The 243,793-nt window shown below is 41.8% G+C and overlaps 4 protein-coding genes across 11 annotated transcripts; all 4 read right to left on the bottom strand.

The window, feature by feature from the left end:
- Window positions 1-9,996: 9,996 nt before the first annotated feature.
- LOC308354376 (cilia- and flagella-associated protein 298) lies at window positions 9,997-20,715 on the bottom strand. Of its 3 annotated transcripts, none has more exons than XM_080821770.1 (7): window positions 19,958-20,715; window positions 17,476-17,643; window positions 16,078-16,145; window positions 12,527-12,685; window positions 11,383-11,514; window positions 10,613-10,708; window positions 9,997-10,306 (listed from the first exon to the last, which is right to left on the bottom strand). In XM_080821770.1, exons 1-7 carry the CDS (start codon window positions 20,094-20,096, stop codon window positions 10,196-10,198), a joined length of 873 nt encoding a protein of 290 aa, XP_080677896.1. In that variant the 5' UTR covers window positions 20,097-20,715; the 3' UTR covers window positions 9,997-10,195. The 3 variants fall into 3 exon arrangements, with proteins under 3 accessions (XP_080677896.1, XP_080677897.1, XP_080677898.1); XM_080821771.1 differs by having other exon boundaries at window positions 17,476-17,592; window positions 19,958-20,433; XM_080821772.1 differs by lacking the exon at window positions 19,958-20,715 and adding an exon at window positions 19,592-19,811.
- A 4,620-nt stretch (window positions 20,716-25,335) lies between these two features.
- On the bottom strand, window positions 25,336-112,763 carry SYNJ1 (synaptojanin 1; the record flags this gene model as incomplete). Of its 3 annotated transcripts, XM_080799834.1 has the most annotated exons (31): window positions 25,336-28,360; window positions 34,730-34,947; window positions 35,182-35,290; window positions 38,566-38,636; window positions 38,772-38,810; window positions 40,065-40,112; window positions 41,813-41,851; window positions 42,413-42,553; window positions 43,454-43,663; window positions 46,878-47,040; window positions 50,675-50,753; window positions 53,973-54,188; window positions 54,289-54,406; window positions 55,034-55,190; window positions 56,305-56,463; window positions 56,735-56,927; window positions 57,194-57,334; window positions 60,938-61,022; window positions 62,777-62,968; window positions 68,178-68,334; window positions 71,097-71,249; window positions 73,539-73,620; window positions 74,655-74,824; window positions 75,935-76,031; window positions 77,782-77,843; window positions 83,892-83,975; window positions 85,030-85,255; window positions 88,488-88,755; window positions 90,275-90,361; window positions 111,482-111,627; window positions 112,651-112,748. In XM_080799834.1, the coding sequence occupies 31 exons, from the start codon at window positions 112,746-112,748 to the stop codon at window positions 27,557-27,559; spliced, it is 4,812 nt and encodes a 1,603-aa protein (XP_080655960.1). In that variant the 3' UTR covers window positions 25,336-27,556. The 3 variants fall into 3 exon arrangements, with proteins under 3 accessions (XP_080655960.1, XP_080655959.1, XP_080655958.1); XM_080799833.1 differs by lacking the exons at window positions 38,772-38,810; window positions 40,065-40,112; window positions 41,813-41,851 and having other exon boundaries at window positions 68,178-68,343; window positions 112,651-112,763; XM_080799832.1 differs by lacking the exons at window positions 38,772-38,810; window positions 40,065-40,112; window positions 41,813-41,851.
- A 6,814-nt stretch (window positions 112,764-119,577) lies between these two features.
- PAXBP1 (PAX3 and PAX7 binding protein 1) lies at window positions 119,578-153,112 on the bottom strand. 2 transcript variants are annotated; one of them, XM_080809741.1, is made up of 18 exons: window positions 152,401-153,112; window positions 150,812-150,940; window positions 146,216-146,392; window positions 144,870-145,091; window positions 144,206-144,309; window positions 142,624-142,841; window positions 141,896-142,085; window positions 138,137-138,260; window positions 134,673-134,772; window positions 134,472-134,587; window positions 132,701-132,900; window positions 131,524-131,668; window positions 130,712-130,833; window positions 129,289-129,365; window positions 128,838-128,904; window positions 124,748-124,894; window positions 122,661-122,815; window positions 119,578-120,739 (listed from the first exon to the last, which is right to left on the bottom strand). In XM_080809741.1, the coding sequence occupies exons 1-18, from the start codon at window positions 152,747-152,749 to the stop codon at window positions 120,622-120,624; spliced, it is 2,760 nt and encodes a 919-aa protein (XP_080665867.1). In that variant the 5' UTR covers window positions 152,750-153,112; the 3' UTR covers window positions 119,578-120,621. The 2 variants fall into 2 exon arrangements, 1 of the variants encoding a protein (XP_080665867.1); XR_013967201.1 differs by lacking the exon at window positions 128,838-128,904 and having other exon boundaries at window positions 124,748-124,789.
- Window positions 153,113-183,952: 30,840 nt separating this feature from the next.
- Window positions 183,953-198,730, bottom strand: EPCIP (exosomal polycystin 1 interacting protein). 3 transcript variants are annotated; one of them, XM_080813916.1, is made up of 3 exons: window positions 198,496-198,712; window positions 185,794-185,900; window positions 183,959-185,321 (listed from the first exon to the last, which is right to left on the bottom strand). In XM_080813916.1, exon 3 carries the CDS (start codon window positions 185,254-185,256, stop codon window positions 184,597-184,599), a length of 660 nt encoding a protein of 219 aa, XP_080670042.1. In that variant the 5' UTR covers window positions 185,257-185,321; window positions 185,794-185,900; window positions 198,496-198,712; the 3' UTR covers window positions 183,959-184,596. The 3 variants fall into 3 exon arrangements, with proteins under 3 accessions (XP_080670043.1, XP_080670042.1, XP_080670044.1); XM_080813918.1 differs by having other exon boundaries at window positions 185,473-185,900; window positions 198,496-198,707; XM_080813917.1 differs by lacking the exon at window positions 185,794-185,900 and having other exon boundaries at window positions 183,953-185,321; window positions 198,496-198,730.
- Between the last annotated feature and the right edge of the window lie 45,063 nt (window positions 198,731-243,793).

The raw sequence follows: 243,793 nt of genomic DNA, 5'->3' as shown, positions 1-243,793 counted from the left end.
GGAAAGCCCGGAGGAGCCTGGGTGCGCGGTGGCTCACGAAGTCCTAGTGGACGAGGTGGGCAATGCCGTTAGTCCCATTGCACAGAGCAGCAAACTGAGGCTTGTCAGGTTAATAAACTACACAAGCTCTTGCAGCTCTTAGATGACAGAGCCTGCTATGGGCTGAACTGTGCCTTCTCCGAATTCATACACGGAAGCCCTCACCCTTCTAGTACCTTTGCCTGTGAGAGCGTTTGGAAATAAGATCAAACGAGATGGCTGTGGTGTGCTGGTCTCCTCAGCCCATCAGTAACCCGTGCTGTGGTCGGACAAGCCCTCGTGGCTCGGACTACGATCGATCGCCAGATGTCCTTCGGCAGCACTCATCGGGAAACTTGGAAATAAAGGTTTATTGCTTACAGGACCTGGAATTTTCACATCGCACCTGGGACCACGCATCGAGGTCTCAGGGAGAGAGCAAGCAAGCGAGGGAGAGCACAGGCCTGGGGATCTGCTTTCAGTGGGGGTGAGGGGAGAGGCTGGGGTTTTAAAAGTTCATTCTCTACTGGTGAATATAAGAGCGGGAATTTTAAAAATATATATGTATTATATACATACATATTATATATATGAATATATTATGTCAGTATATAATATATAAAAATATATTTACATATTATAAGTATAAATATAAAATGCAAGAGTGGAAATTTAAAGGGTGGGAAGAGAAAAAAACCAAGAGGGGCAAAGGGTCAGTCATCTAAATCAACCAAGATCTCTAAAACAAAGGAGGCTGGCAGGTGGGGAGGGGGCTCTGGAGCTCGTCCCGTGGCCCCCCTGTGTGTTCGGAGAGGCCCCCTGGAAGTAGGCGCCTCCATAATCAAAACGTAAGTCCGGCATTTGCGCCGCAAACAGGAGAAAGCCCTGGTGCTGAGGGTGGGGCTCTAACCCAACGGGACCCGCTTGTCCCGTCTGTCCTTGTCAGAACAGGAAGAGACACCAGGGATGGGTGAACACGGAGGGAAGGCCGTGTGAGGGCCCAGCGGGAAGGGGGCCGGGGGCGAGCCAACGAGAGAGGCCGCAGGGGGAACCCATCAGCCGACACCTGGATCTCGGACCCTGGGCCTCCAGAACCGTGAGAACGTAAATGTTTAAGCCCCTGCCTCTGTGCCATTTAGTTATGGCCGCTGGAGCCGGTGCCTCTGGCGTCCCAATTCACACTCTGATCTGAAGCCGTGCTCAGGGGGTCCCCGCCACCACCCGGCTTCTTGGGTTTCCTGCCTTCTGTGTCCAAGGCTCCTCTGCATGCCCCTGGTTGGTGGTGGGAGGGAGCTGCCCCCCGCTCTCCTCTGTGGCCCTTGGCTGGGTTGGAAACCACCTTGGTCTTCCCTCAAGAGATCTGTGGGGTTTTGACTCCCCTTGAGCTACTCAAGTGAGGCTCCCCCTGCTTCCTTGTCTGAACTTAATTCCTCAACCTCATCCTCCAAATCCACCCTTGCCAAGAACAGAACCGTCCCAGTGGTGTTTCTGGAAGCCTATCTAAGAAGCCAGAGAAAAGTGGCAGGATGCAAATCCTCTGGGTAGGGGGGTTTGTGGTTTACAGTGAGCATCAGTAGGGAGTTGAATTTTGTCAAATGTCTTCTTAGAGTTTGTGGCCATGATCATGTGATTTCTCTCCCAGTTTTCCATGTCCGGAAATAAAACCCATTTGGTCGTGATATAGTATCTTTGACGTGCTCGGGGATTCTCTTTGCTTCTCTTTTTTTTTTTATCAAAAATGTTTGCCTCAGTGTTTATGGGTGATAGAGGACTGTCCTTGTCGGTTCTGCTATCATATTATATTAGCTCCACAGAAGTCACTCAGAAGCTCTCCTTCGTTTTCTACGTTCTGTGATGGTTCATGCGGTTTTGTGATTCATCGGTCTTTAAAGTTTTCCTAGAGTCCCTTGGTGATGTTTGTGTGTGCGGATTTTGAGTTTTCTGTCTTTGTTCTATGAAAGTTCTCTGCATATACATTCTATCTCAGCTTGGGTTGATTGTGGTACACTTTACTTTCCTAGACGTATATCCATCCCATCCGAGTTTTTAGATTTATTTGCTTAAACTAGTGCAAAATATTATCTTTTGGGGGGGATACATTCAAAGCAACCGCAATCAGTCCCCTGACTCCGTGTGCACCTCCCAGTGTAATAAGAACACAAGCCAAGCACGTGCCCTACAGGGCGGTGCCCCTTTGCACACCCGAGGACTCCTGGCCTCCAGCTCTGGCTCAACCACTCACAAGGCTTCAGTCTACAGTTTGAGCCTTGACCATTGCAACTAGGGGAGATGCTTGGGGCCCAGGAGGGGGAAATGTGAAGATAAAAGGAAATGTCGTCAGGTCAACGTCCAACAGAACAAACACCCCACAGCCAGGCCCGAACTAGCAGCAAGGGAACCACGGAGAACGTGGGAGCAGGCAGAAGGGACCTGTCACCTCATTTTTATAAAAATTCTTCTGTTTAATTCTTTTTCTCTTGTCACTTTCTTACTTTGTGTATTGGGGCGTTGTTTTTTTTTTTGTTTGTTTTATTTTTTATTTATTTATTTATTTAGTTACGTCAGCTAATAGGTTTCTAGTTTTGTTGATTTTTCAAATTATCAGTTTTGATGTATTAAACATTCTTTTTCAACTCATTACATTTCTGCTTCGACCTCCATTAATTCCTGCCTTCTGCTTTCTTTGTTTACTTCGTCAATCTTCTGGTAGTTCTTTATTGAGGTGTTTAATTGATTGACTTTTATATTTACGGTTTCTGATATTTAGTGCTAGACATTCTTCTAGAGCCTGTTGTAGTGCAGTCACAGAAGGTCTGTTCTGTTCCTCTTTCATATCATTATTTTCTAGAAACTGTACAGCTTTGGAATATCTCTTTTCTCCCAAGAGAGTAGCTTAATGTATGTGTTTGATTTCCAGGAAGAAGGGCCTATCAGTGGGTCGGATGTTAGTGTGAATTTCTGGTTTGTTTGCACAATGATCAGAGAATATTGTTTGCAGTATTTCTATTTTGGGTATTTTTTGATGTTTTCTTTGTGATTCTTCTATGTACAAAGCTGCTAACTTTTTTTTAAAGATTTTATTTATTAATTTGAGGGAGACAGCCCATGAGAACGGGGAGGAGCAGAGGGAGAGGAACAAACAGACTTTGCACTGAGCACAGAGCCTGACATGGGGCTCGATCCCATGACCCCGAGATCATGACCTGAGCAGAAATCAAGAGTCGGATGCTTAACCAACTGAGCCACCCAGGTGGCCTTGTTAAAACTTTTTTTGATAAAAAAAAGTTACAGGTGAAGTGAAGTGATGACTGGGAATTTCTTTAGAAGACTTCCGTGTGGGCCCCTGGGAGCACAGAGTGCAAAGCACTGATTAGCAAAGCTCTGAGAGTTGAGTGGGGGGTACTTGATAGTTCACCATGGGTGGTTTTTTTTTTTTAATTTTCCCAATACATTCAATATTCATGATAAAAAAAAATAATACCCTCTCCCTGGAGGATGGTATTTTTTTAAAAGATCTTATTTATTTATTTTACAGAGAGAGAGGGAACATAAGCAGGGGGAGGGGCAGAGGGAGAATCAGGCTTCCTGCTGAGCAGGAGCCTGATGTGGGCCTCGATCCCGGGACCTTGAGATCATGACCTGAGCTGAAGGCAGACGCTTAACGACTGAGCCACCCAGGAGCCCTGGAGGATGGTATTTTGTTGTGTTTTGTTTTTAAGATTTTATTTTTTTAGGTAATCTCTACACCCAACGTGGGGCTCGAACTCACGATCCTGAGATCAAGAGTAACACGATATACTGGACTGAGTCAGTGAGGTGCTTCTGGAGGACGGTATTTGAATTATTTTTAATTTCTTTAATTAGTCTCCCCCCACCACCGCCAGAAGCCTCCCAGGGACACTTCTCTTTTCCTTTTTCCTTTACCTGCCACGTTTGTACAAAGGCTGGTAGCTCTTCTATTTGGTAGAATTTCTGTGGCCCTTTTGAGACCCACAAAACTGTGTAGAAGCCTCCAAGAACAAGAAGAACGTGCATGCCGCACTGGGAGCCGTGCTGGGTGGCACGGATTCAGTATGATGCTGCTTGTCCTCTTAAAAACTTAGATGATCTCTTCGGGTGTGCTCTGTGTCAGAGCAGAATTTCCCAGACTCTGCCCACAGTTCCCCTCCGACCATGAACTTCGGATCGTGTGACTGCTTCCCCAGTCAAGAAGCCTTTGGAGAGTGGCCTTCTCTGAGGAAGTCCTCGGGCCCCAAGTCAGGTTGTAACAGTGGCACACACACTGGGCCGTAAACCAGCCCTCCGTGAGGCCCAGAGCCTGACCCCGATCTCCACCCGGCACCGGGAAACCCCACGTACAGCCGGAGCGTGTGGAAGCAGGTGCACCCCTCAGGCAAAACCAGCCCCCAACTGGTGCTGACTGTAGAGCCTTGTCACTGACTGTAAGGCACGAACATGTGAAGAATTAGCATCCCCGTCCCCGGACTCCCGCCCCAGTGCTCCCTTTATCCATGAGGGTAAAGGCAAAGCAGCGCTCAGATGAAGAGAGAAGGCACTGTCCCTCCGTGTGTCCTCACTGACATCGTCTTTAGGAAGTGTCGCAATACTTGCTTCTGGGGGGTTGGGGGGAAGGACTAAAATCCGACTAAAACAGTGCCCTGCCTCTCAAACTCCTGTCCATTCCTATAAACAGACTGTGATGAGTAGCAGTCCAAGGGGGGATGGTGTGTCCCGGGCAGGGACATCCCGGAGTAGAGACAGAAGCCACATCTCAGCCTCACTTGGGCCGGGGAAGTGGGGGACAATTGGAAAGTTGTGTTATGTAACTGATGCTTCAACTGAGAAAAATATGATACATTATAAAAATTTAAATCTATCATTTAAAAAAAATATATTTTTATACTGCCTTTGTTAACTGTGGTATGTGAGACACATTTGAATTTTGGCTCCCGAGGGAAAACCCGCAGGCTGGCTGTCAGCCTTATGGACATTACCTTCTCAGGTTGCTGTGGGGTAAGGGCGTGGGCTAAATGTGGGGCTCCCAGGAAGGGGTTTTGGTGACAAAACTTTCCTCTTTTGGGTAACATTCAAGGCAGCCTCTCTTTTAAAGAAACGCTCCCTACTTGAAGATTTTTTAAGTAGGCTCCGCACCCAACGTGGGGCTCGAACTGACGACCCTGAGATCAAGCATCGCATGTTCTACTGACTGAGCCAGCCAAGCCCCCCGCCTTACTTTAAGATTTTACTTTAAAAAAATATATATAAAATTTAAAGTTTTACAAATCCCCAACATGTTAGCATTCTAGTAGAGTTTTTGATTTTATAAACTATATAAAATCAACATTATTTAATATTTAAATTTATATTTTAACCGTGGCAGTACGTTCTGAGGCATTCTCCGAAATGTAGTCCACTTTGAAAGAAAGAAAAGATGCCTGACAACTCAGTCTAGGTTTCTAAGTGTTTCCGCAGGGACGGGGGTACACACACTCTGAAATGCTCTGTTTTTTTCCAAACATGTTGCTTGAAGCCGGGTAGCTTTCCTGTCCTTCTCCTCCATCTCAGCTCAGGGCGAATATTGCAGTGTAGACAGCTTAGGTGAAATTTTCACAGGCCAAATCAGCTTTGCTAATTGTCAATTCGTGACATTTCTTTTCTACCTATGTCCGCCATTTGGGGGTGGGCGGGGGGGGGGGTTCCTATAGCATAAAGCTATTAATATCCTATATTCAATAATGTAAATCTTATTTACTTCTCCAGGCAAAATCAAGAGCTATCCCTCTCAGAAACTCTCATCAGTTCAATGTAAATTGCGTCTAGAAACGCCCAGAGTTTTCCAGCCCGGACCCAGTTGCCAGAAAAGGTGGACATCTGCTCCTGTGAGCTGAGTTCATTTTGTGAAGGTCTAGTAGTTAAACTCAAAGCAGCTCTCCAGTTTGCGGTTTTGCTTTGCATATCAATGCCTTTGATTGTTTTATCTTCCTCTCTTTTATTTTACAACGTAAGTGATTTAGTCATACCACAGCATTTGGAGGGAAAGGAGCTGAGGGCATTCTGTATTTTGCAAATTTGTCGCTAAAACCCACAGTTGCTCTGAGCCTGTGGGATCCATTCCAGCACAATGCAAATGGAATAACAAGACATGAGAACCCACAAGAATAATGCCGCTATTGTGTCTGCCCACTGTGTGTGGGGGGCGTGGGGGTGGGGTGGACGTGGGGGGGGGGCGCAGGCGGGCAGGGAGGGGGAAAGAGGCCCGTGGGCATGTATCAGACCATAGTTGTGTCATCAGTGTCGCTCATACTTGGCTTGGCCTTATTTCTGAATGACCTTATAGATGAAGGGACAGAAGGAAGGGCCCTGGGGTGTCCTCACGTTCATCAGCCTTGCGATGGTGACTGCCAGGGTGCCCAGGGCCCGAGGACCTCTCTCCGTGAGCCAAGGGAAAACAGTAGGACGCGCTGGGGACCGTGGGCGGCTGTGCCACGAGTACCCAGCTGTGGGTTTGTGGCCGCCGAGCAGCACCACCACCCAAAGCAGCCAACTGTGGGATCAGGGATTTGGGTTGGTTTTTTGGCGCTTTTACACCGGGCATTTCAGGATGATCCTGCCTCGTGGTGGAAACGGGAACACAGACGAGCCTGTTGTTTTCTTGGTCCGAATGTATAGAATTCCAACTGTTCAAAACAAGGATAGGCCAGGACCCAGCCCGTGGGGCTCTGTTCATCCCCCGGCTTCTGAATCTGTCCATGCTGCTGTGACCCAGAATCCTGTGCGCTGCCTTCCAGCCGGGACACAACCCCAGACTCTCCCTTTCATCGTGGGGGGCAGTGGTTTTCAGAGCGGAGTCAAGCTTCTGCTTTGCTGAAAGCATCTCTGGGGTGGGCTCGGGCACCTGGCCCCTTCAGCGGCAGGTGAACCAGAGCAGTCTCAGGACGCACAGGCCCATAGCTGTTGGCCGAGGGCATGAAAATAATTGCAGGCTGCCCTGTGCCCACTCTGGAGGGGACCTCAGTGAGGCTCACTAGCCTGTGCCTGAGTATCCACGTCAGGTGTAAATGGACGCCTGCCTCTAGAGCTAACGCAGACTCTGGGGCAAGCAGGTGGGGCTTTGGATGCTTCATCTTGGGCAAATGAACCTTTCTGGGCCTTGGTTTCCTTATTTGTGAAACGACACCAATCCCAGTTTCTTCCTAACGGGGCTGTTGCGAGGTGTACATGAGAAAACGTAAGGAAAGCGCTTAGGGTGGCCCTCTGGGAAACAGTAGGGTACCAAGGCGGGCCACCATCACTGTGACATCTCGTGCTGAACTTCTCCCAGGAGTCCCACCGTCTCTCTCCTTGAACGTGGGCCAGGAGGGCGTTCCGCAACAACGAGTGGCGACTCCAGGTCTCGTGGCGGTCGGAGCAGGGTGGGGTGGTTTCTGAGGCTTCCCAGGAGAATTCCACGGTGGGCGAGGCCGCGGCGCTCCAAGCTCGTGGCTGCTCATTTCAGGCTTAATGGCACATTCTTTGCGGGGCAGTTGCCAAGGAACGAGGTAATCCGGTGACAGAAATACTGCCCGGGGTTTCAGTTTGCTAGTCCAAAGGGTTTTAGGTGGTGTCAAATTTTATTACTAGCATTCCTGGTCTCCATGAAATAACCACGTGAGAACACAGGTTCCGTGAAAGAACAAAACTACGGGCCCAGACTAGCGCCGCACAGACAATAGGCACTTCGTTTCCTTTTGATAGCGATCCAAAGATGGGTTAAAAAAAACAAGAAGTTAGCGGCAAGATCATGTTCATAGGCTGGTCTGTAACCTCCCATGGGCCTAGGTGCCTTGGCGATGAACGGATTCCTGAGCAAGTCTGGGGGATGGCCCCTTAGTTCCACCCCCATGAGCGATGTGACCAAGGATGACTCAGGTCGCTGCCTCAGACCCCCATCGGCCTCCTCAATGGGTGATGCGCAGGGAGTTCAGCCACAGCCACACAGTGGGCACAGCGCAGGCACCAGTGACCACCAGCCCCCCTTCCTCAGGGGCGGCTGCGAAGGGGCAGCTTTGAGCAGAGAAAGCCTGGGGGTCCTGAAGCAGAAAAGGGCAGAGGACTGTTCTTTTTACTTGAGTATCCAGTACAGAGGTGGAGTGTGACATAGAAGTCTAGTGATTTTTAAAAGATTTTATTTTTTAAAAAAATTACGTATTTATTCGACAGAGAAAGAGAAAGAAAGAGAGGGAGAACAAGCAGGGAGAGCAGCAGAGGGAGAAGGAGAAGCAGGCTCTCCGCTGCGCAGGGAGCCCAGGGCGGGGCTCTATCCCAGGACCCCGGGATCATGACCCCAGCTGAAGGCAGATGCTTAACTGACTGAGCCACCCAGTTGTCCCAAACCTAGTGATTTCTATACCCAAAAGTGAGCGACCCTCTGGCTCATAACTTGGGATTATGGAAAGCCACAGAGTAACTCTCGTGGCCACTAAAGCATTTATACCCATGGAGTCGTTCAGAGTTCCGAAGGAAACAGAAATAGTTGTTCTTAAAAAGACCTTCTGTGACTGTGTGGCCCGATGACACTGCAAGTCTGGCTCGGATGTGACGCACAGAAACTATACATCGTCAAAGGCAGGACGCGCCTCGGATAAAATCGTGGGATCTTATTGCAAACTTCACACCAAGCACGAACACTCTTCATGGAAGCATTTAAAATTATAATCCAAAAGGAAAACAGATGCAGATTTGATTTTACAAAATCTGTCAATCAAGCAGAAGCGTAAGGCGCCCTCGAGACGTGTGGTGGGCTGCAGCCGGCTCTCGGCTCTGGGAACAGCAGGAATCCGGGGAGCCTGCTGGGGGCCGGGCGGGGCGGGGCGGGGCGGGGCGGCAGCCGCTCCATGAAACTGGAGATGGTGGGAGGGAGAGGAGGCGAGGAGCGGAGGCTGAAGGTTTTGGGAGAAGAACCTGCGTGGAATGCTCGAGGTCCTTTCTGCACTGGAGAGGCCAGTCTCTGTCAAGGATGGAGTCCTCCCCTGGGGGAGGGGCAGCGTCTTGGCAAATCTTGCTGCTGGAGATGGGCAGAGGGGGCGGTGGCCGGCCCTGCACCCCGGGAAGCCTGCCCCTCGGCGGGTAGAGCGCACGCACCCCCCCGCTTGCACCCCCCCGCCGCCCCCGCTTGCCGCCAGAGCTCCATCCCCCATCGCGGCTACGGGGGGTAGGAGGAGGTGCGGGGGGCACTGGAGGGCCCGGGCGGGGCGAGCCCCCTCACTCGGCTCTCCCTCAGGCCGGCGCGCCGCAGGTCCTCCAGCGAGGGGGACGGCACTGCACAGACCAAAAGCCAAGCAGGGCAGGGTTTCTAGGCCATTCTGGCTGCCCAGGCAGTCCGGGAGCGGAGCGGAGCTCAGGCGCCAGGGTCTGCGGGGGTGAGGGGACGGGGTGTCGAACCCAAGCTGTCCTAGAAGACCGGTCAGGATGCCCGGTGGTCCCCGAGCCCAACGCCGTCGTCAGCCTCGGGGGCAGCCTAGCACCCGGGGAGCTGCAGGCCGAGCCCACAGGGGACAACCGTGTGCTACCAGCGCCTGCGTTCGTTTCCAGGAAGAGCCCAGAAACGACAGAACTGGCTCCGTTGCCAGGCTAGACGGGCTGGCGAGCCGGCTTCCAACACGGGTGTGGCCTGCACGCCGAGAAAGCAAGGCCAGGCAGGCGTCGGGGAGCGGTCACGGACGCCGCGGGTGGTGGGTGCGTGGCGGGCTGCGGTTCCCCCGCCTCCCGGAGGCCGGTGAGCGGCGGGCGGCCTCGAGCGGCCTCTAGCGGCCAAGCTGCGCGGCGCACGCAGGGCTCCCGGGGAGGAAGGGCCCTTCCCGTTCCTCGTGACCTCAGCCGCGGTGAGAAATCCGGAAGAAACAAATGTCTGTCATTCATGCCATCTTTAGTGCTCAGTTAAAGAAAATTTCAGATACTAAATACTGTTTTGAAATAGAAATAATTTAGGCCGATTCTTTTGAGGATGTATTTATTAAGTTCTAAGACCCTGAATAATTTTTCTTTTAAACATTCAAATGGAAAGAAAAACTAGGAAAACTAGAAATTCAGCATCTTTCACAGAGGGCTGCAGGCACCCCTATATTGTTCTTTTAAATTTGTATTATTTGCGTAATGAAAGGCGAGCTAGTACTTCCGACAGCGCGGCGGCCGGCGAACTTCATCTTGGCCTCCACTTGATGTCTTTTACTCCGTGGAAATGTCTCTTCAAAGCGGTGTTATCTGCCCACGGAGAATTTAAGCAGGAGTCGTCATCATTTTCTTCCAATTTCTGGAAATAAACATGTTTTACTCAGGAAGGCATTTCTGGAAAGTGTTTTGCAACATCAAGGGACTGAAGAAAGAACCCGTGTCCAAACTCCCACTCCCCGCGTCCCCAGGAGGATGCTTCCAGAGGCGGATGCAGGTGGACGCCCCGCAGGGTCCCTGCGGCCCAGGAGAGGTGGGAGCTCCAGCAAGACCCCCTCCCCACGTCCTACAGAGCTCGCCACCCCCCAGAACTGCCCCGTGCCCTCAGGGGCCAGGGGGTGAACGGCCCTGGCGCCCGCTCTGCGGAAACCTTCCGTGGACCCGCTACCTTGAGCTCCTCTTGTCTTCTGTGATAATACAGCATCAGCTGTTTCTGCTCCTCGCTGCTGATCACTGGTTCCCGGGCTGGAGCGCCTTGTCCCCTCTGGAAGACGCGGGAGGAGCAGACTGTGGATGACAGCCTCCTTTGCCCCCAGCTACGCGGGTGACCCATTCTGATCACCAGAGGAAGGCCTGGACTCCAGCAGCCCCTCGCCCGGGGCCCCCATGGGGCTCCGAGACCAGAGGCCGGGCAGTGCCATCTGTCATGGCCATTCCCCCGTCAGCCACTGCAGGTCCAGTGGGGCAGGGGAGGGACACTGTTCCCCCAAATCACAGAGAAATGGCTGTGACAGAGCACACGACCCGAGCACCTTACGGACACACAGCTCTACGCTACCTACACCCGTATAGGCCTCTGACACGTCCTCCTCCTTTAGAGTAGCAGTACTTGGAAAACTTGAAATCTGTGCTCTAGGCTGTATTTTTCATTTCAAGAAACATTTTTAGTTACTTGTAGCCCATTTCTAAAGCTGAAATCAACATGGCATATCCACCGCTCCTCCCCGCCCCCCATTAAAACAAACTCCAGATGGTGTCAATCAGTCCACATACTCTCCCAGATTTTGCTGGTGCATAAAGAGGATAGTTTTCCTTTAAGCCTGGACCTCTGGCATTAAAGTACTGGCAGCAAGGATGTTAGGCCAGGTTTATTCTAAATTTTTATGGTTGGAAAATAATTAACAAAAACTCGTGACATGTTAAAGCAAAAGTACTTACTTGCTGAATCTTGACGATGATTTTGGTTTTTTCATTTTTGCCCACGTAGTCGGAAAGCTTCTTTGTTCTTCTCAGCTCCTTGGCCGCCCACCACAGTTGTGCCTCTGATTCTTCGATGACACTCAGTCCTGCCTGGGGCCATGGTAAGAACCAGCTCTAGGGTTTGCTGGGACACGGCCCCCAGTGTGTGATCCACCCCGGTGCGCGGAGCCTGGCAGGTGCCCACGCCCCCCACCAGTGTGGGGCAGGTTCGGTGTGGGGCCACCCTCCATCTCCTCTTTCCCTAACAGGAGGAACCAACCCCTCCAACAAGTCAAAGACCTTGCTCTTTTTTTTTTTTTTTTGAAGAGACAAAGAGAGAGAGAGATAGGGAGAGAGAATTCCCAAGCAGGCTCCATGTGGATCCTAACCTGGGGCTCGATCTCATGACACTGAGGATCGTGACCTGAGCCAAAATCAAGAGTCGGACACTTAACCAACAGCGCCAGCCAGGCGCTCGGGACTTGCTAACTTGAATGCTTTCCCTGTTAGTTTCCATTCATGGCCCGACTCAGTTAACTTCTTGCTCTGGGAAGCGGAGCGCGTCTGATCTCATCTGCACCCTTCTCTAGAAGGTCCTTCTCAGACGGAACTGCAGGACGCCGCCAGCAAAGAACGCTGGGACCTGCTGGGTTTTACATTCAGGCATAATGAGGCTGGCTGTTTGCTCCCGCACAGCCCACCCACCGAAGACGGCTCAGAGCCACACGTGCCGCCCGACAGGGTAAGGAATCAGGGAGAAAAACAAGGGAAAATGGAACATAAAGGTGGGAAAATAACATGAAGCAAAGGTAAGGCTAGAACGCAAAATGCCACGCAAAGGGACCAATGCATTTTGGGTAGAAAGAGGGACAAACTGGGTTTCTGGTTTCCCAGTGGCCGAAGAAAATGGGAACGTTTCAGTTCCTCCTGACGGGCAGCCTCCCACCCTTCCCGCCTGCCCTGACCCAGGAGCGCTACCTTCGGTCCCTCTCTCAGCTCAGGGCTCTGCCCTGAAGCTTGGGAAGCACGGGGCCAAGCCACGTATGGAGCAAAATGCTGGGTCCCGAGGCAGAGGGTCAAATCCGACGTGACCCACCTTAAAGAATGCCCCAGAGCTGCATACCTGGGTTCCAGACAGATCTTCCTTATTTTCAAACTCCATCCGGATGGGATCGTAGGGTGGCAGCCCCATGGGATAAACAATCATCACGGCCCCTCGAAGCTGGTCCAAGGCGTCTGTCACCATCTCCATGGTAACGCAGACTCCAGCTTCTACCTGTTTCTGAAAAGGCCAAGGACAGGCATCACTATTTACAACGGGGCTAATCCATTCCGGGTTCTCGTACAAGACTCTCGCCACGTGCCGCCAGAGCAACAGAAAGGACCCAAATAGCACCTGCTACCAAAGCCACGTCCACTCCTGGGGCATCTGTGCAACCCTGCCCCCCCCGCCCCCAACGGAAGGCAGACCATGAGCGGGGCTGAGAGGACACTGGGCAGCACCCACTGCGGGGATCAGGCAACAGACTGGGGCGGGGCAGGTGGCCCGGGTGGGTGACAGGATGGAGATGGAAAGAGGGAGGACCGCAGAGGGAGGAGTGATACACGGAGGAATACATCTCTTTGTCCTGGTCCTGGCACAGCACTTTGAAATCCCCAGGAATTTCCTGAGCGGTAGGAATGTCTGTTGTTATTCATGAGCCCCTCTGGACTGCACCCGAGTTTATGCTAACGAGGGGGCCCACGTGGGACCTCGTGTCTGGGGAAGGCCTGTCCACCCCAGGGAGACCAAACTGGGATTAGAGGGTTGGAACTTCCAGACCCAACTCCCATCATCGCCCCCCAGGGCAAGGCAGGGGGCTGGAGAGGAGTTAAATCATGTGGCCAATAATCTAATCATTCACGCTCAAGAAATTCTGGGTGGACGTCCGCTGTGGGGGAAGGAAACAGAAGCGGGGTCCTGAGAAACCCAGAGCACCTCGGCTTCGGGAAGGTTCCTGGGAGGGAAAGGCAGGCGACAGGGTGCTGAGAGGGTGAAGCTTCGGAGAACTGATTTCTGGGGAAGGAAAGAGGCCTGAGGGCAGCAGCAGGGTAGACGTAGCCCATTGGAGGGGAGATACTGGGCATTACCCCCCCCCCCCCCCCGTCTTGGATTCCAGAAGGGGGATCCAGACAAGCTGCAGTGGGGGTAGTAGCAGACATGCGAGAGCCCGGGGGATGGGAGACGCTGGTCATCCTGAGTCTCTAGGGAAGGACGAGGGGGGAAGAGAGGACCTGCCCTGTGGGAGGGACTGAGAAGCGAGGGCTCCTGCCCCACAACCCTGAGTCTCCGCCAGGCAGGAAGCGAAGCTGCCCATGGAGAGGGAGGGGGACAGAACACAGGCCATTCGGAGCCTCATCCGGGGCCTGCTGCCCGTGGAGAGCTGGCCGGGGCCCAAGGGGGTGAGGAGGTGAGGAAAGTTGGGTTTGGGGGACCCTATGGCAGGGCAGGGGCCAAGGGGCAGGGCAGGACAGAAAGTCCCCCACTAAGGGGGGACACATCGCAGCTCACATCTGAGCTGGGGCCGTTCTGGGTAACCGCGTTACACTGTCACCGAGTGGGAGATGAGTAAGATGGAAGGAGATCCTTGCTTCTGAGGAAATGCAGGCGTCCTGTGGCGTGGACGCCCAGGTCCCAGAGAGCAGTGAGGGGGACAGGTGGGATGTGCAGCCCGAGGGAGGAAGGCGGACCGTCCGCTGGGTGCCCAGACTGAAACTCTCCAAAGCTAGCTTCTCCTCTGTGACACGGAGGGGACAGTCCTGCCTCACCTACTCCCGGGGCTCATGGATTGTTTCCTGACCCAAATCCCCATTAAACCCATCAGGCCGGGGGCGCCTGGGTGGCTCAGTGGGTTAAGCCTCTGCCTTCAACTCGGGTCATGATCTCACGGTCCCGGGATCGAGCCCCACATCGGGCTCTCTGCTCGGCAGGGAGCCTGCTTCCTCCTCTCTCTCTACCTGCCTCTCCTCTCTGCCTACTTGTGATCTCTGTCTATCAAATAAATAAATAAAATCTTAAAAAAAAAAAAAAAACCCATCAGGCCTTCCCGTAAGACATACGCCGGAGGAGCAGTGAGGAGAGCTCTCAGATATGGGGTCCTGTGAGGGAAGGCTTCTGCTGGGAGCGTGTCACCTGCGCCACCAATGCTAACTGGCAGGATGCCAGAGTCATCTTCTGTAAAAGCTCCTCCAAAGGCCAAGGGCAGTAAACCCCGACCAGGGAACATGGCAGGTGACAGAGCAACTTCGGTGTGACCAGCCTCCCGCCATGGGACTCGAACCCCCACCCCGGCTCCCTGGTGTTCTGACCCACGGGGCTAACTGCCCCCACAGGGCAGCGTCTGATGAGGAGACAGTGACACGCACTGCAGGTCTGGTGGTGGCGTGGAAAGGGCCCTGGGCGAGAAGTTGGGCCAGTCCCTGCAGCGGAGGACCAGAAGCCCGCGGATGCTCTCGGTAAGCCGGGGGAGAACGACGTAAACTCATGCACGGGCAGAGGGAAGAGGGGGAAAAAACGCTCAGAACATGGTGTGGGGAGGGAAGGGTGCAGGGCCGGGCCTAGGCGACTGTTTTCCTAACGCATCCTGATAAGTGCTAGTTCGACTAGGTGTTAATCGTTATTATCATTAGCAATACTTAAAAAAAAAAAAAAATTCTGGGGTCAAATGCATTTTGCAAACGTGGGACTGAACCAAAGCCTTCTTTGTAAGACTTCACAGAGCCTTGGCTATATTAACAGGCACGGAAGGGCGGTCTTTCCTGAAACACTTAAAAAGGTTGAGTTAGGGGCGCCTGGGTGGCTCAGTGGGTTAAAGCCTCTGCCTTAGGCTCAGGTCATGATCCCAGGGTCCTGGGATCCAGCCCCGCATCCGACTCTCTGCTCAGCAGGGAGCCTGCTTCCCTTCCTCCCTCTCTGCCTGCCTCTCTGCCTACTTGTGATCTCTGTCTGTCAAATAAATAAATAAAATCTTAAAAAAAAAAAAAGAAGGATGAGGTAGGAGCTTGCGGAATCTGGGACACGGGGGTTCAGAAGCAGTGGTTTTGCCCAGGGACTCAAACCCCGACCCCCCAAACTGTGAACTTCAGGTGTGAAGGCCTGGGGGCGGGGGGGGGGGCGTGGGAGCAAGGACCACTGCCAGCACATGAATAGCACAACTGATGGAAAACCCAACTCTTCCAACAGCCTGAAGTCCTCCTCCTCCAGATTCACAGTATCTGCCAACAGGAGGACGCCGGCTTCTCCGTCCAGGAAGGTTTTTGTATTGTCACGACCATCCACAGAAAAGTAACTCCGATCAGCACATACTAGGTCAATCAAATACCCAGAGAGCTAATGCAGGGCCACAGCGTTTCTGTTTCACTTTGCTCAGCTCCAGAAGCATCCCGCAGGTGCCGGCTCCCGGCTGTCCTACACACGCCGCCCTTCACTCGGCGTCTGCTGTCTGCCCAGGGCAAGCTGGGAGGACACTGTCACCTTTACGGAAAGGAAAAGCGAGGGGCCACCCCCAGCATGCTGCTCTCCCTTGACTCTGGGAGGCTAAAAAAGAAAAGGCCCGTCCGCCGAGAACCCTGGAAGCCAGACGTGGAGTTGGTATTTCAAACAACAGGCTTTAGGGCAGCATTTCAAAAGCTAACCTTCGATATTATCGCTTTGGCCTCTTCTATAGTCTTCTTTAAAACTTGCTTCATTTTCTCATTTGGAGCTATGAAAATAAAACAGGGAAGAGGGAGAGAGATGGCCATCTTTAAAACTGTTCTCCCACATCCTAACCCCTCTCCTGGCTGGGTCAGGGAGCTGGGAGACGAGAGAAGGACCCGCACGGAACTCGGGCCAGGGGTGCTGGAGAGCTGGCTGTGAGAAGTCACGTAAGACTCTCTCACAGCTTAATTTCTTAACGAAGAAAAGCAGGGATTAGACAATGAAAATGCTAGGGGCACCTGGGTGGCTCAGTGGGTTAAAGCCTCTCCCTTCGGTTCGGGTCATGATCCCAGGGTCCTGGGATCGAGCCCCACATTGGGCTCTCTGCGCAGCAGGGAGCCTGCTTCCTCCTCTCTCTCTCTCTCAAAAAAAAGCAAAGAAAATGCTAGATGCATAAAGCTGTGTTAGAACAGAAAGGGCTAATTTAAGACAATGCCAGTTGAAAGACCAATCATGAACCATGAACCGGTTCTTATGAGATACTATTATTTTTCTCATTGGTGCAGTTCCTCCTAAAAAGCAAAGAATCTCTCCAAACTGACAATGAGTCTATGTACGAAAAGATGTAGAAGACAGTCAGTCATTTTTCCAGGCTAAAACTCAATGGAGATAATACTAAAAATTCCCATTATCTTCAATATTTTTTTACAAAATTTTTTTGAGCCTGTAAAGTCCTCATAGGGACACGTTTGTATTTCTTTTGCCCCTAACAGTGTTTTAGGGGCACGGCGATACTTAGGTGTTTGTTTAATTAAAGTCTCTTAAATGGAGTTTTTTCTGCAAGTTAAAAGGGACAAGCTCTCTGAATGGGTTAGCATCTTTTCTCCTTGAAATTCCACCCAGTGGTGCAGGGGGACACTTTCCAAATGCTCTGACATGCTCTGAGCTGCGGGCTCTACCCCATGGACAGGCACATCCTCCATGAGAACTGAGAACCGGGGGCCGACACTGATTTCCTTCTTTCTCACGGAATCTCAGTACCCGCAAACCATAGCAGACCAGAACCTTCGCTGCTTTGCAAAGATTCCCCTGCGAACGATGAGGCTGAACCATATGAAACTGCCAATTTTCACCATCTGTTACCTACAAATACGGCAGCTTCAGGTGGTTCAGCTCCCAGATTTACGAGCAGCAGCATCGTAGGCAGAAACAGCAGCCGATGCGTCCGCTCGCTGCCCAGCTCACTCCGGATCTGCCCCGCAGGGACTGTGGTGTACGATGCAGCACTTCATTGGTTTGTATGGAAAGCTGAGGCCCGTGTTTTCACGGAAAGAGCCTCTTGCACACTCGCTGCTGTACTCAGGTGTGCCCACAGAAGACACAAGCTGGATTACCTTGCCCGTTCCTTCGGCCAATGTCATCCTTTTTAAATACTGAGCCCCCACTGGGTACACACTTCTCGCCCCATTCGTCCCTCAATTTCAGTTCTTCAATCTGGTCGTCGGTCAGTCCTTGCATATTGGGAGGGAGAAATATGCCATGTTCTGCTAATTCGTCCATTTCTTCAAAATAAGAGAGAGTTAGACAATATGTATCACGATCACCATTACAACGCTTTCTACCCACATTGAAATGTAAGCTCCCTAGAGCTTAGGGATCTTGCCCGTCGGGTCCCTATTTTATTCACCGAACACTTAGATGCCACTTGCTTTCTGCCAGGCCTGTCCTTGACCTTTGACAAATGGTCACGGACATGTCCTACGTCAACAGAAGCATGGAGAATTTAGGGGCTCACCGTGGTCACCGGCAGCAGCACTGGGCTTCCCTGCTCTGACCCTCAGCTGTGCTGTACTTCCTGGCCCTCAGGAGGCACAAATTCAAATTCATTGACACTCTGAACACATATCCGCAGGGGGCGTTACAATTTTCAAGTGTGTTCACGTGGATTATTTAATTTCACCTCGTGAGGTAGGTCAGAGAAGCAACATCTGCATCTTCCCTAACGCACAGCTCTAGCATCTGAGGCTTTCATGGCCTTGCGATTTTAAATACGCGCTTCATAAATAATTTAGGTAACTGATCAGTGGGGAGGATGTGAGGCAATGCACACCCTTCCAAAGGGACAGAGATGGGATGAGACTGGTTTTCTAGTATCATGCTCACTATTCAAAAGCATGGCTTTATATATTTCCTATCCCCCATATATTTACTCTGAATAATCCACATTTTAGCCTTGCAAAATTGCTTGCCCTTCCTTCCATCCTCTAGAGGAGTACACAGATCTAGATCTTCCCACAGCACTGCAGGAAGACGCTAGGCAGCCTGTAATAACACGACACTACAAAACAAAGGCTGTAACTTCATGGGGTCTTTGCTGCCTCTCTCCCCACCAGAGTCAAAATATCTGGGGGCAGGGGCTGGGCTCAGTCGTCCTTGTCTCTCGCAAGCACAGCACCTAGGCCTGCCTGGATCACAGTTCAGCGGGGGCTGGAGAGCACACGAATGAGTCACTGACATGACTATTAACATCTGGCACCACGTTTTCAACTGATAATTTTATAGAAAATGAGACTGGGAGTCCCTTTTCTCCCCAAGTGCTTTAATTAAAAAAAAAAAAAAAGTAATATTGACCTTGTTTTAAAATCAATAAATTTTACTAAGAAATTTTATGTCTATCTCATAAAGGTAGAAACCATAACCCTTAAGGAGTTCTCCATGGCACAAAAATCACATATTATAGTTACAGAAACACTCAGTAACATTCTGGACCACATCTGGAGTATGCTCATGTCCTAACGTGGTAGCTACTAGCTGCACTTCACTCTTTACCTTTAAATTAAAATGAAATATAATTAGGGGCGCCTGGGTGGCTGGGTCGGTTGGGGAACTGCCTTCAGCTCAGGTCATGATCCCAGGAGCCTGGGATCAGGTCCCCATTGGGGGGGGGGTCCCTGCTCAGTGGGGAGTCTGCTTCTCCCTCTCCCTCCGCCCCTCCCCCTGCTCATGCGCGCGCGCGCGCTCTCTCTCTCAGATAAATAAATATTTAAAATATATATATGTAATTAGAGACACAGATCCTGGGTCGTGTTCCACGAGTGGGTGCCTTACTGAACACACAAATAGGGAACTCGTCCCTCCCGGCAAAAAGTCCCCGGACAGTGCTGCTCTGGATCGTTGACGTAAGTGACCAAACGCTGTAATATGAGCAGGCGGCTTGTGTTTCCTGGCGAAGGGCAGGCACACCAAGACCCTCAGCCGGTCTTCCCACCCCCAGGGCACCGTCAAGTCAGGTGCTTACCCCCTTGAAACGAATTCACCTTTTATTTATTTTAAAGTAGGCTCCACGCCCAGTGTGAGCCAAGTGCGGGGCTTGAACTCACAACCCTGAGATCAAGACCTGAGCTGAGATCCAGTGGGACGCTTAACCGAGACACGCAGGCTCCCCCGAATTCCCCTTCTGCAAAGGGCCGGGGGCCGTCCCGCCTCTCCCGCCGCACAACTGCACTGCACCTGCTCCGCGGCCCAGAGTGGCGCGCCCGCGGGTCATTCCTTCTCCGGGCCTCTTTCACTCCCGGCCCCGCGACCAGCACCGGGTCTCGGCCGCCCGCCGGGTGCCGGCGTCTGCGCTCGCTCCGCTGGCTCTTCAGGCATCTCCGGGGGACCCCGGTGTCCCCCTCCAAGCGCGCCAGCCGCACGTCTTTGCAAATCTTAGCAACCTGCCCCCCCCCCCACCCCCCAGTCCAGCCGGGCGGAGCAAGTCTCGCGGCTCCCGCCCCACTTCCCCATCGCAGAGGACCCGTTCCCCCTCCCCTCCCGGGCCCGCCGCGGCCGGGCTCCACGGTCCGGGCCGCAGACTCGCGCGCCGCCGGGCCTCACCTGAGCAGACGCGCTGCACCTTGAGCCGCGCGTTGTAGACCCGGGCCACCCGCACCGTGAGCTCCTCCAGCTCCGTGCTCCCCGGCGCCTGGAGCAGGAACTGGCTCTCGTCGCCCCGTTTCACGTGCAGAAGAACCATGGCGGCTGCGGAGACCCCGCCGAGGCGGCGAGGAGGCCCGGGAGGCGCGGCCCGCCTTAACCCGCAGGCGAGCGGCGACCACGCACTAACCGCTGCCAGGAGACGGAACTCGCGGCTCGGGCTCCAGCGGTCCAGGGACCGGGGTGGGGAGGGCACTCGCTCCCGGAAGTGCCTGTTGCCAGGAGCAACAAAGAAACACACGGGCCTCCGGCTCCAGTCGGAAACGTAAGGTGGTTAAGCCGCAGTACGCGAGTCCCGGCAATGTGTTCTCGGAAGCAGGTGCTGCGGGGCAACGATCCACGCAGTCGGGGAGGGCCGCGGTCCCAGCCGGCACCCCGCGGGAGGCGGGGGAGGAGGGACTAGCCGAGCCCCGCTCCCGGAAGTGCCTGTTGTCTGGGCGACCGCCCCACACAACCCAAGCCGCCGGAGGGGGGCGCGGAACGCCCCGCGACTCGCCTGGGCCCGGGGTTCCACCCAGGGAGATGGGTGGTGGGAGGAGGCTGCTAGGTCGGGACTGGGTGGGGTGGTGGGCACCTCCAGGACCGGAGCCGCGCAGCAGGCGCCCACGGCCGCTCCGAGTCTCAGCGGCGTTTCCGCCGCCCGCGGTCACCACTTCCGGAAGTTCTGCCCGCTGTTTCCGGTCTGGAGAAGTTCCGGGCGGTGCGCGCGGGTTGCGGGGCTGAGCGTCGCGCGGCGGGCGAGAGGGGCTCCGGTGCTGTGTGCGGGCTGATTCGGAGTCGGGTATCGGGGAGGCTCAAGCGGCTGCCGCCGGAGCGACTGTCCCCAAACTATCCAGCGACCCACCGCCCAACAGATGCTTACTGAACAGGCGCTGTTTCTTCGGGGCATCGGTGACGCCGCGGCAAGTCCAGGGTCACTGCCGTCGTGGAGCTTACATTCCAGTGAAAGGACAAAGAGACAAAATACGGGGACAAGGCACATTCAAACAGAAGTCTAAAGAGGACCAAATAGGGCGATTGGCTCTTTAGACTGGATGGCCAAGGGGTGCCTTGCGGGGAGGGTGACATTTGCACTGATAACAAGGTGCCACCGAAGCTAAGATAGGGCGAGGCCTCTGCCGCTGTTTCCTCCTTCGGCCGTTGCCGAATACAAGTTAATTGAATGTTGCAAGCACCTGCTACTTTGTATTCCTGAAACTTTGGCTCTCACCGTGGAAACTTCATCCCTGGGGTTCGCGGCCGAGCGCATGGTGTGTGACTGCAGGCCTGGAAACGCCCAAAGCCAGTGCAGGGCCTCCTAATGAAGACGGTTAGACTGATCCCGGACAGACAGGGTGTGGAGCCCAGGGAGCAGATGTTTTTCATCTCAAGTAGTGGGGCAGGAGCACCCAGACCCTGGAACGGGCAGTACTGGTCAGAACTGCAAATGTCTCTCTCCCTAGAAGGGGAAGGAGGCCTGCGTTCTCTGAGCCCCTCCCTGCTGGCCATAAGTTCATCCCTCCTTTATCCTGAATACATTCTGTATTCATCGAGCCAACTCCTGCTTAAAACTTGGTCCATGTTGCCTTGTGAGAACCATTTATCCACAGACTCCTGTATTACAGGGTCTCTGGGTATAATTTTTAATATTCATGAAAAGTGTGCAAAACTCATGTACTGGCCATCCACTTTTGTTTGAATATGTAGTTTGTTAATCATTTGGTAGAAGATCTGCCAAATCTCCACAGACCAAGCCCTTGAAGTATCTTTAATCTTTGTCAGCACTGATTTTTGCCTTTGTAGTCCTGCTAAACTTTATTCTTTTATTACATTCCTTTCAGTGGTTTCTTACATTTTTTTCCCCTCTCATATAGGCCATGTCTCACAATTTTGTGTGTAGCTGTTTCTCAGTGTGTTTCTGGTGGTCATAAATTGTTCCAAAGCCTTGTCTTGCCACCACGGAACTGGGTTCTGAATTTTCAGACAAAACGTGAGATCTGTGTGCTCTTGTGCAACTTTCCTCTGAACATTCTAGGTACTGTTGCCTTTCTAGGGTGAAGGGTATCTTGGACCATTTGTATCTAATGAAGCAATCCATAAGTGATGACTGCTGTGGTCTAGATAATTAATAGGTCATTCATGAGGTCTGCTAGATACCAGGCAGCCAGGGAAGAAAAGAACACATTTTTAGTCTATTGAAAAAAAGAAAAAAATTTTAAAAGCCCTAACACATTAAAGATACAGTTAAAGTTCCTACATATCACTCTTTGATTCCATTCTCTTCTTCCCCTTCTCTACAGGTAAATACTACCTTGAGTTTCTCATTCCCATTGGCTGTTTTTCTACCATCAACACATGTATGTCTCCCTAAAGAACAGAGGACATTGTTTTAAATTTTATATAAATGGTTCATACTGTGTTATTTGATAACTTGCCATTGGTTCCATAATGATTTACTAATTTTTCATTCTAACTTCATTAGATTTACTAATATTGCCTTCACTTGTTTTCACTGCTATATAGTATTCCACTGCATGAACAGGTCACTCCATTCCCCTGCTGGTGGTTATTGTATTTCTAGTTTGTACCATTACAAACAATGGATGTCCTGTGCCACGTGTACTATAATTTCTCTACAAGTTAAATTTCTTCTGATAGCGTATATGAGTCTTACTGGACATTGTTAAGTTGCTCTCTAGAATTACTTTGCTGATCTACTTTTCTCAACACCACTGTATGAGTTCCCATACTTCCACATGTTCACTGAATCTTGATGTGGTCAGACTTACGTTTCTAAAACTAATGAACAGGCATTTTTGATTTATACATCAGCTTTTTGTGAGTTTGGTTGTCCTGTGTCAATCACCATTACTCTAGTTAGTTTGTGGACTTGAGGCTACATGTGAAGGGGATGAAAAGATAAGTTACAGATCGGGAGAAATATTTGCAAAGCACATAGCTAACAAAGGGCCAATATACAGGATAGACAAAGAACCCTCAAAACACAATCGTAAAAAAAAAAAAAAACCCGAACAGTCCGTTTAGAAAATAGGCAAAAGACACATATTTCACTAAAGAAGATAACTAGGTGGCAAATGAACACATGAAAAGACGTTCCCCATGATCAGCTTTGTTTGTTTTTTTGTTTGTTTGTTTGACAGACAGATCACAGATAGGCAGAGAAGCAGGCAGAGGAGGGGGGTGGGGTGGGAAGCAGGCTCCCCGCTGAGCATAGAGCCTGACGTGGGGCTCGATCCCAGGACCCCAAGATCATGACCTGAGCCAAAGGCAGAGGCTTAACCCACTGAGCCACTCAGGCACCCCCCACGATCAGCTTTTAAGGAAACAAAGCCACAATGATATATCCTCCACTAAAATGGCTAAAACTACCGCAAATGCTGGCAAGTATGCAGAGAAATTGGCTCACTCATACACTGCTGATGGGAATGTAAAATAGTCCATTCCGGGAAACAGTTTGGCAGTTTTTTAAAGATACAAGCATGCAACTATACCATGATCCACCAGTTGTACTCCCGGACATTATCCCAGAGAAGTGAAAACTTATGTTTACCCAAAAATCTGTACAAGAATATTTGTAGCAGCTTTATTTATAATAGCACCCAACTGGGAACAACCCAGAAGCCCTTCAATGGGCGAGTGAATGGTTAAACCAGCCGTGGTACAGCCATACCATGAAATGCCACTTGGCAATAAAAAGGAATGGACTAGGGGCGCCTGGGTGGCTCAGTCAGTTAAGTGTCTGACGCTTGATTTCGGCTCAGGTCGTGATCTCAGAGTCCTGGGATCAAGCCCTGCGTTGGGCTCTGCCCTCAGCACAGAGTCTGCGTGGAATTCTCTCTCTCCCTCTTCCTCTGCTCCTCCTCCTGCTCATGCTCTAACACAAATGCTCTCTCTCCAAAATAAATGAAATCATAAAAAAAAAAATGGACTATTGACACATGCAATTTAGATGAATCTCCAAAGAATTATGCAGAGTAAAAAAAGTGAATCCCAAAAGGTCACATACTACTCTTGAAGTGGCAAAATTATAAAAATGGAGAATAGATTTGTTGTTGCCAGGAGTTAAGGACAAGTGAGGGGAGATGGGATGGGAAGGCAGCGGGGAAAAGGGCAACACAAAGGATCTTCCCGGTGGCGGAACTGTTTTGCATCAATGTTAAGGTCCTGGTGGTAGTATCACACTATGGTCTTATAAAATGTTACCATGCAGGGAATTGGGGGGGGGGAACTGCTTAAAGGGTACATGGGATCTCTCTGTATTATTTCTTACAATGGTGTATATATACATATCTCAATCATCAAAATCAAAGCTTCTTTAAAAGCCTATCATTCTCGGGGCACCTGGGTGGCTCAGTGGGTTAAGCCTCTGCCTTCGGCTCAGGTCATGATCCCAGGGTTTTGGGATCGAGCCCCACATCGGCTCTCTACACAGTGGGGAGCCTGCTTCCCCCTCTCTCTCTGCCTGCCTCTCTGCCTAAATGTGATCTCTGTCAAAAATAAATAAATAAATAAATAAAATCTTAAAAATATAAAAGCCTATCATTCTCTGTAACTTTTTAGAGGTTAATGAACATAATTCAGTGATTTAAGAATCAAGGTTAGGGGTGCCCGGGTAGCTCAGTTGGTTAAGCATCTGACTCGTGGTTTTAGCTCAGGTCAGGATCTCAGAGTCGTGTCATCGAGTCCCCCAGTGGGCTCTCCGTGCTCAACAGGGAACCTGCCTGAGGTACTCTCTCTCTCCCTCTGCCCCTCCCCCCATGCTCACACTCTCTCTTGCTCTAAAATAAATAAAATCTTTAAAAAAAATAAAAAGAATCAAGACTACTGTCTTGAATAGCAATCCTATAGGACTGAAAAAGTCAATACCCAGAAGAACTACTAGCCTTGGCCTTGCACTTTGGGTCTTCTTAGGTCAGTCTCTTATGCCTGGCTGTCCTTGGGCCTATCTCCCTTCTCCCCCCACTTGTTTCTTTTGCTGCGGGTGAGAAAATCATCATTCCTGCTTCAGTGTTATTTTCAAGCCAAGAAGACTTGGAATGAGGGCCTCTCTTACAGAATACGTGCATGGACTTCTTAACGATGATTTATAGTCTCAGAATGTCTTCTTACTTCTGGAGTATTATATGGAGAAGTGAAACAGATGAAACAAGGTCTTGAGTTAAAATAACCTGATTTGACAATGCGAGTTAATCCCCAATTGTCATTAAACTTGGATACGAAAAGTTCAAAGAAAGTGGCTGAGAAAAATTCTTCCCTCTTGAGCAAAGCAGTCAGCATGGTAAAGACACGTATATTTATTTCATATGACAGCACATTTCACAGGATATGTACAGAATGTTGGTATACCACTGACTTTAATACTGTATTTCTATAAAGTATATAGTTATAAATATTGTATGCCACATAAGCAATAAAATTCTTACATATAAACAGCAATCTACTATAGAGAACAAAGAATTCACAAAGAGATCCTTAGTGTCTAATGTCTGCTCTGCTTTTAACAGAACTGGTAAATATTTTAATAACACAGAATAATGGCTAGTTATTTGCAGCATACCTTTGACTTTCAGAACTCTGTGCCCTTTCAGCAACGTGCCAAATATAGTTTTCCTGATAAAGGCTGAGCTGCTGCCTGATATGTATATTGTAGACAGTAGTTTATACTCAATAGGAAACATTGCTCACAGAACCGCGATCTGCACTAGTGAAGTAGATAATGAATTCTGCTAAGGGAGAGCAAATACCATATACACTAATCACATAGATGTTAAAGCCACAGTTTCAACAAGTTAATTCACATTCTGAAGCACACTGCTTATAGTAATACTGCTGTTTAAAATATACTACTGCTGAAATGATTAGAACCCTCAAAAAGCACAATATAAAACTCACAAGAGTTATTTCTAACAGCAAATCTGGGCTGTCAACAGACAGAGGATTACTTCTATAAATATAGTATTTTGATAACATTTGAGCATTTAGAAAAGTGCTTTTTTCCTACTAGATTTGCTTTACGTATTTGAGTGCAACGCAGTTTGCTGTGCTTTTCTCCATTTTACACAATCTTAGCCATGAATTCTATTTTCTGATATTCTCCCAATGCACCTCTCTGAAGGTTAAATGTGGACAATGGAATTTAGGTGGACATATATAACTCTTTATATAAAAGGAACATTAATATAAGTCTTAACGGGTAAAGATGATTTTAACTTAAACAACTAAACAACTATTGCCCAAGGAGTTTTCTTTCGGGGATTACTGAATGGTATCAAAATACTACATTGTGTAAAAATTCTGTGAACTTCATAAAATTAATAAAAGCAGGATCAGTTGCATACTGGCAGTGCAGGAGACAAAACCCACAGCTGATTTGAGGGGTGGCCTCTAACGATGTAAAGCAGCATCACGGAGCCTCTCAAGGGGACAGAGCACGCGCTTCAATTCCCCAATTCCAAGCATTCTGAGTAGATCCCCAATTCCAGGCATTCTGAGGACTGCTGCCTTCCTGCTAATGAAGTTCCAGAGCGAAAGCAGCAAAGACGAAGTGTGGGAGGGAAAGGGGCGACATAGACCTTAGTGCAGAGAGAGGGGAGTACGTTTAGCTCTAAAATTCTCATTAAACTTGGAGGTATGTGCCTTTCTGACAGATAAGGCCACAGTGCTTTTTTGTAAGGGCCGGAAGGTCCATCCACAAAATCGACTGCTTCCAGCTGCAAGAACCCCTCCCAGAGAAAAGCATTTGGGGGTGCTGGAGTGCACAGTAACAAAGAGGTGTGTGTTCAGGGGAGCGGGATGGAATGGCAGGAAAATCTGGTAGTGCGATTCTAGGTTTGGAAAGAAAATCAATGAAATGTCCAAATTTCATTTACAGCCATCCCTTCGGTAATGAAATACTGAAAAGCGAACTCTGTTAGAACTTTTAGGTAAAATCTGGTCTGAGTTATAGCCTAGAATTTAAGTTACGAGTTTTACAATTATATAAATGTGTATATATATATATGTATATGTGTGTAGTATGTACACACACATTTTTTTTAAGCCACGCCTTTCAAAACTGTTTCAGTATAACTTTTATAGCTCTTTGGTAAATACTTGGAAACACCAATTGTTTCCAAGTACGAAAGAGCTGGCAGAAATGTCAGCTAGAAGTTTGGGGTTTTTGAGATTTTTCAGAGAAGACTGGCAAAGAATTTCTGAATAAGGACTACTTTTTTTCGAAAGTAGTTTTGAGCACTGTTTGTGGCTACTACTCTCTCTTACTTATCCAAACAGAAACACAGCAAAACTCCAGGTATTAATGAGAAGGATTTTTTTTTCCTTATTTCCAATATACACATATTCCAACTCTGTACACATTAAATAGTGGTATTTCATGACAACATCAGTGCACTTAACAATTACTTATTGCACATAATGAATAACTAATGCCCAATTCTTTTGGCTCTAACCTGCCCAAACTAAACAAAACAAAACAAAACAATTGTTTTCTATTGCATAACCTTATCTTTCTGTAAAATCTAGTGTGGGTGATGCCTTAGATGCCAAGGTTGTGAAAGGAGCTCCAGAAGGGGTGGTGGCAGGTGGGAGCAGAGTGACAGGAGGTGGAGGTGGTCTTCTTGATGGCAACGCACAGAAAGGAACATTTGTACCTTTATTCCAGTCATCATCAAAGGTCGCGCTGGAGCCCGAAAGTGAACTCGGCTGATGATCCAGTAAGTCTGGACAAGCTAACTTTGACTTCCCTTTCACACCAAAGTCCTCTTCTTCCTCGAACGTTACCCAACCTTTTGGGTTGCTGATTTTTGCCGTAGACTGGCCCTGCAGATCAAAACTGTCCTTAAAACCATCCAGTGAAGATGCAGGCTTGCTACTGGTATGACCAAGAGGCTTCAGAGAAGGGAAAGGACTGTTAGCAACAGGCTCTTCTTTGGAGAGCCATGAAGTTGCCTCGGATTCTTGAGACTCGGCTCTAAATGGGTTTCCGGGAGTGGCGGTCCTGTCCGTAAAAGGATTTGTGCTGCTCAAGCTAGTAACAAATGGGTTTGGAGAACATCGCATATTTTCCTGGGATTTACTCCGGGCTGGAATTGGAGGCATGCAACTTACAGAACTCAAAGTATTCACGTTACTTTGTGTTGCAGAAGGCAACTGAATCAACCCCTTTGGGTTTGGAGTAAGAACAGATGATGTTTGAACAGATAACTGAGGCTTGGATACAGCAAGCACATTAAATGACAGATCTTCAAACGGGTCACTCTTTAAGGGTGATTCCAGTCTGACAGCAGAGACTCCATTTGCTTTTACCTGAAAAGAGAGCACTCAATAATCAGGAAAAAAAAAAAAAGGTAATATATAGTTTTTAACACCTCCCCTATGCTTCCTGTCTCAATTATCCTTCATTCTGGAGGGGCAAGTATACAAACTTGAAAGTAAAAACGGCTTTGTGTAGTTTGTTATACTCTGGTGGTTTCAGTAAGATGAAACAACTAAAACCTTATTCTTTAAAAACCCTCTACTAAAAAAACCCTTTTATTACATACATTTTTTAAACCCCAAAGAAATTAAAAAGAGACTGTTCCGTTCATGCAAGTCCTAATATAGTAAAATGGAGGTACAGAATTAGCGAATGACTTTTGCTCATGCCCTGTTCTATCAAATGTTGGCACAAACTTCGGAAACCCATATTCAGAACTTAACACTACATCTATACATTAGACTTCCAACACCGATCTATGATGATGATGTGGTTTCATTGTTCTTTTAAATATATTTTCAGTTAAAGTTATTGTTACTACGGAAACTCAACTTTATGAATGAAATGGATTTTATTAGTATACTTGTATTCATAAGCTAAAGACAACGCATCTTTTCTATTTGGAAAAAAGAATTTTCAGAGCATTCTTTGCCTTTCAAGTTCCCCTTCATAGACTGAACAATGTGACAATACTCCTCAGCTGACCTTCTTCATCTTATTAAAAAATGTTCCAAAACAGACGTGCTTATTAATAATCATATGCAGTGACCGTTTAAAAGCAGGGGGGAAACCCCATTTTCTATTTGCTTTATTCTAAAACTGAGATGAGTGCTACACAGTCCTTTCCACGTGACAGAGCTGGCTGTGAACTGGCAGGAGGAGTGTTCCGAATTACTTCATGGTCGTAACAGGTGTGCACCCTGGGCCTCGTTCACAAAGAAACCAGTGGAAGTGGAGTGTGGCTATGGGCCCGAGCAAAGGCAACCTTTCTTATGGGAAGGAGAACCCTGGCCTTATCAGCAAGCAAGCTCATCAGATGCTTCATTTTAATTAAAAAAAAATAGCAACTGTACGTAATTATTGAAACTAAAGAGATGACTTGGATATTGATGCCGTATTTAAAGAGAAGACAAACTTTAGGTTGGAAAGGGCAGGGGAGGGAGAATTTTAGCTCAAGCCCTGCAAGTAACAAAACGGAGCACGACCTGAAATGAATTCAGATAGTTGTGAAGTCAAAATAACTGAATGTTCATGAACTGTGCTGAAAAAGAGAACAGCAGTTCTTCCCCCAAAACATAATTGCACATTTTGAAACAGTAACTTGCTACTTTAACCACAGGGAAGGCTGTTCATTTGTACAAAGAAATGATGGATAATTTCATTAAGTGAGTAACTTTCAAGTATAGGACTGTTTTATTCAATTGTCCTAGGACATACTTAATAATTGAATGAACAAGTATGTTATCTTCAACTTAATATGATAATAAATTTGTACAAAAGTAAACATTTAACAGATTCAAAACTGTATTCTAAGTGTATTAAAGGTAACCATATTTATATATGAAAATCTGCTTAAGAGATATCTGTTAAAGACATAAAAAATAATTAACTCTACATTACCAATAATCTCTGGATTATTATGATTAATACAACAAAATGGGAGTACCCAATCAGGTCGGGACCCAATTCTCCCATGGCAGATGGAAAAGTCCACAATACAGAAAGGAGAATTTTATGCTTTGCACAGCTTAGAATAGCAGGCCCTTGGCAAGTGAATGCTCTACGTTTAAATATCTTTATTTTTATATACAAAAAAATTTGTTTTCAAAATATATTAAGGGTAATTTGACAGAAGCAGGATCATTTTACCCAATCACACTTGAAATTACAATGAGAGCCACACCACCATTCACTATATTAGAATTAAGTTATAATTTCAGCAGGATTTGTGAATGAACATTTTAAAAATGATGGTACCTTTACAGAGAAAGGTGTTGGAAGGACCTTAAAATAATCCTATTATAATATTAACTTTTATCTTTCTAAATCATCAGTTCTTCCTTACCAAAAATAATTCTGTTAGTAAAATTCTTTGAAAAAAAAATTCCCCCCAAAAGTTGAATTTTCTATTTATGTACTTATGCCATTATTAAAACCAAGACCCAGTTTGGTCTTGCCAAACAGACTTTCCAATACCTAAAGCTTACCTTCTTGGAGTTATGCTTTTTAGTTTTGTTAATTTTCATAAAAAAACAAAGCAAAAAAATGGTAAAGCATTAACAAGAACTAAAATGGTTCCTAAAAATTCGAAATACTAAGAAAAAAAAAGCAGGTTTATGGTATGATAATAGAATTTATTAATGTGGACAAGTGGTTTTAAAAATGGGTGAGACTTTAGATGTATGAAGCAAAAGATTCATACATCTAATGTGCTAAGACAGATGAAAAGCACAGATAAGATTGAGAAAGATTCCAATACCTGTTACCCTGATGCTTGCTCCTGCTTTGAGAAAGGGAACACAGACATCAAAGGAGAGCATTATTAGGAGGACAATCTGAGACCAACCGGCAACCCTAACAATTCAGTCTTCAAAATGCTTTTATGTCTGTATTATACACAGAACCTGAGGGCGGCAAAATGTGCAAGTCACAGCATGCGTTCAAGAGACGACTCTAATTTCTTTTGTAATTTTGAATAAAAAAAATGTATCGTTAAATTAGGGCTCAAATTTCAGTTCCGTCAGAGGTGGATGACTAGCCACTTCCAAATTTTGTTCCTACAAAAGTAATATTCCAAATAGGTTTTGGGATCTCTAAGAAAAGCAGTCTAATGTCCCCCTGCCTCTGCCAAAGTCCTACGGTGAAGCCCTAACTCTCAGTGGGATGGTATTTGGAGGTGGGGCCTCTGGGGGGTGACTGGGGTTAGATGAGGCTTGCTGGAAGGCCCGAGGAAAGGTCATGTGAGCACACAGGGAGAAGCAGTCTGCAAGATGGGAAACGAACCCTCACCAGCACCCAGCTGTGTTGGTATCCTGATCTCAGACTTCAAGCCTCCAGAGCTCTAAGAACACATATTCCCGTGGTTTAAGCCACCCGGTTTTTGTTTGGCAGCCCAGGAAGAGGACAACAGCCACAAGATAGCCCATGGGGTTATCATCATGAGAGAAAATGTATAAAATGGCACCACTTTGCAAAGGTACTACGCTATTGAAAAATCAGTATTTATTTTAACAAAATGACCAGGATCCAGGCATATTCTGTATTAAGCAAATTTTTAGAAGGATGATAATACTAACATTAATTCACCTCAGAATTTATTAGTGGTAAGGTACAACAAAATAAAAAACCGGAGCCTATTTTTGTTGTTTAAAAATGAAATCATCTTTCCATAACACAGCAGTATTTTTTTTTAATACAGTAGTATCAAAAACAGTTTTGAGCAAATCTTCCCCAGTATCTAAAGCTTATCTTATTTTAAAATATCAAAACTCATTTTTACAATTGAGGAAGTCACCACTCTGAAGTATATTAAACGTGAACAGAGTTTCCTGACCACTAAACACGAAGACTCCTGAATTTAAACGAGTACTTTCTCGATGATGTCAGGGCTACATGTCTTGGCTTTGGCACTGAGAGAAAAAGGTAGGAGGTATTGAATAGATCCAGAATGCTGAGATTTCCGACGTGGTCTCTTACGTGGTCTCCTCCCTCCCTGTCAGCTCTCATGACAACAGTACAGCAATGAGGCTGTTCCTTTATCTCTGGTTGAATTTCCTAACTTCCAGTTCTTAGATGACAATCAGATGACTAAGATGCCAGATGTCAGGCAGAGAAGGAAGGCATTTCTACATTTTTTACATGTTATATAGTCATCTGCATTGGACAAATCTTCTCTGTAGAAAATTATAGAGTCAAAGACCATTTAAATAATAATAAAAAGGAAAGCTGGGCCATGTATGTTTTTATGTTTTAAATACCTTGTAGATTTGGGGCAGAATTAACAACAAAGACTTGTAAAAATTACCAAGTGTTCAATTCTAAGACGATTTCACATATCACCAAAATATCAGATATGTCATATTTTAAATTCTTATCATTTTCAACCTATAGCTCTGGGAGGTTTTTAAATTTTAGGGATTTATTATTTTTTGAATAGGCATTATTTTTATGGTTCAAAATCCAAGAGATACGAGAAGGTAAAATGCCTCCCTTCCTTCCATCACCCCCCCAGCACTCTCCTCTCCTTGGAGGAAATTCTTAACCACTCTGTGATCCTTTCCAAAGACAAGTCCGCACACAAACAAGACCCCCTGCTCCCCCAAGAAAGAAAAGTGTGTGTGTGTAATGTTTGGAGGAATCTGGTATCAATGACTAAAGTAAAAAGAATATTTAGAATTTAAAACAAACATCTTTGGTAGTTTCAAAGAAGTGGATAATACAAGATTCAAGGAGAATGTTCTCCACCAGGCCACACAGGAAGCACATGCTGTCTGCCACCACATCACCACACCCATTCCAATGAAAAACAGAAATCAAAACAACAGAAAATGACCTAAGAAAATGATAATGCGGTAGTCATGGGAATATTCGCCCTATGGTACATCCATGTTATTTTCTACTGAAAACTGCAATCTTACTGAACAGTTGGCTCTTTCTCAAGTTTTCCAGAGTACTGTATCCATGTTCATACTGGTCTAAGAATACTTAAACCGTTACAGACTTAGGAACTAAGGTTCATTTTTACTATAAAATAGATGCTTACTTCCTCTCTTAAAAAAGTAGTAGAAAGCTCTAAAATGGCTAGTTTGAAAGTTTTTTGCCCTACAATTACATCTAAAAAAATTTTATTCAACATTCCTTTGGGTATTCCAATAAAGTTTAAAAAATAGTTCTTTAAGATTTACTTATTTGAGAGAGAAAGAGAGGGTGCGCGTGTGCGCATGGCGAAGGGGCTGAGGGAGAGGGAGAGAACCTCAAGCAGCCTCTCCACGGGTGCAGAGCCCAACATGGGGTTGGATCTCAAGAACCTGAGGTCATGATCTAAGCCAAAATCAAGAGTCGGGCACCCAACCGACTGAGTCACCCAGGCACCCTGCCCTCCAATGACATAAAAACAAAACAAAACAAAAAAACCAAGAGTACACATTGCAAGAAAATGAGAAGAAAAATTCAGGGCTCCCTAAAAGGGGATTGGCAGAGAGAAAAGAATAGTGGACATTTGTGGTTTGAAGGATTTCTACAGTGTTTTATATATCGCCGACGTCCTCAATTTTCTGAACTAAAAAATGTAAAATACTTTATGCTATTGATCAGCTTGAGAACATTTTATTTCTCTCAATTATATATACTTCTTCAGTTTTTACAAAGGTGACCCATTGTCTGGGAAAGAGCTGAGTGCTAACAATATTCATTTTAAGACTCATGTTTACTTTAATATCTGTTTTTCACCATATAGAAGCCCAAGAAGCTATTGACTTCTGCCTACTAGCTGGACATCTCCAGATATCTGTAAAAATAGATACAAACTATTATTTATAAATGTGCCTAAGGGGCATTTGCCAATGTGTACTATTTGTGTATTTTAGATCTTCACAAAGTTTAAAAGCAGACTTCTAAAGCTTTGCCCATTTCTTTGGCCTTGATGGCATTTTCAAGTTAAAACTTTGGGATAAAATAAATTGTAAGGATGGACAACAAAAAGTGTTCTTACTATGCATGAATTTTAACAATTTTACTAGAATGTATATAACAAAGTAAAATCGCATCCAATAAAATAGAACAATTTAACTTGCATGACTATCCCTGTATAAAAATAACTGTATGTACACACCACAAGTCTTTCAGTGTGAGGTCAGGCCGGCAGAGCAAAAGTCCTTGTGATCCTCTGATTTTCACCCACGAAGGCAATGGCAATGCTTTCTGTGCGACACTAATGAGGTGACCTTTTCTTTGGATGGTTTCTACTTGGTCATTGAGCACACAGCCAAAACATCTAAACTGGTCCAATGACTGACCCGGAAACACCTGAGGACCCCAGGGCCCGCTCCGCCACAGGGAAGGACTACCGCTTGCCGCTGGAGGAATGAAAGGATTATTCTCTGCTTGCTGGAAATTCACCACACTGCCAAATGGTAAGGCATCTCTCTCCAGAAAGTGAAAGCCAAAACTAATACATTAGCCGTGAACGACAAGAAAAACACACTCCTGTTCGTCCTATTAACTATCCAAGGTAAAATGTGCATTTGAAAAAATGAAAAAGTCACAAACACTGTAAATGTTAACAAGATAAAACAGTCTGGGAACCACTTGGAAATGCCCTCGAGACCCCGATTTCAAGCTTGCTCTCTGAGAACCCCTGATCTCAGCAAAGACTACACCAGAGGCTTTGAAGGGTGATCCCATTCATTCTCGGGACTTACTTGTGGTTGTGACGAAGGCTCTGAAGGCAAGCTGTGGGACGACCTACTGCGAGGGGGTGGCTGAGGCGGCGTTTCCAGGTTGGGCTGGGCGGCAGACTGAGGCAAAGGTGCCGCGACAGGGACAAGAGGCTCCTGCAGCTTCTGACCAGGCGGGGGCAGAGGAGGCTGCCCAGGAAGGGCAGCCTGAGGCTTCAGCGGTTCAGGAAGAAGAACGGACCCTACACAATGAATTTTCAGATGTTAGGTATTTTCTAGAAAACCGCATTCTGTTCTTCCTTCTGTGAGGTGTTGGGGTGTTCTAGTCCCCCGCTCCCCCACCGAGCAGCCCCATTTCTCGCTGCAGGGAGAAGGAAGGCTATCCCTACTTAAGCACATTGCAGAAGGTGAGAGGAGGGGAAAAGGACACGTGAAAAAATTCAGAACAAAACTAGACTTTCTAACATAGGGTCTACCTTTCGCCACTTCTGGTGGTTTGCTTTGGCCTTCAGGGGTCAGTCTGCCAGCAGATGCCCGAGCATGGCTCTGCGGGGCACTGATCACTCCAGCACGGGGTGGAATAGTCTAAAAATGGGAAAAAGAACATTTGAGACATTTACTTATTTTCCATAGATAAGATTTTGCAAAAATATTTGCTTTTGTGTCTCATTTAGTCTCTCTGGCATTAGCCCCATCTTGTCATTTTAATTGCTCTCTATTTAGAGTCATCCAGTCTTAAGTTTTAAAACCTTCCTTTTTATTTTTGACTTTACTATGTGGCAGGCATGATGTTAATTAAGTACTATATAGGCATTTCCACTGCACCTTCAAAATTCCCCTCGGAGGTAGGTCTTGTTTATCATCTCTATTTTAAATGAAGGTGAAGAAACGTATACAACTTTCCCAAGGCCATAAAGCTAGAATGGAAACCGGGACTTGAGCTCAGGTATGATGAGCGGTGGGGACCTGGGCTTCCCCTGGGCAGAGTGGCCACAGTCAGAGCCGGGGATGGTGTCTCCCGAGGAGATGGAGACACACGTACACAGAACAACTGAGACGGGTAAGAAAATCCACACCTGGGGCGCCTGGGTGGCTCAGTGGATTAAGCCTCTGCCTTCGGCTCAGGTCATGATCTCAGGGTCCTGGGATCGAGCCCCACATCGGGCTCTCTGCTCAGCGGGGAGCCTATTTCCCCCTCTCTCCCTGCCTCTCTGCCTACTTGTGATCTTTCTCTCTCTCTCTCTGTCAAATAAATAAATAAAATCTTAAAAAAAGAAAAAGAAAATTCACACCCTAAGATTGCTTTTTTTTCAAACACATAAGAACTCCTGGATGACTAACTCAATGTGTTAAGTTAGATACTTTCAGAAAGATACCGGTGAGACATCTGTTGTCTATTTTCCTGAGTTTGCTGGAGGCTCTAAGCCCCTGTAGTTCTTATTTTGGGTGCAAGTTATTATTGCAATCACAAAATCCTCACTTACCTCCCCTATTCGGATGGCATTAAGCAGAGTACATAAAGTGCTTATGGGAAGTGTGCTGGCAAAGTCAGTGACAAGCGACTGTCCCTTTATGAAAGAAGAATGGGTAACAGATCCTCTAGGTGTGTCTATCAGTATCTGTATCTACAGTCTTTCTTTCTTCCCTTCCTTCCTTTAGAGTGCACGCCAGAGTGCACACATGAGCGAGCCAGGGGGTGGTGGGCAGAGCGAGAGGGATAGGGAGAGCGGAAATCAAAGCAGACTCCCTACTCAGCGTGGAGCTCGACTCAGGGTTCCATCTCCTGACCCCAAGATAGCGACCTGAGCCGAAATCAAGAGTCGGACGCTCAACCCAGGCGCCCAGCCACAGACACTTTAATGCGGGGTGTAATATTATATGTGGTAAAGGACTTTCAGGGTGGGTGTTAACTAGACAGCTACAACAGGAAAGACAAAGCTTTCTGTCTCAGAATTGCTCTGCCCATTTCTTACTAGGAATTAGAAGTGGTTTCATCAGAAGCAGCCCCTCTCTTCTCCAGACAGTACCGGCTCCAGGGTCCCACTCCTCAGCAAGGGCCCCGCCCAGTGCCAGGCACCACTGGACAAGCCACTGGTTCTGGTTTCCATCTTCTTTTATTACTTACTTGTTAGATCCCAGAGAAAATGTTCATTTGGGTAAATATTAAAGTAATTTCATGTGTAAGAGAACAAAGGCTAAACACAGAAAACCCCAGATTTACAGGGAAGGGGAAAGCCCTGTGGCACCATCCACTCCCCTACTCTTCCTACCTTCAGAACCAGTTGGTACATGGACTCCTATCATAAATGTTCTCCCTGCGATCTGGTTATAAAATTCTTCCTCTCGAAGGATGACTTTCTATTCTCATTAATTACTCATAATACCTTAAAAAGCTGCCCAAACACACTGCCATCTCATAAACTTTGAGATTTTAAGTTAATTTAGGGACCATAATTACTGAAGGACATCACTTTTGTTCAAATAATAAAGTGTATGTATATATATATATACATACACACACACACACACACACATATATATATATATATATATATATATTTTTTTTAGGGAAGGAAAATTCTTATGAAACTTTATTCACCATGAATTTTTCTACATTTCTAAAGACTTTTCTGTAAAACAGAAAGCTTTGGTTTAGTGTCAGTTAATACTACGGCAATAAAACACATCACCTACTATCCTTGATGGCTACAGTCTTAGTTTCAGAGAATCATTTGCTCTACCTTGTACGTAGCATCTCACTTTTTTTTTATTAACATATAATGTATTTGTTTCAGGGGTACAGGTCTGTGAATCATCAGTCTTACACAACTCACAGCGCTCACCATAGCACATACCCTCCCCAATGTCCATCACCCAGCCACCCCATCCCTCCCCCCTAACCACAGCAACCCTCAGTTTGTTTCCTGAGATTAAGAGTCTCTTATGCTTTGTCTCCCTCCCAGTCCCATCTTGTTTCATTTTCCCCTCCCTTCCCCCAACAATCTCCCCACCCTGCCTCTCAAATTCCTTATATCAGAGAGATCATGTGATAATTGTCTTTCTCTGATTGACTTATTTTGCTTAGCATGATACCCTCTAGTTCCAAACACGTTGTTGCAAATGGCAAGATTTTGGGTTTTTGATGGCTGTGTAGTATTCCATTGTATATATATGCCAAATCTTCTTTATCCATTCATCTGTTGATGGGCATCTAGGTTCTTTCCATAGTTTGGCTATTATGACATTGCTGCTCTAAAAACTGGGGTGCATGTGTCCCTTCTTATTACTACATTTGTATCTTCTGGGTAAAAAGTAGTAGCGCAGTTGCTGGCTCTTAGGGTAGCTCTATTTTCAACTTTCTGAAGAACCTCCATACTGTTTTCCAGAGTGGCTGCACCAGCTTGCATCCCCACCAACAGTGTAGGACGGTTCCCTTTCTCTGTATCCTCACCAACATCTGTCTTTTCTGACTTCTTAATTTTAGCCATTCTGACTGGTGTGAAGTGGTACCTCACTTCACTGGTGTGAAGTGGTTTTGATTTGTATTTCCCTGATGCCGAGTGATGTTGAGCACTTTTCATGTGTCTGTTGGCCATTCGGATGTCTTCTTTGCAGAAATGTCTGTTCATGTCTTCTGCCCATTTTTCGATTGGATAATTTGTTCTTTGGGTGTTTGTTATCTTTGAAGAGTTAATGTTATCCTTAAAGGGTACCCTGGAGGTCATCAAGTGCCATTCCCTCATTTTAGAGTTGAGGAAACTAGGCCTTGACATGTGATTTTCCGAGATAACACACCTGACTGACAGCAAACCGGGACCTAGACCCTAAACCCGCTGGCCCCCAGGCTAGGTGTTGCCTACCGGTCTGGCTGCACTGTATCCAGCAGGTCCTGGGCCTGTGAGTCCTGCCTGAGGAGAAGGTTGATTGCGTCCTGAAACAAAGACATCACACCATGTATTTAAGTTTTGGGTTTTTTTTTTAAAGAAAGAAATAAGAACCCACTTTTATCCCAAGTGTCTACATGGTCCAGTTTTAAGGTTAAGTAGCTAAATTCAAGTGTTTTTACCTATATTATCTTTCCGTGTTGTTCCAGGGCTTTTGGGTGCTTTGAAGCAGGAAGGGGAAAAGAAACGAGTCATAAGTAAGCAATCAAGCAACACTGCAAAACATCAGTTGGCTGTTCTGTTTCATTACCAGCACAGATGGGGGCATGAGATGGGAACCAAAGGTACACTGCTTTGTATAATGATGAAGGCTACTATCTGTCCTGAAGGAAATGCCCCAAAAGAGAGAAAAATTAGAATACTCAGAGTGACATTCATGTGAGACAACTTAGCCCTCAGTCTGATCTCTCACTCACAGGGTGACTTCTAAGGTGACCTTCCCAACAGAGTTCTCTCCTGTGAACCTTGAAAACATAAGGTCAGCTTGTGTGAATGGTGACAAGATGTGACCCTACTACCTCTGCTCCCCAGCATACAGAGCATTTTCCAGGTTATATCAGGGGCTCCTAACAACCCTGTTTTAGAGCTTCATGCTGTAGCTATCGCTATGGATAAAGGAATCTTACAATGAGGTATTTTAGAGTTCTACAACAAAATCCTCTGATTAAAGTAGAAGGCAGGCACATCTCACAACTAAGTATTTGCCTTATGGAAGACAGTGTTAATATGCGGTTCAAATTCACTAGAAAGGTATTAGACAAATGAAATGAAATAAATCACTCTGGGGGCCAAAAGGAGCATGGGGGACTATTATGGGTGGCATTTCAAATTTAATATTTTTTAAAGGAAAGTCAAGTGCAATTGTCATATTAAATACATCAGCCCTTTGATAACTATAATCTTAATGAATGGCTTTTAGTCTTAATGGTCTTTTAAGCAAATTTAGTTCAGCATCATTATACATAAAAAATTTATGTTATTTGAAATTACCCACGAAATACTTATTCTTGGACCTGAATTAATAGGGTTTCATGATAACTATCAATTTTTAAAACTGCAGAGTTCGTATAGTACATTTCTAAACGGTTGACTTACTCTGAAAATAATTTCGAAAGGCATTCTTCTTAAAATAGCATTGTACAGTAATTCCACATGCTAAGTAGATATGAAATATATACAAAACAGAGTGCAATACAACATAAGAATCACAGGGAAATTAAATGGGTAGCCCGTTAGAAACTATCCACAACACGGAATGAGAAGAGAGAAAGTACGAGGTTACACGGTGTACATGGAGGAGGGGGAAGTTTACGGGTAGACTAAGGACAGATTTAGTGTGCCTTTAACACACTGAGGGAGCTGACATTTAGCAGTGAGATGAGAGGTCTGTTTCTATGATGCAGAAGTCTTGTTACCTTCCATCTCTCGCCTAGCTGCCCCAGGACTGGGAGGGGCTCCAACACCTTTTCAGAGAAAGAACAGAAGCTGTATATTGTTCAGGGCCCACAGCACAGAATGAAAGGCAGGCACACAAAACAATTCTTGTGTCCAACTGACTTTTGCTAAAAGGTTCTTTTACTGCTTTAACTTCTTCAAAGATATCAATACAAACCAAAGTAACATCAGAAGCCTAGCCGAAACCCCAGTCCTCCCCTTCCTCAAAGAGGATAGAAAGGGGATGACAATTTTCTTTTTACATCAGATTACGAACTCCAGGGAATTTTAAAATCTCTTGATGAAAGCCTTGGCCTTATGATCATCTCATTATATTCACAGTTAAATCACTAATAAAAGCTCTAATATTTGACAGTCAAAAAGGAAAAAGAAATCACAGATCAATTTCATTTTAAATTTCTATGGGACTATATTAGTTTCTTAGAAGTTAGTTTTTGATGCATTATTTTAAGAAAACTCTAAAGGTACTGTAATGACTTTCTCTAAGTTACTGCCTTAAGGGAGTTATTAGCTTATAGGGTTCAAAAAGTAAGGTGCAAGCATTGCCTATAAAGAATTATGAAAGGAAGATATTTTTAAAAACTAAGTCAGATTTTAAGTTAAGTTTGATATAACTTTTCAGAAATTCATTTAAAAATTTATTTTCTGCAGGTTACTTTCCTAACTGAAGGAAGAGGAAAAATAGGTGTTATCATAAAAATATAAATAAAAGAATGAGTTTAAAATGGGAAAAATTAATGTTTTTTTGTAAGTTGATGGAAAAATTATCATCCAGCAGCATTCTGCAGAAGCTGTCAGGCTGAAATAATTGAGCTGTACTTTTTATACAAAGTCCTTAAGATTTACATATAAGCAGAGACAACCTGTGATAACATGTGAATTGGTCAGCAACGGCATTAGGCAGCCAGAGTAGAAAGAGAACGACCACACACGTATAGGGAGTGAGCCTTAACAGTATTAACCGTGGATCTGTAAAGGCTCTTCTGTGGAACTATGATCACTTGGCTCATCCTCTCCTGAGAAGTAGATTAAATGAACTTGTCAAATACATACCTCCAACTGACTTTTGTGAGAAATTTTCATGTAAACTAAAGTACACTTTTTTAAAAAAGACCCATTTGTTAATAAAAATTTCCTTATTGAAAAAAATAAAATCATTCTCATGTTAAAAAAAGTGAAGCATGAGTTTTATGACAAGTTATGATAAAGCCATGCAAAATGAAAGATATATTTCAGAAAATTATAGCATCAATTTGCATTGCTAGGAAATTTTGCTTATCACTAGATTTGCTAAATTCCTAGAAAAGGAAAGTACTAGAGCATCACTAAGCAAATACTTGGAAAATGTTCTGTATTTACTATGCTTGAATTCCTTTTGAAATTAAGGTGATTTGGGGGAATTAAATCTGTATAACCAACCTAACTATATTTATTAAGAAAAAGTGTATCAGTCTTTGATTAGTAATTCAACTATGTCCACCTGGAGAATGGAAGCCTGTATCAGGTTGACTCATTAGTAAAATTAAACTCTGATCTTTTACTTAACAGGAACATAATGGAAGTTTGGAGCTATTTTTTACTTGAAGTATAAATATCATTCACTTTGGCTTTTATCAAACAAATCTAAAATGTCTTTCCATTACAGGGATCAAACTCTAAAAGATGAATAAATCAAGATGCATATATTGTAACAAATATAAACGGTTACCTCCAAATTCTTTTCTAGCAGGTGCAGGACTCCTAGCCCCTTATAGTTCATAAGAAAATATGCAGCAGAAAGGAAAGGACATTAAATAAAGAACTGAAATGTCAAAGATTTACTACAGTATTCATGATGTTAAATATCACATAGGATCTACATACTAGTATCTTGGTACGATAAAAAAGCTATTATTTAAGGCAAATACTTTTAACAACTTAAGTAACGGCACTATACTCTCTTAAAAAGAATATTTAAGTAAATATATAAAACTTTATCATAAATAAGTATATGTATGTTCTTCAGTTCTAATTATATATTTTACAGAAATTCATACAACTACATCAAATTAGCAAAACCAAAACAAATATTTCATGCACACCGGTAAGAGGGCAGCTAGAAAAACCCATTACAGAAATCTAGTCGGGAGACACTCTTTCTACCTGTGCCATTGCTCCTACATGTTCTTCAGAGAAAGGCTCAGGCAGTAGCAATAATGATAGAAAAACAGTAAAATCCAGAAGCTCGAAGTCTGAAGACATGCAAAACATTTTAAAATAGAATGGAGGAAGATTTTCAATCTAGCAGAAGTGGAACTCGATTTGTTACCTGAAGGAGGAGGTGGTCTCTGGGGGGGAGCAGGGCGGGCAGGAGGAGCAACTGGGCGGGGAGGAGGAGGCCTCTTGGGTTCTAGGGGCTGAGAATCTCTTTGCTGCTGCTGGGCTGCTGGTAGAGTGTCAAGAGGAGAACCTAAAAAAGTACACGAGGTAAGATCAGGTTCCTTGTGGGTGTGAGCACAAAGGTATGGTACTTCCCAATACGTATGATGAATTCTCGATTTTGCTCATTTTCTCCCTTTGTACTGGAGTGTCCTGACAAGCATTTTTATTATCAATAACGTAAGCAGTTCTGCCATTAAATTCACCTCTGGTATCACGGAAGCAATAGTGCTCGCTCCGCGTGAACCCCTTACCTAGACCCCAGGTGCTGGGAGCTGATTTACTGAGTGGCCCGATCAAGAGGGCACAAAGCGTTGGTTGAATAAGGTCATTTGCAATCTACTGGGCCATACAGAGAAGAAAAAAGGAGTCTCTTCTTTTCTCTATACCTTAGCTTATCTTGAATTAATCTAATGAAGCCAGTCCTCTAAGAGTTGTATGGGAGAACTGGAGAAATTTACGAAATGGAGGACAGCTTCTGGAGATGTTGGTAAGCACAGAACGGTGATTTAGTCATGCCACATAACAACTTCCAGACGAATCTTCCAATTTTGAAGGATTAATGACTCTTAAATTTGAATTCAAAAACATTTTTGTCTCTTTTTGCTTCATACCATAACATAGGTTATATCTAGGTTATATATGGACAGACAGTTAAGCCCAGATGGTTTTGAGTGTTTACTCTAATAGAAAAACAACAATTTTAAGAGCTGGATAAACCTGACTTCATAGAAAAAAAGGTTTAATGAAAACCTCGTCTAATGAAAGTGATGATGAGTTTCCTTTCCACTTAGGGCTTACCATCTACAGGTTTCCTCTTTTGTATGCACAGAAAACATAGTACAGATCCAAAGGCATCAGAGATTTAACCATCTAAAATCAAACAGATCAGCTAGGGCAAGTCACAGAAAACTTGAAAGAAAATACGTACTTTGTGAAGTTGGGTGCCCCGGAGTTCTCGAAGGTGCTCGACTTGGTCTTACGGGAAGGGACGGTACGGGACCCTCTGATATGGTTGGTGACTGGCAGGGACTGGTCCGGGGCGAAGAGCTCGGCGAAGTGCCAAGGCCAGAACTTGAAGACAGCTGGAGGTGCTGGGGAAGAATTTCCTCAACTTCTGCACTGTAGTCATCGACATCACCTACGGAAATAAGGTTATTAAAATTAGCACCACTTTCACTTTCTCAGAGGTTTGTTTTCACCAATCCAGGTTTCAAGGGGTTTGTTGTAACACTGCAAACATGTAGAGGTTAAGCATATAGACATATGTAAAAAATTTATATGTACAGAACTAGAATTAATGCAGACACCCTTATAGATCATGTAACTAAAGAGAACCTACTACCTCAGAGCATCAGGATGCCGGTGGAGACTAACACCTGGAGTGGCGCTGACACAACAGCTTCCAGTATTCCAAGGAGCATCGATCTCAGTGCTGGCTGGCTCAAAAGTTTACTGCTCTCCTTCCAAACCTTCCTACTTTCTCCATGGAACTGCTCCCTCCCCACTGCCCTCAACTCAGCTCCAGCCCTAACAGCAGACAGGCTCTCAGCTCCATACCCTTCCTCAAAAGTCTCCTCACTGCTCCTTCCCCTCTGCTCTCCTGGGGCCTCCCCATGGCCCTTCCTTCTCAGGGTTGGAAAGTAGAGTCAGGGTCCCCTTGCAACCTGATTCCAATTTCAGAACATTAAACCTCCAATCCTGACCAATGAGGGCTACTTCCTTGAGGTTATGCCTGCAGGAATTTATGTTAATGCTCCCCACACCCCCTGGCTGCCATAATCTCTAGCCTCCCTCTGGCGGTGACTTGAACCCACTCTTCAAGGACTAAGCAGAGAGCAGGATGATAGTCGCGTCCTACCATCTCTCTGGGTGACATCAAAATCCATGTAGAAGACACATCAGCAACTAAAAACCCTTGGTCTTGTCCTTACACTCTCTTCCACTCAAACACACACAGCCCTCCTGAGTGCACTAGCTCTGACATAATGCTCCAACCCTAGCTCCTAGCCTTAAAGTTCTCTCCCTCGGTGACTCTTCCCTCTTGAGACTTTATCAGGATCCAGGCCTTTGATCCCTCTCCTTTTAGCCCCTGTGCCATTCTACTTCTACGAATCTGTCTTCAGATTCAGCGGCGCTTCAGCTCCGCCACCCCCGTGGCACCTTCTTCTGTCCCACCCGTATCAGTTCCGTCACGGCACCAGGGCTGCCGCTGGAGAGAATCCCATGGTGCTGGCCATTGTGGTCGCATTAAATTTGCAATTTTCAGCCTCCTCTGGGACCCTGAAGCTGCCTGGTAATTTCATGACTGGCTCGCCGCTGCCTCCTCCCCCCCAACTCCTTCTCAGGAGCTTTATCTGGAAACTTCTCAACTCCCCTGACGCTGTGGGTTGCCCTACTCCTGCAGATAACCTCAACTTTTAACACTTCTCAGAGGAAAGAGACGTCTTAAGATGGGACCCCCGTCCCCCCTGCAACAACCTGCTGCCAAGCCGGAGTCTAATCCCACGGCTGCACTCAGGTCTTTGTGGTTCGGCCCACCCCATTTTCTCAGGGACCTGCTCTATCACCCCTTCTGCCCAGCTGGTCCCCAACATCATCAGCCCTTCCCATGGCACGAAGCACTCCCAAGCCTCTCTCATTTCGAACAGCGCGGCGCAACCCCCGCTCCCACCCCCCAGCCCCCAGCTTAGCTTCTTTAAAGAGCCGTCTGTAGACACTCTCTCCACTTCTGCACCTTCTAGCCACACCTCAATTTACCACCATCTGGCTTCCTCGCTGCACCGCAAGTCCTCTCATGAGTGTGACCAACAGCCTCCGTCACTGTTATTACACCCAAAGGGCAAGTTGTCCCCATGTCTCCTCATCCGTCTGAGGCACAGGACTCCGCTCACTGTGCCTTCCTTGTCACCATTTCTTTCTTTGGTTTTTTAGGCCCACCTCTTGCCTCTTGGACAGTGCTAGTTGTTTCTTTTCAATTTCCTTTTGTGAGCAGCTGCCTTCTGCCTGTCTTTAAAATCTGGGTTTCACTGTTCATTCCCAGGACCAGTTTTCGCCCATCTCTATACAGTCCTTCTGGCCAAGCCAGTGAAAAGCCGTGACTTGAGCTGCCATTACAGCTGTCCTGTGGGCCCAGAGCTCTCTGCAGAGTACCCGCCTCACGCACCCACAGCCTACATGTGGGCCCAGGGGCTCCAAAGATACCTCAGCTCCACACGATCCAAACCAAATTCATCTTCTACCTCACACGGCTCCCCTGCTTGATTTCTCTGCTCTCTCTACTCCCTCATGAGCTTACGGAAGAGGTCGGAGCCTCTTCCCTCTTCGGTGCCTACACCTTCCTTTGTCCTGGCTCACCCTCTCCACCTTCCCTTATCTGATTCGCACCAGCCGCTTCAGACCCTCAGTTCAAATTTCAAGTTCTCTGAGAAACTTGCCCTACTTCCCAAATCCGAGGTAGGCCACCGTCCCGTCCCGTGAACTACTGCAGTGCTGTTCACGACTGTATCTCTGTCACCTGACTCTCACTGCCTGCTCACTGGTAACATCGCCAGGCTAGGAATTCTGGAAAGACAAGTCAGACATCTGTTGCATTTTCAGCACCCAGTGCGCACCTGGCACGTACAAGGTAGGACAGAAATGTATGGACTAAGTCAAGGAATGAACAGAGAAACGTAAAAGCTGGAGATGTCGGGTACGACACTCAACTCTTAAATGTGTTATGTGGAATGTGCACGGCCTCACAGTATGATATATGCTCATTTTATAAACTAAGGGATGCGCTGTCATGGGAAATATGCCCCAGTAACACAGCACACAGCATGAGAAAGCGCCGACATGTCTTGATGACATTTAAAGAAATTATTATCCAGATAACTGGGTACTAAATGCGAAATCTGAAATGGCCACATTTATATGGGTCCATTAAAATACATGTGTTCCTAGCGTCCTCGAGAATCTCTTTAAAATTGCTTTGAAATATATCTTCTTTTGTAGTAACTACTCTGAATGCAATTCTGTTGTTAGAACACCCACTTTGAACTTCTACTTCTCTACCTTAACCGCAACTAGTGGGACCAAGCTACACACTAGAAACATCAATTCGTGCTCTGAGCACAGAAGGACATAAACTCACACTTGTAAAGCTCTGAACCTTTAAGTGGAAGATTGGCAAATACATCTGCTACCTGAAGTCTAGGTACAGGCAAAACAGACAATGTAATGCAAAACAAAATCTAATTAATTCTGCTCTGTGTGTTACAAGAACACAGAGATGGAAAAACCTGGAGACTAAGCGCTGATGGGAAAGGACCTTTATCTAGAAGCACAGAAGTACATGTGTTCCATAAACAAACCTTCCATATCGAAATCTGCTGTGACCTCCGCATCTTCTCCAAGCAGGGTGGAGCTTGTCGATGATGGCAAGGCAACATTTATTTTCTCTAAACTCATTTCTTCCTCCAAATTTTTGATCCAGTCTGGACTTTTTAAGGTAATAGTTACAGTCCGACCCAGTAACTAGTTGATTAAAAGAGATGGAAAATAAAAATTCATTAGCATGAAAATTATCTTGGAATGAAGGGACCGCTATGTTACACTATGTTAGTTACACTACGCAATATTCTAGGTTTAATTCAGCTAGACTCGATTCAACATGTACTGCCTCACACATACTGAATTTTTAAGTAGCTTAAACATTGCTGATTTTCCCTTTAAAAGCCCATGTTGCTCAATCTAAGGTCTTCTCTTCTGGGTTGCACACAGATTAGGTTTCTTTAGCTGTAGCCAGTATCTTTCCCTGGCCAGAGGTAAATTCACTGACAACTGTGCTACATAACTTGATACTTCCTTTGATTCTGATCCACAGATTAAGTAATTGGTCCTACGTGAAACAATTACAGAACAGACGGCTTGGCATTCTGCCTTTCCTATAAATGTGAGCAGCTTTTAGGCGAAAGTATAATCTACAACAGACAAATACATTGTAATTAAGTCACACTGTCCTGTTGACATATTAAAAAAAAAATAGTTTCAAATAACTTGTAGACAGCCACAAAACTCCTTGGTCAAACAGAGACTGTGCACTAGAAAGACACTGTCTTTTAAAATCCATGCCATGTAACAAACTTGCTGTCTAAAACCTAAGCTCTCTCCTACACAGTTTCAACTTCCTTCTTTTAAAGAGCTTCTGGAGTATATAAAATAAGTGAACTTTTCTGGTATTTCCAAAAGAACTGTGTGGCTGTAACCAACATGCTGTGAAGACAGCTGGCCCCTTTGTGGGTACAGATCTTCCTCGGCTCAAAGTGCTATCGACATGAGAATTCCTTGAAGGCACAGGATGGAGACACTGAAAGCTGATGGCCAGAATGGTACAGTCTTTTTTTTTTTTTTTTTTTGAAGATTTTATTTATTTGACAGAGAGAGACACAGTGAGAGAGGGAACACAAGCAGGCAGAATAGAAGAGGCAGAAGCAGGCTTCCCGCTGAGCAGGGAGCCGGATGCGGGGCTCGATCCCAGAACCCTGGGATCATGACCTGAGCTGAAGGCAGATGCTTAAGGACTGAGCCACCCAGGTGCCCCGGTACAGTCGTTTTTAATAGTAATTTAGTACCCACACTGAGCTTTGAAGTCAAGTGTCCTAAGAAACTAATAATCCTTTACTTGCTTATCAGACCAAATCAATTCCATTTCAGAACTTGGCAACAGGCTTCATGGGTCTTTAAAGAACATGTTCAAGGGGCGCCGGGGTGGCTCAGTCATTAAATGTCTGCCTTTGGCTCAGGTCATGATCCCATGGTCCTGGGATTGAGCACCACATCAAGCCCCTTATCAAGCCCCACATCGAGCCCCCTGCTCTACAGGGAGCCTGCTTCTCCCTCCTCCACTCCCCCTGCTTGTGTTCCCTCTCTCGCTGTGTCTCTCTCTGTCAAATAAATAAATAATATCTTTAAAAAAAAAAAAAAACATGCTCGAGAAGGTTATCCTTTAGGTTTGCCCCACTTAAGCTATCTACTTTCCCCAGCTCCTTCCCTGGAATGCAAGAGCTCTTAAGGATCTACATCCTAGAAGATTTGGGGCTGAAATAATATTCTAACAAAGGCAACAGAATAGAGGTTTGGAAATATCTAACTTTGAAAAGGACAAATTAAACATATTATATACTTTCCATAAACATAATTTTTACAGCATTTTCAAAATATTTTTAGGGAGCTAAAAGTGGGTATTTTCTAAGAGCGTAATACAGATAATTAGACTTGAGGGTGAGGGACAGGGCTGAAAAGGAGGGGAAAAACTGTAAACAAGGAAAATTAAACTATCAGAGAAAGACAACAGAAATTCTCAGCAAGGGAGTAAGCTAATGCCAAGTTGAGAGTTGCTCTTAAATATTTATATCCTCATGGGATGAAGACATGCTTTAAAGAAACTAAAGCTAAAATTAAATTTAAAAATCAGCAATTTCCATACAGTTAAGATACAATGAAGTCACAAGAATGACAGGTAGGAATATCTGTAGCACAAATGCAAAGGGACTGAACTTTACACCAAGGCTGCTTCAGAAGATGAGTAAGTAGCCCGGGAAAAATAGGCTGAGGGCATATGCAGCTTATTTAGAAAGTACCAATGACCAATAAATTAAGATAACCAGCAACGAAAATCCTAACGGAAATGACATACCATTTCCGATTTTTCAGGTTGTCCAAGTTACAAATCACCCAATATTGATTAGGACGTCGATATTAGGTAATCTGAGGCATAATATAATTAGACCCATACTTTCTGAAGAGCAATTAGGCAACAAGCATCAAATTGTAATATGTAATATGTAATATTCTCTCACACAGCAAATTTCCATTTAGGAATTTATCCTAATGGGTCAGGAATAAAAGGACAAGCACACAGAATTAGAACATAGGACTTTCCTGGAATGTTGGTTTTAATAATTAAATTTGGAAGCAATCTAGTTATTAATAAGAGTTTGTTAAATACATTTATGTATCTATCCATGTAATGAAATTAATGCAGACATTAAAAACATATTTCCTCATACAGAAAAATGTCCATGCTACTGTCTCAAGTGAAGAGGTAGTGAGAAAACAGCATTTACAACACAATCTGATTTGTGTCTGTGCATGTGTGTATGTATACGTGTATGTCCTGCTTGTGTTACTATGTACACAACTGTATGTATAATCCTATTGGTTTTAATACACATGCATCTATGAAGGTTAAGAGAAGTTATTTTGTAATGGTTGGATTAGTATTCTTCATTATTTTTCTTTATACTTTTCTGATGTCAGGATTTACTTTTACTTGAGTGTATTACTATTACATTCAGGGAAAATGAGCATATAAAACCCATTTCAAAAGCAATATATGTGTGACAACTGTCCTTTTACTCCAAGGAAACTGAAGTAATGTGACAGAAAAGCAATCTCAGGGAGGACTTTATGAGTTGCCCACTGTTGGAGAAATTAGGTCTGGATTTTGGTCCTTCCTTCTAGTGACCATATACTTAGAAATTTAGGATCAGTCCAAAGCATTCATAAAAAAACAGACAGACACAGCACTTTATAGAAGTAAAACTATTCCAGGCCATTGATGTAAATTTCCTCCATCAATAACATTGTAAGTCACAGGTTAGGAATACCTCCACTAACTAAAATTTCTAAAATATTTCAGTGGGATGCATTTGTTATCTTTGGGAATTATTTTATCTACCCCTGAAAGAAGTATCTGGGTACCATGATCCAAGCCAATAAAAGCAGTTCCTAAGAATAAAGAGCACCTTGCTCCCTTGTTTAGTTGTAAATAAAGCATTTTCTTCCTCTGATATAAATCTTTCCTACCACGAATGACCCACAATATCTATCCCAATTAATAAAGTTTCCATGTAATAAAAATCTAGTTAGGTGATAAACATGTTTTCTTCTTAGTCTGTTACCAATGGTTAGTATCTTTAGGGAGGACCAAAATAATTCCTAGCGGGTTAGAAACCTAGTCTAAATAATAAATAATAAAGCATACCATAAGGTCTCTTATAGTCCTGCACTGGAAATACATTTAGATAATCTTGCAGCCTGTCTATAACAACATAATCTTTGGATACCTTATTTCAAAATGGTTTCGAATCTACAAATGCTGCCTTACCTCTTTACCATTTAGGTTCAGAACACTCAAGGCAGAGCTTCCCTCCAAAAATGTAACCCACATTTTATCTTCTACAAACCTTCAAGAAAGAGGAAAATAAAACATAAAAAATAGTCAATACCTTATATATAACTAGCCCAACGACTAGCCCAATGACTATTAACAAGGGCCTATAGAGGCCAGGAAGTAAAAAAACAAAAAACACACAACACACACCACACAACACACACACACACACACACACACACACACACACACACACACACACACACACACACAACACACAACACACACACACACACCACACATACACACACACACACACACACACACACACACACACACACACAACCAGGGAGAACAGTAGGGCCACTGGTGACCTGGAGAGGGCACTCTTCCTCGGAAAGCTTCAAATTCAAATTTCTTTCAAATACTATGCTAATAAAGCAGTCAGACTGTGGACCTCCATTTGTGATCCCTGCTAATCTAATCCTTCATTTCACTGACAAGGAAAAAAAGGGCTAGAGGTTATAAGTGGCTTGTTCAAAGTGACCTTACAAGGATAATGAGTTACAGGGCTAGAATCCAAGGCCCTGCAGTCCAGAACTATGTATTTTCATGGTCTCAAAGACTTCCCTGAAGCAAATTTTCTTTGACCAAGAAATAAGATAGGGAGTTGTCATTAGAATATATATATCTGGCTGGCCCAAGGTACTTTACTTTATTTCGGTCCTTTTCTTCATTACTAAGAGCCATCTACTCTCTTGCGACTTCAGTGATTCTAAGTTTGTAATTTTGAAATAAGAAACCCCAAAAGGAAAAAAATTAAAAGGACTTTAGAACAAGTTCTGAATAAGATGATCACTGATATGTAATATTGTTATCATTAAAAAAAGAGGAAAACAAAAACATTGTCTTACTTACAGAACAATTTTACACATTGAACTACTTCCAATTATATAAATCAAGATCGGAAATCCTTGCACATTTTTCAAAGGGGCAAACATGTACATGTACACACACACACACACACACACACACTCTTAACCTAGGATTCAAAAGCATGGCTTATGGATATCAAGAGGAAGAGGCTGTATTCTCTTCCTATCTTCGCCCACTAGGGCAAAAGCTTCTAGATTTTTCCCCCAACTAACAGAAGTACCTACATTTGTTCCATTTACATTTCCAGGGAATCTCTTATTTACAAATAAAGTCTACAATCTTTATTTAATAAATAAATTTCATTAATAATAATTTTATAAATCTCTTATTTACAAATAAAGTCTACAAATAGACTTCGGTCACTCCTTAACGGTTGTATTATTCTAGACCAAAAGGTAGTGGTCAGTTTAGCTTTGCTGGTGATAGCAGTCCTCTCCTTGTTTACTTCCATTGTCTGTCTACTCTAACTTGGCTGTCTGCAGGTTTAACAACTAGAATATTCCATGTGTGGAGACAACCCATAGTTTTATAATGTTAGAGTAATACCTTGTTTTGTTACCAATACTTTTTCTTAAGATTTTATTTATTTGAGAGAGAGAGAGAGAGTGAGTGAGTGAGAGAGAGAGAGCGAGCGAGCGTGCACAAGAGTGGGGTGAGGGGCAGAAGGAGAAACAGATTCCTTACTGAGCAAAGAGCCCGATGTGGGACTTGATCTGAGCCAAAGGCTGTCCCCTAACCGACTAAGCTACCCAGGCACCTACCAATACTTTTTCAAATGATGCCAAGGACTTTGGGGAAAGTTCTTGGCTCCCATTTAATACCAAATTTCTTCGAGACTGGGTTGTAAAGATAGGTTGTTTTCCTGTATCAGAGACTTTCATCCCTAATGTATACTCTGGATTCTCTCTAGACCAGTGTCATACTCTACATGTGCTCATGAGGACACTCGTCTGCCATTATGCTGCCCACATTGTGCCCCTGAAAGTTTGGCTTTCTGTACTTGGCAAAGCTTACTGTCATCTGTGAACTTGGAGATTTCACTATGTACTTCCCAGTGCCTTAGGAGTTTAGAACTGTTTTATTTTAAAGCTTTGGGGTGGGTCTTTGTTAAAAGATTTGAGGGATATATAAATGCAATTTCTTCTCTAGTTGCTCATTTGCTTTCTGAAAGGACTCTAGGTTTCTTGGGCCTACTTCTTGCTCTACAGAGAGCACACCATCTTAAGTCTGTGGAGTACTCTGTTTAGGATCTAGGAAAGCCATTACACAATTCTCATCTTTCCAACTAGATGACAAATAGGAATCGAGTCTTCAATCTTCCTCTGCTCTACCACAGCATCTAAGTACAGAGATCTATCCACCAAACAGCTATAAAAGGTGCCTAAATGAGAAAGGAATGAGAAAGCACAGAAGGGAATCAAACCTCTTCTCTATGAAACTCAAACACATACATGTCATTCAGTCTCTCAAAACTGCTATACACTTGGAAGAGAACATTTTTTTTAAACAAGGAAAGAAGCACCTGCTTTTGCAAAAGGCAGATGGTTAAGTCAATGACAAAAACCAAGACTGAAATGGATGACTCCTGGCTGTTCATCTGGGGGTGCTGCTTCTCCATTAGTTGGAAAATTAAATGTACTTAAAACTACTTAAAACATGAAATTTCTTAAACTGAGGGAGGAAAAGTCACTCTGCTTTACTCTGAGCTTTCCTTACAAAAATGAAACAGTGATCGCAGCTTCATTTTGCCATGGGGCTTTGTTATATATTAGATTGTATAGGAAGTTTAAGATACCACATCTAAATGTGCACATATCTCTGTCATCAATTGTTCACATAAAGTTTATTATTCAACTTCAAACTTTCTAACGAGAATTCAGTTTCAAAACCTATGAACTCTTTGAATAACATTTCTATAGTATGATCTTCCTATAGTTTGGAAATAAAACTACAGTTGACCCTTGAACAACAAGATTTGAACTGCAGGTGTCCGCTTACGTGGATTTTTCCCGATACAGTACTGTACATGTCTGTTCTCTTCCTTACGATTTCAATAACATTTTTTTCTTCTAGCTTATTTTAAGTATATAAGACATATAATGTATAAAATCTGTGTTAATTGACTGTTGACATTATTGGTAAGGTTTCCAGTCCATAGTAGGCTATTAGTAGTTTTGGGGGAGTCAAAACTTCTAAGTGGATTTTCGACTGCAGGGGACGATCAGTGTCCCTAACTCCCCCATTATTCAAGCGCCAACTGTATTCATACACTATTCAAACAATAACAAGGTAATTTCTAATATAGAAAATATTCAGGAGTCATGAGCTGCTTCTGGACGTGAAATATTCTACTCACCTTATCAGTATAACTTCTCCAAAATTTGTAAACTGCTGCAGAAGCTCATCAATCAAAGCATCATCGAAAAAGTTATTTTCTGGGACAGAACTTTTGATTGAGACCAATACTGTACCATCTGGTGGACCCTGAACTGCAATTACTTCTTTATAAATGTTTTGCCTCTCTTCAGCTTCAACTTCAAATATATCTATATCAATCAGGGCAACGACAGGCCTTAAGGCATAAAGGAAGATGGATGGGTTAGAAATGTTTAAGAAGGGGTGTATTTCAAATAAATTTCAAGCACCATTAGAAATACCAAGACTGTTTAAACCTATGGTCAGAGGTCTTCAGCTCAGCTCTTCCATAGTGCAGCAAAGTGCCCGGAGTCCATGTGTAGAGGATTTTGCTTCCATCTTGAAAACTAGCATTGAGAAGATCTAGATCTTCAGCTGTAGTCAGAATAAAACACACACACATACACACACACACACAAAGAGAAGCCACATGAGCATGACAGATCATGGGGAGCCAGGGGTGAGCTTTTCTGCTTTACTGGCTTCAGCTGCCTGAGGCTGGGATGCTGCTACACCTGTACAGCAGCAGGAAGTCTAAATACCTTTAAGTTAGAAGGGTGTTTTGGTTAAATTATCATTTTATGCTTTACTTAGTCAAAATTAAGGCTTTACTTCTGAGATTACTGAAAAGACCTGTGACTACATAGTGTTTCATAAGTAATTCAATGGACAAGTAGCCATTCATAATATTTACAGGCCAGATTAGTTATTCAAATTAAAAACCTTCATCAGCACTCCACTGAAATTCTCATAAAAATTTCATAAAAATGTTTCCTTGTTTCTCTCTATGTGAAATTATGTTACTGAAAGAAAATAGACTAAAAAATTAAATTATTATAAGCAAATCTGAGAATATTTTTAAATTGTTTTTTATTTTATTTCTTCTATTCTAGAAAACGTGGGTTGAAAAAAGCAGCCCTCCTCCCTTGATATTTACATCATTCTCTTCTTCCTCATAAAATTTGCATTAGCTCATTTAAATGAAGAAGTCCATGTCCCAACCTGATCTATCAAAAGGCCACTTCCTTCTTCTCCAGAGGACACGGTCTGTCCAGGCAGGGGTGCGGCACTTTTCACTGGTGTCATAGTCGTCCGAAAACAAATCATATTTGTATGTCGGAGCAAAGGTTACTTTTCCTTCTAAAAATCCTCTAAAAATCTAAAACAAACATATATAAAATCAATTATTCGAAAAAAAAAAAAAGAAGAAGGTTCTGTTTTCATTCAGACAAGCCATTCATTAAATGTTTATTATATGCTGGAGATTCACACAAAATTTGTGTCCATCAGATGAATACTTTTTACTGAATGGAATAAAGGTTGAAAAAAAATAACCGAGGACTGTTCATGCCACTTGTTTGACCTTTGATGATACAAAGTGAAAAACATGAAGAAGGGAATTCTATCCGACCTTTGAGCTATAACAGACACTTACAACTATAATGGATTTTAGAAATCCTATAGTCTGACATCTAATTCTCAAATGAGGAAGAAAGACCTAAGTCTTTCTTAGTTAGACCTAAGTCTAACTGAGACCGCATATCAAGCGGTCTCAGTTACCTCTTACTTAAAAAAAAAGAAAATTATTTTAACCTTCCAAAATTTTGTGGTTGTAAGTTTTAAAAAATAAGTTTTAGAAAGGTAGATGATATAAGAAACAAAAGAATAAATAAAGCAGATTACCACAGGCTCTTAAAGCCAAAAAACAGGGGCTCTGAAGACTAAGATTCCAAATTCACTATTTTTGAAAAAGAAAGAACCAAAAATGTATACTCTTCCACTTGAAGGTGAATCTTACAGAGACCTTAATATATTTTTCCTCCTGGGAATTATTACAAGTCTTCTTTTTCTTTTTTTTTTTTAATTTTTTTAAGAAAAGGTAATTCTGTATATGTTAAACTAGAGACATGTATTTTAAGTATAAAGAGACTCCAAGGTGGGTGCCTGGGTGGCTCAGTTGGTTAAGCATCTGACTCTTGATTTTGGCTCAGGTTATGATCTCAGGGTTGTGAGATTGAGCCCTGTCATAAGGCTCCACATGGGTATGGAGCCTGCTTGGGATTATCTCTCTTCCTTTCCCTCTGTTCCCCGATCCTCCTCCCCTGCCCCGGCCTTCTCTCCCCATCTCAAAAAAAAAAAAGAAAGAAAGAAAGAAAGAAAGAAAGAGAGAGACCACTCCAAGAGATTCAAGAAAAGAAAAAAAGGAAAGCAGGTCTCATAACAAAAGATTCCCCTTCTCCTCAATGCAAGTATCTTCTCAAATATGTATATACCTGGCCAGCATTTTTTTGATTGATAAGCTGATCTCCTGCTATTAGAGAATCCCAATTTTGCTGTCTTATCAGCTCTTTAACTTCTTCATTAGGCAGATCAATGCGGTAGTTGAAATCACCACACCAAAATACGTAGTCATGGGAAAACAGCATCCTTCCCTGAAGGCAAGGAGAAGGGATTTTAGATTCTGAACAGTCAATCTGAAAAATGTTTTACAACTATTTCTTTGCCTCAGATATGCTTGCCTTCCCCTGGCCAGGCCCTCTTTATGTGACCCAAGACTAATAACACATGAAACTTCAATTTAGGTGAACACTGGTGATGTTCCTAGGAACTACCTTAAGTTTTCAAAAACTGACAGAGAATCTGGGGTAAATTAAAGTACACATTTCAAAGCTTCATCTCCAAGGACAGGCAGTAAGAGCTTACCATCGGAAAACTCAACTTCCGTGCTATTTCTACAAAATCTTCGTTTCTTTCTTTGACTTGTGATTGTCCTGCAGCAAAGTGGCTACAGACGAAGCAGAGGCTTGTCGTATGGAAGAGCATTCGTATCGCGACGGCTCCCTTATTTCCAGTGGCACCTCCCATTCCAGTCTTCACAGTATCGACCGCGACATCCCTTCAAAACAGAAGACTCTAAATCAAAGAGGGGAGCTACCAAGAGTTCTGAGCATGTCAGAAATTAGGAATGTCTACGACAGAAAGATAAAGCTACAGTTTGAGGACGAGGCTGTGCAACGGTATGGTAAAACTCTTAGTGACTCTTTATCAAAAACACACTGAAAACCAAGATTCAGGAGTGTTTTCTCTGAAGCAACGAACATGCCAGGTCTTGTCCTTGTCACACGATGGTCGGAAGGAGACTCCGAGATGCTGTTTACTGACCTGATGAAAGGAGCATGCTGTGGTCTGATAAAGACAAACAGGCAGACGCCCACCAACTGCTCCGAGGCCAGCAGCACATACTTGTTGTCTCTGCTGATGGTCTTCTGCAGCTCCACGGCCCACAGCTTCTGGTTTGTTGTGCTAGCAGAAAATATGACAAAGGGGATCTTCTAAAAGACACTGGCAATACAGCCTACTTTACAGGGCAGTGGTCAATGACATCTTTCTATACCCAAATTTCATAAGACTACCAAACAGTCATGAAATCCACACTGATGGAAATCTTGCTGTAGGCTGGTTTTCTGCTGCTTTTAAAAAGAAAACCCTGGGGCACCTGGGTGGCTCAGTGGGTTAAGCTTCTGCCTTCGGCTTGGGTCATGATCTCAGGGTGCTGGGATTGAGCCCCACATTGGGCTCTCTGCTCAGCGGGGAGCCTGCTTCCCCCCCTCTCTCTGCCTGCCTCTCTGCCTGCTTGTGATCTCTCTCTCTCTCTGTCAAATAAATAAATAAGATCTTAAAAAAAATTTTTGGCCAAAAGAATACCATACTTCAAAGTGCAGAACTCCTTTACGGAGGAAACCTACGTGTCCCGACTAAATGAGTGCTCACCATCTGCGTGAGCTCCAGTTACACTTTAGTACTCATTAGAACAGAGGAGGACATGCTTCCAGATACTCTGTCCCCTCTCATATTTTTCTGTACTATAATGAATGTCTTTTAAAAACTTCCCATGGAAAATTTTAAATATGCACAAAAAAAGAGAGAATCCTAAGAGAAAGCACCATAAACCTATTACCTAAGGTAGCTTCAACAGTTATGAACATTTTGCCAATCTTTTTTCTTTCATCTCCCCTCACTTATGTGTGTGTGTGTGTGTGTGTGTGTGTGTGAATATTTTAAACTAAATATAAAACAAATGTCATTCGCTCATATGTACTTTAGAATGCATCATCTAACGCAATAGACAATTTTATTTTTATATAATCGCAATGCCCTTATCACACAATTCCTTAATACCATCTAATACTCAGTTCACATTTAAATTTTCCTAATTATCTAAAAAATGTCTTCTCACAGTTTTGTTTTGTTTTTTAATTTATGTACTTGACAGAGAGATAGAGCACAAGTAGGCAGAGAGAGAAGGAGAAGCAGGTTCCCCGCTGAGTAAGGAGTCTGATGCGGGGCTTAATCCCAGGACTCTGGGACTGTGACCCAAGCCAAAGGCAGATGCTTAATGACTGAGCCACCCAGGCGCCCCTCACAGTTGTTTTCTTTTTTCTTAAGATTTTTATTTATTTATTTGACAGACCGAGATCACAAGTAGGCAGAGAAGCAGGCAGAGAGAGAGGAGGAAGCAGGCTCCCTGCTGAGCAGAGAACCCAATGCAGGGCTAGATCCCAGGACCCTGGGATCATGACCTGAGCAGAAGACAGAGGCTTTAACCCACTGAGCCACCTAGGCGCCCCCACATTTGGTTTCTTTAAAATAAGGTCCAAGGGGGCCCCTGGGTGGCTTAGTCGGTTAAGCAAATGACTCTTGGTTTTGGCTTGGGTCATGATCTCAGGATCCTGAGATCGAGCCCCACATCAGGCTCTGTGCTCAGTGTGGAGTCTGCTTGAGATTTTCCCTCCCGCCCACTGCCCCTTCCCCTGCCTGTCACTCACCTACTCTCAAATCAATAAAATCCAAAAAACACTAAAATAAAACAGGATCCAAATAGGGTCCACACACTGCATTTGCTTGTTACAGCTCTTGAATCTTTAATAGTCTCTCAACCCTCGCCACTCCATTCCCTTTTTTTTTTTTTAATTTTTTTAAAGATTTTACTTATTTATTTGACAGAGATCACAAGTAGGCAGAGAAGCAGGCAGAGAGAGAGAGAGGAGGAAGCAGGCTCCCTGCCGAGCAGAGAGCCTGATGCGAGGCTCGATCCCAGGACCCTGGGATCATGACCCGAGCCGAAGGCAGAGGCCTTAACCCACTGAGCCACCCAGGCGTCCCTCCATCCCCTTTCTAATGCTATTTTATTTTTTAAGAAGTTGGGCCATTTGTCAGTAAAATGTTTGACAGCCTGGATTTGACTGATGTGTCCTCACAGGATTTTGACTTGTCCCTCTAATTCTTGCATTTGCTTTAAACTGGTTAATGTAGAAGCTTAAGAAACCCATTCAAATTTATTTATTTGTTTTGGCAAAAATAACCTCATGGCTAGTGAGGTCCCCCTTGCATCAAAGCAGGAAGCACCGAACCTCTGTGCTGTTACAGCAGATCTGCTGTGCAGACTCTGACAATCTAATCAACTCTTTACAATGAAAAGGTCCCCATTAATCCCACTAGAGTCTTCACATCTATTGGTCACTGCCATTACTTAATGAGGGGCTGCACGACTTTGATTTTGTAACTGCAGCATTCCATAGGCACTGTCCTAAGTTAGAATTCTTCTCTAAAGAACTTTTAGAATTCTTCTCTAAAGAACTTTTCTCAATTATTCCATTAGTCTGAAACACAGTTCATACAAAGAAGGTAGCATAAATGCCTGGGTCTTTACAGATTTTCAGATTAATAAGCTTGAACCTCCAAAGCACCCCCAAGAACCTCTAAAGGGAGTAAAACAGTGTGTTCTCAGAGTTCCAGGCCACACATGATAAGTGGAAAGCCAGAATATGACCTCACGCCCATTTATTTAATCTAACACCGCCATACCACCTCCAAAACACAAACCAGCACATGGATTCTCTTCTACTACCTACCATAATCCTACCACTACAACTTGGGTTCTGAGAAGAGAATGATGGCATTCATCTCTTTATCCAGCTCACTTCTCAGGCCCAGTGAACCCTACCTGATCATTCCATTTAAACTGCACCCCCCCCCAACTCCACACACCTAAGCCCCTTTACTTGTCTTTATTTTCCATTCCACTTCTACCACGCTACATACAAGCACACCTTGTCTTACTGTGACTTGCTTTATTGTGCTTCCCAGCTATTGTGTTTTCTACAAATGGAAGGTCTGTGGCAACTCTGTGCCAAGCAGGCCCATCAGTGCCATTTTTCCAACAGCATTTGCTTACTTCCTGTCTCTGTGTCACATTTTGATAATTCTCACAAAATTCCGAACTTTTTCATTTTTATTGTATTTGTTATGGTGACCTGTGGTCAAAGATTAAGACTAGTGGAAAGCTCAGATGATGATTAGCATTTTTCAGCAAAGAAGTATTTTAATTCAGGTGTATATGTTGTTGGTTACACATAATGCCATCGCACATTTAGAAGAGTACAGTATAAACTTAAATGCATCGGGGAGCCAAAAAATTCATTTGACTATATTTACTGCAGTATTTGCTTTAGTGCAGGTTGAGAACTGAGCCTGCAATAGCACTTTAGCTGAGAAAAAAATGCATATTTTTATTCTGAAAATCTTAAAAAAAAAGTCAGATTTTAAAAGATTTGCAAAGGGGCACCTGGATGGCACAGTTGGTTAAGCGATGCCTCTCAGTTTTGGCCCAGGTCATGCTCTCAGGGTCATGAGATGGAGCCCCACATCTGGCTCCGTGCTCAGTGCAGAGTCTGTTTAAGATTCTCTCTCCGTTTCCCTCTGCCCCTCCCTGCCCCTCAAATAAATAAACAAATCTTTAAAAAAAAAACCCACCTTTACCTATATTACCTCAATCTATCTTTGTAACAACTACTTAGTTATCTGCCTTCCATGTCCCTCAACTAGACAGTTACCTCATTGACTTACCTTGCATTCACAATGTTTCCAGCATTCAACTCAACCATTTCTTCAAAACCAATTGCAAATATATCAGTTGGCTTACTTCTTTTATCTACAATTAAGCAACCAAAACGAACTTTTAAAAGGTAGCCTTAATCAAATGGCACCCCCCCCAAAAAAACCCAACACAACTAAGATCACCAAACCTCATAAAATTCCATTTTTTGTGTTTTATGTGTAACCAAATTCTAATTATAGGCAAAAACAATGAATGGGACAAAATTACTTTAAATTTATCTTCTATTCAGGCCTCCTAAGTTTGCTTCTTTAAGACTGTTATTCTTAAAGATCCTTAAGTCCTTCCAGAAATCATTTTGAAAGAATTCTTGCTAAAATCTGCACTATGGGCACCAGAGAAACAAGCCACTTCTCAAAGGCTGAAGTGAACAAAAAATGGGGAAGTAAAGGGATTCTTCAGAAAAGGCACAAAGAGGCTGAGAAATCAGCTCAAATTAGAGATAACAGGAGGGATTTTTCACATTCAAATATGAAAACTAGAGGCTTGACCTTTTTACTATTTCCTTGGTAGAAGAATCCAAGAAAATTAATGGAGATCCAGGTGTTAAGATGTACCCCCTCTGTTTCGGCCATTAGCGCTTTCCCAACAGACAAGGAAGAGGAGAGAACCACAGCTACTGAGATAAGCAGCCCAGGGGTACTCGGGTGGCCCAAATATTCAGAAATGAAGATAAGTAGCTAGAAAGGGCCTATAAACAGTATGAACTGGGAAAGGAAACAAATAAACTCTTTATTGACTGCTATTATGTGCAAGGATTATACATGCCTCATCTCATTTACTACGTACTTTATAAGACAGATTATTTTTGTCCTTTAGTTGCAGACAAGATCCCGAGGCCATGGAGAACCTAAACAACTTGCCCCCAAATTTACATAAAGTGCGGTGTGGCACAATGACACAGGAACCAAATCGCCAGTATTCAAATCCTGGTTTTGCCATTAGTAACCACGCCCTTGGGCAGGTCACCTCCCCTGCTGTGTCTTGGTTTCTTCATCTGTGAAATTAGAATAATAATAGTGTCTATGCAGTAGGTCTGTTACGGGGAATAATGTACAGTACTTACAGAATTGTGGTGTTAGCTGTTATTTTATTATTATTACTATGATGGCAACTACAATGTCAAATTAGGTTCAGTGTAAGTGAAAACGGCATTTTCATAAACGTCTGGGGGGTAAACCTCAGGGTTTGAGATGTAACTGATTGCAGATAACTACAAACAGGAAAACCTGTATCTCACATTTCTTCCTATGCACCTCGCCTTATACATATTGCTTGCTGGCCGTGTACCATTTGAAAAAGGAATTTGAAGTGACTTTTAAAAAAAGAAGGCAGCCTCAAATTCACGATTCTAATCAAAAATCTAAAAAAGCATCCTTAGCTCAGTGTTTGGTTTGGGCTATTAATGACAACCAAGTTTTTCCAAGGATAAAATCAATACTGTTAAGTTATAAAGTGCCAACAAATGTCACAACCAGTTTTGTAAGATTTTTCATAATCTACCCCAAATACTTACCTTAGTAACTAAACAGCTAACTAGATTTGAAAAAATGGAACATACTAGGCTTAAAAAATCATCAATTACAAATAAGCTTGCTTTGTGTTAATTTAAAAGATTAAGAACAAGTTTTTCTTATATGCGTGGTTACCCTTAAAAGTTTGGCCTTCACACGTAAAAATCCAAGTTTCTTTTATAGAGTAACGCATATTATGATGCGTTACACTTGTTTTATAGATTAATAAATCACAGCCAGGATTTAGTAAGTGAATCGATATTATAAAAAGCGGACCTTGAAACTCCTGGATGCCAGCTAACTTGGGTGCATCAAGAAGCCAGTCGGTGAGTGTCTGATTCTTAAAAGCTATGCTACGAAACTGCTTCCCACCATTCACGTTCCAGGTTCCGACACATACTCGGATTTTCTTGGGCTTTGAATACTTGTAGAAATTCTCACACATGCTCTTGAGTACTTTGGAAGATGCTAATCAAAAAGAACACATAACAGAATCTTAGCTGCATTAAACCACTTTTAGAAATTGATTTTTGTATCTGAGAAATGATGGACGGGAAGTACAATTATCATCATAAGCACGAACAAGCATAAGACACATGCACAGCCCAGCACGATGCCAGTAACCGACACGATTTTTTTTTTAATTTGACATTTACTACAATAGTCACAGTAAAAATGCTATTACAGGATTATTGCAACAATGTAAAACATGCAGAAAAGTTCTGTTTCAGTGAAGTAGTAGATTGTTTTACAGTGTATGAAACTAGAGACTACATTTTTAGGAATATAGCCATTGATTTTCATATATCTTTCATTTAAAGGCTGGTAAAAATATAAATCTTATTTCTTATTTCTAAACAAAAACATCTAAGAACATTTACATTTAAGATTCTAGCTACTGACAGGTGGCTTGATGAAAAATGGCTCCCTGACAAAAACACAAATTATGTATACTAATGAGACTTCAGAGATTGAAGTCACTACAAAATTCTTCCCATCTCACTGGGAGTAGTAGCCAAGTCCTTAACAATGGCCTACAAGGCCCTAAACAATCCTCATTGCCATCCTGCCCTCACTGGCTACCTCTTCTCTATTGGCTCCCTGCTCAGCCACTGACTCCCCGCTGTTTCAGTAACAGGCCAGCCTGCTCCTACCACAAGGGCTCTGCACTTGACTGTTTGCACTGCCTGCAACATTCTTCCCCTTGACTCCTTCAGGTCTCTAAGTTCCAGTGAGGCTTTTCCTGACCATCTTATTATAATTTGCATTCTGTCCCTAACCTTCCATGTCCCTTCCTTGTCTTATTTCTCTCTATAGCATTAATCACCATTTACAAACTGAGTTTTATTTATTTACGCTGTAACTATCTGTCTCCCCTCTCAAGAGTGGAAGTTCCACGAGGGCAGAAAGGTTGGTCTGTTTCGTTTACTGTAGTATCTCCAGTCACTAGAAGAGTGCCATAGAAAGTGCTCAGCAAATCATTGTTAAATGAATGTTCAATACATTTGGATTCTCAATCTCTTTCCTGCATATTTTTTGACTACCACGCTCTTCCTTCTAAATCACACTTCAGTTTGATCAAATTAAATTCTCGGTGCTTAAAGTAGCTAGAACCTTAACAGACCTCAATCTACAAACAGAGAATGAACACTTATTGGCAATTGGTAAGAGGAAAGGGAAATCACAATGATTCTCACTTTTTACCACATGATTTTATTTTATTTTTATTAATTATTTTATGATACTAAGATATAGCAGACTCCTGAGAGAATGAAGGACAGTGAAAAAGGCAAATAACATCTTAGCATTACAATGAAAACAGTTTGACCAGTGACTCTCCCGAGGGAGCTGCTGTAGACATAAGCCCACCCCCACTGTTCCCAGGGACAGATGTGCAGATTTCTAGCCCTCTTGCTATTTGATCTGATTACTTGTAGAAGGTGTTGGGTGGTAATGGAAGCAGGTGATTTGTTCCGGTCTGTTGGTGTGGTTCACTGCAATCTGGCCCTACCTAGAGAATCATTCTCTATGACATGGTCTTTATCATTGCCATTGTTGTTACTATTATGAAGACTGCCTCTGTGATCTATTCTATATCAAAACACAAGTTCTGTAATGATTTAGCAGCTTAAGATACTCAGCAAGACAAATAATAAATTGTGTGAAAACATGTTGCCATGTTGTGTGAACTAATAAAGTCAAATCAGTTTATACATGGAATAAAACATTTTTAAAATTTTCTAGTTTATTCTTAACTGGTTGGCACCTTAATGTGCAGAAAGAAATGAGTCTGTGTTCAAACAGATGTCCATTCCTAAATGCCATATCATTTCAGAAAATGGATTTCATTACATAACTCAAAAATATATTCAAGTGCTCTCTTCTTCCATTCTTCTCACAAAAATAACCAATAATTTCTGAAAACATTCGGAACAGTAACTAAGCAAAACAAATTTTAAGTGGTACCAAATCTTAAGTGAAGGGAAGAAAAGATGTCTTTTTCTGCTAAATTTCTGGCATGGGTTTAGCTTTTTTTGTTCCTTCTGCCACAGATTCATGTTTAAGGACAAGTTTTATAAATCTTGTCCAGAAAAGGCAGGCATGAGATTGATAGGAACCGGAAACGGTCCTAATCACTTAATTCCTCTAACTTTGTTAGCAATCTTCATGCTTTTTAAGAGAATTCAGATCACATTTTAGTGCAGGTCTTCTGGTTACAGAAAATAGTTCCTCCATAGTATGGGAAAATAAGCCTATGCTTTTTTCAATTATTATATATGAGAAATGCTGCAAAGCAGTCCATCAATATCACAGACAGTACTCCGAAATTAACCCAAAATAGTCTCGTCTGGAGTTTTCCCATTAGCTTATTAAGAGTGTAAGGAAGAACGCAATGTTTGTTCAATGAAATATAAAAATGAAATTAAAACTAGATGAGCTACATTTAATTAGATTTAAGCATTTGCTATAGGAAGACAGATATATTTCCTTCTAAACGAGGTACTTTGTTTTCTAAACCTTGAAATTTTTCTTCTCAGATTAAAACAAGATATCAATTTGTCCTGTTAGAATCTGAGGGCAAAATAAGAGGAAATTCCCATTTATATGACTATTTATTTACAATATCAACTTCAGAAAAATAAAGAAAAATTTGCTTTTATTTACAGATTGGTTTTCTATACTGTACCTGACTGTAATGTCTGTTCAGAAACTATGGATGCATCAAGAAGAAAACAAAGAATCATTAGTAAAACAACAAGTTACAATTAAAATCTAGAGTGTTACGACAATACATTCTAAGATGGCCTCACTTTTTTCTTCTAATTTGATTTGATGACTTTATTTTTTCTGATGGCTATAGGACACCAAAGATTAAAAGATTAAAAAAAATGACAATATCTGAGGCAAACCCTTAGCATCTAAGAAAAATCCTACAGTGACTCAGTGATGTCCAGAGTTTCATAATCAGGAGGTCCTCGGCCTGCTTTTCAGACTGCTCCCATGTGTGTGGCTTTGTGTGTGTACACACGCACACAGGGAGATTGTGGGTCTGAAAACCTAAGGAGCTAGAGGATATTAAACACGTGAAAGATACTACCCTAATATATACCTTTTAGTATTCTTTCTCAGACTCAGCTGATAAGTACAACCAGTTCAATTATAACAAAACATAATCATTCCAAAAAAATCAGCATGCAGTGCAAAACTGTACAAATTCCCATAGCCACAGAGCTTAGGGGGAAAATGAGCTTAGGGAATAACACTCAAAACCTTCAACAGTGAGTGACATGCCAAAAAAGATGGAAATCTATTAAAACCAGTAGTATAGTTTTATATCATTAAATAGCTTGAAAGGTATGAATACTCCTTAAATATGGCATTTCATGTTGACAAAGACCTGAAGTTTGCTTGTCAAAGTGGGCGACAGGAGGGTTGCAGCTTGTGAATAAGGTGACCCTTGAGCACACGGGTCTGAACTGCACCGGTCCACTCAACATGTGAATTTTTTTCATTAAATACAGTACCGTAAATGTATGTTCTCTTCCTCGTGATTTTCTTAATATTTTCTTTTTCCCAGCTTACTTTTTTGTAAGAATACAGTATGTAATACATATAACATACAAAGAATGTGTTAATCAACTGTTTATGTTATCAGTAAGGCTTACAGTCCACAGTAGGTAATTAGTAGTAACTTTTTGAGGAATCAGATGTCGTACATGGATTGGTAATTCTAAGGGGTGGATTGGCAACTCCAGGGTTCCACACCTGGGGAACTGAGGTAGAGAGAGGTTTGAAGTATATGCATAAGCGTATGTTTTGTGTATTTCTTTCTACCTGTCTACGTTCTGCTAGGTGAAACCATGCATAAACTAATGGAGAACAGACATTATGCCCAAAATGTTCCCTCATAGAGCATCCATGTTGGAACAAATTCCCATTCTCAGAACAAGCACTATCGCAGAACTGACTGTACATCTTTTTAGGCTTATTCGACACCCAAGAAAATGTGCAGGGAAATAAAAAAAAGTGATAATCAAGTTTGGGAATTCTTAGCTACCTCACTTCTTTCCTTCAACTGCTTACTTTCAACTGCTGCTTAGTAATGCCTCCATATCAAAGTAGGCACAGGGGGAAAGAAGTGATAAGATGCAAATCAGCCAAGTCTCCACCACTGGGAGCCAGGAAGAAAGCCTGAAGTTAAAATCAGTAGCTAAGATCAGACTTTGTTTTCTAGAACTTTAGTAGGGTCTCAGTTCCCCAGCCTAGTTAACAGATCTCCGAGGGGCTAACGGTAATCAACTACCCCCAGCGCCACACAGAATTCTGAAAGAATCCACGATGGCCTAATTAGACCAAGTAATTATCCAAGAGTGCATTATTTGATAAGGAACAATTTCTCTTACACACACAGGGAAAACTGAAAGGTTTTGTGTGGGGATAACAGAAGAAGTAAAAATGTTCAGAGTATTTAAAAGTTAAGATAAAAAACAAACCATGGAATTAAGGAAGTTAATTCATTAAGTTCTATAATGAATATTGAGTTTTCCCATGATACTAAATACATATTCAATGACATGAGCTCGAATTCTTTTGATTTTAATAAGACTCAGTAAAAGATAAAAAGCCACCCTGAAAACCATATATTTGTCAAATATTAAATAGTGTCCTATAATAAGCAATATTTTAAATTATTATGACTTAATGCTTGTTCAAACAATAGTAAGACCAAGTTATAGAAATCTGGGGTTAGTAATTAGCAAAATAACCAATATAGGTACTTTTTTCCCTCAATTAACCATTTGTTTTCTTATATAATTAGGTTACTGAACATTCTATTAAAGGTAGTAGCTGAATATTCTATGATATCCTGCCTTATACAAAGTTAGCAATACTTAAACCATTTACCCCCTCAATCATACCTATAAAAGAAAACATGCATGAGCCTCATTTCAGATCTCAGTAATACCACTGATGATAAAAAAAACATTCCAAAAGAGTTCAGCCTCTTTAGAGAATGCAATTTTTAAAAACTACATTGACAGAAATTTTTCCCAAAACTATTGTAGTCAACTCAATCAAAAAATATTTATGTAAATAAATTTACATTTATTTCTTGGGCTTCTGGAAGGGACATAAATAACATAAAGTAATCAAAATATAAAGTAAGTATGCATACCACGCAAACTTCCTGTAGTTAAAAGTGCTCGAGCTTTGTCAGCTAAATCACTATTAAGAGTATTTCCCAGCAGTAAAACATCTATGGCCTCTTGCTTGGAGCTGTCAAAGAAGTTATTCTGAATCGTTCTAGTAACAGAACGAGCACCATCTTTTAACTTTCCAGCCTGTTGGGAAAAAAATAGCATGGATTTTTGTTCCAAAGAGTGTTAATTGTACTCAGTAGGCACTTTGAAACTTTAAACCAGTTTTATATGACTTTACTGCAATAGAAAGGGCCTAATCATTCCATTTTTAATATCAAATCATCATAATAAAATGGCTCAACATATCATTGTTTCTCTTCCTTTTGGATAACAGCTCTCCGCAAAAAGAAGGAAAAATCTCAATACCACGACCTCACCCACTAATGCTATCGAGAGCTGTAAATGCTTAAAATTGTTTACTATAAAGGAAATAAAGTGAAGTGTACCTATTTAAAACAAGAAAATTAAGTCTTGCCCTGTAACTTTTAGAACTGGGGATGGGATGGGGGTGAAGGAGATCAAGGATATCGAGCACTGATATGCTCTGAGAAAGATTTCAAAGTACATTAATGGTAGAAAAATAAAATTGGAATTGCTCCTAAATAACTTTAATATTAGTCAAAACTAAGACTGAACATAAGAATGAAGGACTGGTCTAAAAAGAAATTTATAATTCCAGTTCATAAATATTAAACAAAAATTAAACCACAGTTTGTCATTTTATTGGTCTTAGATCATTTTATTGCCTATGTAAATATAAATAATAAAAATGATAAACCGAGGCCAGTTCCTCTAGTGGAAGAGCTGATTATAACTTCTTTTTTGAGTACAGTCGAGACACAATGTTACATTAGTTTCAGGTGTACAGCACAGTGATTAGGTAACTCTCTATGTTACACTAGGCACACTGCCAGCGTAGCTACCATCTGTCACCATGAAACGTTATGACAATACCGTGGACTATATTCCCTATGCTGTGCCTTTCATTCCTGTGATGTTTTCATTCCATAACTGGAAGCCTGTATTTCCTGATTATAACTTTTAATGAACACATATTTTACTTAAGCATGTTAGCTACCATAAAGATTTCTTTTGATCTTACGGATTTTGATGTCTTAAAACAAACAAATAAACAAAAACAAACCGAAACTCTTGCCTTTTAGAAAACCGCTTCAGTTTGTAATATGTAATTTTCATTCCTTATAGAAATATCAGTAATTTGAGAATTAAAACATTATTTCCTTCCACATGGTAACACATACAAATGACATTATTTGAAAAGACACTCACCATTCATATTATCAGGCAATTAATCAAAAGGAACCCAGAGAAAGGAAAAGAAAGAGCAGTTCAGATGTTAGAGTTTAGTTTAATTCAGACTAGTATATTTAATATGTGATATTTCATTTCTATTATGGTTAGAGACAAAAGACCACTGGAAATACATGTAACCTGTGTATATATATTGTCACAGTTACTGCAGAAACAGAAAGGCAGAAGAACATAAAAGAATATTGTAAGCAACGGTTGTAGAGAATTAAGTTTTAGCAGTAAGAATGATATTATCTATTTTAAAAGAGTAATAAAGGAGGTTTAACAATTTCGGGTTTTCAAAAATAGGGCCCATTTAAGAAGTAAATACTTGTAAATGTCAACAAAATCAATTCTGTGAATTGAAAAAAGCAGCTTTGCAGGTAAGGCCAATACCTCTGAACAGAGAGAGGCACGGCATTTTATGAGACATAGAAGAGGAAGAAGACTTAGAAATGAAAAGAAGACTTAGAGATGATGAATGGCCTTCAAAGCATTCCAGGGGCTGTACTGAGGGGGCTGCAGAACTATAAAAATGGTAAATGTCCTTATTTCTATACTTGAGGTAATTTGGAGAACTGTAGAAATTTAAAATGTTAATAAAGCCCAATTGAGAACAGGAGGCTTAAAAGGCACTGTTTAAGCATATAGAATAAGTCCCTTAATAAGTGCCAAATACTAGAGGAGAAAGTGGCCTTGTAGATAAGGCCAGCAACATAAAGCAATGATGAGGCACAGAATTGTAAGTAAGCCCATCTCTCACACTTCTTTGGTACATTTTGATAGCCTCCTTTTCAAGGTAAGATAAATAAAAGAACAGAAACCTAATAATCAAGCCCTAAAGGTGTTGGGCTCATAGGAAGTATTGCATAAATTGTCCAATGATTTGTTCATCCATCCACCATTTGTCACAATTCTATTAAACAGGAGGCACTACAAGTGCTGGGAACACAAAGCCAAATGTGACAGGACCCTTCATTAGGATGACTATGGTTTTAAAAAAATCATCTTTATAATCAAAATAAACAACACAACAAGTAAAACAGTAGGTAAGGGAAAATCATGAAAAAAAATGTGAGCAATACATACATAGGCCTACTGGATTATATCACTAAACAACTAAATACGTCATATTAATACCCCCCAAACCTAGGGAAATAACTCTCTTCCATCCAACCACTAGTATCTGCTACAAAAGGAAGTGTTAAACAGGACGTAATGGCATAATAAAACAGAATTCTGAAACAGATACCTAAAAAAACCCAACACTCATTCATTCCTTTAGTCAATCATTCATTCATTCTTTCATTCATTTATAAATGAGAGCAAGTGGAGGGGAGGGGTAGGGTAGTGGGAGAGAATCCCAAGCAGGCTCCCCATTGAGAGTGGAGCCTGCAAGGGCGGGGGGTGGTGCTCAATCTTAGGACCCATGAGATTATGACCTGAGCTGAAACCAAGAGTCGGTCACTTAATCAACTGAGCCCCCAGATGCCCCCAACTATTAATTTAAAAAGAGATGATTTAAAAGCTTATTAAAAGGAAAATGAGGATCTTTTGTAACATTATGATAAATCTAGATCTACCTTAGCCTTTCCTTCAAGAGCTCCGGTCCCTGCGTATATCTTACTGATTGAATCACCATTCACGGACCACATTGACCTAAAAACTTCTTGAAAGCGAGTCACCAACTGAGGCTTTTCAGCTAAGCCAAGAGCTTCCAGCTGTTTTGCTAGCATCTAAAACGGCAAAAGAGAAACTTTTATAAGTATGTTGATACATTGTGATGTGACTTTTTAAGAACTACAAGAATCAAAAATTCACAGTTTATAGGACTATGTGGGATTGGATTCTGAAAACTTACCGGTTTATTAAGCTGTGTTCTATCCCACCATTTCAATTTTTAAAGTAAATACCACAACAGTGAAGCTTACAAGTACCTTAATATTCCCAGGTAGCAATATCCTTTCTGGTTAAATGGTAAAATTAACCTTTTAAAATGTCTCTATAAATCAAACTGGTTTAAAACTTGAAGAACTAACTATTCAACAGCATGCAATGGAGCACAGAAAAATATCTGCATAGGTTATTTAAATAGATATAGAAATAACTAATTTTCTCTAATTTTTGGATTGGGTTCTATACATTTGTGTGATTAAAATCAGGAGATTATGAAAAAGTAGAGTTGTTCTTGAACTATCACAAAAATAAATAAATTAGTCTTATTTCTGAATAAAGTCATGACAGTTTAATGTATAAAACCTCTATTGGTAATGTCTATAAGGGGAGCTGGTGGGAATACATCGTGCAAGAATGCAAGGTCTTCAGGCCACCACAATTCCTTCACCACAGGTAACAATAAACGTGTTTAGAAGTCATTGGTCTTTGGAACTTTGGCCTTTAAATCTGTCAGTCAAAGCAATGCATAATCTTTACTCAGTTCATTTGTCTTATTTCAAATCCAATCATGTTTTATGCCCTGCATTTTTACTTAACTCCTTCCCGTTTATGTTTCCTTTTATCTGTAAGTATCATGATTATCCATACTTACAGAGATCAAAAACTAAAATAAGATTTTAAAAAACACTAAACTAGGTTCACTTGATTACCCATGGACTTATACCAGAGCTGTTCTTCGTTACCATGAAGAATAAAACAAAATTAGGCTCCAGCACCATCTCTATCATTTATAGCTCCCTCTCTTCAAGGAATTTGGGAAAACTAGTCTTAGCTTCTAGTTTGGCTCTACCTACTCTAGCAGTAAATTTTGTAAACAGTCAACCAATTGCTATATACGAGGGAGTACTCTCTCACCTAGTTACCAACAGTGGATAGTCGGCTAAGTCAAATTCTGAGAACTAATACTTGTTACACTTTAAATGAAGACTTTCAAAGTATTTCAGTAAGTTTACTCTCAGAATCTAAGTAAACATATTCAGCCACTTAAAAACACAACTCAAAACAAACCCAAGCCATGTGATAAATGCCATTCCAAACGACCAGATCCCTGCTTTTACTTTTCTTGTCTCTGTCATATTTTCTATATAAATTATAATAAGACTCAAGGACAGAGTGTTTAAAAAGGCACAACAGTAAAATTTATTTAGCTACTGTGAAGAATACATTTCTGTAGCAGAGCAATCTACACACTGTGCTTTCATTTTTGAGACAGAAAGAAACTCAGTTGCAAAGTAACTCATTAACCAATGTCCTGGCCAAATTTAAGATCATTAACTGGAAGAAATAAGAATATGTTATTTCCTATTCTTGTTTTTATAGTATTTGAGAGCTATGCTAAGTTCCTATGTAACTAAATGAAGACCCACCACAGCCTTATGACCCCTACAGTTGCATAATAGGAAAGACTTAAAAAGCTCAGCATTGCTAGTGTGTCATATGGTTGAGACTATATCTATATTAGACTGAATTTACGGATACGTAGTAAAGAATAAAAAAAAAACTTTTAAACAAAGACTTTGTTGAATCTAATTCACTCTCATTCTCACTAACAATTGCATTTTCATCGATCCTGGTTTTTGTAGCTACTGATTTGAAAACACCATATAAATTGCACTGGGTTACAGACCGTCAAAAATATAACCCTATAGATGTGAAAAGGGATCCTCCCCAATTCTGAAGAAACTACACAAAGAACAAAGGCCAATATGTATACATTATGTGTGTGTGTGTGTGTGTGTGTGTGTGTGTGTGTATATACATATATTTTTTTTCTTCCAGAAAGCAAAAGAATTGTTGGAATAGTATAAATAGCAGTTTTTAAAGAGACAGTTAAGGAACAACACAGGGAAACATCAGCTATCTAAAGAGAGTATTTGAAACAGGTAAAGGGAACATTTAAATGAAAAGGAATTTTGAGGTAGGAAAAACCCATAAGAGAAGAAATGCCTTTAATGAAGCATAATGTCATTTTATGAAAAGTAATGAGAAACAAAAATATTACAAAAACATTAAAAGAGGCATTTGATACAAGTCACATACATACATTTCAACTTTTTTTTTTTTTTTACCTCTAAGCCAAGGAATGCCTGCACACTATTTGTTCTATCAAGACAATCCAAGCAGTTTGTTCGAACCGTACCACTCTGACATCTGCAACAAATTCAGTAAAGTTTAACAGCTAGTTTGAAACACAAATAATAAAGCTAAAACAAAATGAGAACAATTAAGGATATTAAAATAGCATCCACTTTTTACCCCCAACTTTTTATTACTACAATTTTCAAACACACACACACACACACACGAAAGAATTTACAGCAAACATCCATATATGCACCATCTAGATTCTACAACTATTAACATTCTGTCATATACTCCTTATCACATATCTATTTATCTACACCCACTTATTTTTAATTAGGCCAGTAGTCAGGAGCTAAATATGTATTCAAATTCATGACCCCATAGCTCTTTGCACATAAAAGATAATCAAGTATTTATGGAAGAAATTTTAGGTTTTTAACCTAAGACCTATACAAATTTCTATGGCATTGATACTAAATATTGCACAAACTGATAAAGCTAAAAGTTTGAGCTTTGTTCACGGAAGTCTACACTTCATCCTATACTCTGACCTTAATTTTTTTAGTACATACTTTCCTCCTCTACTTCATAATCAAAAACTGAAGATTTAAATTATACTAAAGCAGATAATAAACTATGTCTTTTACTTCTATTTGCAGTCAATAGTCCTTACTGAGGTCAAGATATATTAAAATATTAGTTTTAAGAGAAAAGTGAAATAGCCTCACAGATAACAGCATGAGGTCTGGAGGCAGATAAATCCTAGCTCTAACACCGTTTAGCTATGTGATTTGGGGCAAATTATAGTCTATGCCTCAATCTCCTCAAATGTTAATGGGGATAATAACTGAACTGATCCCTTCAACTGTTGTTACAGGTACATGTAAAGACTATGTACACTGCCTGGCTCAAATATGTGCCCAATAATATAAGCTCTTGCTACTACTACTTACAAGCCTAAAATCAAGTATAATAAAGATATTTTATTTTATGATAAACTTTGGTGTAAAAAAAGGAAATTTAAGAGCTCAATGTTAAGAATAATTTTTACAATATGGCAAAGTCCCAACTCAAAGAGAAGAGAAACAGAGAAGTCAAACCTTTGAACTTCACTTCCATTGAAATAAAAAAATCCATAATCTACAAACTTCTGGACTTGAGGTTTAAGAACACTATGCAATTTTTCTGCCTTTCCTCCTTTAACCATTTGATGATAGTCAAAATTCACCATCTGGATATCAGCAGCATGTTCAGAAGCTTTCAAATGACTCTGAAAGTAAAAAGGCAAATACTCATCTAAATGTTAACTAAACACGACCTTATCAAGTAATGTTAAAATGGAACCTTACATTTTAAATTTACACCTCGGCACGGTCCCTTGAAATCTTACTGATCTCACATAAAGCTTGCATCGATGCTGGCAGTAAAATGGAAAATTACCTTCTGATATCCAGTAACATCTTTTTTGTAGAACCTCACATATGGTCCCCAAGAGATTAGGTGACATAATTAACATCAGAGAAGTTAAATAATATTCTCATCTGATTTAGAAAATTAAACCACCAGCACTTCATTTTTTTATAAATTTAGTATCTGTTATAGAATCTCAAAATAAAGTAATTGATTTAAGACAAAACCTATCAAAGATCGAAAAGTTCATTTTTAATACTTTCATTCAAATGTTTTAAAAGTCATTTTCTAAAGTATAATCTAACAGCATTTATTTCACAAGCTTAAAAACAAAATAGTCAAATAATTAAGTTACTTCCAGACTTCATGAGACTAAACTTCAGAAAATGTTCTCTTAACCATTTTGTTTGATTTGACCTTACAATCCTATGGAACACCATCATTTATGTTAATTATCGATTCAATGAGTGTTTATGAAGAATATTTTTTCTTTAGAAGTTGAACATATTTTTGGGTTCTTTTTTACTTGAAATTCTCAAGCTTTCTGTCATCAATACAAGAAGGTACAGCCTTGCATGTATACAAATGAGTTATTCACCATTTCATAGGTTTAAAACAATGACCATGGTTTCTAGGAAATAGGCAAGTCGATGAACAGATGAAGGAGGAAACTGCTGGTATCTTTTTACCAGTGACAGATGAACATTTTTTAGAGAGGAGGATATTCTTCTGCTTCTCCATGGCCTAAATAAGTACATTTCAGAAAACAGCATCAATTGCTTTGAAAGCTTTCCATAATCCCAATTTCAGCAATATTATGTAAACTGGTTCTTAGTAGCCCAAAGAGTTAATGGTTCCAACAAGTCCTCAACCTTTTTCTAGGAAGTAATTTCATTATTGTATCATATTATTTTTTAATATCTTCTACATGTCCATGGGCCAGAACAGAAGAAAAAATGATCATGCCTACCTGGAAAGCCTTACTTAGCATATGTTCACCTTCTTTAGATCCAAGCAAATTTACTATTATTTGTTTACCATATAAATTCTTAAGTGTTCTAAAATGCCTAGTAAAGAAAAAAAGAGGAAATTAACATATGTCAAGTGATAAGCTAATTTTTTCTTCGACACACAGAAATCCATTAAATAGAACCTATAAGACGGTTTCCTAAATTCTAGAATTGGCAAAACTGGATACAAATTCATTGACCAATTCATTCCTCTCAAAATTCTGAATTTATCAAAAATTCGGTTAATGCCTCTGACCCATCAATACTGAGACTCCCACCTGTGCTGGAGCTGCTGGACCCACCCAGCCCCTCTCCGCTCTGTGAGGCTGGTGCCACATAAGCACGGAGAACACGAGCCATCCAGCTTGGGGCGGCAGCTATGGCAGACGGCTGCACCTCTTATGTGAGGACATCCCATATTCCATGGGTATCCAGGACCTCCTTAACAGTTCTAATCTTATGAAAAATAGGCCACCCACCCATCTCCCCTCCAGGAACCCTCCGCTTGTTTCCTAGAGTTAAGAGTCTCTGATGGTTTGCCTCCTTCTCTGTTTTCATCTTACTTTATTTTTCCTTTCCTTTCCCAATGTTCATCGATTTTGTTTCTTAGATTCCACATAAGAGTGAGATCATATGGTATTTGTCTTTCTCAGACGGACTTATTTTGCTTAGCATAATACACTCTAGTTCTATCAACATCATTGCAAATGGCAAGGTTCATTGTTCTTGATGGCTGAGTAATAGCCCATTGTATATATACCACCTTTTTTTTTACCCATTCATCAGTCGATGGACATCTGGGCTCTTTCCATAGTTTGACTATTGTGGACGTTGCTACTATAAACACTGGAGTGCGTGTGCCCCTTCGAATCATTATGTTTGTATCCTTTGGACAAATACCTAGTAGTCAATTGCTGGGTCATAGGGTAGTTCTATTTTTAACTTTGAGGAACCTCTATATTGTTTTCCAGAGTGGCTGTATGTTTGCATTCCTGCAACAGTGTAAGCGGGTTCCCCTTTCTCTGCGTCCCCACCAATACCTGCTGTCTCCTGACTTGTCAATTTTAGCCATTCTGACTGTGACTGGTATCTCATTGTGTTTTTGATTTGTATTTCTCCAATACCAAGTGATGTTGAGCATTTTTTCATGTGTCTGTTGGCCCTCTGGATGTCTTCTTTGGAGAAATGTCTGTTCATGTCCTCTGCCCATTTCTTAACTGGATTTTTTGTTTTTGGAGTGCTGAGTTTGGTAAATTCTTTACAGATTTTAGATACTAGTCCTTTATCTGATAAATCGTTTACAAATATCTTCTCCCACTCGTAGGTAGGCTGCCCTTTAGTTTTGTTGACTGTTTCCTTTGCTATGCAAAAGCTTTTTTCCTCATCAAGTCCCAACAGAGCTCATTCCCACTTCTGTTTCCCTTGCTTTTGGATGCGTGTCTAGCAAGAAACTGCTGTGCGCTAAGTCTTTGAAATCTAGTGTGCATTTATTTAACACTTACAGTACATCTCAATTTAGACTAACTGTATTTCAATTACTCAGTAGCCACATGTGGCTAGTGGTTACCCTATTAGCATATATTCAAAGACATGGTTTTGAGGCCAAGAGATCAAGACCCACAACCCAGTGCCACCAACCCCAGAAGTCATAATACTGGGTATCACTTTCTTCTGGTTAAATTAGGAGTCAGAAGAAATTTTAATTAGAGCCAAAACAAGCTGAAATGAATCAGTAAAATATAATAACTAGTTTTGTTGCTTAACAATATCAAAACTTATAGCATTATATAAAAATAATTAGCCTTACCTGTCAAAAGCAGGGGCATTGGCTTCAAATCCCCTTGACATACGAACACGATGAGATCCCACCTACAAGGGAAACACATTTAATCATACCAAAAGCCAACATGTAGACAATACGTAGTAATTCATTTGTTGAACAAAAAAATAGTACATTGAATAATTGATTTTCATTTATATTATTGTTTTTTAAAAAGCCAAGTTCAACCTTTCCTTTATTTTTAAAAACATGACCTCATTAAAAAGAAAAAAAAAAAAAAGAAACCTAGAGGGGTGCCTGGGTGACTCATTCGTTAAACATTAAGCTTTCGGCTCAGGTCATGATACCAGGGTCCTGGGATGAGCCCCACATGCCTGTCATCGTAGGGCTCCCTGCTCAGTGGGAAGCCTGCTTTTCCCTCTCCCACACTCCCCTGCTTGTGGTTCCCTCTCTCCGCTGTGTCTCTCTCTGTCAAATAAATAAATAAATAATCTTGGAAAAAAAAAACAAAACCCAAACTAGAAGTCATGAAACATTCATAAACTAATAACAATTTTTACGTACAAAAGATTTTTTTAAAAAAGATTTTATTTATTTATTTGCCAGACAGAGATCACAAGTAGGTAGAGAGGCAGGCAGAGAGAGAGAAGGGGAAACAGGCTCCCTGCTGGGCAAAGAGCCCGATGTGGGGCTCGATCCCAGGACTCTGAGATCATGACCTGAGCCGAAGGCAGAGGCTTCAACCCACTGAGCCACCGAGGCACCCCCAAAAGATATTTTTAAGAGGTCTTTTGTATACATTACCTTGTTTTAAGCTCAAACTACATGCCCTGTGTAAGTTAACATATTACTACCATCTGGGTAATAAAAAAATTGAAATGCAGACAAGTGAAATAACTCTCAGAACAAGAGAACTAATTAAAAGAAAAGAAAAGAAAAAAAAGATTCACACAAGAATTCAGGTCTCCTGCACTAAATTTCTACTCTTCCAAGCTGCCTACAAATGCAATGTCTACGTATTTTTCTTTGTTATGCTAAATGCTCTATTCACTTCTCCTTCATCCAAAGATTCAACAAATTAAAAACACTGTTCCTGGGGTGCCTGGGTGGCTCAGTTGGTTAAGCGACTGCCTTCGGCTCAGGACATGATCCTGGAGTCTCGGCAGGGAGTCTGCTTCTTCCACTGACCTCTCTCCTCTCATGCTCTCTCTCTTTCTCAAATAAATAAATAAAATCTTAAAAAAAAAGCAACACAAAAAAACACTGTTCCTGGGAAAACAGGCTTTCCAAGTCAGTCTCACAGTCACACACAAACAATCAGAAAATACGGTTTAAGAAAATTAAACAAGATAGAAAATATCTGCCTTCCTGTTTTGTTATAGTTTTTCTTTTCTCACATAGGAGAGTAGCAGAAAGATGACACAAAGTTAAGAAATATATAAGAGATGCCAAGAAGAAATATAAAAGTGACAGCAGGGGCGCCTGTGTGGCTCAGTGGGTTAAAGCCTCTGCCTTCGGCTCAGGTCATGATCCCAGGGTCCTGGGATGGAGCCCCACATCGGGCTCTCTGCTCTGAGGGGAGCCTGCTTCCTCCTCTCTCTCTCTCTGCCTGCCTCTCTGCCTACTTGTGATCTGTCTGTCAAGTAAATAAATAAAATCTTAAAAAAAAAAATCTATCCTTAAAAAAATAAATAAATAAAAATAAAAGTGATGGCAGATAATTTTCCTGAACTTCACTTTTAAACATTTCCCTTGGAAGCTCTGGTATCAAAGTTCCCCAGAATTCATTCTCCCCAGTTTGAACAAAGTGACTTTGAAAGGGCATGGGAAGAGGGCTACCAAACCAGTCACACAGTTCGACAAGTAAAACCAGAAAATGAGCTCTAACGTGCTCATCCAATTTGAAATTTGAATTAATGGTATTATCCATTCATCACACATCCTTCTCTCCTGATAAGTGAGACAATCTAGTGACTTTCCTGTTAACCAATATTTTCTCTTTGATGTTTTTTCTTTTCAATAAGAAATGATTTGCCTAATGTCACACCTATATTCAAGTTCATTTTATGGTGCTTAATAGCCTTTGTAAAATTTTAAAATTTGAAAGATGTGTTCCCCAAGACATGAAGCATTTTAGACTGAAGAAAACTTAGCAGAAGTTGATACCTTTTCTTTGGAGTACTCTCAGGTAATTGCCTACAACTCTATAAAGATCCAAGCCTCAGCATTTTTCTACTGATTAATATTTATCTTGAACAGTACTGCCAACTGTCAAAAAGGTAAAAAAAAAATACAAGTACTGTTTTTCAGGCAATGGCTGTGATTGTTCCCCATCACTCTGGTCTTTGACACACAACTAGCTATACACCATAACTCTTAGTAACATATTGGTTAAACTAGACTGGTTTTATTACTCAACTAGGTTTTAGGACAACTGCCTAAAAAAAATTCTCTAATAAAAGAGTTCTTATATTAATGGCGATAAAAGCAGTACTCCAGAAAGTTGTAAGGCTTTAAATAACCATAAACTTATCCAATTTTTTAAAAAGTTGTACCAAAAATATCTTTTAAAAACCATTTAATTGGGTGGTATGGAACATCATTTTCCATTAATACTACTGCTTCATGTTTACATATTTCTCTAACTTCAATTAGACCCGAAGTTGAGTGCGCGGCACTATACGAGACATAGTTCTGATGAGGCTTTCCATCCTTTAAGGCTAATATAGCTAAACATAATGTCAGAGTAATAGTTTAAATTGTAAATGTTAAAGAACTTCCGAGAAAGGAAGTCATAAGTAAAATCCATGAGTTGCCACCATTTAAAGTATCATTCTTATCTGTGTAGCACCTTAGGACAACTCCTAGTAATTCCTCAAACTAATCCATGTTGACATTTACCTGTTCTGTAAAAGGCCTGACCCTCCCCCCAAACAGATGATAAGCTCTCTCTGAAGCATCAGTGTAGTCTTTGAATCTCTCATTGTATACAATATACATCCAGTATAGAATAATATACATTGGAGGAACTTAAGTATTTAATGAAGAGCTCAGTGTGGAGGAGGGACTGAATCCATTTAAGGAGATCTGAGTGCACTCTACTGAAGGACGGCAAACTTTAATTTGGGGGAGAGAGGATACTTGTTAGAAGATGTCAAGGCATGAAGTTGGACAGGCAGAGGAAAGCAGATTGTGAAGAAAAGGGCGCCTCATAGAGCTGATGAGTATAATATAACAAAAGTGCGAAGCACTGCCAGAGAGCTGGAGGAGACAGCCAGGAAACTGTGAGAGTCTTCCAGGCAAGAAGAAATGAGGAAGAGCCGGACTGGGATGACGGAGTGGGAAGTGAAAGCAGGGGAGAGCCCCAGGGGAGGACGCTGGGTTAAGTGTCACAGGGCTACTTTGGCTGATTCAGGACTGGCTGTTAGAGCAGATGGGGCTGGAGATGCTTCAAGGTCAACAGAATAACATCGGGTACACAGAAGTTCTCAAATGTGAATGGTAGGGAACTTGGTTAAAAATACAGATTTCTGGACCCATTTCAAGAGATGGGTGATGTGAAGTTGAGGCAATGAATTTTTATTTTTTTTTTTTGAATATTTATTTCAAAATCACCTCAGAGGATCCTTCAAAATCTCACAATTAAGAAAACCTCAGAGGGATTATCTGTGGGGTAAGAGGCAAGTGAAGGGACAAGTCCCAAGGAATCTCTGTCCGTGCCTCTCGCGAGGTAACACTAACTTCAAGGAACCCTAAAATTAATTCCAGTCTTGAGAATACAAAAGATATCTAACAATCATTTTCAACCACTCTCTGTCAAAAGCCCTTGTTTGTTTCTAAGGGGAAATAAATTTGGGGACTTCATATTTTATATTTTTAAAAATGAGTACCTATTTTTCAGTTTTTAAAAAGTGATGAAATATTTTCATTCCTCTTTTACCTATTCTTAGAATGATGGGGAAAATGTTTTTCTGTAAAAGATACTTATGAAACTAATCCACTCCTGTTCAAAAAAAGGCTGACTTTAAAAACTACTAAGCTAAATAATTGATAACTGGGACAAAAGGCCAGCTCCATGACAATTTAGCAGAATTGTTGGATTGCCTTGTCTTAAAAATTACTATCTTTATCAAGAAATGCGTGATGTTAAAATCTGTAGCTTTCAGCCTTTAAACAGTATGATATGGGCAAGACAGACTATGTGGGCCAGCCACAGAACACAGCAGGAGGGAAGAGGACAGCCTTACCCAAGGTGGATCACACAATGTAACTATTCAAGATCCAACCATACTGAATAATCAGACACTATAATTCTGAGCTTCTAATAAAATATCACAGGGAGCAGCTAACAGAGGGCCCGTAAATAGGTTATCGCCATTTCTTACACTGCCCTGTCTCTAAGCAAAAGAATTCACTGTTCCTCAAAACAAGGCTTTAGGAATGTTCTTAAAGCAAACATTCCAAACACCCTTCTCTGATCACAGAGGCTTAGGAGAAGTGGACAAGGGTTGGGATTCTTTCCCAAAAGAGACTTGGGGAGAGATAGACCTACTTAAGTTACCCCTAAATGCCAAAGAGAAAACCTGCATAAGTCAAAATTTTTGACAAGAACTCAGGAATTGTAACTGCTTTCAATTCCTGTTAATTCTTGGCCTGTCTTACATAAATTGCAGTATTGAAAAGGTTCAAGTGGTCTGCAATCTTTCTCCACTCCAGCCATCCTAAAATGTAAGAGATCCAGCTGTGAACTAAAAGGAGGCAAGATTTTTTTCTGTCCATTTTCTCAGTATTATAGGCTATGGCATAAAACTTGCTAGACAATACATACTAGAAGTCTAAAATGAAAATAATGTATACTTTAGGGACTAAAGATTTTTGAGTAAAAATAAAATGTAATGGGATCAGGAAAGAGACAAACCATAAGAGACTCTTAATCTCACAAAACAAACTGAGGGTTGCTGGGGGTCGGGGGGTCGGGAGAAGGTGGTGGGGTTATGGACATTGGGGATGGTATGTGCTATGGTGAGTGCTGTGAAGTGTGTAAACCTGGCGATTCACAGACCTGTACCTCTGGGGCTAAAAATACATTATATGTTTATAAAAAAATTTTAAAAAAATGTTTTAAAAACCTACAAAAAAATAAAAAATAAAATGTAAAATCACACTATTATGGGCCATCTAATAGTATGAACTTACAAGAAAAAAAAATCTTATATTTTAAAGATTAGATGTTTATATCAACAAAGTTAAAAAAAATCAGAAAGCAAACTAGAGAACATATTAAAGATAACAGGTTACTACAAATTATAAAGTAAAATTTCAATAGCAGATGTATTATTGATAACAATAGCTAACCCTCACACAGTGCTGCCTGTGGGTACCATGCATTGGTCTTAGTACTCTTCATTTTATCCTTACAACCCTATGAACAGGAACTACTAGTATTACTATTTTTCCTGTCTTATAGATAAACAAACTGGGACACAGAGGCGTTAAACCACTTGCCCCAGACCACACAGCTAGTAGTGGCAGACTAGGTATCCAAACTGAGAAATCTGGTTTCAGAAGCTTTTTTTTTTTAAAACTACATTCTTCTACCTAAAGAGGCTAAATTATTATTTATTAAGATACTGAGATAGTAAATAAGAAACAATGAATATCAAGTGCTATGGAAACATTACAATTTTCATATTAAATACAGCAGTTAATTTCTACAGACATTTGAAAGAACATTAAATCAAAAATATCTAAGAGAGGGGCGCCTGGGTGGCTCAGTGGTTTAAGCCTCTGCCTTCAGCTCGGGTCATGATCTCAGGGTCCTGGGATTGAGCCCTGTGTCTGGCTCTCTGCTCAGCGGGGAGTCTGTTTCCCCCTCTCTCTGCCTGCTTCTCTGCCTACTTGTGATCTCTCTCTCTGTGAAATAAATAAATAAAATCTTTAAAAAAATATAAAATAAAAAAAAAATTAAAAAAAAAATCTAAGAGAATTCCACGAACTCTTGTATTTAGACCCTCGTTTGTCTATCTAATATTACTAAACTGAATAACAGAACTATCCAATGAACTGTCCTGAAAGTTTAGAAAACATGGAAAATATTCAAGAGAAAAACACAAGATAAAACAATGTTACACAGATACCTGCAACCCTGGTTGCTCCCAGAACAATGGAACAGATCCCCGGATTTGTATGAAAGAAGAAACAGAGTCATCTAAGTACACAACCTACAGAGAAAAATCAGATATAAAATATTTCCACAAAGTTATTATCTCTACATGACAAAGACAAATTTACTAACATCTGTTGCCTGCTAGTTTTGTCTTATGACCAGTCTCTTGCATATAATTGTCCAAACAAAATATCCAGAAGAGGCAACTAAATAAGTTTGACTTTCTTTTAATTAGTGATAGTTTTTCTGTATATTATCCAAAAAAGAGTAAAAACATAAGCATATGTATCATAACTTTTAAAAAGGAATGCCTTCTAAATCTCAATATTTTACACACACCTTTATATTTAATTTTTTAGTTTTTTTTTTTTTAATATTTTTCAAAAACTAATTTCAAGAACTGAGTTGGGCTGGGGGTGTGGCCTGAATTTCAATTCTATAGGTTCAGAGCCAAAAATGTCGTAATTTTTAAAAAATTCAACAACTCTACACATTTCTCAGTGCTCAACAAGGTAAGTGTTCTCTTAACTCCCTTTATCTATTTCATCCATTCCCCCAGCCACCTCCCCCCTCTGGCAACCACCCGTTTGTTCTCTGTATTTAAGAGTCTTTTTTTTTGTTGTTTTGTCTCTTTTTTCTTCGTTTTGTTTCTTAAATTCCACATATAAGTGAAAACATATGGTATCTGTCTATCTCTGACTGCAAATGCCATAACTTAATTTTAGATGGTATATATATATCTACCTTTAAGAGCTGGGTTTGATTTAATTTCACAAAAAAAGTTGTCTTTTTATTAAGATACTTTTATTAAGTTGTCATGCTCTATAATTGAAGATTTTAAAAATTCAATACTAAAACGTACAGCATTGACAACAGCATGCTAATTAGTAAAATTCTTGTTACTCATCTGAAGAGCCATACCTAAGTTTGTTTATAAATAAGTTTGTCTCAGAGAAGCCTTCCTTAAGGCCAGTAAGTAGCCAAGAACAACCACAAGATGACATTACAGATGTGAAAAGGAGTTCTGAATCAAATGGAAATCTCTGGTTTTATTATTTTCTGGGACTCTCATCTAATACATGAATTAAGCAATATAAAACACTATATACCTGTTCTGTTTCTACAAAATTAGCGACGTGACCATCATCATTTGTTCCCCGGACGTTAAACCTGGTCCCAGCTCGTTCACAGCTGAGTCTGGAAATGAGGCAAGCTTTTGCCTGCTTATGAGCAGCATAAATTGTTCTGATTTCTACTCCCCCACACATGAGGCGTAATAGCCAGTCATCACAATTCACACCATAGTGCTTGAGATGCAAGTGCAAAGACTGATTCCTAACAGAAAGAAAATAACTCATTAGCTTACTGAGTACCAGATAACACAGCATAAGTATTAAAACAATGCTCCTGAAACATTAATTTAATGATATTCAATTAAAAGGGCCTACAAATAAATTAATTCATTTACATTTACTATACTAGGAATCAGAAGAGAAGGCTAGATAATGCGATCCTTTGGCATATGACCTGTAGGTCTACAGAAAAGAAGCCTATCTTTTATATGTTTTTAGTATCTATGCCCCATTCTGTTGTCTTTTTATATAATATATACATAACCTAACTTTTCAAAAAAACGGATTTCATACACACATCCCCACCCCACTTTATAAAGCTCTCTCTTTCTTTTTTTTTTTTTTTTAAAGATTTTTATTTATTTATTTGACAGAGAAATCACAAGTAGGCAGAGAGGTAGGCAGAGAGAGAGAGAGGGAGAAGCAGGCTCCTTGCTGAGCAGAGAGCCCGATGCGGGGCTCGATCCCAGGACCCTGAGATCATGACCTGAGCCAAAGGCAGAGGCTTAACCCACTGAGCCACCCACATGCCCCTAAAGCTCTACTCTTAACACTCCACTTTAATAAGGCTATTTAATTTTAATTTAAATAGCCAATTGAACTAGCAGCTTCCATATTAATAAGTGTCTAGAGTTTCCCATTACTCCAAATAGTTTAGCATTCAAGGTAACAGAGGGGGCCGTGTTTCCAAACCTTTCTGGAGCAGAAAGTTTTACTCAAACACACGGAAGCCCAGTGATTAGGAAACACATCAAAGCAGAGTCGGCATGGCTAAAGAAGGGACAGGGGCTGGAGTCCTGCTGGGCTGGCCACCTTCTCATCCTGCTGCCTGCCTCTACTGGGTTCTTGACAGGAACCTTAGTCCTCCAAAGAAAGCACGTGGAATTTCCCAACCAACTGGTCACCAAGGAAAAAATACTGTACAGGAAAACTTTCTGGATGGTCTCTTCCGATAACAAAGTGTTATAAAAGTGAGTTTTCTATGATATTGAAGCTTGGTTCTTTGAGTTTTAAAACTCTTCTGTTTTAAGCAGAAATTTTTTCTTAAGTACTCTGCATTATCTTGCTGTCTTAGTCATTAATACACAGCACTACTGCTAGACCAGCCGTTGCCCAGCCCTTTTCTGAAGGGTACAGGCTGCAGGACAGGAAAAACAGAGAGTGGCCATGTGCAGTTCTGGTAAACCATCCACGCAAGAAAGCATAATGTAACTGAGTGGTGAGATTACTTCTGGACTAACACTGAATCCAATGGCCATTATGTATTTTCAAAATACGACTTCTGTTTTCGTACTCTACTATTGCCTATGTTGATCTGAGGCGAAGTTCAAAGTTGGCCGGTGTATCCAGACACCACAGCGAGTCCCATGTCATGGTAGAGATTTGGGCAACGTACTTGTCCCCATTTAAAAACAAGTGGGATCCTATACATTTGTGCAGGTAGAGTTTCTCCCTCTGCCATAGGCTGTCATTTTTCTTTCCTGCCAATGTGTTGCTGTTTTATTTCTATTTAAATTTACAACAACTCTCAACTGGCAGCAGCTTCAAATCTCCAGTGGAACGACATGACTTAGGTTTTGTTATGGGTGTTTGTGATGACAAAACTTACTTGGCTATATCCCGGGAAATAGTTCTACTAAGCCACGAGAGTAGGTACAGTAAATGCATAAAGCTTTCATGTTTCTACACAAAGTGAAGCTCAAGAATGTCAATCCTTAGGAAAATTGCAGAAAGTGTAAAAATCAAAACTCATTTTTGGTGACCTGTCTCCTGCTAGATGAACTCCCTCAATCTGTGACCTAAACTTGTTGCCACCTCCACCCTTAATTGAACTAACTAAATAAATAATTCCTATTGGTTAAACTTAGCAAATGTGCTTAATTGCTGATCATTGAGCCAATGCATCCGCGCCTGCTTAAACTTCTAACTATGGCAGGAAAACTTTTATCTCTGAATCTAAGGAATTTGGGCAAAGAATGAGCAGGGCGGAGGAGGAAAAAAAGTGAGGCCAGCTGCCTGGCCCAGCTGTACCACCTTAACTTTTCAGGGATTTCAATGCCTCCTCCATCAGAAAAAGTGTGGGGCTGACAGGAGCAGCCAGAGCTCTATGCCCACTCAGCTGCCCTCAACCCTTCTTTCCCCAGGCCACGGCCATCATCTCCTCCTTTGTGCGGCTCCAAGTCTCTCACTACAGTGCACTAGAGTCTTTTTTCATTCTGCCCTTGTTTCTTCTCCTCCATGCTACTATGCTGGGCCAAAAAAGTTCCACATTAGCTACAAAGTTTCCTCTAAAATGAGTTTCTTATCCTCACATCGTTGTTGGTTTTGAGCCCTCAGACAGACAGCCAGGGAAGATGGGTCAGACTCTATGTGACCCATGGGTAAATGGTAGATGGTGCAAGGGAGAGAGAAAGAAAATATACAGGAGAAACACCTTGAATCTGACCTACTAAGGGAGACCCAAGAGCTGAGAGTCCTGGACTTTGTTCTTACAACATGGAAACAGAAAGAAATGTAATTGCTACGTGATGTCAAGGAAGAAAATCAACAGCAATGCTGGCTGTGAACAAGAGAAGCATTATTCTAGAAATCTGGTCAGCTCCAATAAAGCAGTACTGATTAGAGTCACATATGCCTACGCTTCATGCATACTTATAGTACAGCACGTTTACACATGACGATGAAATACATTTGTTACCTACTTAAGTCTTCCTTTATTATAGTACTAAACTTTATCCTACTATGCCACTTCCTCATAGTCTATCGCTCTTGAATCAAGTTTATCTACCTATAACCTTTAAAATAAAAAATAAGGCAATGTTGTCTTGGAGAAACAATGTTGTCTTGGAGTCTTGTCTCTGCCAGAGACAAGATCTCAAAACTAAGAAGAGCAAATATGGGTAACGCAATTTGATTATAACTAATTCATTCTTAGTTTTAACATAAGTATCTTAAATATATTTCAGAAATGAAAGTTCAGTCTAGATCAAGGAGAGCAAATGGGTTTTATGTCCCATGAGAACTTCAGTAAGCTGACACTGGACATGTGACCCGCTCTACTGGATTCTGGAGCAGGAAAGAGCGGTGTGCTCAACCAGCAATGCCCATCGCTGCTGTCTCTGGAAATAACTGATGAACACGCTATGCCCCAAATCAAACCATTGCCCAGCAAAAGCATGACTACAAAGGGAAAAAAATGTTTAACAAAAACTCACCAGAAAAATCTATTATCAGTTGTGTGTTCTTGCATGCTACGATGTGCATTAAGACTCAGATCTAAACTGATTCCAGAGGCAGACCATGCAAAATAAAAGTTTCCCGAATTCAAAACTTTTCGCACTTCTGAAATGCGATCCTCATCTGAAGAATCAATTCGTAGCGATATAAATTCAGTGGAAGTAACTCGGAAAACTTCAGATTCTTGAATTTTTCCAACGGACATACATCCGGTGACTAAGACCAGGTAATGTAACATGGTATCACCTGCAAAAACCAAAGAATTAATTGGATTAAAAAGTCCCAATATTTTTCAGATTATTCAGTGTCTCCCAACTTTCTTGTCATGTCTCCAACTTTTTAAATCTGACAGCATGTTTATTTTAAACTGCCATGGACATGTTTATATTTACAACTGGATTTTGGGAGAACATGAAAAAAGAAATCCTTGCTTAAACACATTTAGTATAATGCAGCATTTAAACATTAACAGAGTATCTCACATTGATGAAATTATTCCTCTACTAAATCTGAGGATATTCAAAATTTATCCAGTAAAAATATACATATATACATATATGTTATCTTCCCCCATCTTTCTTTTATGATTGCCAGGAAATCCAGACAAGACAATAAATGTGGGAATTCTTTGTAAATAGCACAGTGGGAAAAAAAAAATGGAAAAAATATCAGTGTGAGCTGCCACTGCTGACACATGAACAGAAAGCCCCTAACAACTTATAAAACAATTTGGTTTACGAAAACTTTCACAGAGATTTTTCACTCATTTTGACAAAAATCCTATGAAATTAGCATGAAGGTGAAATTTAGCAGTGGTATACTCTGACAATGGGCTCGGAGCAGGCAGCCGTGGCCGTGAATCTTGGCTCCACCACTCATTATCTAGACCAAGTTCACTGTCTTAACATAACCAACCTGAGATATTCTCCTTCATAAACCAGGATTAAAATAAACCTCGCTGGACAGTGAGGGTATACCTGAGACAGTATTAGTTAAGCACCTAGGGACAGTGCTTTTTACATTCGAGAAATTCGTAACAAATGACAAATCTCCACTTTACACACCAGCCCTCCTCAAAGTATGGCACATGAGCTGTCACAGTGAGAAGGGTGCTTGTTCCAGAATGGAACCAACTACCTTATGAATAAACTCACTGTTTAGTTCGGCTGACTTTTTTTTTTTTTCCTAGTAAGACTTTATCAGTGATGGAAGCCATGTGTTGGTTTGCATGATGGCGCAAGCTCCTTATCACAGACCAATAACAAAACGGTTCACCGACTGGTACCAGGCCTTGGGCCACACCTGCAGCCATGCTATACAGACAAACTGGTAATCACAAAGGTTACTCTGCAGCCCACGGTGACATTAAGTGGCAGAGAGAGACTCAAGCTGAGACCTTTTAAATACAAAGCAGATATCCTTTCCACTATAAACCAGAGCAATCCGTGTGGTTCTCACTAAGACATCTTTTCCTAAAACACTGCACCAAAACCAAACAAAAAAGGGCAATACCCTGATTTTCTCTTTTGACAACAGATACCGATCTTAAAATGTTTAAATAGGACAATGTCTCTGGAACTTAAAATCACAAGAGCCTGAGTATGTAGCATGCCTTTGCAACCAACAAACATTTTCTCAAGATTAGCGTAATTAGGGTTTAAAAGATGTAACCATGCTTTTACCTCAAATACAGAGTATGAAATTATATATAAGCAGTCTCTCAAATCCTTAGAATTAAAAAAATGGAAATGAATAATGAACTTACCAAGATTTAATCGTAAAACACCTAAGAGTCCATATGCATCCAGTACTTTGGAGTATGTACCCTTGATTGCCTCTTTTTCTGCAGATGCTACAAAAAAAATTTTTCAGGGTAAGAAAAATGGCCTGAAACATCAGATTCTATTTAGCTATAAAGCCAGAGTCTCAAACAAAAACTGCTAAATCGAAATCTGATTTTTTTTTTTTTTAAGTAGGCTGCACACCCAGTATGGAGGCCAATGCAGGGCTTGGAATTCACAACCCTAAGATCAAGACGTGAGCTGAGATCAAGAGTTGGACAGTCAACCAACTGAGCCACCCAGATGCCCTTGAATCTGATACTTAACCTAAATGTATCACATAAACTATTTTTTCAACTAGTAACTCAGTTGTCCTTGAAGAGTCAACAACTTGTCCCAGCACCATTGATGAATTAATCCAGCTTCTCCCAATGATCTGAAGTACTGCCCTGATTAATACTTGTATGTTTTGGAGGTTGTTTTTGAATCTTCTTCTTTGTCCCTCTGATATGTTTGCCAATGTTTACTACCACCACTACCCTGGGTTATCATATCCCTAATGGACATTATCCAACTCTTTTACCTACAATCTTTCAGAATCTGGCCTCAACCTCCTCTTTCTGCTTCTGCTTCATTTTTCATTACTCCCTTCTCCCTCCCATCACCTGCATTCTATGCTCTCCTCACATTAAACTGCCCCAAAATTGACCAAACGTGCTCTTTTACACCCCAGCACCTTTGCACAACTCTAGCTTTCCGCCTGCAAGCCTCCACTTAACCTTCACCTTATATAAACTTCACCCAAGGTCACTTTCTGGAAACCTCTCTTTACCTCTACAGGCACAGTTCTTTCACAGAACTCCCTCTCCATGTTGCCGAAACATTTCCTATAGATCCATCACTTGTCTTTCCCATTAACCAGCCTGATCCTAGAAGGCGGGAACACTGTCCTAAGCATCCTGTCACCCCTGACATTTAGAATCATGCTTGAAACACAGACGATGACAAATGTTGAAATGATAAAAGCTAATGGCAACACCTGACAACAGAGTTTAGCGTAGGAACGCAGATCTTCAGTTTGGCCTTTGCCTTGCTTCATGTCTTCATGACGTTAATGTTATCTAGCTGTTGAATATAACCCACAGAACCATATCCCTAGGTCAGGCTGTTGTGGTTGCTCTACTGAAAAACAAAAACAAATCCTGAAACTTTAAAGGAAAACTCTTCCTAGAGCAAATATACTTACTAAAAATTTGACCAAAAAATTCCAAAGAAATATAAGCCACAGCTAGTATCTCAATGGACAATTCCAAATAATTCTAAAGTCTACCAAATCCAGAAAGGTATGATCCTCTTTCCCATTCTCTCCTTTTTCTTCTGTTTCGTTCCTTCTCTACTGTTCTCCTTTTCCACTCTCTAACCCACACCGCCAACTCACCTCCTGGCTGACTAGTTCACGCCTTATTTACCCTCATCTCTTGCCCTGTACCCCCTTCTCCTTTTCTCATTCATCTCCTAGACAGAATTATAGTACATTTCAGCAATAGTATGTGTTCCACATTAGAAGAGCATGTTATGGGGCCTCTGGGTGGCTCAGTAGGTTAAGCGTCTGCCTTTGGCTCAGGTGAGGATCTCAGGGTCCTGAGATCAAGCCCTGAGTGGAGCTCCATTGAGCAACCTGCTCAGTGAGGAGTCTGCTTCTCCTCCTCCCTCTGACCCTCCCCCCCAGCTAGTGCCCACTCTCTCTCAAATAAATACATAAAATCTTAAAAAAGAAAAGAAAAGCATATTATTAGATCCTTATGACCTTCCCACTTCCTGTCAATCTTTACGGCCAAAAAAAGGGCTATCTTCTCTGCCTACTGCTTTGCCCAGTACTCCTCAGTACTTTGTATTAGAGAGCTTTTCTTTTTTCCCTGAGCTCTTCTCCAGGGTTCTACAGACCATCTCATCTTCCCTGCCTCCCTCACCTCTTTTCAGACCATCCACTCATAAGCCTTCTTCCTAGTTAACCCATTTCTGCCTTGGAATGAGTTGTGTTCTGCTAGCTGACAGAACACGCTAAAACTAATTACTCAATTAATCACTCAATTAGCAGATACTGTCATAATTCTCTAGCATGATCATTATTAAGGGTGAGCTTTTACCTTTATCAAAGCACCCCAAATGAAATTAGGGAGTAAGATTTCACTAAGCCATTAAAGTTATGGGGATTTGTACTTCATTCTGCATTCGTAGAGTTCTTCTTATGATTACACCACATGCTTAAATAACAGTCACTCCTGACATTAAATGACAAGCAACACATATACAAAATGTCACATTAATTTTAATTATATTTTGTAAAGTAAATCAGGATTGCCCGTCCCTAACTACTCCCTCATTAAGAGTACTGTGTACATTAAGGCAAATGTTAGGGGCGCATGGATGGCTCAGTTGTTAAGTGTCTGCCTTTGGCTCAGGTCATGATACTAGAGTTGTGGGATCGAGCTCCACATTGGGCTCCCTGCTCCGTGGGAAGCCTGCTTCTCTCTCTCCCACTCCCCCTACTTCTGTTCCCTCTCTAGTTGTGTCTCTCTCTGTCAAATAAATAAATAAAATATTTTTTTAAAAATGAAGCAAACATTAGAGACTTGTTATACCTCTGATGACAGAAGGCATGGCTTCCAGGGCAAATTATTAGAGTTTAAGAGGTTACATGCTCTATGTATTTAACATCACTAATATAGTAATACAGATATTACTAGATGTATCCATTTCAGCACCTAAATCATTATTTAGGTTCAAATACCAGCAGCCAGTAAGATTAAAAAGAAAATGAATTTTAAAATTAAGCCATTACCCTCCCTTAAAAACAACAAAAAAGTTATTTTATAACTTAAATTATCAAGCAACAAAATGGTCTCTCTTCTTTTTTTTTTTTTTAAGATTTTATTTATTTATTTGACAGACAGAGATCACAAGTAGGCAGAGAGGCAGGCAGAGAGAGGAAGGAAAGCAGGCTCCCTGCTGAGCAGAAAGCCCGATGTGGGGCTCGATCCCAGCACCCTGGGATCATGACCTGAGCTGAAGGCAGCGGCCCAACCCATTGAGCCACCCAGGTGCCCCAAAATGGTCTCTCTTCTAATAAAATATAATAATGATCTTTTCATTAACTGTGCTCCAAATATATGAATATGTCATGTCTCTCAGGCCCCATGAAGACCCATCTATGAAACTGTTATCTGATTCAAACACGGCAACAAGTGTCATGCCGCTTATTTACACTTTTATATTATATTCTAAGACTCAGGAAACAGGCCTACACACGAGCATACAATTTAAACTGAAGTGCTTATTCTTAGGTAAAAGTATGCTAAAGGAAAGGAGAAATAATTTGAAGAGTAGATATCACTTTCCTTCCAAGGAATTTTTTGCTTTCTCCTCAAACTATTAAATGAAATTTTAGAGTGATGAATGACGTTTCAGCTGAGCTATCTGTATATTGCTTCTTTGGTGATTATGACAGTAACGAACACACATTATTCAATTTTCACAACACCCCCAGGGGCAAAATTACAACTACTTCCCTCTGACATGAGGAAACAGGCTTAGAGAGGTTATCTATTTGTTACTAACCTGCCTAAGCTTCACAGCCTGAGTCAGAGAATGCAGCTTCAGGAGGGAAGGGATTTTGCCTAGTTCACTGCTCTATCCCGAGGGGCCTAGCTCAGTGCCTAGTGCTAAGCAGGAGTTCAAAGATTTTATGTTCAATGAATTTCTCAATGAAATTTCAGAGCCATATGCAATTTTAACTCCAGACACATCCAATTCCCTAAGAGAAAACAGTGTTTTCTTCCTAAACATTTTTTATGTAAAAGACTATAGATGTTTTCCTGTTCGTCCATACATGCTTCACAGGTTTGGGGTGGAACGGAGGGAGGTCTTTTGCAGGCTGACAGAGCCCAAGCAGAGTGAGAACAGTGGCCCTGTGCATGGATTTGAAGAAGAGGCAGGAAGAGAGGGCATCCACTTTGGGGGAGGGATAGTCTGGGATGAGTCTAAGTGGGGTGAGGAGGGTGGTGTCCACCAGGGATGTTGGGAGTTGCCTGGTATGGTAGGTTGAAGCTTGGGCAGGGTAGGGAGGGCAGGGTGCACTGCAAGGAAGCCCAAGGCAGGGTGCTGGAGCCCACGGGCCGAGGAGGGCACCCGTATGTTGGAGGAGGCTGCAGAGGCAACAGAAGAGTGGTTGGTCATAGAGGGGAAGGATCAGGATAATGGGAACCAGGTTCCTCATGTCAGAGAATGAGAGTGCAGTATGGGAAGAGAGAAAACTAGAATGGGCACTCCGGCCTTGACTGAAATTGGAATTACCAGTGTGAACTCGTAGTTTTCCAGATGGACTGAAAACATGGATATAAGTGGGTGTGTATAACCATTTATACAAATTCACACATAATTACATATTCTCCTTAGCTCTGTCCGTCGACAGGGCCTGAGATCAGCAGTGCTCCAATGGCAATAACCACAGCCAGCACCCAGATCTTGCATTCTAATACCATTCTCCACTGTTAAGGACTCCTTGGAGAAATGGCTGGTAACAGGGCAAGGGCAGGCACAAGATGAGCCTGGAATATATTCTTGTGCCAGAAAGAAAGTACTCGAAGAATAATGGAGATGTGCCATCAAAATACAGAAGCCAGCTTGAAGGAGCTTCTACTAGAGAAATCTGGAACAATTTGAGCTTTTAAAACAAATTATAATAGGAACAAGATTACAGCACACTGAAAAAGCCCATAATCAGAAGTGTGATGACTAATGGGGACGTTTACAGGCTCTCGAAGTACCTGACATCAAAACACTTTTTATACGAGAAAAAGGCGTCTTCTAGGGACCACCTTAACCAAATAATCAGAGTGAACACCCAATGGTAATGGGACAAGACAAAATCGTGTGCCCCCTGACAGGATACCATGGAAAGGACACAGCACCACTTCGATAATATTCCTGCTGATACAGAACATCAACCTGAGCACGAGGAGCCATGAGACAAACTCACAGTGATGTACACTCTGCAAAACAACTGGCCTTCATCTCCAGAAGTTTTAAGGTCATAAACATCAAAGATTGAAGAACTTTTCCAGATTTAAAGGCAATAAAGAGATATGACAATTAATAAAACGACAAATCTGAACTGTATCTTTTTGCTATTATGAGTCGTTGGGACAACTGGTGAACTTGAATGGAGTCTGAGATTAGACAGAAGTACAATGTAAACTTTTTTGATGGTTATATTGTAGTGTGAAGGAGCAATTCTTTCTAGGAAATAAGAAACAGTATTTGTGGGTGATGGGACATCACGTCAGCAACGTATTCTTAAATAATTCAGAAAAAAGTTCTTTGCACTGAACTTCAGCTCTTCTGTACCTTTGACACTGTTTCCAAATTTTAAAGAATTAAATGTAACCATCAAAAATAAATTTTAAAAATACACATGCACCTTCCTAAATTAAGAAGCTTTTATCTTTACATAGTACCAAAATAAACTCTTATAGTACTATGTTATCCCCTCCTCATACATTTTTTAATGGGGAAAAGATCCTCTTATTTTATGAAACTCCATGAAATAAAAAGAAATACATGATGTAAGAGGGAGAGAATTAAATTATTGTCCTATTTCTCTGGTAATTTTTAATTCCAGAAAATAACCTGGGAATCTTCCACTATATCGAGATTATTTAAAATAAAAAAGCCATACTACTTTAAAATAATGTGTATAACTTTTAGATAAAACACAGAATGTACAGATCGTTCGCTCACTCATCCCCAACTTTCCTTCTCCCTAATACCTTCCCCTTGCATCCTACACTGCAGCCAACATGAATAAAGAAGGAATAATGGGTGGCTCCTTCTGTGCGCCCCACATTGTTTTCCCTCTCCCTTTGTTCACAATGTTCTTTCCATCTGGAACACCCTTTAGTCATCTTTGTGTTTCCAAATATCACCCATCCTTCAATACCTAACTAAAATGCCTCTTCTTTCCTGAAGTTTTTCCCTGATCGAGCTGGAAGTAGATCTTTCTTCTCATTGTTTTATACCTCATTCACTTTAATACGAATAGCAACAGAAATTGTCTCATTTCTTTTTTTTTTTTAAAGATTCGTTTATTTATTTGAGAGAGAGAGTGCGCGCATGCGTGGATGTGTGCACACAAGCTGGGATGGGAAGGGCAGAGGGAAAGAGAAAAAGAGAGAGAGTCTAGAGCAGACTCCCTGATGATGGGGGAGCCCAACCTATGGCTCCATGTCACCACCCTGAGACCATGACCTGAGCCAAAATCAAGAGTCAGACACTTAACTGACTGACCCACCCAGGTGCCCCTCATTTCTTTTTATCTCAATGCAATACCAACCTAACCACAGATGCTGAACACCAAGATTATTAAGTATTCATCTAATAGACAAAAAAAATCTGGGAGGCTGTAGCACAAAAGGGAATGTTTTGTGAGTTTTAAAATAATACTTAAAAAGATAAACATTTAACTTTACTACCAGCGTCCGAATGCCCTAAGTTTAACAATTCCTCACAGTGACATCTGAAAATTTTCAAATGTGATATCTATGGCAGTACTTCTAGTGGCGTGAAGGTGGGAATGGGAAGGTGGGGGTAGGGAAGATAGGCCTTGTTAAATGATTTCTAACCAAGGCTTAAACTAGTGAAGTTTATGCAATGGTAGGATGTGTTTAGAGCCCCGAGGAAAACAGAGTGAAAGAATAAGAGGATATGAGAGTTCAGGGGATATGGTGATATGAAGTTCAGGTTACTCCTTGCCAGGGCTGTCTTTCAAGGTATCTACTGGGCTTTCAATGAGGGCAACAGCCTGCTCTGCATTTTTTTTTCTCCTGTTCATGTTGATGTTGTTTAGTAAATAAGATGCTAGGAAAAACAAACTTTTCTTTTTTTACAAGTTACTGATTTCTAACCACCATTCAGACCTTGAGCAGCCCAGCTCAGGTAAGGAGGCCTGTACCTCTTGAGCTCACCTGTTCAACACGTAAAGTAAGGGAGAGCCCAACTCCCAGAGTTACTGCCCTAACACCGCAGGGAAGAAGAGTACCTAACTCCCTCAAGGGCTTATTTTAAGGAGAAAAGCTCTTCTCCTCTCTTCTCTTATTACACCCAATACTACCATTCACTAGGCCTTCAATTTCTTAACTTTCCATCTAATGTGAACATGTAGTTCCTGAGACATAGAGCTACCTTATGCATAAATCTATAACTACATTTTTCAATATATCCACACATCCGTAGAACTGCTAATCTGAATGTCCTCTGATTCCAATCCTAATGAATATGTAAATATGAATAAGGTCACAGAACAGAATTTAAAGCAAAATAAAATATGTGCCATAAACACTTATTCTCATAAAAAGTATTTATGGATGAAATTACATGATATCTGGAACTTACTTTAAAATAAGTGGGGAGGGGGAACTAGTGGACAGGGATATAGATAAACACAAGGGTCCATGAGTTGATAATCATTGAGGCTGGGTGACAGACATATGGAGTCAGTGAAACTACTCTCCCTTCTTTGATAAATGTTTGATACTTCCCAAAACCAAATGATAAAATTTATTCTGACAACATTCTTTGGCATGCTGGGTAAGTTCAGAAAGAAGAGAAAACAAGATAACTCTGGACAGTCAGTAAGAGCGGAGGCTACTGGAATTCTAAGCAATCTGAGAGGTGCTTTCCTTCAATTACCCTAGACCACAAGTATATACTCGTCAAAAGCTCAATGGGCATCCGGACTTTCATGATTTGAAAGGAAGCAGTAAGTCCTACAGCCTGTAGAATGACCCCCTAGGGCATGCCTGGGTGGCAGTGAAGTATGCAACTCTTGATTTTTGGCTCAGGTCATGATCTCAGGGTCATGGGATTGAGCTCTGTGTCTGCGCTGTGCTCGGTGTGGAATCTGCTTGAGATTCTCTCTCTCCTCCTCCCTCTGCCCTTCCCCCTACTTGCATATGCATGCAAGTGCTCTCTCTCTCCCTCTCTCCAATAAATAAAATCTTAAAAAAAGAACAAAAGGATGATCCCATAGCCCACTCTAAGGCCATCATATAATCATCAAATGATAAATACATAATAAATTGGGAAGGAAGACTCTGCAATTCCAGAATGGAGACCCCAGGAAAGGTAAATACTGCTGTACTCTGCCATAAATGTTTTCCTTACATTCATCCTAAATCACTTAGCTTTAGTATCCTCCTCTGTTGAAAACAGCCTTGGAGAATAACAAGCTGGCCCTGGCTCATCACAGAAGAGGTTGAGAAATACTGAAAACTACACTAAGCGAGGCAGTGGTAACATCCAACACCTTAATTCAGATGACTTAACTCACTCAGTATTTTAGCTCTGTGCTGCCTTCAAAATTCTTATAACCGAACAAACTATGACTGAACGTAGATCTAATTAGAGACTACAGAAAACACTCAAGAGTATAAATATATCAATTGACCTTTATCAAAACTTAATATACTAATTGTCCTCTAGCATGTTACTCAGCACACTCTTTGCTGGAGTGACCTGCTTTTATAGCACTGTATCATATGACATAATTGGTATTATTCAGCATTATTGGTATCACATTCTCTTCTCAAATTAGAATACCAGGCAAAAAAATGAAGCATAAGCTCATCTCTAGAAAGTCAGATGAAAACACAAGCATATACCTATTTCTTGGTTCTCATGACTATGACTCTAAAACAGAGGTTTATTAAACACAGGATAACTGGTGATCAGACCTGCACGGCTAACTCTACCACCTGAACAGAAAGAAACAAAATTCACTTATTATCTAGGGTCCCCAGGTGATTACAAAGTCATTTGTTTTAAACTTAAATGGTACTGAGGATTAAGTTTAAATGTAAATTTCTCTAACTTCTGACAATTACAATAATTCAAACTAAACAGGGGCACCTGGGTGGCTCAGTGAGTTAAGTGGCTGCCTTCCCTCAGGTCATGATTCCAGGGTGCTGGGATCGAGCCCATCGGGCTCCCTGCTTGGCAGGGAGCCTGCTTCTCCCTCTCACTTGTGCTCTCTCCCACTCTCTCTCAAATAAATAAATAAGATCCTAAAATAACAATAATAATAATTCAAACTAAACAATGAAGCTACCTACTGAAGGTCCTGCTAACCCAATGTCAACATTCAGCTGTGGCTCCAACCTTCCAGACGGGCAGCAAACTCTTTTTTTTTTTTAAAAGATTTTATTCATCTATTTGACACACAGAGAAAGATCACAAGCAGGCAGAGAGGCAGGCAAAGAGAGAGGGGGGAAGGAGGCTCCCTGCTGAGCAGAAGGCCCAATGCGGAACTTGATCCCAGGACCCTGAGATCATGACCCGAGCCCAAGGCAGAGGCTTAACCCACTGAGCCACCCAGGCGCCCTACAAACTGTCTTTCTTCAGCTGATACTCCAGACCAAACTAGAGAAAGTCATTAAGAATGTGAAAGCAAGATTACACATTAGTATGCTCTTCCTAGAATCACAATTTGCCTGTGGTTGCGAGCACTGCAGTTTGTGGTCGGCTTATTTGCATACAAGTAGCACTTTGGGGTAGTACCAGAGAGCCTCTCGTCAGAGGATCCTAGAGACGGTGCAAAACAGGCCACTCATTTTCAAAAGAAAAAACTAAGAATTTAGGTGATTCATCCAAGATTGTGTAACTACCTGGCAGTAAAGCCACTTTCCATTTTATCATACATAAAAAGAAAAATTGTTTTAAAAGGAAAAGGTTCTCTTTGTAGAATTAAAAAATTAAAATTCCAATTGAAAGACATTAACCCCTCCAAATTGATGTTCTGTATAAACAGCAAATCCCAATGTTGGCAACATTTCAAAATGATAGTAACCTTTCACTCATTATGTAACAAGTATTTATTGAATGCTTACCATGTACCAGGACACTGGCAAAGTTCTACAAAGAAAAAAAGCCAGCGCTCTGACACCTTCTAATAGGAAGATAGCTATTATGTAACTAACATATGCAAAATCATAAATGATAGTAAGTACTATGATGGAGTTGAGACAGAGTACAACAAGAGGACCTAATTTAAAATTATTGGGGGGACAGCAATGGATAGGCCTGCCTGCAGATGTGCCCTTTAAGTTGAAATCTGATGAATAAACAGGAAGTTAGCCAAATGAAGAGTGGAGGGAAAAACATTCCAGGCAACATACAAATACTTTATGACCCAGCAATTCCATTCCTAAAAATACATCCACTAGAAACATGTACGTATGTGCACCAAAAGACAGTTATAAGCATGTTCATACTAGTATCATTCATAAAAGAAAGAATTAGAAGTAAATGTGAACAGAACCAATACTAGAATATTTATACCATGGAATACCACATAACAATGAAAACTACTGCCACCTGCTACAACACAGATGATCTCCCAGACAGAACACTGAGAGAAAGAAGCTGGCCCCAAAAGAATACATATTGAATGATTCCATTTACGTTAAGTTAAAAACTGGATAAAACTCATCTATGATGTAAGAAGTCAGGCAGTGATCATCTCTGCAAATCATGGCAGAGAGAATAACTGGGGAGGAATGTGAGAGAATCTTCTGGAAAGTGAGTAATAATGTTTATTTCTCAGCCCGGCAGTGGTAACATGGATGTGCTCATTCTAATCATCGCATTCTACATTTATGATTTATGTATTTTTCTACATGCATGAACACATTTTTAAATAAATACTGAGCAGAAGAAACAGCATATGTGAAGGCTCTGAGATCAGAAATAATTTGGTACATTCAGAACTAGAAGAAGGCCAAAGTGGCTGGAACACAGAAACCAAGAGGCAAAATAGTCTTAAGACTGAAGAGGGAGGCAGAGATTCGATGATTTAATGCAGATCATCTTAAAGAGCTTGGATTTTAAGTTTCAAGTGGTCAACCATGAAAGGGGCTTAAACAGGGAAACAATATGATCTAAATTGTGTTTTTAAACAGACTGGAGAGTGCGGAAAGGGAGTGGAAACAGGGAGATCAGTTAAGGAGGCTATAGTAATGATCCATGAAAGGGACTACAGTGGCCAGACAGTAGCAGAACCAGCTAAAATGGTGACTTGCATGGATTCTCAATGAAATTAGAAGGTTGGACACACTGGGCATGGTAACAGAGTGAATGTGTGAAGCTGGAGAGGAGGAGGTATAGAGGATGACTCTTAACTTCTGGTTTAAACAATAAGGTGGATGGATTGCAATCCACTAAGATAAGGAAGACCGAAGGAAGAGCAGGTGTGAAGGAGAGTAGATATCAATGTGACTATCAACCCAGTATCTATTCCAACCTTTCCATACTGTGTAGTCACCATTCAGGTTGGGGTATCATGGAAACCCAGACAATGATAGTAATTTCTACCTTATTTTGCTAATCATCAGCCCAATGCAAATTGCCTATGATATTTCTACGGCCACAGCAGTTCAATCAGGAAAGGACACAAAACTCAGTTTGATCCAGTGCAAGGGGAAGTGCATGTTCCTTTTGTGGGTTCCAATCCATTCTCTCTGATGGAAAAAGCTGGATTTCAACTGTGTCATCCAAAATAAGTAATTATTCTACCCGGCTCTGTAACAGTCCCACACAGCTTTGCAACATCTACAAATCTGGTAAATATACTTTCCATCCATTCCCCAAGAGAATGATGAAATCATTCAACAAGATAAGCAAAAGATAGGGGCCTAGTGTTGACCAAGGACAGACCGCTAATGAGCACAGATACAAAATTAGTTAGGAATTTACTTAATTATAAGATTCATTCTTCCTATACTTCACACAAGTTTCTTAGGATTATAAAACTTTATTTACCTACATTTCAGTAAGGTACTCAACAGACTACACCATCCTATGGTCTACTAGTGAACAGAATATGAAACTATATAAAATAAGGGTCAGGAGGTTGTCAGAGAAGGCCAGATAGGGAGATGCGACTTTCATCCCTAACGGCCAGTGATAAGATACCACCCACCTTAGTGTTGGTGGAGATACAACTCAAAATAAATACTGGTAAGAGCTAGTTTATGTAAGTAAACACACTTTATATTTAAAGTTATATAAGAAAACTATAAAATGGAAGTGAATATTTTCATAAGCATAACATTCAATATATAGAAGTATTTTATGTTTACGGCAATAATTCAATCAGAAATATTTCCTTCCTTCCTTTTTTTTTCCCTTTCCTTTCCTTCCCTTCCCTTTTCTCCCTTCCTTTCTCTTTCTTTCCTTAGTTATCTCAGTATCATCCAGGAATTTAAAGAACCTAAGCTTCAACTTAAATTAAAAGAGTAATAAAATAGTGTCCAATTGGCCAACAAGTTAACCCATCTCCCCAAATGCCATATATACTCACAATAATGCAACTAGTTCAGTGGCTGTGAAATGCACTCCAGTGTGAACACACGCTTATGTAACATAACAATGGCTTATCTTTGCAAACTCTATTTTAGTAGAAAACGATAAAACACAAATTTTTATTTACAACCATGAAAAAACCCAAGCAGATTTAAATTGTCACCAACAAAAGTATAATATTCAATTTTTAAAGCTGTATCTCCTTTTGGCACTCTAATTTACAAGGCTTACACCAAATGCACTAGGCTACCCTACTTCTTGTTTCTTTCAAAAGCACAGTTTATTTTTTTAAATTTTGTTTAATTACTTTCAAAAACAGTTTAAATCTAACTAAGTGATAAAATTTCACTGATTTAGACTATACCACCCCAGAATTGTTGAAAATGTCGGTACTAGATGCAAAGAAAAGCTATACTATTTAAACTGCTACCCATTATACTTGGCTTATATTTTTTTCAGCTTTGGGTATCTGAAAAAGTCTTTACATCATTTCAATTGTGGTTGGGCACAGAATCCTAGGTGTACGGTTTGTTTTCTTCATCTTTCAGTGCTTTCAAGATGTTGTTCTATATCCACTGACTTGGATTGTTTCTGAAGAAAAGTTTATCATTATTCATATGTCTTCTTTCTTCAGTCTTTTCTATTATGTCTTTTCATATTCAGTCAATATGTGTTTTTTCTTTATCTGTTTTTAAGATTTCTCTCCATATCACTGGTTTTAAGCAATTTGATAATGTGTTTGGGTGTAGTTTGCTTCGTGCTTCTACTGCTTGGGGTTCATTTAGCTTCTTGGATCTGTGGATTTATAGTTTTCATCAAATTTGGAAAACTGTCAGCTGTTATTTCTTCAAACATATTTTTTTGCTTCAACCCCCTCCTTCTAGGATTCCAATTACCCATATATAGGCCATATGTTGTTTTCCAGCCCATTGATGGCTCTGTTTATCGATTTTAGTCTTTTCTCTGTGTTTGATTTTGAGTAGTTTCTATTATTATGTCTTCATATTCACTAATTGTTTATTATGCAGTGTCTAATCTATTAATCCCTATCAGTGTATTTTTTTTCATTTCAGAGAAGTTATTTTTATTTCCATTTGATTTAGGTCTTTCACATTTTTCAGGTTTCTTTTTTTAAGATTTAAGATTTACTGTATTAATTAATTAACGATTAGAGAGAGAACACAGAGGAAGAGGGAGAAGCAGACTCCCTCCTGAGCACAGAACTTGACACGGGCCCCGATCCCAGGACCCCCGAGATCACCACCTGAGCAGAAGGTAGATGCCCAACCAACTGAGTCACCTAGGGCCCCCCACCATGTCTCTCCTTAATGTGTTTATTCTTTCCTCTACTCCTTGGACTTATGGAGTATATTTACCATAGCTGTTATGATGTCCTTGTTTATTCATTTGTTTTTTGAGAGAGCATGCTCGTGAGCCGGTGGGAGGGACAGAGGGAGAGGGAGAGAGAATTTTAAACAGATTCCACGTTCAGGGCAGAGCCCAGTGTGGGGCTCAATCTCATGACCCTAAGATCATGACCTGAGCAGAAATTGAGTCAGATGCTTAACTGACTGAGGCACCTAAGAGCCCCTCTTAATTTATTAATTTTAACATCTCTTTCTACAGATTGACTTTTCTCCTCATTATGGGGTATGTTTTCCTGTTTCTTTGCATGTATGGCAATTTTTAATTGAATGCCAGACATTGTGAATTTGTTACAGAGTTGAATGCTGGCTATATGGATATATATTTTGTATTCCTGTATTCTTAAACTTTGTTCTAAGATACAGTGAAGTTTTTTGGAAATTAGGTTATTTGGAAACAGTCTGATCCCTTTGGGTCTTGCTTTTAAGCTTTGTCAGATAGGACCACAGAAGCCTTTAGTCTAGGGCTACTCTGCCCCATTACTGAAGCAGTATACCCTTCTGAGTATTCAACCCAATTCCCAGAGTACCATAATATTTCTCCATTCTGGCTGCTGACAATTTAACTATTCCCAGCCCTGGGTGAGGTTCAGAAATTTTTCTTCCTGCTGCTTTTGGTGGTACTTTCCCTGCCTTGGGTAGTTTCCTTCCATACCAGCAGTTACCAGTACTCAGCTGAAATCTCACGCGGAACCCTCTGCACATTTCTGGAACTCTTTGTGTAGCTACCTCCTCTTTGGTTCTAGTCCTGAGAATTCTCATTGCCTTGGCTTCCACAAATTCCCTACTCTGTCTCCTCAACTCAGGGAGACTGCCAGGCTTTCTCTGGGTGTATCTCCCTGCTACTGCAGCCCGGAAGCACTCCAAGTAATAAGCAGAGTGATCAGCTAGAGCAATCATTAAGGCTCACGCCTTTGTTTCCCTTCCCTCAAGGATCAGTGCCTCCTGCCACCTGTTGTTCAATGTCTGAAAACTGTTTCTTTATTTTTATCTTTATTTTATTCTTTGTTATGTAAAGTGAGAGGGTCCCTATTATACCATCATGGTCAGAAGCAAAAAAAAATCCTGTTATAGTCTTGTACTAGTTATATTTTATAAGACAAGTTAGAACATCTGGTAGACCTGAAATTATATAATAAAGTCACATAATGGGATTTTATTGTTCAATGAGAGACACACTGTGCTTCGCCTTTTATTTTCTCATAGCAAAGTTAAGTGCTTTGTTAGCACTTAGGAACTAATTTGGCTCTACGTTAACAAGCAAATTCTGCTAGCTGGCCCAGGAGTGAAAAGTTAACTTTTTTTTTAAAGCATAGATATTTGTTGCTGTTTACTTTCTTTTCTATCAAATAGAACATTCCAAAAATTACTTACAAAAGGAAAACGAATTTTTGCAAACCTAACACAAAGTGATATGTAACAAGTCTAAATTTCATCATTCTGTGCAGAAAAAGTCAACTATAAAAAGTCACTTCGCTCAACTTGAATTTTTTTTCTTAAAAAGAGATAGGATACTGCAACTTAATCTAAAGGGCAATCATGCTGACTGCCAGCATTTGGCAATTAAAAAAAAAAAACAACAACAACAACTATACACACTGCTTGTCATCACCACCTACTACACTTGTTATCCAAAATTTTAGAATCTGACATTTAACTTGGCTCAGCAAAGCAACTTTATATTTTTAATGACCTAACTCTAAATCAAATCATGTTCCCTCTCTAATATATTAATAGTTTGTAGGCAAAAACAAAGCAAGTTTAATACTTCCCTCATTAGAAAATACTACCAATTTCCCTCTTAACTTTAAAGTCTGCTAGCGGCATTCCCTTGTTTTTGCTCTTCATTCCCTGACCCCCAGAATAATAATCACCACCCTCATAGCAACACAATCATTAAAGTAAAAAATCAAATGGTAGACTAGGTCATCAGAGCAGTTGTTTTCTCTCTCAAGCCTCAGTTTGCACATCTGTGAAATGGAGATGAAAACACAACTCACAGAATTAAATGGAATAAAGGGTGCCCCAAACCACATCTCCCTCAACTGTAGGCTGAGATGCTCCAGGACACTTAACAACCTCCCATAAGAGCTGCAGGAGATTTTTAATTTAAAGAAGCACAGAGATACTCAACAGATGTTGCACTGCCCAAATCATTGGCTTGAGGTAGTTCAGAGTTTTCACATTAGACTGCAGTACACTCCCTTGATGATACCATATCTTTGTAAAGCTGGGTTTTCAGTAGTTGCTGTGATAAAAAGCAAATACCACTCCCAAATCAATGTGGAACAGGAAATGAGGGCAGAGCTGTCCAGTCTGATTCTAAGGCTTGAAAAGCTGTTCAATGCTCAACAGGTACATACATATCCCATTAGTAAGTAACTGGTTATTTATGAAGGAAGTAAGTTATTTTCCATTTACTTGCATTATTTTTTTAAATAGCTACTAGAGTTGTTCAGACAGACAGATTTAACGCTTGGACCTAATTATTTAATAAGCGGAACTGTGGCCTGGGGGTGCTGTGAAAAACTTAATGAGACACCATGAAACAATAAAGTTTAGAAACTTCTGGCTTAATGTTGTGACTGGCAGAGGAAGCTTTCAGGAAATGGCAACTATTATTTCACTATTATTACTTCCTTACAGCGTGCAGTTTCATAAAAAAGGCAGTGTAATCCACTTTCTATAACAAAGATCTCCAAAATGTTGATCTGTAGTTTTATGGCTCATATTTCCATGAAGAAAAAATTAGGTAAATGAAGAAACTCAGATGAACAACGTGGAATAAAACTAGGTCCAGAGTATAGTGATACGGCCTTGCCATCTAGGAAGTACACGATTTGGGTCCTGACTGAGTTGGAAAGCTTGAAAATAATCTTTCCACTAGACAGAAGCAATTAATTCTTACTTCCATAGTAGCATATATTGAAAAGCTCTAATTTTAAGAGTTAGGGATCTATACCAACACCTTCCATCTCATCTTTAAGACAGGTGATCCATAACTTCTGTTTTTAGAATCATCCTTCATTTCCCATGTTGACCTTCTCTTCCCTTCATTTTCTACTTAGGATACAATTATGAAGCAAACTATTTACCTCTGCTGAAGCATGAGATAGGTTGAAAAATAATGGCACAGCTCATGAGTTTAATGCATGTTTGGTCAGACTGGCTACTTGTCCTTCCCGTTGTCGTCTTTTTCTGTGTGTAACTATAGAAAGAGGACGACAACTGAACCTGACACAAAACTGGTAGATGTCTTTTTAAATCTCCTATTTGTTTCCAAGGAAAAGCAACCTGTAGTGTTATAACTTGCTGACTATCACACTTGCTGCTTACACTGGACCAGACACAGTAGACTAGTTTACACAGAGAACACATTTGCTATACTGAACATCTACATGTCCACAGACATCAAATTTCAGTTTAATTAAACAGTTTTCTGGGCTGATAATTTTTATGCCTTTTATAGCAGCAGTTCAGTCAAATAGCAATTCTTTAAAAAGATTAAAAAAATAAGTTTTATTAAAAAGAGTACTGTAATTTCAAACATAGAATACTGTATTTTTGTCAAAATTTGTAAGCTAGTTTAGGTTACTCTTCCTCCCCAACTTACTCCCCCCACCCACCCAGGGCACTAATTTAGCCATTTATTCCCTCAGTGAGCAAAACACTGTACTAAGCACTAGACATACAGAGATTACTAAAACATGGGTCTTTTCCTCAAAGAGTACAGCGCCCAGACACAGAAGTTCCACATAACCTGAAAGCGCTGTATCAAAAGTGCTATGGGATCATTAGCACTTGGTTCAGGCTGAAGTTTCAAGAAAACTAGTCATTAGCCCAATAACAGTCAATAATAGCATTAAAATTGATGGAACATGGTTACTTTGGATAAAATTTGCAAGCTAAGAATGTTATCCCATAATCTATCCTAGAAAGGCCTATATAAATTATGCTCAGAATGATCATCCCAACCTAATTACATCAGAATCTCTAGGGAGTTGGAGCCCAGGCAGCCGCATTTATAAACCCCGACCCAGTGATTGCAATGCGCATCCAAGGCTGAAAACCACTGGCTCACTAATTGATTAAGTCACTGTATCATGACTGATTTAAGTTTAGAAGCCTAGCAACATACAGACAGATTCCTAAGGCTAGATTTGAAGACGACAATAGTAGAAGCTCAGGCTCTACAAAGATCCATGATCTGAAATTCTTTTTACTGTGTTTTCACTCGCACCTCATTTTTTGATATGTGCTAATAATGCAAAATAGAAGGTTTCATGTTGGGTATCTCATAGCACTTCTGGCATAAACCAAGAAAAATAAGTGATTGTCAGTCCTCAATGATATGTACTACCCAAGATTCTGATTTTGTCAACTTTAAAGCCAGAACAAGTGGGGCCTGTAGAAATCATAACTTTTCGGTGCATGACTGAGTCCTGCAAGGGTCACTTTTACCATCTACTTCCAAAAAGAACACCTGCACATAACCATGTGGAGAACCAAAAACCAGCTTAAAAAGGATTTATCCTGTGATACGGACTGAGATCTAGACAAATGAAGAAAAGGAAGAAATAAGAGTGAGACTGGAGTGGGCGGTGGGGCAGGTCCTCAGGAAGAAGACTTGAGAGAGAATACAGGCTTGGATTGGAAAGATAGAGAAAAGCATTCTAGCAGTCGTGAAGGAAGAGGGTCTTAACAGGAACAGCATGATGAAGGGAGAAAAACACCCGGGTACCTTGGGAAAGCACTTAAGGAGACACAAGAATCTTCTTAAAGGAGACCAACATCCACGCTGGACAAACAGGGTGGGGCCAAGTTATGGAAGACCTAGATGGACAGGTTGAGGATTTTAAACTTAACCTTACTGAAAAATGGGGTTATACTTTGGTTTAATATCGTACACGATTTGAGGAAGATTCTTCTTATGATTAATAAGCATAATATATTGAGATTAAAAGGGCTGGGATTATTGAAGAGAAAAAGAACACCCCAGTACCTTCCAAACACTGCTCCCTGAATACAACAGGCATTTAAGAAATGTGAGGTTTTTAAAAATGAACACCGTACAGCACAATATGCACCTTGATATTGCTCCCAAATGAATGTCGAATTAATTTTACAAGTCAAACGATTTATAAAAAGGCCTGTTAGCTCTTAATATTCATATTTTAAGTTATTACCATAAAGTTTATTATAGGAAAGCTAACAACATACCCACAAAATTATATATCCGTTTGTGCTTTTACCGAAAAAGGCAATATTTAAATTTTTCTCTTGACAGAACTGCTTATGCATTCTAAATCTAATGAAAATAAATATAATCAGTAAATGTTAAGACAGTATTTTTAGTATTTTTTCCTTAAAATAAATGATAATGCCAAAAAGGATGGTTTAGGGAGTTTGCCTTCTTAACCATTATTTGGCATAAAAGAGAGCTGCTGGACATTTGGAAGTATGATTATCCTTAGTTTTCCTAAAAGTAAAATATAGCAATAATCCTAATGACTATGGGTAATGCTTACTGTGTAAACATGTGACTCCCTATTATTACCAGTAACCACGTTTGAAGAAACATTTAAAATTTAGACAAATTAGAAAATCAGGTAATATCACCAAAAAATCCACAAGCAGCTAAAAAATATTTCACAACTAAACCAAACCATTTCCCCCCAGATATTTTTAATTAAGAATTCATCAGTATAAGAACTATATTTGTAGCATGAAAAAATAGACTATGCAAACTAATATTATAGCAAGATTATATTTCAGTTTATTTAAATATAAAGAACAGTTTGAATTAAGTCCATACTAAGTATAACCCATCTTATTAATACTTGTTTCTTAGAACACAAATAGCTCTTCCTGCTCACTCAAACCATGTTACTATATGTACCAAAAACATATACATTTCTTTTACATTACACTCTGCTTAAGCTTTTCCATTACGTCACTACCCTTTTTTCCCAGTCAGGATAAAATTTTATTATTTTTAGAATATTAAGATCAGGTTAACATTTTAATAGGTTAATATTCTGAATGCAAAAGTTAGGGTCTTACGTACTCTTCACTTACTGAATCTGACGAAAGTTTAACAGTTTAAAATATCTAGAGCCTTATATTTGTAAGTACGACGTTTTTTTTAAAAGTCTTGTTTATTTGAGGGGTGCCTGGGTGGCTCAGTGGGTTAAGCCTCTGCCTTCGGCCCAGGTCATGATCTCAGGGTCCTGGGATCGAGACCCGCATCAGGCTCTCTGCTCAGCGGGGAGCCTGCTTCCCCCTCTCTCTCTGCCTATTTGTCATCTCTCTCTCTCAAATAAATAAATAAAATTAATTTTTAAAAAAGTCTTATTTATTTGAGAGCGAACGAGCCCACACACAAGCAGGAGTGGGGGAGGGAGGCAGAATCTTGAGCAGACTCCCTGCTGAGCACAGAGTCCAACGCAGGGCTCAATCCGACCACCCTAAGACCATGACCTGAGCCAAAACTTTGCTTAACTGACTGCGCCACCCAAGCCCCCTGTAAGTATGACTTTCAAATGCTATTTTTAATTTCTAAAATATGACCAGTAGCTAAACTGATGCTAACAAGGTAAAAACATGGCAAAAAACAAGTAGCTATTACTAAAAAGCCCTTAAAAACACAATCACATTTCAAATAACTCCAAGCTGGAGTTATCTGCCAAAATCTTAAATTAAGAAAGAAAATTAATATTCAAATTAATATATTTATTTTTAACTACAACCATCTGTCCAGAAAATAACCTACACCATTCTAATCCACTGTTTTGCTTGTGGTGCAGCAGTCCTTTTCTTCAGATTATCAAGATAATTTTTAAAATGATGTGAAATCAATCATGCCTCAAGAAATTTTAGAAGTTTACAATTCTCTAAATAAAAATGGAAGGGCCTCCCCATAAGATACTCCAAAAAAAATCAGATAAATAAGCACTCTTATAGTTCATTACTGTAACTGATATATAAGAAATCCCGTTCATTAGAGTAAAAATGTCAAGCAAGCCTTTATGGGTTTATGTGACATGATGTAAACTGTAACAGTAATTCTTTGGAAAGCAAGATGTTCTTTTAGAAACAGCCAAAGAACCCAAGAAAGCAAAAACCTGTAACCAAACTTGCATTTCCCCTGAACCCCCAAAAGAAACCTGCAGCAGGGGACAGAAAAGAAAATGGAAGTTTAAAATAAGGTTTGATGAAAAGAAAATAAAAACATCATCTGCTTCAGGAAATACAGTGAAGGGGTTGTCGGGGTCTTCTCTAAAGAATGGTTGACTCTGATAGTTTCAAATCAAAACAGAGACCCAATCAGTTGGGCTAGGACAGATGACTTACAAAGCACAGCTACAGCCCCAGACTCGAACATGAGACATTCCTCCTTATGCCTAGTTTCCACTATGAGACTGAAAGGTGGGGGATCCAATTTGTGATAGATCCGAAATCCTTTGCTGAACGCCATTCTCCTTTCTTCAGAGGCAGCCCTGCGAAAACCAAGCAAAGCAAATGAAGCTAACGATTCCTTCTGCAGCAAGGACGGCAAGGCATCCAGAAGTCCCTCCCTGCCAGGTTTGGATGGGGGGTGGGGTGGAAAAAAAGGGGAGCTCAGGGAGAGAATGGTTTATTCCAAAAGATAAGCCGTCACTTAATTTTACCAAAAGCCAGAGGAAAAGCTACCAATTCTCACCCCAAGGGAACCTAAGGTTTAATCACTCTTAAGTCCACCAACGGTTTGGTTAAGAGGAGTTTCCCGTTTACTTTATGTTTACCAAAAACGAAAGATTTTTGAGCGTATTTCGTTCGGACTTGTTTATCAGCTTCCTGCTTCTGGATTTGTCACTACGCTGAAAGGGAACAGATTCGGAAACTTCAAGCCGTTCCTTGGCCGGGGAAGGAGAGGAGGTGGGAGGGAAGGTTAACGAGGCTGCTTCAAAGCTCCTTAAGGGGCAGGAGGGAAAGGATTACCCGACACGAATGGCTCTCCCGGGGGCGGCGGCGAAGGGCAAGGGAAGCGGCACAGGTTAACGCTGCCTCCCGCCCAGCCGCAGGCCACCGCCGGCTGGGGGGACGGCAGGCGGGAGCCCGTAAATATGAATGGCCACCCGGGAAGACTCACGACACGGACCCGACCGGGGCTCCTCGGGGGTCCCGGACAGCCGACCCCCGGGAAAGCGGCTCCTTCCCGGGGGGACGAAGCCGCCCGGCCGCCCAATCCCTCCATTATGCGCCAGAGGCGATGACCCGGCGCCCAGACCGACTTGGTTCCTCTCCCGCGGACAGCCTGACAGCCGCTGTCACCACAGCCCCCCGCCCGACGCAGCGCCCCGCACGACCCGTAGTCTCCTCACAACCCCGCCCGCCCTCCCGAGCCAGGGCTGCCCGCGGTCGCCCCTCACCGTTCCCGCCCAGGCTGCGGCGGGGAGGCTGCTCAGGAAGCGTCCGCCCGCGCGCCCGGCCGCCGGTGGGTCTGGCCGCGGCCGCTCCCCGCCCCCCGCCGGCTTGCTCACCTCTTCCTCGGGCTCCTCCTCCTCCTTCTCCCGCAGCCGCCACCGCCACAGCCGCCGGAAACGTCACTTCCGCTCCAGAGGGCCCATCTCTTCCGCATTGCGCCGCGGCGGGGGGCGGAAGGACCGCCCCTCGGGGAAAAGGCGGGGCGCCAGGAGGCAGGCCCCGCCCACCCCGAGCCTCCCCGCGCGTCCGAAATGGTAGGCTGTTCGACGGCCTGTCAGCGTAGCGACCTTCGCCTCAGGCGGCCGGTCGGCCAGGTCGCAGCTACGGGTCGGACCGCTGGGGAGCCGGGGACGAGGAGGATCGGCCTCCCTGGCCCCCCGCGCGTGGGCTTTTCAGAGCTTACCAGCCCTCCCCGTGGGCGCCAGGGAGGGGCTCTGGGGAAAAGCTTTGGGGACCGGGTACTGATATGTGCCCGAGATGGGTGTCAGGATCACCCCCTGCCGCCCCCGGCGACCTGAGGCGCGGGGGGAGGGCTCGGGACAGCCGCGAGCACGCCAGGCCGACGGGGCGGTGCCCGAAGAGCTGTCCATGGTGTCTCCCCGCAAACAGCGCCCAGGTCCTGTTCCGAGCAACTGGGTAGGTAGCGCGAGAAAAACGAATGCCCTCTTTGGAGCAACTCCCTCGGCTGCCTTTTCTTCTGGAGTGTTCCAGAGCTCTCAGGAACACTACAGGAAGGAGCGCTCAGCTGTACGTACGGTGGAGAATCGGAAGTCACAAACCGGACCTCAAGGCTGAGCTGAAACACGGCTGTAGGAGGCGGCTGTGGCGGGCACTGCATGGCAAATAGCTTTTGTCAGCCGTGGGATTCAACCTAAAGGCGTCTGAGCCTCTCATCTCCTTATTTTTCAACCAATTATGCTACGTGGCTAATATTCTGTGTGTCCCACGGCCTTCTCATTCTCTTTCCACTTCATAGACCTAAATACGGGAATGAAGTCGAAGTCAAGAGGGCCACAAGGAATTGAAATCCTGGAGAAACTGTTTCTGCTTGCCTTCGCTTTTTTTTTACCTCTTCCTCTTCTTGCTTTTATTTTAGCAGCGAAAGCAGAATTTAAATTTGTTGTATTGCACAAACTCATTTCCCCCTCTGGGCCCTGTCATGTGGCTTGATACAACATTTCTTCACCCATTTTAGAGAAGCTGGACCCACCCCGGTTTCAGGACTACTAAAGCAGCTATCATCACTAGAAGAGAAACCTTTTCTTTTCTAGAAGGAGATATGCAAAGACACATCGAGTTCTGAGAACTGGAGAGGATTTCTCATTTAGTACTATTTACTTAGAAAAAGGTTTTGCTCTTAGTAGTGGTTACTGACAGGAGCCTCAGAATTAAACTTATATTAAGAGTCTCTGCTGGACTGTGGTTGCTTCCCCCCTAGCCGCCCCAACCCCCACAAAAAATCCATTTCAATTAGAGATTGCAGTCAACAGAGGAAGTAAATGGGAGTGGGTGGGAATGGAAATTTTCTTATTTGCCTATTCAGTTATAAAGCCTCTCCAGCCCTGAAGGAATGCCAGATGTATGCACCAGAAAAACATATGGAAGGATATTGCTGCAGGAGTGATGTTGATATTATTGAATACTTTGCTCCGGAGTTGTTTTTATGTCCGCTGAGACCCAGGAAAGATAAGTTGTTTAAAATCACTCAGTTTCAAGTAGAATTGGAACCTGAAACCCAACTTGCCCACCCCTAACCTAAGATCACTTCCACCATGCCTCTCTGAGGCCACACGGGAAACCCCTCCTTCTCAGAGGGTCAATTATGCATGTTGGGCTCTTCTAGAAGCAGGTGCTCTCCCTGTTTCTGCTTTCCTTTGATTTTGAACTAAGGAGATTAAGGTGAAGGTTTCTTGGTTCTGGTTTTGAATTGCTGTTTCTTTCTTCAGAATGAACTGGAAGGGGAAGGGGTTTTGGTAAGCAGGACTCTTATTCCTAGAGCTGTCTGAAGGCCAGGACTTTTCCAAATCCTTTCAAAATAGATCATTTTAGTCATGAAATAAGCACATGCCCTGGCGTTGAAAAATAAGGGTCATTTTACTAGTGACTTTTATAAAATGTTATTCCTTCTTTTTCTTGTCCCTCTTTACTGATTGTACTTGTTACGGCATATAAAAGTAGCTGACAAATTTTCATCAGATTTGAAGAGTGTGGGGAGGGGTGGTGGCTGACTTAAAATACACTATTTTTTTTTAAAGATTTTATTTATTTATTTAACAGAGAGAGATCACAAGTAGGCAGAGAGAGGGGGAAGCAGGCTCCCCGCTGAGCAGAGAGCCCGATGCAGGGCTCGATCCCAGGACCCTGAGATCATGACCTGCGCTGAAGGCAGAGACTTAACCCACTGAGCCACCCAGGTGCCCCTGACTTAGAATACATGTTAAGTGGCACACACAAACTTCCGAGGTCTTAAGGGCCCACAGAGATGAGCTGACACCTTCTTGACCCTTGAGGCCCATGGTTGGCTGAAAAAATAGTACATTGTAATCCCTAGACCATGTGAATGTTAATTTATAGGAAAACAAGTCTTTGCTGATGAGACTGAGTTAAGGGTTTTTGACATTATTTTGCACTATCTGGGTAGGCACTAAATGCAATCACAACTGTCCTTATAGGGTAGCAGAGAAAAATTAGATACACACACACACACACACACACACACACACACACAGAGGCAATGTGAAGACAGGAGGAGAGACTAAAGCAGTCTAGCCACCAGCCAAAGGATGTCAGCACCCGCCTCTAGAAGCCACGAGAGCAGGAAGGATTTTCCCCTAGGGCTTCTGGAGGAACATGGCCTTGCCACCACCTTAATTTTGAACTTCTGGATTCCAGAACTGTGAGAGAATTTCTATTGTTCGAAATTATCCAGTTTGTCATAATTTGTTACAACAGCCACAATCAATATGTCTATGTGTCTTCCCATCAGGAGAGAAACTGAGATTAGCAAAAATCTCAGATAGATGATTCAGATATGAGCTTCATTAGCTTCAACAAATTGAAGGCAAACACCTGGAGTCTTAAATGTTGATTTTTGACCAAATTCTTTCTCCTACTGGCAATTCTCTGTATGTTAAAATATGCACTCACCATTTCTGTAAGTCAAAAATACTCATATAGGGGAGTGCCTGGGTGGCTCAGTGGGTTAAGCCACTGCCTTCAGCTCAGGTCATGATCTCAGGGTCCTGGGATTGAGGCCCGCATGGGGTTCTCTGCTCAGCAGGGAGCCTGCTTCCCCCTCTCTCTCTACCTGCCTCTCTGCTTACTTGTGATCAAATAAATAAATGAAATCTTTAAAAAATATATATATAGGGAATATAAATGGCTCAATCTAATAGCATGTTCCCAGTATACTATAAGGTTTATGTAGACTTGACTGATTATCCCAATAACATTTTTTTTAAAGATTTTATTTATTTATTTGACAGACAGAGATCACAAGTAGGCAGAGAGGCAGGCAGAGAGAGAGGAGGAAGCAGGCTCCCTGTTGAGCAGAGAGCCCAATGCGGGACTCGATCCCAGGACCCGGGATCATGACCCGAGCCGAAAGCAGAGGCTTTAACCCACTGAGCCACCCAGGTTCCCAATCCCAATAACATTTTTGAAAACTATACCATCGTTATATGACTAGGAATTTTGAGATGTCTAAAATGTGAATTAGTGGTAGGGTCCACATTTCCTTATAGCCTGAATTTTATCAAAAATACTAGAAAATGTTTGGCAAACTTGGGGAACATTAACAGCCCGATCAAGTTACCTTTAACAGGCTCTTGTTCAGTTATGTAGACGAGAGCTATATCAGGATCTGCAGAGAGCTATTAGTATATAGAAAGGGATGGTTTTTGAGAGGCAACAACAGTAGGTTCCAAAATAGCATTAGCTATTTGCTTTGAATACGCTTGTAGTAATCAGTGAAGAATAAGGTTTTAAAGTAGAAAAAATGGAAACCCTGTAAGTAGAAAATAGAGTCAGCTTGAGAGCAGAACCATTGTGAAAATAAAATCAAACAAAAACTTCAAAGACTGAAAAAACTGCTCACGCATACCATAGGTAAGGACGTTACCCCTGTGATGAACAGGGAAATTAACAGACCAACTCAAGGGATCTCAAGTGAAGGGGATTGTTTTACTGCCACCCAAGGATTCTCATGGAAACCAAAGGACCTGAGCGATAGCAGGGCTCAGCATCACTGAGATCAGAGGTGCAGGGTGTTCACCCGTCAACCTAGCTCTTTGTCCCTAAGCAGCAGGTGTCTCTGGAATTTCCACACCTAAGGCTACATGTGGAAAAGGTAAGTTTCATGGGTGAAGTGGTTTTGCAAAGTAGCTTAAAATGGCTTCTATAGGATTTGTCAAAACTTTTGCTTTTCCCCATGTGTTTTGAATCAAGCACAGGATAGAAAATCTGTGCTTCTGAAGATTTTTTAAGTAAAAGCCCCCAAACTAAGGACCACAGTATATCTTCTGAGAAATGCTGTGCTAGGCCTTCCTTCTCGTTGAGCTGGATGATTGTAACATCCAAGCCCCTGCTGGAGTTAGGTCTGCCAGGGCGAGAGGAAAGCCAGTATAAATTACTGGGGCCTGGAGATCCAGAAGCAGGCCAGGGACCAGTCAACATTGCACACCAAAACCAATTTCATAGAACAATTTTTAGCTCGTCCACCTTTGTCAGTAGTCTAAAGCCACGCTCAGCAACTGTGAACCCGCTATCCGTACACTTTGGAGGGCAGTCTCCAAAGCATCTTGGACAGTAACAGCCTTATCAAAGCATAAGGCCTCCCAGACATTCAGAGACATTACATCGTTCTGGCTACACACAGAAGTTCTGGTGTTTTAACTATTCTTATTTTCATTTACTTGAAACAACAGACCAAAATCTTGTTATAATTGGTGAATGGTGAGTCCCTTTACTATATGGACATTACCATGCTAGAGATGGATTCTTTTTTTTTTTTTTAAAGATTTTATTTATTTGTCAGAGAGAGTGAGCACAGGCAGAGTGGCAGGCAGAGGTAGAGGGAGAAGCAGGCTCCCCGCTGAGCAAGGAGCCCGATGTGGGACTCAATCCCAAGACGCTGGGATCATGACCCGAGCCGAAGGCAGCCGCTTAACCAACTGAGCCACCCAGGTGTCCCTAGAGTTGGATTCTTGTAACAGTACAGAACCACTACAATGTAGCAGCCTACAACATTGCATTTTGCAGCTCTACATCTGATCATTTTTAGAAGGCTTTCATGGTTTCGAGGGAAATTAGCATTTTTAAAATTTAAATTCAATTAATTAGCATATCGTGTATTATTAGTTTCAGAGGTAGAGTTCAGTGATTCATGAGTTGTATAGAACACCCAGTGCTCATTACATCACGTGCCCTCCTTAATGGCCAATCACCCTGTTACCGCATCCGCCCCCCAAGAAATTAGCATTTAAAACAAAATGAGGCACTTGTCAAAACTCATGGAACTATACGCACTTAAATTTAAGAGGGTTAACTTTACTGTTTATAATTTATACCTCAATAAACCTGGCTTTACATTTTAGCATACTCTCATGAGGAAAGTGCTCACTGTGAGGTTGCATAATCTGGGGGCCAGTTCCAAGAGATGATGTTATCATCACCACAGGCAACTATGACTCAAGTCAACTGAAGCCCTCTGGGAGATGACAAGGAACATACTGGAGAGATTAGAAGTTGCTATGATAGACCTGAAATTGCCCCTCCCTAAATCTCCCACAAGGAGACCCTGGGCAGCAATGACTGAGTGCAGTGGAAGGCCAAGGCCAGCTCCTAGAGACCCAAACTCAGAACTGCAACTCTGGGTTGAGGAGTTCCCATCAGCCTTGCTGAGCTTTCTGTCTAGCATCTGAGACTTTAACTCTTCCCATGCCTGCTTCAGATGTCATGCCTGCCTCATGATCACGCAGTTCTCCGGTTCCACAGGCTCCTCCAACTCCTTCGCCATTCCCCCGCAATGATCTACTGTATTATCTAATGCTATCTCATCGACTGTTCCCTAGAGGACCGGAACTCCTGGGTATTTCTCTTCCCGCTCCCTTCTTTGGCTAAGGGTTGTTTTCTGGGACATTATCTGGTGGACGCTCCAGCCTGTTGCACAGGCCGCGAGAGAGCACCTTCGGGCAGAGCTGCAGGTGCCTGCAGGACCCCAGCGGTCTGCAGGGACATGGGTGGGGCTCCACCAGCACGTGCTATAATGTCCCCAGCTGTCTTTGTGACTGTGGTTTATATTGCCTCAATAAAACAGCTTTCCTTTTCAAAAACTCCTCTCACCTATTTTGGAGTTAATTCAGAAGACTGATCTAAAAGGAAAAACTGAAGAAGCAAACCTTTAGCTTTATTAAAATGTCACCCCCTATCTTTTGCCAATTCCCTTCATAAGAAAGGATATACTGTGGCTATCTCAGGAACAAAACTTCTTCCAGCTGAGACAGGAGAGCTACTTGTTTTATGCACACATCTACGCTGAATTCACCTTCCATCATGGTCCCTGTGTGGTGTTCAAACCCATGCCTGAAACCAAAACAGCCTGAGGGACTGCACAGGATAAAGTCTCCAAGCTTACTGCAGAAGTCCTTAAAAGTAGACACAGGAAAAATCAGCAGTTGAACAGGCTTGGAAACACAAATTTAAGGCACACAGGATGCGTGTGTCCTCTGTATACATCTTTATATGTTCTTATTCTGCTGATGTTCTCATTTGAATTCTATTTAGTAGGCCACTATTGTGTAACAGAATGAATATGTAGTGATAAGGAAAGTTCCTACAATAAAGATAACACTGACAAAGCACTTAAGAGTGCATGACACTTTATAAATACTATTTGACCTGGCCAAGGGTACGCACACTACTAGTCTATGTTAGAGTCATATGAAATGCTCTAAAATCAGTCACCAGCAAAATACAACAAAGGATCTATTTAAAAATTAATTTAATGCTTGGCTAAAGCTTAATTACATATATAATTATCAAACAATAGTCCTTAATTTCCAAAAAGTTCCTCTTTTGAAAATCACAGAATCAGAAAGCATAAACTTTAAAACAAGTTCTCTGAATATTTACAACATGGTATAAACATTATAGAAGACCAAGGATATTAAATTGCCTGGGTGTAGCTAATCAGCAAGGCATATTCTTTATTGCATATATAACTCACATATGTGGGATTTTAAATAAAATGACAGACTAATAAAATTCAAATGCATGTATTTTTGTAAGCTGGTCAGGGGGTAAAATCATGAGACGGGGACAGTCAGCCCAAAACCATGCAGTGAGGTTTGTGGGGCTCTTATTTCCCGAAGTTAAACTTCTGTGTTTTCCTCCAAAACCTACGTTGCATATATTATTTAGAGTTCATATTCAACCCATATTTGACCGTAACGCTGATTCAAGGAAGAAAGTTTCCATTCACCCAATGACTAAGTCCACACTCGACTCTCAATTTTAAGGCAGCAAAGCTACAGTGATAGCAACTGCTAACCGAAAGGTGATGAACACTTAGTCACTTGCCAGCCCTTTTGTTGCAACAGTGTAGTAATTTCCCTAAGACAATTGCTACTGAATAATTTTCTGCTGTGAAAAGGCTTACTCTGTAGAAAAACACCACAAATTTCCAGTGTGAAAGTTAACTCCATGGTGGTATAAATATATATATGCATAATTACACAATTTACACTGCACACATCGTTTACAGAGAACAATGAACTGAGAGGGTTAATCTGAATGACCATATAAAATAGTTCTGTAAACAGAGTATGACAGGCAGTAAGGAAAACATGAATAGGCTTCCTAGAAATAATGTGAATTCCATTCATTCCAAAGAAATTGCATTTAAGGACACGGTAATGAATATTAATAATGTTCTTTGTATTAAAACAAGAATCAGTATTTTACAGTTTAAGAAACTTTACATATATACAAAATTTATACACTGGGAATGGTATTAAAGCAAACAGGGTCTATTTTCCTTCAATCAAAGACTTAAATTCTTTCACATTGTGGTCACTTGCAACTGACATAGCATGATCCAGAGCGTGAACACTTGCAAGGAGTTTTACTATCTGTTTTATGTTTTCCCTAAAAAAAGAAAAAAAATTGGCAACATCTTATTAATTAATACAAAAGCCTTCAAAGGAAAATTTGTTAGACTTTATGGCCACTTCTGAGGTTTGCAATCAATTTTTTCGAGCATACATTTTTAAAGAAGACAGGTAAGCAAGCCATAGCACGGAAAGAAATAAAATAAATTTATCCATATAAAACAAAACTTGTATATGTTTAAATGACTAGCCTGGAGACCAAGAATCCACTTTCCAAAATATAAACACCCCAAAATTTCATTCAATGATTTCCATTGATATCTAGAAAGAAAAGAAACCAGTCTATTGCTGAATTACTTTAGAGCCCTGCCTCCCATTCCCTCCCAAACCAGAGTCCCAGGTCTTTCAGAACGTATCTAGAACACAAATGTGTTTGTGTCTTTCATCCCCAATCCAGCATCATCTCCACTCTTCCTAAATTCACTAAGAAAGCATAAGCTGGCTTCCTCTGTCACCCCAGCCAGCTGTCACTCTGAATAGGCCTCAAATTTTAGCATATATCGAAATTACCTAGAGGGTTGGTGAAACACAGATCACCAGGCCCTACCCGCAGAGTTCAAATTCAGTAGGTCTGGGGTGGGGCCTGAGAATCTGCATTTCTAATACAGCTCCAAGGTGATGCTGACACTGCTGATCCAGGCACCACTTTAAGAAGGACTGTTTCAGGGGCGCCTGGGTGGCTCAACTGGTTAAGCGTCTGCCTTCAGCTCAGGTTATGATCGCAGGGGTGCTGGGATCAAGCCCCGCATTCTCCCTCTCCCTCTACCACTCCCCCTTGCTTGTGCTCTGTCAACTAAATAAAATCTTAAAAAAAAAAAAAAAGAATGACTGTTTTAACAGTTGGAACCCTGGTGAGAAACAGCACACAATGTGACATTATTAGCTGTCTCTTCTCTGCAAAACTGTAGCAAGCAGCTTTTAGGGAAGGGTTACATTCGTAACCCACAGGGAACCTACTTTATGGGCTCTGCACACAGCAGATGCTTATCATAGGTGCTGAAGTTCTTTTCTGTAGAAAAGTGAATCCCCTTTGTAGATGTTTAACTTCCCAACAAAAACAGTTAAGTATATATAAATCAAAATGACCCAGGCTAAGGACAAAATTAAAATATAAATCAAAATTCACCGGACAAAAGCATTTTACCACTAAAATCTTTACTGTCTACTTGGTTTTAACTTTATTTTAAGAGGTAGCAAATTTTCTCAAGAAAATAAGGTTTTTGCATGGAAGGGAAATGAGGGAAAAAACGTTTTGTTCAAGGGGTATGACTAACGGTGTATATTCTAAAAATGAAAACTCTGACATTGGGAAGAATATATCAAATGAAACTTAAAAAAAAAAAAAGAATAATGGTTCATTTATTCCTTCCTTCCTTGCAACCCCTGGTAAAATGTATGTACAAGCTGCTCCCCAAAAGCCATGAGTGATGACCTTTAGTCTATGATACGGACAAAGGAAAACTCCACACAGAGCACAAATGTCCCCAGACTGGCATATAACTTTTAATATACTTAAGTTTTAGTGACCAGCTTTTTGAGGGTTTACACCTGTATAATGAACCTCTAGAGATTAAGATCCATGACACTCTAAGAGCCTGAAATCTCCCCCAGTTCTTGAAGAGAAGGGACCTAGAAAACCACGTTCATTCATTTGCCTTAGAGCTGGTGCTTATCAGAAGTCCTTCCTAATACCTTCATAAATAATACACTGAAAAAAAGATTAGGTAAAACTGAAAAAAGAAAAAATTATGGTTCTTTTTGGTGGTTTACCAATACCAAATCAATGCACAATTTAAAGTAAAATATAAACATGACTCTAAGACATTTTAATAATACTAAATGTGACAAAAACTAAAGACTCTAGATTACCATTTCATTGAACAATTACAAAAAATTACCTTGCATTCCTTTTTTCCACATCGGAACACCCGATACTGTTTCTATAGATTGTATCGGCTAAGTGTACAAGGTACCGACAGAAATTTTCTAACTGAGAAATAGTTCTTTCTCCTTTCAGGTTCATGAACCACTGCTTCGGGAAACAATTGATTACCTATGGAGAAGAAAGACATAAAATGAAACAATTAAAACAAAATGAAGTATCTAAAAGCTGAGGCTAAACAACGAGGATAATATGTGTAACTAGAAGGCCTGCTATTGAACTATACATAACCAATTGCTTTGACGGGATATTCTTTTAAACCTGACTTTCCATATTAACTATACAAATAAACCTAAATCTATCTGTATTTTTAACTTCAACAGATAAGTACTCAAAACAAAAGATAAATAACCTTCAATATTTAAGTAAATTAGGGACATAAAATTGATAACCAAATGCTTCATTTTCCTATATTCCAGGAAGCCCTAAAGGAACTAAATTGTCCTTTTATCAGCAGCTTTTGATATAAAAACATGTGCAGCATAAACATCACACTGTAGCCCCTCTCCATCCCCAACAATTTAGTGAGGAGGCACCCATGCTGGCCCAGAGTGGGGTCAAGAGAGCACTGCACCAGGGGAGCAGCGTAGGGCAAGAACAGGGCACGATGTTGGTACAAAATCCAAGCAAGCCGAGGCTGACTGCACCGGGGCGAGGGCAGTGTACTAGCAGGATTCAGTCAAGTGGGCAGAGAAGACTCCCCACTAAAGAACCCAGGCGTGTTTGGAGAAATGACTGATTCCCGGGCTGGGGCCAACCAAGCAGATGAGCCCGGAACATCATGAGCCAGAAAGCAAGAAAGTGCTCCCCCAAAATGAGATGACATGTTACAAGGTCACGGAGATCAATCTGAAAGGAATCAAATGAAATCTGGGACAGTTCCTGCCAAAGATGCAGAATCTGAATCCAATCATGAAAATATCCAACAAACCCAAACTGAGGGACACCCTGCAAAATATTCAGCCCATCATCTTCAGAAGTATCAAGGTTTTGTAAAGGTCAAGGAAAAGACAATAACTCTTCCAGATTAAAGGAGACTAAGGAAGACATGACACTTAAATGCCAAGAATGATCTGGGAACTTCTTTTGCCAAAAATGTGGTATTATTGACATAACTGACAAAACCTCAACAGTCTCAAAGCTTAGGTGTCAGTAACAGATCAATGATGTTGATGGTTACATTGTAATTATATGTAAGAACATCCATGTATGTATGAACAGACATAGAAGTATTTGGGGCAGAGGAGTACCATGTTAGAAACTTACTTTGACATGGTTGAGGGGAAAAAAACTTTGTATTGTACTGCAAATTTTCTTTAATTTTATAATTGTTTCAAAAAATTTTTTTAAAAAGAGAAATTGGGAGTGCATGGCTGGACCTCTTGGTAGAACATATGACTCTTGATCTAAGGGTGGGAGGTTCAAGCCCCATGTTGGATACAGAGATCACTTAAGAATAAGATCTTTAAAAAATAATAGTAATAGGGGTGCCTGGGTGGCTCAGTGGGTTAAAGCCTCTGCCTTCGGCTCAGGTCATGATCCCAGGGTCCTGGGATCGAGCCCCACATCAGGCCCTCTGCTCAGCAGGGAGTCTGCTTCCCCCTCTCTCTCTGCCTGCTTCTCTGCCTACTCGTGATCTCTATCTGTCAAATAAATAAATAAAATCTTTTAAAAAAATAGTAATAAAAAAGATGAAACTCTGTAACTCCCATAAAGTAGAAAAATAAAATAAAAATTATTTCTTAAATGAGACTATTCATCCAACTATTAAAAATCTATTATTCTAAAATTACAACTTTTATTATTACCTGCCAAAATAATGATGTAATAGATATACAGGAGGACAGATACAAATGTTGCAGTACACATTGTTATGTAAAAAATGCTGAGGGGGTTCAGAACTACCTGGGAAACAAACTGTCAACATTACACCAAGGTCCATAAACAAAGGACTTTTCATAAAATTCTAAAATCTCTAACAAATGTAACAATTCATTTTAATTTATATGCTTTAAAAATTACAATACATGTAATTTAACTCACATTTTGAGCTTTTTTGATGCTGTCATCTCCATATTCTGAATTCTGAAAAGCCATGAGAATGTATCTATTTAATAAACCATCTATTGACAATTCCTGAAGAGTTTTATTCGAGAAAATGCCATACCACTGAAGAAAATTCCCTAACAGCTAGAAAGAGAAAAGAAAATTATTCTCCCTCAGACTGATATATAACTGACACATAATATTATATAAGGTATACAACATAATAATTTGATCTAAGTATATATTGTGAAATCATCACCACAGTAAGGTTAGTATCCCTCACCTATTTTTTTCCCTTGTGATGAGAATTTTTAAGATCTACTCTCTCAGCAGCTATAAATATACAACACATTATTACTACCTACAGTCACTATGTTGTACATTACACACACAGAATTATTTTACCTTGTAACTAGAAGTCTGTACTTTTTGACCCCTTTCACTTAATCCCCCAACCCTGGACTCCCCACTTCTGGCAACCACACATCAGACCTGTTTCTAGAAGGCATTGTGAAGCAACTAAATTAAGTCAAAGAAAACAGTTACAGAGTAAAACACATTATGAAATACAGTGGACCATGTTTTGCCAAAGTACTAATTAACAGTTTTAAAGGGCCCGAAAGTTGCCTTAAATGACTGAGGATATGAATTTTAAGCTTTAATTAATTAAGATTAACTAAGACATAAATAACCACACAGTGCTACTGGCTACTTTATAGGCCAGTGCAAAAATACATCATCTTCCATTGTGATACCAAGTACTACTGGGCAAGCCCTGATCCTTCGATAAATGTTCTTCATTCAAAATCATGGTTAAGTGAGTCCTACAACCATCCACAAGAAGATGGAATTCTCTTTTGGACTACAACACGGCATGTTTACCAGATCTCGCAAACCTGAACTGAGCTGTGTCACTTCAACCGCTCAAGCTCAACGCATGCAAATTAGAAGCCAGTATTATAAAACCCACCCACGATAAAAATTCCCAAGTTTCTCAGTATTTCTCAGTCCAGTTCGTGGTAACATTATCCAATCAACTGATTAGGTCAGAAATTTGAATGTCATTCGTCACCTCTCCCTCAAGTTGTTTGACCACCTCCATCCACTGTGTTCACTTCCCTCAGACCCTGTTGCCACCCCCTAATCCAAGCCGCCGTCATCACCTTCTGGACCTCACAGAAAGACTCCTACAGAGCTAATGCTCAATGATCATGAGCATTAGCTCTGGAGGAGTCTTTCTCAAGCAGGGTTCTGAGAGAAATTAAACCTACAGAAAAGAATTTGAGTGACTCCTTACTTAATTTTCCCAAAGACGGTACACAGCAAGTACCATTCTAGATGCAGGGAAAAGAGAATTCACTATGCTCAGTGGAGGACTTGGGGCATTAGGTATTGATTATTTCAGACCCCAGCTGAGAAGATCTCATCAGTGAGACTGGCCTCGGTTAGACTCCCATTTCTACACTGAACAAAGGAATGACTCTGGGCTGGTTATTCTGTACCTACCATCACAGGACTAGAGTGAGAATAATAGTATCTAGTTATAGGCTACTGTGACAATTCAGCAAGATAAACAATAAAGGGTGTGGCACAGTGCTTGGCATACAGTACATCCATAATAAATTTTCACTGCTTTGATCCATTATCCACACAACAGCCAGAGTAATCTTAAAAATGGCAATTTGTGAATGCCCCTTCCATGACCAATATTAATTTTCAAGAAAGGTACACAAGCAATTCAATACAGACAGCCTTAGCATTATTTATAATAGCCAAATTATGGAAGCAGTCAACTGTCCATAGACTGATGAGTAGATAAAGAAGATCTGGTTGTGTATCCACACCCCACCCCCAGAATATTATTTAGCCATCATTAAGAATGAAATCTTGCCATTTGCAACATGGATAGAACTACAGAGTATAATACTAAGTGAAATTCAGTCAGACAAATACGATTTTACTCATGTGGAATTCAGGAAAACAAACAGGCAAAGAAAAAAAAAAAAAGAAAGAAAGAAAGAAAGAAACAGAGAGACAACTATAGCGAACAAACTGATGGTCCCCAGAGGGAAGGCTGGGGAGAGCAGGGTGATGAGTGAAACAGGTGGATGGGGATTAAGGAGTGCATATATCATGATGAGCACTGAGTAATGCATAGAATGGCTGAACCACTATACTATACACCTGAAACTAATACAATGCTGTACGTCAACTATACTGGAATTAAAATAAAGTTTTTAAAAATTAAAAAAAAGATGGCCTTTTCAATAAACAGTTCTGGAACAAATAAAGTTCAATTCAGGTCCCATACCTTAGGTAGAAATTAACTCAAAATGGATCGTGGACCTGAAACTATGAACTATCTACATGAAAGGATAGAAGAAAAACTTTGGTCTTGTGTTAGGCAAAGATTTTTTAGGTATGACACCCAAAACACAACCCATGACAGGAGGAAGTGATAAACTGGACATCATCAACATGAAGAACTTCTGCACTATGGGAATGAAGATAAGCCGCACAGGAGAAAAGCAAAACTCTACAAGTCATACACCTGATATGAAGAATTTGTATCCAGAATACAGAACTCAAAGCTCAGTAAGACGATTTTTAAAAATACAAGATTTGGGCACCTGGGTGGCTCAGTCGGTTAAGCATCTGCCTTCAGCTAAGGTCATGAATGATCCTAGGATCCCTGAGGTTGGCGCCCTGCTCAGTAGGGACAGGGAGTCTGTTTCTTCCTCTCTCTCTGCCCCTCCCCCTGCTCTGTCTCTCAAATAAATAAATCTTTTAAAAAAAACGCAAAAGATTTGAACAGATACTTGACTAGGGAACATATACATATAAAAAATAAACACATGAAAACATGCTCAACATCGTCATTTAGAGAAACACAAATTAAGACTAACAAGACCACTACACACCTAGTAGAATGACTTAAAACAAACAAACAAAAAAAAATCACTCCAAAACTGACAATACCAAGTGTGGTATATGGTGAAAATGAGGCAAAACTAAATAACATTAATATATTGTCGATATGAAAACCAGCTTTGCGCCAGTATTAGCCCAACTGAAATGTAAACTCACATACCCAGGAAAGGCCACTATGCAAATGCTTACAGTAGCTTTAATTCATAATCACTCCAAACTGGAAAAAACCCAATATTCCTCAATTGAGGAAAGGATTAAAAAAAATATATAGCAATTTGTGGCATCATCTACCTTACAAAGGAATACTACTTAGCAGTAAAAGGGATTAACCACCAGTAACAGACGACAACACTGATAAATTTCAAAAAATTATGTTAAGTGAATGAAGCCAGACTAAATAATTCCATTCATAAGGCACCTTTACAAAGAAAACCACAGGACAAGAAAAAAGGGGTGGCCATGGTGCAGCGGTGGGCTTCACTACAAAGGGACATGGGGAATTTGGGAGATGGAAGAAGTGTTATGCATCTTGATCTGGGCAGTGAACACAGGTCTGTATGTAAATTACAGCTCCTATACCATCTGGAAAGCTCCTCTCCTCCCCAAGTCCAGCCATCTTGGACTTTTCTCAGTTTGTCTAGCGTATGCTGCTCTTCCTTACCTCAGTGCCAAATAGCACTTCCTCGGGGCAGTCGGGGATCTTCTGTGACTCACCAGTCAAGGTCTCTGTGCCCTTATTCTATGCTCCGATTCTACCTTGAATTTCTCCTTTCAGGATTCACCACACCTGAGATAATACCAGTTTGCTGCCTACTATGCTGGATTATAAACTCCACGAAGGCTCCACTTCTGTCATATTCAATGCTATATTCCCCAACCTAGAAAAGTAACTAGTATTCTACTCGCTGAATAAAGAACTGTGGCTTAGCAAGGCATTTTGCTGGCTAGTTTGGACCTTGCTTTGGAACTCAATATATTTTTCTTGTGTGGAAACATCATACTTGAATAAACTTTTGGAATAAAGTTAGTTTGTAAAATGGAGTTTGTATACATATGCCAATCTAACCCTACAGATTTTCTTAAAGAGCAAAATGCCTTCCAAAATATCTGAGTCAAACAAAATCTGAAGTCTTTTAGATAGCCTAGACACACATACCTTAACTGAAGACCAAAACTGTCGTTGAAAAAACAAGTAAGGCCCAGAATTTTTATTTTCCAAGACACTAAGAGAAAAAGAGAAACATGAGCAAACACTTTATATGTTAAGTGCCATCTGATTCCTGGAAAAGATTTCTACAAGTAAAATAGCTGAACAAAAGAAATTAAGTAATTTTTCAAATTTTCAAATAATTATATTCCAGAAGACAGGTTTTAAAAGAAAATGGAAATTTACTAAGAGACACAAAGGGAGAACAAAGAGCGTTATTTGCTTTAGTCTGCTTAACAGAACAATTTTTCCACTGAGCTAGTCTCTTTGGGTTACAGGTTTACGCTAAATAGGTATGGTTTGTATTTCGAGCTACCTTTAGTTTTTCTAGAACTTAAGAAGCCTTCTCTGGAAGATAATGGAAAATATTATCATCTTTAACGTTCTAAGAGTTACTTACTTTTTGGGATATAAGGGCATGAAAACATCGTCATCTAACGTTCTCCTCATTCTTAGTAAGAGGGCTTTTAGGTACACCTAAAGAATTAAAAACAGAGCACAACTTAAATAAGAGTTATGATAAAACTTAAATTTTAATCTAAATCAGTATTCAATTGCAAGTCAATAGTCTTCTACTTTTTTTTACCTTCCTTACTTGAAGGCATTAAGGTCTTTAATACTCACTACTCCCAGTTCAGCCCTCAACTACCAGGCACTAAAGCCTCTTAGAAATCTGTGAACCCTTCAGGCTACTATGTATCACTAAGATTTAAAATCAAACACATAATCGTCTTCTCAAAAGGAGGCCAGTGAAAATGATAATGGACAGCACCTTTTCCAGGGTGCCTGCATGGCTTAGTCAGTTAAGAGACTGTCTTTGGCTCAGGTCATGATCTCTCTCTGGGCCCTGGGATCAAGTCCTACATTGGGCTCCTTGCTCAGTGGAGAGCCTGCTTCTCCCTCTCCCTTTACAGCTCTCACTCAAGCCTTCTCTATCTTTCTCTCAAATAAATAAATGAAATGAAATGAAATAAATGAAATGAAAACAATCTGATGTTTGAAAACTAACTGTTTTTGGGGTTTTTTAAAAAAGATTTTATTTATTTATTTGACAGACAGAAATCACAAGCAAGCGGAGAGGCAGGCATAGAGTGAGGAGGAAGGAGTCTCCCTGCTAAGCAGAGAGCCCGATGTGGGGCTCGATCCCAGGACCCTGGGATCATGACCTGAGCTGAAGGCAGAGGATTTAACCCACTGAGCCACCCAGGCGCCCCAGAAAACTAGTTGTTTTATACGCTGTTCAAATGTTTTAATAGTTAAATCATGAACGGTTACCCATTCTAGTAGTTTTACATTTTTCTTTTTCCAAAAAAACCACCCCAAAACAGTTCTTAAAGGGATTTCTGATTAGTAGAAAGTGGGGAAGTGAGAAGGATGAGAGGCTACCTGGAGTAATGACATCGCCTTGCCAGAGAGAGTTGAAAATTAAAAACAATTATCTCAAATCTCATATATTTCGGGCTATAAAGGACCAGAGGGCCTGAGGGAATCAGATTCTCTGGCAAGCCTTAGAATATAACCAATCATTCCGTCAACTCTTGCTCATTTTTTAATTTTTAAAAAGACTTTATTTATTTGCAAGAAAGAGAGAGAGTGTACACGTGCACAAGAACAGTGGGGAGATGCAGAGGGAGTGGGAGAAGCAGACTCTCCGCCAAGCAGGGAGCTGGACGCAGGGCTTGATCCCAGGACCCTGAGATCATGACCTGAGCTGAAGGCAGCCGATGAACCAGCTGAGCCACGCAGATACCCCAACTCTTGCTCATTTTTGAAAGAAAAGGGGAGGAAAAAAACCTTTCACAGATAATAAACAATTAAATTACCTGTGTATTTTTGTTTTCTGCATTCACTACTGAAGGATATCCATTTATTAATTTTAGTGTAATTCCAACCATTCTTGAAGTCTGTGTTGTAGAAAAAGGGTCCCACATATTTTCAGCTATTACTATGAAGAGAAAAGTAGGATGTGTTGAGACACAGAAGTAAATTGCAGCGGACTTAAATCTGCTGTCAAGCAGTCCTCAACTTACAACCGCCAATGCTGATTTACTTTTTCTCTCTCTAGAGTTTAAGGTCCACTCTTCTTTGTCCTCTTAACTCTCAATGTGGGGACGTTGAAGATAAGGCAAATGTGGAGAGGACATAGATTCATTCTATACTCTGCTGGTGAGTGATTTATTAAGATTGGCAGGGAACAGAGGATTTCTATATCCTAGGATATGCCCCAGCATCCAGAATTCCTAATTAAACTTGAAACTTATTTTTAATATTTTAAATAGGTTCCCATACCAATGATTTCTAATCTTTTTTGAGAAGTTGATGGAAGTAATGAAATTTCTCCCCAGGAAAATGCATAATCCCCCTGCCAAAACTGTGTTCGTTTCCGCTTTAGGTAGTGTTTAAGAGTTTCTAAAATTCATCTATGGATCAATTACTGCCTCCAACTCTAGGCCTACCCCGAGGTGGTGTCCGGTCCTAGGTTAAGAGACGTCCACCCTTTAGCCATCTCTGAACCCAGTGGTTATTTTATCATTTGTAATAAAACTTCTATGAGGGAATATGCTCTGGTTAAAAACTTGCAAAAACAGACTTGGAAAACTCATGTGTTTAAATGTTCAAATTCAGAAATCTCTACCTGTTAGTTTCGGAAGAATCACCTTTTCCACAATGGTAGGCAGCAGCGCAACGTCTACATCATCTTTCTCTTGCTCTCGCTCTTCACAACCATAAAATAGCAAAGATTCAAACCACAGCATATTCTCAAAGTCACGACATTTTGCCTAGAAAAAAAGAGTATTAAAAGCGAAACATTTAAGATGCTTGCTATTTCTGCCTCTAGCCCTGGTAAGAGGAACTCAGGAACAGGATTTAACCTTCAGTCGTAAACAACTAAAGACAAAATACATGAAACATCCATTTTCAGACACTGGATACACGCAGTACAGGACTATGACCACCCCCTCCACCCCCCACAAAGAGAGAGCATCAAATGAGGTGAACCCCTGGAAGGAGAGCGGAGCAGGGTTGGTGGGGTCACAGGCAGAGCAGTCTCACTTAGTCGTGGAGACAAGCACTGGAGCTCAGGGAGGCCAAGACAGTTGGAAGCTGTGGGGCAGAAAAGAAAAAGACCTCCAAAATGCACACAGGTCTCCCTGACCTCTGCCATGTACTAAGACACACAGGCACAGGGTGAAACCCCACAAGGTCTGGCAAAGAACAACTGCCAGCTGCGGGCCAAATGGTTCAGTTTTTTCAGTTGTTTCCAGGGCTCCAACCTCAGCCCTCTTCTCCTTACAGTCTACACACTGAACCCAGCTAATCTCACTCGTGCCCATGGCTCCGTCCACCTGCAGGTAACCTCCAAAACTCTCTCTTAAACATAATCACTAAACGTATATAGGACACTTATATAGCAGGCCACCGGGTTCTCTTGATTCCACCTCCTAAGTTTGTCAATTTGACTCTCCCAGTTTCCATTACCCCCAACTCAGTTCAGGTCCTCATTTCACATCTGCCTCACCCAGCTTTCCCAAGAGGTTCCAAGATTTTCTAGGATCAAAGGACCAAGGTCTGACTGTTCATTCACATTCATATCTCAGTGTCACTACATGTCAATTTAGTTAACTGAGAGAAGCACTGTATGGAACTTGAAAGTCACAAAGGGCTCTCTTGAGAAGGAAGGGAGCGTAAAAGATCATGACATGATATAATTTGTATTATAGCCCTGTGCCCAACCTCCCCTCTAGCTTTGAGATCAAAATTACCCAAGTACCATGTTATATTGCTTTGTACTAGTGACACAAGCCACTCACTTCAAGAGGAGTCCAAGTGAGAAGCTGCAGCCGTATAAGGGGGTTGAATAGCTTTGGCAAACAAAGACCGATGTAAGCATCCTTGTAGGACAGATAGTATTTTGAACGCCATGCCTCAAACTGGGACTTAATACAGTCGATTGAATAGAAACTTTCAAGGACATCTTCAAAAACCTTGCTGGACTCCTTTGAAATGCGATCTAAAGACAAAAATAAAAACAACAAAAACCCCACAGAGAATCGTAACTTAGTATGTAGAAGAAAAACTACAATTCAGTATTTTCAGCATAACTTCAGTATCAGATAAACTCATTAACAGAGAAATCATTACTAATCACAACTTAACAGAAAGCATAAACAGAGATAAGTTTAGGTTTCAAATGTCTATTATGCAAACCAGAGTGCAGGCAGTGCTCATTTGCACGGCTCCAATATGTACCATTTCCAGTCCCCAGAGTTTAGTTAAATCCCACCTGTCCCCCAACTAGTCAGTTTTCAGTTACTGCGGTATATTAACCATGAGTAACTGCATGACGTAATTGCTCTTCAGTCCACAAATCCCTGTATAAATATCAGATGTGCATCATGATCAGTGATCAAGTCTAATCAAGTCTTCAGATCTAAACGGCAGCTTACATAGAAATATAGTGAATGGAAAAACAAATTAATACTATGAGGAAACAGACAAATCTAGAATTTAGAATGCAGGAAGTTCAGCAAGGTAAGTGGCCTGGTCTCTTCAAATTCTTAATGTCTTAAACAAACAATGGGGGTGCGTATATGTGTAAGGTACTCATGGATATTCATTAAGTCTAGAGGGAAAATGCAACAACCAAAAGTGGGGCAGGAAATCTCGTGTGGATCCTGGTTTGGAAAATACAGAATAATCCACAAAAACAGTCCCAAGAGTTTTGTTTTGGGGGAACTGCTACTCAACAGACACAATATAAAGAACTGTTAGTTAAATACGCTCAAGTGTTTAAAGTATCATGGTGTCTACAGGCTACTTTCAAATGGTTCAACAATACACACACACACACACACACACACACCCTTCAAAAAGTTAAGGCAAACTTGGTTAAATGATGGTAAGAACTGTTGAATCTGGGTGACAAGTACCTGGGTGATCACTGTGCTATGCTTTATAATTTCTGTTTAAAAAGATTCAGTATAAAAAGTGGGAGAAAAATAGACTTCTCCAACTAAGTTCCAAATGGCTTGCAGCCAACAGAACTCCAAATAATCACAACCAGTGGTAGGAAATGAAGAACTTCTGAAGACTCTTCCAGAAACTCCTGGCACATAACAGTATTAACTACTCATCTTGGTTGAAATTATTCAGAACTCCCCAAATCAGGAGTTTACTTCAGGGCTGAATGTCCCATGTCCGAGCTCTACATTCCTAGGACAGGATGCATTAGGGCTATTCTTGTGATCGGACACACTTTTTCTTCCTTGTCACTTAAAATTCTATGGTTCTGAAGAGTAATATCACTTATTACACAAGTACTAAATAGATTCCATAGTGTGGTTATCACGTTCGCCTGACACGAGCACTAAATAAAGCCCATGACCAGGTATCATCATTACTTTTGAGACCTCATCATCATTATATTCAGTTAATGAAAATGGGTGCAAGTTTTTACCATTAAGAAGAAAGTGACTGATTCCAATTCAGGGGCCACAAAATTTCACATCATCTTACGGTAAAAAGCACACCCAAGTAGAAACCAAAGTGGCAATGAATCTCACTTCCAAATAAATGTCTAACCTTTTTCCAGATTGAAATTTGTAATATCTGTAGAAGTTTCTTCATCATCACTGGAAAGGCCTTCAAGGTGATCTGCCATCTTACCGGTTTGCTCTCTGGCTTGTCTCCGACGAGTCCTAAATAACAAACATCATGTTCCCAAACCAGATAAAAGATTCCTCCCTTTGCAAACAAAGCAACACCAAGCACTTTTAAAATTACCTCCTGGCCTCCCGTTCTGCAATCCTACGTTTTGCATGCTCTTGATACAGTGCCCGATCTCGCCCAAAGGAATCAAGATTTGGTGCCATCAGAGCTTTATCTGTAAAACAACGATGGTTAAAATTAAAAGCCTTCCTTCAACAATCTTGAGGAAAGAGTTTGCACAGAATAAGCCATAATGATAGACTGTTTGCTAATCTCAACGACAGGATTCTGCGGTAACTGGTAAACCAGACAGTTTTCTAGTTTAGAGCAAATCTCAGTATTATGCTGTGTACCCATGAAAAGGAGTAGAAAAATAAATGGAGAGTTCAATAACCCTACACAAAAACACCTGGGCTTAATCACTATTTTTATATCTACTTGTAACAGAACTAACTGGTCGATACTATCATGATGACCAAATAAATTAAAAATCAAAATTACCTGTGCAAAGGGAAAAATAATAGATTACTTTTAAAGGAAGAAGCATCATATATTGAATGATACAACAGAAAAGAAACATGGGTAGGAAGGATGAGAAAACAGCTTTGTTTCAGCAGTTTACTAATTTTTCCTATTTATTCTGATTTTGCTGTACAGAAACTTATTCTCATTACTATTTCTAGAATAAAGGGCAGAATCAACATATAGAATGAAAACTGGATCTAAGAGAACCAACCTATGCTTTTTCAAACAAATTCTTTCAAAGCACAATTCCCTTCTTTTTTTTTGCTTATTTCCTGTCTCTCTCTCTTTTTAACTTTCTGGGCCAATTTTCTAGCCTTAGCTTCCAACCTTCCTATTTAAATTTATATTTCCATTACTATCTTTTTAATTCCTAAGAGATGGCTCTTATTCTGAGAATACTTCCTTTCTATAGCATCCTCTACTTCTGGCACATGGAGGGCACCTATTACCTTCCAAAGGACAGCAAGTCTATTTTATATTTTCTTCTGAGGCCTGCATTGTCTTTGTTTCCTCAGTCCCTTTGGTTCTACTGTGTGTGCTGCTCTTTCTATGGTCAGTAACTACCTCATATAAGAGAACGAAACTGGTAGTGCTGTGGACAAAGGTGGGAGGTAACTAAAAGAGGTCTCTCCATCCGGTCCCTCGGACAGAGTCTTGCGTTGGGGGCTCCCAGATGTTAGCATCTCAGGGTCTTTTCTCTGGACCCATTCTCTTTCTCCAGAGAATAGTCCTCTAAGCTCTTGTCTAGGGTAGGAGAAGGAGTGGGGGCAATGCCTGTAACACTTCCCTCATTTCTACGTTTTATGAAGATAGTCTGTAAGACAAGGGCTGTAACAGACGCAAACAACCCAGGGGACATGATGCAGGGAAAATCATACATAAAGTAAAAGACACCAATTTAAGACTTTTGCATTTTTCTTCCCCAATATCAGAGATGTGCCGCCAATAGCAGCAAGAGGAAAAAACAAACCCCCAATTAGCACTCTATTTCAGTGTACCCAAACTGTCAGAGACCCAACTATTTTTAAAAGCTGACTTTCTGAGTTGTTCATTCATACTTCAAAATCGCTCTGACATCAGGAAGGACGTTCCAGAGTTCAGCAATTATAAAGCAAGATGAGCATGGTAAATAAGAAAGATGCCCCTGTTGTACCTCAAATGAGTTCACACACCACAGGTGAATCAGCTCAAGTCCCAAACTATAGAAATGATTCCTGTCTCTTTACGGGGTATCCTTCATTCAAGAGATATTTTAAAGAATGTTCATTGCTATAATAAATACTTAAAATGTCGCAATGTTTGTAAGATTCTATAGTATATTATGGAGATATGAGAGTAGATGACTCAAGGGATAGCCTCCTTCACCGCTCTAAGAACTATATGCAGTAATTGTGGGAAGTTCACAAATCTCAACAGATGAAACGCAGGGTTTTTTGTTTCTTTAAAAAAAGATCAGAAATGGAAGTGATACTTTAGTGTCCCATTTAATTTTCCTCCAACATTTAACAATGAATATTTCCCTCCAAGGCAGTATTTTTCTCTTTCTCATTACTTTTCAATTTCTTTCCAACTCTCAGTCTAATTAACATACATCATTCAACCTTTACTTCTAATATCATGTAAATAAATAGCTTCAAATTATAAAGAACAGATAACAGGCAGGAAAAGGTATTTGATGAGATGCACAGCTCATACAAACCGTTTAATTTAAAAAGGAATTTACTTCCTTTCATAGGTTACCTGTAATCTGCCCCAGAATTCTGGTTCTGCCAGGATCTAAAGTGATCTGGAAGGCCTGCGTTAGTCATCTAGCTGCCCAATATGGCAGTAAACCAATTTAAGTTTGTGTGGCAAAAAATAAGAGGACAAAGCCATTCATGTGTCTCAGGTCTGAGTCTCACTCAGCTCTGAGGGCCATATTATCACCTCTTTACAATGGTCCAAAACCCATCCTGCACACAGGATGCCTTCTCAAAGATCCAACATCTAATTTAGGGGACACCCTGTGTGGCAAAGCAAGGTTTTCAAAAAGAGTAACACTAGGGCCCTTTGATTGTTTAACAAAGAAGATACTGGTCACCATCCAAGACCTAGCAAAAATCTCTGGGGACAGGACCAAGAAACCTGCATTTTAAATTAATATTACAGTAATTCTTATGTATGCCTCATTTAGAACTGCTGACACAGGGAACAAAGAGATGACAAAAGAAGCCACATGAAATCCAGGCTGGGAAAATCCCTAGCAGAGAACCCAAGAATATGGAGCACAATGGAAAAATGGAATTAAAAGGTTTAAAACTTGTGGTTAAAGAATCTCAGCTAAACTATTTAATGAGAGGTTTCCAATTAATTTTGGTTTTCCATAGCACATCTCTTAATGGAAGGAATATAAACCAAATTTCTGAATTTTTACATTAAAATTTCAAGAACTGGAGGCAACCGACTTACTAAAAAAACCCCAGTATAAAAGGCAAACTAAAGAATAAAAAAAAAAATTTGCTTTTCTCTAAGATGTAAAGCTCAAAATCCCCTAATCTTGGAGTTGTATCATTTGTTATGTCATTAAAACCCCCTCTCAGTATTTTCCTTGTCCCCAAACTCAAGAATCTTTCACTGTGATCAACAATAGCATTTGTATTAGTGCTATGAACAGGATGAAAATTGGGGGGGGGGGGAATCAACTGGGGTCAAATGATAGTGGTTTTAAGATATAATAGTGCTCTTATCTTCTCTATACTCTGAAGAGTGAAAAAATATGTCCACAGAAGAATAAGATTGATAGAATATCAGTGCACGTTTTTGAACTCCTTTGCAACACTCTATTTTCTTAAACACAATCCAAGGACATGCTGTTGTAACTTTTAGAACTACCTGACACAAGAGCAAGGAAATGTGTTTCTTTAAAAAAAAAAAAAAAAAAAAAAAAAAAAGCTAAGCTCTCTAATTTTCAATTAGGCTGCACTAAGTAAACAAGGTTGTTTAATGAATAATAAAAACCTTCAAGATGGACTGACTTGAATGGCTTGAAAACTCCGAAGATTCATCTTTAATATCATCTTGTCGTCTTTGGACAAGGCGGGAAGCTCGCTGTTTGTACAGCTGATGTATTGCTGATTCAAGTTCATTAATCAGTGGCACCTGTAAAAATACAACACACTCCGTAACACCAAACTCCTCAGTTGCTTACTTAGTTGAGGGTTCCACACTATTTCCGGATTTCTGAAAAAGTACCCTCTATGGACAGAACAATCATGAACTCCCAATGGGACACAAACTGCAATTCAGTTCTACGATGTTTGGGAAACATCTCTTCTTTTAATCCATATATACAGCTATAATGTCCAGTGCCTAGTTATTGGAGTAAAAGTTTGGTTAGGAAACTTAACACTTCAGTATTAGTAAAGAGAGCAAGTAAAGAAATGTCAAAAACTGTAGTGCTTTTCTTTCAGAATAAAGTACTTGCAAGTCTTTTAAAGTCCATTTTTAGTTTTCCAGCAGCATGATCTACCTCAGAATTTTTGTAGCTTAAAATAAACCATTATTGCTGTGCAGTACCAAAAAAAGGCAGGTAAAGGCAGGTAAAAAAGGCTCCACGAGCAGGTAAGAATGGGAGTCTGCTAACTGCCCAATTCTGGACACTTAAACTGCTCTGCCACTAGTACGTGCCAAGTACCTTAACAGTAACGTAGGAATGTCACACTACACTGTAGCTTTACTACACATTCTTAAATGTGAACTGCATTCACTTACAGTAGTGAGGCAACATTTCCAGCTTTCACTAACCTAGTATCAATATCTCAAACTCAGAAAGCTAGTAAATATTTAAATTTTTCCACATTTTGTAATGAAATAATAAAATCCATCACATGAATTATCAGTTTACGAAGTCAATGAATTTTTCCAGGTTAATACCCACAGCTAAGCAGTCACTCGGCTCATACAGAGTACAAAAGCTTATAGAAGGAAACCTCACTTAAAAAGAAAAAAAACAAAAAACAAAAAAAACAACCAGAAAACTTTCTTTATCAATATCTTATCTTATAAACCAAATGCTATGAAACTTTCACAAAACACTAACAACCACTACACATACCTGAGGAAACCAGAAATTCTAGTTTCCTGATGGTTAGTGCAAATGGAAAACACATTATTTAGAGTTTGGGAACACTGGCACCAAGTGTTATAGCAGCTTCCTGAACTGAACAGACTGCAATGGAAAATAAAAAAAGGTAGGTGGAATTCAAAGATGTCTGTAATAAAAGCAATTTTATACACTTGCATGATTCTGTTGAAAAAGTAGCAAATGTTCACAGAAAGATCAAACTGATGGAGTTATTTTAATCTCTAATATGCCACACCATGGGCAACAATGTCCCCAAATCTGCACTGATTATCTTAGACAGCTGGGCCCATAGGCTCTATCTTTAAAATTTACAATGAGCGATTTTTTTTAAGCATTCAGTGCTGTATTACTGGACTTACACTTCTCCACCCTCTTATTTTTTTCACACCACACAGGATGAAAAGTAAATGTACCTATATATCTAAGGTGCATTCTTTCAGTCCTGGAGATTATTAACATTCCTCTACTGTGAGAGCTACACACCTAAGGTTGCATCAGACAGTTATTCAATTTATAGTTAAAAACTCTGATAATGTAAGTATTCTGTTTAGGTAACTGGAATGCCTTTCAACAAAGCTGAGAAAATTCTGAGAATAAAAACCTTCAAACACATTTTTCAGCTCTCTTTCATGTTTTTTAACAGTACTGATTTTGTCTCAAGAGTATGCACCATGACAATTTCTTTACCCTCTCCAAACTCAAAACTGTTCTTGACTATTTTTATTTCAAGACCAAATTTAAGGTGAAGAACACAAGAAGGAAGATTGACTACAGGGAAACAAAACAATGGAAAGTTAAAATGATCTTTAAATAATTAAAAAATCTAAATTAAAAACTACTTAAACTTTCATAACAAAAGAGAAAAAAACAAAGAAGTTATCTTTCTATGACCTTAATAAATTTTTATAGTATAAAATGAATATTCAAATGTATCCAATTATTCCTAATATTTCCAAGGCGACAATATATGAAAGTATTAACTTAGAAGCAGTCTCTTAATAAAACTCAATGCATACGAAAATGTCAAAATGAAATAAAATACTCATCCTTAAAAGAAAGGATTATCTACCCCGTAAGTGACCCTGGAACCACATTAGCACATCTGAAGTGATTTCTCTAAGAACATGGTAACTGAGATCAATAAAGTATACTACTACTTATTTCTAAAACAGCAATTAAAAAACTATATGAACTAGGCGTCCTAGTAGTCTCTTTAGTTCAAGAATGACATAATCTAGTTGATCACATTACCATCAATTTTTAACAGTTAAGCTTACAGTTACAAGTATTTAAGTTGACAAAGTTCTAAAGCAGAGGCTCATATACTTCCAGGAAAAAACTCCACAGGGACAAACCTCACTTACAAAGTATGGTTTAAGACAAAGATCCTTTCTCCAGCCACAAAAAGTTATTAGACTCCCACCATTTCCGCTGGGCTCAAAAGGACTTTATTAATAGGAAGGACACAACCACCAGCTCTGACACCTATGTCTACTTCCCACCTTGACTCTGGCCCCCTGCAGAGTCAAACCTAGGTTTCTTTCCCACCCTTGCACTTGTCACCCTAAGCCAGTGATCTGCCACAAGGGATATCATTGCTCAGACTATAGTTGCTTGTCCAGAAATCAGGTGGTAAGACAAGAATGTGATAAACGCTACAGATAAGACCCTGTGAACGCTATCTCAGCCTACATCAGACCACAGACTGTCTAGAACCATCAAGACCCATGAGGAAGACAGGCTAGCAGTGTTCTTTTGTGAGTCTTTGGCTTTAGGGTATTGAAGTAATCAGAAGAGATGATAAAATGCTCCTTCAAACATACTATGCTTACAGATTCTATGCTAATCCACACAGCCAAGAAAAAGGGTAAAATGTGCCTTCTAATTCTGAATCACTTGGAAGTTTAGAGACAGCATATTCAAAGATATTAATTTTTCTTTAAGACTACAAATGCTTAATAAACCAATGCACCAAATACATTTATCTTAAAAAAGAAAAATCAAGAGGTCATTTGAGAAGAGGATCCTATGCACAACTAATTTTAAAAATGCAAATAACCAGTATAGTAGAATGCAAAAACTATTCCAAGTGACTAGCATACAAAAAAACACAAAACAAACTTGGAAGAAATGAGGCCTTCAAAGAAATTATGACCAATGTTACAGTTCCTGAAATGGACGAAGCATAGGCTTATTTAGATTAAAAACCATCAGCAGCAATGGTGACCAACTTTATTTAGAGTTAAAAGAAAAAAAAACTAATAAAATTTTGCAACTTTATGCCTATTTGGAATAATCTGTAGAAACAGTTTAAAGATAAGTTTAGACCTAAACCATAAAAAAGAAAATTCCACCAGAGTCCCTTATATTCCAATATTTCAGGGCAGGCCATATCTACCATTATATTAAGCACAACTTGCCAAAGTCTTATTTAAATACGCTTTATCTTTTTTGTTTTCAGCAAAGGCACTGTTTTGCCACCCCCAAGATAGAATGTCGCTAATGAAGAAAATGAAGCATGGCTTTTCATCACTTCTAGAGCTGAGTTCAGTGTACACTTCCCGAGAAATACAGAAAAGATCTAAACAAGGTCGTCTAGACCTCCCTAATTTTGCCTTAGTCAAAGAGATTAATATTTTTGCATTCTTACCTTTTCACTGAAACACTCAAGCAAGTCTTGGACATACCCTCGCATTTCTTGCAAAAATTTATACCGTTCACCAATACCCCCAGAAGACCCTTCTAATCTTTCAATAGCCCTGGTAGAGTCCACTCGGCTTTGCAGATGTTTCTCATGCTGCTGTCGATTTGTTTTGTGCAGTTCTTTCATGGAGTCCAACCTTAAGAACACAAAAGGATAAATATAACACATTTACATCCAAAAATCAATGCTGTCAGGACTCTTGCAATATTATAATAATGCACTTAGTTCCACTATTAGAATTTAATACTTGGGAGTGCCATCTTTTCATCTGTACTGCTTTTTTGTCAAAAAAAAAAAAAATAGAAAAAGGAAAAAGAAAAAGAAAAAAAAAAGCAGTTTACAGGCTTCATATAAAGTTATTTGGTGTGCTAACCAAAATCTGTTTTGCTTTTCCCCCCATATCTTGACTACACTTTTCAGAGTCCAAGAGGTACGAACTCAGAACTGTCTTCAACAAGATCATGGAGTGGCATTTTTTATAACTTTTCGAGGCTTCCACAGAAGTAATCCAAGAAGGTAGCAGAACAAAGTATGAAGTCATCTTCTGTTTAGCTTTTGAAGATGGGCCAGTGAATCTTCTTTGCCGATATTCTGCATCTGCTACCCCAGACTACATGTTGCCTGAGGGAACAGAAAGCTAGAGGACAGGTCTTTAAGAAGTTGATCTGCCCTACCTGTCTTTAAGCTGTTTCTTTACCAAATCAATAGTAACGGGAGTCATCTCATTACTGGGAGTTTTGAAAGGGACTGTATTATCTGTTTTTTGAGATTTGGCATCAGATGATCCATAGGCAGTATAACTATAAGGAATGCCATAGGAGGAACCATAAGGCATCGTCTGGTAAGTGTTCTGGTAGTACATATTCACTTCAGTGGGCTGACTTGATTGAACCTAGAAAAAGAAATGGGATAAATGTGAATTGGGGTTAAAAAAAAAACCAGCAAAAATTATACCATTTTCCAAATACTATGTTAATTAAAATAAATAGATGCAGAGCTCTTCAGAATCAATTAAAGGTAGGGCCGGATGAACATTCTAACTCTAATGGGATGACTAGATTCATTTCTTTTTTTTTTTTTCTTTTTTTATTTCTTTTCAGCGTAACAGAATTCATTGTTTATGCACCACACCCAGTGCTCCATGCAATCCGTGCCCTCCCTAATACCCACCACCTGGCTCCCCCAACCTCCCACCCCCCCGCCCCTTCAAAACCCTGACTAGATTCATTTCTAATTATTTTCAGGAAAACATAATATCAAAGAAGTTTAGAGTTGAAAGGGACATAAAGAATAATCCGAGGCCACCATGTTATCAACGGAAGAGAACAAATGACTTGTTGAAAGTAGAGAATAAATAGATAGCAGAGACTAGAGAATGCCATCTAAGTACCCTATTTTCTTAACGTAAACCAAACATGCACAAAATTCTGTGTCAAAACACCAGTAACAAAAATAGTTTACATTTATGCAACATTTCCACTGTTCTACTTAATTCTATAAAGCAAATTGTTTTAACTATTAAGGAAAAGACTTTTCATCTACGGTTAAGTTTTCGTATCAGAGAACTCCACCTTCCACAAAATAATTTCTAAAGTCAGAAATAATAAGCTCTACAGAAAAGAAAGATTTCATCTGAACAGTGGTTCTCAAGTTCAGTGTGCATCAGGATGACTTGGGAGTGGTGGCTGTGTACCCCCACCCAGTTTCTCAGTCACTGATCTCAAGAGGGTGAGAATTTGCATTTCTAACAAACTCCCAGCTGCTGCTGCTGCTAGTGGTTGAAGGGCCACTCTGAGAAACACTGATGTACACAACCAGAAATCTTTCCATCATTCTTTTTTTTTAAGATTTTATTTATTTATTTGACAGAGAGAGAAATCACAAGTAGCAGAGAGGCAGGCAGAGAAAGAGGGGGAAGCAGGCTCCCCACTGAGCAGAGAGCCATAGGGCTGGATCCCATAGGGCTGGATCCCGGGACCTTGAGATCATGACCTGAGCCGAAAGCAGAGGCTTAATCCTCTAAGCCACCCGGGCGCCCCAATTTTTCCATCATTCTGGCTATAAAAAGCAAAAGGTAATACAGTTTCTTTTAAAAGCTTATTGGAATTCAACTTTATGTGATTATCTTAATTACATTAGTTGAATGAATGTCAAAGATTCAATTCAACGTGCAATATGTTTTTAACTCAACGAAACAGGCAATAAAGGTTTTTCCTTTACTTTTTAATTTTTGAAGTGCAATCCTGCAGTTCTTACCTGAGGGATATTAATTCCTTTTCTTATTTGCTCCTGTTCCCATCGGCTGAGCTCTTCATCTTGTTCTCCAGTTACTAAAGCATCATCATCACTCCCCTCGATGCCTGCAGTCATGGCAGCGAAGAAAATTAAATATCAGAAAAGCAGGGAAGGAAGAGATGCTATCCTGACACTTCACAAAGATTAAGCAAACTACTGGTATTCATTCAGTCTTCCTAAAACGTCAATCATGAGCTCCTCGCCTTTGATACTGCTGACTTTGTTTGTCTTAGCCAAGGTATCCCTTGAAGCAAAAGGCTAAGTATTACATAATCTTAAAACTTTAGGAGGGTTTCCTAATCTGTGAGTTTGACATCAAATCGACAAAGGGAAGAACAAAACCTAAAGGCTTCTAAAGAATGTTAAGCTGATTACATAAATTTATGCATGTAAAGTGCTTAACACAACACTGCCTACTCAGGAAGTGCTCAATAAACATTCGCTATCACAGTCGAGCTTTGGCTTTAAAAAAAATTCCGGTAGGACACTTGTACCCAAGCAAAAACAGTCTTCAAACATTAAACGTAGTTAAGTAAATGTGGGTACTTTCTGTTTGACTCTATTTAATAGCAAATCATATTCAACAGAAATGCAACAGGCTTATTATCTTATCAAATCAAGTTACCTATTTCCTCAGCGATTTTTTGTCTTTGTGACTTTTCCTTCACAGAAAAAACTATGCGGCGCTTCTCATCATCATCTTCATCATCGCTGGCATCATTCTCGTCTTCTCTAACAAGGCGGCCTTTACCAGGCTCATTATCATGAGGAGTGAAATCTCCTAATTCTCGGGCCATTTGGCGCTTCTTCCTTGCAGCATGTATAAAAGCTGCATCGGGAATTTCTCCTGGAAACATATGGCAAGGATTATGAAAGACGGAGATATTAAGGCATAACATTTCTAGTTTCTTGAAAATATGAAGGGTAAAATAATCTCAGCAAGAGAACCCTGTCGTAGGGATGGTCTAATGTTAGTTGCTGGTGCCCCCTTCCCAAACTGTGCCTGTAGTCCAACTAATTTACTTTTAATTTAGCTTAAATGGAAACTAGAAGTTGCTATAAGGACACTAAAAATATATATGTAATGGCAATATGTATGAGAAAGAGGGGAAGGGAAAATCCACCACAGCAACTTTAACTGTGATTTTTTTTCATTTTTCAGAAATAAACAAAAACAATCAAATCATATTACTGAACTAGAAAGTAAACAAAAAAGGTGCCCACGAACACACCTTCAAAAACCATTATAGCATGTTTCTGCTTCAAATAATCTTCAACTCAACTGTAAGCATACTGAATACATCACTCTGTACTTAATTTTGCCTCATATTAAAGCACAGTATGTTTTTTCCATGTTGTTTGGTATAAATACAATTTTTAATGGCCTAACAATATTCATGGACGAGATAAAGCATATCCTACTACATAATCAAAATGACCTTTCACCTACAGTAAAAATTAATGCCTCCCTACTTGTCTAACGTTATTTTAATAGCTTTGGAACTTCCCATCATGTAAACGCATCTTAATTTACTACGCTGTTCCTCCCCCGCTACACACTTTTATTGGAAAACTGGTCACCCAGTAAACAGATTTGCAAACTATTTCTTAGAAGTAAAAGGAAGAGTGTGGGGGCATAACACTAATAGCAATTACTTTTGCTTTTAGTAGATTTCTAAAAATTAAGTTTAAGTCTAAATCTGAAATACATTAAAAAAAAAACTTTAGTCCCATTTATCCATTGACTTAAAGCCCCACATTTGCTCTGATTAACAAAAGTGCCTGAGAATGAACCTAGAAAAAGTGGGAAGTTTCTAGTTCTTTCACTTTATTTGCAAAAGGAAACACCTGGGCTTCAAACAGGAATGTCATATGAAACACCACTTAGCTAATTCCTTCTTTCACCATCTTTCCACACGGCCCCTCCTTGAGGGCCTCCTTTCTTTCTGAGAAGTATCTGCAAGTACACACCTGGACGGAGAACGTTCAAAGAAGATAAAGCGTTTGAAAAGGCTCCACCAGCTTTCGGCTTTTCTTCCTCCTTCTCACTTTCCATATCCATTTCATCTTCACCGTGTTCACTGATGATCAGCCCATCTTCTTGACTGGTGTCCTTAACATGTCCTGTTTTGTCCAAAGGTGGTTCACCTACATTTGTGAAAAAAGCTATTAAAATATATTTAAAATAGAATGTATAAATTAAGTAGGCCTTCTTTTATTTGCTTATAGGCTTAATTTGTCCAAGTTTAAACTATTTTAATTATTTATAAAAAACTCAAACCACTGATGTACGAAAATGAAATATCCAATAATAGGCATTAATTGGGAAGTAAAAGTAATACAGGGATCAAAGGGGTGCATTGGAGGTTCTGCTCCATTTCAGTTTGAGTTCATTTTATCAAAATTTTATTAAATTTATCAAAATTAACTGTTTCTCCCCCTAAACTCCCACTGGTAACTGTCCATACCTCTTTGAAGCATTATTTCACTTAGTATCAGCATTTCATTAAACTCTAAGCCCCTTTGAGGCAGCTTTCTATCAAGAACAGTGTTTATGGACCACATAAACCTCTCTGTAATGAATACTTCAGGATTATCTTCATCATTCACAACCACTTGTCATCCACCACCCGAAAGGGTAAGACCCAAAAGCCACGTTTATACAATCCAACTCTGACCCCACTGCCATGACTGAATGTTCAAGCATGTTTTGTGACCAAAACAGAGACAACCTAATTCTCTTTCTGGGAACCTGGAACTGAGACAGCAAGACAAGTCAGAGACCAGGTGGCACTAAAAACAACCACATGTAAACCCAGAAGGGGGCTGCAGAGTGCCATATTCTGCCATCTGGACAGAGCGCTCCCTAATTCTGAGGCCTTTTACAAGACTAGTTGTAACACTGCTTTCCTGCCACTGTCACTGCGTTCCAGGAGGCATCACTGTAACTTTATGGAGCTTTACATCCTTGTGACTAAATAATCCTACTGCACCATCAGTCGCAGGCAAAAATCAAGAAAATCAAAGTGTTTTGCACCTTGGGCACTGAACCCGGCGCACAATAGACACAAAGAATATAATGAAATAGTACAAGTTTATTCTAAATATGATATTCTCTTGTTTCTCTAGTATGTTCCACTCCCAAAAAGCGTTTCAAAGATTCTCTATTCTTTTCAAACCATATTCCGTTCCCCTCAGTAGTAATCGAAGGGATAATACCACTTCCCCCCACACACACTTTATACTTTACTAAGACTTAGGTCATTATGTTTCAGGCTCCCCAGTTTCCTCATCTACCATCCTACCTCATTAGCCAAAGCCTTCCTTCTGAAGTGCATTCTGATGCTATGAGATTTAAAAATTCACCTTTCAGACAGATACGGTTAGATGGGAGTCAAAAACAACCCATTTCCTTCTACTCTAAACCCAAACTAAATCAATGGCTTTTAATAGAACTGTGAAAGGTCATATACATTCAGATAATGATTTCTGCATATTTTAAAAAGGCCAAGCAAATACATTTTACGATCAAACCCATACAAGTGCACAACATGGTTACAGTTGAATTTTTGTTAGTGGACACGTATTATCCTTCCAGATGTCTTTGTAAAGAGATACTAAATAACCTTTCTCTAGGCTCTCAGAGGACCCTCAATTTCTTCTACTACCAAATCAGGAAACTTACTCCCATGAACATTCTCTTTACCTTAAACTTGATCAGGCTCTCCCTCGTCTTTCTTCTGTCTACAAACACGGGTTTCTCCTTATCAAAAAACTTCTCTTTGATCCCAATGGTCCCTCTGGTGACTTTCCTCTACTACTCTCTCTGACAAACTTCTAGAAAGCAGTGTGGACCTGCTGCCTTCTACTTCATCACCAACTTGTGCCTCAACCTGGGCAAATAGCCTTTGATTTCTCTCAGTCCAAGCTCCCATACCAGCTAACCCAATGACTGAAGCTACAACAAATTCATACAATATTGTTGAGCAATTTAGCAAAAGATGTTCCTTCATCCAAACAGATAGAGCTTGGCTAGCGGACTTGTCTCTTCTGCCAGACATCTTCCTCCAGAAAGAAAACAATAGCAACACTGCCAACGGCCTCTCCTTGGTCCTTTCTTTTCGACTTTTCCGGTACTTTTTCATACAAATGAGCATCGTCATCTTGAAACTTCTCCTATCTCTTTTTTGGCCTTTATGATTTTATTTAGTAAATCCTCTTCTCTGAGCGTACACTTATTAAAGGTAGAAGTCTTTGTCACAGACAAAGGTCACAGGTCACAGAAGATCTCATAAATTCCAGACTCGCTTCAATTTCTAAGTGCTCCTTTCTCACTTCTCCTGACCTTTCCTGCACTATTATACTGCATGCAGTTGGTTTTCAAAAGATTTGGGGAAAAAAGCAGTTTCCTAGACTCTGAAATCATTGGTTCCCCTAAAAATACTCCTCTTCCTACCTGTCTTCCCTATTTCTATATATAATACAGCATTTTTCTCTGTCACTGTGTCACAAAAGTTCAAAGTCTGACTGTTTCTTTTAAATCCAACAGCTAAAGTATATATCAAGCCTAGCAATTTTTCCCTTGGAATGTTTTTCAAATAATCCTTTCTTTCTTCTCCCACACCCATAAGCGAACAGTTTTAACTCATCCAAAATTTCCCATTGAGTCAGGAAAAGCCTCAGTGTCACTCAACTAAGACCTTTTTAAACTCACTATTAATGGATCAAAGCTGGCCCTTGATTTTAAAACTGTTTTAGGCCTCCAATCTCTCCTTGTGCCAATCCATTCTGCACGTTAATACCAGGTTAAGGTTTCAAAAGGCATTTATCATGTCACCATCTTGGCAAGCCACCCAACAGCAACTCTAAACCCCTTACTGGATACTAAACATCCTTCACAACCTGTCAACAACGTACCTTTCACCCTAAACCTCTACTTCCTCTATAAATCATCCACTTTGATCTGACAGATGTACTTGCTCTTAACTTAGTCACTTTAAAATATGGTAATACACCCACTATCTTCCCTGTCCCATCTTTTGGAATTTAAATGATCAAAAATCCACTTTTATGGGGCGCCTGGGTGGCTCAGCGGGTTAAGCCTCCACCTTCAGCTCCGGTCATGATCTCAGGGTCTCTGCTGGGCAGGGAGCCTGCTTCCTCCTCTCTCTCTCTCTGCCTGCCTCTCTGCCTACTTCTGATCTCTCTCTGCCAAAAAAATAAATAAAATCTTAAAAAAAAAATCCACTTTCATATTCTACTTTATATATGACATTCCTTCTCCTGCCTCTAAAAAAAAAAAAAAAAATGCAGTTCCTCTTTAAACCATTCATTGGACATTTTGCCAAACACTGGGTCCAATTATACATTTAAGTGATACTGTCTCCAAAATTAGACTGTAAATTTGAGATGTAATGACATACTTTTTTACATTAAGCCTGAGGCTGAAAACCCGTGAAATAATAATTCTATCCTTAATTCTACAGAATAAAAAGATTGCCCTAAGACATTTGCATGAGAATAACTCAGACCACAGGATATTATAATGGATCCACTTCCCTCCAAGACAAATAACTCCTTAAAACTGTTAAGCTTCAGTTGTGAAAGGGTGTTGTGAAATGTCTGTACAATGTAGGCAGGAGCCTCACTCTGAGGAGTCGTCATCCATGTATCTGATAGGGCTGCTGAATGGGACAGTACTATCAAGAAACATTAAAACAAGGGCATTCCGGGACACCTGGGTGGCTCAGTTGGTTGAGCAGCTGCCTTCAGCTCAGGTCATGATCCCAGAGCCTTGGGTTCAAGTCCTGCATCAGGCTCCTTGCTCACAGGGAGCTTGCTTCTCTCTCTGCCTGCCACTCTGCCTGCTTGTGCTCTCTCTCTGAGAAATAAATAAAATCTTTAAAAAGAACAACAACAACAAAAAAAACCCCAAGGTGTTCCTCAAAGTTCTGCAAGAATTAAACTAACTGTGGAAATACCACCAAAGAACTGAACACCTGTCTATATAAAATCCAAGTACAGGAACTTACACAATACTATCTTAAACAGGAATAAATCTGGGTCTCAGGCTTAAGTGGGAAACTTCCTTTCTCTGGTTAATAGCAGTTTGAAGACTAGCAGGAAAATTGGAGGAAGATTCAGGTGTTACAGCAGAAACTTTCCAGTGGCAAGGACTCTGTCTTTTTTAAAAATGCATTTACTGGGATGGCCTGGGTGGCTCAGTCGGTTAAGCGTCTGCCTTCGGCTCAGGTCATGATCCCAGGCTCCTGAGATCGGGTCCCACATCAGGCTCCTTGTTCAATAGGGAAGCCTGCTTCTCTCCCTGCTTGTGCTTACCCTCTCTCTCTCTCTCTCTGACAAAAAAAAAAAAAAAAAAAAAGCATTTACTGTGCAACTGTATTAGATTAAATAACAAAACTGTATCAATACTCAATCTGGACCTTTGACAACAGCAGAATCAACTGAACAAGTTCATGATATATATAGCAAATCCATTCAATCAATCCCTGTGAAAAGAGCTTTCATTTTGTTATGTCAAAAGAATCCTATTAGTTTGGTACTTACTGTCTGTTGATGAGTTGAGTTCTGTTTTAATCTTCGATTTTTCAAGATCTTCTTTATATTCTTTCTTAAGTAACTTTACTATCTTTTTGCTGTAACTTGATTTCTTCACTTTGAAAACTTCTTCATTTTCTTAGAAAAGAAATTAAATGAAGTCTGTAGAAACCATTTCAGACAGTATCTTCCCTTCTAACTTTCACATGGGCTTATGTGCTTTTTGCATTCACCAAATGGATACTCATACACCCCAAAGCATTACATAATTTGAAATTATTCCAAATCTGTCACAGACTCTCAAAAGCTGTCCACTTCATAAATTAACCTCATATAATGCAAATTTGAGACTTTCTGAAAGGCATTAACACTTGTGACTACACAAAATTTTCCTATGTCCTGTTGTCTTCCTCAGGAGAAAAATAAAATCACTGAAAAAGTACTTAATTAGTTTATTATCAGAAAAAAAAAAAATCCAAAGTCAAAAGATGCTGGGTAAGAGAGCTGTCAAGTCTGAGTAAATCTATAACCAACACAACCTGACATATATTATTTCAAGACTAAGCTGAGAGCAAAGCCCTTTTCAAAATTAAGTTTTGATATGTATCCACTGTCTCTGATTTGAAAATTTTAAAGTCAAATGCAAACACTTTACCGAATAGTTTCTGCATCATCAAAAAAAAAAAAAAAATCTGGGGGGGGGGTCCTCTCAAACAAATAAGAAATAACAGAAGGTCAAAGAGAAACAGAAAGGCCCACCTTCCCGAAAAGATGAGAGAATCTTGCATCAAGATACAAGTGAGATATCCAAAAGTCTTTCTTTTTTTGTAGCATGCACTTAATTGGGTTACATACACATACAACTAGTCGGGAAGTTCGATTTAAGGCTCAAATATAATCAGAAATCCAAACCCATTGCAACCCGGCCTCTCGCACCCGACTGGATAAATTGCCTTCAATTTCTATTACACCGTCTCTTCATTGCCCAAAAATTAATGCGCGGAAAGCCGTACATCTGTACCTCTACTTATTTTCATGGAGAAATTGAGGCTCGGCGTTTGCAAGGGACTGGCCCAAGGTCACTCATAACCAGAGCTTCAACTCCGGGGATTCTGATCCCAGATTTAGGATTCCTCTTTACAAACCCAGCCTTCTTGGTCAAGGATGTGTGGACAGATCCCCCCAAAGGCGTGGACACAGTGACCTGCAGAGGACTCAGACCGTGCCAAGAGCAGACAGGGGATCCAACTCAAGTTCACCCTGAAACACGCCCGCCAGGAAAAAAGCAGGACAGGGGACACTGAATTCCCACTTGACAAACTCAGAACGACGGATCTGAGCTCCTGGCCCTCAGAGCAGGAAATGCACAGGAGGACGGTGAGGAGGAGGCGGTGGTTAAGAAAAGGCTGGTGGTGGCGCGGGAACGCGTCCTCCGCCAGGAGCAGAAGGCCGGAGGCGGGGAAAGATGTGCAGCAGGTCGGGCGCGAAGGGGCTCTGTTCCGGGCTGCGGGGGCTGGGCGTCCAGAGAATGCGGGGACTAAAAGTGGGGGCCCCAGGGTAGGGATGCTGGGGTCTGGGGTCCGAAGCGCGGCGGTTACCTTCCTCCTCGTCCTGGAAGCTGAGCAGGCTGGCGCGGGGTACCTCTTTGTTCTCTCGTGGCCTCTTGCGCGGCTTCAGCCCATTGCCGGGCTCCGCGCCGCCGGGGAAGCAGCCCCCGGCCTCAGCCCCGGAGCCCGGGGTCAGCGCGGAAGGCGGCAGCAGCCCGGGGCCCTGCAGCGACTCCCCCCCAGGGGCCCTGTCGCCGCCGCCGCCGCCAGAGCCCGGTTCTTCGCCGGTGCCCGGCGGCGGCAGCAACGGTGGCGGCTCCTGCTCCTCATCGCGCTCTCGCTCCTCCTCCTCCGAGTCATTCCGCTTGCGCACGTTCACTCGCCGGGCCTTTCGGAACATTCCCGCGGCTCGCACGGCGGTCTCACACCCGTTCCCACACCGCGGGCCCGGCGGCGGCAAGCTCGCGACGGCGCACGCGCGCACTCTGGGGCTCCAGCCGGGTCCCGTCTTCCCTCAGTCTACCGCGCACCAACGAGCGCGCATGCGCTCGCACCCTCACTACGTGGAGAGCTCTCCGTGCCTCTCGCGAGAACGTCAGCTTTTTGCGCTGTCCTCTGTCGGCGTGGAGGACTGTTGGCACGGAACTCTGGGACTCCGGTGCGATCCGACCGGTCACAAGGAGGATCATAGAGACGGAGAGGCGAGAGTGGGCTCGGTTGGCCCGCGGCCCACGGTGCTGCAGTGCGTCTTCCGCTCTTCTGCAGCGTAGTCGGTCACGAGAGGAAACCTCCCGCCAAGCTCTGGGAGGGGCAAAGAGAGCGGGAGGAGGAGGAGAGAGAAGAGGGAGAGGAGGGGGGCTGGAAAGGAGAGGAAAGAAGAGAGGGAAGGGGTGGAGGAGGAGCCAGAAAGAGAAACCAGGTTAGGTGAGTCAGAATAGGGTCCCAGGGTGGATAGTCTACCCCAAACTAAGTTGAGTTGTGCTATGGTAATAATTACTAACTCTCTCGAGTCACACTTCGTATTTCTGTATCTTTGTAGCTACAAAGCACTTTGAAAAGCATTGAATCCCACTTATGATAAATTGTTACCTGGCCTGGTGTTTTAGCCCCTTGCTCTGTTATGCGCAAAGCAAAAGTGTTTTAGCGTTTGGGAAAGAATGCGAAGTTTGCGAGCAGTTCTGAAACATAGCTAATTTCAGAAACGGAAGGGAAATTGGCTTGCATGAGTGGGACTGGTTGTGACGCATTTCAGCCTCGCGTCACAGATGTCACAGACGTCACAGTCCAAACTGGCAAGGCCCCATCAGGGTACCGGACTGTGAGGTTGAACTCACAGGCTTGCCCTTCGTATCCACAGACTTGAGGCCTTTTCCATCACGTGCGTGCGTATATGTGAATTCGTTTTCATGTCTCGAAATTCAAAAGGTGACAAAGGGCCTTCGTATAGTGAAAAGAGCCCACCCATCCCCAGAAGCTTTCCAGTAACGCAGGAATTAAAATCCTCACGATCCCCCTGACATACTCTATGAACATAAAAGCAAATAAGTGTATCTTTATGAGTTACCTTTTTACACATATGTAAACTGTGTTTTTAGTTTAATGTAAATTGAAGTTTGGTTCATGTCCATACATAAAGTTGGCTTTCTTTAACCCAGCTGCCTACTGATCTATTGTTGGAATGTACCATAATTTATTAAACCAGCCACATAAAAATTGATGATAAGGTTATTTCCCATCTTGCTATAATATTCAGTGCCACAATGAAAAGCTTTGGAAAATGGTCACACCTGGAGAATGAAACAATGGGAAGTACTAGATCCAAATGTGTGCATTTATATTTTTGCTCTTTATAGAATCTATGCTTGTGGAGGCCAAGAAAAACAAGGCTGTACCCACCTCAAGTCTAGCCTTGACATAAGTGCAGCTATCTTGGCCCCGGCAGCCATCTTAGGTCTCCGTGACCAGTAAATGACCCCTGGTTCCAGGAAGACTGACCAAAGTTTTCGAAAACAACAGGCCATACCAAAGACCAATCAGGAATAGGATAGCTTAACGTTGTAATAAATCATGCCAGAAAAACAGACCATAGGGCCAGCAGTCCTGGCCCAATCACCTACTGCTGAGTCCACCCCTACTCTGCCTCTAGAAACTCTTGACTGTAACCTGGTTCGGGGTCCAAGTCCCTACTCCACTGTGTCGGGTATGCTTGGACCCAAGCTTAAGCTTGCTGAATAAACCCTCGTGAGATTGCATCAGTGTTGGCTCCTTGGTGGTCTCTCAGGTACGAAACTTGGGCACAACATTTGGAGGTTCCACCGAGATCTGAGAGACCCCCAGGACTCCGACCCGGAGGGTCCTGTGTTGGCTGGTGAGTGCACTCGTTTTCCTGTTTGCGTGCATACTTTCTGGGAGCTCCAATCTGCATTTTTACCTGTAGGAATTTCAAGCAGCATCTGGGTCGACATTGGCTTAAGCAGATGCGCTGGCCGGCCGTCGACCGGGGGTCTTGGGAGACGTCCCTTGCCCCCGCCTGGAGGACGAAGTTGGCTGCCATTGCGGTCGGATCCTCCCTTAACTTACTTTCAGTTTCAGTTTTGTCTTTGCGGCTGCATGGGATCATTTGTCTGTGTGAGTGTGTTCATGTTAATTGTCGTAAGTGTCATTGTCTTGCTGTGGACTGAGGGCGTGATAGGACAGACACAGACTACCCTTCTGTCTCTGATGATTGACCACTTCTTGGATGTCAGGGTCTCTGATGATTGACCACTTCTTGGATGTCAGCTCATAACCTGAGCACAGATGTACGAAAGGGAAAGTTTCAGACTTTCTGCATGTCTGAGTGGCCAGCTTTTAATGTTGGATGGCCCCGGGAGGGAACTTCTCAACTGCCTATTATCTTACAGGTTAAGGCCATCATCTTCAGAGAAAAACCACACGGCCACCCTGACCAAGTACCTTATATCCTGGTCTGGCAGGACGTGATTGAGAATCCTCCCTCTGGCTTAGACCAAGAGGGAGGATTCTGACCAAGTATCTTATATCCTGGTCTGGCAGGACATGATCGAGAATCCTCCCTCCTGGATTAAACCTTTTCTCTCTCCCAAAACAGGACCTACACCCAAGATCCTAGCCCTGCGGAACCCAACTCCTAAGTCTGACAAGAAAACAGAGCCCGAACCAAAGACTCTGCTTTACCCAGTCCTTCAGGGCACTCCCACGGAGGACCTGATTTTTCCACCGCCCTACCAGGGCTCCCCTCCCCCCCCATCTGCCCCTCCAGCAGAAGCATCAGGGGCTGCCCAGGGAGTGCCACTCCCCCTCCCAGATGGAGGGGCCCCCATGCATGGGCCGGTGGCAGGGACACATGGATGCACCCATCGGGCAGCCCCAGCCCCAAACCGGGGACCGGCCGATTCCACTGTCCTTCCCCTTCATGCCATGGGACCCCCCCCAATGAAACGGAGGGGACAGCCGATGTTATATTGGCCATTCTCTACTAGTGATTTATACAACTGGAGAACCCAACATGCAAAGTTCTCCGATAACCCAAAAGATCTGATTGGTCTTTTGGATACTGTTCTTTTCACCAATCAGCCCACCTGGGATGACTGTCAGCAGCTCTTGCAGGTTCTCTCTCTCTCTCTCTCTTTTTTTTTTTAAGACTTTATTTATTTATTTGATAGACAGAGATTACAAGTAGGCAAGAGAGGGAGGCAGGGAGAGAGAGGAAGGGAAGCAGGCTCCCTGCTGGGCAGAGAGCCCGACGCGGGTCTCGATCCCAGGACCCTGGGATCATGACCTGAGCTGAAGGCAGAGGCTTTAACCCACTGAGCCACCCAAGCGCTCCTCTTGCAGGTTCTCTTTACGACTGAGGAAAGAGAGTGAATCCAGGTGGAAGCCCGAAAGTCTGTCCTGGGTGACGACAGACAGCCGACTCAGAACCCCGATCTCTTAAATGCAGCTTTCCCCTTGTCTTGCCCTGCTTGGGACTACAACTCGACAGAAGGTAAGGAGAGGCTCCGGGTCTCCCGCCAGACTCTAATGGTAGGTCTCAAGGCTGCAGCATGCAAGCCTACCAATTTGGCTAAGGTATATGATGTAAGACAGGGTAAAGATGAGAGTCTGGCGGCATTCCTAGAAAGGATCGTAGAGGCGTTCAGACAGTACACCCCTATGAATCCAGAGGCCCCAGAAACCAGAGCTGCCATTGTTATGGCTTTTGTTAACCAAGCCACTCCAGACATTAAAAGAAAATTGCAGAGGATAGAAAGACTAGGAGAAAAGAGCCTACAGGATCTGATAGTGGTGGCAGAATGAGTCTACAATAACAGAGAGAGCCTGGAGGAACAACAGGCTAAGATAAGTGACCGTCAGACCCGGAACCTGGCTAAGATCCTACTGGCCACAACCACGGATGACCCACATGAAAAACAGAGATGTCTCAAGAAGTTGGCTTCAGGAGCAGGTAAGGAGGATGGCCGCTGTCGAGAACGCCCCAAACTGAATAAAAACCAAGATGCTTATTGCAAGGAAGAAGGCCACTGGATAAAAGATTGCCCCAACAAAAGACCAAAGGCCTCCGCTACTATCTCGGAGGTTGAAGATTTAGATGACTAGGGGGGTCGGGGTTCGGCACCCCTCCCCGAGCCCAGGGTAACCCTTAAAGTGGAGGGGCAACTGATTAACTTCCTAGTAGACACCAGGGCACAGCACTCTGTCTTGCTACAGCCTGAAGGGAAATTGACAAATAAGACCTCATGGGTACAGGGGGCCACAGGCAGTAAACAATATTCATGGACTACCCGAAGAACAGTGGACCTCGGTGTGGGCCAGGTATCCCACTCCTTCATGGTCATTCCTGAGTGCCCTTACCCCTTGTTAGGCCGGGACTTACTCACCAAGATGGGAGCCCAAATTAGTTTCCACCCTAGAGGGACAAAGGTTCTGGATAAAGAGGGGCATCCAATCCAGATGCTTGTCATGAACCTCGAGGACGAATATCGTCTTCACCAAGTGCCTCCAGCACCAATGACTGACATTGACCACTGGTTGCAGGAGTTTCCCCAAGCGTGGGCAGAAACTGGGGGAATGGGACTGGCCCAACATTGGCCAGCTATATACATTGAACTAAAGCCAGGGGCAGATCCAGTCAGGATCCGCCAATACCCCATGCCTCTCACAGCATGGACGGGGATCATCCCACACATCTGGCGACTGCTAGACTCGGGCATACTGCGGCCTTGTCAGTCGGCCTGGAACACTCCCCTGTTGCCAGTGCGAAAGCCACACTCGGATGATTATAGACGAGTCCAGGACTTGAGAGAAGTCAACTGACGGGTAATGGACATGCACCCTACAATCCCAAACCCCTACACTTTCCTCTCCACCTTGCCCCCAGACAAGACTTGGTATACAGTACTAGACCTAAAGGACACCTTTTTCAGCTTGCCCTTGGCCCCAAGGAGCCAAGACCTCTTCACTTTTGAATGGGCAGACCCGGAGAAGGGACCCCAAGGAGCCAAGACCTCTTCGCTTTTGAATGGGCAGACCCAGAGAAGGGGCCCCAAGGAGCCAAGACCTCTTCGCTTTTGAATGGGCAGACCTGGAGAAGGGGCCCCAAGGAGCCAAGACCTCTTCGCTTTTTGAATGGGCAGACCCAGAGAAGGGGCCCCAAGGAGCCAAGACCTCTTCGCTTTTGAATGGGCAGACCCGGAGAAGGGGCCCCAAGGAGCCAAGACCTCTTCGCTTTTTGAATGGGCAGACCCGGAGAAGGGGCCCCAAGGAGCCAAGACCTCTTCGCTTTTGAATGGGCAGACCCGGAGAAGGGGCCCCAAGGAGCCAAGACCTCTTGGCTTTTGAATGGGCAGACCCGGAGAAGGGGCCCCAAGGAGCCAAGACCTCTTGGCTTTTTGAATGGGCAGACCCGGAGAAGGGGCCCCAAGGAGCCAAGACCTCTTCGCTTTTGAATGGGCAGACCCGGAGAAGGGCATCAGTGGCCAGCTTACCTGGACTCGACTACTGCAAGGATTCAAAAATTCGCCCACCATCTTTGACGAGACACTGCATGAGGACTTAGGTGAGTTCCGTGCCGAGCACCCTAGTCTGACTCTATTACAATATGTAGATGATATCCTGTTGGCAGCAGAGGACCAGGAAACATGCCTTTCCTACAAGGCACCAAGGATTTGCTGCAAAGGATAGCAACTCTGGGATACCGGGCTTCAGCTAAGAAGGCCCAGATATGCAGAACGGAGGTGAGCGACCTGGGGTACAAATGGAAAGATGGACAAAGATGGTTAACAGATGCACGGAAGGAGACCATCATGAGGATCCCGCAGCCTTGAAACATCCGCCAGGTGCGTGAATTCTTGGGGTCAGCCGGGTTCTGCCGGTTGTGGATCCCTGGTTTCGCTGTCATATCTAGGCCCCTCTACGAGGCCACAAAACAAAAACAGGACTTTGTGTGGACTGAGGCCATGAACAAAGCCTTCAATGACCTTAAGCAAGCCTTGCTTTCGGTCCCGGCACTCAGGCTGCCTGATCTGACTAAGCCCTTCCACCTTTACGTGGGTGAAAAGGAAGGGGTGGCGAAGGGAGTCCTAATTCAATACAGAGGCCCCTGGAAGAGGCCGGTGGCCTACCTCTATAAGAAATTAGATGCCATGGCCGCTGGATGGCCTCCATGCTTAAAAATTATTGCTGCTGTGGCCACCATGGTTAAAGATGCAGATAAGCCGGCTATGGGGCAGGAACTATACGTCACTACCCCGCATGCCATCGAAGGGGCACTCAAACAATCCTCGGACCAGCAATGCCTGCTTGACCCATCACCAGGGCTTGCTTTTGAACCCTACCAGAATTTTGTTCCAGGAGCCGACAGCCCTAAACCCAGCGACACTGCTCCCTAACCCTGACTGGGAACCCCCCCTACATGACTGCCAAGAAATCCTGGCTCAGGTGCACGGAGTCAGAGCCGATCTCCAGGACCGACCACTGCCGAATGCAGATGACACCTGGTATACAGACGGCAGCAGCTTTGTCCGGGAAGGAATCAGGTCTGCGGGAGCAGCTGTGACCACAGAGACAGAGACCAACTGGGCAGAACCGTTAGCAGCAGGGACATCTGCCCAAAGGGCAGAACTGATTGCACTGACCAAAGCACTAACAATGGGAGCAGGCAAGCAGATAAACATCTACATGGATAGCAGGTAGGCCTTTGCCACAGCCCATATCCACGGAGCCATTTATAGGGAAAGAGGGCTCTTAACAGCAGAAGGAAAGACTATTTAAAACAAGGCAGAAATCCTTGAGCTCCTGAGGGCCCTCTGGCTGCCTGAGCCACTGGCCATTATCCATTGTCCGGGACACCAAAAAGCAGATACACCAGTGGCCAGGAGAAACCGGCTGGCTGACTTAAAAGCAAAAGAGGCAGCTCTTTCAGTGGACCATGTCTTAGTGACTGCCTGATCCGGGAACACCGAACTTGCCAGACAACCCCAATTACACTGACGCAGACTTACAATGGATTAGGTATCTGCCCATGACACAATGCTTACATGGCTGGTGGAGAGCTGCAGATTGCAGCATGAATCCTACCAGAGGAACTGGGACGGTGAGTCCTATCCAAAATGCATAAAAGTACCCACATGGGAACAAAAAAATGGAAGTCTTGGTGCGACATGCAAAGATCACCATCAAAGATTCCTGATCAAAGATCGAACAGATTGTGGCAAGCTGCCACGCATGTCAATTAACTAATGCCACCGCCCATGGATCTAACCCGGGCACCCGGCTCCGGGGGGGACCACCCAGGAGCCTACTGGGAAGTGGACTTCACTGAGGTAAAACCTCGAAAATATGGATACAGGTATTTGCAGATACTTTTTCAGGATGGACAGAGGCATTTCCCACCAAACATGAAACAGCGCAGACTGTGACCAAGAAACTGCTGGAAGATATCCTACCAAGGTGTGGTTTTCCTGTTAAGATTGGATCAGACGACGGACCAGGATTCCTCTCTAAGGTAACGCAGGGAGTGGCACTAGTACTTGGGGCAGATTGGAAATTACATTGTGCCTATAGACCCCAAAGCTCAGGACAGGTAGAGAGGATGAACAGAACATTAAAGGAGACCTTAACTAAACTAGCCCTGGAGACTGGCGGGGACTGGGTGACTCTCCTCCCCTTCACCCTATATAGGGTACGAAACTCCCCATATAAGATGGGACTTACTCCCTACGAGATCATGTTCGGTGTCCACCACCTACTATTCCCACTTTAAAACCTGAGGTGCTTGTTGAGTTTGATGATCACCGACTCCTTTTCTCCCTCCAAATGTTACAACAAACCCATGAACAGGTGTGGCCTAAGCTGAGGGCCCCCTACGAGACTGGGCCACCCCCGGACCCTCATTGATATAGACCGCATGACTGGGTGTACGTCCGGAGACACCAACACCAGACACTTCAACTGCACTGGAAGGGACCCTACATCGTGATCCTGACCACTCCCACCGCTCTCAAGGTCGACGGGATTACTCCCTGGGTCCACTACACGCACGTCCGGCCAGCTGACCCACACGCTGTTCTCAAGGACTTTGTTCCAGAATGGAAAAGTCAGCCTAACAAGGACAATCCCCTAAAGCTAAGACTGCGCCGTTCTCACTTACCCCACTAATGTTGTTTATGCTATGTCCCCCTCACGCCAGGGCCAATCCCCACCAACCACTTAACCTAACATGGCAGGTAATACGTGTTTCTACAGCAGAGGTTGTACATTCCCTTTCAAAAATTGCCCCACAACAGGCTTGGTTCCCTGACCTTACTCTTGACCTAACAAAAATACTTGGGAACACCCATCTTCATGGATTGAGAAGCCAACTATACAAATGGCATTTTTATGTTTGCCCCAGACACCTTACAGGAAACTGGGCAAGACAGTGTGGGGGCTCCTCTCACTTTTACTGTGCCAGCTGGAGCTGTGTCTCTACTGGCGAAATTTGGTGGACGGCGCCCTACAAAGATGATTTAATTACTCTTAAAAGAAACCGCACATCGCAGGGCTCTGAAACTGGTAATCTGATCACCCTAAAATTCACAGAGGCTGGCAAACTAGATACAAGGTGGCAGGTAGGACTTACTTGGGGCTTAAGAATCTATGACGTAGTAAGACTCGGTTACCAGGACCCAGGTACACTATTCACCCTGAGACTCTTGGCCCAGAATAACCAGGTTAACCTAGGCCCAAACCCTGTATTAGCACCGTCCAAAACTCAGATAACTCCTATCCCCCCTCTGCCGCCCTCCCCAGTACCCACCATACCATCTGCATCCAATAATACCTCTAATGTAGGTATGATCACTCCCGTCCTGACCCCCTTCCCACAAGATCCTCCTCCTCCTCCTTACCTTCGGGCCCTGCATTATCAATAGATTAGTTACTTTTGTCAAAGACAGAGTCAGTACAGTTCAACTCATGGTACTCAGCAATACCAACCACTGGACCTTGTTACTGAGGCCAGCTTGGACCCATGATTGGGTCCTTCCTTAGGTTCCTTTGAGAGGGGAAAATGTGGAGGCCAAGAAAAACAAGGCTGTACCCACCTCAAGTCTAGCCTTGACATAAGTGCAGCCATCTTGGCCCCGGCAGCCATCTTAGGTCTCCATGACCGGTAAATGACTCCTGGTTCCAGGAGGACTGACCAAAGTTTTCGAAAACAACAGGCCATACCAAAGACCAATCAGGAATAGGATAGCTTAACGTTGTAATAAATCATGCCAGAAAAACAGACCATAGGGCCAGCAGTCGTGGCCCAATTACCTACTGCCGAGTCCACCCCTACTCTGTTTTTAAAAACTCTGACTGTAATCTGGTTCGGGGTCCAAGTCCCTACTCTGTTGTGTCGGGTATGCTTGGACCCAAGCTTAAGCTTGCTGAATAAACCCTCGTGTGATTGCATCAGTGTTGGCTCCTTGGTGGTCTCTTGGGTACGAAAGTTGGGCACAACATGCTAACTTGTACTCTTACCAGCAAATATGAGAGTGCCTTTTTGTCCACACCATCCTGTCAAAATTGCACTTAAGATTTAAATTCCAAGTTGAAGCAGAAGATCCCAAGCCCACCAAGAATTTCTATGTCATTCACATCTGCCTTATTTTCTCTGGTTTTCTTTGTTTGGATTTGAGATCTGCCTAGTCAGGATCCACTTTTGGACACTGGAAAGTTGATCTAGACTAAACGCATCCTCGGTAACATTTTCTTCCAGTTAATAGAAGAAGTTAGCAACATCTCACTCCCATTCTGTTCTCATTACTCTAAGTTCTTATATTCTGGCTACTCAGCATTAATTGAAGTTCTGATTCTGACAGTGTTTCATTGGTGAAATTGAACTCCAGTTCCCATCACAGAAGATTCAAATTGTGCCTGATCAGCCTCTAGACACCTGAGCCAAGAGACAGATTTGCAGTAATATGATTAGGGTTAGAGGTAACAAACATAAGGTCCAGAGGAGAATATGTTAATATCTTGGCTTAAAATTTCAAAAAGATCTTCCCCTGTAAAAATGGTGGCTGAATATGGAAAGAAGGGAGGACATGTCATTTTAACATGAGCCAAGATAGTGATAAACAACGAATGTATTTATAACTTTGACAGTCTACCTATTCAGATAATTAAAGGGCAAAGTTAAACACTTGAAAGTTGTTTTGCTACACAAGCAAGCCAAAGTTTCCTTTTATAGAGGTTATAGATCTTGTGGAAATTGAATTCCTGAAACTGAACTAGCTGCTTTGGTTGCCTGTCAGCCCATATATTATCCAAACTGATGATTTTATAAAACGCTTTTGTGCTTCAAGTATTAAACAGACTAATTTGTTTATTGCATATAGTATGTCATTACCATTTAATATTGGAAGGTGGTTAGTGTTCTGGGAAGACAGAAACTGCTTACATAGAACTGTTACATCAGTCATTTTGTTTGAATCAGTAAGTTAGTTCAGTTCTTTTTAAAAGTCATTTTTCCAGGCAATAATTCCGATTTTTTTCCCACTGAATTGTGAGTTTGAATGGATTAATTGACCCATAAATTCAGATAAAACAGGCAAACCAGTTTCGTTTTGTTTGCTGACTCAGTATTAGACTCTGTAGTCTAGAACAATGGTTACGAAATGCAAGTCTATGAACCTGTGAAAAGTTTTCCCTAGTCAGCTGCCAAATGAGAACAGTAAATAGTCTGTCTGTGTAGAGTAGCCAGATGTCCTTTCTTCGGGGAAAAAATGTTTGTTTATTCTGCGATTGTCTTTCTCTTTCCGTATTAAGATACTAAGATCTCTTTCCTTCTGTGAAACAATGATGATGTTATACGATAGTGTGTGTGTTTTTGCATTCTTTTTTTGGCAAAGTAAAAAGTAAAAGCCATGAATAATCCTAAATTTTTTAATTTACCTAGAAATTTTATTATTTATTTTTTATTTGTTTAAAGCAAGGTTTATTAAGGGATAGCAGAGTGATAGTACAAAACTCCCAAAGAGGGAGTGGACCCAAAGGAGTTGCCCTAAAAATTGTATCTGGCAGGTGAATCTCATAGTCTAGGAATCCCCAATCTAGGAATTTTTCTTTATTTTCTAAAACTATAACTCAATAATTCTACTCTGGAAAAATCATTCAATTATTTAAATATCTTTAGAGCTTGCCTTGCTGAAGGCAGTTCTGCATTATCTTTTTTTTTTTAAGATTTTATTTATTTATTTGACAGACAGATCACAAGTAGGCAGAGAGGCAGGCAGAGAGAGAAGGGAGGAAGCAGGCTCCCTGCTGAGCAGAGAGCCCGATGTGGGGCTCAATCCCAGGATGCTGGGATCATGACCTGAGCCAAAGGCAGCGGCTTTAACCCACTGAGCCACCCAGGCACCCAGTTCTGCATTATCTTAAAGTAAAATGTAAGCTTCACGGGAGAAGAGATTTGATGTTTTGTTCACTGCTATCTTCACAGCACCTGTAATGGTACCTCGTACACAACTGGTAATAAATATTTGTCGACTGAATGGTACTGCACATTATCTGTTTATTTAATTAGTGATAAATATTTCATCCTATGTTGATATAAATTACATTTTCTACAGCTTACATTCCTTTATTCTCAAAACAAGATTGCAATACCTTTGTTATAAATTCCTGGGTAGATGAGTTTTTTTTTCTTTTTTTTTTACTTGACAGAGAGAGGGAGAGAGAGTACAAGCAGGCACGCAGAGAGAGGGAGAAGCAGGCTCCCCGCTGAGCAGAGAGCCCGACACCACTTGGGGCTCAATCCCAGGACACTGAGATCATGGTCTGAGCCAAAGGCAGAGGCTTAACCCACTGAACCACCCAGGTGCCCCTGGTAGATGAGTTCCTAAAGCAGTAATAGATAGCTCCCCATTGGCCTTTAGGAAGTGCCTCCAGTAGAGAGAAAGGCGCTCTCCACCCAATGATAGCTCAAAACCAGGTTATATAGTACCGATTGGCAAAGATGGGCACCCGATCCAAGATAAGTCAATCAGATTCTTCCAAGATTTTGCACTTGAAACTAAGACAATGAGTCCCTGCCAGTGGCTTAGAATTGCAATGAACTCAGGAGCCCAAGGGAAGCCATAAATTACCATGTCAATTCAAATGCTGAGAAAACTAGTCTGTGTAGCAGAAGAATGAAGCAGATGTGGTAAAAAGCGGAAGACAAAATAGCATGTGGGGTTCCTGTGTCTTTCCTGGCTCTTGTTCTCAACACTTCTTGAAGCAGGACTGCACTCCTGTCTGTGGGCTCCCTGAGATGCCCCCAGAATCCTTAGAGTAAATTTCTTTTTGGTTTTGTTGCTGTTGAGCTTGTTTTATTTTGTGGGTGTGTCTGCTTTAAATACTTCACGTTTCCGTTGGTTAGAATCAAAGAACCCTAGGACCAAAGAATTCTAACAAAATAAACAATGGTTATTTTAGTTCTGTAGTAATGTTAATTTTATCTGTGTGATTTATACAACATTTTTTTTCTTTCAAGATTTAAATTCAAGTTGGTTCACATATAGAGTAGTAGTAGTTTTGGGGTAGACTTTAGTGATTCGTCAATTGCATTTAACAGCCAGTGGTCATTACATCAAGGGCTCTCCTTAAATCCCATCACCCAATTACCCCATCCCTCCACCCACTACCCCTCCAGCAACCCTCAGTTTGTTTCCTATAATTAAGAGTCTCTTAGAGGTTTGCCTCCCTCTTTGTTTTCATCTTATTTTATTTTTTCTTCCCTTCCCCTATGTTCATTGGTTTTGTTTCTTAAAATCCACCTAAAGTGAAATCATATGGTTTTGCCTTTGACTTATTTCACTTAGCCTAATACCCTCTAGTTCTGTTCACATTGTTGCAAATGGCAACATTTCATTCTTTTTGATGGCTGAGTCATATTCCGTTACATACATATACCACACCTTCTCTATCCATTCATCTGTTCATGGACATCTGAGCCCTTTGCATAGTTTGGCTATTGTGGACATTGCTGCTATAAACATTGTGCTACATGTGCCCCTTCGAATCACTATGTTTGTATCTTTGGGTTAAATACCCAGTAGAACAATTCCTGGGTCATAGGATAACTATTTTTAACTTTTTAAGGAAACTTCATACTGTTTTCCAGAGTGACTGCATCAGCTTGCGTTCCCAACAGTGTAAGAGGGTTTCCCTTTCTCTGCATCCTTGCCAACACCTGTTGCTTCCTGACTTGTTAATTTTAGTCATTCTGACTGGTGTGAGGTGGTATCTCATTGTGGTTTTCATTTTTATTTCCCTGATGATAAGTGATGTTGAGCATTTTTTTGGTGTCTGTTAGCTATCTGTATGTCTTTTTTTTTTTTTTTTTTTTAAAGAAATGTCTGTTCGTGTCTTCTGCCCATTTCTTGATTGGATTCTTTGGGGGTTTTTTGGGTGTTGAGTTTAATAAGTTCTTTATAGATTTTAGATACTAGCCCTTTATCCATTATGTCATTTGCAAATATCTTCTCCCATTCTGTAGGTTCTCTTTTAGTTTTGTTGATTGTTTCCTTTGCTGTGCAGAAGGGTTTTTTAAAAAAATTATTTTATTAACATATAATGTATTCTTTGTACAGGTCTATGAATCATCAGGCTTATACACTGTGCAGAAGCTTTTTATCCTGATGAAGTCCCAACAGTTCGTTTTTGCTTTTATTCCCCTTGCCTCCAGAGACATGTCCAGTAAGAAGTTGCTATGGCTGAGGTCAAAGGGACTCCTGCTTGTGTTCTCCTCTAGGATTTTGATGGATTCACATTTAGGTCTTTCATACATTTTTAATTCATTTTCGTGTATAGTATAAGAAAGCGGTCCAGTTTCATAGTTCTGCCTGTGGCTGTCTAATTTTCCCAACACCATTTGTTGAAGAGACTGTCTTCCTTATTACACTGGATATTCTTTCCTGCTCTGTCAAAGATAAGCTGATCATAGAGTTGAGGGTCCATTTCTGGGCTCTGTATTCTGTTGCATTGATCTGTGTGTCTGTTTTTGTGCCAGTACCTTACTGTCTTGATGATGACAGCTTTGTAATACAGCTTGAAGTCTGGAATTGTGATGCCCCCAGCTTTGCTTTTCTTTTTCCACTTTACTTTGCCTATTCAGGGTCTCTTCTGGTTCCATACAAATTTTAGAATTGTTTGTTCTAGCTTTGTGAAAAATGCTGGTGGTATTTTGACAGGGATTATGCTTTTTTTTTTTTTAAGTTTAGCAACTTAATAACTCTTCAGCTTTACTGTAGTTTATTAGAGAGGAGTTTTGTTTCATTCTTTTTTTTTCTATTGTTAAGATATCCATACGGGTATGTTCATTGGCATTTAAGTCACAAGCAAAAGTGAGGAAAACTCTTTATCTTGCAAGTTTGTAGTTATTGCAAGTACAGAGAAACAAGTAGCTCCATCCAGAGCATGTGAACGATCCTATTAAAAATATTAGGAAATTTCTAAATTCTTTGCCTCAAACTCTATTGAAATATAGTCATTGTATCTACTTCCATAAGATTATCTTTTCTATCAAACCGTTATTAATGATGGAATCCAGATTTAAGAGATTCAGTCTTTTAAAAGTTAATTTTTCTTTCTTTTTGCCACATTAGAATTTTCAGGAGAGAGACACTCAACTTTAAAGAATGTTTTGGCAATTCAACTGTAATGGCTATTCCTTTATTTTCTGAAATGACAGTTTCTTCAACAAAAAGAAAGTGAAATTTCTTCTCATCCAAATTTAGAGTGTCATGAAAGTAAACAATATTTTATTTTCTTGCATGGAAATATTGTGCTTGTTCAGTATGTTAAAAATGCATCTGCTATTTAGACCAGGTAATTCTATTATTATTCATTTATTCAACAAAACTTATTGAGCATCTGCTATGTTCTAGGCATTGTGTGAGGCAATAGAAACATAAATAAACAAGACAGATGTGTTCCTTCTCCTTCCAGACCTATAGGCAGGTGCTGGAGACATAATAAACAAGTAAATAAGCATTGATTGCTAATTACCATTAATTTATAAGGAAATCAGTAGTGTACTACTACATCTAAGAAGCAGAAATATAAAATCATAGAAATTTTAATTTGATTCATTTCTCCCCATGTGCCAACGACCATTTAAAAATCCTTATCTTCACTAAATATGTAAGAATTTCTAGGACTGAAGCAGAACACTTTAAGATGATTACAGTTACTACCTCCTGGATGACTCCTTGAGTAAACTTTTCTTAAAATATTTTTTAAAAGATTTTATATATTTATTTGTCAGAGAGAGAGAGAGAGAGCACAAGCAGGCAAAGCGGCAGGCAGAGGCAGAGAGAGAAGCAGGCTCCCCCCTGAGCAAGGAGCCCGATGCGGGACTTGATCCCAAGACCCTGGGATCACGACCTGAGCCAAAGGCAGCAGCTTAACCGACTGAGCCACCCAAGTGTCCCTAAAATATTTCATATAAAATGAGGAGCAGTTGAAATCATTTTATCCAGTTCAGTATTTTACATTTATTTTTTAAAAAGTAATTTCTATACCCAATATGGGGTCAAACTCACCACCCCAAGATCCTCTGACTGGGCCAATCAGGGACCCCCATATTTTATTTACATTTCTAGTGTTACTCTTTGAAAGAGTGTAATTTGCAGTCATACAGATAAGATATTTATATTACATCCATAGTGGACGCTTTATGAATGATTCTAAGAACCGTATTACCAACACAAAAGCAAAAATAGCAATGCAGCCTCTCTGAAAACTCATTTGTGTTAGCTTAATACCATTCATACATTTCTGTGGGTCCTACTTGAGGAAAAAATGAAAAGAAGATACATTATTAAAAACAACAGAGTTATAAGTATCTCCTCCAGGTATAAAAGACAATGTTTCTTTCTTCTGTGTTACTGAGTGTTTCTAGAGGGCAGAAAGGTGTATAAGAAACACAGTAACTTCCTAATACAGTTACATAGAGAAGAACCAAATCAAGCTTCCGATTCCTTAAAAATTAAGTGGACTTTTATTTTAAATATTCATTTATTTATTTGTGTAGAAAGAGAGTAGTAGGGAGGGGCAGAGGGAAAGAAAGTCCCAAGCAGACACCATGCTGAGCACAGAACCTGATGCTGGGCTGGATCTCAAGAACCTGAGATCAAGACCCAAACTGAAACCAGGAGTCAGATGCCTAACTGACTGTGCCACCCAGGCTCTCAATTAAGTGGGCTTTTAAAAATAACCTTTCTCTAGAGGTGCCTGGGTGGCTCAATGGGTTAAGCCTCTGCCTTCAGCTCAGGTCATGATCTCAAGGTCCTGGGATCGAGCCCCACATCAGGCTCTCTGCTCAGCGGGGAGCCTGCTTCCCCCCCCCACCCCCCCACCCCCGCCACCTGCCTCTCTGCCTGTTTGTGATCTCTGTCTGTCAAATAAATAAATAAATACAATCTTTAAAAAAAAAACCCTTTCTCTAATTATAAAAGTACTACCTGTCTATTAGAAATTCAGCAAATGCAGAACAAAAGAAAGAAAATAATCACGTACAGTCTTAACGCTCATTTTTTGAAGCGTTTCCTTCCAGAATTGTTTTATGAACATTCATTCATTCATTCTTAGTGGCTTCATCATTCCAGTACATAATCTACTTGGAGTTAGTTCTCCACTTCTCTCACCTTTAATCATCATATCCACCACTCTCCTTTGGCTTGCTACCATGATTGTACCTTGAACCTTCTCCAAGTCACCGGAGAGTTACTGGGTGTCTTCTAGGAACTGTATCACTTCTGTCCTTCCAGTTGGCTTACTCTACCTCCAGTCCAATGAGCCCATCACTGTTCACTGCCCATTCTCTTCCTTCTGCCTTTGTTTCCCTCCTTTTCCACGTTGGATTTCCTGGGGTAAGATTACAGTCAGCCCCTTGCCACAACTTCAACTCTCTTCCTTCCTCTTCCTTTGTTATACTCACCCACCATAAAACTCTGACCAGAGTTGAGGCAAACCTTTCTGTATCTGTTCCTGACTATCTAACATCCCTGACACTGTTTTAAATGGATGGCAGACATCAAAGGGACACTGAAAACATTTTTTCTCTGTAATACATGGTTATAATATGCCTTTCTGTCTGAGTCAGACAATGAGGTAACCAAGTCATATGTAAAGGTATATGAGATTTTAATAATAAAATCAGTGAGCTCAAATGTATAAACTGATAGAATTATGTACTCTCCAGAGACTGTTTAATCATCCATTTTATTTGTGAAACATTTATAAATAGCAATCATTAACCTGGCTACAATTAAAAGAAAAAAATTCTTCCAGTTAGAGATTTTATCGGGCACATTCTCCAACCAGAGAGAAGTTATATGACAAACCAAATTCAAAAGGTAAGCAACCCTTCCTAATTTAAATTCTTTAAAAAACCTTGACTACTTGGAATTAATGAGCAGCCACCTAAATCTCTGAATCAAAGAAGAAATAAAATATGATATGTTATCTAAAACCTCTAAACATTAATAAAAATGCTGATAGTTGTATATAAAAATATATGACACACAATTGTTAAGGTGTACTCAGAGAATAGTGTATAACTTCAAACCATTTGTAACTGCAAAAGTTGTGATAGGAATAAATCATCCAAACTCAGAAATGACAAAAATAAAACAAAACCCTAGGGGCACCTGGGTGGCTCAGTTGGTTAAGCAACTACCTTTAGCTCAGGTCATGATCCTGGAGTCCCAGGATCAAATCCCGCATCTGGCTCCCTGCTCAGTGGGGAGTCTGCTTCTCCCTCTGACTCTCCACTTCTGGTGCTTTCTCTCTCTCTTTCTCTCATTCTCTCTCTCTCAAATAAATAAAATCTTAAAAAACAAAAACAAAAAACCAAAAAAATCCTAGCAAAACAATTCAAAGAAGATGGGGAGTAGGAATAATCAGAGAGAAAACTGTAATCAATAAATTAGAAAACAATAAAAACCAAAATTTAGGAATTATAAAGAAATTATAAAGAAAAACCCATGCCTGATTTTATTTTTATTTTTATTTTTTTGCATTAATTTACTTTATTTTACTTTATTTTTATTTATTTTATTTTACTTTATTTTTTTATAATTTTTATATTAGTTATATAATTTTTTATATTAGTTATATTAGTCACCATATAGTACATCATTAGTTTTTGATGTAGTGTTCCATGATTCATTGTTTGTGTATAACACCTGGTGCTCCAGGCAATACATGCCCTCCTTAATATGCATCACTGGGCTCACCCATCCCCCACCTCGCTCCCCTCCAAAACTCTCAGTTTGATTCCTGGAGTCCATAGTCTTTCATGGTTCATCTTCCCCTCTGATTGCCCCCCCTTCATTATTCCCTTCCTTCTCTTAATGTCCTCCGTGCTATTCCTTATGTTCCATAAATAAGTGAAACCGTATGATGATTGTCTTTCTCTGTTTGACTTACTTCACTCAGCATAATCTCCTCCAGTTCCAATCTTGTCGATGCAAATGTTGGGTATTCATCTTCTCTGATGGCTGAGTAATAGTCCATTGTATATATGGATCTATAGTCAATTAATCTTCAACAAAGCAGGAAAAAATATCCAATGGAAAGAAGACAGTCTCTTCAATAAATGGTGCTAGGAAAATTGGACAGCTATATACAGAAGGATGAAACTCCACCATTGTCTTACACCATACACAAAGATAAACTCAAAATGGATGAAAGACCTCAATGTGAGACAGGAATCCATCAAAATCCTAGAGGAGAACATAGGCAGTAACCATTTCTTCGACTTCGGCCACGGAAACTTCTTTCAAAACAGATCTCAAAAGGCAAGGGAAACAAAAGTGAAAATGAACTTTTGGGACTTCCTCAAGATAAAAAGCCTTTGCACAGCAAAGAAAACAGTCAACAGAACAAAGAGACAACTCACAGAATAGGAAAAGATATTTGCAAAAGACACTACAGATAAAGGGATGGTATCCAAGATCTATAAAGAACTTCTCAAACTCAACACCCAAAACCCAAAAAATCCAATCAGGAAATGGGTGGAAGACATGAACAGACACTTCCCCAAAGAAGACATACAAATGGCTAACAGACACATGAAAAAAGTGTTCAACATCATTAGCCATCAGGGAAATTCAAATCAAAACCACATTGAGATACCACCTTACACCAGTTAGAATGGCAAAAATTGACAAGACAAGAAACAACAAATGTTGGAGAGGTTGTGGAGAGAGGGGAACCCTCTTACACTGTTGATGGGAATGCAAGTTGGTACAGCCACTTTGGAAAACAGAGTGGATATTCCTCAAAAAGTTAAAAAATAGAGCTACACTATGACTCAGCAATTGTACTACTGGGTATTTACCCCAAAGATAGAGATGGAGTGAAAAGAAGTGCCCTATGCACCCCAGTGTTCATAACAGCAATGTCCACAATAGCCAAACTGTGGAAGGAGCCTAGATGCCCTTCAAGAGATGCATGGATAAAGAAGATGTGGTCAAGATATTCAAGCCTGAAAAAGCAATACAAAATACACATGCCACCTACAACTTTAGATATAACCAGAGATAAGGAAGAGCCAAATTAATTATGAGAAAATGTTATATGGAACCCAACAATAAGACATAAGAAATTCTACAGAAAATGTACTTTCTAGCAAAATACATGTTTCGCAAAACCGGCTTAAAAGACCCTTGTAGCTCTTAACAAACCAATAAGCAAAAAGAAGCAGGAAAGATATTAAAGAGGTAAATAGAGTTTGTGTTAAAGATCTAGGAATGATCACAGAGTTGTTAGCAGTCTTTTTTCCCTTCACCCCAATGAAACCATGACAAAGGAGATGAAAGAGCCTTCTGCATGTGAGGGATTCAATACATTAACCAGTACTTTTAATCTGTGTCCTTGGTAATTTCCTCTCCCATACCATGAGACTAGTGCATCACCTCTCCTCAAAGCCCTTCATGTGTCCCCAACTAATAACTACATAACTCTTTGCTGAAAAGTTCAGCTCTTCACTCATGCTCATGTAAATCAAAAAAGAATCCTTCTTCCTATCTAAGATTAATCTGTCAAGGTGTGCACCATATTCTCTTTCTTTAAGAACTTCACTCTATTGGCCATCCCCTCTGTCTTCTGCTTCCCATCAGCACACATGTCTACTTTAGTAAGTTCCATCCTAGAACTTCCTTGGACATCTGGCTCCAGCTTCTTTCCTCTGGTCTCCTTCACACCTGAACTTCATACATTTGTCTCTACTCACTGCCAGCACATCTTCATCTCCCATTCATTCCTCAAATCTCTCCAGTCTGACTTCTGTCTCCATGACTCTGCTAACACTCCCCTTTAAAGGCCACTGAATGACTTACCTCTTGCAAATCCAGAGGATGCTTCTATATTCATTCTATATGACCTATCAACAAACTTCAAACTAACTGACCCCACTCTCCTACTTGAAACACTGTCCTCTCAGTGGTATGCTGGAGCTGACTCATATGGGCTTACAAGAACTCATTATACAATCTCTTCTTAACTTCATCTTCAGTGATGTCACATTATAGCTTGAAACTGGCCAAGGTAGGAGTATTTACACCACGGAAATCAGCAAATGCTTCAAATAAAATCTCTTCTTCCTGGAGAGCTAGTTATCAAACATTTAGCAGATTATCACTGCTTCAAAAACACCCAGGCTCATGTTATCTCCTCTTTCACTAACCTTGCCAGCCCTTTAGGGGATCTCCTGTAAGTAATCACTAAGTATTCAAGTGCTTTGTTGTTTGATCCTGGATCAATTTTTAAAATCTCTTGTTAGATGATTAAACCCTATGGCTTTAATTTTTATCATGATAAGAATGACCTTAGGCCTGTGACCAATATGGACCAGGCAGGTGAATTGAATTGAATGAGGTAAATTGAAGTTGAATTCAGCTAAGTGACAAAGAAGTAGTCTCCTTTTGAGAAATTATTCCTGGCTTTCCCAAAGCCCAAATAGGCTCTTGAATGCCTAACCATGGGAAATCAAGTGACCATGTGATCTATCTGCGCTGATGAACTAAAGTTATCTGTTCTTCTAAAACATAAAGTTGGGCATGCAAAACAGCCCTCTAGAATTTAGTGCAAGTAGTACCTATGGGGTTGGATGCTGGTGGGTCTTCAAGACACACTCCCTGTGCTTTGTCTCTTGTACTCTTGATGCATTGCTACTTGTCCTTGGAAACATACCTATGGCCTCTTGAGGTATTCTCGATGATCAACTGGTTAAGGAAGAAAAAAATTCAAGTCTAGTTTACATATGGTTCTACATGATGTGCTGGCACTGCCTACAGTGGGCTTTGTAGCACTATACCCCCAGTCAGGAGTGGACATGAAGGAAGCCATGAAGAGGAATCTTCCCAGTTCATCCAGGTGCCTGCTTTGCTAGGGGAAAAGCGTGGCTAGAAGAACAGATCTATTCTGACTCATTATATAGTCACTAAAGGTTTGGCTTAATTTCTACTTTTCAGCTGGGGTGCCTCAAGAGAATTAGACTTGATGTCCTAAAGACATCCGTTTTATGTAATAAATTAGCTTATCTTTTATTTTGTTGTTGTTCTTATGCATCTAGAATTAACTTATCTTATATGCAAGATATGTATGTATCTTGCATATGTATGTTCCATCTTAGGAGAATTAAGAAATCATTTTCTATATAGTTCAATTTTCTTGCAGAGGCCAGAACAAGAAAGGCTGGGGTGAATGGTCAGGAACTTGGAAGGAATTAGACAAGGTGATGTGGGCATAAGTGATATGAATAGACTCAGAATAAGTATTAGTAGGGAGATACTTGTGTCTGTGTAAATACTGCAAAGTCCCCCCACCAAAAAGAATGCTCTCAATAATCGGGTGGATCAGATGACTCATTCTATGGATACCAGTCTACCTCTTTCTCTAGGTACTCCAGTGCTTACACAGTGGCCTTCTGAACAAAGTAGCCATGGGGACAAGGATGAAGGTTTTGCATGGATTCATCAGCGTGGACTTCCTCTCATCAAAACAGATCTCTTTAGGGCCCAACTTGTCAACAGCTGAGACCACTGTTGATCCCCCAATATGAAACATTACCTGACAGGACCAGCCATTTTCATTATACTAGAGCCTTCCCATCATTAAGGGGAAGCAATTTGTCCTCACTGGAGAAATGAGATGCTTATTCTATGAACTTTTCCCCTTATCCGTCATAGTTAATTTTGTGTGTCATCTCGATTAGGCGAAGGGATGCCCAGATTGCTGGTAAAACATTATTTCTGGGTGTGTCTGTGAGGGTGTCTCCCAAAGAGATAAGATCACCCTTGCCAGTGTGGGTGGGCATCATCCAATCTGTTGAGGGCCTGGATAGAACAAAAAGAAGGGGGAAAAGATGATGCACTCTCTGCCTGAGCTGGGACATCCATTTTCTCCCGCCTTTTGTAGCTGCTGTTTTTCTCCAGTCCGGGGTCCAGTAAAGATTGTGTATTACATTCAGTTGTCATAGCTGGTTAGTCTCCTTTATTCTAGAACAGTGCCATCATTCTCTTGCCTTTTTTTTTTTTTTAAGTTTTCATGACATTGATATTTTTAGAGTCCAGCCCAGCTTTTTGAGTTTTTCCCCCCATTTTTATTTTTGTAGACTGTTCCTTAATTTGGATTTGAATTAGATGTAGATTTAACAGTTTTAACAAGAATACTACACTGTACTCTTTCTTGTGATAGTACAGACTCAGGGAATCTTTTCCGATCAATATGTTGGAAACCGTTCCTGTAATTCATCATACTGGTGCTCAGACGGTCCCTCTTATGGCCAGTGGAATCCTTCAGGCTGGCTCCTGTATTTTTTTTGGATACGCTCCCATCAATTTATTGAGCTTTTCTTGCTTTCTGTCACAGTAAAGATATTCCAGGCTCACCTTATACTTTTGCTGCCCTGATCCCCTGGAATAAGCCATTTCTTCAAGGACCTATTTTGTTGTTCTTGTTGTTTGTTTGTTTTAATGGGGAGTGGTTTGGAGAAACCAAAATTTGGGTATTGGTGTGTTCATTGCCAAAGGGATGTCATTTCTTCTTGGGTCTCTCTGTGGATAAAGCTAAGTAATGTATGCGTTAAAAATCGTGAGTTTGTGATACCTTCAGTTCCAAACCTAGGATGCTGCTTTTCCTTCCCTTAGTTCATATTCCTCCTGTTGAAACTGTGGGTTCCCCCAAACCTTCAATATATTTACTCTTTTGTCCAATCCTATAATAGCCACGAAATACTTTCAGAATTGTGCCTATACTCCTACCAACAACAAGCCTACTAAGTAAAATTCATAATTTATTTGCAGTTTTAAAAACTAATATTGTTTTATATCTTTTGTTTAAAAATGTTTTAAATAAACTTGTGTTTAAAAATGTTTTAAATAAACATGACAAAGTGGTTACATTTGTCAATTCTGGATGACAATTTCATGAGCATTCATGAGTATTAGTTGCATTATTCATTCTTTTTAAAACTTTTATTGCAGTACAATGTGATTTTTAAAAAAGTGCATTTTTTTTCTAGGTGAATGGATAGATAAATTCTACTAGTTAATATATGTGTATTTGTGGGGAAAGGTGCTTATGGTAGATACAAAGAAGTAGAATTGGCTTGTAGCTTATGTGTGTTTTAAGATACATTCCTAAATTGTACTTAAAAGTGGCTGTACCAGTTTTTTATCCCACCAGCACTATATGAGAATATCTATTTGCCTATGAGTAAGACAAAACTTTTTATTAAGTAGCTTTTTTTTTGCCAGTTGAATAGATGAACTATCAGTGTCCCATTGCATTGCTCCTAGTTCTCTTAGTAGAAGCAATTTTTTATTCAGTTATTGGCTATTTGAGTGTCATCTCATGTGAATTGCCTGTCTATTTATTCCCCTGTTTTTTAATAGATTGTTAATCTTTTTCTTTCCCATATTTTAGAGTTATCTGTAGCTTCATTTTACTATTATCCAGCTTAACATAATGATGTTGGTTAGGAGGTCAGACTGTAGCGTTAAACAGTAAGCACTTGTTCTGGCATTTGTTTATATAAAAATAGTCTTACAGGGTTTTCCCTATTATAAAAGTGAGTGCATGTTTATTTAAAAAAAAAAAAACTTTAGGAAATTGAGATACTCCGGAAGGAGAAAATGAAAATTACTTTTAATGTCATCACCCAGATACAGTACCATTAATATTTTAGTGTGTATCCCTCTAATCTTTTTTCCCCTCTGCATACCATTTATTAAATTTATTTCCCTTTTTTACCTCTGCACACCATTTATTAGATTTCTTTTCCCATGAATTTGTGACTTTATTTCTAACATGTGCTGATTTTTTGAAATGGGGGAATCTGTTTTTGAGCTGTTCTTACCACTGTTTTTATTTGTCTGTGTGGTGATGTGTCTGTTTCACTTAAATTGGAGAAGCTTTATGATACACTGTGCTCTCTGCAGAGCCAGCCCTCCCTCCACCCGTCAGTGCTTTCCTGGAGGCTACATCAGGTAGCCTGTGTCGTTCTGAGGTGTGAGCTGTGACTACAGACACTGCTCAATTTAAAATGCATTAAAAATTTGAACAGAAAAGGACTCAGCATAAAACAACTTTTTGTTTTGGCGTCATTTTTTCTGTAACAAATGAGATCAGATCTACAAATGTCCGCTGTAGATTCTGGAGAAAGATCGTGAAGTTATTAGTGAGCAACTCTGGGAAATGGAAATTGATTGCCCTTTTCCCATTTTTAATTTAATGTGTGTAAAATGCTCTTAATAGCTTTTCTTGATTCTTCTGTTCTTCCTTCCTTTCAGGAGCCTTTCATAGGCTCACTCAAGAGTTCTAACCCCTAATTCTTTTTTCTCGTAAGGCCTTAGATTCCTCACTCCCCCCACTCCCAATCTCCATCCAAGGGCTTTTAGGATCCTGACTCTAGATGTTGAAGAGTGAACTACTGCATGGGAGACGAGGGCAAATTTCCTAAAATTCCCACCTGTAGCTCTGAAAATAAGGAAATAAGGGATATCAATATTGCAAGTGGGGGTGCCTGGGTGGCTCAGTCAGTTGGGCGTCTGACTCTTATTTCAGCTCAGGTCATGATCTCAGAATCCTAAGATTGAGCCCAGTGGCAGGCTCTATGCCCAGCAGGGAGTCTGCTTGGAGATTCTCTCTCTGCCTCTCCCTCTGTGCACCCCCCCACCCCTGTGAGCACATGCACATGCACACATACACACTCTCTCTCTATGTATATATATATAATATAATAAATAAATATTTTTAAAAATACTGCAGGTGATCTTCCACAACCCTGAGGTCATTGTCTTCAGCCCAGTCCTTCTGCATCTCTTCCTGTTGGTCAGTGGGGCACTGGGACTCTCTTGCCCTGACTCACCAGAGTGGACCATTAACTTTCCAGAAGTTTTGCAAGCTGGTTGTTAAATAGTCATTATTAAAAATTAAATTACAGAAACTTATAATTTATTATATTAAAAAAACCAAAGATAATCCTCAAAACTCACCACTTCTTCATTATTCTACTGCATTTTACTGGTATTTATGCTGTTGAGATTATTTGTGCCTATTGCATCTGTAGGTAGAAATGCTATCTACTCATGTCCTACTGTGCATCTTTGCTCAACTCTGTTCAGTGGCTTCTCTTGGTAGCTTTAAATTGGTCAGTATTTACACCACTAACATTGGAAAACACTACGCATATCAGGGTTTGATTTGTTGCCTTGTTGAGTGTGCTGGAGAAAATGTTAATAATGTAGGCTAAACTAAATTTATAAGTGTATCATTTCAATAGCCTTAATATTCTGAATAGTCCTCCAAGTTAAGTAAATATTCCTCCAGTATTTGAAAAAGATGATTTGATTCAGCCAAGAATTTGCTTACATCATTGACTAGCAAATGGCATTCCCACAAAAATCTTTGTTAATTTTCCTCTTACTCCTAACATAAATAAAAATATCAGCCAACATTCACGCCAGGAACTATACTCACTCATCAGTCACAATGCTGGGTTAGCTTGGACATAAGAATTTGCCAAAAATCACCTACAGCATTCTTTGGGAATTAATTACATACATACAGTTTATAATAAAGAATACAGTATATTTTATTATCATTTTGTAAACTGTGGGATATACATCAGCAAAATTTGTAATAAATTTATGTACATATGTATCCATGTACTTTTTTTTTTTTTTTTTGGAGAGCTGGTGGTGAAACTTTTACCAGCACACCACTGATCAGAGGTGACAAACATCCAGCCCCAAGCTTAAGGGGATCACTGACACACAGTGTTCCTGAAGTCAACAAACAAACAAAGAGGCAAAATAGTGTGCCAACATTTACAAATTGTGAGATTTCACACAAAAACCTGGAATTCCTAATTTTTTTGAAGGATGGAATCTGGCCCCATTGTATCCTCCCACAGAGACATTCAGCTAGAACTGAGCTGCTGTGGACACTTCAGGTGGGGTATGTACTCTCAGTTTGCCACTTATTACCACTGCCTCCTGCTGCTCCCCTCCCCAACCCTCACCCTCTGCTGAGCACTGAGTGCCATTTTCCCCATGTATGTGCTGTGGATTTTTCTCTGTTCCTTATTTATCCTCTGTCAGTGCAACCTGAACCGCATTTTCAGGCCAGAAATAAATCAGGCAAGCTTGATTTATTACTAAATTAACTTTCCTTGTCTATTGATTTAAGCCCCATTGTTCTATAATTATTTCTTACAAGAATCACTTACAACATCTGTGAAAGGGCTTTGAAACTATTCAAACCCACCAAATGGAAGATAATGCATCTTAAGGTACTCATTATTTCTAAATCATTTAATTTTATACTTTATTAATAAAAATCCATTAAAATTCAGTTTTTTGTATTTTCAGTAACTAACGATAGTAAATATATTTATTTTTTGTCCTTTCACTTATATTCTTCTTGCTTTCCTTTTTCCAAATCCTTTTTTTTCCCCTTGTCTTTTTCTCTCACTTTAAACTTACCTCTCAAATACAATATCAGTAATGAGGTCATTGCATTATTCTATTAAAAGTCATACTTTGATCTTAATTTTGGCCTGATTTAAACACTGACATTATGGACTCATGCTAATTAGCCTGAATGGCCAAATCCCCCACCAATTAAGCAAATGTCAATATTTCAGGTTATTTCAGTTACCCTATGTTAAGAGTAAGAGAAAAACGTGTTGATTGTGATCTGAAATCATCAACCCCAAGACATCCTGTTACTTTATAATAAAATTATTTCTTACCATTATGACATTATAAATGCAATTATGTTTCTAGTTCCTTGCACTCTAAGTTTGGTCATTTTGTATCATAATTGCCATGGATTCTTTACATTGTATCTCAGTGGTAAATTGAGTCTGTGAAGAAAATTTTTCTTGGTACACTGAGGTCAGTTTCCTTTTTATTTTTTTTAATATGTTGCCTTGGTTCCTTTTGTCATAATACCTAAGACCACTTTGTGTCAATCATGTCATATAACGTGTCTTAACTTTATAGTTAAACATCCGAATGGACTGAGCCCTAAAAGTTCTTTGGTTAATTTTCTTTTAGTCATATGAGCATCTTTTCCCATAAGAATAACATTATAAATGATTATTAGATTCCCAGTCTAGTCCCTGGTGGTGTTAAATGCAGTTCTAATGGTATTAATCCAAATGCTTATTTCTGGAGCAGGAGGAGGAAGAGGAGGGTGAGGATGAGGAAAATGGGAGAAGAAAGGTGAAGTGGTATGGTGGGGGCAAAGAAGTCAAAGAAAAGAATGAAAGAAAAGGGATATAAGAGGGAAACTCCCTGTGTTTAGGCCTTGCTCTAAGCAAAATTTTGAGATCTACATCATTGATTTTTGTGTCCTCTGGTTTTCATTTCTGTATCACATTCCTCTAAGCTTAACTCTCTCATTTGGTACTAAGGTCCCACCCTAACCTGACCTGTTCCACTCTTAAAACTCCCCTTTCTCGAGCTGGAGAGAGAACAACAAAGAAAGCCTAAACCCAGCAAGAGAAGAGAAATCATAAAGATCAGAGCAGAAATCAATGAAATAGAAACTAAAAAAAACAATAGAACAAATCAACAAAACTAGGAGCTGGTTCTTTGAAAGAATTAATAAGATTGACAAACCCCTGGCCAGACTTATCAAAAAGAAAACAGAAAGGATGCAAATAAATAAAATCATGAATGAAAGAGGAGAGATCACAACCAACACCAGAGAAATACAAACAATTATAAGAACATACTACGAGCAACTCTACGCCAACAAATTTGATAATCTGGAAGAAATGGATACATTTCTAGAGACATATAAACTACCACAACTGAACCAGGAAGAAATAGATAACCTGAACAGACCCATAACCAGTAAGGAGATTGAAACAGTCATCAAAAATCTCCAAACAAACAAAAGCCCAGGACCAGATGGCTTCCCAGGGGAATTCTACCAAACATTTAAAGAAGAATTAATTCCTATTCTCCTGAAACTGTTCCAAAAAATAGAAATGGAAGGAAAACTTCCAAACTCATTCTATGAGGCCAGCATCACCTTGATCCCAAAACCAGACAAGGATCCCACCAAAAAAGAGAATTACAGACCCATATCCTTGATGAACACAGACGCGAAAATTCTCACTAAAATACTGGCCAATAGGATCCAACAGTACATTAAAAGGATTATTCACCACGACCAAGTGGGATTTATTCCAGGGCTGCAAGGTTGGTTCAACATCCACAAATCCATCAATGTGATACAACACATTAATAAAAGAAAGAGTAAGAACCGTATGATACTCTCAATAGATGCTGAAAAAGCATTTGACAAAGTGCAGCATCCCTTCCTGATTAAAACTCTTCAAAGTCTAGGGATAGAAGGCACATACCTCAATATTATCAAAGCCATCTATGAAAAACCCACCACAAATATCATTCTCAATGGAGAAAAACTGAAAGCTTTCCCGCTAAGGTCAGGAACACGGCAGGGATGTCCGTTATCACCACTGCTGTTCAACATAGTACTAGAAGTCCTAGCCTCAGCAATCAGACAACAAAAAGAAATTAAAGGCATCCAAATTGGCAAAGAAGAAGTCAAACTATCACTCTTTGCAGATGATATGATACTATATGTGGAAAACCCAAAAGGCTCCACTCCAAAACTGCTAGAACTTATACAGGAATTCAGTAAAGTGTCAGGATATAAAGTCAATGCACAGAAATCAGTCGCATTTCTTTACACTAACAACAAGACAGAAGAAAGAGAAATTGAGGAGTCGGTCCCATTTACAATCGCACCCAAAACCATAAGATACCTAGGAATAAATCTAACCAAAGAGGCAAAGAATCTGTACTCAGAAAACTATAAAGTACTCATGAAAGAAATTGAGGAAGACACAAAGAAATGGAAAAATATTCCATGCTCATGGATTGGAAGAACAAATATTGTGAAAATGTCAATTCTACCTAAAGCAATCTACACATTTAATGCAATCCCTATCAAAATCCCATCCATTTTTTTAAAGAAATAGAACAAATAATCCTAAAATTTATATGGAACCAGAAAAGACCTCGAATAGCCAAAGGAATATTGAAAAAGAAAGCCAAAGTTGGTGGCATCACAATTCCAGACTTCAAGCTCTATTACAAAGCTGTCATCATCAAGACAGTATGGTACTGGCACAAAAACAGACATATAGATCAATGGAACAGAATAGAGAGCCCAGAAATAGACCCTCAACTCTATGGTCAACTAATCTTCAACAAAGCAGGAAAGAATATCCAATGGAAAAAAGACAGCCTCTTCAACAAATGGTGCTGGGAAAATTGGACAGCCACATGCAGAAAAATGAAATTGGACTATTTCCTTACACCACACACGAAAATAGACTCAAAATGGATGAAGGACCTCAATGTGAGAAAGGAATCTATCAAAATCCTTGAGGAGAATGCAGGCAGCAACCTCTTCGACCTCAACCGCAGCAACTTCTTGCTAGGAACATCGCCAAAGGCAACAGAAGCAAGGGCAAAAATGAACTATTGGGATTTCATCAAGATCAAAAGCTTTTGCACAGCAAAGGAAACAGTTAACAAACCAAAAGACAACTGACAGAATGGGAGAAGATATTTGCAAACGACATATTAGATAAAGGGCTAGTATCCAAAATCTATAAAGAGCTTATCAAACTCAATACCCAAAGAACAAATAATCCAGTCAAGAAATGGGCAGAGGACATGAACAGACATTTCTGCAAAGAAGACATCCAGATGGCCAACAGACACATGAAAAAATGCTCTACATCACTCGGCATCAGGGAAATACAAATCAAAACCACAATGAGATACCACCTCACACCAGTCAGAATGGCTAAAATTAACAAGTCAAGAAATGACAGATGCTGGCGAGGATGCGGAGAGAGGGGAACCCTCCTACACTGCTGGTGGGAAAGCAAGCTGGTGCAACCACTCTGGAAAACAGTGTGAAGGTTCCTCAAAAAACTGAAAATAGAGCTACCCTACGACCCAGCAATTGCACTACTGGGTATATATCCTAAAGATACAAACGTGGTGCTCCGAAGGGGCATGTGCACCCGAATGTTTATAGCAGCAATGTCCACAATAGCCAAACTGTGGAAAGAGCCTAGATGTCCATCAGTGGATGAATGGATAAAGAAGATGTGGTATATATACACAATGGAATACTATGCAGCCATCAAAAGAAATGAAATCTTGCCATTTGCGACGACGTGGATGGAACTAGAGGGTATCATGCTTAGCGAAATAAGTCAATCGGAGAAAGACAACTATCATATGATCTCTTTGATATGAGGAAGTGGAGATGCAATGTGGGGGGTTGGGGGGAGGTAGGAAAAGAAAAAATGAAAGGATGGGATTGGGAGGGAGACAAACCATAAAAGACTCAATCTCAAAAAACAGACTGAGGGTTGCGGGGGGGAGGGGGGACGGGAGAGGGTGGTGGGGAAATGGACATTGGGGAGGGTATGTGCTATGATGAGTGCTGTGAAATGTGTAAACCTGGCGATTCATAGACCTATACCCCTGGGGATAAAAATACATTATATGTTTATTAAAATAAAAAAAAACCTCCCCTTTCTCAGCACATATATGCTTGGCAAGTATCAGTCTAAGAGATATTTGGAAAATATGTTGGAAAATACCAGTCTAGGAGAACCTAGTCATTGTGTAGGAACTCACAGTCCCAAAGCCTCTGAAGTCTGTCCTTCTCCTCTTAGGGGAATTCCAATCACTGTAAAAAAGTGAAGCAGAATAAAAGGAAGACAGTGTTTTGAAGGAAGATGTCTTTCTTGGTGGTCATACCCGGTGCTCAGTTCCACTAAGCAGTCCTTGGTGTGCATTGCTTTCTCCATATCTGATCTGACATTTCTCCACAGACCCCCAGGAGCCACAGACCCAGCTGCTCTCAAGACCTTCTGGACACAGATCAGTTTGTGTGGTTGGTTGGTTTTGGGTTTTTTGAGTTTTTGTTCCTTTTTTGTGTTTTGAAATCTCTCCCATGGTTGAGCAAAGAGTAGAGCAGAGAGGGCTGGTGTATGTGTGGCTCTGTGGTGAATGGGAGCTGGGCAGACAGGTGAAGTTGTAGGTAAGGATGCCCATGGCCTTGTTCCCAGCTTCCTTGTTCAAGTTATCCATAGCTCGCCAAAGTTCCTGACGGTTGGCCTCTGTTACAACGTTAGTAAATGAACGTGATGACATAGCGTTCGTTGCTTAAAATTGGGAAGGTTTCAAAGTAAGAAAAGTAAGGAAAATTGTTGGCAATGCTGGCAACGTTTTCAATACTGTATGCTTTTAATGATGATTTCCTGTTGAAAAGCGCCAGATCTAAGAAGGAGATGTACATACATGTTTGCCAGCCTCTGGGGAACCACACCGGCTGCTCTCTGGGTTCCCTTTCCCCGCCGTTGAGCACGAGTAAGCTCTGCTCTGGTGATAGGCACTTGGCTTGGGTGTTGACGCGAAGCCTCTTCAGACCACAGATAGCCAGGTAGTCGGTGGGCAGAGTGTTGGTGCCGCACAGAGAAAGCTTCAAGTCCCAGACCAGCGTGAAGTTCAACAGGAGGCCCAGGGCCGATGCATCTGTGAACCAGATGGTCAAATGGTCACGGTAGCTGGTTTGCTGGAGGGCTAAAGGCAGGACGGTTCTACAGCTGCACATCAAGTTGGCCAGGCTGTAGTCACAGTCCTGGATGTCTGCAGGGCAGCTGCAGCTCCGGATGGTGTTTTCCTTGGTGAAAATCAGCGTGCTGTTCTTCTGCCCTCCCGTGAAGCAGTGGAGAACAAAGATGCCCAGCGCGCCGGCCAGAAGGACCCTGTGCCCAGGAGGTGGTGCCATTCTGATCTCAGCATGCGCCACCAACCGTGTGTTTCCCCTTCGTGAGCCAGTTCACTGGAACTCACCTGAAAGGCAAATATGCAGCTCGGTTATCACAGGCTCTCTTTAAAAATATACAGCTTACGGGGCCCCTGGCCAGCTCAGTCGGTAGAGCCCGGGACACTTGATCTCGGGCTCCTGAGTTTGAGCCCCACGTTGGGTGCTGAGATGACTTACGGGATATGCAGCTGATAGAAAAGGAGCCCCCGAGGTAACCCATGGTAACCTCTTCTCTCTTGTAGTTCTATCAAAGGCAGGCAATGCATGGAGCCCAAGTGCAGACACTATCTTTTTTCAGAGCCTCGTGACAGGCAGCAGCCAATCTGCTCATCTGAGACATAAGACTCCCTGTGATGTCTGTTGACAGACTAACACACCAACATTGAGCAAGACAGGGTGCCCGAGATGAGACCCCGGCGCACCCTGCTGTCCGTGAGCAGGGATCTGTGGTGCTTTGACTGCACATTCTCCAAACATTCTCTTTCTTGGACTGAGTACCTGGCGGCCCCTGGAACATGCACATTCCCTCCTCCCCTTCAATATCAGACTTCCTGGAATTCAGGAGACAAACACTTCCGTGTTGGATTCAGCTCCCCAAGTGCTACCTGTTAAACAACATAGCATGAATACCAGTGAAACATTTAGTTAATGATAAACTTTAATTTCTAACTAGACAAACATGACCCCCCTCATATTGATCTGTTTATAGATCCATTGATACATTCCTGCTCTCCTACAAATATAAGTGTTAGAGTTGATTTTAACTGTGTTCATAGACAGTGAAAACACTAATCACACACCAATTAATCACAACGAACTTGCTTATCTGCTCCTTCCCCGGAACAAATGTTATAAACAGATTTTATCAAATAGCTTAGTGTAGGGCTCCAAAACGAAGCAATATATCAGCAGCGATCAATGATCTAAATAAGGTAGGAGCATAGGCACGGTTTAAGGAGCAATGCCAATGTCCGATCTGGAGGAAAATGCCCTAGTACCTGGCATATGATAGAGGCATGGTCTTCTTTTACGGTGAGCTTGGAATGAGGCACATGTTATGAAGTAGGGTGCCAGGTTTTCAGTCTTGCAAAAATAATTTCCCCTGAGTTAGCTGACAGCTGACCAAAAGATGCAGGACCAAAGATACCATTCAGTTCTTCTGAACGGACCAACGAGACAATTCAGTTCATCTGCATGTACAAAGCACCATGGGCATGGCAAAATACTTGGAATGAGATCTCTCACTTGGAGAGTCCACGGCTAGTGACAGGACCCCCACAGGAGGTGCTGAGCAGGGATACACGGGTCAGTCTGAGAAGCTATGTGACAGCAGGAAAGAAGCAAGGCAGACATGCACCACTTAGGGTGTAACTGAGGCCACAAGGTGGCAAAGCAAGGCAAAGAGAAGTTCAAGAGGGCAAAGCTGAAAATGCCGGGTCAGGTGGAAGGTGAGAGCACAAGTTCATCAGCTGGTGGCTGGAGTGCAGGGAGACTAACCCGAAGCTCAACCAAGTAAACCTGAACAGAAGGTAAGACATTAGTTCACAGCCATCACACTTCATTCATTCAGCAAATGTTTACTGGGCATTCACTGGGTGGCAGGCACTTTGCTAGCCCTGGGGACATAGCCCAGAAGACAACAAGCTTCTAGAACTTGTGTTCAAAAGAACTTGATTCTGCTTCCGGGCATACCTAGGAGGACCAAGGGGGCTGTAGCAGTGGGGAGGGAGAGAAAGCAAAGGCAGGAGTCAGGTAGGGTTCAGCACGGGCCATGCATGTGCCAAGGTCAAACAGAAGAAATAAAGATGAACAAGACATGCACCCTTGCCCTCCAAGAGCTTATAAGCAGAAGAGGAGGACAAATGAGGCTGAACATACCAGTGGTTATAGGAACATAGCAGAGACATAGGTTAAAGTCCATTTGGGGGTCTGAATAGGGTGCTTTATAGTGTTTTGTGTTTATTTTGAAGTTGGCACAGGCTTTTCTGAAAGAGCATATTCATTGGTTCATTTTGTAATAAAAGAAAGGGCTTTGAGAAATGCCTGGAGCCAGAATTCTTCCTGAACACAAGATTTAACAGTTTTAAATAGTTTTAAAATGTGGTGGTGACTACCCCACTTAGTAAGGAGCAGTAACTTATTAATTACAAGATAATTTTAGATGATCAGTTGTCCTAGATTCCACTGGAGGTTTCTAGGTCTTCATGCCCCAGTAACCCTTTCATCCCAGAACTAGGAAAGCTGTCATCAATGTCAATGGCTTGCTCTGATCCCAGCCTGGAGGGGAAAAGGGAGGCGGAAAAGGTTCTATCCATCAGCCTGGAACCTGGTGAGAAAAGTGCCTACTTCATTATTCCAGATGCTGGTACCATTCAGAGACATGCGTGGAAGAAGAAAAGAGGTAGGAAGGGAAACGGACGATGATTTCCTGAAATGAGTGGGGCTAGAGATCATAAAAGGGATTTGTGAGCAACCCCCTGCCCCCTGCAGTCAAGGCCCTGGCTGGACCTCAGGGTGGCCCCCTTCCTGCTTTTGGATATCAGGGAACTTGAAAGCTGAAAAAAGAAGGCCTCCTGATAGGGTACAGAGTGGGACAAATACCCCTGGTAATAAGCTTATGGGGTTTCCAAAAAGATGCTGTTGGACATTTTTCCCCTTCGGTTTTATCCTGGGTAAAAAACCACTTGGTTTCTTAGATTTGTTGAACGTGGATTGTGAATACCCGAGTTTCACTGTGTGTTTATTCATTTGTGGGCAATTCCAGCCTGGAATTAGGGGAATGGGCACAGATACATCACACTGTCCTTGCCCTTAGCTATGCCCTTGACCATCATGGGGAAAGAAATTATTTTTCCTCTGGGGGTTGCTCATCTTGTTAGAAGGGAAATCAGGATCTACTGGTGACCATCTTGTCTCCAGAAGGGGTGAGCTTGCCTGACAATGAAGCCAACCCAGAGAAGAATAGGCATGAAATGGAGAGATATTCCTAAAAACCTTTTTGAGCACTGAAATCAAGCCATCCCTGACATCCTTCCTTGATTTTTGAAATATGTGAACCAGGTTTTTTTTTGTTTTTCCTACTCAAACCAGTCTGAACTGGATTTCTCTAACAAGCAATGAAAAGAACACACTGACATTTGGTAAGCTATCTTTTTTTATTCATTCAATAAACCTTTGTTGAGTCCTCACTGCGTGCTAGCCACTGTGCTGGAAACTGAGAAGAAAGCCAGTAAGATCTCCCTCAAAGGGTTATACCCCAGTGAAAGAGACACTTGAATCAATAATCACTGTACGATGTGATAATCACTATAATAACATTTTGTATAGGGTGTTATGTCTACACCTAACTTTGCCTGGAAATGAAAGGTATCATGATAAGCTTCATCGAAGAGGTAGTATCTGAGGAAGGCAGTAGTTCTTGAGTAAAAGAAAAAAGAAAAAGAAAAGTTATCTATGTAATTAGCATAGGGTGATCAGAATTTGGAAAAACCCAAAGTAGGACCGAGCGATTGATGGGCTATGGGGATAGCAGTGGGAGAGGGGAGCTGAGGGGTCCTGTAGGGACCTTCTGACTTGCCCAGACACATCATTTTCTCAGCAACCCAGCTTTTTGTGTGCTCTATCATTAGGATTTGCCTCCTATGTCCCAAGATGAGCCCCTTCCCCACCCCACGATGGGCTGGAGCCTTGCAATGTGACAGGTCTATGCTGTTCTGCTGTTGTACTGGAATCTGCCCACAAATGGAAAACTACATAGTAAAGCTAGGGCAAATGTTGATTCCTCCCTTATGCTGCAGCGTAATGCCGTTAAGGAGCCATGGGGGTGGGGAGGGTGTGCTCTGCTCTACGTGGTCATGCAGGGACTCAAGCTTTCTTCCCTAGCTCTATCATCTCCCAGGCCTTTGGATCCTCTGCGGGATTTTCCACTCACATTTCATCGGCCAGAACTCAGGTATGTGGAACCCCCTCTCTGCAAGCAGCTTGGAAATGAAATCCAGCACCATGCCAAAGGAGGAGAGGACAGCCTGCATATTGGTAGGCACTAGAGATTTCTGACATGCATAGGTTGTAAGACATCAAAAATAGCTTTATGCAACCATGGTCAACAGGTAGAGTCAATCCACCCATCTCTGGCAAGATACGGAAAACCATGTATGGTCATTAAATCTTTGAGCCTTTAAGTCACTGAACATGTTGTTAAACCAGGGCAATGATTCAGAATCAGTTCTAATATTGGTTTTGTATCGCCACGGAAGAAATCTTGACAGCAATTAATATCAGCAATTAGCTGCACGAAAGCAAAGATTTCTGAATTGAGCCGATACGGACATCAGTAACTTCAAAACAAATTCCACACAGATTCCTTCTCAATCTAGGATTACACCCAATGTTTAGATAATGTTTATACTTGGCTCCAAAAGGAATGTTTCAAACTGCACTAGTTCTGTTTATAAGAAGATATTACTAGTAAGGAGATAGTGTGTCTGTCGGTGGGAGGATACCATTTGGACCATTTGCTCAAAACAGATTTGAAATGTCTTGAATAATGATGTTTTGAACTCTGTAGTCTCAACACAAAAGAGAAAAAATATTATTGTGGAACATCATAGTGGTATTCCCCAAATTCTAACAGCAATTAAAAACTAAGAGTGATTTCAGATTTTTAATTCAGAAATGGGTTTAATTGAAATTAGAAGGGATCTTTTAATTTCAAAGGTGGAAAGGCACTTAGGGAAAAGACTCAGTTGAAGAAGCTGGAGAAATAAGACCAGACACAAAGGAGATCCTCCAGCAAGAAACAGATGGTCCGAAAGAGAAATCTTAACTGCAGACAGAGGAAGAAAGACAGAAGACAGCCAGGGTCCAGGCACCCCAAGAAACCCACTTTGAAGCCAGAACTTGGAGAGCTAGGCTAGGCTCTCTCACAAATGCAGTTCTCAAAGTGTGTTTCTGCAAAACTCCTTGAAGATTCCAAGGGGGCGAAAATGAGAGAAATTCCAGAAAAGGAGACAATTTAGAATTGGGGGTATATCCCACAGAGAGAGCTACACCTTACTATTGAAGTGTATTTCATCAAAAAGGTTCCCAGTGTTGCTAACCCTGAGAGCAGTAGGATGGCCTCACTTACCCCAGGGGTCTAATGGGTTGCCCCAGGAACTTGGCATGTACTCTGGGAACAAGCAAGTAGGCAACTAATTATAGGGCAGTGGGCAATGTGATTGGTGGGTGCTAATTAAAGACACAGAGTAAGTGTTGGCCGGAAGGGCCAGGAAAGTCTCCCAAAAGGGGTGCTATTAGGGCCATGCAGAGAATGGGGTGGGGAGAGGGAAGGGGAAAGGCTGCAGATAGAAGGGTCACTTGAGAAAAAATCCCAGAGACTAGAGTGATTGGCACATCTGGGAGCCCATGAGGCTGGAGTGAGGGCAGGGCAGGGGTAGACAGGACCTTGCCAGCCAGGCTCAGGGTTTTAGTCTCCAAACTCTTATTGCTGTCCTCCTCTTCCTCCTCCTCCTTCTACCTCTTATCCCTCTCCTCTTCCTTTTTTCTTTCTTTCTTTTTTTTCAGAATGAAGAGAGGTTTCTTTTTCTTTTATTTATTTATTTGAGAGAGAGAGCACAAGAGCGGGGTGAGGGGCAGTTGGAGAAGCTGTCTCCCCGCCAAGCAAGGAGCCTGATGCGGGGTTTGATCCCAGGACTCTGGGATCCCAGGACCAAAAGCAGATGCGTAACTGACTAAGCCACCCAGGCGCCCCTCTCCAAACCCTTCTGATCCTCACCTCATCAATAAAAACCTTAAAAGCCCCTCCCCAATAGATATAACCTTTCATTTATTAAAAAACATAAATATCGTATTTATATATCCTCTACATTGTAAGCTATACACAGTAGGTTTTTGTAAAATTTGAGGTGAAAAATAATGAAAGTTGGAGGACCTTCAACTCTACCCTGCTAGCCTGGTCTGCACACTCCCTTGGATGCAAACACCCCCTTAGGAGGCCCCTGAAAGAGGCGAAAGGGAGGCGCTGAAGGTCTGTAAGCAGGGGAATGAGGAAGGAGATAAGGAAGGTCATTTAGGTGTCAGGCAGAAGTGAAATTGGAGTAGAGACAGAGCACCCTGGGTTCTAAGTAAGAGAACATTTTTCTTTTGTATTTTCTTTGAAGGTTTGCCTCTCTCCATTTGCTGACTCCTTCTCCCTCAGGCTCTCCGGATAAATCTATTTCAGTATCCGGAATCCGGGGGTGGGTGGAGTGGACCAAGAGAGGATTTGGGAGGCAGGGATGACGACAAAGTTCCTACCCTCCTGCAGGCAGGCCTCGGGGACACCCACCTGAACTCCTTAGGAGGAACACGTGGTATAGGAGGCAGGAGATCCAGAGTGGACCCCACTGGAAAAGCTCTTGGTTTTCTTCGTAGCTCCCTAGCCTGGCTTACCTGGGACTCCACTCCTGAAGACGTACACTCTGTCCCTGACCACCCAGAGAAAAGACACAGTTCACTGAGTCAGGAGCCCCTTGGTGGGTTCATTAGGCTGGCAGTGAGACCAGCTGCTGGCAAGACAAGTGATAGGCAAGATTATGAAGTGGTTACAGTAGCTTTCCCACTCCCTTGCTGTGCTTTCCTCTTAATTCCTTGGTCAGGGCTCATCCAGGTGCCTAGTGTTAAAAACCCACTCTCATATAAGGCTCTAATGGCACATGGCTAAGCCTTCATTTAATTAAACACATTGTTGCTCAAGGGTATTTGCACTTTAAGCCTTATTCCTACGTGTCCCTTGTTAGAGGGAAGGCGAGGATTAAATAAGAAATAGGGGAGAAGTGTGGGATGGAGGCTCCTCTCGAGGACCCTAGAACCGAGAGATCTCCTGTTCTCAAGTCCAGTGCCAACTCATCCGTAGCTGTGCAATCACCCTTCCCAGGTAGGTCAAGGAGGAAGTGCCGGCTCCCCTGTATTATGTGGATGAGATGCTCATGAGAACCCTCTAGGTGCAGGACCTTGAGAAGTTCTTTGAGAAAAAAGATCTTGGGCATTTTTCTTTTCTTTGGCTCTGACACACAAATGCACCACGGGAGGCAGGTTACAGATAAAACACTATGAAAGATGATATTAAAGAAAGGAGTGATAGCTTTGATGTTGACTATTTCAAAGTTTGCAATGTTGAAAGTTACACTGATTTGGATCTCTCCTTAAAGTTTTCTTAACTGTGATAAGTGTTGTCTTTTCTTTCTTCTTCACATTCCACAACAGCATACCCCTATCCCTGGTATGAGCCACTGAATTTTCACATGCCCTCCCAAGAGTCTGCCTCTGGAGACACCGCTTTGTGCACTCTCTGTTGGTGAAGGCCACTTGCCTGTCATTGAGCTTGACATGGTTCACGGTGAGAGGCACAAAGCTGAGTTCAATGTGATTCAGAGATGATTGGGATCTCGTTGGACTTATAGAGTAGGAGCTAAACCGTTTGCTGTCATCTGCTTTATTTCTTCATCCAGAAAATGAGGAACTCAAAGTTCATGTCTCCATGAGATCACATTTAGGCAAAATTAGCCTCAAGCATGCAATTAGGATCTCAAGAGGACACAATTTAAAGTATTTTTGTGATGGTTCCTGTTCAACTCACTGTACAGGGAGTATAGTGTGGGCCACTCAGAAATGACTTTCTGAGCCATTTCTCTCAATATGACATGGGGATGATAATTCCTACCACACTAGGATACAATATGAGTAGAGAAGGATGCATGTGGAAATATATATAGTCTATTAGTGCTACTCATGAGTACTGTTAACTACTAGTAAGTATACTATGATATACATAGTATTATTAGCTATGATATTTTGTAATGTCAGAATTATAATGATAAGAGGGATATATTAGCATGCTCTGTCCAGGCATCCCAAAAGCCACCCCAAAGAAATAGAAAGTTATTGGTTCATTCAATGCACTCCTTACTTCAAAAATTTGAATAAAGAATAGGTTCGACATAAAGCAAAAATGCTTCTTCGCTCCATTTTTCTTGTAACAAACAACTCTGAGTTACAAATGTTCCTCTGTAATTCTGGGGAATGGAAGCCTCGATATTCTTAGTGAGATAATCTGGTAAATGGAAATAAGTGTCCTTTTCCCATTTCTACTAATTCTACACATTCCAACTTAAATGTGTGTAAAGTGTTTAAAGGAGCAGTAGGGTATAGACAATGATCAAAACACGTTCTTCCTGGTCTCTTCTTATCCCTGCTAGATACTGGGGGATGGGGGGGTGGGAAGGGTGAATAAGGGCCATCGCAGGTACATGTCCTAATCCCTAGTACCTGTAAATGTTGTTTTGTAGAGCAAGAGGCACTTTGCAGAGCAGATGAAGTTAATGACCTTGAGATGGGGAGATCCAGGATTATCTGGGTGAGCCCTGCGTAATCACAAGGGTTTTATAAGAGGAAAACAGGAGGAGACAGAGAGAAAAAAGGCAATGTGACCATAGATGTAGGGATCAGAGTGATATGGCTACAAGCAGAGGAACGCCAGCCATTTCCAGATGCTGTAAGAGACAAGGAACGGATTCTCCCCTGGAGCTCCAGAAGGAATCAGCCGTATTGACACAGTGAGTTTAGCACAGACTCCTTTTGGACTTTGACTTCCAGAAATGGAAGAGAATGAATTTCTTTTGTTTTAAGTCACCGCGTTTGTAGACATGTGTTATGTAGTAATAGGAAACTAAGACAGAGGTTTAAGGAAGTGATAAAACACCCATATCCAACCACCCTTCAGACCAAACACACGAGCAACTCTGTTTACAGCCCTGAAGCACTTGATAGGTATTTCTCATGTCTTACTCCTCTCACTAGCCTGGATTACTGACAAGTTTGGGGGTAACTAGATCTTCAGCTCCATTACTTGTTTTCAGAAATACCAGGCTCAAAACTGTCCAGAGTAGTCATGCTGTATTGGGCCCAGCCCAGGCTAGACAGATGCATCTAGACCTGTCTCATGAATTCAGAGGGGGGCCTGTAGCCAGCGGTTATTTGCATGTATGGAACCGTCAAGGAAAAAAGAAGGAAACGTGAAGATGATGTGTGGAGACCTAGGGCAGGGATGAGTGAAGGGACAGGATGGCACCTGTCTCTTCTCAGCCCAGACTAATTAATGCCTTGGGCTGAGTCCAGTGGAGCTGCAGGCAGAGGCTGCCTGGACTTCTCTCAAGAACTCTGAGAGGCGGGGCACAAATGGTCCCTCTCTGGGTGACAAAGTGTGACGGTGAGCTGGGGACAGAGCTGTTCTCCCCACTTCTGCACTGAGAGCAGGACAGCTCCAGCACAATGAGGAAGGAGGAGCAGGCAGCACCATTTGGCCCTTCCAGGAGGACAGACTGGGGATGGCCCTGGTCACTGTTCTCCTATGCCTGTGGGTCCCCCTGGAAGCCATTGAGTGACATTTGCAAAAATCCCATGAGACATCACCAACCTCTTTGGCTTTGCCATTGAGGACCATTTAGGTTTGCAGTTACCTTGGAACTTTCCTGTAACTGTTGGGGACACAAAGCAAAACACGCTCACTTGGAACGGGGACCGGGAGTCCCAAGTCAGGGCCCCAGAGCCGTGTCCTTCCCCCTCCCCACACACATCCACCCAGGTCTTCCAGGAAGAGTGAGCAGAGTTTGGAAATATCGATCTCCCAGATATTTGTGAGCATTAGAAACCATCGGCCTAATTGCTCTCAGTTGTGGGATTATAATAGCCCACATTGCAGACTTCCCCACAACTGAACACTGAAACATCTAGTTTTGTAAAACTAGCCTGGAACAGCTTTACTCCAATTACTGGGCCTATATTACATGAGTGTGAGGTTGCCAAGGAAAATGAGTCAGAGTAATCCCTTTGCTAAGAGATGAGAGGAAAAAAAAGAAAAAAGTCTTGTAAACCTTTACTATTTTAATTACCTGCTTCTAGAACAATAAAAAGGGAGTGAGATCTTCCGCCTAGTGTTGTACATTATTACAGTTCCATAAAGTGCATTGAACTATATCCCCGCGATGTAAGACTTAAGCTTTTTCCTTTCATTTGTATTCAACAATTCCAACGATTATATTTTAGAAGAGTAAGAATTAAATTTTCCTTTAGTGGTTTTAGTTACAAATATTGGGACCAAAAGCAATTTAAACCTTGCTGCTTTCTTAAAAAAAAAAAAAAAAAAGATTTATTTATTTTAAGAGAGAGAGAGAGAATCCTAAGCCGACTGTGCTGAGTGTGGAGCCGGATGCAGGACTTGATCCCATGACCCTGAGATCACGACCAAAGCAGAAAACTAGAGTCAGCCACTCAACTGACTGAGCCCCCCAGGCGCCCCAAACCTTGCTGCTTTCTTGAAAGACTTGTAAGTGTCTTTAAATGCCTCCTGGGAATGATAACTAAAGGTAATGTGGGATTCTGGAACAGAAATAGGACATTCTAAGGAAATCCAAATAAAATGTGGACATTAGTTAATAATAATAATGTACTGATATCTGTTCATTAATGGTGACAAGTGTATGTAGCATACATACGTGAGACGTAACAATAGGGGAGACGGAGTGTGGGTCCAGTAGGAGTCTCTGTGCCATCTTCACAATTTTTCTAACACTAAAATGACCCTAAAATAAGTGGGTTTTTTGTTTTTGTACATCCATCCTTTTGTTGACTGCATGTTAACCTATGGACTTCAGTATTGTCTATATGCTGATGATGAACCTGCTCCCACACTCTTCCCTGAGCTTCATGCTCATGTATCCAGCAACTTACTTGATAGCTCAACTTGACAGAATATCCAAGGCACCTCAAACCTAACTTGCCATATACACAACTCTTGATTCCCAGGAGAGTTCAGGCTGCTGGGTAGAGAAGACATGTCATGGTACCAACATTTTATTGCATCGACACTTACAGCTCCTCAGCACTGTGCTCCCAGGACTAAACCAGCTAAATATAGAAACACTGATAACAGACAATGTACTTCCAAATAAGAGGTGTGGGAGATACGTGGCGTTGAAAGTTGACTGAAATTAGGAACTATGCATATGCTTTATTGATTAATAATAACAGTTAATGAGCGCTTCTTTGTACCAGGTACTCTCCAAAATACTTTTACATGTTTTATATCGTTTAATCCTTGCAGTCATAGTAAAGGTAGATATTTTGAGCCCATTTTTAATATCAGAAGATGGAGAAACACAGAGGTTAAATAGCTTTCCCAAGGTCACAGAGCCTGAAAGGGCTAAGATTTGAACTCAGGCAGCCAAGTATGTTCTAGGGAGTCGTGGTGGAAATTATGGTGTTATTTTCCAGTCCAGACTCGTGTTCCTACTCTAATACCTCACATTCTATCACTAGATTCTGTGCCCTTTAACATAAAGGGTGTACAGCAACCTCGTGTTAGGGGAATAGGAAACAAAATGAATGAAATGAGTTCCAGTAGACATAAACATTTCAGAAACATTTTTTAAAATGAACGTTTAGGGGTGCCTGAGTGGCTCAGTCAGTTAAGGGTCTGCCTTTGACTCAGGTCATGATCCTAGGACCATGGGATCAGCCCCACTCAGGGCTTCCTTCAGCGGGGAATCCGCTTCTGCCTGTCCCACTGCTGCTCCCCCTGCTTGTGCGCTCACGTGCTTTCTCTCTGTCAGATAAATAAGTAAAATCTTAATTAAAAAAAAGAATATTTAGAAATTAGATTTGAAAATAAGGACATCAGTTGAATGCTGCTTCTGCATGTAGGACACAGATTAACTCAGAGAGTGAGCCAATGGGAAGACTTAACTAAAATATGTAGCCACACTGCCTTCTCTCTTTGACACACGGCGTTGTGAGAATTTGTTCCCCAATGACTGCAAACTCCTCAAGACTTTCCCTTGAATGACTTGGTCTATGCTCAGCTGATCAGAACACTGGGGTTCAGACCCTCCAGCCTGGCACATACGCCTATGTCTGTGCTCTCGATCATACACCCATGAGCCATGTGGCTTATCTGTTCTCCCCAGTAACACAGAGAGGTGATCTACTGGACACTGAATTTAAAAAGTTGATTGTGTACTAGCTTTAAGCAATACGAATACTAGTATGGAAGAGAAAATTGGGAAATCCAAGTCAGCTGTGAAAAAGCACTATTTTCCATAAATACTTTATTGAACCTATTATTTTCAGAAAATACTCAGTTTCTGTAAAAAATTTTTTTTAATGAAAATATCTTTTCTTTCAAACATATTGCATTATTTGGTCCAAAAATAAAAGTTAAAAACTTCCCAAATATCCCTGTTTTCATTAAAAAAATTTTTCAAACACATGAGGCTGGATATTTTTGGTAGTTTTTAAAGACAGGTTTTTACAGAATATTATGTACAACTCTTCTGAAACATTTCCTCTACTCAGTTCATGCCAACATATTTACTGCTAAAAAAAAAAAACCTGTCCAAAAACATGCTTATTAAACAATAACATTTATGCAGAACTGTGTAAGGACCCCTAGTTTTGACTAAAAAATCCCCATCCTCTTGCCTTTGACTATAGTATTTATCATATTTTTTCACTTTTAAATAAAGGGACATATTTTTTACCAAGTTAACCAATCCATGAGTTAATGCTCATCTAAACATTCTTCTTATCTTTCCATGTTTTCCATTGAGCAGTGTGTAAAAAAGCAATAAATGTAATGCTGTTAGATAAAAACAGAGCAAAGGAACAATATCAGCTGATGTTTTGAAAGTTCCCAGTTTTCTCTGGGATCACGATAAGGCAAAGAGGTCATCTCCTGCGTGTAATTATGACTTTGCATTGAAGATGGACTGGGAAATAGAGCCAAATATTTTAAATAGAAACAAGCCCAGGTTCCACAGAGATATCTGTTATATAATATTAGCCTACGTGAGTTTATCTGCTTAGAGACCAAATGAGAAGACCATTTCACTCTTTGCTGAAGACACTGAAAACATTTCCTTTTAAAGGCAGAATCTCAGTAAAGAGCAATTCATGTGCTTAGAAGCTTAAACGAGACCGTTTCATGGTGAAAGTCACCCATTAAATGTACATTTTGTTCAGGCAATGTAATTACTGTCAGAAGAAGGGGCGCCCACCGTGGCTGTTCACGTGGCCACAGAACTTGCTTGCCAGCCAGCAGAAATTCTGAAGCTACGAAAAACTGTCCGGCTAGGCATGCTTTTCAAAAAAGAACAAAGTACTTACATCTCAGAGTTCTACCGTGAGGCTCGCTTTTCCGCTCCGCAGACCTCTGTCCAATTCTTCACTCCGGCTTGACAGCTGTTTTAATCTGCAAGGCAGGATGGAATGTGTGGTCTCGCACTTGTTGTTCTTTTCCGTTTTCAGAGGGCCAGTGGCCCTGGTCGTTCTCGTGGCAACCAGGAGGAAGCTGCTGGCCCATCAGCTTCATTAACCACACAGCAGGACAGAACCTGCCTTGGTGAGTGCTGGCCACTCTGGGGGTTGGACAATGGAAAGTTTCCAGAAGAAACTAGGCAGGGTGCTGCTGTATGCTGACCCTGAAGGGCTGACAGTAGTGGGAGAAGTTCTACTTTAGTGGAAAATGAAATGGGCTAAGTTTAGAGCATAGATTCCTAGATGCTTTTGTTTTCATGATTTGTTCCATTCTTTTGGGCTTGAGGGATTGTTATGTATGTAGATACCTGAAATAGGGTAAAAACTCTCTTGTGGTTGTTTCAAAGAGCAAATGGACACATTTCATCTCCAAAGATGTTGTCCTGTTCTCTCTCTCTTTTTCCACTCACTTTTTAAAATGTTTAGAGCCACGAAGCAAATAAACATGTAAGAAATACTCTGTGTACCTTAACTGATGAAGGGTCAGTAAGAGAGATCAGGTGGTGGTGATAGAGGAAGGTCTCGCTAATTAAAAACACTAGGGAAAATAAAGCAGTTGATTTGTGTTACCCCGATATAGATTATCCAATATTTTAACAAAGAGAGTCCCTCTTGAATGAATTAGGGAAATTCATTCTATTTATTTATTATTCACCTAGGGAACCCTTACCACATGCATGTGCTGTGCCAAGAGCTGTAAGGGACAAAAGGAATTAATGTCATAGTTCTTATCTTCAAGCTATAATATGGAAGGGGTATTTATATCAGTTGATGGCGAGAAATGTTTGAAGGGAAGTATGAAGAAAATACACGGGAGTTGAAGGAAGGGTAGAGCTACATGTTGGCGGGAAGATTGGACATGTCTTTATAGAGGGGTAGCATTTGATCTGGAGTGGTGAGATGTAAGGGAAAAGGGCAATAATGCCTCATTGGGTGAGCCTTTGGACAATGGAGAGTGTGAGCTGATGGATGAAGCCTTCCTCCTTTCTCACCCCATTCAGTCCTGACACCCAGGTCATCTGAGGTCTTAGATGGTCCACAGGACGAAGCAACTCAAGTAATCAAGAATGTTGCTAGAGCAAAGGTTTGGAGATGGCAGAGTACTAAGCCCATTCAGCTCTTTGAAAGCCAGTGAACCATAGTCAGGAGCAAGGGAATTGAGAATAGAGAGAATCCACTATTCCCAGTGGTTAGTTTTGGCAAAGCAAACATAAATGCTACCATATGAGAATAGTGGAACATGGACTTTGGCTCAAATCTTGATTCTACTACCTTTTTGAACATTATTATTCAAAATTCATGAGCCTTGATTGCCTAATCTATAAACAGGATAGCAATACTTCATTGAAAGGTTGAGGTTGGGATTCAATGAGATGACATGTGTGGGCAGATCCCCTGAGAAAGGAGGAAGGGAAAGCTGACCAAGCATTCGCCAGCCGTCCCAAATTTCCACAGCGACAGTGGCTAGTACAGGAGTTTGACACACTGAACTTCTATTCCAGGGCCTTTCTCTCTTGCCTGCTTCCACTAAAGTACCCAACTTACAGAGTCTTCAACTATCACTGCAGCTGTGGCTCCAGACAGGATTTAAGTTTGACGGATCATGTCTCCTTGATCTGGAACTAAGTCACATGGAGAGAGGACCGTGGTATTTTGTTTAGGAATTGAGTTTGGTGGGGAGCGAGAAGAAAGTTCTGGGCATCTCTCTTGCGGGCACGGGCCTCGGCAGAACTGGCCTTGTCTGGGAGCAAGTGCTGTGGGGGCATAGCTTTCTGATCGACTTGCTTCCTGGTCATAGCAGATGTGTCATGGCTTGGAGCTGAGGTCTGTGGTCCTGGCTTCCGGCTGGAGAAGGTGGCCTCTTACTTCAGCAACTTCCTGACTGTGGAAGAGGCAGCAGCTCCCTCCATAGCTCCATTCCCCGGGGACTTTCTGAGCTCAGCCTGCAGTCTGTTCGGCTCTCTCCATGACTCAAGAACTCGCTGTATGTCTTCAGAAACTCCTTTCTATTTAGATCAGTTAGAGCGGACTCTGTCCTCTGCAACCAACCTGAACCCTGAATGACACGCCAGGGACAAGTTCTGGCCAATACCAGCTGAGTGGCGGTTTGCTAGGACTGCGTCCTCTACTGCTTCTCCCTGTGTGAACACAGACATTGCAGGAATGTGGAGCAGCCCAGTACCTTGAGGACATTGCTACATCCCCACAGCTGCTCTGTACTGCCCTGTCTGCTGGAGAAAGAGACCATTACCTGTTCGCAGATATTTTATGGCCAAGAAAAACTACCTGAAGCTTTTCTTTTCTTTTCTTTTTTCTCCTCTTCTCTTCTTTTTTTTTTTTTTCCCCCACAAGAGCATGCAGACTCCTGAAAGCACATGCAGATGATACTCAGTGCATACTGATACACACCTCTCCAACTTATCCTGCAGAAATAAAGCCAATTAAAATTCCGCATGGAGGCCAATCATGCTTTGTCTTCAAACTTTAGCAACTGCTTTGATTGTTAATTAATACGTTGGTTACACAAACTCTTTTAAAGCAAAGCCTCAAACATCACTCTTTCCAATAGCCTTTCTCCAGGTATTATCATCCGAAGTCTCTATTACCACTTGCTAACCACCTCCAAATCATCACCAGTATCTTCTGTTAGCGTTTACATCATCCTGGGCAACTTCAGGTCCTCCCTTTCCATCCCAGCTCCTTCTGTGCCAACCTGAACATTCCTCAGTTCACTGCAGGATACCTAGGCTCCTGTCCTCACCTGGGAGCTCTGATTGTGCTCTAGACCTTGTCATCAGCATGTGGCCCTGTTCCAGCTTCAAGCTGCCACTGTTGCCTTTGTGTTCTTTCTTTCCCTCACTCCTGCTCTGCTTTACCCTCACGGAAACATCTGTGCGGGCTTCACTTTATCTATCCCACCCACTCTTGACTCTGATCAGCTGTTTCCACGCTGCCCTCCCCACCATGCCGATGACTCCCCACCCAGGAGGATGCACGCGCCATACCATCCAGCCCAGGATTGCCGCCTCCCCCCCCCCACCACCCCAGTCTGCCTTCTCAGCTGCTGCTCGAGGGTGCAGGTACTCATGGAGAAAATGTGAAGAGCCAGAAGTTCGTAATGCTCACTTCAAATGGACCCCTGCCACCAACTGGTCATCCTTCCTGTCTGCTCTTGCCCAATGGCTTTCTTTGATGACCCTCCTCTACTGGTACTGAATGCTCATTCCAACCACAGCACCCTTGTTCTTGTAAGGGGTCCTTGCACCTTATTTTCTTGAGAGGAACCAGTCAGCAGGTCTGGGTTTTCTCATCACCCTGCTCACAAAAACACACGTCTTTAAGAATTTTTTTAAAGGTTTTATTTATTCATTTAACAGAGAGGGAGAGTAGAAGTAGGGAGAGCAGCGGGCAGAGTGGGAGGGAGAAGCAAGCTCTCTGCTGAGCCAGGAGCTAGATGTGGGACTTGATCCCAGGACCCTGGGATCACGACCCGAGCGGAAGGCATCTGCTTAACAAACTGAGCCACCCAGGCGTCCCAAAAAACACACATCTTAAACTACAAACGTTTTGGAGCACCTGTTACACACCACTTTGGATTCTTTCAGCCATGCTTGTTTTCTGCTCCAGTAACCACAATGGTAAGCGGTGCGGCCATGGGTCCAACCAGTTGCGCATGAAGGCAACCTGCAAGCACCTCTTGCCTTCTAAAAGGCTTCTCTGTTTCCACTATGGCTCAGGACTAGGCGGACGACCCCTGGCATCCTCATAAACACAACCTGGAAGTGCTGGGGAGTGAATGCCTCATGGAGTATTCTCTGACCAAGGGAGGATGCAAGCTGATAGACATACCCTGCCTACTTTCTCACAGTGTGGTGTGAGACGTGTGTCCCATGGCCTCTCAGGTAGCTTGTGTGGGCAAACAATGCAAGTAAGAGAACTACCCAGTGTTTCACTCTTCTTCACTGCTGCTTCTTGGGGTCACCATCCCCAGCAAAATATTTGCAGATATGTATTTTTCTCATGTTCACCTCTCTGGGGGAAATCAGGCTAAGACACATCCCTTGTTCTTCTTTCCAGATTCTAAAATATTCTTCCTCCGTTGAACTAAAAACCAGCCCTTCCTCTTTCCTGAGAGGGTTTTCTTCTATATCAATATCTTCACCTCCTCCAGTAAGTAAAAGCTTGATAGCTCTAAGGGATGTATCCTGAGAGTTTCAAAAAACCCACTTTTTTGAGGACCTCTCTTGTATATAGTTGTCTCCATAAAATTAGAATACCTGAAACACCAAAGTGATGTTTTGAGACCCTTAAGTGGTTTTATAAAGTACTCTTTCTAGGCCTTAATCTACTTATGCTCTGTGAGGTTCTTGACTATTGGCCAACCCTCCCTTCGTTCTCTGTTGTCATCCATGGTTCTGTGATTTTTTTCCCCCCTCTGGTGTTTACTTGTTAATTACATCATTTCTTTCTCTCCCTATGACTCTTCTTTCTCCTTCCTTTCAGCACTAAAGCTCATGCTTTGTTTCTGATCTTCTTTTACATTTCTTCTTTATGAATTCCAATCCTCTGTTTCAATTATCCTCAGTTTACCCCCACATCGGGAACAAACTCAACACAGCATCATTCAACTCAACACAGGAGGACCATCTCCTTAATACTGGGTCATCTGCCCTCAGCCAGAATGCCTCCAGAAATGAAGGTCTTAACCTCTTTACATGGCAGCTTTTTTCATTTCTGGAGAGCTCTTTTGTGTAAAGTGGTTTGTTATATATGGTTGAATCTGTCTCTTGGTAATTTCTGGGACATTGACTGTTTTTTTGTCCTCCAAAGCAGCATTGAAAAAAAAGCCTTCCCTCTTCTTTTTTATAGTCCTTAGCAATACTCTGTTGTCTATACTAATCTCCTCTTAGTCCCTCAGACCCCAAACCCCAGAAGCATTTTTGATTCTTCCTTCTCCTTTGGTCCATACAGCAAATGGGTCACCAAGTACTGCAAGCCTTGTTTTGAAATTCCTTCTGCAGAAAAGGCATATTTCAAGGTAAAAGAATGAATATTCTAAATTTAGAATATTCTAAAAATAATAACTCATTCAAATGAATTTATAAAGGGAATGCAATAATGATAAAAATTGCCAATGCATTTTTTTCAAAAGAGTCTGGGTAAGTATTCTGAAGATTCAACTGAGATAATAAAAATTATTCCAAAAATGAAGTGTGATAAGGAGAGATTAGCTATATGTGTTATTAAAACAAAGTTAGAGTTCTAAAAATGGTGTAGTACTACCTTGGACATATGCAGATAGATCAATGGAACATCATAAACAATGAAGAATTACAGTTTATTAGATATAAAAATGTGACATATAAAAGAAGACAATAAATATCAATGAAGAAATTAAAGGCTACGTAGCAACGATTCTGGAATCACTGGCTGAGAATTTAGGGGAAAATCCAAATTTAGATTGTCACTACAAATTGGATGAAGTCCATATGGGATTAATGGATTTAAAAAATAAAGCCGTAAAAAAATAGGAAAATTACTTGAATAGTGGTTAAATCTCTGAGCACTCAGAAACTTTTAACATAACAAGTGTTGACGGTGCAGCCACTTTGGGAAAGAGTCTGGCAGTTCCTTGAAATGTGAAATGCAAAGCTAGCCTATGACAGAGCAACTCCACTGCTAGACGTATATCCGAGAGAAATGAAAATGTGCTCACATGAAAACTTGTTCATGAGTGTTCATAGCAATGTTATTCCAACTACGGCCATTGGTGGACGCATGGATAAGTGAAATGTGGCATATTCATTCAGGAGAATATTATTTGGCAATAAAAAGGAATGAGGTCCAATACGTGCTACAACATGAATAAACTTGGAAAACAATAGGTGGAAGAAGGCCATCCGAAGCACTGTGTCTGGTCTGATTCCCTTGATCTGAACTACCCAGAACTGGCAAATCCGTACAGATTAATGATTGTGTAAGGCTGAGGCTTGAGTGAAATCAGGGGTGATTGCTAATGGGTGTGGGTTCCTTTTGGGAGAGATACAAAAGTTCCAAAATTGATAGTGGGGCTGGTTGTACAACTCTATGGATTTATTAAAAACATTGAATTTCTCACTTTAAATGGGTGTATTGGAGAGTAGATGAGTTATATCGATAAAACTGTTAAAAGAAGAATTGAAGTCAGCATGGAAAGTATCAACTTACATTCCAAAAACATGAATCTTATCCTAAATCCTTTCTTGAATGAGATAGGAATATACATTATTCACACAGAGCAGGGAGATCAAATAAAGAAAGAACTGAAAATTTCTGTTTGGATTTCTTTCTTTCCTTTCCCCTCAACCCCGGCCCCATCACTTATGGTAATGCTCATTAAAATGTTCTGTAATCATATTTCATTGAAGCTTGCTTCAATTCAGTGAATCAAGTCTTTACATTTCTTTTTTTTTAAAGATTTTATTTATTTGACAGACAGAGATCGTAAGTAGGCAGAGAGGCAGGCAGAGAGAGAGAGAGGAGGAAGCAGGCTCCCCTCGGAGCAGAGAGCCCGATGTGGGACTCCATCCCAGGACCCTGAGATCATGACCTGAGCCAAAGGCAGAGGCTTAACCCACTGAGCCACCCAGCTGCCCAAGTCTTTATGTTTCTTTATGGAGTCTTCACCTCAGTGTCCTCTGTAACACACCTTGTCCAGAAGTCAGTTTACCAGCACCCCCCTGGTGAGCTCCCAAGATAAGCCTCATTTCCAAGGTGAACCCACTAGATGTTAATACTATAGGTAAGGAATAATAACCCCAACTCAAACTTTAATTAGAGAAGAAATGAAATATCTGCGAATGGAACTTGAGGTGTGCATCTTGCTTATGGAAACAGACCAGCCTGTCTTCTAAGAATAACACAGAGCATTTTGCAATTAAGCCAAGGGCTGGGGGTGAAGAATTCAATTGTTACTGCTTTGCTGGCCCAGACTGTTAACACTGTGCTGGTTCTTCCCATGGGTTCCTTCCATTAGGAATCACAAAGCTTCATCTGTGGTACAGAGATGCCATACTCTTTTCCCTTTAGTTGTGAAGTTCGATCTGTCAGTCTTCAGGTAGATTTCTGTTTTTTTTTTTTTTAAAGATTTTATTTATTTATTCGACAGACAAAGATCACAAGTAGGCAGAGAGGCAGGCAGAGAGAGGAGGAAGCAGGCTCCCTTCGGAGCAGAGAGCCTGATGCAGGGCTCGATCCCAGGACCCTGGGATCATGACCTGAGCTGAAAGCAGAGGCTTTAACCCACTGAGCCACCCAGGCGCCCCATGATTTCTGGGGTTTTGAGAGAAATTTGATAGCTATCCTGTTGTGTTCCGGGGATGAGATGAGTCTAAGGTCCCTCTACTATGCTATCTTAGCTCCTCCCAAAGCAAGATGCCATACTCCCAATACAGGGCAATCTTCTTCCCCATTCTCCTGTCAAATCAATTTAACATTCTTTAGTTTTTCAAAGTAGAACTCCTTTGCTTCTCCACCTTGTCAGTGGTTTCATTGACCTGTTGCATTGATTTGGCTGCTTTGTTATTTCCATTACGTAAGCCAAGATTCTTTCCTTCCAAGCCAGAACTTGTATTAAGAATTCTTTGATTCTAAATGGACCCCTGAGGAGCTGTATGGTTGGTTTATTCAGAACTGTAGCAACAAGGGAAGGTCTCCTGACATAACTTGACCTTGCCTAGCAAACACAGTAGGGTCACAATCTCTGCCATTACATTTTGCATCAAAATTTTTTTGAGCCACTGGGCAAATTTAAGAAGACTTGACTTTCCTTTCAATGATTTGTCCACAAAAAATTATTTGGTCAACTTTCATTCTCTTAAAACTTACTTGTCATATTTTTAGATTCTGGGTATATTTATGTTCCAGCTTATCTTGGAAATTAATTTCTTCAAAGCAATATAATCAGGGAACAATATATTCACAAATGGACAGTAAGCAGCCTCCAAGCACAACTGTTCAATCTTTGTCAGGGCCAACTTCAGAGGCTCATTCATCCAAGCCAACATCACCTCCTCTTACTGGAAGCAGACTCAGAATTGGAATATAAAAATGGAATGGTGTCCTTTATGCAGTGGATATAGAGACATAATTTAGAGATGCCACAGAAGTGGGTGACTGGCCATTTAGAAGGTCATCATCGTTCAGGGTCTAATCTAACATTGAGGTACCAGAAACTCAATTTCTTTTCAGTGAACTTGGACCCGATCATGCTCTGAGTAATGGGTTCATGCTACCCGAAGTCTTAGAGGACTGGTGTATTAAAGCTGGTGGGATGGGGTACAACTAATGTGTGGCAGGGGGAAGAAGGGAGAAGGAAGTGGACAGCTTCTTAACTTTTGCACCAAGAGCGCAGCTTGCTAAACACATATCCAAGAGGGAGGGGCCTCTGAGGCTATTTGGGAGACAAACTGACCCAGGTATTTAAACAACCAGTGTAACAGAACGCATAGATTTATGCACCAGATGGAGAACCAGTGATTAGAGGACTCACTGGCCTTCACTTCCTGAATCCCCACCAAACCTGTGTGTTCAGCTGAGCTGATGTCTGCTGGATGCCTGCTGAAGGGCAGGTGGCTGGAATCCTCAGTTCCATACCATGATGTGTTCTGAGGTGTCAGCCAGCCAGATGGAGAGGACCCCGGCCCAGAAGGCTATGAGGGTGTGCAACAAAGATTGGGGCTCCAACACCTAAAAGAGGGTGCCTATGGAACTCACTATGGAGGGCTGCCCCACTCAGGGGTGCCATCCTTCACTATGTCCCACATTTCCAGTTAGTCTTGTGTATCATCTAGTTAAATACCCACTTCCTAGTATCTACTAAACTATCTAGACCATGAGCATCCCCTGACCTGCTTAGACCACTTAATAGCTAAGCTGTCAACCTTCTCCATCTCCAACCTCCTTGCGGCCACCCACATACACCACCTGGCCAGGTACTCCACCTACTGGTGGTGCTTGATTCTCACAAATTAAGACCTTGAACCCAGTTGTCCCAGTGCTTGACTAACACATAGCTTGAAAGACTGTTATTTTAGAGGGGTTGCTCACACTCCCTTTCTCCTATCACTACTAGAAGTTTCAGACTATTGACAAAAAAAAATGTCTGTTAGAGATATATCCACGAAGCAATAAGAGATTAATTTATTTATAAACCAGGCACTGATGGGGGAAAAGCAGTAACAAGACCCAACCTCTCATCTTGGTAGGAGGGAAGCCCAACTAGTCAAGAGAGTGGCAAGAAAGGCCATCTGCATTCCTTATTCGACCTTGTCCTACTTCTACTTGTAGCCTTCAAATCTGTGATTTGGTTCTCTTTTATAAACCCTTAAAATTTATTGGGGAGGAAAGAGCAAACCCAGAACATTGCAGATCATTAAACTCCCACTTGTATAAAAAAAAATTAAAAAAAATTTGTGTGTGTGACTTGTCTAAAATTATGGGTTTTTTTTTTTTAACAAACCCTTGGACTCCTACTAACGTTAGATAAAAAATGGTTGGTTAGTCAGAAATGAAATTTAGGGTCTGGGGAAAAGGATTTTTTGAAAAATCCATTCTTTGGTATTTTAAATACCACCTTGCAAAAGCAGGCAATTCTGCAAATGTGTTCAACTGGCTGATACATTTAGAATGACAATAATAAATTTTCTAGTGAAAAGGATGGTATCATAGTAAAATTAGCACAGAAAAGCCACACCCTTACTGTGTCAAAACCATAAAATATTAGGTCTACATAATGTTACCGATTTTAGCAAGTGAACCATTAGCCTGTGCATTGCAGTTTGTCAGTGTTTGAAAAACATGATGTAAAAGTACTATGGACTTAAAGAACTGCTTTTTAAAAACTAAGAAGTCAAAAAAACTTGTAAAAGATGAGCATAAAAGAACATCTTATTGTAACGTCTTCTGGACCTTTAAAGAATCTCTGTTTCTGTTTTCTGTGGCATCTTACCAGAAAATGTGCCTCCAAATAGAGAAAGAACACATCATCTGGGGCATATTTGCAGCTCAAGTTTGCAGGTTCTGTCTCTTGATCCACTGATTTTTATTGAACACCCATGATGCACATGCATTTCAGAATGTGGAAGTGTGGCAGAGAAAAAGAAGGCAAAACACACCCCATGCAGCTTAAGTTTGTTGGAGGCGTTTGGCGGAGGAGGGGGATATACACCGATGAAATGATTAAATGAAATGACTGATACAGCAATTCGACTCATTTACATTTGTTTGGTTTTTGATGAATACATTGTGAACTCTTGTCCTTTCATTACTATGGTTTTCTGTTATTTTTTCTTTTTCATAACCCTCCAGGATTGATCAGCTTTTCCTTCCCTTCATTACTAAAAATTGTGGACTTTGTTAGGCATAGATTTGCCAAATTGAGAGCATTTGTCTTTGTAACCAGGTGTAGCTATTTCTATAACAGCAACCAATAACAATAACAAAATCCTATAAATCACATAGGAAGTGTCAGGTAGTTTTCTTTCTTTCTTTTTTTAAAAGATTTTATTTATTTATTTGACAGGTGGAGTTTACAAGTAGGCAGAGAGGCAGGCAGAGAGAGAAGGGGGGGGAAGCAGACTCCCTGCTGAGCAGAGAGCCCTCCCGGGGCTCAATCCCAGGATCCTGAGATCATGACCTGAGCCGAAGGCAGAGGCTTTAACCCACTGAGTCACCCAGGCACCCCTCAGGTAGTTTTAAACACTTAATGCACATTGCTCATATAATCCTCTCAACAACACTTTGAGGTAGGTTCCATCATTACTCTTCAAAAAAAAAAAAATGCTGTGTTTGTACACAGATGATCTAAACTTCCTACTCCTGTTCTCTATGGTGTCTTTTACAGAGGATTGTCCAAAGTAGTTAATTCTCTATGGCAGCTTGGTTCATACAATCCTCTGGCCACCCACCTCCTCAACTCAAGGCCTGTCTTTCAAGGACTTGCCTTTTTTAGAGAGAAAACTCCAAGTGGCCTCCCAAGCCAAGAATGTCAGCATCGGTGAGGATCTACAAAACACACTTAGATTAGAAGCACATTTATTTTGAACCGAACTTCATGTGATTTACATTTTATTGGCTATATTTGGCAACATAATGACTGTTAAGGTTACAGCCCTCTTTATGGCTGCTGTCTTTTGAAGTCAGATCAGCCCGGTGGCTGATGTGCATGGTGGAACCTTCTGCATTAGATCATTTTCTAACTTTTTTAACTTTCAAGGGAGGAGGTGAGACACATGGGATTATAACCAAATGTGGGAAAGTTCTCCATCTTCTCCACTGGATTGATTTGGATTCCTACTTTGCTGTTATGACCTACAAACAAAATGGGGGAGAGTTCTGAAAGAGATTTCATCAAATTCTTCTATTAGGCTTCTAATTTTTCAGATATGGAAACTAGAGAAGAGGAAGTAACTTGTTCCGATTCTTTTTTTTTTTTTTAAGATTTTATTTATTTACTTGACAGAAATCACAAGTAATCAGAGAGGCAGGCAGAGAGAGAGAGGGGGGAAGCAGTTTCCCCGCCAAGCAGAGAGCCCGACGCGGGGCTCGATCCCAGGACCCTGAGATCATGACCCGAGCCGAAGGCAGAGGCTTTAACCCACTGAGCCACCCAGGCGCCCTGTCCCGATTCTTTAATGCTGGTGAATCCTGGAGCTCAGATTGGATCCCAGGCAGCCTAGCTCCAGAGCCCTTCCCAACCTGAAGTCATAAGGATATTTTCTTCTAAACATTTAATTTTATTTTTAAAGATTTTATATGACAGAGAGAGACACAGCGAGAGAGGGAACACAAGCAGGGCGAGTGGGAGAGGGAGAAGCAGGCTTCCCGCCGAGCAGGGAGCTGCCCAATGCAGGGCTCCATCCCAGGACCCTGGGATCATGACCTGAGCTGAAGGCTTAACAACTGAGCCACCTAGGCACCCTCTTCTGAACATTTTAAAGTTTTGCTTTCCACATTTGAGTTTTTAATATATCTATAACTAATTTTGAGGGTGATATAATATAGATCTCCATTGTTAAAAATGGATACATAATTGACATATAATGTTACATTAGTTTCAGGTGCACAACATAATGACTATTTGTGTGTATTGCAGAATGATCTCCACAGTAATTGTAGTTAATATCCATGACTAGACAAAATTTTTTTTCTTATGAGAATTTTTAAGATTTACTCTTACAAACTTTCAGATGTGCAATACAGTATTTTAACTCTAGTCACCATGCTGTACATCACATCCCTATGACTTATTTTAAAACTAGAAGCTTGTGCCTTTTGATCTCCTTCACCAATTTCATCCACCGCACTCTCCACCTCAGTCAGCACCAATTTGTTCCATCTCTCAGATCAGTTTTGTTTTTGCTTTTTTAGATCCCACATTTAAGTGGGAGATCATATGATATTTGTCTTTCTCTAATTTATTTCACTTAGCGTAAGGCTTTCAAGGTCCATCCATGTCACTGCAAGTAGCAAGATTTTATTCTTTTCTATGGCTCAATGGTATTCCATTGCACATATATATGTCATGGCTTCTTTTTCCATTCGTCCGTTGATGGACACTTGGTTTGTTTCCATATCTTCGATATTATAAATAATGCTGCAATGAACATGGGGATGCAGATATATTTTTGTGTTAGTGTTTTCATTTTCATTGGATAAATACATAAGAAGTGGAATTACTGGATAATAAGATAGTTCTATTTTTCATTTTTTGAGGAATCTCTTTACTATTTCCTTAGTGGCTGCATCAATTTACATTCCAAGCAACAAGACACAAGGGCTCCCTTTCCCCCCACATCTTTGCCAACATTTGTTATTTCTTGTCTCTTTGATAGTAGTCATTCTGACAGGCATGAGGTGATACTGTGATTTTGACTTACATTTCACTGATGATTAGTGATGTTGAGCATCTTTTCATGTATCTTTTGGCCATCTGTATGTCTTTGGAAAAATATCTACTTAGATCTTCTGCTCATTTAAAAATTGGATTTTTTTTTTTTTTAGCTACTGAGTTGTAGGAGTTCTTTACATATTTTGGAGACTAACTTCTTATCAGATACATAATTTGCAAATATTTTCTCCCATCTAGAAGCCAGCCTTTTCATTTTGTTTTGATTACTATAGCTTTGTAATAGAGTTTGAAATTAGGGAGTGTGAGTCTCTAGCGTTTTTCTTCTTTATCTAGGTCTCCATGTTGATAGGCATGCCTCATTTTATTTTTTTTTCCATCAGCATACCTCATTTTAGTGTGCTTTGCAGATATTGCATTTTTACAAATTGAGTGTTTGTGGCAACTCTGTGTTTAGTGAATCTATTGGTACCATTTTTTCCAGAAGCATTTGCTCACTTTGTATCTCTGTGTCACAGGTTGGCAAATCTCAGTATTTCAAATTTTTTCATTATTGTCATATTTGTTATGGCAATCTTTGATCAGTAATCTTTGGTGTTACCACTGTAACTGTTCTGAGGTGATCACAATCTATACTCATTTGAGAGCAGGGAGCTTAGTTGTATAAATGTTGTGTATTCTGACTGCCCCACCTACTGGCAGTTCCTTGCCCTCCTCCCCTTCCTCGGGCCTATTCACTGAGACACAATGTGGAAATTAGGCCAATTAATAACCCTACCATTGCCTCTGAGTGTTCAAGCAGAAGGAAGAGTCACACATCTCTCACTTCAAATAAAAAACCAGAATGATCAAGGTTAATGAGGAAGGCATGTCAAAAGCCCAGACAGGTCGAAAGTTAGGGCTTTTGTGCCGGTTAGTCAAGTGGTGAATACAAAGAAAAAGTTCTTGGAGGAAATTCAAAATGCTACTTCAGTGAAGACACGATGATTAAAAAAAGCCAAACAGTCCCATTGCTGATGAGAAAGTCAGAATGGTCTGGATAGAAGATACAGCCAGCCACAATGTTCCCTTAAACCAAAGTCTGATCCAGAGCAAGGCCCCAACTCGCTTCAATTCTATGAAGGCTGAGTGAGGTGCGGAAGCTGCAGAAGGAAAACCTGAAGCTAGTGGAGGTGGGTTCATGGAGTTAAAGGAAAGCAGCCATCTCCATTCCACCAAAGTGCTAGGGGAAGCAGCCAGTGCTGATGTAGAAGCTGCAGCAAGTCCTTCAGAAGGTCTAGCTCCGATCACCAATGAAGGTGGCTACACCAAACAGATTTTCAATGTAAACAAAACAGTCTTACAATGGAAGAAGATTCTATTTAGGACTTGCAAGCTAGAGAGAAGAAGTCAATGTCTAGCTTCAAAGCAGCAAACGATAGGCTGCCTCTTTTGTTAGGGGCTAATGCAGCTGGTGACTTTCAGTCAAAGTCAATGCTCATTTACATTCTGAAATTTCTACAGCCCTTAAGGATTATGCTATATATACTCTCCCTGTGCTCTATGAATGGAACAACAAAGCCTGGATGACAGCTCATCTGCCCACAACGTGGTTTACTGACTAGTTGAAGCCCATTGTTAAGAAAAGATGCCTTTCAAAATAGTACTTGCTCATCGACAGGGAAACTGGCCACCCTACATCTCTGATGGAGATGGACAATGAGATGAATGTCGTTTTCATGCCTGCTAACACAACATCCATTCTCCAGAACATGGATCAATGCGTAAGTTTGACCTTCAGATCTTCTTATTCAGCTATAGCTTCCATAGACTGAGTTGTAGGAGTTCCTCTGATGGATCTGAGCAAAGTAAATTGAAAACCTTCTGGAAAGCATTCACCGTGCTAGATGCCATTAAGAACCCATTCATGATTCATGGAAAGAAGTCAGAATATCCACATGCAGGAGTTGGGAAGAAGCTGATTCCCACCCTCGCAGATGACTTGGAGGGTTTAAAGACTTCAGTGGAGGAAGTGCCCGCAGATGTGGTCGGAAAACTGAAAGAACCAGAATAGAAGTGGAGCCTGAAGGTGGGACTGGATTGCTGCCATCTCATGATAGAACTTGACCAGATGAGGAGTTGCTTCTTAGGGATGAGCAAAGAAAGTGATTTCCTGAGATGGGCTCTACTCCTGAAGATGCTGTGAAGACTGTTGAAATGACCACCAAAAGTCGAGAATATTATACAAACTTAGTTGATGAAGCAGCGGCAGGGTTTGAAAGGATTGACTCCAACTTTGAAAGAGGCTCTGTGGATGGAATGATTTCAAACAGCATCACAGGTTGTTCAGGAAAGGAAGAGTCAAGGGATGCGGCAAGCTACATTGCTGCCTTATTTTAAGAAATTGTTACAACCACCCCAACCTTCAAGCAGCCACTATGGACATCAAGGCAAGACCCTCCAGCAAAAAGATGATTCACTGAAAGCTTAGATGATAGAATTTTTGAAAATTAAAAAAAATTTTTTTTATTTATTTGAGAGAGAGAGAGCGAGAGCATGAGTGGTGGGAGGGGCAGAGGGAGAAGCAGATTACCAACTGAGCTGGCATCCCCATGCAGGATCCTGAGATCATGACTTGAGCCAAAGTCAGATGCTTAACCCACTGAGCCACCCAGGCGCCCCAGCCCTGCTGGAGTCTTGAAGGCCTGAGGGAGGGCAAATGGAGAAGCCCAGGTCCCCCGGCTGGGGGAATCATGGTGACCACGGGGCCCACACCAGCTTCCCTGTGGCTGCCATGACCTCTTGCGGATCCGCCCCAGCTCCCTGAGCACCCAGCTCAGGCATCACTACCTCACTCTGTCGGACCAGCCCAGGCCAGGCTGGCTGCGCCTCCCGCACCGACACCAGCCAGCTGGAACCCCGCACACCTGCCTCACGGTGAATGGCTCCTCTTGCCACCCAGGAGCTCCACTGGGTCAAGAGGAAAATCCCCGCTGTTGGCAAACAGGCATGTGGGATCCGTTGGGCGCAGGCACTAAGTACTAACCCAGCGTGAACCTCCCACCACCTGTGTTCTGCAGGTACTCTTTTTTTTTTTTTAAAGATTTTTTTAATTTATTCATTTGACAGACAGAGATCACAAGTAGGCAGAGAGGCAGGCAGAGAGAGAGAGGAGGAAGCAGGCTCCCTGCTGAGCAGAGAGTCCGTCGCGGGGCTCCATCCCAGGACCCCGAGACCATGACCTGGGCCGAAGGCAGAGGCTCTAACCCACTGAGCCACCCAGGCGCCCCTGCAGGTACTCTTGATGAGCAATCATATTCTACGTTTGAGAAAGGGAGGCGCAGAGAGGTTAGGTGACCTGGCCAAGGGCACACAGTCAGCCTGGGGTGGTGGCGGGAGTCAGACCTTTGGCCATCAGGTTGTGCGGGGTCAGCGGTGAGGACGCTGGTCCAGCCACTGAACGAGACCCGACGTGGGTGTGATCGCACGCAGCGCAAAGGCAAGAGGCTTCTGAAGGTAAAGGGGCGGGAAGCTTCCACTCTGGCAGCCCTCCCGGCCTCTGGAGCGCAGCCCCCCAAGTCCTGCGCTGGGGCTCCAGGGCCAGCAGTCGAGGAGGACCTCAGCCTCGGCCGCAGAGCCGCCGCCCAGGGCTTCTATCGTGGGTCGGGCCTGGCTGAGGCCACGGCCAGGAGGTCCCTGCCGAGGGAAGGGGGGAGCCGGCCCCGCTACCGCCTCCAAGCTGGCCTTGAGCTGTCCTCATCCCCATCCTCTCTATTCTCCTCCTCTCCACCTCTCCGCTTCCTTTTTTTTTTTTTTACCTGACCTCCCCCTGGCCAGGACTTGAGCTCCGGGCGCCCACAGGCCTCTTCCCTCGAACACCGTCCACTGAACAGACTCCCGTCTGTGGGTCCTTCTCCAAATTCATTCCAGGCCCTTCTCCGGTCTGCCCTGCGCCCCAGGCTGTGGACTCCCCGTCCTGAGTGTGGTGCGGCTCCTCCAGCGCTAAATGGGGGCACCAGGAGGGGAGAGGGTGGGGGCGGGTTTTGGGTTCCCTCCCAGCTTTGCCTCCAGGATGACAGCTCCCCCTGGGCCCAGACGACACCACGTTCCCCTCCGGCCTCCAGGCCCTGAGCCCTCAGGACTCGAAACAGCTTCCCAGGTGGGCGACTGGCGGCTGGGGGTCTCCCCAGACTCGCTCCCCCCGCCCCACCCCTGCTGGCAGCTCCAGACCCCGCCTTCAGCACACTCTTCCTCTGCACCGCGAGCGATGAGAGGTTTCTTGTCGGACTCTGATCCATCAGCCCCCTCCTTCAGTGTGTCTGTGAGTTAGGGATCTTCTGTGTCAGCATGATTTTCTTTCTGTCTTTAAATTAAAAAAAAATAATAATGTCGCAGCTTTATTTTATACTATCCTCTGTTTCTGACCTACCAGCTGAGAGTGCCCGTGTCTGCTTTGTCTTTCGTGGACCTGCGTGTTGGCCATCAAGGGAAAGTTGTTTACTGGGTAAAATTTAGAAACATCTAAACAACACACAATGCCTTAAAACAAAAAGCTTTAAAAAATATCAAAATCTAAAAATTGGTTGCAAAAATGTAAACTTTCTTAATCTATGAATTTAGGGATAATCTAATGCAAATATTATGAAGTTGGAATGGGGTGCTGTTGTTTAGGGGTTTTTTTTTAATGTTTTTTAAAAACGAGTCAAAATTTGTTCAGGTAACTGTTAAATTACTCCTGCAAACTTCTCCTACCCGCTCACATGTTTCAATATGGTCCCTAGAAATGTCACTGCTGGGCAGAAGCGGTCTTCACTGCTGTGACCACATCCACGCCAGATTTCAGTGACAGCTCCAGTCATGGTGGCCCTCTTCTTTAGGTCAAAATACAAGAATTATACCATTTAATTCTAGAGGATTGGCTGATGTGGACACAGGGCACACATGCAGATGGTCGTGAATGTTGGGGACCCCGCTGCCGGGAGCCGAGTCACACCTGCAGGTGACCCTCGATCCTGGAGCCCTAACAGTGTGACCTTCTTCCTTCCTGGTGGGCCCGATGACCCCGGGGACCCCCTGACACTTCCGGACCCCTGTGGGCGGCCAGTGGAGCAGCGGGAGCAAGAGGGCCCCTTGGGAAAGGCGGGTTGTTGGATTTGATGTTGGCCAGCAGGTGTCTGCGGGGATCACTTCTTAGCTCCTCGAGCTTTCTCTCGGTCAGCAGGCGTCCACCCAGCCTTCCGGAGCTCTCTTCTCATGAGAGGACCTCCCAGGGACAGTGGCAGGTGCTTCTCTCCAGCTCTCTGCCCAGGTCTTTGACTATTTTCCCATAGAGGTTGTGAATCTGACCCATGTAGCTCGTGGGTCTGCACAGGCTGGCCAGTTTCTTCTCGACTGCCAAGCGGGGCCTTTCCTCCTCAGACCATCTTCTGCGAAGTTGCAAGATGTGTTTTCGATGCAATTCAGGCAGAATTTGAAGCTTCAGCCACGGAATCTCACTTTTAAGCCGTCAATTTTCATGCAGAAAATTTTTCTTGAGAGCATATTTCCAACGCAAGACCACTAATCTAGCATACCACACCAGGAAGGTTTGCTAACATGTGCACCTCTGTATTCTGACCCCCTGGGGCTGGTAAGCGAAGTTTTGACAAAGAAATCGTAGTATGTGTATAGACAGGGGGGAGTACCAGTAAAAATGAGGGAAATAGCAAATTTCATCAAGTAAAGATCCCTTTATTCTCTCCTCATTTTCTTTTCTGTCTAGCTCAGATTTCTGGTAATTTCCATAGGAAAGTGGTGCTTGATTATATTTTCTTCAGTTTACCAAAGCACAACACTTAACAGGGAAAGAAGATGATCAGGACTTTTTCTAGGAGAGATTAGACGTAATTCAGCTTAAAAGTGAGATGGCATTGGGGTGCCTAAGTGGCGCAGTGGGGTAAGCCTTGGACTCCCGGTTTTGGCTCAGGTCCTGATCTCAGGGTCTATTTAAGGCTCAAAGCTCAGTGCAGAGTCATCTTAAAATTTCTTTCTCCCTCTCCCTCTGCCCCTCCCCCTGCTCCCTCTCTCTCTTAAATAAATAAATCTCAAAAAAAAAAAAAAAGGTGAGATTCAATCAACATTCAATCCACAGTCACACCTATAGCTCAAGAAAAGAAATGGGAACGCTGTTTTTTCTTGCACTAGATGGCAATGTTTCTCTGCAAACCAAACCAGATTTCAGGCTCCCGGACAAGCTAGCCGACTCCCCTAGGGGGTGCCGGAGGGCTCCCAGTAGTGTTGCTGGCTCCTGGAGACAAATTAAAAGTGGTACAGGCTTCTGTGGACCTAGGGAGGAGAGCTGCGGTGGTCCCCTGAGGTTGGCGACCAAGTTAGAAGTAGGGAAGGGAAGACAGTGAGTGGGGGAAGAGAAGAGAGGGATTCTCAATTGCAGCAAACATCTCGGTGAAAACACAATGGGAAGCAGGTGCTTTTCTGAGCAAATAGCCTTCGACCTCACTTTAGATCTGAGATTGGGTCTTGATTTCCTTCTCTTTGATGTACCACATTCTTCACCCGATTGTGTTGGAAAGAATCCAAATGAGAGGCAGGGCTGTGTTAGGTCTTAGGTCTTAGGTCTTAGGTCTTAGACGGACTCAGGGTTCAGTGCACCTTACAAGATGCTTACCTTCTCATGTCACTGTGCCTCCTAATTCAAACATTTTTTTTCTAGTACCTTCCTTTTACTATCACCACTTCTATCAATAGATACTATGGAGATAAGTCCTCGTTAAAAAAATCATGCTAACACTTTGGTAGGTACAAAGAAGTATTTGGTATTCTGAATACTGAATCAAAGTATTGGGGCATCAAAAATAATGCAGTCAGCTCTGTATGTATGAAGGGGCTGTATTTTCAAATCTTTGGAACTAAAAATACGTTTTCTAATTAACGTTTTATATGGTGGTTAGTTTTCCAAATTAACCATTAATATCACTACATTTTATCATTTCCCTCTATCATTAGGGTAATCTATAGTTATTATCAAAAATGCAAATACAAAGAAAAATATTGTAATCTCACCAAATTCCATTTCCTGAGATAATCACTGCTAACATTTTAGTGCCAATAGTTTTCTCTGTGCATTCCTGAAAATTGTCATAATTTTTAGTTATCAGAAGCATTTCCCTTCATCGATAGAAATTCTTCAAACCTGTGAACTCATTGATTTCTGACCTCCCTTTCTTTATCTGCAAAGTGGAAGTAATAAGAATCCTTACGACACAGGATTAATCATAAAGGAGGTAACACAGGTAACGTGATGGCCATGGGGACAGTCACATAGTATTAGTTTTAATCTTGTCGTTACTCTTGTTATGTAAACCTTTCTCCTATTACAAAATGAATATAAAAAGTTTGAAAAATTCAGAGAAGTAAAATAAGTAACGTAAAAAATCATGTGTAATCCCACCACACGGAGATAATCATTGCTAACATTTCACATTTGGTTTTAAAGATTTTTATTTCTATTGTTTTACAAAGAGAGAGCTAGCGGTGGGGGTGGGGCAGGGGGCAAAGGGAAAGAGAGAGAATCTTTTTTTTTTTTTAAAGATTTTATTTATTTATTTGACAGAGAGAGAGAGAGAGAGAGATCATAAGTAGGCAGAGAGGCAGGCAGAGAGAGAGGGGGAAGCAGGCTCCCCGCTGAGCAGAGAGCCCAATGTGGGGCTCAGTCCCAGGACTCTGAGACCATGACCTGAGCCAAAGGCAGAGGCTTAACCCACTGAGCCACCCAGGCGCCCCAAAGAGAGAGAATCTTAAGCAGGCTCCACACTCAACCTGGAACCCAACAGGGGGCTCTGTCTCACGTCCCTGAAATCATGACTTGAGCTGAAATCAAGAGTCAGATGCTTAATGACTGACTGAGCCACCCAAGCGCCTAGAAGATTTTTATTTTTTTAAGTAATATGTGCACCCAATGCGAGGCTCAAACTTAGAGCCCCAAGATCAGGAGTCAGTGTTCCATTGACTGAGCCAGCAAGGTACCCCAAAGCATTCACATTTTTAATGTTCACTTTTTAAAGCCAAATGGGGATCATATTCTGTGGTTTTGTTTGCCGCTTTTTGACTTCTAATCTCACAAAAAATATCCTCATTTAATTGGCGGCAAACTACTCTCTTGTAGGAATGTATTGCAGTGAACGATTTCCCTATTACTGCATGTTTGAAAGCCTTCTGATTTTTTGCTATTATAAACATGATGTGATGAATAGTTTAGATAATAAAGCTTCATCTGCATTTGGCTTATTTCTCTGGATCAGGGCCATAGAACTTGAACTATTGAGTTGACATATATGAACTATTTTTAAATTCTTAATATACATTGGCCAGATTCTCTTCAGAGTGTTTAAACTTATCTATGTTTCTTTTTTTTTTTAAAGATTTTATTTATTCATTTGACAGACAGAGATCACAAGCAGGCAGAGAGGCAGGCAGAGAGAGAGGAAGGGAAGCAGGCTCCCTGCTGACCAGAGAGCCCGATCCCTGCTGAGCAGAGAGCCCGATGTGGGGCTCAATCCCAGGACCCTGGGATCATGACCTGAGCCGAAGGCAGAGGCTTAACCCACTGAGCCACCCAGGCGCCCCAACTGATCTATGTTTCCACCAGCCTCAGTGACAGTGCCTGTCACTTTAAGTTTCTCCTACTTTTTAAATTTTGGCTAATTTGGAAAGTAAAACATACAACCCCATTTCACTTGGCATTACTTTGATGGACAATAAGGTAAGGTGTCTTTTTTTTTATTGTTCCATTGTCATCTATCTGCCCTGTGAAATATCCTTTTCTTTTGTCCATTCCCTATTGTCCTATATTTTTAATTTAATTTATTTATTTGAGAGAGAGCGCACAAGCAGTGTGGAGGGGCAGAGGAAGAGGGAAAGCAGACTTCCTGACCCTGAGATGATGACCTGAGCCAGAGACAGACACTTAACTGACTGAGCCACCCATGTACCCCCTACTGTCCTAATTTTTAAAAAGATTTATTTATTTTAGTAGAGAGAAAGAACACAAGTGGGAGGGGCAGAGGGAGAAGGAGAGAGAATCTCAAACAGACTGCACTGAGCACAGGGCCTAACATGGGGCTCGACCTCATGACCCTGGGATCACGACCTGAGTGGAAACCAAGGGTCCAACACTCAACCACCTGAGCCACCCAGGTACCCTGCTATTCTATTTTTTTTAACAAGTCAGTTTGTGTTAGGTTTTTATATCATACATACGCTGACTTGCTATACTGGTCATAGTAGTTACTTTTCAAAATTTGCAATTTGCCTTTTGTTGGGCTTACAGTGCAACTTTCCTATGGAAAAGAAAATATGAATTTGTAAGCAGAGGGACCTGTTCTATGTGTGTGTGTGTGTGTAGTGTGGATGGGTTTTTTGTTTGTGTGTTTGTTTTTTGTTTTTGTTTTTTTGTTTTTATGCTTGAATGCATTCTTTCTCACCCAGAGATCAGTTTACATTTTCTTCTGCAGTTAAAAAGCAATCTGTGGGGTGACGCTTTGAGACTGTGTGATGCTCCTGTTCCCCCAACAAACTCTTACCTATTGGCTTTAGTGTCCATGGAGAATTCTTGCCTGAATCAATTATTTCATTGGTGATCGCAATATGTCCTTAATATTTTAAAACTGAACAGTTTTAAGCCATCAGGAATTTGGTTTGATTACAGTATGAGATGAAAAGTTCAGGGTCACTTGGGTGGCTCAGTTGGTTACACATCCAACTCTTGATCTCAGTTCAGGTCTTGATCTCATGGTTATGAGTTCAAACCCCACATTGAGCTCCATGCTAGGTGTGGTACCTACTGAAAGAAAGAAAGAAAGAAAGAAAGAAAGAAAGAAAGAAAGAAAGAGGTAGGGATGGAGGGAGGAAGGAAGGAAGGAAGGGAGGAAGGAAGGAAAGTTCAATAGACTTTATTCTCTCCGAGCATGAATATTTACTTTTTATTAATGTTTGTTTTCATTGAAAAAGTAATATGTGTGATAAAAGTGCAAATAGTAAAAAAGAAAATACAATAAAAGTAAGTTCTCTTCCCCAGCCTTTCCTTTCCCCTGTGTATTCAGAGTCAGTCAGTGCTTCCTGTTCCTTGTGTGACTCTCCAGAATTATTCTAATACACAAGAGCCATGTGGGCATGTGTGTGTATCCATTCTTACATAATGGAAACATACTATACAAACTGTTTTGTACCTTGTTCCTTTCTTTACTTTTCTGAAGTCAATTTCTTATCATCAAGGGTATCTCAGGGTTTTTTGTTTTTTGGGTTTTTTTTGTTTTGTTTTGCTTCGGTTTGGTTTGGTTTGGTTTTGATGACTGCAGAGAGTTACGTCGTATCAAGGATGTATGCTTATTTGACCCATTTAATGTATTTAATGAATTTAATGTAGACTTTTGCAAGCTGGACTAGGGATGTGCCATGCGTTCTCTTTGCTTTTCTGTGGGAATATATGTGTTGTCCTTGGGAGCCCCTGGAGTACTTCCAACCCCCCACTAGTTGGTAAGCTTGCTGAGGGCGTTTTTCTTCTCTGTTGTATTCCCAAGTGTCCATCACTGGGATATAAATTAGCCTCTTGTGCCCCCTAAACTTCTCTTTTTCAGCCCTCATCCTCAACTTGTAGCCCTGAATAGATGAGCCCTTTGGCAAACCTCCTTTCCCTTGCCCAGCTGGCGGCTTCTATGTTCCGCGTCGTGAGTGTGGTAACTTGGAGGTGCCCGGACAAGTGGAATAATTAGAGAATTGTTAACAGCTCCCTCTGAGGGACTGATCATACGTGCAATTTCCTAAGTGCTGGTTGGCGAGCGCACTACTGGGCATGACGCCCTGTCAATCATTACCAGAGCCTGCAGCTCCTTGCTCATCCCGATCTTTGGCTGCCGCCTCTGATCTTTGGAACACTCAACTCCCATGATGTCTGATCCGACCTGGACCTATGGTCCCTTGTTCTTGCCAATTTGTCCCTGCTGCTTATCATTGTCATGTCCTCCCTTCCCTCCCAGCTCAGCTTACATGGCTCCATCGTGACACACAGAGCAAAGGGGAACAGAATGGGCAAGAGTAGTCAGAGAACGTAGGACTGGAACTGAACCCCCCTCCCCCGATGAGTGAATGGGTGACCTGGCAGATTAGTCTGAGTGGCACCACAGGTGGAGGCTTAACAGAAAATTATTTTCTCACTGTTCTGGAGACTAGATGTCCAGGATCAAGGTGTTGCAGAATTGATTTCTTCTGAGGACTCCCTCCCTGCCTTCTCCCTGTGCTCTCACCTGGCCTTTCCTCGGTGTCCGTCTGGTCTGTGTCCTAACCTCTTCTTATAAGGACACCAGTCATATAAGAGCCCATCCTAATGGCCTTATTTTAACTTAATTACCCCTTTAAAGACACTCTGTCCAAATATAGGCATACTTAGAGGTTCTGGGGGGGTTAGGAGGTCAACCTATGATTTTACAGGGGGATGCGGTTAAGACCATAACACTTGGAAAGGAGTGGAGAAGCAGAAAGTTTTGCCGGGAAGAGAAACGTGCCAGTGATGCTGGGCAGAGTGAGCGCAGGGTGGCATGGCCAGCTGAGGGACCAAGGCGAGGTTGGCTGGAGTTGGGGAGGATGGTGGAAGCCCAGGTGATCAGGGGAGGGGGCCAGCGCAGTAGGGAGGGGTGGGCAGCAGAGCGGTGACCGGCCGGTTAAGATGGTCTCCTATCAATGCTCCTGAGAGCAGAGCTGAGGTGCTGGGAGAGGAGCTAGAAGGCGTGTGGAAGGAAGGGCAGCTGGAAGGAGCAGCTGAAGACTTGAGAAAGAGTTTGAAATAGTAGCACTTGGAGACAAAAGGCCTAAGGGCTGGAGAGGAAAAAGGGTGGACATTTTCTAACTGGGAGACTGGAGTGTGGATGGTGTCGGGGGCGGGGAAACCAGGTGGCGTTCTCTATCCAAAGGCAATCTTTACCCTAACGGTTAAGATCTTGCTGGTCAGAACCACAGAACTGGAGAGCTGAGAGGCCCCAGAGGTCATTTAATCCACTCTCTCCATTCTCTCCACATGGGCCAACAAGTCCGTGGGAAGAGACTGCTGGTGAGCGCGCTACAGGGAGGAGCTCGCTGACCCAGCAGATGCAGCTGGGGCCTGACGCTCCCCCTCCCGTACCAACGGGGCAAGCGTAGGACATCACCAGGCCTGGGAGCCTTGCCTGCCTCAAGGCCGAGAGCTGAAGACCAAACCAGGTGACCCCATGAGGCCCCCATAGCTTTGAGACCTGGGCCTGGAGCAGGCCTGGTCACCAGAGTGGGTGGCTCTAGGTCCCCCATCAGTGTTGTCACGCTTGCCTGGGTGACAGTGGCTTAACCCCCCTCCCATCCACTTAGGGGATAGGGGTTTTAGATTTAAATAGAAGAGGGTGCCTGGGTGGCTCCATCAGTTAAGTGTCTGACTTCAGCTCAGGTCATGATCCTGGGGTCCTGGGATCGAGTCCCACATCAGCTTCCCTGCTCCAAGGGGAGCCTGCTTCTCCCTCTCCCTCTGCTGGTCCCCCTGCTCATGCTCTCTCTCTCTCTCCTTCAAGTAAATAAATAAAAAATCTTAAAAAAAAGATTTAAATAGAAGAGGTAAACTGACTACTTAAAACACAGGAAGGTATCAGATCTTTCACAAAGAGCTAGAAAGAAGAACGGTGCCAAGAATGAGAAAAGAGGAAGCCATGGGCATTCAAGACAAACAGGTGCATTTCCTACGGGAGCCCAAGGGTGGCGTGTACCTAGGTGTCAACCTTGTTCACTGGTCACCTGCAGACTTCCAGCCCCTCTCTTCCCATCTTGAGAGCCGAACGGGGAAAGGTGGGCAAAGACAGATCACCCCTTGGCAGATGGATGGAAGGGGCCCCAAGCCACCGTGTCCTCATGAACCGTGGGCAGAGCTAGAGCCCCACAGGGAGAGGTGGCCTGTCCCTGGGCTCTGATTTCTCCCCCAGGGGCTTCTGCAGCTCTCCCGGATTTTATTTTTGTCACCAGCATTATGCTCCAGTGCCTTCAGTACGGTTCCAGGGAGCAAACGATCACAGATAGACTCGCTTCCATGTTTCCCTTCAGAACCTTAGTCATCAGCAGACTGAAGCCAGCCAGAAAAATGACCACATACTTGGAAAAAAAAAAAATGTGTGCATCTAAAACCAACCTCCTTTGCAAAGTGTCCCTATTATTTTCTATGTAATTTGATAGCAGTTGAACTATGGTGGAAAAGTTTCCGAAACTCAAGAAATCAACTGTCTCAATTAATTGAAATATTCCTGTGCTTGTTCAATGGACTTGCGAGGCCACTAAATAAAACTTACAAAGGGCCGCTCTTTGTGTTTCCAGAGGCCAGAGTCCTCGTCTCAGTGGTCCTTTCCTGCCTGCGGCTGCAAATGCAGGAAAGTTGTTTTTTAAAATTTTTTAAAATTGTGCCCCGATGTCTTTTTCCCAGGGCAAACTTATTCTGCAACTTGATCTCTACCATGTTCAAAGGATGCTGATCATCCACAGGTCAAGATTAAAATGTGTTTTGTAACTTGCTCTATTAATCAAGCAATTAATGAAACAAATGATTGTTTCCATTTATTTTAAAATCATCTCTTTCTCTTTTTTTAAAAAAAATTCTATTTATTTGACAGAGAGAACACAAGCAGAGGGAGAAACAGGCAGAGGGGAAAGGAGCAGACTCCCCACTGAGCAGGGAGCCCAATGTGAGGGCTCCATCCCAGGACCCTGGGAATCATGACCTGAGCTGAAGGCATACGCTTCACTGACTGAGCCACCCAGGCACCCCTCATCTCTGGTTTTAACAGACATTTTATTTATTTATTTTTTGCATAAGATTCAAGTAGTAACAGACGTGGAGAAATAGCACAAATTTAAAAAGCCACCAAACTGTAAATGAAATGAAATTGATGGGGTGCCTGGGTGACTCAGTTGGTGAAGCATCCGCCTTCAGCTCAGGTCATGATCCCAGGGTCCTGGGATCAAGTCCCGCATTGCGCGCTCCCTGCCACGCACGAAGCCTGCTTCTCCCTCTGCCTCTGCCTGCCACTCCCCCTGCTTGTGCACGTACTTCCCTCTCTCTCTGTCAAATAAATAAATAAAACCTTAAAAAAATTTAAAAAAGAAAACTGATAACAAGTATGTTTCAAATTAATTTGGTATAATCTGATGCTAATTTAATAGACCTTCTATTTCCTCGTATAACTACCAATTACATCTTAATAACATCTGTTTGGATATGAGAGAACTAGCAGTTTAATCGTAATTTTTAAACAAAGAAATCGTATAAAAAGATTCTGGGTTTTGGAAATATTCCATGCTTACCTAGAGTCATTTGCAATTACCGTTAACTCAAATGTGGCCCTTCTAAAACTGTACCAGGTGCTAAGGAATGAGACAAAAATCAGTAACAAAGCATGTTATATTTAACTCAGATGATTAATACAATCATAATGTTACTGCATCTCCCAAGAAAGGAAGGGATGCAAATTAATACGGAATTGTGTGGGAAGACAAAATCCTTCCTAATAGACCACACATTTTATTTTATTTTATTTTTTATTTTTTAAGATTTTATTTATTTGACAGACAGATCACAAGCAGGCAGAGAGGCAGGCAGAGAGAGAGAGGGGGAAGCACACTCCCTGCTGAGCAGAGAGCCCAATGCGGGGCTCGATCCCAGGACCCTGGGATCATGACCTGAGCTGAAAGCAGAGGCTTTAACCCACTGAGCCACCCAGGCGTCCCAGACCATACATTTTAAAAGAAGAATAAAATTTCTATGTTTAGAGAGGGTGAGAATATTTTTCATTTTCACTTGACAGCTTCTTACTTGGTTAATTATTACTTTACTTTGACTTTTACAAAGTACACCGTAGTCAGAAGGTGAACCACAAAGACACAGAAACTTGCATCGAATCTATTTAGCAACGGACTAATACATGATCGTGCATCATGTTTGTGTGTGCGTGTGTTAAGGTTTAGAAAATGAAATAGATTCATTACCCTAAGCAAATCATCTAGTTTCATTGATTAGCTCAAATGGCATAGCCTTTTCAGGTCATGATTCATCTTTCTTGCCCACCCCTAATGAAATGAGAAGTAGCAGGATTTTGGCTTCTTTTTCACCGGTGTGCAGGGTAGCTGGGGACACACATTTCTGAACTAAACTGTGGCTGGGATTGAACTATATCTGACTGCTGTTGGCCTCTGTGGTTCTGGCCAATTCCTTCCGCAGAGAGAGCTAGAGAGCCCCTCCCTCAGGTGGGGCCGGCAGCCTAGTGACTCTCCCTGCGTCTAAGATGTGGATCTCTCATCTCCCAGGGAGGCTGGTTGTGTTGGGAAGTGAGCACAGGCTTTGGAGTCAGACAGCTCATCCTGCTCTGTCCTCAACTCCCTGGGTGATCATCTCTCCCTGAACCCCAGTGTTGGTGTCCTTCTACAAACAGGGCTGAGCAGGACTGACCTCTCACCCAGAGAGGCTGAAGGGTTGCATGAGGTAACATAAGAAACATGGCTGGTGCCATGCTTGGCACATACTTAGTAGATACAAAATAAAAAACTATTTTATCTAGGTTTGTAAGCTTCAGGGAGGGTTTAACCTGGCTCCTATGATCTTAGGCAAGTTTTATGACCTCCTTGAACCTCAGTGTTTTAATCTGTAAAATGGGTCCATAAAGCTCAATCAAGATAGAGGACAGTGACGTGCTTTGTAAATGGTAATGCATTAAATAAAGGTTACAAACCTATCTTTCAACACACATTTTTCTTACACCAGCCTGGTGAGCAAGGAAACACTACACTCCCACGCATGAAGACACAGGCTCAAGTATGTTAGGGTGAAGTCAGACAGGATGTAACCCAAATCTTATCATTATAATGTTATCCTTAAATATCCTTATACTCAGATACTAGTGCTCAAATGTTGTAATAATAATGCTATTCTCAAGTAGTTTGATAGTACCAATACTCACATATTACAATGCATATTTAAATACTATACTGTAGCACACACATTCACGTATTATAATTATATGCCATACTCAAATATTATGAAAAATACAAATACTCAGATATTGTGATCAAAACACCATACTAAAGTATGATAGAATTGAACTATTACTCACATATTACAAACATAATATATTACAATATTGCAATAATAATAATATAATCTTTAGAGCTTCGTCAGGGTTATCTCTTTGTTTTCTGCATTGCATTTATTTCCAAATCCTGTCTCTGTCACCCTCCATGTCCTGCCCTCTGGACTGAAGTTCCTCATGGACAGGGGCAGCTGAGCACAGTGACCAGGCACGAAATGCTTCCGGCGGACCAGCTGCTCCCGTCTGCTCTGCTGTCATCGATCTCAGGCAGGACAATGTGAGTCTCCTCTCTGAAGACGTTCTGCTTGTTCCAGTCTCCCCATTACACAGTCTCCCCATTTCCTGATCTCCGGCGCACAGAGCGGCACCACCACTGGATTTCCAAGTATGTTCCATGTTCCATGATGGTTTCCTGTCGTTGTTTGGGCTTATTGTTTCCTTTGAGAGTAGGAACCACGTTTTTTTTTTTTTCTCTTTTTTCTTTTCTTTCTTTTTTTTTTTTTTTTGACAGAAAGGGATCACAAGTAGGCGGAGGGGCAGACAGAGAGAGAGAGGGGAAAGCAGGCTCCCATTGAGCAGAGAGCCGGATGCGGGACTCGATCCCAGGACCCTGAGATCTTGACCTGAGCCGAAGGCAGAGGCTTAACTCACTAAGCCACCTAGGCGCCCCGGAACCATGTTTTAATGAGTGCTTAAAAACACTTAATAAATCTTTGTCAATTAATCCTGTAGCTGATGTGCAGCTTCCCTGCCCCCAGGCCTGTTTCTCACAGGTAAGATGTCAGACCCTAAATTTGTCATTTGCCTTCTATACGAGGTAACCCCCACACAACAGAAAGGGATCAAAGACCCAGGGTCAGGCACCACCTCTGGATAAACCGTTGCAGAGGGATGCATGTCAAGAAAGAGGCTGGAGGTTGAATCTTGGTTTTGAGAGCTCACTGACTGCAGAATCTTGCAAACATTTTCTTCCTTTCTCTGTTTCTTTCTTTCTTTTTAACTTTTTTAAAGTTTTTTTTTTTTAAAGATGTGATTTATTTATTTGAGAGAGAGAATGAGAGAGAGAGAGAGAGAACATGAGAGAGGGCAGGGTCAGAGGGAGCAGGCAGCCCGATGCAGAACTCGGAACTCAATCCTGGGACTCCAGGATCATGACCTGAGCCAAAGGCAGTTGCTTAACCAACTGAGCCACCCATAAGCCCCCTTTTTAAAAACATTTTATTCATTCATTTGACAGAGCGAGAGAGCACAAGCACAGGAAGGGGCAGAGGGAGAGGGAGCAGCAGGCTCCCTGCTGAGCAGGGAGCACAATGCAGGGCTCGATCCTGGGACCCTGGGATCATGACCTGAGCAGAAGACAGACACTTAACCGACTGAGCCACCCAGGAACCAGCTGCAAACATTTTTATACGTAAGTGACATTTTAAAGCTCAAGTGGATTGCTCTGCATGATATACTCCTTCTCACTACACTGGGGAATTTACATTCTTTAAGAAATGGTCTCAATACTGTATAAAAGCTCACTTACTGGCAAATGGCAATCCCATACAGGAGGAATAATTTTCCATACGGGACTCACGAAGAATTCAGACTTCACCAGTAGTCAAACAGCAGACATGGCGGCAACTTATATAATTGGCCAACATGTTCTACTTTTTTTTTTTTTTTAAGATTTTATTTATTTATTTGACAGAGAGAGCTCTCAAGTAGGCAGAGAGAGGGGGAAGCAGGCTCCCTGCTGAGCAGAGAGCCTGATGTGGGGCTCGATCCCAGAACTCTGGGATCATGACTTGAGCCGAAGGCAGAGGCTTTAACCCACTGAGCCCCCCAGGCGCCCCTACCTTTTTTTTTTTTTTAAAGTTTATTTATTTATTTGAGAGAGTGAGCACGAGAGGGAGGGGCAGAAGGAGAGGGAGAGAGAATCTCAAGCAGACTCTGTGCTGAGCAGGGAGCCCAATGCAGGGCTTGACCCCCTGACCCCAAGAACACAACTGAAGCCAAAATTGCCCTACGGACTGTGCCACCCAGGTGCCCCACCGTGTTTTAAAATGAAAATCTTTGGGGCACCTGAGTGGCGCAGTCGGTTTCGGCTCAAATCATGCTCTCAGGGTCGTGGGACTGAGCCCCTCCTAGGGCTCCACGCGGGCATTTCCTCCACTCCCTCTCTTTCCCCTTTGGCTCCTCCCCCTGCCTGGATGCACCCTCTCAAATCAATCAACCAGTCGATCTTTAAAATGAAAATCTGCTGTACAGGGGAAGCCTTGGCAAGACTCTGCCTCCATCCACATAGCCCATTACAGTTAAAATTGGTTCAACTCTTGAAAATCAGGTGGCACTTCAGACCTGAGCTCTCGTATCATAAAAATGTTCACAACGTTTGATCCGGTCATCAGATTCCTTGGACTCTCTCCTGGGCAAAGAATTGAAAAGAAGTTGCACACTCTGTGTCTGAAAATGTTCCCTGTGGCCTTTGCTGTTAGCATGGGACATTTGGAAACCAGCCAGCCGAAACTACCACTCGTGTGGGTTCTGCACTCCAAAAACAGCATCCCTTATGCTCATCGTCTCTCTGATTTTCCAGGGCCTGGGAGGTAGTTGCTCTTGTCACCCTCCCTTCATAGATGAAGAGACTCATGTTCAGAGTGGCTAAGGCACCCAGACCACACGGCTGGGAAAAGACAGACCAGGGCGGAGGCCGCCTTGCCCCTAGTGTGATGTCCCTTTATGTATCTTTACTGCAGGAGGGTAAAGGTGAACTATATGAACTTGATAAAAAACACACCTAACCATTAAAATCATCATTACGGAAGCAACACAGCAATACTAAAAAATGCTTGACTAGAAACCCCACAAAGAACACAATTCACATCTTGGCTGCAATTATTCTGTAGAATTAGATAGGCACAGTAGTTAACGGCCTGGAAGGGAAGAATTTGAAGGCATTGAAAGATTTCCTTGGGTTTTAGTACCACTGTGTTTATAATTCTGTAGCGCTAGGAGCCAGCAGCTACTCTTTAGTTCCTTTAGTGGAATCAGAATTTTTTTTTTGAGGGGGTGGTGCCTGGGTGGCTCAGTGGGTTAAGCCTCTGCCTTTGGCTCAGGTCCTGATCCCAGGGTCCTGGGATCGAGCCCTGCATCGGGCTCTCTGCTCAGCAGGGAGCCTGTTTCCCTTTCTCTCTCTCTGCCTGCCTCTCTGCCTACTAGTGATCTCTCTGTCAAATAAATAAATAAAATCTTAAAAAAAAAAAAAAGAGCTTTCAGGGAAAAGGATATATAGAGAAAATGGTCCCATTGGGCTGCACTCTCTACGAGAACTCCCTAACTATGAAAGTGCCTGGAAATTAAAACACAGCTTTCACCGAATGATGGATCCACAGAGTAACAAAGGCTGGGAAGGATGGGTCGGTGCTGGTCCCAGAGGCTGGGCCTGGCGGTCCCCAAGCCCCACGTACTGGCTGTTTCATCTCAATGACACTTGTGAAGCAAATCTTGTGTGGAGCACGGGGAGGTGGGGCCTCCTTGTGGGGCTGACAAAAGAGGGCTGGGCTTGCCAAATGGAATCAGGCTCTGGGAGGCTGGAGGAGCCTTCATTGTCCTCCGCTCCAGTGATTAAATGCCGGATTAAAGAGGAAACATTCCTTCCCCCTCCCTGCCCCCCAGCCTCCGCTCCTCAGGCCCATTCACAAGGCTCCTTCCAAAAAATATGGACAGGGGTGCCTTCTATTCATCGCCCTCACAGCTGACCCTGCCACCCAGACAAAAGGGTGTCAGGAGGTTAATTAAAACCAGGTAATAGAAGGAATCGAAGCCCAACACTTCAAAAATGCCACAGGGGCTCTGAGGCAGGGGAAAGACATATGGTTTGAGGACCACCTCCCAGACGCTGCCCCCCTCACACTGCCTCAAGCTGGCCCTTGGCGATTTTCTCGCTGGATGTGAAGAACCCCTCTCTCCCCATGTTTTACCCTTCTCCTGATCAAGCAGCTCTGTCTGGTGGCCCATCTCCGGCTAGCTAGTTCTAGCTTCTCCAGACAAGATGTGTTATGGCTGGCGGCATCTCTAGCAGCCTCTCCATCAAACTGATGTGGATATTTCATTCTCCTTCGTTTCTGAGGGCGTGCTTTCCAGGGGCCCCCCACTCCGGGTCTGCCAGGATGCCATCAGACTAAGCTAGTCTCTTGGACTAAACTTCATATTCCCTCAGTCTGACACACGGGGTCAGGGAGGACAGAAATGTTGGAAGGTTGGGGAGAAAGTTTTTTGGAAATGCCGCCTGGATGAAAGGGATACAAACTTTAGACCCATTGGTTAGTGCTAACTACCCATCACAATATTCACTTGCTTTTTTAAAGGCAAATGCATTGTGTAGTACCTTCAAAAGAAGAGTCCTGTGGTTAATACACACTGCAGATTGAATAAATGAGGGACTTGGGGAATCCACGCATACACTCCCATGCCACATTGCCTGGACTTTGTCACTTACTACCTGGGTGAACTGGAATCAGTTACTCAAGCTCTGTTTCCTCATGTAAAGAGCAGAGATGGTGACTGTGACAATGAGGACAATGGTGCTTTCCTCACAGGGCTGCTCTACGGATGGAAATGCTAAAATATGCACTGCTGTTAGACTAGCATCTGTCACAGAACACATGATATCTAAGTGTGAGCTACAATTATTCTTACTATTACCTGCTTTCAGCAAATAAATTCTAAATTCTAAAGGTATTACTAAAACAGCCCGCCTTCCAACAGAGCCACAGAGAATAGAACCATCAGTATGGAGAGGGATAATACTATTTCTTTATATTATATATCCTTAGGTACAATTCTGAAGGAAAATGTTAGCATATAGAATTCAGGAGTTTATTAAAGGACAAAAATCACAGGAATGCAAGGATAGTTTGATATTATGAAATCTGACATCCAAACTCACTATGTTCTGTTATAGAACAATCCCACGATTATATTCTTGGCGGCCAAAAGAGCTTTTTGTCAAAATTTAACAGCCATTTTTTATTTAAAAAGTTTGGATTAGGAATAGATCTTGAACACAATAAATTTACATGTAAACACACACACATATTAATTGAAAAACCGTCACCATGCCTCATGGTAAAATATTAAAAGCGTTTTCCTATTCAAAGAGCAGAGACTACTGATCACCATGGAAACTATTATTTACTATTATTCTGGAAATATAAGCCAATACCACTTGATAAGAGAAACAAACAGAAAAAACTCTACAAATACAAGGAAGGAATTTTTTGCCGATGATATTATTATATATTTCTAAAACTCATGATCATCCATTAAAAAACTGTTAGAAACGACAAGATGACTAAGTAAGGTGCCTGGTCACAAAGTTTGTTATAAGTAAATATGGTGGGATGAAATTGATCACTTTCAAAAAAAGTTTGCTGATAGGTTAGTTGGATTTCTTTGCCTCTGCACACTGGGCTTCCTTCTGCCTCTGGGCAGTGGGCTGCCCCATGGTGGATTTCTGTTGGAGAAACGGAAGGGGTGGCTTGGACAACAAGGCAACTCTTCATGAAGACACACCTGCTGATGGGAACAAAGTTTGTTGTATGGGGGCCATGTGTGTCAAATCAGAGTCTTTGAAGTTGTTCAAATAAAGAAGATTAGTCACAGTTCTAGGGAGACATAAAGACTAAGCCAAAAGAAGCAGAGTTCATATGGTTTCATGCATCTGTTAACCTGGCTTAGATACGTTTCCTTGTTGTAGTATGGGTATTTTATGCACTGTTTGCCTTGAAAAAGTCACAGATTTAATCAATTCTTTATGGTACTAGACCTCTCGTGTCCAGAAAGAAAGAAGATGTTCCATCATTATCTTAATAGCACATCTAAACAGAGTGGCGATCCAATCCAATCCATTCAGAAAGTTATTTCTCAGACCATTACGTTTATATGTAAACTCCAAACACCATATATTACTTTTAAGCCTACCTTCTGATCTCCTGCCATCAAACCTGACATGTTGCTTTATTATGATGAACTCTTTGTAATAGTTTACTTTTTCTTTTTTTTAATCTAAAATGTGTTTTAAGGGCCGAGGCAATTTTCACAACATTTTTGAAGCAATGTGATTTATTCTTATTTATCCTCCACTGTCAAACAGACATTGTTCAAAGATGTGTTGCCATTTAGAATATGGTAAGTGGTAGAAAGCTCTACTCATAAATCCCAGACGCCTAATGCTGCATACGCACTTCATCTGTCGTATCAGCGGAATTCTACTGAATAGAGCATGTACGCGAAGAAAGCAGATGTGATTGCATATGTTTGTAGACATTTTTAATTAAAATAATGTTAATCATTTAGAAGAGACCTACAGATTTATTTTAAAAATCAGCTTGGAGAATGCTGATGATTTAATATTGTTTTGACCACAGATATTTGAAAAATATGTAAGAGACAAAAATAATTATTAAATATAACAGTTTTATGCTCCTTACATGTATGTGTGTTACCATGTGAACAAAGGGAAGTGGGACTGAACTTGACCATAAGAGAATCCTTCACTGGGAGCAAATCTAACACTAACCCTGAAGTTTTTTAGAAAATTAATTTATGGTCATTATCCCCTTTCTGAAAAAAAAAAAAATCTTTGTTTCATTACAGGACACACACACACACACACACAGACACACATTAGTTTCTTTAAATAGCAAGCTCCTTGGGGCACCTGGGTGGCTTAGTGGGTTAAGTCTCTGCCTTCAGCTCAGGTCATGATCTCAGGGTCCTGTGATCGAGCCCTGCATCAAGCTCTTTGCTCGGCAGGGAGCCTGCTTCCCCCTCTCTCTCTGCCTGCCCCTCTGCCTACTTGTGATTTCTGTCTGTCATATAAATAAATAAATAAAAATAGCAAGCTCCTTTAGTATAACTAAAAGTATTTAATTTACAAAAATTAATGATACATACATCTATTTAAGATCCCATTCAATAATTTTTTTGGTTACAACTTTTCTGGCAGATACATCTTTACATCCCCAATTTCTATGGGGTTTGTGATCAACTCTGAAGTACATTATAAAATAAAAATATATAATAAAATTACTTAACATTCTTATGTTGCCTTTTAAATTTCGTTCATTCATTCATTCATTCACTCACTCATTCTTTCATTCAGCAGATATGTACTGAAACCATATTATGTTGCAAACATGTTTGCCCTGGAGTTATAGCAGTGAACAAAATTCCTGTCCTCATGACATTAAGATTCTGATTCTGATGGAGGTAAAGAAACTGATGACTTTAACATTTAAAAAAGTCTATCAGATCGCTTCTCGGCCTTTTGGCTAAGATCAAGTGTAAAAAAGTCTATCAGATGTTGAATTTGTCACAAAGGAAAAAAGGGAAAGAAAATTCAGGTTAATACATGTATCCTGCTAATCTGAATTCTTCTTGGGAAGTAGGCAGTACTTAGTTTAAGATCATTGGGCACCTCTCTACCTGTATTGCACAAATAAAAAATAATCCTTTGCCAACTGCCACTCCTGATTGGTGAATCATTTGGTGGGAGCTATGGACTATTGGAAGTTGCCCACAGTTTCAGACCAGTGTGACATTCTGGGAAGAACGTCTGCCTTGATGTCAGAGGAATTTGCCTTCAGAACTCACCTCTTACTGGAACGTTAGTCAAATTGCTTGATTTCTCCGAACCCATGTATCACCTGTTAAACAGGCATATGAATCCTCCTTCAAAGGACTATCATTCAGTTTAAGGAACTAGTTGCTAGAAGGTGGTTAGCAGGTGGGAATTACCTTACCTGAGGTTCCTATTTAGTGGCAGACCCAAGATTAGAATCCCTGTCACCTCACTCGGTGGCCAGTCCTTTGTCTTGTACCATGTTTGCACTTAGTAATCTCTGTTGGTTTTACTCATAGGACAAGACGGTAGATATATTCATCATTTATCCAGAAGGCCTGAGCCCTATGCTGTGTGCCTCATGGACCCCGTGGGCCTCAGTGTCTTCTTAAGTAAGATGAAGAGTTGAGTGAGATGGTCTTTGGGGTCTCTCTCAACCATGCTGTGACTTTAGGTAGAGTGACCAGCCATCCTGGCTTGCCTGGGACCATAGGGTTTCCCTGGACATCTGACTTCCAGTGCCAAAACAGTCAGAGTTCACGGAAACAAGAGGAGTCCACCCTCAACAATTCTGGGCTTCCTCTCAGCTTGGTTTCCACCATTACTTTTCCAGATATGCCTCTCAGCGCCTGAAACTGAACACATGTGTACAGCAGAATTCAAGCACAAAGTTAACAAACAAAATGGCAGCCATGCGGCCTTCACCTCTTCATCCTTTCTTCTCACTTAGACGTTTCCTCTCTGAAAGCCGTCTTGCAAAACTGTTTTTAAACAGTCCCTGCTGTGGTTTTAGCTTCGGTAGCAAGCCACAAACCCAGCTGACCAGCCACCTCAGCAGACTAAGGAACAGTCACAGACATTTTTGACTTCTCTGTTCACCCCAGTGGGAAGAAACCAGGATTTCCACAGTCCCACCACTCAGCCTTATCCACAACATTCCCTCGTGAGTGGAAGTGCAAGTTTCTGCTCCCGCTCCTCCTTCTCTTTTTATTTTTCTTCTCCTTCTCATTACTTCTTTCATTCCTACCAAAAGGCAGTCACCTCTATGGGAACAACAACAAAAAGGGAGCTCTCGGAGCATGATGTTTTGATTCTGAATGGAGCCTGCACACCTTTTGGCTGTTCCCTGGTGGGGACACTGGCTCTGCCAGCCCCAGCTGAGATATCACTTAACAGCGTGGGGCCTTCAGGGGCAGGACCAGTCCAACATGTTTACAAGATGTGTAGCCATTAGCAACATCTTACTGCTCACGCTAATTAATGGGGAGAGAGGCTGATGAAGGCCAGCTCGAAAGAGGGCCAAATTGCATCAGTGTTTGGGCTTTAAATTGATACCAAAAAAATAACTTGTCACAGGGGTGTTAGGAGAAGCACCTTCCCCCAGCAGGTTGGTTGTTTGCTATGCTTCAGCCGCAGTAGATCCCAAAGTGGCCCAAACACCAGGGTTACGGGTTTATTAAGGTCACTTAAGTTGGTTAAGCACATCCATGATTAGAGCTGAGTGACAAAGACTATACACAGGCACCAGCTCCCACGAATCCTACACCAGGAGCCGCGTGGTCAGGAGGTCCTGTCCCTGCCATCGTTGAGGGGGTGGGGCATGGATTTGTGTTGTGTCCTAAACCTGGTGACAGAGGGTGCCCTCTCCTCTCTAAGATGCACGTGGCCCCCCATTATTCCGGCAGAAACATGAGGTTTCCCTCTTGTTTATAATGACATCGCTCTGCACTGAATTATTTTACTCAGATCAGTAGATGAGGTCTTTTTTTTTTTAATACAAGAATGTTTTTACTTTATTAATAGCTTCTTTGGCAAATAACAACCTTACCTCTTGTTTTTCAATAACTTCGCTTATTCGAAGTGTTCAAGATTCCAGTCAGTTGAGGAAAATAACTTAGAATTTTGAGGTCACCCAAATTGCCACTCTCCTGGATTTTATTGTCCTGGGTACCTAGGTATCCTAGTGCTTTTTTTTTTTTTTTTTTTTTGCCCCCTGGTTGGAAGATGGTGAGTTTTATCGTGTCCATTTTATGATGGGTAAAAGAGCACCCCTATGACACTGTATAATCCTCCCAGGGTTAAAAATAATGAATTAAGACAAAACACAAACCTCTGAATGCCCAAGTTCAAAGGCTAGGTTATGTGTGAGATAGCCCCACCAGCGTGAAGTTGCGGGAGCATTCTAGCTCATTCTCTGCATTGTAGAGGAGATTCTAGTATCTAGTGGGACATTGATGAGCACCATCTAGGACCCCTTTCCAAATACACATGACACACCAGTAACAGCAGTTGCCCTTGGACAGAGGGAGAAGGACGGTCAGTGGATAAGACTTTCACTTTTCATTTTCTCCTCTTCTGTATATTTTGAAATTTTTATTTATTTTTTTTAAAGATTTATTTATTTTGAGAGAGAGAGAGAGAGCATGTGAGCAGAGGGAAAGGCAGAGAGAGGGAGAGAGGATCTCAAGCAGACTCCCCACTGGGTGTGGAGCCCAATGTGGGGCTTGATTCCACAAACCTGAGATCATGACCTGAACTGAAACCAAGAGTTGGCCGCTTAACAACCAAGAGTTGGCCATCCAGATGCCCCCCTTTTAAAAAGTTAAACAAACAAACAAACAAACATGTCTTGTTTTTCAATAGTACAAAAAAATTTTTTTTTCAGGCTGTGACTCAAAGAGACCCTCCGTGCTTAGTTGTGTTTCCCTCTGAGCAGACACAGAAGCAGCTATGGGCTTTAGGCTGCCCCTTAGGACTGGTGGCAGCTATGTTGTGAGAGCCCACCAAGGACTACCTACGGACCAGGGGGTAGGAAGTGCCCCATGGTCATCTTTTATTTTGCCTGATTTTGTTGGGATATAACTGATGTACATCTCTGTGAAGTTTAAGGTATATGGCGGAATGACTTGACATGCCCTACGGCAATCTTGGTGGAACCCCTCCACCCAGGTTTTCTCAGCTCTCTTCCTTTGAGGGCGCTTTGAGGGGAGGGTGGCAGAAAGAGTTGCAGTTGGGAGAGAGGACGGTGGCTGAGTGCTTTTGACACCATTCCATGCTGAGCGGTAGGGGTGCTGTGAGGATTGCTGTTTGCTAATTACACTTTGGTGAGAGCTCGTGCTCCTTGGAGACAAGGCCAGCCACGTAAATACAAAATAACAACCAAACATTGCTGCTAATATTGCCTAATGACGTTTCTCTTGAAATTCGGTCTTGGGCTGGTCTCACCTTTCAGTGGCACATAAACTACCTCCCAGGCACCACGGACCACGAGGCTTCTGCCCAAGCAGCCTTCGGGCTGGTCCTTTCCTCCACCAAACACAATCCTATGTGTCTCCGGACCCTTAAAGGAACACCTTCTCTCTTTCAGCCTTTTAAACATATGTGGTTATTTCTTGATTCTAAAGCAAATCCCCAGTCTGCTTTGTGCAATAAAGGAGGTGAAAAATAGATTTCAGGGAGCTTGGTACCCATCTGAGTTGCAGAAGTGAGAACAGGTTTCTGTCCACTTTTTCTCTCAGAACAGTTGATCTCCCCCTTCTAACCTGATTTTGCTACTCCTTTGCATCTTGTGCATCTTAGCTGGACTTCTGACAGCAGCAAGCCCGCAATTAAAAGGGACCACTTTTACGAGACATTGTTTTGCCAAAGCAAATACCCTCAGTGTGTTGTTGGAGGTTTCAGGAAGCTGGATGAGGCCTCTTGTGCAATGCCAGGCTAACCACTTTTGAAAGAGGACCATATGTTGCCTTTACAACATCCCTTTGGTGTTTAATTTGATGAAACAATGTACCATAATCAGCCGTGAGGACAGCGGTCTTGATTGATGGAGAGGGGCTCACGTGGTACAACTCGGATTTCAAGATCACCATGCTAATCCCATTATTCGCTTGAGTTGGCTTGTTTTGGGCTACCTTCAAAAAAGTTATTTCTTTAATGGTCAAATTGCCGTGAGGTCTAGAAGGTTTAATGTATCATAAAACTCATTAGATAACCAGCCGGACAACCCCCACTGCTGGGTAGTATTCTGGCAAATGGGGGGATCCTAGCCATTCATTCCTACACCAATCCCCCCAAGCCTCAAGGGTTGAGTTTAGAGTGTAGAAAGAAGGGTGCACTCAGTAGTCAACATTCCTCAAAATTTAGTGTATGTATGAATCATCGGAGTGTCTTACTGAAACAGATTCTGAATCAGCAGTTCTGAGCAGAGTCTGGGATTCTGCATTGCTAGCCAAGCAGTGATGTCGATACTGCTGGTCCTGGGACTGTGCTCGGAAGAGCAAGACACGGGGGGATCTTGAGAATAGGCAATAACAGCAGTTAACATTTATTTGCTTTTTTTTTTTAAGATTTTTTTATTTATTCATTTTGAGAGACAGAGAGCTCCAGCACAGAGGGAAAATGAGAGGGAGTGAACAGGGAGCCTGATTCAGGGCTCGATCCCAGGACCCTGAACTGAGATCATGACCTGAGCCGAAGACAGACACCCAACCCACTGAGCCACCCGGGCGCCCTGCAGTTATCATTTATTAACCATAGCATCTGTCTCGTATGTACCTTATTTGTATGTTATGTATGTGCCTTTAATCCTTACTTTTAGCCTCCTGGTAGATGGGATCAGCCCCACCTGATTCCTGAAGAAACCAAGGCACAAGCGAGCCCAGTAACTTAGCCTAGCGAAATCGCACAGCTTCTCCGTAGCTGCACTAAAATTCCAAGCCATGTCCTCGGCACTGTCTATTTGACTTTTATTTTCCTTTTCCTTTTCAACCCCTACATGATATTCCTTTTGACTTAGGATTTAATCCCCTGGCCCCATCGTTAGTGAAAGAGCAGCGTCTGTGACAGAGATCTTCCGGGGGCTGGTACGAGGTCCATAATGAAATTTGTCTTGGGGGCTTTAGCTTTCCCTTTCTGTATCCCCTCCCTAAAAGATAATCTATGCCAACCTGTGATGCTTGTCATACTTGCATTTTGGGATGGCATTTGTCAGATCTAGGTAAACGTAGCCCAAGCCAGGAGCTGCTGATGTCCCAACCTGAGCCCCGAGTCGCTGTTTTAGCCTCTGTTCCTTCACATTGAGTTGGTGCTCGCCGTGAAGCTGGTCTGGCAGCCTTCCCAGAAGGGGAAGGTCAAAGAAGAAAACAAAAACCTTTATAGGTTTCTGGGGGAACTTAGGATCTTAGAAAACCTGTGTAAGGGAAAGCAAGGACATTTCTCAATCTGTTGTAACTGGCATTTTTGCTCACCCTTCATTCTACCCTGGGGCCATGATTAGGGACTGTTTTCTCAAGTCAATGCATTTTTTGTGTGTGGGAAATGTATGTGTGATGTCACATTTTCAAAAGAGTTTAAGTGACAAATAGATTTGTTTTGTCTTATTTACTTGCTTCACAAGTAACAAAACAATAACCACCACTCCTGCCCTTCAGTGGAAAAAAAAATAGACACTGTAATTAATTTCTAAAAATAGCTCTTACAGATCCATAAATGCACCTAAATGGCAGAAAGAAACGAAACAATGTCAATTCAGAAGACTCATGGGACTCACCCAAATGCCCCATTTTGTACAAAGTAGGAATCATTCATCAAAAAGATGAATCAGGTCATAGCACCTACAGCATTTCCTTTGAAATGAACGTGCATGAAGAACATTATTAGACGGGGGGCCAGGCTGCCTAAGTTTTGTGAATTTGAAACTTGGTTTCCTCATCTGTGAAATGAAGGAGGTAGACATCCAGAAGTGACCGATGGTGACATAGGTCTTCCTTGGTGAGGCAGCAGCAAGTAAGTGTTACCCATCAGGTTAGCTTATGAAGTTATAGCCATGACTCTCTGCTTTCCATTGGGTGTATTGTGTGCCTCGTAAGACACTAGTATTTCTCCTCTTCTCCAAATGAGAGTTCTCAGCAACCTCAACAAGTGTATATCGATAGGTAATACAGATTTTATTTTTATTGTTTGATTGTTGGACCAGGTGACCAAGACTGTGCAACTCGACAACAGTATGAGGTACTATCTTTCCCATTTCACAACAGGGCAGGGAAGCTCTTAGAACAGTCGCTTTGCTACCACAGAAGACTGTACGTATAGGTCAACAGCATTTCCTTCAACAGAGACCTACACATGACACCCATCCCTCCCGGCTAACTACACGGCTCTCTGTTGTTAGCATTGGGTTTCCTTTTTAGAGAGGAAAGGTTCTGTGTTTCAGTCTATCATTAGCTGTTTAAGAATATTTCTGCTAGCAGCTTTTGTTTCTAAGACCATAAGTAGCCCAAGGTACTTCCTCCTTTTTCTTCAATCTTTGCAGGGAACTTGGGTCAACTTTGGTCTCACCCATCCTTAGGTTCTTTTCCATCTTAGCACACTATTAAGGAGAAGTCAGCCCAAGCAGGGGACTGATGACTGAAAGTCCTGCGTTTGCTGATGGCTTTCCATTGTAAGATAGCTGCTGCCTTACGAAATTCACAGGGAGATGCCCCGTCTCTTTAAAAATATTTCATTTAACATATGCATTCCTTGGACCAAAGCTCTTCATGAGTCATGGACTCTGTCTTTGAAATGTCCTGAAATGTCATGACGTAGGAAAGGAAAATCTTAGGTTTGACGGGAAAGGGATGGATGTTACTGGAAAATGTTTGCAAAGCTCTGGGAGTGGTAGGGAGAGTTGGAAACTGGGAAGAGGTCTGTTCTATGGGCAGCCATGGGGTAGAATTTGTTGTCGCTGAGCTGTTTGCAACTTTCTCTGCTGCCCGTGTCCCCAGATCTGAATGACCAGTTTTGGCTTAAGGGCTCACATGTGCAAGATATTCTGCAGGCTTAGATGAATTCATTCAAAAGGACTGCACCATGTCTGGAATGGAGGCTGACCCACTGTTCTCTCTAATGCTTTTGCTTTATTCAGATTCCCAATAGCCAACTGTCACTGACTTTGCACATTTGTGAGGTGTAATTATACTTAGAGAGAGTATAGATATAATTATACTTAGAGAGAGTTTGGAAACTCTAAATGCTTCAGAATATCAGTACAAGATTTAGGCATCAATAAAGGAAAAGTTTAAAGGAATGTTTGAATTAACTCACGACTGCTGCTTGCAAAGTTGCCAGAAAGTCTGATTTTTGAAAAAAAAATGGCCTTTACAGTACATGGAAACATGTGATAATGAACTTACTGAAATATGAAATAACCCAATTATTGTTGCAAGGCTGGCTAGCCTGGGTCTGTATCTGATCAAGGGGAGAGTTTTCAATTCAAATGTGTTAGATTAAGCTTGAATCTGAAAAAATTCTTAGGCTGTTACCTTTCTTTGTTTGTTTCTCTTATAGAGTGATGGAAGTACATCTTACTCTCATCTACTGTTCTGCTGTAGTCATAATGAACCAACGAGATTTTAAACCCAATCCCAGACTGAAAACGATCACCCAAATGAGGATAAATCACGAGATAAAAATATTCACCGGACTTCCCGTACAGTATTCTCTCTCAAAGATTTTGCAGGAATTTAACTTACTTATCGAACAATTCCAGCTGCCACAGAAAAATAAAATGGGCTTTAGTTAATTTACCCATAATTATCTTTGAAAAGATTCAGAAATCTAAACAACCCACTTTGAAAGATCAACGCAGTTAGAAGAAGAAAGGTATAACCAGTTTCAAGCAACAGGTACTAAAATGAAGCAGAGACGAAAGTTTCTGATCTTCCCCTCCAGTCTCTCCGCTCTACCTTTTAAAATCGCACATCTTAAATTAATTCCGTTAGATTTTCAGCTGCTTTCCAAGAAGCAGGGTGCCCGAGCAGAACAAAATGTTTCCTGCCAAACAATGGTCCTGCTTAATTTGATGCCTTAAGCAAAAACCCCACACTATTCCATGAGACCACTACACACACCCTATTTTGTCCTTTTCCTCTTCTTCTTCTTCTTCTTTTTAATGTTTCACTTGCAGGAGCAGGGAGGGGAGGGAAAAAGGCTAAAACAAACTAATTTTTGGTCATTTTATTCCTTTCGCAAACAGTTTGAAGACTAACCAATTTGTACTTACAAATCTGGGGCATTAGCAGGCGGGGACCCTAAATCCGCATGCACACAAGCAGTAACTGCTTGTACGCCAAGCTGTTTGTAAGCCTGATTTGACAGGAGAGAGCTATTCATTCTTTTGTCAACTGTCAGTCTAAAAACCTTAACCTGCCCGGGTCCCGGGCTATGGGAGCGCTAAATCTTCCCTCCTACAACTGTATAATGAACAGACTGTTTCATTAGTGGGACAATTCACTCGACAAATCCAGCCCAAACAACTTATTTCACAATTTGTGAGCAGAATTAAATTTAGGGGGAGCCGCAGGAGGAGGGTGGGAGGGGAGGCGGGGGAGTAGGTGAGCGGCACACAATGTGTGGAGGGATCAATGTGCTGGGACAAGTGTTCCAGGCAATTTTACTGGCCATTGCGGGCTGAGGCTCGCGAGGCCGCGGCATGCAGATCAGCGGATTAGGGGGGGGGGGGCCGGCATTAGGTCAAGTGTCTCGAGGGGGGCTGATAAA

Source organism: Martes martes (assembly GCF_963455335.1).
Source record: "Martes martes genome assembly, chromosome: 1".
NCBI lineage: Eukaryota > Metazoa > Chordata > Mammalia > Carnivora > Mustelidae > Martes > Martes martes.
This window is presented reverse-complemented; position numbering and strand designations above follow the sequence as displayed.

Coding starts and splice junctions, on each gene's coding strand:
- PAXBP1 (XM_080809741.1), bottom strand. CDS start 152,749: ATGTTCCGAAAGGCCCGGCGAGTGAACGTGCGCAAGCGGAATGACTCG. Junction 138,261..141,895: donor TTGAGTGTTTCAGTGAAAAG/GTAAGAATGCAA, acceptor GTATTTTTACAG/GTGCCACTGATTAATGAACT. Junction 128,905..129,288: donor ATGCCCTTATATCCCAAAAA/GTAAGTAACTCT, acceptor TTTTTCTCTTAG/TGTCTTGGAAAATAAAAATT.
- EPCIP (XM_080813917.1), bottom strand. CDS start 185,256: ATGGCACCACCTCCTGGGCACAGGGTCCTTCTGGCCGGCGCGCTGGGC.
- LOC308354376 (XM_080821770.1), bottom strand. CDS start 20,096: ATGGTTCTTCTGCACGTGAAACGGGGCGACGAGAGCCAGTTCCTGCTC. Junction 17,644..19,957: donor GGTGCAGCGCGTCTGCTCAG/GTGAGGCCCGGC, acceptor CTTATTTTGAAG/AAATGGACGAATTAGCAGAA. Junction 12,686..16,077: donor CCAAAGCGATAATATCGAAG/GTTAGCTTTTGA, acceptor TGGCCTTTTCAG/AAACAGGTAGAAGCTGGAGT.